Source organism: Pogoniulus pusillus, chromosome 26 (assembly GCF_015220805.1).
Source record: "Pogoniulus pusillus isolate bPogPus1 chromosome 26, bPogPus1.pri, whole genome shotgun sequence".
NCBI lineage: Eukaryota > Metazoa > Chordata > Aves > Piciformes > Lybiidae > Pogoniulus > Pogoniulus pusillus.
Window position 1 is genome coordinate 19,084,987 of NC_087289.1, and position 222,010 is coordinate 19,306,996.

Genomic DNA, 222,010 nt, shown 5'->3' on the forward strand with positions numbered 1-222,010 from the left:
GCAGCAGCCCCAGCAAGCCTGCTCTGTCTGCAGTGCAAAATGTTCAGCACTGCAAGTGGTGCTGCTGAAACAGGGTCAGGAAATAGAAAACATAATCCAAAATAAACCAAATCTAAACAACCCAGCCAGCCTGAGGATGCCTCAGCCTGCAGCACAGATGTACACCGAGAGCAGGGCTTACTCTGGGGAAAGCTGGGAAACCCAGCTGCTGCTTATTTCAAGGCCTGAGACCAGAATCCATGGCAGAACCAAGTCCACTTAGGTGATCTTGATGCTTGAGCGTGTCCAGAGAAGGGTGACGAGGCTGGGGAGAGGCCTTGAGCACAGCCCTACGAGGAGAGGCTGAGGGAGCTGGGATTGGTTAGCCTGGAGAAGAGGAGGCTCAGGGGAGACCTTATTGCTGTCTACAACTACCTTAAGGGTGGTTGTGGCCAGGGGGAGGTTGCTCTCCTCTCAGGTGGCCAGCACCAGAATGAGAGGACACAGCCTCAGGCTGTGCCAGGGGAAATTTAGGCTGGAGGTGAGGAGAAAGTTCTTCACTGAGAGAGTCATTGGACACTGGAATGGGCTGCCCGGGGAGGTGGTGGAGTCGCCGTCCCTGGGGCTGTTCAAGGCAGGATTGGACGTGGCACTTGGTGCCATGGTCTGGCCTTGAGCTCTGTGGTAAAGGGTTGGACTTGATGATCTGTGAGGTCTCTTCCAACCCTGATAATACTGTGATACTGTGATCTCTCCCCCACGGTCAGCTCTGGACGGCAGGGCAGAGATGCATTACCTTCATTGTGGGGACAGTGATCAAGGAAAAGCCCTTACAGAAGCAGTGTATGACACATAGAAGAGAATTTGTGCCACAGGTTGTGGTGCTGGGTGCCGGCTGGGAAGCAGCGAAGGGCAGAGCTGACTGCCAAGGGGCTGAGAACAGCAGAGCTGCGGGATGGACGCTACCTGGCTGGAGGCAGGACTCAGTGAAGTACTTGCACAGCAGGGAGTAAAGAGTGCACGTTGACAGCTTTGTTAAGGCAACATCACGGAAAAAGCCACTAACAAACCCCTTTTTGCCAACCGTGAGCAAGAAGGCAAGTAGCAAGCTCAGTGGAGAAACACAGCAGTATCCCCTCACATTGATTTGGGCCACTTAAACATAGTATGTTTATAATAGAGTCGTTATGAGCATTTTCCTTCGATCCAGAAGGATTCATTCCATACTGAGTACTTTACATCATGTTACGAACTAACTCGTTGATAAATTAGTGCTCAATTTTATTTGCAAAAGGCATCTTTGGCAGGGATTCAGCACTGACTCACAACAACAATTGCTCATAGTGCTGACTTGCCATTGTTCAATGCTGGGAGCTGCGCAGTGCTCCCAGCATCCCACCATGCGGGTAGAAGTGACATGGGCGCTGCAAGTTGCACCTCACACAGAGGTAAGGGGCAGCACTTCTAAAACTGTCCCTCATTTCCAGAACTCAAACTGAGGCAAGATGATCCTGAGCTACTGGCATCAGGAGTGCTTATAGTCAGAGCTAAAAGTCTCACACTCAACCGTGCAAACCAAGAGATAAAATCAGGTTCTTCCGAGATAAAAGCTGTGAGGCAGCCGCTAACTACTCTAAGCAATGATCATCCTAAATGACATGTAGCCTGAAAGCAGGGAGGTGTCCAGAACAGAAGCTGAGAGACAGAAATGCCTGCACCCTGGTCCTGTCAAACCAGCAGATGATCCTGCTTTCTGCCACCATCATCCCTCTCAGGCATAGATATGGCTCTGCCTTGTTTGAGGTCGTTTGGCTACTCCCCCTTGCGTGGAGCTGCAACAAAACCTCTTACCTCCTTTGTCACCAGTCCAGTGCTCCTCTGAAAGCTCTCATCACAGAGAAGAAATCTGAAGGCAGGAGGCCAGCTGGGGAAAAATGATAGGAAACCTCTCAATACACCTGACAAACCACAGCAAAAGCCTGACAATAGCTTTAGTTTAAAGGCAGATGCAGAACGTTTGGCTTTGCTCATTTGTGGCAAGCAAGTCTCCACTCCCCATGCCGAATCAGTCAGGTCTGTAGCACTGGTGGGACAGGCCTGCAGTCAGGAGAGCAAAGGATTCTCTTCTGCTATTTAGGCCATTTATAAAAGGCACTGAGATACACAAGCACGAGGCTCCTGATGCTCATCAGGGCTCCCGGCGCTCACCAGGACTCATGACAGATCTAGTTTACTGAGTTTTGCAGAGGCAAACAGACCAAAAGGCAGCACCAAACCCTGTGCAGCCTGCAGCAGAGCATCAGGCAGCAGTGGCAGTGGCTCTGCCCTTTCCATGCAAGTCAGGTACTGGCCAGTCGACTCATGAATCAAAGCAAGCCTTCTCCAGTGTACAAATCATTTCCTGTTGAAAGTGGAAAGTGGCACTGATCGAGTATGTGAGACTTCCATCAGCGCCTGTGTGTCAGGGAGGCCACAGTTCACAGCTCAGAGGCAGCCTGCTCAGACCACTCTGGCCATTCTCCCCCGGGAAGCCCCACTTGAGAGCCCACTGCCATTATTCCTGGCCGCTGCTTCTGCAGCTCCCGCCCAGGCACGGCTTAACATCACCCTAAAAACTGTGAACCACCCCTGGAAAGCTGCCATGGAGCAAACACTGCTCCCCGTGAGGGCAGGACCTCTGCAAGATGCTTTTAATGCACCTCTAAAAACATTTCCATTTCTGTAAATGAAAATGTGCACAAATGAGCCACCAGCTGGCAGCTACCTGTGAACACAGCTGCAACAGGGCTGCACCACAGAAACATCTGAAGATGGAGAGGAAGAAGAGTTAGAACCATAGAATCAAGCACATTGGAAGAGACTTCCAGGCTCATCCAGCCCAACCTAGCACCCAGCCCTAGCCAAGCAACCAGACCACGGCACTAAGTGCCCCAGCCAGGCTTTGCTTCAACACCTCCAGGCATGGCGACTCCACCACCTCCCTGGGCAGCCCATTCCAATGCCAATCACTCTCTCTGACAACAACTTCCTCCTAACATCCAGCCTAGACCTCCCCTGGCACAGCTTGTGCCTTGTTCTGTTGCTGGTTGCTTGGCAGCAGAGCCCAACCCCACCTGGCTACAACCTCCCTTCAGGGAGCTGTAGACAGCAATGAGCTCTGCCCTGAGCCTCCTCTTCTGCAGGCTGCACACCCCCAACTCCCTCAGCCTCTCCTCACAGGGCTGTGCTCCAGGACCCTCCCCAGCTTCGTTGCCCTTCTCTGGACACCTTCCAGCACCTCAACATCTCTCTTGAATTGAGGAGCCCACAACTGGACACAGCACTCAAGGTGTGGCCTGAGCAGTGCTGAGCACAGGGGCAGAAGAACCTCCCTTGTCCTGCTGCCCACACTGCTCCTGAGCCAGCCCAGGATGCCATTGGCTCTCTTGGCTACCTGGGCACACTGCTGGCTCATCTTCAGCTCCTATCTGCCAGCATCCCCAGGTCCCTTTCTTCCTGGCTGCTCTCAGCCACTCGAACCCAAAGGAAGTGTTTTAAAGAGTACAGGAAAACATCAAAATGATTACAAAATAGGTCAGCATTAAAGGCCTAAAACCTTAAGCGCCTTATTTAACGTTTCAGAATGAAGTACCAGTCACAAGCATGTCACTCTGAGGCATCTCCTGATCTCAATTACATGTCTGGATAAATGGCTTTGCAAGCACTAAGGAAAAACACCCTAGTCATCATACTGTGAGTTGCAGGCTAAAAGGCTTTTCCAATAAGCAGTCTCCTCCAGCTACACACCCTTCAGTCTGAGGCTCAGAGGATAAACACTGACAATGAACTGAACGCTTCTCACTAATTTAGCTTACAAATCTTCTCCCTTGCCTTGCAGTGGAGAAGTGACACACTGCTCGTGGACCATCTTGCTCAAATCTAGTGCCTTTTCTGCTATGAAGTAAGCAGATGTCAGTTTAGAACTGCCATCTTGCTGACTTCATTGAAGCCACCTGATCTTTTCATCGTTTCTGACAGCAAAGTTTCCATCTCTTGCCTGTAGCTAAGTCGAATCGCAGGAACAATTGACTGAGTTTTCATTAAGCACAGCAGCATGACAGCACTCATCACAGAGCCACAGAATGGTTTGGGCTGGGAAGGACCTTAAAGATCATCCAGTTCCACCCCACCCAGCCATGGTGTCGTGGTTTTGTAAAGAGAGCTGACAGAAATTAAACTCTCAAATCAAATTGGAGAGAAAATACGGAGGTAGACATTATAAAGCAACTACCCCATCCATGGCAAACCCCACTGAATTTTTTTCCCATCCCAAAAGAACTACATCTACACTCCCCAGTGCTCCAACCCTCCTCCCCCATGCCCCTGCCATCCAAAGAGGCCTGCTGCTTACATGTTCTTCCTGACAAGTGGCTCCCACCACACACACAGGGCAGGAGGAGGAAAGGAGAGCGAGCTGACTTTGTTGTCAGTTTATCAGGAGATAGCAGAATTATGGGATTGAATAGCAATCTTCTAGTTCCCAGAAAATTTGTAACCCTATAGTGTCAACCTGGGACACATGGGCAGAGACACCTCCTACTAGACCAGGTTGCTAAGGGCCCCATCCAACCCAGCCTTGAGCACTTCCAAGGAGAGCGCATCCACCCCCTCTCTGGGCAACTTGTCCCAGTGCCTTACCACCCTCATGGTGAAGAATGACTTCTCAAGCAACAGACCAGTGGGAACCTTATAAACTGTTACCAGAGAAACTGTTGCTACCTTGCTGCTTCTTGCCCTGCAGAAATGTACCTCTTTGGGTTGACAAAACTCCCCAAACTACTAAAAGAAGAGCACAGGACAATTGCCTTAATATACTCTAAGCCAATCCAAATGCATTTGCCATCTACTGAGCTGCATCTATTTCAGAAGTCTGCCTGGTGTATTAATAGTCCTTCACTCTATCAGCCTGGAAGAAAATGTGAATCTGAGAGTCTTTGAATCATTCTGCTTTTCCACTGCAGTTCCAATAAGGGCTTCTACCAGACAGCGTGCTGTAAAAATGAGCAGAACTCAGCAATGTGCTGAGAGCACACTTCCCTTCTCCATTCCCTTGCCATACTGAGCAGTTGGGTAGAAAGCAAGGCACAGGCTGGGCTAAAAGTGGGGGAAAAAAAACCCAAACAACAACACAGAGTTACTCTTAAAGGAACAGATCACAAATGTACAGGATGCACTGATGGCTTTTACTAATCCTTGTGTAATCTACTTCTGATTACCCCACATAACTGCATGAGGCAAAGCAGTTACCTGTAGCCAAAGGTAAAGCAGCTTCCCTGGAAAGTCGTGGCATTCATCTGCAGCTCAGAATTTCCTCACCACACCAGCATGGCTAATGTGTTGATCCTTGCTACAGCTATTATGGATCGAGTCTTTTCTCTTCTTTGGAACAAAAGTGATGGTTAGGCAGCAGCAGGAGGCCCTGGACCACCTGGGAGGGTAAGTGGCAATCTATTACCATTATGTACTTCAAAAATAACAAGTGAGTCATTTTGTCCAAATAGTAAGTATTATGCAGGATTAGTCTCCCTCCTGGAAAGCAGCAAGCTCCAGGTGCCCAAGTTCTCTCTCTCCTATAAACTCTAGTGCACAAAGGCTAACGCTTGGCATCCTCCGGTCGGCATTAAAGACCCAAAAGCATCCACACTTCAGAAGGCATGCAGGGACCAGACCTCCAATGGATTTGACCACTGGTGGCAGGACTGTTTCAAAGCAGAGTCAAGACACTCGTTGGCTACCTGCTCTAGCACCAAACCCTGCTAATATGGTGAAAAGTGGGGAGGGATGACTGGAAAGGCAAGGAAAAAGCAGCCTGGAGACAGCAGCCTCGAATATCCAGGTTGCATTTTTATTCCAAAGGACAAGCAGGGAGCATACCAGAGACAAACAAAGTTACTAGACCTGGGGTACAGTTTATAGGTTTTTATGATTTAGAGGGAGTTTTTCTGAGGAGATATCCACAATGAACTGGAAGCACGTTAGAGGTCCCATAAATCAAAGCACTTTGGAACACTGCAGAGAGAACTTTGTGTCACTTCTAAAGAGGCTATAACCAGCAGGAGGGCATTGGAGTGGTGCTCCAGAAAGCACTAGTAAAAAGCAGTGGCTATCAGCCTAAAAGCCAGAAAGGCCCGAAGGTGGGAGGGGCCCTACTCCTCACCTTTGCATATGAACACGAGTGCCAAAACACAAATTAGGAACAAAGGCAGAAGAAAGGCTGCCGGTTTAAAATGCTAAAAAGCACAGGGCTACATTTATGAACCTGGGGGAGAAGGCAGGTGGGAGATCTCAGCCCCATAAAGTTTAACTGCACCCTTCTCCAGCTCCCAAAGAGAAACCCTGACCTGCAAGTGTAGATAGAACCTTCTGTCCCCTCATTTCTAGCTTTGAAATCCAGAACTAGACCTTTTGCTCTACCTGCCACCAGCCTGGTAATATTCTGCTTGTCTGATGTTGGAAGAGGCTAATTGTCCAGGGCACACATCTTCTCTGGAAGCAACAACCTGAGCCAATGCTCCCTGCCAGGAACTTGCAAACCAGAAGAGATTTTGGGAAGCTGGCTGATACCCCTGCCCTCACCATAAGGAAGTCATCAGGCCTTGCAAAATCTATCTTCTGAGCAGAAGGCAAGCTCATGCCTTGTCATGAGCTCTGCCAAGGCAGTGTTGGAACCAAGAGGCTCCTCACACAAATGTATTTAGTGCAGATGCAGCATAGTCTTAGATGTGAGGAGTGAAACACCACTGACTGCAGTTTCTGCAGTGTCAGGTGCCTGGATCCAAGAACGTGTGCCTGCAATGACACTTCTGAGCAGAATGCATAGTTCAGCTACAGAACAGCTGGGTAGTTTCAAGGAGGGGGTATTAACTTACACCAGTAGGCTCTGGTTTTCAGCAGCTCACGCCCATCCATCACACAAGTAACATGCTGAGCACAGGCCAGCCCTTCTCTTCTTTATCTCTCATCTTTCCTCTTCTGAAGGGCTTGCTAACAGTGAGTGAGACTATGCTCACCCTGAACGAAATGCTTCCTGGCAAGAGCAGAGCACAGGAAAGAGAAAGGAGCATGACACTGAATACCAGCACCAGCTCTCCAGCAGATTTGATCTTGGGAAGGAGGAAAGAAAATGCCATCTCCTTCCAGGAGACTGACTGCTGAAGAAGTGGTTTTCAAAGCACAGAGGTAATTGCTGTGCTGTTTCATGACAGCCACATCCTCTAAATGAGTCTGCTGTCTCTTCAGTTAGCAGATCATGATGAATATCTCAGGGTTTTATGTTACATGCTTAGAAAACTACCATCACTTTGAACTCAAGAGGGATGAAGACACCATAATAACACTAGCAATCTTTAGGAGATCTAGACATCAATGCTAACTGGCTGTAGGACTGAGCAAGGAAGAGCCTGAATCTCTTCTGTTCCTTTTCACTCCTTCTGCCTTTATTGAAATGTTTTCCTGGTGCCTGGTTGCTGCCCAAAGAGCAGGCAGCCTCCTTCCTGCCCTGGTTCCTTAGATTCAGTAGCTCTTTTTAGTGCCTTGCTTTGTACCCAGTACTGAAAATACACACCAAAAAGGGGTGTTGTCGTGGAGGGCCTGTAGGCCCGAAAAGAGGCTTGTTTATGCCTTGCCTGGACATGTTTTTCTGCCAGGACCCCTGGTTGTAAACAGGTTGTGTAAGCCCCCAAGCCCCCAGCTTGTGTCTCCCTGAGGTAAGCCCATGTGATCCCCATATTTGGGAAAGTCCAGGCAAGAGCTTCTGCCCATTATGGTAAGGTTTGGCTGACTGCCAACCTGACTGGTCATTCTAGTGGCCAAAAAGGCCACTAATCTCAGCCCACAGTCAATAAAGAGGGGTGCACAGGTAAACAACATGCTCTGACCCTACCCACAGCTCAGCTCGGACCCACACTGCAGCGCTCAGCCGCTCAGACCCCCACGCTCGGATGCCATTGCATAGCTCCAATGCTCAGAGGCTCACATCTCATGCTTTGGTTTATTTGCAGCTCACCTGCCTGCATACCTTTCTTGCAGAGCTCATTTAAGCCTGCATATATATATATAAGGAGCCTATAGCCTCCTAAGCCAGCTGTGCACATCTGCACGCCATCATGCTACCAGGACCAGATCCTGCACTGATTTACCTACGGAGCTCAGACTCCCAGCAGCCGCACACACGGCCTGAAGCCGTGAGGAACTGTGCCAGAGACAGCACAGATATTCTTCTCCTGCTCCTGAAGTCCTGCCAAGCTGATAATCCCTGGACACAGCATCCAGAAGACAGCAGCACCAAGGCAGAGATCGTCCCTTGCCAGGAGAACAAAGGTCAGAAATACTTCCCCAGAAACTGGGAGGATTTATCCTCTCCTCTCAAGCCGGGAAGATTCCAGCCTCAAAGAGTCCACAGGCAGAGATCCCCTGAAGTCTGGACACTAGGCACAGGCTGTGACATTGGCCCAGAGGGTGATTAATAGTTGATAAAGAGTTGTGAGTAAAAGCTTTAATGCCTCTGTAATATAAGTTGCCTCTGCCACAGAGCAGAAAGAGTTCCAGCCCACTCTGCTGGGCAAAGAGCATTGAGACCCCAAACAGCACTAAGCTGCAGGGAAACTCCTCTCTCTGTTTATAGTTTGAATGTTTGCTGGTTAAATAACAAATCTCTGTACATATTTTATCCTAAATTGTTTTCATAACCGTGCACTGAACTGAATATTAATATACAGTGGTTGGGGGTGGCAAGAGTTCAGAATATTGAATTTAATAAATCTATATTTTTATATAAAATTATATTGCCCCAATTAATTTCTCCCCTGTGCCAGCCAGGCGCAGGTACTGAGAATCCCCTCTGCAACAGGTGTTAGACAGACATGCAGACAAAAATGTGTCACCAGGAACTCAAGTGTGCTAGTTTGAAGCAAGCTGGGATGTTTTGGTAACAGAACTTGATAACGGGCAGTGAAATGAAAACAATTGATGTCAACTGAATGGGTGCATGTTTCTGCAGTCAGGAACAGACGCCCACCTCCTGCAAGGCAATTCCAGCCCAGGAGGAGACAAATTCCACCCAGACAGCAGCAATCACGTGTGTCACTGTGGATACTTCTGCGTGACACATACGGTGAGAACATGAACAAATGGGATGGTAAACCGACTTCAGCTCTTTCAAAGAGGGTCAGGGATCTGCAGAGTGGCAGAAACAGAGGCAGCAATGCCCGAAAAGTAGCTGTCACTTCTTCAGCTCCTGAGAGCAATTGCAATTGTTCCAACAGTTGCAGTTCCTCTCACAACCACACCAATCATTGTGTACACCCTACATGCCATGTTCAGCATTAGGGGTGCCCTGCCTCCAGCCAGGAGGAGGAAAGGGATAGTGGAGAGAACCGAATCTATTGGAATGTATTCATTAGGTGGCCTGGCAGTTCAAGAGTTCGGAAATACAGGGCTTTAGTTGACACAGGTGCTCAGTGTACTTTATTGCCATCTAATTGCAAAGGGACAGAGTCCATATCTATCTTTGGAATCACTGGTGGATCTCAAGAGTTAACTAAGGTACAGGCTGAGATCAGTTTAACTGGTAAAGAGTGGAAGACACATACTATTGTAACTGGTCCTGATGCGCCTTGCATTTTGGGAATTGACTTTTTGAGACAAGGCTGTTTCAAAGATCCTAAGGGTCATAAATGGGCTTTTGGAATAGCATCTGTAGAGATTGAGGATGATAAATTGAAATTGTCTATTAGACCTGAACTTTCTGATGAATCTGCAGTTGTGGGACATCATGACATAGAGGACTTGGAAGTGCCAATTGCAACTCAAACTGTTCATCATAGGCAGTACAGAACTAACCGTGACTCTTTGTTGCCCATTCATCAGCTGATTCGTCAATTGGAGAGTCAGGCTGTCATCGAGAAAGCTCATTCACCTTTCAACAGTCCCATCTGGCCTGTGCGCAAACCTACGGGCGACTGGAGACTGACAGTTGATTTTCATGCCCTCAACGAGGTGACACCACCCATAAGCGCAGCTGTGCCGGACATGCTGGAACTCCAGTACGAGCTGGAATCGAAGGAGGCTAAATGGTATGGAACCATAGACATTGCTAATGCTTTCTTCTCTATTCCCATAGCAAAGGAGTGTAGGCCTCAGTTTGCATTCACCTGGAGAGGAATCCAGTACCAGTTCAATCGTTTGCCTCAGGGGTGGAAACACAGCTCAACCATCTGTCACTCAGTCATCCACAATGCACTGGAGAAAGGTAAAGCTCCAGAGCACATCCAGTACATCGACGACATCATTGTGTGGGGCCAAACTGCTGAGGAAGTCTTTGAGAAAGGTAACAAAATCATTGACATTCTGTTGCAAGCAGGTTTTGCCATTAAGAGAGACAAGGTCAAAGGACCTGCCAAAGAAATTCAGTGTCTGGGAGTGCGGTGGCAGGATGGTCGCCGTTACATTCCTCAGGATGTGATCAACAAAGTCTCTACCATGGCAGTTCCCACCAGTAAGAAGGACACACTTTCTTTTCTTGGTGTGGTGGGATTTTGGAGACTACACATTCCTGGTTTCAGTCAGATTGTCAAACCTCTGCATGATGTGACTCGAAAGAGAAACAATTTCGAGTGGGGACCTGAACAACAAGCAGCCTTTGATCAAATCAAACGAGAAGTAGTCCATGCAGTGGGCTTAGGACCTGTGAGATCTGGTCCGGACATTAAAAACATTCTGTACACGGCTGCCAGTGACAATGTCCAACTTGGAGTCTTTGGCAGAGAGCTCCAAATGAGACACGTGGTCGTCCACTTGGTTTCTGGGGACGCTGTTACAGAGGTTCAGAGACAAATTACACTGCAACTGAGAAAGAGATTCTAGCAGCCTATGAGGGAGTGAAAGCAGCTTCTGAAGTGATTGGAACTGAGTCACAATTGCTTTTAGCTCCTAGACTGCCAGTTCTTAACTGGATGTTCAAGGGCAAAGGTTCAGCACCACATCATGCCACAGATGCAACCTGGTCTAAATGGATGGCTTTGATAACCCAACGAGCACGAATGGGTAATCTTGATTGACCTGGTCTGGTGGAGGTGATCACCAACTGGCCGGAAGGCACAGACTGTTCCAAACCTCCAGAGGAGAAAATAACTCGTGCTGAGGAAGCTCCTCCCTATGGTGATCTCTCTGATCAGGAAAAGAACTATGCTTTGTTCACAGACGGTTCCTGTCGTCTTGTTGGGAACAAGCGAATATGGAAGTCAGTGGTTTGGAGTCCAACCAGGAGAGTTACCGAAACAAAAGATGGAGAAGGAGAATCCAGTCAGTTCGCTGAGGTAAAAGCTGTTCAACTTGCTCTTGATGTGGCTGAACGTGAGAATTGGCCTATCCTTTACCTCTACACCGACTCGTGGATGGTAGCCAATGCTCTATGGGGTTGGCTGAAGGACTGGAAGAAGCATGGTTGGCAGAGGAAAGGAAAGCCTATTTGGTGTGCTGATCTATGGCAGGACATTGATGCACGGCTGGAGAGAACTCCAGTGAAGGTGCGGCACGTAGATGCACACATGCCTAAGAGCAGAGCTACTGAGGAACATCAACATAACCAGAAGGCAGATCAAGCTGCTAAGATTGCTCAAGTTGATACCAACTCTGAACTTGACATTGACCTTGATTGGAAACACCGAGGTGAGCTGTTCTTAGCTCGGTGGGCCCATGACTCATCTGGACATCAAGGCAGAGATGGAACATACCGATGGGCTCGTGATAGGTCAATTGACTTGTCCATGGATGCTATCACCCAAGTCATCTATGACTGTGACATTTGTGCTGCTATTAAGCAGGCTAAGCGAATCAAGCCCTTATGGTATGGTGAGAGATGGTCAAAGTACAAGTATGGTGAAGCCTGGCAGATTGACTACATGACTTTACCTAGATCTCGTTCTGGCAAGCAGTATGTGCTGACGATGGTAGAAGCCAGCACTGGATGGTTGGAAACCTATCCAGTTCCACATGCTACTGCACGTAACACCATTGTTGGTTTGGAGAGACAGATCTTGTGGAGACATGGAACTCCAGAGAGAATCGAATCAGACAATGGTACTCATTTCAAGAACAATCTTGTGAAAAACTGGGCCAAAGAGCATGGTATTGAATGGATCTATCACATGCCCTACTATGCACCAGCTTCAGGGAAGACTGAGCGCTACAATGGTTTGCTGAAAACCACCCTAAAAGCCATGGGGGTGGAACTCTGAAAAACTGGGACAAACATTTAGCAGAAGCTACCTGGTTGGTAAATAGTAGAGGTTCAGTAAATAGAGCAGGACCTGCACAATCAGAATTGGTCCAAACAGTAGACGGTGATAAAGTTCCTGTTGTACATGAGAAGAATCTGTTAGGGAAAACTGTTTGGGTATTTTCTCCTTCGGGCGAAGGGAAACCTGTCCGAGGGGTGGTTTCTGCTGAAGGTCCTGGTCATACATACTGGGTAATGCAGAAGAATGGTGAAATCCAGTGTATTCCACAGAGAAATTTAACCTTAGCTGAGAGAGTTTAAATTCAAGCTGTTAGGAGTTTTTCTGTTCTAGGTAACATCGGCGCCCAACACTGAGAGAATCTACAATAGAATCTACAGTACGTGAGCACGAACCCAACATCACCTGGGAGTCCCTGTTCTGAGCTTTTGAATCACCTACATCTGATTGAAGTGTGAACTGAACTTGTATATATTGTTTTAGTGTAAATATTGGTTTAGATTAGATTGGATAATTCTCAGCGATACTCTGAGCGAAGTAGACAAGGGGTGGATTGTGCTAGTTTGAAGCAAGCTGGAATGTTTTGGTAACAGAACTAGATAACGGGCAGTGAAATGAAAACAACTGATGTCAACTTCTCTCACAGTCTCGCTGAGAACTCTGGGAAGAAGAAAGACTTTTTCTCCATTTTGTCTCTCACTCTTGCTTTTGCCTTAGACCTGGTCACATCTCATTAACCCTGCTCCTACTAACCTTGCTCCCTAACCTCTTGGCTGCACCTCTTTTCTTCCTGAGAACTGGGGTAAGGTTGAGAGGGCCGGGGGGAGGTGTTGGGGTGGTTTGAGAGCCCCTCCTGGGGACTCAGGTTTCTGGGAGGGGAGTTGTGCTTCTGTATTGTTTATCCTTTGTATATTTCTGTATATAATTGTATATAACTGTATATATTGTAAATAGCTGCTCGTAAATTCTGCTAGCTGTAAATAAATTGCTTCATCTATATTCCCAGGGTCCGTCTGAGTTAGCTGGGGCAAATACAAAAGTGTGGGGGGGGCGGGGTAACCCCCAAACCATCACATCAAGCCAAACAACTGCTTGGACATCCTGCTTCGAGCCTTCTTTTGGGGAGAGTGACTAAGGGAAGAATCCCTTTGTTCAAACACCTCAGCTTGTCATACCCAAACCAACTGCAACCTGGGTCACATGGGAAGGATCTGCCATGCCTCCTAGCCACACACAGCACCCTATATGTACCCATCATTTAATTAAGACCTAACAAAAGCTCAGGGTTGCATGGCTGACAAAGTTCTCAGTGCAAGAGACAGAAGTGCTTTCATTTACAGCACCAGCACATATTATACACACTCAAGCAGGCTCAGAGTCAGCAACTGGCAGAAATGGATCTAGCCTTTGCTGTCTAAGGGTCCTCTGCTTTGCAGCCCCAATTCAGTAAAAGCCAAAGCAAGCAAATTCACCCACATCTATCACAGTCTCACAGTATCATCAGGGTTGGAAGAGACCTCAGAGATCATCAAGTCCAACCCTTTACCACAGAGCTCAAGGCCAGACCATGGCACCAAGTGCCACGTCCAGTCCTGCCTTGAACAGCCCCAGGGACGGCGACTCCACCACCTCCCCGGGCAGCCCATTCCAGTGTCCAATGACTCTCTCAGGGAAGAACTTTCTCCTCACCTCCAGCCTAAATCTCCCCTGGCACAGCCTGAGGCTGTGTCCTCTTGTTCTGGTGCTGGCCACCTGAGAGAAGAGAGCAACCTCCTCCTGGCCATAACCACCCCTCAGGTAGTTGTAGACAGCAATAAGGTCTCCCCTGAGCCTCCTCTTCTCCAGGCTAACCAATCCCAGCTCCCTCAGCCTCTCCTCGTAGGGCTGTGCTCAAGGCCTCTCCCCAGCCTCATTGCCCTTCTCTGGACATGCTCAAGCATCTCAATGTCCCTCCTAAACTGGGGGGCCCAGAACTGAACACAGCACTCAAGGTGTGGTCTAACCAGTGCAGAGTACAGGGGCAGAATGACCTCCCTGCTCATCTTGTCATTGCCATGCTCCTGTTCAGAAAGTCCCAGGGACAAGGGAGCCAAGATGACATCTAAGACCTCCTTCACCCAAGCTGACTTTTCTTCCAACCCTGAGTGCAGGCATATGTATCTAGGATAGTTGACTTCTATAACCTCAGAAGCCTCTTTCAATCTGCACAGAGCAACAGGCATTGCCTCAACTGCTCCCACCGATCTGGCTGTCTTGGCCCACTCACCCACCAGTTTTTCTGATGAACAAATAAAACTGCTTTTAGGCAGACCTGCCCATGAGATGAGAGGACAACTATTTAGAAGAAAAAGGGTGTCACATTCTATTCTTAGCTTTAAATGATGAGAATGTTGTGCCCACTTCCCCTTGCACTCACAAACTGAAACACATTCAAGCATTGAAGAAGCTGAAGGCTTCTGGTCTAGGAGCATTCAGCTTTTCTTTCACTGGCTCACAGGATATTAGGGGTCAGAAGGGACCCAAGGATATCATTGAGTTCAACCCCCCTGCCAGAGCAGGACCACACAATCTAGCACAGATCACAGAGGAACACATCCAGACAGGCCTTGAAAGTCTCCAGAGAAGGAGACTCCACAACCTCTCTGGGAAGCCTGTGCCAGTGCTCTGTGACCCTTACAGTAAAGAAGTTCCCCCTTGTGTTGAGCTGGAATCTCCTGCTCCTTGTTCTATCCCCCACTCCTGGACAGCCCTCAGATACTTATAAACATTTATCAAATCCCCTCTCAGTCTTCTCTTCTCCAGACTAAGCAGCCCCAGGCCCCTCAGCCTCTCCTCATCAGCCATGCCCTCCACTCCCCTATCATCCTTGTAGCCCTCTGCTGGACCCTCTCCAGCAGATCCCTGTCCCTCTTCAACTGGGGAGCCCAAAACTGAACACAGCATTCAAAATGAGGTCTCACCAAGGCAGAATAGAGGCGCAGGAGAACCTCCCTTGATCTGCTGGACACACTCCTCCTAAAACACCCCAGGATCCCCTTGGCCTTCTTGGCCACAAGGGCACATTGCTGTGCCATGGGGAACTTGTTAGCCACCAGCACCCCCAGGGCCCTCTCCACAGGGCTGCTCTCCAGCATTCACCTCCCAGCCTGTACTGCTGCAGTTTGTTATTCCTCCCCAGGTGCAGGACTCTGCATTTGTCCTTGTTGAACCTCACCTGGTTCCTCTGTGCCCAGCTCTGTCTGCCCAGGGCTCTCTGGATGGCAGCACAGCCTGCAGCTGTCTCAGCCAAGCCTCCCAGCTTGGTGTCAGCAGCAAACCTGCTGGGCAGACTCTGCCTGTGGCTCCTCAGGGCAGTGGTGGAATCAGCATCCCTGGAGGGCGCTGAAGAGCAGCAGACACGTGGTGCTAAGGGACATGGCTTAGCACCAGACTCAGTAGGGTTAGATAACTGCTGGACTTGATCTCAAAGGCCTTTTCCAACCAAAACAGTTCTATGATTACATGATTCTACTCACTCTTATTTTCATGTGACAGGGCTTCATGGCAGCACTCTGCAGAGCAGGGATTGAGGTCAGGGCCCTTGGCAGAATCCAGTACTGAAGAGTATTTTGCCAGGACTTTGATCTTCGCTCAGCTTGCCAGTCATAGGCAAAATCCTTCTCCCAGAGTCTGCCTCCTAAGTGACTGAGTGAAAAATAATATTCAGTGGTGAGACACTTAGAACAAGAGGTTCTGCAATATCTTTCTCAAACACACACAGGCTGTTTATGATAGCTTCTTTGAAACTGGCCTAACAGAGGGAGCTGCTCACTGGTTTGCAGAGACTGCTTCATGGGATCCACCACACTCCGCCACAAGGAGAAGCCAAGTGCCAGTGGACAAGCAAGAGAAAGTGTAATTAGATTAGCTCTAATCCAGCTCATTAGATGGCCTCAATAGTCATGCAGCTAAAGCAAACTCTGTGCTCTCTCTTGTTCTCTTATGCTGCTTGACACCTTTCTGCCCAGGAATGAGGGCAACCCAAACCACAAGCAGATGCCCCAGGTTACAAGTAGATGCTCAGACTATTCTGCAGACTTCCCCTATCATAGGCATAGCAGATCCAGGTTATGTACAGAGCATCCTCCAACAGGATATATTCAGGATATTCTATATTCAAGGCCTCTTGAACTGTATCCCTCCCCACCAATTATCTCTACCCCAACTAATGTGTGTTCTGCTTTAGTCCCATACAAAGAAAGAAATCAGCTAGTAGATCCTGTGGCCACAGCTAGTCCCTGTCCTGCCAGTGAAGATGCTGGTCAGCTGAGCATTTAAAGAGGCTTGTTAATGCCCAGAGGCAGTATTGAGAGGTTTCTGTTACAGCTGCAGTGCCATGAAAATATATTCTGCTCAGGCTTTTGCAAAGCATGCAACACAGCTGCACCAACAGCCACGCAGCTGGCTGTACCAGCAGCAAGCAAAGATTCCCTGCTGCAGGCTGGGACGTCAGAGCACTCTCTTGGACATTTCAAGCATGACTGGGGTTGCCCTCTGGGGCATGCCCACAGATGTGTTTCTGATGAATGGGCTGCCGTGAGTGAGCAGTCACAGAGCACATTAGATTTGTCTCGGTGAAGTCTTGGGCTGCACATGCTGACGCTGCTCCATCTTCATAGTAAGTCTAGACTGCCCTCTAAGTGGGACAAGAAGTTGGGCAGCCTCGTTTTTAAGCACTCAGAGTTTTGATTTCATTAGTGTGCTTCCAGATTTTTATTCATTCCCTGCAAAGATCTCCACCAGCAGCTAGTTTAGTCAGCTGGTCAGCCGGGTCAGACTGTGGAGATACTGCTCTACCAGCCAGCAGGACATACTCCTCTTCTCCCAATCTGCTCTGCCAAGAGGAACCTAAAAATCTCTCTTGCATTAAGTACCACCACAAAAGAGTTTTTAAAAGCCTTAATTGCCCAAGTGAAAAAGGTGAAGCACGGTGAGAGATGGAAGGCATGCACTGAGACACCTCCAACCACACAGCCAAGTTTTACATCCGCATCAAGAACAGTAGTCGTAGGAGCCCATCTCCTACTCTGTGCTCTTCTGACTTCTGAATCACCTTTCACAGATCCAGTGGGACACACCAAGACATGCTGGTGTCTGAGCCCAAGAGAATCTCTTACCCAGAAGCATACAAGACTGCATCCCCTAATGAACAGCTGTTAATGAGCTGAAAGCATCTCATGTATTGACACTGCCTCTTTTCTGGGTCACAAAAGAGAACGTAGCACCCCATTATCTACCACAAGCCAGAACATCCATGTTCCACTACCCTGAACAGCACATGGCTGCCAGTACCTGTGAGTCACCTGTGAACCATCAGCCCAGAAGCCAAACTGTATCCTAGGCTGCATCCAGTATGGCCAAGAGAGGTGATTCTTCCCCTTTGCTCTTGTGAGACCCTACCTCAAACACTGCATCCAGTTCTGGTGTCACCATTATAAGAGGGAGCTGTTGAAGAGACTTCAGAGGAGGGCCACAAAGATGATCCAAGGGCTGGAACAGCTCTGCTAAGAGGACAGGCTGAGGGAGCTGGGGTTGGCCAGCCTAGAGAAGACGCTGAAGGGGACCTTCTAGCTGCCTTCCAATAGCTGAAAGGATCCTACAGGAAGGCTGGAGAGAGACTCTTCATAATGGTGCCCAGCAACAGGACAAGAGGGAATGGTTTTAAGCTGAGGAGAGTAGGTTTGGACTGGATCTTATAGAGAAGTTTTTCAGCATGAGGGAGGTGAGATTCTGGAATAGGTTGCCCAGGGAGGTTTTGGATGCCTCCTCCCTGGGGGGGTTCAAAGCCCCCAGGGGACATGGGGCAGTTCAAAGAGGCAGAAAGTTCAAAAAGCAGTAAGCAATAGCATTACTCTATCCAAGCTTGATGCTTGAGCACAAACATCATGGCTTTTCCAGGACACAAATCCAAGAAAAAAAGGAGGAATAAAGCATTTAAGTAAATGTCTCATTTTACACTCCTTGTAAATATTTTGAAAGGACAACAGACAGTTACAGGGTACATGAGATACAAACCCTTGTAACAGTCCTGATTGTTAAAATTCATATTTGATGAGTGATGCAGCCTCCAGGTTACTATAGCAGCAAGATCTGTCACCTAGGTGACAAAGCACTAATGATGTCAACACAAGCCTATCCCTACACACACTCTCACACTGTGCACATTATCAGACTTCCATTTCTTGCAAGATGTTTGTCTTCATACCAACAGATGGATAGTAACAGACCATATGGACAGTTTCCAGGAGGAGTGAGCCTTCCTACCAGCACCAGCCTGCTTTGCTGAGGACAGCTTCAAAGGACATCACTTGTATAAAAGCCAGGCACCTTCAGCACCCAAGGCACACCCTGGTTTACTAGCAGATTAACAAGTAGCAACAGACCTTGCATGAAAGCTCTCAGCAAAAGCTTCTGATGGACAAAGAGGTCACTTAGCATACTAGAGGGTCTTAAGTATAAACCTGCCCAAAACAACAGGAATATCTTGGGAAAAGCATTGGGAAGGTCTTTAAAGTTGTCCCCCAGGTAAGTGTTCCTTTTGCAGTCAGCCTTTCACTAAGCAACACCAAATCCACTACAATCAATTCCCAAATCAATACACTGCCTATTAAATGGAGATGACCTACTCCAAAGAAACCTGTGCCTTGCGACCAAGCCTTCCCAGTACACCACAGCAGAGCAGCTCAGGAGCCTGCCCTCAACCACGACAGACCAGGAGAGCTGCCTGAGGCCATCAGACCAGTGATGTAGCACACAGGGAGTCTGGGCAACAGCTGAGGACATGCCCTCAACGATGTGGCTTCACAAATGCTGCTTACCTCTGGATGCTGGAGGAGCACTCCTGAGTACAGATGTGTCTGTTTACAGCCAGGCAACAGATCACTTTGATTACAAAGGAAGATTAAACCCAAGAGGCCTGAAAACTACTGGTTTTTGGTAACATTACTACATAATTGGTAACTTCCATAGTCTAAAGGGATTTTGGTTGGGTGGGTTAAAGGCAATGACATGCAATTTTTTTACCCCTTATGCTAAAGGCTGCCTTTACTGAGAAATTGAGGCAGAAAACTCCCTCCCTCCACTCTATTAAAGGGGGATGAGCCATCATATGCCCATCCTGCTTTAAATACCCTGTCGTCTTTGTGGTTTGCTCTATCCAGCTACTCTCAACTTCCTACAGCCCCCAAGGTAACCACACAGAAGTCCTCTGTGGCTCTTGTGCACTTTCAATACATCTCTCTTATCAACACAACGCTCAGACCCTTAAACACCACTCACTTTCCATGCCCAGCAGATACTTGCAACCCCAAAGACAGCACTTCTTCATCACCCTTCCCTAGACAGTAGATTACAGTCTTGACAGAACCAGAACAATGCCACAGACCTTTCCAAGGCCTTGCCCTTCCCGAAGCAGAGGCAGACCTCCTGCTGCAGTCCAAATTTTCACGAGCAGAGTTGGAAGAGTTTCACTGACACTCCAGTATTAGGGAAACCTCCTGAAATGAAAATCTGTTTGAAACCTAAGCATTTGCCTTACTTTTTGACCACCTTTCACTGCCTACTGCCCCACGTTCCTTATGCTGAGTAAAGACTGTAGCAGCCTTAGCTGTTTATCCCAGCAAAGCGAAGAGCATTAGAATGCAAACCCTTCAGAGTTCTGGAGAACAAAAGAATAACTGTTCCTGATAAAGCACTTTTCTTGTCTGTCTCTCACTGGCTGACAATGTGGTAACACCAGCTGAGGAAAACAAGATGATAGTGCTGGATCTGAGAAGATAAAAGACAAAATTCAGAGAGAAAGGAATCTTAGGCAGGTAAGAGAAATAAGAAACACATTTCTACAGCAAAGGGTATTTTACACTGAGGTTAGACAAGGGCAAAAGATGCTAGGAGAAAACAGGGCCTCTCTGTTTCAGGAAAGAAGACCTCTGGTGGCAGAGGGCTGCTGAGCCCCGAAAGAATCAACCTCACCACAGAGAACACTTGAGCAATGGAAACAAAAAGTAGAGAGTGTGGAAACGAACAAATGCTTTGTTGTTTGAGAAGCACTGCACAGTCTTTGTTGTGGATAAATGCAGCTTGAATTCTGCAAAGCTGTTGTATCTGCTGGCTTCCACGATGAAAACAGGCTTCAGAGGGGAGCCACTAACCAGGAGCATCTCGAGGGCTCCCTTTCCAAAGGAGAAGCTGGAGCTGTCCTGGAGGCTGAGGCTCAGTGCCGGCTGCAAGGGCCAAGAGCAGCAAAGTCTGGGTTCTGTGAGAGAAACCAGTTCTGGGCTCCTCAATTCAAGAGAGATGTTGAGGTGCTGGAAGGTGTCCAGAGAAGGGCGACAAGGCTGGGGAGGGGCCTGGAACACAAACCCTATGAGGAGAGGCTGAGGGAGCTGGGGGTGTGCAGCCTGCAGAAGAGGAGGCTCAGGGGTGACCTCATTGCTGTCTACAACTACCTGAAGGGAGGCTGTAGCCAGGTGGGGTTGGGCTCTTCTCCCAGGCAACCAGCAACAGAACAAGGGGACACAGTCTCAAGTTGTCTGGGGAAAGTACAGGCTGGATGTGAGAAGGAAGTTCTTCACAGAGAGAGTGATTGGCATTGGAATGGGCTGCCCAGGGAGGTGGTGGAGGCACCATCCCTGGAGGTGCTCAAGCAAAGCCTGGATGAGGCACACAGTGCCATGGTCTGGTTGACTGGCTAGGGCTGGGTGCTAGGTTGGACTGGATGATCTTGGAGGTCTCTTCCAACCTGGTTGATTCTGTGATTCTACGACACAGCCACTCCAGTTTGCTGCCATCAGACAGTGAACAGTGTCACCTGGAAGCTGCCAGTGAACTAGCCAAGGTGAGCAGTGTATTGCTGAGCAGTTAACCACCCGAGAAACTCTCCCTGCTTTTGTGTGCGAGCTACAAGAACCAGCATTTGCTAGCTCCTGTCCCTGGCAGCTCTGCTCTGAGGACTGCATACAGCATGTCTTTCTGGACAACTGCACATCTGTAATGAGTAACTGAACTTCAAACAGTGACTTTAATTGAAATGCACCACTTTGCTAGAGTAACTATTCAGCACTTGTGGCATTATGCAATGCTGCACTCGGTGCAAAGATACAAGATAAACAAGGAACATATGGGGTTTGCTTATCACCTTGCATGACTTCACTTCCTATTACCTTCTACCTTTTTAAATATATAACTTATATATTTAGAAGAGATAAGAGGCTAATTGAACATTTCAGAACTGCCTACAGCAGCTCAGGTGGAAATCTTGCCGTTACGAGACTGCAACCATGCTCCCAACTCTTCATTAAGAGCTTGGTTGGCCTTGCCTGCAGGAACAATGGAATGTTGAGTACTTCCAGTTCTGGGAAACCAAGTGGCTCCTAAATTTTGGCAGCCCATTTTGACTTTCATTTGTATCACTCTCAAGCTCAAGATGCAACAACAGGAAAAGCCAGCGGGATTTTGTCTGTTATTTCAAAGTGCAAAAGCAGCTGATGGAGGCACCTGAAAGAGCAGCATAAAGCTCAGTCTTTTACATAGGGACAAACCAGAGAATTGCTATGCCTCTGTTTCTGTGTGGGGAAGACTCAAACAGGATAGGACTGCTTGAACAAATCATGAAAGGAGACCTTCAAAGGAACGGGGCACAGAACCTCTGTACTACTCTTTTTTTCCCTTTCTATAATGCAGAGAGGACATGAAAGGTTTGGGTTTTTTCAGTAGTTTGTTCCTATTCTAAAAGGAATTTTTTGCTCCTGCTTCTTTTTACATTAAGCATTCAAGTCTTGCCTTGAGTAGAAGGCTCTGAGGCAAAAGCATCAAAGGCATGTACAAGTCAGGGGCAGGCAGACTGGTAAGGACATCCAGTTAATACCCATCTTAGCCTGGATACTTGGAGCTGCAGACTCAAGTCAACAGACTGGAAGATTCAAAATCCAAACTAAACCAATTCTAGTTCAGCTGCAATGAGTGCTCTTACAACAGCAGCTCTAAATCACTAATAGTTTAGCTTTAAAAACAACACCCTCCAAAAATGCACAGCTAATTCTGAGCAGAGCAAACTTGTCCTTCACACTTACAAGGTAAACTAGTGATAAATAAAATGCCTTTGACAACAAGTTACATTGATGGGTCTGTGGCTAGTTAATGATGGCAGTCTGGTCAGTAGAGCATCTCTCTAGATGTGTCTGGAGAAGTCTTTCCTGAAGAGAAGCAGCAATCCATTTGTTTACCCAGCATGATCTCTTATGCTATTGGGACTCAGGGAGCAGCAGTGGCACAGTGACCACCTAGAGGCTTGGTCTGTTCTCAGGCTCCAAGTAATGCATTAAAGTAAGTTGCACCCACATTAGGTTGCTGTGCTGATGGAGCAGTGTCATGGAGGCAGGGGATGAATGTGGCTGAGTCAGGAATTATAAAAGTGGAATGATTTTATTTTGCTGACCTTATTTACAGATTCTAATTCAATCAGGAGTTCTTCAAATGATGCTATGGACAAATGTAGAGATTTAGGAAGTCAGGAAATGGAAAAGGCTAAGCCATGAACACAGCTTTATCCCACTAGCAATCAGGCTGAGCAGAGAATTAAGGCAGCAGCAGGCTTTACTCACAGAGGTGCGAGAGGTATTCAGTGGTGATCCCTTGCTGGATTTCCCTGCGGCTTGGCTGCCTCCTGAGCTGCAAGCAATATCCAATAGTCTGGACCCACGCAGCAGCCCAAGGCAAGTGGCAAAGCCACTAAACTCAGAAGTGTCTCTGGACATGGTTGCCACAAGACAGGGATTTGTGGGAGTAATGCTGCCTCGGCAGCAGCAGCAGCAGGGAAGAGCCAAACTGGGTCCGAGAGCAGCCAGGTCCAGGTGCCACCAGCAGCTCTCTCAAAAGGACCCCAGGACTTGCCACGCTTGCAAGCTCACACAGAGTGGTGCCAAAGTGGAGAGAACTGCCCAAAAGCAGGGATGGTGTAAAACCAAGAGCCATGGAAAAGGTAGGATCCGAAAGCAGGGACAGTCTGAACCGGGAATTCCATCAGAGCAGGAACCTGTCAAGGCAGCAATCTCTTTGCCTTCTCCCTTGCTCTATCTCTCCTTTTCTAGACAAAGTGTCCATTTGCCATTTTACTCTGGGTGTGAGAACCCAGCCAAGCACCAGCCTCACTCCAGTGCAGGCTCCCACACGGGTCAGGCCTCCTGCTGTTCCCCTCCGAGCCTGCAGGGTGGGGAAGCAGCTTTCCTGCCACCTTCTCCCCATTCAAACCCACAGTGGAGGGTGAGGGAGAAGAAAGGAATTTGGAGTACCCCAGAACAAGCAGTGCTGGGCTGCTGCTACAAAGCAAGTGCTGCCCCACAGCACCACATATCAAAGCTGACCCAGAGCTGCTCCTTCTGCTGGGTTCATACCAAAGGCAGGCAGGCAAGCCAGCAGGGTGCACTGAAGTGAGAGAAGCACTCCAGTGCTGGATAGGATCAGAGTACACTGTGTGGGACACACGTTTGAGACACTTCATCAGTCTGTGAGCTCAGCCCTAGAAGATGAACCTGTACAATCCACACAAAAAATCAGGCACATCAACACACTGTGGAAAGACACTTAACCATTAACACATCTTGAAGCACTTATCATAGAATCAACCAGGTTGGAAGAGAGCTCCAAGCTCATCCAGCCCAACCTAGCACCCAGCCCTAGCCAATCAAGCAGACCATGGCACTAAGTGCCCCAGCCAGGCTCTTCTTGAACACTTCCAGGGACAGTGACTCCACCACCTCCCTGAGCTGCCTTTCCCTCTCCTCCCTTCCCAACATTATACTGTCTTGCACTGCCAAGCCACGTTTTCCTCTCCTGGAGTCTGCCTCTTTCCCCAGGATAAATGCTGGATTGGGCAATATTTCCGTAAATAGGTTTAAAGTTACCTCCTGAGAGAGGCTTGAACCCAAACCCTTTTCTGCTGAAGGGAAAGGCACCTTCTCAGTCAGCTGCTCTCTCTTCTCAGTAGAAAAGCAGCAGCAAAGATGTGGGGGAAAGGACTGGAGACTTTCTCTTGTGCATTAACAAAACCAACATAAATGTTGAAGTAGGTTTTGCCTGTAAACATGCCAGATAATTTTCTCACCAGTGTACTTCTTATAGAAAACCCTTTCCAGACTGGCTGTTGGTGAAACTACCTGCCCCTTCCCCCCCCCCCCAAAAAAAAAGTTCCCTCTTACTTACAAAACAAACACTTTGAATGTGGAAGTCAGGAAGGGAAGGCAGACATGGCACACCTGATGGCAGACATGGCACACCTGATGGCAGACATGGCACACCTGATGGCAGACATGGCACACCTGATGGCATCTCACCAGCTTTTTTTCTTGGGGTAGAGTGAGCTTTCAGAAGTGAAAAATGATCCTTTTCCCCTGTTTGATGTGCGGTTTTGGCGGATTGCATGCTGCATGTTGAGTTGAGGATGCTGAATGCTTGCTTCAGGTTCTTAAATTCATGTGTCTGTGCTGCCCTTCTTAGGAGTTAGAATCATAGAATCAGTCAGAGTTGGAAGGGACCACAAGGATCAGCCAGTTCCAACCCCCCTGCCATGCCCAGGGACACCCTACCCTAGAGCAGGCTGCACACAGCCTCAGCCAGCCTGGCCTCAAACACCTCCAGCCATGGGGCCTCAACCACCTCCCTGGGCAACCCATTCCAGCCTCTCACCACTCTCATGCTCAACAACTTCCTCCTTACCTCCAGGCTGATTCTCCCCACCTCCAGTTTTGCTCCATTCCCCCCAGTCCTGCCACTTCCTGATAGCCTAAAAAGTCCCTCCCCAGCTTTTTTGTAGCCCACTTCAGACAACAGAAGGCCACAAGAAGGTCACCTGGGAGCCTCCTCTTCTGCAGACTTCACAGCCCCAACTCTTTCAGTCTGTGCTCACAGCAGAGCTGCTCCAGCTCTCTAAGCATCCTCCTGGCCCTTCTCTGGATATGCTCCAGCATTCTTCACATCCTTCATACTAGGGGCTCCAGAACTGGATGCAGTGCTCCAGGTGGGGTCTCAGCAGAGCAGAGGGGGAGAATCCCCTCCCTGGCCCTGCTGGCCACACTTCTGCTGCTGCAGCCCAGGCTCTGCTTGGCTTTCTGGGCTGCAAGTGCACACTGCTGGCTCCTGTTGAGCTTCTCGTCCAGCAGCATCCCCAAACCCCTCTCCTCAGGGCTGCTCTCCAGCCACTCATGAGACTTCACACCCCCTGCTAATGCATGCCAGATGTTTTCTGGCATCAAGTTTTGGAATTGGAGCTGGATGGGAATACTCCATGAGAGACCTTCTGAAAGAGAATTCTGTTCTGTGAAAATCAGAATTTTCCATAAGGGGGAAAGGTATTTTTCTGCCAAAAAACTTTTCAAAGGTTGGTTTGTAAAGAGGATCAAAACACAGCATTTCATTTTTAATTGACTTGGACTAACCAAACTGTGCAGCGTCCAAGAGGATCCACATCACTTCTGGAGACTTCCAGGTGGAGTCAGTCCAAACAGAGAGCCCAGGCTCAGACAAAGTGAAGGCTGTGTCTGCAAGTCTCAGAGGGCCACGTGTGACTGTCTCACAGCCATGGCCACGAGTGTCTCAGGTGCTGCTGTGCAGGGCAGGAAAGGTGTTCAATAATCCTCTCTGTTTGCAGAGTGGAGTAGAGAGTTACAGAAGCCCCAGGCAGAGATCTCCACCTGCAAGACACAGGGCCAGACACAAGTCTTCCAGGTGCCTTCCTGAACTAGCATTTCTACCTCCATGTCCTTCTGCCCCTGCTGGAACCCCCTCCTCCACTGGAAGAGCATACTCATCTATCCCATACCCCTCCTCTCAGCTCCCATCCTTGATCCCTCAACTCCTCACATCCTGACTCCCACTTCAGAGTAACAAACCTGCTGGCTGCTGCCAATCAGCATCTTTACATGAACACTGGGAATAGCTGTACCTGCCTCCTCCTTCCCATTCCACTTCCTGTGCTGTCTGCCTTCACCCCATGGATGCACAAACTCTGCCTGGCATCAGTAAAATGGGCAATGCACAGATGTGGAGCCACAGCAGCCACTTCTATGCTGCCTCCTACCCATAAGCCTGTCATGGGGAATACGACAGACAGACAAACCCACTGAAAGTGTAGACTCCTCTCAGTCTTTTGCTTAGAGAACAGAAGTTTCTCCTAGAGCTGGGAATGCTCCCAAGGTTTGTTGTCGTTTCTTCTGTTTTGCATTGGAAATTAAAACACCTGACCTCTTGTACTTGGCTAAAAAAGGCCTTCCTCTGCCCAAGGAGTACTGACCAGGAATGCCTTGAGACCTCAGCTGTCCTAGAGGCCAGCTCTAAGGCCCTCTAAGCTACCAGTAATCTTTTCTATTTCAGTGAGTTCTGGATTAGGCCACAACATGCATGGTAACATGAAGGAAGCCAGATCCAAAGCCTGAAGCTGTTGTCAGCAGGAGTAACTGGTGTCTGTCCCCAGAAGTGTTTCTGTGCCCTCCCCACTGCTGTGGAAGCAAAACCAGGCTACCCAGTTTGGCACCAGGGTGTCCTTTCAGGGGTGATCAAATCAGCACTGCCAGTACTCCGAGGAATTGTCACTTACCTTCTACCTCCTGAAGGCCACACTGTAGGATAAGAAAACTCAAACTGAAATCATCTCCTGGCCATTACAGCATTTTTGATCCTTCATCTGTGGACAACCTTTCCCCCCCCTCCAAACAGAGCAAAATCTTCCTGTACAGTGAACACAGACCTGTAGACATTGCAGACTTCTCAGACACAGACCTCAGGTGTCCAGAGGTTCTGCAGCTGTTACAGGCTGAAGGATCTCACTCCAGCAAAGTGCATCTGGTGGCAGCATTATTTCCAGCAGCCTTCAAACAGATCTGAACTGTGCCAGAGAATAAGGCTGGAGAGCTGTACAAATGCTGGCACAAAAAGCAATTTCACTCAAGCAGCAAATAACAGTGAGATGGTATCATCACCCAGTGCTCTCCAGGAGAGGCTGCAGGCCAGTTAGTCATGTCAGCCCATGAAGCCATTGTCTCTGCAATGTTTTGAGGTCATTTATCCCTTTGGTGTACTGACTTCAGCACTGTTTGGTTTGCAATTGCCTTTTCTCATCCAGAGAGTGCTAATGAGTAAGACAGGCAGCAGTGCAGGGAAGCAATCTGGTTGATACATTGATGATCCATGCAAATTGCAAGGGTCAGTCAAACCTGGGCACAAGCCCACAGATCAGTCCTTAGAACTGTCACTTCTGGTAGCAGCACAGCACATCAAACTGCTGTAGCAGAAACTGTCTTTTTAGGATTAATGTACTGAGAGAGTAGGAAACCAAAGATCTGGTCCCCTTTGCTGAGCTCAGAAGATTCAGTGCAGACTGCTTGTCTAGTCACAGGACGACACAGATACCATTGGACCATTTGGAGAACAAGGTTCACCTGTACTAACACCTTGCCAGCAAGCTTGAGATCAAGAGACAGTCCCAGCCACTAACCTACAGCACACAAGGGACAGTTCACTCACAGACAGAGCCCACCATGTACACCAGGAGCCCAAAGCTAAGACTGATACAAACCAGACAGCATTTTGAGAGCAGAAGTGTGACAATGGCTGCTTTATACACCTGTTATCAACTCCAGGTATTTGTTGCTCCACACAGCTCTGTGTGTGTGACTGCACCTGGCTTCTTAACACCATCTGGTCAACTAACCCCCATGTCAACCTTTAGTAAGGTTTACACTGGTCTAACTATACCAGGGCTGCTCTCATCCCTCCCCACATCACCACTGAAACTCTTACACACCTGACACACAGGGTTCTGGGCTCCATATTCATACTCTGTGCTATATTCATACTCTGTTGTCATCTTTACCTATTTGTTGTTTCCTAATGACATACAAATAGCGGACTATAGGAAATCCTACGTTGCCTGGGTGGAGGATTCTGGATGACAAACTGGAGAACAGGTATAGAACTGTACTTCTTGCATGAGACTGAGCTATTACAGAGGACTTCCCAAAACAGCAAAAAAAGATTCCCCTGGGAAAAAACACAGCAGACACTGGAGGAGAAGGGCAGGAGTGGAAAGAAATGACAAATCAGACTCAACAAGAGAGGGATTAACTAAGAACAAAATCAGAGCCACAGAATATATATCCTCTAAACTCTGACATTCAGTAGTAAGTACTGGGAGCAATAGAAGAGATAAAGAAGATTTACAAACCATGGCACCCCAGATCACAAGCAGCTCAGCTCCAGTGGCTGACTAAACACAGTTACTGAAGTCAAAGATAGGTAACACAGAACTCCTGGTCAGACTGCGCTGCTGTGGTACAAGAATCTCGAGACCTTTGTAGCAAAACTGGGTCTTTTCTGACATTTGCTTCACTGCCCTACCTTGCTCCATGTTTTCTTCTTGGAGGTTTTTATCTAGCGTCAAAGAGCCCTGTGGGATGAGCCAAGAGCCAGGGGAGCCAGAAGCCTGCAAAAAGCTGACTCCACAGCAAAAGGCAGCTGTACTGGTGGTAGTGCCAGCTCTCTCTTGCTCAGAAGCTGGCTGAAAAGCCTGTATGGCTGGGGAAACTAAGCTGAAACCACAAGCCACAGAGTAACATTTGACACCCAGGGATTACCTGCCCAGCAGATGTATTTCCAAGCTGGCCTGCAGTTCACTGCTCATTCTGCAGAGCCATCAGCCAACTGAACTATGAATACAATTATTAGCAATCATTAGATTTTGCATATCTTAGTAAAATAAGAAGGACTTTCTTTTTGCAACTGGGATGTCCTAAAGTGTCAACTCATTGTATTCATGGATTTAGCCTACATGCTTTTTCTCTGATACCAGAACACACTGCAAACTGCAACACCATTTGCTAATTACCAGAAGTTGCTAATTACCAGAAGTGCAATGTCTAGTCAAGGGAAATTTGATTTACACCAGTCGAGGCTAAAAGAAAAAGCAGAGCTCAGAAAAAAACCTTTAGCTAAAAGAAATCAAGGTACAATCTGATGCCCTTTTAAAAGATTCTGTACATAAACAGATCAGTCCATGCTGGCTGTTGGTTTACTCTCATAGAAAAGACATAAAGGGGAAACACTTGAACAAGGTTCAGCAACAGCACACAGTGAGACATGTGCACTTCTTGGATCTATTAACAACTTCAGTCACCATGCCTCCCCACTTCCACCTGCAGGCTTCACCCAAAGTGGCCAAATACCCAGGAGAAGGGAAGATGAGCTGTAGAAAGAAAGAAGCTGTGCTGCAGCTTCCCAGATAACACCCAGAAGCCAGAGTACTTTCAGCCACTGTCCTTCTTGGCTCTTTTGCCCTTTTGCTTCATAAAACACCCATTTCTGACGTCAGATAAACTGGAGCCAAATTTCCAGTCTTATCTGCATAGTGCATACCCTACTGCATATGTTACACCCCGACAGCCTACAACATAGTAGGGCAAATCATGTCATCTTTTCCATTAAATGAGACATTGGTAAGTTATTCACAGCCTCTAATGAACTCATTTTAGGCTTCTTTGAAGGTTTACAACTGTTCCTCTGATGTTATTTGCTTAATCTGTGCTTTTATTCCTTCTAGAACAGTGCTCTGACATGACTTACAACTAAGGTTCAAGCCTAATCTGCATGTCTGTGCTCCACAAACATAAAGTATGCACACAATCACAAAGTTAAGCCTAAAGGATTTCCCTGCTGTTACAACAGTCTGAAAAAAACACTACAAAAACCTACTGCTGCCAAGACACTGCTTTTGCTTGTGAGGTCCTTCTACTTAAGAAACAATTTCTAGGGAAAAATTGTTTTCTTTAACAGTGTGATATTATTGTACATCCTTAAATACTGGTTTTGTGTCACTAGATACTAGCTGGCATGACCCAGCACTCTGTAATTCCAGAGGTGGAAGAAGATGAGGAAATGCAGCTACTGCAAGCTAAGTTTCACAGCCAAGTAAACCTTTGCACCTCTCAGCCTCTGCAGACTCTGTTTCCCAACCTGTCTAGAAGCCTAGAAGTCTGCAATACAGTCAGACTTCTCTCAGTGACACATGTGAATTCCATACAATCTGTAGAAGCTATAAACACTTGGCTTGCTCACACTTCAGTTGTTTAATCACTGTACTACACATACTGTATGCCTTATTTAGATGTTATCAGTACAGAGGTTTATTAATGTTAGAATACAAAACATTCTTGAAACAGCCCTAAAAAAACACCTCTATAGCCTCTATTCCTGGCTTTTTTCCTCAAATTAAATGCAAACTGAATCCTCTCTAACATCAAGCAATACTGAATTCAGTTCAACACCTGTTTTAATAGTAGATCCTTATTAAGCAACACTCACATTTTTCATCACCGAGTTTCTTCATGGTGTGATGCGAGGCAAACTCCCAGAGGCTGCCTCAAGAGGAATGAACAAGAACTGTTAACAGGATCCTCCATGACAGCTTGGTACAGGGAATCTGCTGGGGAAGAAATGGAAAAGCACCTCACACTGATTCAACTTTGGGCACATTTATCTTAGTAGTAGACATTGAATAGTACATACACAGACAGGGTTCCACCAGCCCTAAGAAGCAGCACGGACACATTTAGCACTTGTTTTTTTCTACACACATCCACTCTCACTAAAACCTGTCTAAACTGTGTCTTTATATTATTGACTATTGGTTAGCTTTCTTCACTTGTAACACACTATGATGGTTTGGGTGTTCCCTGCCCCCCCACACTTAGAAATCACCCAGACTAGACTCAGCCAGCTCTGGACATTGAATGAAGCTTATATTTACAGCTAGCACAATATACAAGCAGATATTTACAGTATAGACAGTTATAGACAGAAATAGACAAGGAAAAAAAGGTAACCGAGAAACACAACTCCCCTCCCAGAAACCTGAGTCCCCAGGAGGGGCTCTCAACCGCCCCTCCTCCTTCCCCCTACCCCTCTCAACCTTACCCCAGTCCCAAGGAAGAATGGAGGTTTGGCCAGGGGGTTAGGAAGCAAAGTGGGTTAGCCCAAAATGGAGGGTGAGGTTAGAGAGATGCAGCTCAGGCAGCAGCCCCAGTGAGAGAGATGCTGAGAGTGTTATCTAATGTTTTTATTTCTTGTTTCTGTACTTCTCAGCAAGGCTGTGAGTGCAGCAGACATCACCACTGTTTTCTTTCCACAGCCTGTAATCTAGTTCTTCTCACCAAAGCATTCTAGCTAGCTTCACACTAGCACACACCCCCTCTTGATCAACCCCTTATTGGGATCAATGCTTTATTAGGATCACACAAGGCAACTGTGCTAGGGTCACTTCCACACTGGAGTTACACTCAGCCTCACCACGGCACAAATGGAAAACTCCCTTGCAATAGGCAGTGAGGACATCTTTAGCGTGAAGGGGACAGACATAAAAAGTGACAGAAAGCAAGATCTAGGCAGGGTATTCCTGGGCAAGAAAACCAACTACCTTTACTTTCATTACACAAACCAGAACCTCCAGTATGAGTTCTCTAAAAGGAGCCTGCCTCTGTGTTCTGTTGTGAATACAACACACTTCCCAAAATCTCAATGCCTGTACAACTCTGCAGTGCTTTTTAAACAGAGGAAAGTCAGGATACCTTCAGATAAGAAGCAGAACAGGTCTCTTCCTTGTGACAGTCAATTTCCTTCAAAGAATGCAAGATATGGAAATGTCCCTCTCCTCTTCCCTCTGTTTCTGTATTTCAGTCTTTTTGACATCTTGACCTGCCTTCAGTCCTGTGGGATACAAACTGAATCTACACAGGTATGCTTGGTAAACATAGATTACAGCAGGAACAAATCTTCACAAGTTTGATGTGCTCAGGCAACACTGAACAGTGATTTAAAGAGGTAAGAGGCAAAAGAAGTGGGTTATTTTTCCTCACTGTGATACCAACCGTTGAGTTGAATTATAGTATGCTGAAAAGCTAAAAGAAACAGCACTTAAAAGTGCCTTATGGAGACCAGAGCCTTTAGAGCAGAGATGTATCATGAGGAGTAACTGTAACAATGGCAGAAAATATAGGTGCTGCACTGAACAGATGGCACCAGCTCAAGTGAAAAGCCATGAAAGGAAAAGCAATATGGGCAGGACAATCATTCAACAAAGCAGCTAGTGCAGGTCTGGAATAAAAACGAGGGACAAAAGGCTAGCAGCAAAAGGAAAACCAATGAAGCTGTCTGGTAGGAAAGACTTGGCTCTTGCTGGAAGCAGCTATGTGCATACCTGCTCCCATGGGCTCCCAGGGCAACTCTGACTCCACTTCCTAGAGATGGCAGCTTGTAAGGCAGGTCCTTGTCCTTCTCGATCAGCTCTGCAGGGAAAAGAGATTTTAAGTAACCAGTGCAACATCTACTTGGATTTCCCATGCCCCCACCCCACCAGGGCCATTTCACCCAGACACCCTGCCGAATTCCCAGCTTCAGCACTCTTTCTTTCAAAGAACATCTGTACTTTGACAAGTAAAAATTACCCCTCACCTTCTAACTTGTGGTCTTCCTGTCAGCAAGAGAGAAAAACACTAACATTTCACATGAAGGCTCAGGCAGGTGTAGGCTATAGCAAGGGCTGCAAAAGACCAATTATTTCAGTCTGCAAGGTAAGCATGTTCCTAGCAGGAAACCCAATTTCTTCTCTCGTGTTTACAAACAAATGCTCTGAATGTTTTGGGCTTTTCTCTGTAATGGAACATACTGTCTTGACATTCACCATTCTGTCTAACTTGGGGTATTGCCTGTTAAAACCAGGGCCTGATAGCTTCAAAGCCAAGGAAACCACAGGATTTCCTAAGGGAAGTACTACCAAGTGCACACACTTTGGGCTTCTGAAGTGTAGCAAGAGCAGGGCTCCAAATTACTGAGGATTCACTTCCAAATCCTGTTTCTAGGCACGACACAGGAAGTAACATCTCTCTTTGCCCCTGATCAAGGGGGTCGAGGTGAGGAGAAAGTTCTTCACTGAGAGAGTCATTGGACACTGGAATGGGCTGCCCAGGGAGGTGGCGGAGTCGCTGTCCCTGGGGCTGTTCAAGGCAGGACTGGACGTGGCACTTGGTGCCATGGTCTGGCCTTGAGCTCTGTGGTAAAGGGTTGGACTTGATGATCTATGAGTTCTCTTCCAACCTTGTTGATATTGTGATACTGTGAAACCAGAATAGAATCAACAAAGTGTTACAAATAGGCAAGAGAGGCTACCAACAATTAATTAGCATCGATTATGTCTCTAATACAGCACTTTGTCTTCATTCCCTGAAAAATGTTTTTGCAACCCGAGTTTTTCATGACTTTAAAAATGGAGAAAGCTGAACCCTCTTAGGGCCATGAAGGAGCACAGACACACACTCACAGCAAACCTGATCTTCTTCAGTGACACAGTAAAGAGCACACATTTTTTCTTCAAAATTTTATTTAAATTATGGGGCCAGCCAGATTCTTTTGGGGTAAGAAATGCATTTTCCTCAGGAGAAATTAAATGCTACCACAGAAGTAGAATTACAACTGTATACATCTCTCATTAAAAAAAAAGCAGGGGAAAAAGAAGCCAAACCAAAACCTGCTGACATTAAATACCTTTTAGAAACACACTTAAGCCTTTAAGCAGAGAAGAAACCACTGCCAGAACAAGAGGGGCTTTTTAATATGAAGAGCACGTCAAATGAGCTTTAATTGAAATACAACTTCCTTTGCAAAGCCAACAGTCAAATGTCTCCACAGATCAAAAAAGTCACCATAGCCATTTGAGCCAAGGCCTAACAGAGAGTAACCTCCGTCCCTGCCCAAAGGTTCCCACTTCTTTACGTGTATAAATCTTTAGCACACCTACGTTTCTCCAGAGAGGAAGTCTTACGTGTTATGGTAACTTGGCCAACAATGTTTTTCTCGGCTCAGCTACCATAAACCCAAACATAACAGCCTGCCAGTACTAGAACACCGCCTCAGGGCCAATTCTGCCTGCCTGTGAGCCTCAGTAGGAGTATGCTGTTTCCTTGTCTGGAGGCAAAATGAACTGCTCTGCAAAGGACGCCTTAAGAACCTTTAAAAGACCAATTAGAATGTTAAGAGCAGTTTTAAACAACTGAGTGAAAAGGCTCAGCTTTCTGGAGCTGTCTGACTTCCCTTGTGAAGGCTTCCAAATGGGCTTAGGCGTCCCTTAGGAGTTTCATCTTGCCGATCGATCGGGAAGTATTTTAATCAGGAAGAGGACAGGAAGCAACAAACATTTTCTATAGCATCCACGATCAGATTCAGCCATGCATAATTTGAACTCTCAGACTCCAATGGGTAAGTTTGCCTGGTTGTGATCTCAGCATTACTATAGGATGGATAGATAGAATTTTAAGAACATCATTTAGCTATATTTAGTAGAGTCCTTTTGTATGGTCACAGTAACAAAACCACGGTGCAAAATCAGTTGGTTTTTTGCTTTTATAAATACTGATAGTTTGCAGCATTAAAGAATGAAATCAAGAAAATGATTTAATTTTGTTAGGCTAGGACATCTATGAAATTGTTTCTTCAAGTCAGAGGGAGTTAAAGCACTCCTTTACACAACTACTGTACTGAGTTATTTACTCTAAGGAAGAAATGATGCACTGCAGGCTCCCCAGAAGTAAGAGGAATCGACGTTAATTTAGCACAAACTTTGCCATTTGCAGAGCTGGTGAGCACAATGCTAGTTTAATTGAGTAAGGCCAACATTATCCAGTAAGAACACAGCATAGAGGGTTCCAGTTCTCTACTTCAGCCTACCCTAATTGATAGCACCCCATTAGATAAGCGAATACAAAGAATTTGTTTGGTGGGTTTGTTTTCCTTTTAATGCTGCAGTACTTAAGATTATTAAATCAGCATTTCCATGTGATCTGAAGTATTCAATTACATATGAGCATTCATTTTGCAAAACTCAATATTAGGTAATAGTTACAGACTAATACAATAACATTCCTCTGCTGTACAAATTAAATCATATTTTAAAGAAATGAGCAGCCTAGGAGTTATATACAAAAGAAACCAGCAAGCCTTGTTGAAATGAAATGCAGAATGTCACTGCTAGGTCTACTATTTGAAATACCTTTAAAGTAAAATTAACAAAACCCCTTAGAACATATTTCCAAGTTTACAAGTCAATTCTCAGAAAAATCAGATGTCCAAAAAAAAAAAACCAAACCCAAACTATAAAGCAGTGAAAGGCATATATACATTTTCCTTATGAACCTTGAGATTTCACTCTTTTAAAGTTGCTAAGTTTCAGTATCAGTTTATTTGCAAGACAACTGTTTATCCCAATAAGCTCACATCTTAGATACATTTCCCCTTTGATTACAAATAAAGCACTGCACTTTTTTTTTACTTTTTTTTTTCTTAAATCAAGGCATATAATCTTATACTATGGTGCCAGGTATGCACAGATCATGTTGTGCTCATATCTCAAACAAGGTAAGTGCAAACATACAGATTTATTCAGATTTGCAAGCATGCAACCTGTTACTTAACTACATGAACACCTTCTCTCCTAAACCAAACTAGTCTCTATATGTTTGCTTTCACGAACATAGAATCTTTCCTTTCAGGACTCCTAAAACAAGCAGTGTCTTTGAATTCTGAAATGACACAAATATCGAGAAAGTCCACATTGTGCAAGAAAGCAGCAGCTATGTTTTTCAACTTGAACTAAAAAAGAAAAGAGAAAAACAAAAACCGTTCACTGAACAGCAGATTAGCAGTAATGTTCCTCATGAATCGATAAGAGTGCCTGATGCTGAATATCTAACAGCAAATGCTGAATTTGCATTTAATATTTTAAGGGTTTATTGGAGATTAAGCTTCTTGCTGTGCTGGTCTCTTCAAATCCCTGATCTGTTTAACTAAATAGGTCTTCTCATCATTAAACTGTTCATCCTCGGTCCTGTCATTCTGAAACTTGCTGAGGAACTCAATAAGTTTGGTCTGGTTCTTTAGAAGGATGTCTAATATAGGCTGTGTCTTGTTAGGATTGGCTACAAACACCTGCAAGAAAATAAAAGGCAGTTAGCATAACAGTAGGAAACCGAAGGCTAAGTTAAATCTCGTGAACAAAAGAGCGATGACAGTAAGTCCAAATGATGTTTCAATTGTTCCACATGCCAGTATTTTTATAGAAAAAAAATAGCAGAGTACATGCAAGGTTCAAAATAAAAGGACTCCTCTTTTTCCTTTTTCTTAACTAAAAGATGCTGAACACCAGTAAGGAGGAAAAGCAGATTTGTAGGAGTTGCTCAGCCACAGTACCCTCTGCACAAACCGCTGAAGGCACCTGACAGCTCAATTCTGTACTAAGTTCACAGTTTCGTGTTACATACAACATCAGATGTGTATCTTCAAGTTCACTGAAATTTCCTATGTCAGGTTCTATCTCCACACTCTAAGCCATTCACTTGTCTGCTCCAAAGTAGTCAGAAGGTATAATGTATGAATTCCAATTTAGGCTTTGAAATTTTGGTGACCTGACTAAAATACGCTATTACGTTTCACAGATCCTGCAGCACAATCAAAGCACTTTTAACTTGGGGATGTTTCAGGATCTCCCATGAAACCATGCATTCCTTTTTACCTTACTGCACTTCATCCTGCTTAATTCCACAATTTTCTAAGAGAAATTACACTGGCAATCATATCAAAGTCCCTAAGTGGATTCTAAAAAGTTTTGTGAAGATACCAAGAGAGCTATTTGTAAAGATGGAGCATGACAAAGACAAACATTAGCTCTCTCTTTACTTAACTGCTTAACAGACATTAAGACAACAATCTATTTAGGCTCAGCTCAGGAGTTTGCTCAACTTATGGTGGGGTTCTTTCGTTGTTTGTTTTATTGCACAGCTTTAAACATACCTTAAACACATGAAAGGCCTCGAACTGAATGTTACGACTCTTGTCTCGCAGAAGGTTCATCATTAGTTTGAGATTCTCAGGTTTACTGATGTACTTTGTCATAATTGTGAAGTTGTGTCGATCCAATAACAATTCACCAAGAAGCTAAAAGTGGGCATAAGAAAATTTTTCAGAAGTGCTTTTAATGCTCTGAATTCCTAAGTGCAGGGTGCACTGAAATGACTTGGTGTGTGCTGGACACTACACAATGGAAGAGCTGGACTAAAGAAAAGCAGCTGATTCAAAGAATTAAAACATACAAAGATTAAAATAAACACTATCCCAGGCAGTTACTGAAGCCATTTCACTTCTTGAAATTAAAGTAATTCTCTAACTACAGAGTTAGGAAGAAAACCAAACTGCCTTACCTTAAGTGACTGTCTCTTTGTCACGTAATTTTCTGAATGAAGTAACTTCTCATATTCACTGAAGAACTAAACACAAAATAAAGAACAAGATTAGGACTTCTCCAAGTGTCGTTCACACTCTTCTTCCAAACGATTACAATAAACTGGAGGAGATGCAAATCCGCAACAAAAATGTAAACAAAACCTGAAACAGCTCCAAGTGCAGGGTGCTGCACTTTGGCCACAACAACCCCATGCAGAGATACAGGCTGGGGTCGGAGTGGCTGAGAGCAGCCAAACAGAAAGGGATCTGGGGGTGCTGACTGATACCTGCCTGAACATGAGCCAGCAGTGTGCCCAGGTGGCCAAGAGAGCCAGTGGCATCCTGGCCTGCATCAGGAATGGTGTGGCCAGCAGGAGCAGGGAGGTTATTCTGCCCCTGTACTCTGCACTGGTTAGACCACACCTTGAGTCCTGTGTTCAGTTCTGGGCCCCCCAGTTTAGGAGGGACATTGAGATGCTTGAGCATGTCCAGAGAAGGGCAACGAGGCTGGGGAGAGGCCTTGAGCACAGCCCTACGAGGAGAGGCTGAGGGAGCTGGGATTGGTTAGCCTGGAGAAGAGGAGGCTCAGGGGAGACCTTATTGCTGTCTACAACTACCTGAAGGGTGGTTGTGGCCAGGAGGAGGTTGCTCTCTTCTCTCAGGTGGCCAGTGCCAGAACAAGAGGACACAGCCTCAGGCTGCACCAGGGAAAATTTAGGCTGGAGGTGAGGAGAAAGTTCTTCACTGAGAGAGTCATTGGACACTGGAATGGGCTGCCCGGGGAGGTGGTGGAGTTGCCGTCCCTGGGGCTGTTCAAGGCAGGATTGGACGTGGCACTTGGTGCCATGGTCTGGCCTTGAGCTCTGTGGTAAAGGGTTGGACTTGATGATCTGTGAGGTCTCTTCCAACCTTGATGATACTGTGATACCGTGATCTTTGCAGGTTCCTTTCTCCTCACCACTGTTTAGATAGGGTGTGTGCTTTAAAAACATTCAATTCATCCTTTCAGGAGCCTTTACTGTTTGGATTGCTATGCGGTGGAAGTAGTTATCTCATTATTTCCTTAGCTATAATAGCTCCTGGCACTCAATTCGTGGAGTCCCCAATAGGTGCAGAAAAGCTATCTCGTGTTCTTTGGTTGCTACAGCTCAATGCAGACGGAACACAAGGAAAGGGCTCCCTCCAGTGGAAAAATCAAACCAACTCAACTCACAGATTTCTGCCACCTGTCGTTTTTACACCCTCAAGATTCACCGACAGCTTTTTGATCTTAATTTTGCCACTTGGCAGAAACTACTGTAAGTTCAACTGTTTCAATACCGTGTCAAAATTTCCCCAAACGAAATCAAGCACATAATGATGATATGGATTTCTTCAAATAAGGTACACAGCACTAGAGAATCCTGAACATTTAAAGATATCTGCTCACCCTATCATAATGTTGTTCCAAAAATTCTGCACTTAGCAACTTGTGTCTTGTAAGCAAATCCTGTAAAAAAGCATAAAGTCAGTTACATTCATTAAAATATTTAAATAGCACATATACATTCTCATTAAAATGTGAGCACACGTAAGACACAACAGAAAATTTTGCTGCCTCATTAAACAGTCATTTAGGACACGAATGCAGTTATCTGGACATTGCTAAGGATCTTGGTATCACTTATGAAAGGTCTGTGATGTGTTATGTTAATTCATACAGGTCAACAGCCTGTAGAATTATCACTGAAGAACGTAATTTATGCATTAAGGCAATGCTCTGCACAGAACTACACATAACCAAGGTTAAGGCCTAGTATTTAATACAGGTTATGACTGAAGTCCTATAGCTGATTGGCTCAGGACAGTAGAAAATATCCCCAAAGTATCACAATCACATACATTTGAGCTCATAGCAGAATGAAAAGGAGCTTGCTCACTTGAGGAGCTGGAGACAGATTTAAAAGCCCCTTGCCTAGAACTGCATGTTTTCAGTTAATGCATGGTATTTTACCTCTTGCTTCCTAGAATAAAAGCTGTTTGGAACACAGAAGATATAGTTAAAGGTATAGCTTACACTCTGAGAAATAAGGAAGAACAGCGTCCAGCTTACTCATTTGTCTCACATGTATTTTTTCTCCTCTCCCTAGGCTTGAGTTCATGTAACAGAGAACTACACAAAGAGTAATTCCAGCGTTGTATGTAAATTACCTTGAACGTGGCAAACGCGTCTGAAGCGATGTCAAATGTTGACATTTCCACATATCTGAAGAAATCATAGAATTGTTCTGACCACAAGATTATTTTTGCAAGTGGCTCGTGCCTGATGCATTCTCTAAGCATTATTCCACAATTTAGAGCAATTTCTGGAGATTCGTACCTAATTAAAAAAACCACAAACGAGAAAATAATCCCCCACAGTTCTTTAGAAATACTGCCACGTGCCAGCACTGTAACACCACCACGCTGCTCACTGCAACACTGCAGCAAGCTCAAGGTCCTTATTTCTGCATTAAACACCACTTTCGAACACTTCTGCAAAATTTTACTGGAATCCTTGCCAGCTAAATGCCAAACCATAGCCAATGTCAAACAGAAATGACTCAAAACATCTCCTTCGTACCCAAAATCAGTTTTCTTTGTTCATATTGGAATTTCAGATACCTGGAGGTGATTTGCCTCTTGGAAGCTGCTTGCTTAAGCATGACAGCAGTTTACATAAAGCTCTCCAGGATGAGAATATAAAAAGGTTAACAATACTGGACACAAATTTGTGCTTTCCCTTTCATTGTCTATTCTCCAGCATCAACAGTTACTCCATACATCACAGGCTTCAAGCCTGAAATGCTGGCAACGGCATCCTCTGATGGAAGGATAATACTGAACATCTCCCCTGTGCCTGAGCATTGCCTCTAGCAATGTATCTTCACCCTCTTACAAATCCCCTGGAACATGTCCATCATTGCTTTGATGGAAATGATGACACTATCCCTGATGGCTTCATTCAGAAACTGCTGCTACACTTCCTTGGCAGTATTTCTTGCTCAAATACTCCAGGATTCTCTCAGTTGATTTTAGCATGTATCAACAGCAGCTGTCAAAATCTCACAAGAGCATGTTTGAGACACATTGGTTAGAAATACACCTTCATACTTGCTACTAGTGCCTTGCTTCCCAAAGCTAGCAAATAGTAGGACCTTGGATGAAGACAGACCTGTCTTATGAAGCCAAGAATTCCTTCTGGCATGCTGCAATATAAGCTATCCCAATTGACAGAAAAATTGTATCTGTTGCTAGCCAGCCGGTTCAGGAGTAAAGCCTCTTACATACCTTCCTGCCTCCCAGCTAAAGAATCTTTCCATCTTACACCGCTGGAAGCTAGTTTAAATTCACAAGGATAATTCAGGCACAAAATGTCATTTGTGCACACTAAGCATTATCTGTATTACTGTACAAAGACTTTCTCTAATTTTCATGTTAAACCCTGTGGTACTTTCCCATTTAATCTGTCCTGAAGATTTGAAATCTACTGAACACTTTTCACCTCATCCCATCATTTAGATCTACATAGATTTGACTCAGCTGGATATAAGATGTGACATTTAAGTCACTAAAGGCTAACTAAATGCCCATGTTAAACATCCTGAACGTGTGTTGCAACAATCCCTGTCAGAATGACACTATAGACTAAAAATGAGGACGAGTATGCCACAGCCCTCATTCAGCCACGTATCAATGAGACCATGCTGAGAAAGCAGTTTCTCCTATCTGCACCTCAAATGGCTTTGCCTTCTTTTGGGAGCTATTCTGAAGAATTACTGAATCAATGTTTTCCTTTGTGTTATGCTACAATCAGTAATCATTTTGTCCCTCTGACATTTAAATCTGTCCTTCTCCAACATCAGGGCCACAATGCAGGGGAAATAAAACCCACAGTACTTCTGGAAGGCAAGTGTAGATTGTATACTCCTACGAATGTCGTGGTAGGCCTGATAGGCCAAAATAGGCTTATCCATGTCCTGGCCTGCCCAGACATGTTTTTCTGCTCTCCCTCCTTCTGTTTTGGGGAGAAGCAACTGTGGGAAAGAGGATGAAGAACCTGGAGCCACTGAGTCTAAGGACTCTGCCTGCACAGACTTGCTTACATCCAGTGGCAAACAAGGTACACAGGCTTAGCTTGTGCCTGCCTTGTGCAAGGCCTATGCTTTTCCCAGATTTGGGTAAAGCAAGCCTGTGGCTTCACCTACTATGGTCAAGCTTGGCTAACTGCCATTCTGATTGGCTATGCTGTGTCTAAAGACCCATTTGTCTCAGGCTGTACTGATACACGAGATGAGCCAGTAAACATAACATGTACTCTGCCAGTATATTCGTGCCTGCTATTGCCTGCTGCTGTTGCTTACTGCCTCTGTGCATCCTGAAATGCCTGGAAACTGCCTGCCTCGAGTTTACCAGGAACAGGCTCTAAATGCCTCCATGCGATCAGCCTGCACAGCCAGTGTGACACTGTGCTGAGACTGCACAATGCAAGGCATCCTGCCTGCACCTGAATGTCTCCTGGCAAGACAGGAATGTCTTGGAGACACACAGACTGTCCAGAGGAGTCAGGATAAAAGGTCAGAGATTGTCTGCCTCCTTTTGCAGCATTCCGTGAAGCCTGGGAAGAATCAGAAGCCTCAGTGGCTGACAAGACAATAACAGAATTCCTTGAAAGCATCTGGGTGCTGTCTGAAGCTGTAGCTAGCCCCACGAGTCAGGAGACAATAATTTTATGAGTGTGTATTTATAGCCTCTTGTAATTCACCACTGCCTTCTGCCATACGCGGAAAGGTGCTCCCTGAGTCCATCTAGTGGGCAAGTGGTGTATTGACCCCAAGTGGTATTTGGCCACAGGAATCTTCTCTTCCAGTTCAGTTATATTTTTGGTCAGTTATTATCTGCAAAATGTTTGCATAACTGTGCGAAGAACCGATTATCATTAAAACTAGTGCTCAGGGGTGGCAGGAGTTCTGAATATCAACATTAATAAACAACATTAATTTTGGAAAAATATCATCTGACATTAATTACCCCTTTGTAACAATGAATTGAGCAAATATTCCATATTGCTTTTGGTGATAAACCTTTGGAGTCTTAATGGAACTAAAAGAGGCTTTCTCCATAGAGAAAATTTCTTATATGATCCACTTCCCAGTGGCTTATGCAAACGTCCAGGATTAGATAAATGTAAAGCTGTTACAACAAAGAAAACCCTAATATGTCAGGTAAGTCAGCATCTCTGATGACTACTATGAATTAGGAGAATGGAAGAGGAAAAACACAGTAAAGCTTCCTATTTAAATGTTAAAAATACATTTGCTTGTCCTCACATCTCAATGCTACTGACGTAACACAAAGAAAGTATCTCACAGAGAAGCATCATACATCCTGTAGCTTTCCCAGTCTGTGGAATAAGCACTCATCCACTGCAGGCAGCTTACCCAGCAGCTTCAACACAAATTAGAAAGCTAGTACCTGAAATAGCTGCTTTTTTTTAAATGGAACTGGAATTTTCTTATTTGGTAAGATTAAAAACCTGAGAAACTCTTTTTAAATGGAGAGATCATTGTTTTAACATGAAAACATTATCACTTTTCTCCTTTCAGGTCTGAGACTCACAGCTCTGCGTACACAGGCACATATTGAGTATAGCACAACTCTCCAGTATCCAGCACACAAGAACAGAGGAAGAAACAGCCGTCTGGCATGCACCACATGCCCCAAATCACTCTTTGTTTGGTCATGTTGGACTTGGTGCATTTGTGTCACCGCAGGAACATAAATCACTATGAATAAAAAGTCTAAGACAAAACTAAGACTAGGGGTAGGACAGCAACTGGAAATGACAGCGATTAAAGGAAAAAAAGATTTCAGCTCTTGGCAAATGACTATGTTTAAATAGGATCAAACAGTAAACTGAAAAGAAACTGCCTCCACTACCCCAGTAAGAATACTTTAGGTTACTAACAGTTCTCAATTTCCAGCCATATTTCATATAAAAGCATTTTTTTAGTATTATATTACTCATATTTCTCTTGACTTAGGGGAATTACAGGCCCCAAGACAACAACAAAATTACAAAAATACACAAACCAAGCATAATGAAAAAACAGCTCAGAACTCAATGCTTCTCCATGACTCAAAAAGCTTGTTACTTCATGTAAAAGCATATTTCTACTTCACAGTGCACATACCCTTTTAATAGCATGAACAATATATTCTGTTGAGTGCAGATGTATTCGACTGTGGGAGTTCTTGTACCAATTTGTCTTCTGAGTATGTTGTTGAAAATTTGCGCAACATCTTTCTTGCCCTGTCAAGAATACAAGCAGCAGTTAAATGCAGAATACTGAAGTCCACTAAGCAAGTTAACAATTAATCACCATCACCTCACACATTCACAGGAAACACAGAAATCAGAGAAAATATCCATCTGGAAGAGACCTTGAAGATCACCCAGTCCAACCTTCATACTGTATCACTTCTGCTCTGAGCTCTCACCTTAAACAGATCAAATACTGTTACTTTATACCCGGTTCGAACACGTCATGGGACTCAAAATGTTAAATCACATTGCAGTCAGATCGTGGGTGATGTACATTAAGAAGGAAAGCCAGCTGATGCTTCATCAGATGCTTCTAAGTAGCAGTGATCTCCTGGGATTGTTTTACATTTATTTTTGCTAGTAACATACCAGTTTGTAACTGCTCTCTTGCCTGGGAACATGTTTCTTCCATATTCCATTGTCCTCCGTCTTTGTCAAGGAACACATTAAGAGCATGCAAAGCATTTCTGACTGCAGTGTTAACACCCAAATTAAAACAACAGCTTATAGAAGTTAAATAAACTAAAAACTACAAAAATAAATCATCCACTGACCTAAAATGAAAGTCTCACATTTTTGAGTGCACAAAAGAACTATAAATAAGGCCAGAATGCTGGAATTCCGCACAGGTTATAGACAAGCAAACTACACAAGGACAGTAGCAGACAGTGTAAAAGGAGATGGGAATGTTTTCTGATGAATTTACATTTATACACACACACACTTCTCCCTATTTACTTTTTCTGACAGACCATAGCTAAGAACCGGCAGTGATATCTAACACAAAGCTGCTTATAAACACTTTTCACAGTCGTTCACATGCACCATGTGAATGCCAGATTCCTGCAATTAACTTTCCATTTTAGATTGCCATAAAGACAACTTCAGGACACTCTGTTATTAGCTGTAATCCAGAAAAAGCCTAGGCAAGCATGTACTAAGCCTGGACTTGCAAATAAATGCCTGTTAAGCAGCTCCACCTAAAGGTTCTCTGTATGCTACACACAAAGCCCGTATCATCTCCAGCTCTACTGTAAATGCCCTAGTAACATCAGCAAGCTTTTGAGTAAAATGCAGGGCACATTTGATGAGCAAAGATTTTCAAACCAACAGCAATTAGTCCAAATTACAGTTTTCTAATCTATGTCGAGAGAAGCATGTAAGGAAAAGTTAAATGTCTATAGAGATGTAGGAGGACACGTTTGTGAATTGCCATGGACAGTTTTGTTAGTGTTGTTTTCAGGATACAAGCGTTTGTTTGTAAATGCTTGTTTTCTCAATTACAATTCCATTGAAAGCCAGCCCAAAGCCACACCAGAACTCTTTGTTCTGCAATGAGTAGAGCAGTGTTTCCAGAAATTGCTTTACTCAAACTCCACATAATATAGTCATCAAGTCTCATTCACTAGCATTGCCAATTTTGTGCTGGGTCTGACAATTTGCTTTGGATTCACCAGCAAGAACAGCATTTCCTTATGAGCCTCAGAATGGAACCGACAGTGGTACGCAGTAATACCAAAGCCCGGGATTGTTAGAAGGATGCATTACGAAATGATCTCATGCCCTAACAAGGGCAGAGACCCTGAACCCTGTGCCAACAGTCACGACTGCAAGAGGTGAGAGGGACACTGTGCTAGTATTGTCTTCTGAGCAAAAGGCATTTTTGTTTCCTTGCAGGGTTTTTCCCTTCATTAAAAACAAAAAACCCAAACCTAACTGTTCCCCAAGGAATACCACCTCTCACACAGCTACACTACTGCAAAGCAGCAGGGAGATAACTTTGCAAGCCTGCTAAGAAGAGGGTTCTGTTGACTTGGAAAGCAAGCGTCCAGACAAGGACGTAACTTTAAACAAGCCTTTACATGCAGCAAGGTCTGGACAGTCAATGTCTTTATTCATTAAAACACGACATTTTTTTCTGTGTTTTCCTCTGGTAATTTACTGGGCTTTCTTACCTTATCATTCAGATTAAAAAGCATCTGAGACAATTTGACTCAAAGTCCCTGTCTATTAGCTGTTTATTGCCATTGCAGAAGGAAGCCTTCTACAGAAATGAGTTGGTAGTTCTTCATGCACAAACAAGAAAAAACCCAAATCCACACAATAACAACAAACCATGTTTAGTTCATTGATGAATGACCTCAAGCTATAGTGGAGCACCAGATGAAATAAATGCTAGACCTACTCTCTACTCTTCAAGTTGAAGAACCACTAGGAAATCAAGTTCCTATCTTCAGCAGTAATGGAGAAATAATTTCAAGGGCAGTAAACCCCCAACTATGGAGACATGGGATATCATGACTTTGTAGGAGCTGAGAAACTATTGCATGTGTGGAGAACAGGTGTGTTGACATTCATCCTAGGCAGCAGCGATAGCTGGATACTCTGCCAGAGCCCACTCTGAAAAAGCAGAAGTGGTCCACTCTAGAAAATGTGAATGACTGGTTCACACTCAAGGGGGAATGGCCATATCCTTATGTAACCAGGCAACAGCAAGTCCACAAGCAGGAAACTCGTCACAATATTTTCAAGACCCTTTAGAATAAAACTAAGAGTTCTCTTTAATGACTGTAAGCCTGGACAAATAATTATCATTCTTCATTACTACGAGATAATGAAGGTTTCCTTTGTTAATAACTGGACTGCGTAAATATCAAGCTGATAAGGATCTGGAGGTCAGCAGAATCCAGATGATTTCCTTTCACCATTTCCTTCAGCAATCAAAAGCCATCACATTTCAGCGTTCCCTCTCAGCTTTCCCAGGTCTCCTTGCTTATTTAACAACCTGAATGATTTATATTTGGTATAAACAGTTGTGTGGGTAGAGAAAGAAATACCACTGTATTACAATTAAACAAAAACCAGAGGGAGTTACGGGTGGGGTGGAGGGGGGAGAAGAAAGCCATTGTTTTTGGAATGCCACAGTACAATAGGAGCTTGAACTGGTGTTTGCACTGTCAACAACTTGTTTATGAATAATCACAGTTTTAAGCAATCTTAAGTGAGATGGTCTTTACGGTCAAGGCTGTAGAGATACATAGGGTTTGGCTCCTTTCCTAGACAACCACAAATTTCTTGTGGGACCCCAGGGAAAATTGGAAGAACTCCAACTGTACTCCAATTTCTTACAACTAAACAGGGTAGTTTTTCACTATGGCACTAGGAAGTTAAATTATTCCATGTCAGACAGAGGTCTGCATAGACAAACATTTGAATAATAATTGTTGCCCTGAAGTAAATCAACAAAAAACTGGGTTTGGTGACTTTTTAATAAACAGGAAAAAAAAAGACAAGGAAAACACAAAAGAGTTTGTATTTAGAGAAAGAGTTCTCTTTCTAAATGCTGGACAGTTAATGCATCATCTTTAAGTTCAGTACTTCATGGTACAGTAATTCTCTTACTTTTCCAAGTAAATTAAAGAGATGAGAATACAGACATGCATTGCACTCCTACAGTAGTAATACTATAGTAGAGAACACAAAAGATTAACCTTATGTACACAATAATTAAGAATGACTCTATCATTTTAACAGAACTGTATCATCAGGATTACAGATTTACCTACCTCAATTTATGTATTTTATATGCCTAAATTCACAGACTGCATATTGGGTATTTGATTAATTTTCTAGGTAGTCTGGAACAATCATAGAATGGGTTAAGTTGGAAGGGACCTCAAAGATCATCCAGTTCCAACCCTTTGCCATAGATGGGGACACCTCCCACTGGAACAAGTCGCTCAAGGCCTCATCCAACTTGGCTTTGAACACCTCCAGGGAGGGAGCAGCCACAACCTCCCCGGGCAACCTGTGACAGTGTCTCACCACCCTCACTGCAAACAACTCTTTCCTAATATCTAGTCGGAATCTCCTCTCTGCCAGTTTAAACCCATTACCCCTTTGTTCTGTCACTACAAGACCTTGTCAATAGTCCCTCCCCAGCCTTCCTGTAGCCCACTTCAGATACTGGAAGACCACTATAAGGTCTCCTCAAAGCCTTCTCTTCTCCAGGCTGAAGAGCCCCAGTTCTTGTAGCCTGTCCTCATAGCAAAGCTGCTGCAACTCCCTGAGCATCTTTGTGACCCTCCTCTGGACTGCCTCCAACAGTTCCATTTCCTTTTTGTGCTGGGGGCTCCAGAACTGCACACAGGACTCCAGGTGGGGTCTGAGGAGAGCAGAGCCAAGGAGCAGAATCCCCTCCCTTGCCCTGCTGTTCTTGCTGCAGCCCAGCACAGGGTTGCTGTCTGGGCTGCACTCACACTGCTGCTTCATATCGAGCTTTTCATCACCCCAGACCCCCAGGGCCTGTTCCTCAGGGCTGCTCTCAGCCATTCCCCACCCAGGGATTGTTTGGGATTGCACCCACCCAGGTGCAGGACCTTACACTTGGCCTTACTGAATGTCATGAGGTTGGCCTGGGCCCACCTCTGCAGCCCGTCCAGGTCCCTCTGGATGGATCCCTGCCCTTTAGCAAGTTGACTGTGCCACATCATCCGCAAACTTGCTGATGATGCACTCAATTCCTCTGCCCATACCACTGACAAAGATGTTAAACAGCACTGACCTCTGAGGGATGCTGGTCACAATGAATTCTCCTTCTAATAGTTTTGTCTCAATCTGAAGATCCAAAGATGTCTTAACCAATTTTAGTGGTACGAATTCAGATGTGTTTCTTTTACTCTATACAACATAAGAAAGGTCAAACTTCTTACCTCAAAATCAATTAGCTGCAAGTCAGCTACTAGGGTACTAAGAAGACCACTGTTGTACAGCTCTTGAGCAAGCTGTGCCACAGCTTCTGTCTGTGGTTCTTTCTCATTTGTGCCATACAAGATTTCCTTCATGGCAACAAGGTTTTTTGAGACCTCCTCAGTGGCCTACAGAAAATAGGAAAAGAATACAGTTAGAGCACAATGTCATTAGTCTTTGTAAGTGCACACTCCATTATTCTTAACATCTGCAAACATCCACTAAGGGAAAAGGAAAAGTAATCAGGAAATAACAATCTGGTAAAGAAAACAACAAACTGCCTGCAAATAGAACTTTCTTCTTTTTTTATTTTAAACACACAAGCAGCAGAGTTGAGAAGGGAAGACACATCCAATTTATCTGACAAGTGAACAAAAGTAAAAGCCTCTTCCTTTTTACTCCTTTTAAGCTTCCCATTCAAAATACCCTGAAGAAGAGCAACAGGATAAAAAGAATCCAACAAAATTTCCATTCTGTAACACAGCAGTAGGCAGGATCAGATAAGAAAATATGACAGAGAGACACAGGCCTGTCTAGTCAGCTGCTCGGAGAGACTAAATGTATCCCTCCTACAGATTTTGCACTCATCAAGTTTTGTCAAGTACTACATTCTCATTCCAGACAGTGTGGATGCAGTTTTCCCTTTCCAACAAACAAAAGCTCAGAGAGTCTCTTTTAATTTTCAGGTTCTCTCAGTGTTTCAGAACAAACTGGCAAACCAGAAAGGTATGCTCAGAACACAGCAAGAGAGAAGACAATCAGAAGTTTAAGATGCTTGCCATTTGAAGCTCATCTTACAGAAGCCAGACAGGTCTGACCTCCCAAGTTAGGGAAGCCAGCTTAGGAATTCCTAAGGTGCCATAATGGTCTGAACAGCATTTAGCAGTGGAAGCAGTTATCATGAAGAAGAAAGAACTCCTTTCAATATATACATGTACATAGCTTAGGGGCAGAAAGCTGAAAATGGTCATCACAAATAGCTGGTTTAATGATTCCAGATTAGTGCTTCACGTGCCTAAAAAGCATGAGTCATTTTGAAATGTGCTCATTTTTAGTAATTAGATGAACCTGACTACAAGGTATGCATATACCTTAAAGTATTTATGGTTGGTAGCTCAAGGAAAATTAAGGAGATGAAAAAATAATCGCTTTCTGGATATTGTCTGTCTTAAAACGGCTATGTGCAAAGATGTCTCCTGTGTGCATTATAGCTTGAGAGGCTCAAGATCAGCAGACCCATGTGCTATCCCTGCCAAAGCCACTCCAGTCTTGCTAGGTATGCAAGTTAAGGATTCCATGACCTTTAAGGAGGCTCTGTATCATTTTTAGCTCCTCCACAACTTTCCACTCCCTGTTGCCTCCTTCTTCTAACTGAAGTTCCTAGTCCCAGTTAGCTCCTCCTTAATCAAAATTCCAAAGGATCTTCTGTGCACTGTAGTAAGACAAGAAGAAGCAGGTGCTTGGTAAAACTTTGTTAGATTCATGACAGCTCTTGAAGATGTAAAATGAGAACGCCATGCTGCAGTAGTTACGCCACACAACTGTCTTATCTCTTTAAAATTCAGAAGAAATCCCTCTTTACTAGGAAAAGAACAGGAACATCTGTCAGAAGTGGAGACACAAAGAGATGCCTTTGATGAGTGGCTACCAAGAAAAGAGGAAGGAGCAATAAAAATTCTACTGCAGTTTGTCCCTGCACACTAATTTTGAAAGGATATGAAAGAGGAAGAAAGGCAGAGGTTCAAATAGCTACCTATTTTAAGTAAGATGGTGACAATGCTGAGGGCATGCCTACAAATAAAAGTGGAGAAATTTCATACCAAAACCCCAGAAAACAGAACCCTCACAAAACTTTAATAATCCCACTCAAAGGCTCTGCTCTCTCTCACCACAATTCCAAGAAAGATACTAGAGCAAAGGAAATGCTTACAAACAAGACAGAAAAAAATACAATGTTTCCAAACATCAAGTGCTTTGAAAGAAAATCTTCTGCCCTAGAAGGAACAAAGAACCTAACAAAGAACAAAGCACCTCAAGAAGGCACCAGGGCTTAAATTTCTCATGCTCCTCTCAACTGTCAAGACCATCTGCATATCTGAATGTGCTTCACTTGAACTTGGAATGAAAAATGGCTTTAGCGGGAAGTAATGGTTAGAGACATAGAAACGCAAAACAGCTGAGGTTAGAAATGCCTCAGGAGGTCATTAGGGTCTGAACACCTGCTCAGGCAAAGCCAATCTCAAAGTCCTATCAGGCTGATCAAGTCCACAGCCCACCATGCTCTAAACAGGTCCATGAATGGACAACCCAGAAACTCTTTAGGCAACCTGTAGCAATGTCAGAACACATTCAACATAAAGAGAGACTTGCTTATTTCACTTCAAGTTAGGTCAAGCTATCATTTCTGGAGCTACACTACTGAATACTTCTGAAAGTATTATATCAATCAAGGCATTACAATGCCATAAAGTACACTATTTCTGTATTCCCTTCTCTTCAACTGTAAACATTAATGACTAGAAATAAACTTGTACAAATGTGTTTTAGGATCTCTGTTCTTCTGCGTTTCATGACCATCCAAATATATGACACACAGACCAATTCTGCCATTTCAGATGCAGAACGGAATTTAGATAGCTACATCAAAAAACATGTTACAGTAAAAATCAATGTTAAGTGAAAAATTAGTTAAAAAATTCCCACAGACTACTTGCAACAGTTCCTAAGATACTGAGACCTATGTAATTGCCTAATGTGTTGCTTTGGTGGGCGGGGGAGAGGGAAAAGTCTTTACACGGGAAGAAATCAAAATGCATAGAGAAGTTCACTCACAGTCAGCAAAAGTGGAATTAACTATCAGACACCATTTATATGTGCACCTGTATATATAAACAAAATGCACATATTCCAACAGGATATATAAGCAGGGTATATTTTGTTTATACACAGAACATACATACTTATTCTCTACAGTACAGCTAGAAGTATATATTCTACATGTTTATATATTCTTAAAACTGAGAAGTAACCATGGAGCAATCAAGAGTTTGAAAGAAAAACTCTGTGACAAGTGACATTTGAAATGGAATGGTGCCAGGCAATCGATAGCATTTGAGGACGAGTCAGACTATAAAAGTAAAGTGTGAAGAAAAGAAAACAAAGAAAGTACTCATTTCCCTGTTTTTATCAAAGACAGGGAGATATTGCTTGAAAATAAAAACAGGCACCATGAAGTCATGTGTGTGAATGACACACCAGAATAGCTGCATGCCTTTACAGTGATGAACCAGGATGGTTTCATTCCAGTACCTAGGGTATTTCACTGATATGTCCTACATTTACTATTTCCCTAAATGCTAAGCAGTGCAAATAGCAAAGACTTCATTTAGAGCTGTGTGGCTGGAGTATCTGAGTTTTACAAAACAATGCTTGCCTTTTTTTAAAGAAACACTACACAGTGATAGAGGAACACATGGCCAGTCCTGAAGTATTTAAGATTAACTCAACAGGCTCCAGGTCTATGGACAGGAATTCTATCCACATTAATAATGCTATTAATGAAAACATCCATCAAAAATGTAAATGAACTGTAGTTTTGAGCTTGTGCTTGGTGAATATTTTTACTAATGAATAGTAGAAAACAGTGAAAAGTAGCAGTAATATTTTAACAGCCAGATAGATAGAGCAAGATCTATCACAAGTAACAACCAAAATGTAAATGAACTGTAGTTTTGAGCTTGTGCTTGGTGAATATTTTTACTAAATGAATAGTAGAAAATAGTGAAAAGTAGCAGTAATATTTTTAACAGCCAGATAGATAGAGCAAGATCTATCACAAGTAACAACCAAAATGTAAATGAACTGTAGTTTTGAGCTTGTGCTTGGTGAATATTTTTACTAAATGAATAGTAGAAAATAGTGAAAAGTAGCAGTAATATTTTTAACAGCCAGATAGATAGAGCAAGATCTATCACAAGTAACAACCAAAATGTAAATGAACTGTAGTTTTGAGCCTGTGCTTCGTGAATATTTTTACTAATGAATAGTAGAAAACAGTGAAAAGCAGCAGTAGTACTTTTAACAGCCAGATAGATAGAGCAAGATCTATCACAAGTAACAACCAAAATGTAAATGAACTGTAGTTTTGAGCCTGTGCTTGGTGAATATTTTTACTAATGAATAGTAGAAAACAGTGAAAAGTAGCAGTAGTACTTTTAACAGCCAGATACTAGAGCAATAGCTATCGTAAGTAACAAACACAATTTTAATAATTCTAGTCAAACTGATTAATTTCAAAACACAAAACCATACAGTTCTATAAATACGCAATTATCTACAACAGTGCCAGCAGTTTAAAGACCAAAAATGATTACATCTTTTTTCAGCAAGTATTTAGCATGAATATGTCATTAAAGAGTGACATTCAATTGCAGAAGGAGCCTCATTTTTACGCCTTGAGTAACAGCTCCACACCATAGGCAAGACAGATTCCTTAACCTTCAAGCTTCTTTCAGCCATGAATTAATTGCACACACAAGCATAACAAATGTTAAATTCTACTGCTTTGTAAATGACAGCATTAAGTCACTACATGAAATCTGATCTAAGGCAACATGATGTATTACATTTGGACTGAGGAATCAAAAGAGCATATTGCATTGTCCCATTCATGCAGTGTGCTGGCCACTGTACAAAGTTGGTAGCTTAAAGAGTGGAGTCAATCATGCCTGCAGTAGTCAACCTGGCTGAAATGATTATCCAAAAGCCAGAACGAGAGCTGGTATGAGCAGGTTAATCCAAGGTCAGAGGATAGGTAGGGAAGAGCAAGTTTATAACATGAGTAAATATTTACCTTCGCGACAGTAAATGTGTGCCACAAACCAAGTGAACTGGTAGTATAAAAATAAAGGCTGATGCCAGACAAAGAGGAGGAAGAAATGCAAATAAAAGACTAACTAATGGGTTAGATGAAGGGTAAGCCTCCTTTATACAAAAGTTTTCCTTCTTCCCTTCATTTCCTTCCCTTGCTGAAAAAAATACAACCAATGGAAAACATTTTTTTTTTTGTTATAAACTTGCCATTTCTAGTTACTTTTCTAAAATCCTAATGGACAGCAGGTTATCACTTCTCTCCTCAGTACAAGACTGCAGCTAACAAGCAATCAGAGACGCAGCACTCAAGGCTGACTGTCAGCAGAGAAACTCTGTTCAGCTTTCACAGCCACATCAGAATGCATTTCCTCAGCGGGCAGCACAAACTTAAAGAACATTTCAAAATGACCTGGAGAATTACCTGGTTAATTTTTCTCCAGTAGTCACTGAACTCAAAAAGAGGCAAATTAACATGTACCTAGAATTCACTTTTTTAATTTAAGATTTTTGTTATTTTACAAAACAGCTTTTTCAGTACTGCAGGGCAGAATGTTTCATAACTGATAGAGAGGCACAGTGATCAGTTTTACATACTTGGCTTTAAACAATCTCCTTTATTTTGATTATAAAGATCATATGGGAACAGACACTGTCCAAGCTTTTAAAATCTTTCTTATCCCCTTTATTTTTTCAGTAGAAAACTATTAAATGTTTTAAATTTCAGCCTAAGCACTGAAAAAACTGAGGTATTTTGTTCAAATGTAATTAATTGCACTTTTAATTTCTAGGGGAAACTGTTTGTCTTATTCTCTTACAAATCTGTATTTCCAAGTACCAAACTGCCAAAAAGCAACCTCCACACAACAGCAAACTCAATATCTTCATAATGCTATTGCGTGGCAGTAACTACAATGTACTACATATTAAAACCAAACCCCATGTGATACCGCAGCAAAAAAGTAGTAATTTGTCTTTGGACACTCATCAGCCAGAACGAACAAAAGAGTATTTACAATGAATTTCATTTGGTGAAAGGAATATTTAAAGCCATGATTAAATGTTGGAACCTCCACTTCAACGTGTACAGATTTTTTTTTTAATCTACATACACATTAAGAAGTAAACAGAAGAAGTAGTAAAGAAAATATGCAACTATGTGCACTCAGAATTAAGAAACAAAGCAGTGTAAGAGTATTAAGTATTCCCTGCACCAAAAGGGTGTCTTTACCAGAAACAGTAATCAATACTGAATATGTACCATGCTGCTTGGCATTTAAAGCTCACTGTTGTTGACAGGCTGCAAAAGCACACTCCTGGACGAAATGGCAACAATGAAAGAGAAATCACAGAGAGAGAGCATATTCTATGGAAGCCTTATCACTAATAAAATGGAATTACATAAAAAGAACTCTGGCACTCTCTCCCCTTTTCCTAAAGAGTAATAATTTTTGTCATTTATGAGCAGAGAGTTTTTCTATTTCTGATCCACTACCAGCCGCAGAACTCACCCTTTCATCAGCATGGAATTCTTCTCTAAAGGAGGCTGGAGAGTTACATTGTATCAATAAAAAGGTCAGAAAAAGATAAAAGGATGCCTAATATTGAGACGTAGGCATGCAGACATTCTTCTTTTTTAATAACAGCTACAGCTCAGACCCTTGTTGTCTTACTGCCGGAGTAACTACAGAGTTACTCCATTTCTACAGACTGAATGGAAAGAGGGCACAGATTCAGAGTGTTTCATCAGACCTCTGCTTTCAAAAATGCGAAAACCACATCCCTAAGACAGTCAAAAACTTCCTCTATCAAACCAGCAAACTGCCACACCCACAGTCACCTTCATGGACATCTTGGCTTACCAAGGAACAATCTCTGTATGGACACATGGACACTGGTGCTGTGAATGCTCAGATACATCACTTGGTCTCCTTTAGGTGATGAGAGAGGCCAGTACTACCATACCCATCTCAGTCTTGTGAAAGTCAGCATTTAAGTCTCCTCACATCTAACCTAGTGAACATGGGTTGCCTTCGTTTCTCCTTCAAGCAGAAGGTGTCACTTTCCATATAAGGGGAGAAATAACTCTACAGGCTGAGCATATTTTAGTTGTCAAAGAGCAGCCTCCCATAAATGAGATCTTTAAAGAAGATGGACATAGGGGATTACAGGCCAGCAAAAAGAATAAAATAGTACAGATTCATCTTCAGCTACAGCACCAAGAAAAGACATATGATACAGCATGTGTCTACACACAACATGGTCTAGCCTTGAGCTGTGTGGTAAAGGGTTGGACTCGATGATCTGTGAGGTCTCTTCCAACCCTGATGATACTATGATACAACAGAACAAAGCTGCTCCCCATTAGAAGTCTAAGAAAAAAATGACACAAAGGAGCACAGATTTTAAGATCAAGCCACATCTCCAGAAACTAATAATGAGGCTGAGATAAAGGAGGCAGTGGCGTGTCTCATCACAGGCTCTTCAGAAAGCACCTACTACTCCTCTCCTGACAGATGTCTTTATTAGAAAAAAGGAGAAAAGCAGCAGCAAATTAAAACCTTCCCAGCCTCCACATAAGCCAGAGCATCTTTCTTGCCACCAATGAAGAAAAACACAAGGGAAAAAATACTATGGTACACTGCAAGGGACCTGCAACATACTACATGCTGGTGCTAGGGAGGAAGATACTGACTGTAAAGAGCATCAGGCTAAAGATGGCAATTCAGTTCAGAGCCAAATCATCCTGCACTTAAAGCAGCAGTGTCAAACCTAGCTGAAACTGGACACAGAGAAGCTGGCCACACTCCGCTTAAAAATACTGATGAACGTGAAAAAAATTGTGACTAACTCCTACATGTGACCCTGAGAATACCAGAGATGGTACAGAACAGTTAATGCTGGAAGAGGATCCACGGAGGGTATGATAGCCTGCTTCAAAAGCTAGTAGGCTGGAGGAGATGCGTGCTTTGCTTGTTTTTTCACTCTGGTTTTGCTTTTTCTTAACAGTATTGAAATCTATGCCCTTGTGCTGAGTTTACCATGAGAAGTTTAATCTAAACAGTAAATACCACTGCTAAATGAGTCACTAGGTGGGACACAGCTGCACTGAGGCTGAACTCGAAGGCAATTTTTAGTAAAGCTATCAAGACTACCAGTTAATTAGTAAATGACTGTTGACAGGTACGGATCCTGAAGAAGCAAACTATCCTATTTAAAGGAAACTGCACCAGCACAGCAGCTCTCCACCACATCTTAAAGGAAAAGGCAAAGAAAGTTATACTGACATCCACATTCCTTGGTTTCAGTAGCAAAGACTCTGTTCTGAAAACATCTGCATGGACAAGCGCAGACAGAGCTACTGCACGGTAGTAAAATCACTGTGGTGGGCATAAGCATCAGAGTACTGTATGGGTGTGAACTGCTTATTAAATAATGCAACCTCTTACCATTACAAACAAAATTGTACCAGCTACAAGTAGACAAAAATGCAAAGCCAACCTACACGAAATACACCTGTTCGAAGTTACATAATAATTTATCCTTTTGTTCTAGTTTGAGGCTAGTTGGAATATTACAATGAGAAAAATTAGATTATAGGCTGTGAAAAGGAAACAGTGGCGATGGCTACTGCACTCATAGGCTTGCTGAGATGTATAAAAAGAAGAACATAAATATAGAAAATACAGAATGTGTGTGTCTCTGTCTGTCAGAGTCTCTGTTTCTCCCTGGGCTGCTTCTGTGCAACCAATTCTTCTGCTTCTAACTCCCCTTGCCGGTCCTCCAACCTCACCCTGCACATTAAGGCATACTCTGGGATAAGGTAGAGGGGTGGAAAGAAGGTGGAAGGGTGGTTGGGAGCCCCTCCTGGGGACTCTGATTTCTGGCAGGGCTGTTGTGTTTCTATATTTCCTTTAACTTGTACATTTCTGTATATAGCTTCAAATATTACAACTATCTGCTTGTATATTGTGCTAACATAAATGTGAATATAAAGCTCCATTCCTTAACTTCCAGTGGGCTGAGTCTAGTCTGGGTGACTTCATAAGAGCAGGGGCGGGGATAACTCCCAAACCATCACACCTTTATCAGAGTGCAAAACCCCAAAATAACTCCCAATTTCAACTAGTGTAAATTTATTTTTCTTCCCTTTTTTCAATTACTGTTTAGAAATTGGAAAGTCCCAACTGTACCTTTTCTGCCTTTTTGTCAGAGATATCTTGCTTTTCTAGAACAGCCATACTTTCCTTCAAGTTCTTCACTATGTCTGCAGGAGACTTGTGGGACTTGCCAAAGGGGAATGGCATGATTGCAAGCCACAAGGTCTTCCTACTACAGCTCCTGCTTCACCTAGGAAGAGAAAAAAAAAGGCAAGTTAAAAAAGAAACACATGAAGATCAAGACAGTAACAAAGGTATTCGTATGTGGAATAACCCACCGCCTTTGACTGCTGAACTAGAACTTGCTGTGATGAACCTAAATGCTTCTGGATTTAATTCTTTTAAAAGACTAAAGAGTACATTAATTACACCCAAAGCCACATACTGTACAAATGCCACATATGGGAAAGACTAACATAGATAAATTATTCCAGTTAACACTGTCAAGCAAAATGCCTCCTCAGGTCTTTGACACGTCATCATGTCTCAGTGACTCTGTAATAATCATCTAGGTACATGTTTTTACCAATATTCACTCCATAATAAATGCAAAGCAGACTGCAAAGCACAGGATCTAGAAGCACAATGCAGAGTGGGCCACAGAAAGCAGCTTATTTTGTTAACACTTGGTATGTCCTGCCTTTTTCTCATCAGCGCTACCGTAACTTCACACTGAAACACAGTCTCATCCCCACTCAATTTACGGGAAACAGAAGTTGTAACCAGAAACAGGGACATATATAAGGCACCTGAAAACATTAAACCCAAACACCCCGTGTGTACCTGTTTCAAAAATATGTAACTTGTCTTAAAGAAGCAGATTTTCTTCCCTAAAACACATGGCTCTTGAATCCCAAGGCATTCACTCTTCTATGCATTTAAATATATTTGCTTTTACATGTACATACACATACACTTGTGTACAAAACAGAAATGTTTTACTAGCACATACAGCATACAAAAGCTTTTGTTACTAAACACATCTTACAAGTGAATTCCATAAAGCATACTCTGATAACTAATCTAGGCAGAACAGGAAATCCTGCATTAAAAATGCTGACAGTGCTATTTGTGTTAGACACAAAAGACAGATAAAGCTGACAGAGCAAAGCTTACACTGTCTCTTTACAAAGAAGGGATATTACCCTGAGAGTTAGTCATTTGTCTCCATACAATGGCTATGAAGTTAGTAACAAGTCCACTCTAACCACTACATGTTAAAGTTTCTTATCTAATACCATGCAACTTGATCCTTGATTAAAATACCACTTCACTCCCCATGAACTAAAATGTTTGCTTGAGGATTAAGAATACCAATTTGATGCTGGGTTTGAGTTATTTTAATTTTTAATTTTGGGGCTGCTCGCTGGGCAGCCCTTAAAGTTGAAGAACAAAAGCACTCAGATCTTTAGCTAAGAGAATGTCCATGAACAGGTTTTCAGGTAACCAGCTACAGAGATCATACCTTCACTGTTTCATGTCTGAAAGTGACCAGACACAGCTGATAAAAAGCAGAGAGCAAGTAGATCTTTTATCAGATCACTTTCAGATACAAATACCCACATGAAGGCTGAAACAAGACCTTCCACCAACCATTTCCATTCTTTACAGACCACGAGCACTTCCTGTTGCTTTTATTTTGTACTATTATATTTGTCTCATTGTACTTTGTCATTCATAATCTGCACCAAAAAAGGGTTTTTAATAGTGAAATTACAAACACAGGACTGGCACCCTGAGAGATAAAGTGTCAGAGGCCCATTCCTTAGGCAAGAGGATTTTATGCCTCAACTTTGCAACACTGTGGAACAGAAGCCTACATTGAAGAAAAGCACTGGAGCACTGGAACAGGCTGTCCAGAGAGGTAGTGGAGCCTCTTTCTCTGGAGCCTTTCAAAACTCCCATGTATGCACTCCTGTGCATACTAACTGAGGTGATCCTGCTTTGACAGGCAGTTGGACTCAATAATCTCTGGAGGTCCCTCCTAATCTCTAGTGTTCTGTGAGTCTGTGAAAGGATGACTGGCCATTGCTATCTCATGAAAAGGCAGTGGTTTTTAAAACAGTGCTTAATGAAAATTAGTCTTTTCACACAGGATTTTATTTCAAAGAGAAACAGGCATGAAAATAGGTACGACTGCCCTACAATAGAGATGACTTCTCTCGGGCAGCACGGCACGTTTGAAACGTTCCCTTTCTCTCTGCCTTCAATTAATGCTTCTGTCAAACGAACACAAGCCCTGAAAACAAAGATGGACTCTTTCATGGTTGCACATACTCCCTGATAATAATAGTATTTACCAACTACTCAACATATTAATTCTGTAAAATAGCTATATCCACGTAACACAGCAGGACTCGAAAAGTTGTTAGTCTTATTTCCTTGGACTATACAAGAAAACAGAATAAAAATCAGCAGGAACCAAAACAGCTCTTTGAGAGAACAAATACATTAGATGGAATCACAAAATCTGGCATTGCAGCAGCATACAAAAAATAAAACCCAAACCAAAAGAAGTGCACACTCACTTTCCGGATCACAATTATGTTACTTCTAAATTAAAAGACTACATGGATAATAACATACAAAACTAAAGAACAATGACAAAGAACTGTCCTCATGGAAAGCCCAATGTCCAGCTTGGTAAAGCCTGATTTGCCTTCATATGGTGCTCAGTTTTTTTCTTTTAATTAAAGGCAGTCTACCATTTTGACTTATTCATGAAACCTTCCAGGTTCTGCATAAATCAGCTACTCCACATGCACACCCAAGTCATAAACATGTTTTATTGTATGTTCTAGCACATCTAGTAGAAAATAACAGTTCACTGCCACATATTTATGCCAAACATTTGTTCCAAATTCAGGTAAGCTCCTGTATGAATTTCTTGCAAGTAATTTAGAAAAACCAGGGAAGACTGCCAGGAAAGGAATCCACATCCCCCCAAGACCTAAGGTGACATTGTGCTTCGATGCATTTAACTTAATCCATAAAATGGAATGAAAACACTGTGCTATTCCAATTTTACTGCAGGTAGAAATGCAGTGGCAACACCAGAAACATCATCTGAGGCCTCAAGACTGAAGACCCCACCAACGCTGAAGTAAAAACTCTATTACTTAAGAACCTGTGCCACATCCTGTCACAGAAAAAAAAGCAAGCAAGAGCAGTCCTTGTCCTGCAGAGCTGTACTCCATGCAGCAAGGAGAACACAGAGAGGCTGTTCCCTTTTCAGCCCTGAAAAACTACCCCGAGCAGCATTCTGTGCACAATAGACAATGACAACATCTGTGCAAGATCGGAAAGAACTGCAACCACCCACATCTGCAAAACCAGAAAAAAAAGGAAACAACATCAAGTGACACTTTCTGTAAATAAGAACAGGCCTTACATCACGTCAAATGATAGCTGCTTCACATTACCAGCACCTGGCTGCCTTGCAAATTCACGGTAAGATTTTGATTGTGCCTTAAGAAACGGATCACAACACTTCTGAAGAGTTAAATTGCAACATGTGCATGGACTGCTATGCACTCTGGTGGGCTGCTTTGCTTTATCTTACCTCCCAGAAACCTCGCTGCTTTCATCCACTTGTCAAAAGAGACCATGAATGGTATTCTACAAAACTCGGGCTTCCTTAGGCTAGCATTTTTATTTCACCAACACTCAAGCATGTCAAACCTAACAAAATTTAAGGTGCTTAAAAGTACTGGTGTCATGGCCACATTTACAACCCTTAAATGACATTATAAATCCATTATAAATCCAAATGGGCTGTCAAACAAAACCATGGCACAGAGCCAAACAGCCAGAGATTTAAGCTCAACGGACACAGAGCAACTGACACACTCAGATGCACTGGGGTATTTGGGCTCTTGTGATAACAAGAGATAGTAGCCTCACTGTTTCAGATAGTGTATCATTTCCAGCTCTGTCAATGCAGCAGGCATCCGTGCAGTTTGCTTTTTGTATAAAGCTTTATATTTTTTATTCACTGCATTAACCACACAATTCATTAATGTCCAATTCAAAACTCGTGTATTTCATACACAAGGTTGTTTTAGAAATAAGCAGACAAAAACGTTTCTCTGTGAGGGCAGCCCTCTAGCAGCAAAACCAAAAAACAAAAAAGAGAAATCAACATGCATGACAAGGAAATCCCTTTCTCAATACACTTCATGTCTCTGAAGAATAGATTCACTAGCCTATTCTGTCTTGTAATTGTTAACTTTTTCTCATCTGAAGGATCAGAAAACGTACTCCCTATATATATATCAAACAAAACCACATGCCACACGATTATTTAACAGAAGAAAGGAGAGGTTTTCTGTAGGTAGTGTGTTTGGGTTTTGTCAATAAAGCACACCGTGAGATGCCTGCATGATTATTCTCAAGAAAAATACTGGTACAAGAAACAGTACAATAACTCTCACGACTGCAGTGATATGTGCAGTTACGTTACAGATGAATTAGTGGCTCTGAAGTGCCATCAATGCAGACTTCTAAAGCTATATTGAAGGTAAAGGAGTACCAGCTGTACAAGCAAACATACAAGAGCAAACTCAGCCTTTCTGCTGATGACATATAATGAATTACTAAAACATTAAAATGTCACCTTCTTTTTTTCTCTGCACAAAAGTATAATCCATAAATAAAGCATCTAATTAATTCAAGTATCTGCACTATTCCCATTCAGGAATCAGCCTTACCCCCACTATGCAAAATGCTACATAAATAATATACAAAACACCCTACATTTCCAATTTTGTGAAATAACCAAGTACAATAAACTCAATTTCTTATTTTATTGTAGGCCTCAGAGTTAATTGCACTGCATTGAGTCTTCAGCTAGATCTGTTTGTCTTGTTTACATACCAAGACGTTAAGGTGACTGTTTTCAGTAAGCTCCTAATGAGGGAAAGAGGTGGGAAAAAACCTTTCAGCCACTTCCTGGCTGTAGCTGCAGGCACTAAAAACATCCAAGCCTAGTGAAAAAACACATGTAACAACACCCTAGTTAACGTGCGCATAAGACAACTGCTAAGAAGAAACAAACCCAACATAATTTCAGTAAGGCTAAACAATTAGTGGTAAGGGCACCCAAGATTAATGAGCCAACCCAACAGGTGGCAGCTGAGTACAACATGGTGCCATTCCCCCTCTGCTCCCAATACCTCATTCCTTCCCCCACTTTCACACTAGGACCAGCTGACCCATCCATGAGCTGATTCAACTCACTAAGCTATCAGAAAACTACCATGTAAAAGAAAAGTTAATAATGAGTAGTGTAGAGAATGTAGGACATCCCTTTAAGCAGCAGGTAGGTGTGCATCAGCTCTCTCATCTCATGGTCTCACCACAGGGGAACTCATGGTAAGACTGGAGTTGAACAAACAATACCACTGCAGTGGGAAGGTCATCCTCCATCTGGTATTTTGAGCAGCCTGATATTTGTCAGTCTGCCATTCTGCCAAATGAACTCAAAATGTTGGAAGACAAATCCAACTAAAATTAGGGGAAAAAAAAAGTTCTTAAGACAAAGCAGGACAAGGCACTCAGAAGTGATGCACTCAGCTCAAGACAGAGAGAGGTGGAGAGAAGGATGGGACAGGAGGGACCACCACCTTATTCTCCAAATAGAAGGAGGCCAGCAACCTCTGTCTATCCTTGAAACCACACCATGGGTCCATTATGTTCAACAGTGTTAGTAACACAGGAAATTGACTTACGCAAATATAGTTCAGTAACTTAATCAGTCTACAAATGCAAAATATACTGATTCACAATAAACAGTTTGGTCTACTCCAGATACAGATTTTTAATTGACAATTTATCAATCCATTAGTGACAGAACATACTACACCTTCCTAAAGAAAGGCAAGTTTGTATTCCAAATAATGAAGGAGCATGTGTTTGCCCCGATAGAACTGATTTCCCCTCAGAACTTGCTCCTCTGCTGTATGTCTCTTGGACTAACAAGGATCATTAAGAGAGTATTGAAAACATAGATCAGTTTTGATCAGGACTTCTTGTTACAAATGGCTATTAGTTCAGGTAGAATTCACTGATGTGAAGTCTGGTTGGAATTATTAGGAAAGAAAAAAACAAACCACCACAGAAACAGATCAAGAAATTATGCATTTTTAAAAGCACTGCCTCACTCTCAAACATATCCAGTATCCAGGAGGAGACTGACACCTATTCCTTTGATTCAAGATCCAGTTTTTATGCAAGCTACCATGCTCCTTAGGAAAAGAATATTCAAGTACTTCAAAGACAGAAGCAGACACCATATTAGCTATTCAGCCCTCTTGTACAAGACTTTAGAATTAGGAGAAGTTATCAGAGTATTTAGCCAGACTTCAGTCACTGACTGTACTTTAAATACCATCAGTAAGAAGAGCAGCAGCTGCCCCACGTGGCAACAAGGCACATTCAGCAGCTGGCATGGCACACCATCAGCCAGGTGCCACTGTGAAGCAGCTGAAATGCTACTGCCAGCTCATGGCTGCAAATTCCTGAAGGGCCCTACCACTCCTAATTGCAGAAGCATAGTTGACCAACGGCAGCATCCATCATTTCCTTCAGTGTATTATTGAAATTGAGTACTCGCATCCCTCATTAGAACATTCCTCTATATTCTTCACATGCTGTTGTTTACTACATCTATCAGTACCCTGTAGTTTTCCACTAGATTAAACAATTTTCTAGAGCCTCAGCACTGTACCAAAACGGTTTTGCAGTTTTCTTTATGATATGCTAAACAAACTAAAACATGACAGCCTTTCATCCAAAATACATGTCTACATAGGGTAGTTCATTAATACAACCTTACATACAAGACCTCATCATGGAGGAAACGAGACTGATAAAGAGCAGAAAACACACCTCAATCTATTTCAGGGCTCCAACATGAACTATTTAGTATAACTGTGGCTTTACTTGCATAAGAATGCCATTAGCAAAACGGCTATGTTGGTAAATGTTAACCACTGACACTACTAAGTGGTAAAATTTAAAGAGTATATTCCAGCTATAAGGCATTTTTGTAATCCTCTGAACACTCTGCATCTTTTCAGGACTTTGTTCAATGTAACTATGAAATGAAAAGACTGCATCAAATGCCTCAGATACAATAAGAAATATTCAACAGCTAAAGCAATCAATGATCTGTTTGTATCTGTTGTGAGATTCTGTGAGGAAGGCAATTCATAGATACAAGTTTTCATACTCGTACTATGTACATGTCTCACCCGCCACTGAACACCACCACCTTCCTTAGAATGCGCTATTAACTTGTTCTATCAGTCTGCAGCACACAAAAGCTTTAATCTGACTCAAAAGCAGTTTCACAATTTTGCATGACAGAATTACTTGTGGTGTGACCCACTTAAAGATTAAAATGGAAGGGAAATGTCCCCCATGTAAGAATTGTAAGTTAATTTGAGGAAAATTAAAACCATGAAAAAATTCTCATACGCAACACAGATGAACAATTAAGAGAACAAAAACAATCACTGAAATTAATTCAGAATGAAGGAAAACTGGAAAATAAATTTCTGCATAAAAATACATGTGAGATAGCCTCTCACTCTCTGAAAATTTCAAAGCAATTAAGTCTCCAGTAGTTCACTGCCCTGCTTGTTTCTTAGCACCAGCTAAGAATGCCAGCTGATTCCTTTCATTAAGTAGGCTTCTCTCTTGCCATTCAATCACTTTATCGAGCCTTCTGCCTCTTCAAGAGGCTGCTTCTCCAGCAGACACCTGCACCACACTTGGGGAAGAGAAGGGCAGCTACTGCCATTAGGCTCTTCTAGCTTACCACAGTCTCCTAAAACTACCTTCTAAATGGTCAATTTTTAATATTCCTTGCAATTTAACACACAGCTGCAGAGCTTTTGCAGAAATGTGTAAAAATTGGTTTTAAATAAGGTTGCTGCTTTTAAGGGGCTTCAGACATCCAGTGTAAGCGCAAAAGCTTCTTCATACTAATGCTTAGGATTTGAGATCCCAGCTCTTTCTCCATATTCAAGGGAATCCTATGACTCAGCTTCTTTCCCTGGTGTACTGCTTAGAGTTACCCCACCCAGCCATTTCTCCACAATCTTACTGCTGTATTGCAATATAGTATACAGACAAGCATGTAAACGCCTCACCCATTCCTTGGTAAACCTATTTCTTATGTAATAATAATAATAATACCAAATTTCACTACAAAAAGTAACTACTAGCTAATACATTGTGCACTAAAAAGAACTTACTCGAAGCTTAAGACTAGTTATCTGATGATACCCCCGCTTCTGGCCAGGTTGAAGCCCATGTAATTTCCTTATATCCTGGCATTAGTCAATCAGTCTCCTGTTGGCTAAGATGCCTTTACTGCATCATCACAAACCCCAGAATAAGTTACTTGACAAAAACCTCTGCAATTATGTACATGCCATCCTACCCACCACTGGAAGCAAAAACGCAGAGAGTCTTGTAACTATTCCTAGGTCCGTTTCACTCCCATTCCTTTCCAGAGGTTTTCTTTTTGTAACACATTTCTGATATACACCAAGGGTATAATTTTCAGTGTGATAAATGGCAAGAGGAGAGGCAGAAAAGCATGCTGCAGTTTAATCTCTGACTTCGTTTCAGATAGTGCAATACGGTCTATGGCTAGTATGTTCCAGTAACTGAAGACGGCTGTATGAACATCACAAACCACAGAGGCCAAGGACAGGAAACCCCACTAGCACAACATCAGCATCCAGTTTTAACTAGAAAGTCAGTGCAATGCACAGTGGAAAAGCAGATTACCTAGAACATGAATTAGTTACATAAGGAAGAAGGATAAGAATCATAAGTACTAGCACGAGACAGGCAGGGAAATGCATGCGCACTTTCTGGACATTTTGTTTTGAAGAGAAGCTGAGAACAATTAAACTTCAAGAATGGTCCTGGGATTGCTCCAGATGCAATCCTCTAAGGTGCAATTTTCTTCAGAGAATATTCTCTCAAACAAAACATTACACTCAGTAAAGGCACTCTCTGGAAGCACAAGTCACAAAGCTAGGAAACAAAAAAATCAAAATGGATAATGCATTTACTCAGATGTAGTTTTAAGAAGAAATGCATCACAAATTATTTTTCTTTTAATTAACAGTATTTTTCCCATGGTTCCTTTACTTCCAAATTCTGTGGCTTGGTAGAAACTCCTGATGTTGAACCTAAGTTTATCTGGAGAACAACAGATGTTTAATCAATATAACCAAAAAAGGAACTTGTAAGTTCACTTAAGGAACAACAACATTAAAATAGAATCATAGATTCAGTCAGGGTTGGAAGGGACCACAAGGATCATCTAGTTCCAACCTGTCTGCCATGGGCAGGGACAACCTACCCTAGATCTAGCTGCCCAGTGCCTCATCCAGCCTGGCCTCAAACACCTCCAGGGATGGGGCTTCAACCACCTCCCTGGGCAAACCATTCCAGCCTCTCACCACTTTCATGCTGAACAACTTTCTCCTAATGTCCAATTTGAATTTCCCCACCTCCAGCTTTGCTCCATTCTCCCCCACGCTTGTCACTCCCCGAGAGCCAAAAAGTCCCCCCTCAGCTTTTTTGTAGGTGCTCTTCACATACTGGTAAGAAGGTCATCTTGGAGCCTCCTCTTCTCCAGACTGAACAGCCCCAACTCTTTCTGCCTGTCCTCATAGCAGAGGTGCTCCAGCCCTCTGATCATCCTTGTGGCCCTTCTCCGTACATGCTCCAGCATGTCTACATCCTTCTTGTAATAGGGAGTTAATGGAAAGTAAGAAGTTTGATGGGCTATAAAACAGTGATCCTGATGCTGCTCAGGAACATCCTAAAAACACTGACCTAGGAACTGGGAAGATACACCAAGGATATCTACTGATTACTACTGTCCTGTACCATAGGCAGAATACAATAAACTCTATCAGTCTATGCTTTGACACATTACACTGGTAAAAGCTTCCCTTCCAGACTAATCGATTTGGAAGATCACAGTTAAGGACTAATGTTAGATTACTGTACTTCTCACCTAAGTCCCAACAGCTCTTTACAAACTAGCTGAGGTGACATGCAGTCAAGCATAGCTTAATCTCTCTGGGCTTACTTTTGTGCACTAGCTTGACATAACTAGGGCTGAAACCCAAAATCAGCAGGCACATCAAACCACACTGCAAAAAGATGTCAAATCAATTGTTCAAACACCTGAGAGGTGACTGAGACCACAGCTGACTCCTCCATGCTGTCATTTTTACCTCTATTGAGAGGTCTCATTGGTGTGACACAAAGATTAAAATGTAAATTATTCTGAGATCACCTCTCACGAATCCAAGCTGATTTGTGCTACACGAAACCAAGAGAACTTGGCACATTACTCAATGATTACATATCTCCTCTGTGAAAGGGAGTTCCTGACAACCTATGGGAGTTATGCACTGAGTCACAGAGAAAGCAGGAGAAGGCAATCAATAAACGACTCAGAATCATGACCCCACCACTACTAGAATCCTTTCCTTCTAGTTCATTATACCTTCATTTAAAGGAAAAAGGTTAACTTTCTTTTTTCAATGACCCCTTACCTAGTAGTGGGAGCCAGTGCACACACAGTATCCGACCTGAGTTGTAAAGCCATTATCCACTTCATCAATGTGCTTTGAGTCAAACTTTTTTTTGCCATGGTGCCTGACACTTAAAACACAGTTTTGATGACAATGCAAAGGGTTTACTGACACAGCTCTGCTGGCAAATCCTACCAGGGCAGATACAGCTTATATTGCTTCTGACCATGATAACTGCAACTGTGCTTGGACTTGAATGGTTAAGTACCTTTACAAAAAGTGCTCTTTCCTTCACACAGCCAACCAACATCAGTACCGCCATGAATCATGTGTCCCATTTTCCCAGCCTAGCTGTGTGAGGTATCTCTTAGTACAGAACTTTCAGCCAGCTTATTCTCAGATGAAAATCCTTGCTTCCTCAAGTACACTGCACCAAGGACAATGTGGCAGATGGGAAAACAGTGCGAAGATTGGCAAAATTAGAGGCCAGCCACGAGAAATTTCTCTTTTCACACTGACACTCAAGATAAATAGCTTCATGAGCATTACTTGAAACAAACCCAAAAAAACCTTCAACCCACTACAGGCCAGTATACATCTGTGATATTTAGATGTACATCTCATTGCTACAAAGACATCAGTGTGTTTGTAAGAAATAAACTTAAGAGAAGTAGCTGGTTGAACTGTAGCCTGAACAGAACCATCATAGGTTCAGAAAAGAGAAAACACATTGATTACATTATCACCCTTTCCAACTCTTGATGAATCAATCATACAGACTCACACAGAAACATCCACATTGGAAAAGACCCTCAGGATCACCAAGTCCAACCTAGAACCCTACTCAACAAGATTCATCTCCTTAAGCACCACAGCCAAATGACCCTTAAACATATCCAGGGTTGATGACTCCACCACCTTGCTGGGCAGCTCATTCCAGTGCCTGACCACTCTCTCTCCATGAATTTTTTTTTCCTAATGTCCAGTCTAAATCTACCCAGTCCCAGCTTGAGATCATTCCCCCTTGTTCTGTCTCAAATTAGCTGTGAGAAAAGACTAGTACCAGCCTCTCCACAACATCCCTTCAAGTAGTTGTAGACGGCAATGATGTCTCCCCTCAGTCTCCTCTTTTTTTGACCAAGCTATGTGCCATGATAATAAACTAAGCAGACAAACCAAAATTGTAAAGGATAATTCACTACATCCTCCCTAGAGAGGTGGCGATACAGAAATCCCACATAAACCACTTCAAGATCACAGTACATCTAAAGTGGTTGCAAAAAAATGGCTGTAAAAAAGTGTCCTTTACACTGTTCACTCAAATCTCTTGTCCCTCCTGCCCTCCCCTTCACTTGTTTTATTTAAATCTTCAAATTCACTAATGGATTTGATTTCTGATCTATAAATCCCAACACACCTCAACTCCCAAGACAGGAGTGTTGCTTTGGGGCAAGGCAGATCACAGAGCACAGAAAGATGTATTTAAGGGCTGAGATGATGCATACCAGGGTTAGGAGAACTATCCATGGCACAAACCCTGAGGAGAGATGAGGCCAGGTCCAGAACTTCTAACAGCATGCTATTTTATTTCCCAAATATTTTGAGGCACAGGGAGAGGAGTTTCAGCTCACCTTCGACCTCCACATTAGGAAAGTCTCTGCAGCAAAAGAATTAAGAAGGGAGAATGATCTTGACTGTCTCCCAAAGTGTGTCCAAGCTCTTGCCATGCCTAAGAGTTTTTCTGATGATTCACAAGATGCCAGTCCAAAGATCTGAGATACAGCAGGATATATCAACATACACACTCTGAAAAGCCAAATATTCCTGAAAAAAAAATGTGGAAGTCCTTTTCACTCCTGACACCACCTAAGAGCTCCAGATGCTGAAAGCTACTTTACAAATAGAATAAAGTCAATGTGCCAGACACCTGTGGTGATTCATCAAATATACCTACATGCTACATTTCATCTGTTTTTCCCTTTTGGGGACACCTGAGTTATCTTTCCAAGCAGTCTCCATCATAGCAAGCAAACTGCTTCCATTATATTTAAGACAATAAGACCTTGGGACAGGCAGGTAGAAGGTTCTCCTAAAAAGTTTAACAGTTACATTTATTCCTGCCCAACTCACAAGAAAATACCTTGCAGTTCCTACTTGCTAGAACTAAAACCAGTTGCCCAGAAGTTTCAAAGAGCACTTCTGCACTTAAAAAGGGGGGATAGGGAGAAGAGCACAGCAGATAAGTACCTTTCCAAAAAGTCTCCCAACTGAATTAACTTCAAATCAGCTAGCAATAGCTGTTGCAGATGTGATTCTCCAAAGCAGAACAGCCCTTCTGCAGAACAGAGGTTCACAAAATGAAAAGCAGCACTTGTATTTTCTATACAAGAGTCAGCATCTCTCTTGAAACACACCTAGAGCTCCACAAACCAAAACACATTTGAGAACTACCAGTCTAGAGACAAGTGAAAAAGGAGCTTTGTAACAAGAGGTGACTAATGTTAGGCCAACCAATACAGTGGAAAAATTGAAGCATCTCTGAAGGACAGTTCCCTTATCTGATCTGTTTAGAGTTGGACTGGAAAAGGGAACTACCAAATTGTTTTGCAAGACTAAAATAAAAGCTCCCGACTTTCCTCTAATGTAATTACTGTGCAATGCTACCAAGAAAAACTTGACCACCATCAGAAGTCTGCCCAGAGAATAATCAAACAGCATCTCTTACTACTGCAACAAACTGCTTCAAAGGCAGCTGATCTTCCAAAATGGCTGACACCAAGTTCAGGTGGAAATGCTTGAATTGTACCTTAGAATTTATAATATACAACATAAGAGTCTTTCATCTACATCAGTAGCCTGTTAATTCTCTCTCTTCCTCAGAGATATGTGGAAAAAACAAAAACAAAACCCCAAACCAACAATTACCACTGTTTATTCGTACACCAGCTTCATACCAATTTTACTTAACTAAGAGATTATAAAAACTACTTTGATAGTTTACAACAGTATAACGTTACTGTCACAGACATTTTAGAATTAGTTTAGTTTGGTTATGTACTTTAGGGATTTGAGGGAAATCCAGATTTTTTTTCCAGTTTTGGTATGAATCTCCAAGCCATGCATTCACAACACTGCAAGTTCAAGTACCGTAATAAACAAAAGTCACAAGTTCTAGACACCTCTGCTGTACTCACTGGGATTTTTAAATGCTTGTAAATAATTCTGAAAGCTAAAATTAACCCGCTCAGAAAGGAAAGATTCTGTATTTTTGGCCAACAACCCTTCTCCTTGTTCACTAAGGAACTCAAGTATGGCTAATTCTGAAACAGATTTGACATTTCTTCCTAGATTTGATACTAAGTCCTCCACCTGCTTAAATACACAAAGGGCAACTGCCAGTGCCACAGGAAAAGCAGAACTACTCCAGACTCTGCTGCAACAACTTGGCTGCAGCAACACTGACATCTTATTCTGTGAAATCCTCAAGAGAAGCAAAAAGCTCCCTTGGTCAGTCTTAAAGGACAATCATAATTCACCTTCCAGTGACACCACAAATCTGTGACTATGTGGCTGTCAACAGTTTTATTTATATGTATGCACACGTGCAAACACATGCATGTTCTTGTTCCCAAGCACGACTGAAAACTCACCAGAGACAGTTTCCTTCTCTTTAAGATAGATAAAAATGCTTATCTACAGGTAGGAAGAAGTAACTACAATCACCAGTTAGAAGGCTGAGGGTGGACAGACACTGTTTTTCCCAAATTGAAGGAATGAAGAAAACTGATGCAATTCTTCACAGAGCTTAGAACTTCATTTGCAAGCTTGTCATCATGCACAAACACACTGAAGTTTCTGTGATGTTTTTGGAAAATACTCCACAGCTCTGAAATAAAGAGGCTTTTTTGGACTCCCCTCACCAGTCAGATTGCACACCTATGCCAGGACTCTGCCCAAAATGCTCCATGATGGATGCAGTTCCTAAGAGGAAAACTGTTTACTCCAGCTCCACCCTATTACAGAATTAGCAGTTTAAATATTGCTCAATGTCAATTATAGATGTAAAACGGAACTATGTTTGTCAATACTGATGAGTCAATATAGTGCTCTTCTTAGAGATTACAAATCTAAATAACCATGTCTAGAAGAACACTTGTTTAGGAAACTTAAAAAGAAGCAGCTTCCCTTCACTGTCAATCACTACCTGTTAAAAGCATCGAAAAAGCACCACTTGAGCTGGTCACTGAAGCTTAAGTGTTCTTTCAGACCCATATTTTTTAACATGTTGCATTTCTCATGTTCAAGCAAAAAGGCCCTCAAGACCTACCTCCAACACTTCCAAGATTTAAGGTTTTCCAATTATCTTGATTGTTTTAGTTGTCCTCAATTGTGCCTTTTTTAAAGGAAGCCTTCATTCATTCCACTGACAAACTATCCCAGACTGCAGAAAAGACAATTTTTTCCAGAGGAACTTTTCCATATTTGAAAGCTGGGAAGCGCATAGCGAGGCAGAGGACAGCAAAACCAAGTCCTTCAATCCAGACTCAAGTACTGCCTCTACCCTTAATATTCCTTTCTCACAAGGCAACCCACAAACTAACATGTGGTCACTCCTTAAATACTCATCCTCTAGGAGTCCAAAATGAGATTCTGAAAACAACAACTAATACCAAGGCAACAATACAGGCACCCGAATGACAAAATACCATGCAAATGCTCAGCTCACCTCTATCTGCCCCTTCAGAAAATCATAAACTTCTTACCCATCTTGGGCAGGTGCCTTGGAGCACCTCAAATAATACCAGAAATCTTTGTTTCAGCAAGTGAATCTCACATTGTGACTGGATGTCATGGAAAAAGCTTTACAAGTCCTAGATCTCATGTGTTCCCCTAGACAAAACCACACACAGAAAGTTAGTTCTCTGTGCTTAAGCTATGTTAGTTGAAAAAGGGGGAACAACACTACACTGCCAAATGGGGAAGAGTACTTTGATTAGCATCTATGAACCTGTGAGAAAAACCTGTGGAGCTGAATCTTCCTATCCTTCAGAGAATCAAGTCTGAATCAATAAAGAAAAGACTAAATTCAAGGTTGTGACTGAACAAGTCTATACGAAGGATGCTCCTCCACTGAGAGTTCTCTTGCACACTGATGGAACAAAAAGGTCTTGCCAGAAAGAAAAAAAAAAAAAAAAATAATCACACAATCAAACTTTTCTGTACCAAATTAGAATAAGCAAGGGAGATTCTGGATATTTTTCTAGTATCATACTGAGCATACATAAAGTCTTTATCTAGAAAAGTGTCTTAACTCTCTCACCCACAAGGCATCTCCTTAAATTATCCTGTAATGTTTCTCCATCACTACCATTCCTCAGTTGGAAGAAACTTCGGACTTGAATAGCAGGTGTTACAGGTTAGAGGAAGGATGCATTCATAAACTGTGTGGGAGAGACTTCTCAGTGCTCACCTGTGTTACACTTAGTGCATGCCTGGATTGCTCAGGTCTCACTTAGGGAGCATCAAATCTCCCAATTTCCTTCCTAAAATCTTACTTCTCTGTGAACAAACTTTTCTTCTGCTTTTTCTTCATCCGTAGCTGATATTCAATATAGTTCAAATGCTACATGCTTGTTAATTTTATAAACTGTTACATCACACAAAAAGTCTTTTGACATATTAGAAGAAATATCATCTGCCAGAGCAGTAAAGGGCATACTTCAGATGCAAGAGCTCAAGTAAAATACAATGACATGAGTATTTTTTGTCTTATTTCTACAATTGTAGCAAAACCTCTTGAAACTGTCTACTCAGAGGAACAGATGAGAGGCAGGATGTTGCAGGATGCTCTGACAGGTACTATCAGCACACACATCTACCACACCATATAAGACACTATTAATAATTCAGTGTCTACAGACAGTTTTTAAAACTACCTCCTCAGAGATGAGCTTGGGAAGCTGCCATGGCTCTGACAAAATACTTGAATAAATGGTATCATCCATGGTAAACCTTCCCAGGTAAGATCATCATCAGATTAGTAAAGAGAAGAACAGGGAAAGTTGCACAGTCAGCTTCTGCCCAGCAAAATCCAAAGCAGCCCAGACAGGAGAGTTGGCCTGCAAGTTGGAGGGGTCTTCCACAGCTCTGTTACTTAAAAGTTCATTAAGAGAATAATAAAAGGCTTGCAGAAAGGTGTTTCTTCAGATGTCAGTTGTTACTCTGGGCACAACTGGCAGTCAGAGCAGGACTGTGCATTCCACATTTTGAGGAACACTTCTCCATTTTTCATCTGTTTTAATAGATAATGTCAAAGGGGAACAGGACTTTCACACATGCGAATGGCTGACCCTAAGAACTTCTCTCATGAGCATGCATATTCAGCTCTCTGAAAAGCTGACATTAACTCAATCTATAGCCAAATTTTGTATTAGCTATTTTTAAATGTCACATTTCACATCTTGCAGGGTTTGCAGTTACACTTTTCATTACATTCTTTTTGTGAGAAAAAAGTGTGCAGTGTGATTTTTAAAAAGCAACCACCACAACAGGGTAAAGATCACAAGCAGCACACAGCAATTCCTCCTTGATACAGCTATTTCACTGTGAAACACTTCACTAGTACACCTGAACATTTGAAAGTAACTCCTAAGACTCAAACACAAAGGTTTCTGCACTTCCAAAAGCATGTTAGACAGATACTATTAATTACAACTTCTCAGATTTTGAAGTGTTTTGCTGTATTTCACTTTTTCAGTAATGAATTCTCTGAGTGTTTGAAGGGGACAGAAGACTTGGAGCAAACAGAACGTTAAAAAGAATTAGGTATAAGTAGCAGGTTTCCAATAAGATTAGGTACAACTTTCAGTGGTTCTGACAATTTTATGATCTTATGGATAGCCTTAAAATTTGGTCTCTTCCAGTGCAGTTGAAGTCCACAGCCCACAGTTTTTATAGTGTCTTCTGATTATCTGAAGTATTAGCTAGAATATCCAAAACAAGGAAGTTAGAAAAAGTCTGCAGATGTTTATTAATTGCAGTTGTTTATTTAAACTTTAGCAATCCACATTCTAAATCAATGTTGTCTGGTAAAAAAAAAGGCCATGAAGGCTGCTGAGGAATGACCACATTTATTCCCGTAAACACACAGTATTTTGGCTGCTTCCAGTTTGGATCAACCCTGAATTCAATCCTTCATAAAAAGAGTATTTAAATAGGGACAGATGAATGTGCCATTTTATCATAAGGTGGAATAACGAAAGCACATAAATCTGCTCAGGCTAAAGAAAGACCAAACTCACATGACACCAGTTAAGCCTTAGGTACTCCTGAAGCACTCATTTAAAGGCCTAGTTCAAGTCAGTTAAAATAATTCAAGACAGCCTCATCTTCTAATTTAACCTTTGTGTTTGCACTTGGGGGCTGGGGGAGGGATCTCAGCATAAAGTTTCACCTCCCAACTGAAGACATTAGCTTCCTCCTGGCTCACATCTCTATAGCCTGTGCTGCAAGAAGCTTAATATTGAGAAAACTAAGAGAAAGAAGAGAATTGAGACAGAACAGAATGAGAACTGAACTTGCGAACTCTTCAGAGTAACAAGCATGCTAAATTACACAACTGATGAAGTAGCATTTTAAAAATTCTCCTATTGGAACAGCACAATCTTGAGTACTAGGAGCAAAAATCATTTTTCATCTTGCTTGAGGCTTATCTACAGGTACAAAACATGATTAGAGTGAACACTATGACTTAGGATCACTGAGCAACTAAAAACGTTTCCGTCCCATGTGATTAATACCTGGCTTCAACTTGTAGCTAGGAAGTGGTAAAAGTGAACAAAGACCACCGTTTCCTTACCAGAAAGTGTTAACTATATGATGTGAAAAACACAGCATTCTACACTAAACTCATATTTTTGCTTTGTACATAATTTGCACAGAGTACTGTAGGCTGTCGTGGCACTGTTAATATTGAAGGAGCAGATAAGTTAAATCTTATTTTTGATAGGAAACTGCAAGATGCCTCCAATTAGACAAAGCTAATCACACTTTAATGGCTGGTCTTGTAATTAAGCCATATTATGAAGTGTCAGAAGTAGTGAAAAGTAGAGCCAGAAGAAAATTCAAAAGGTCAGCTAGGCTCCAACTATCAGACTACCACTCCAAAAACCTACATGCAGTGCAAAAGGGCATGTCCTCAATGGGCGTTACAGAGATTATAAAACTTTTTAGAAAGATGATAATAGTCAAACAACAACAACAACAAAAATCCCAACCAACCAAAAAAAACCCCACCACCTCAAAAGTGCAGCATCTACAGCTCAACAGTAAGGTCATAGTCAATTACCATCCATTAACTAATAAGAGACCAGAGTGTTACCTTCCACAACGGAATGCAAACCAGATACCATTCCCTCCTGAACAGATGGTTCATAAAAGGAATTCCAAGAGGTGGAGCTTTCTTAATACTATCACACCTTGCTGGGAATACACACTTGTCTGTGCTTGATAATACTCCAAGAGTGGAATTATCTCTCAGAGACATATTGTCACAAAGTATTACTTGACTAATACTTTTATTTAGTTGCCTTTATTTGTATAAATACAACTTTAAAAAAATGAATTGTTTTAAAATTCTCCCCTACAACCATGCATCAAGTGCCCACAGAACAGCTTCAAAACTCTGAGGCAACATAAATGAGAGAACACAGTTAATATGAGAAAAATCAATGCTATCAGCTTGTAGAAACATGCAGTAGCATGTCCAATACACACACACTCATATTACAAGACCTTTATTCTGCTTGCTCTCCACACTACCAGATACAGTCTCATCCTGTACTGAGGCATCTTTCATGTCCTACTATGGTAAGTCCCCAGTACCCCACATACTGCACTACCATCAAGACAGCAGTTTCAATACAAGTAAATGTAAACCAACCTAATACTAGCTGGCTGACTCAGTATTTTCTCATAGCACAAGACAACCATGAAGCTAATTGCAAAGTACAACACTCTTACAACAGCAAGCCCATGATGGACAGAATTCTAACGCAATACAACACCATGGGGCATCATGGTACAGATCAGATAAGCCACCTATCCGCACAGGACAACTGAAAAAAAGCACCATGCTTACTCTAATTCACAGAATATTTCTTGGTCTTACTTTTCTCTGTGGTTAAAGGCTTGTGCCACATCAACAGGTCTTAAGTAACAGGTATTAATGAAAGGTACACCATGTTTTAAAGAGCAAAAATCTATTATTTAAAAGCTTAGATGCCAAGGTGCAAGCTCGGGATGTTAGATTTCCTCTGACAGCATATGATTTCATGAGCTCTTTGCCTTATAAAGGAAGACACATTTCCTGGTGATGAAACTGTGCTGCTGAAAGGAAAACACAGGCTCTTGAATTAAGAATTTCTGACAGGTTAAATTTAAACCACTCCACTCACAAAACTTTATGATACTTTGATGCTCATCAAATTTCATTTCTGATCTACACTTAAAACTGTTCTAAGCATTGTTACTTGCCTTACTGAAACTAAAGAGCCTAGGTCATGTAATTTAATCTTTGACTCATCATGCAAATTAAATCACACCATTCCCATAAGACAGCATATAGGTTTTAAATAAATCCTACACACCTACATGATCACTTACCCAACATTACATTTTATTAAGGAAAAAAAAAGTCTAAAAAAATAACCCAAACCTAAATACTGGATAAATCCTAGTTTCAATACTAGATTTGTAGGACAAAACACAGAATTTCTGTTTGTTTGTTTTATGGAACACAGAGATCACGCTGCCTTAGCTTTCTGGGGAGAAGTCCACCAAAAAGAAAAATAGGACCCTGACAGCCCTCACATACAATTAGGCACAGGGGCCTGTTAGGACTAACATCATGAACAACAATTGTAGGAAGAGGCCTTACACCTTGCCATTGAAAGAGCTGACCAAGTTAGTGTCTAGCCCATACCGCCATCGATACATGTTCCAAGGGACCTAACAAAGAGATTTAGCTGGGTGCTCTCCTGACCAAAAGGCTAACTCGGGTGACCGGTGTCCACTGCCCACCTGCCCATCGCCGTGCTGAGACACAGTATTCCCTCCACGGCCCATCCCGCCGCAGACGCGGCTCCGGTTCTGCGGGCTGAAGTAACCCCCTTGTAGTTCTGCCTATCAATTCCTTAGTCGAGTACAGCATTGGAAGAACTTCAGGATAAAGGGCGCAGCCGCACCAGCGAAACACAGCCACTGCTCTGTCCCCTTCCCCTTCAGGCTGCCTCCAGCTTTTACACACAAACACTCCTCCAGCCAAACAGTACAGACCTCCCCCGAGTAAAGTTGGTACCTGTTGGGAACTGCCCCCGTCCCCAGGCCACCACCGAACTCCGGGGAGGCACCGCCGTCTGCGAGGCCAACCAAGCCGGCAGACCGCCACCGAGCGGGCAGACGAAGTCGGAACGCGGCTCGCACACGCTGGGCCAGGCCGCGCTCCCCGGCGGCCTCCGCGGCCCATAGGGCACGGCCTGGCCTGGCCCTGCCCCGAGCGGCCGCCCCGCACGCACGGTCCGCGGCGGCGCCGCCTCCCGGCCCGACCCTGCCCCGCACCAGGGGCAGTAGTGAACAATGCGCGTCAACCCCACCAGCCTTCTTCTCCCTCACCTCACGTATCGCCAGACCAGGGCCCGACCCGCTGCTGGCCTCCCCCACACACACCCCACCGCACCGCCTCAGTACCTGGGTGACGGAGCGCGGCCTGGCGCCTCCTCGGCGGCGTGTCCGGCGGGGCCTGCCCCTGGCGGCCGAACCGCCCCGGCTCCGGCGGCTGGCGACGCGATTCCCGCGGCTGCGGGCAGAAGAGCGGCGCGACCCCGACTCGCCTGGCCCCCTCCCCCCCCCCCCGCCCCGCTCTGCTGCGTCGCAGCGGCCCTTCCCTCGCCCGGCGGCGGAGCGCGGCGGCGGCAGCGGCGGCGGAGCGCGGCGACGCTTCCGCCCGCTGCCATACGCTGCCACACGCCACCGCCCCCTGCTGGCGCGGAGGACCCAGGGCGGCGGCCGCGCAGCGACGGGGAGGGGCGGTGGGTGCCGCGGTGGGTGCCGCGGTAAGGCCTGGTCCCGCGGCGGCGCCGCCCGCAGGCTGGGGCTAGCAGCGGCTATCGATTGGTAATGCTAAAGAGGCATACTTGCCCTTGTTAATGTGCTTAGTGTATTACTTAGTATTATTAATTGTATTACTTCTCTTCTTTATCGCTATTCTTTTGATCTCAGTCGTGTTTCATGTTTCCTGCTATTTAATTATTAACTGTTAGCGTTCTTTTCATTCGTCTTCTGTTCTTCGTTAGTATTTTGGGTTTAGTATCTGTGTAATTATTAAATAACATTTAAACAGTAGCTATTCTTTAGCAGTTTAGTAGAACCATAGAATCATTTGGGCCGTAGAAGACCTTTAAAGTCACCAAGCGCAAGTGAAGCCAGCACTGCCAAGGCACCACTACCCTGTCCCTCAGCCCCACCAGCCACACGCTGCTTGAACGCTTGCAGCGATGGAGACTCCTCCGCGACCCTGGGCAGCAGTTTCAGGGCTCTGACAACACTGTCAGAGAAGAAATTCTTCCTCCTGTGCAGCCTAAACCTCCCCTGGCACAACCTGAGGTTGTCTCTGATCCTGTCACCTGTTACATGGGAGAAGAGACCAACCCTCAGCTCGCTCCAAAGCCCGCCCAGGTAGCTGTGGAGAGGCTCCTCTGTGCCTCCTTCTCGCCAAGGGCGACAGCCCCTCAGCTCCGGCTGCCACTCCTCAGGAGCCTGCCCTCCCGACCCGTCACCGCTTTCGTTGCTCTTCTTTGGGCACACTCCAGCACCTCAGTGTCTCTGTCATTTTTCTTTGCTATTATTCCTGCCCCTTCTCCTTCCTGCCCTGCCCTCTTGCAGGCCCTTTGCACCCTTCCGCGCTCCCAGAGCCTGTCACTAACGCCGGGGATCAGCTCCGGGGCCGTGACTCAGCACCCTGCGCTGGACTTAGCCTTCAGCCAGCCCCACGCGTCAGGCTGATGGCCAGTTACAGTCCCAAGGCTTTCTGCTCCTTCCCACCGTGGCATGAAATCGTTTGGGGCTGTGCCTGTGTCCCTGGCAGGCAATACTCATCTGCTGTTCTGCCCATGGTGAACGCAGGTAAGCCTGAATTGAGGAAAGCCCACACCCCTCGCAGCATGAACGAGGCTGCTGCTGTCCCTCAGTGCGGTGTAATACATGACACGACCTTGAGGCACAAAAATCTGTTTTAATGGACCAGATTATTCCTTCCTTACAAGCCGTGAGGGCAAACCTTGCCCCAGTGTGTCTGGTGCACTACTGTTGTGCACCAGAGTGGGTCACGCTGGCCTGGTTTCCTGAAGCACCCATACGCTCCTCATGCTCCTCTGCACTGCACAGCTCCAGCTGACAGCTTCTGCCCAATTCCTGGTTAATTCTGTCTCTCCACATCCCTTCCCTGCACTTCCCCAGTCACATTACTGAGTGGGGATTGGGCTGGGCTGCTTGGTGTGGTGATTTTTAACTTCAGCAGCATGTGGCTTCTCTGACCTTCACGTGCCATGGTAGCCTGGTCTGCCATACAGAAAAGCCAGCAGCACTAGCAGGCAAAGCTGCCGTCCAGGTCCTGCCAGGACGCTGTGCTGGGCACAGCAGCTCTTGCTGGAGAGCTCAGAATGGATGTCTTGAAGCTCTTGTCACCTGGAGCGTGCTCACAGCTAAGTGAGAATTGAATCTGGCTCCAAACAGGTGGCAGGGTGGATGAAAAGCAAAAGCAAATTCTGTAGTGATACCTGAACTAGTGCAGAGCAGAGCAGAGAGGCAGAATAACCTCCCCTGACCTGCTGGCCACAATGCAGCCTAGGACACATTTGGCCTTCTGAGCTGCAAATGCACAGTGCAGCTTTTCATCCATCAGTACCCCCAAATCCTTCTCCTCAATACCTTCATCCCCCAGCCTGTACTGACACTAGCTATTGTCTCAACCCATGTGCTTGGCCTTGCTGAACCTCAAGAGATTTACATGGGGCCCCCTCTCAAGTGTGTCCTGGTCCCTCTGCATGGATCCTGTCCCTCAGGCATGTCAACCACACCACTCAGCTCGGTGTGGTCAGCGAATCTGCCAAGGGTGCTCTGGACCCCACTGCATCGCTGGGGAAGACATTACACAGCACTGGCTGCAGGACAGGCCCCACACAAGCACTGCTTGTCACTGACCTTCGTCTGGACATCGAGCTGCTTACTGCTGTCTCTGGGTGCAACCAACCAGCCACTAAACAGTCAAACGAAAGTCAACATCAAATCCATACCTCTCCAATTCAGAGGGAAGGATGTTGAGGGGTCCCTGTCAAAGACTTGTCCTAGTGGGAGGTGTTGCTGCCTATGGTGGGGGGCTGGAACTAGATGATCTTTGAGGTCCCTTCCCACCTAAACCATTCTATTCTGTGATCCTATTTTACTGCTTATCTTTTATTCATGGATATTGCTTCCATACCCCAAGTAGGTACTTGCCCCTCTATAAAGATACAAGAGATGAAGCAGCTCTGGGCCTGGAGCAGGCAGAGGGGACACACAAGCCCTTGGGGAACATCTTGCCCAACTTGCCTAGGCCCAGAGCATGCAGCCAGGGAAACCCCCAGAGTTCCCACTCGTGAGCTGGGAAGAACTGTTCCCCAAGCCAGCGTGAGAAGAGTGTGCATGTCTGAGCTCAACTGGTTCAGCTCCAACTGCTGAAAACTTGCTTGTAAGGATAGCATCCCAGGTACTGAGCAGAGAGAGGAAGGAATCAGAGGCAAGTGCTAGTGTGAGGCTTTGACCTAGCTCCTGGAAGACAGATGTTACCACTTTACCAATGGCCACTGAAAAACTTCATGCAAGGAATGGGTTTGGTGCAGTTACCCTACCCAGGTGCTACGCTGCAGGGAAATCCCTGTGCAGAGAGCATGATTTTCCTGAGCTCCTGGAGGCAGGAATTAGATTCAGCACAGGAGAGAGCTCTTGGTACACCAGCAATTCCCTAATTCAGAGCCAAGACTGAGACATCCATTGTGGACTAATTAATCCTTGCAAATTAGAAGTAAATAAACATTTAAAAAATGCAAATTACTTCACTGGGAAATAGAGGTCATTAGAAAGGTAAGACCTTAGCTGCTTTGCCCAGGAGGCACAGACAGTCAAATGGGATCCTGGGGGGGTTTACTGCTGGTTTGAGGCCAGGGAGCTCTGCATCTCAGCTTCAGCTTCCCTAGTCACCATTTGCACTGACAAATGGCAGAAGTAGGGGAAAAAAATGTGTCATCCTCTGAAGTCACTCCTCCTTCCAGCAGCTCTGCTTCGCTCACCTCTTTTCTTCCTTACATTACGTGGCTGTGCCCTGCACAAGATGCTGGCTCTCCAGGCCAGCCTCCCTCAGCTCTCCTGGAGGCCAAGGGTGGGTGGAGGCAGGGAGGCCGCCAAGGGCACCACAGCTCCCGTGGCTCAGCTACAAACCAGGCTGGGCCAACATGTCCCTGCAAGAGCACTACACTTGCAGGTTCTCTCATACACCAGGCTAATTTCCTTACGAAAGCAGCAACACAGCAGTCTCTCCAATATGATTTAAATAGGTCCCTAGCAGCCCCAAGGATCTCTGTCTTACCCCATCCCCAAGGAGTAAGGCTTATTTTTTATCCCCCTGCTGCACCCTCTTCTTCACTACTTCATGCAGGGGAAGTAACTCTTTGCCTGGTTTATCTTCTATCTGGATGAGGGGATTGAGTCCAGCATCAGTGAGTTTGCAGATGACACCAAGCTAGGAGCAGGTGTTGATCTGTTGGAAGGTAGGAGAGCCCTGCAGAGGGACCTGGCCAGGCTGGATGGGTGGGCAGAGGCCAATGGGATGAGATTGAACAAGGCCAAGTGCAGGGTTCTACACTTTGGCCACAACAACCCCAAGCAGTGCTACAGGCTGGGGACAGAGTGGCTGAGAGCAGCCAGGAGGAAAGGGACCTGGGGGTACTGGTAGAGAGTAGGGTGAAGATGAGGCAGCAGTGTGCCCAGGTGGCCAAGAGAGCCAATGGCATCCTGGGCTGGCTCAGGAGCAGTGTGGGCAGCAGGACAAGGGAGGTTCTTCTGCCCCTGTGCTCAGCACTGCTCAGGCCACCCCTTGAGTGCTGTGTCCAGTTCTGGGCTTCTCAATTCAAGAGAGATGTTGAGGTGCTGGAAGGTGCCCAGAGAAGGGCAGCAAGGCTGGGGAGGGGCCTGGAGCACAGCCCTGTGAGGAGAGGCTGAGGGAGCTGGGGGTGTGCAGCCTGCAGCAGAGGAGGCTCAGGGCAGAGCTCATTGCTGTCTACAACCACATGAAGGGAGGCTGTAGCCAGGTGGGGTTGGGCTCTGCTGCCAGGCAAGCAGCAACAGAACAAGGGGACACAGCCTCAAGTTGTGCCAGGGCAGGTCTAGGCTGGATGTTAGGAGGAAGTTGTTGTCAGAGAGAGTGATTGGCATTGGAATGGGCTGCCCAGGGAGTGGTGGAGTCACTGTCCCTGGAGGTGTTGAAGCCAAGCCTGGCTGGGGCACTTAGTGCCATGGTCTGGTTGACTGGCCAGGGCTGGGTGCTAGGTTGGACTGGTTGAGCCTGGAGGTCTCTTCCAGCCTGGCTGATTGTATGATTCTGTGATCTCTCCAGGGCTGTTATGCAGTAGGACATGGGCCCTTTCCCTTTGGGGGAGGTTTCCTCCTCTTGTCTGCTACCCTGCTAGAGTAGGTCCCAAGTGCCCCTCATCAGATCCTGCACAGCATCTCCCCAGGTCTTCCAGCCTGCTGCACACTTTTAGATGCCACTGCCCAGAGCCCAAACAGGTATAGTCCCAGACAAGGTAAATGTCACTCCCAAAAGAAGCCCCACAGAGTTTTACTGGCAGTGGTGCACGCGAGAGGTACCCAGGATGAGCCCTGTTTGCACAGAGCCCAAACCATCATCGGGAAGAGAATCAGGGAGCAGAGAGGCAGAAATAACTGCCTCTATCTCGGGCATGTCATTGCCTCACCACGTGATGGGGCAAAGATGTTCCTCTGGCCACCTCAATACAATCACAGGCACCACACAGATCATCTGAAAAAACAGTCTGGCTCTCCTTGCCAGCCACCATGAAAAGTATACAAAGGGGAAAGAACACAACCAACATCCTGTTTATGTTTCCATCAGGCGTGGGCATGTATTAGTGTGATTCACACACCAGAGCCCAGGGTCCTGCTCCCTGACAAAGTGTTTCAGGGAAAGGGAGGAAATACTTAAGAGTAAGGACAACTGTGGAATATCTTCTACTTAACGATCAGAAGGACAGGAATCCACAGTCTTTGTGTGGACTTTGAACCAAGCTGAATTGGCTGAATTTAATCACAAGTGCTTATGACTGTACCTGCAAATGTTCCACCCATTACTGGCAGGGATGTTCCCTGCAGACTCTCAAAGCTTTTCTCAAAGAAATATCTCTGTGTAAGCATTTTGTTACTTTTCACTTAGCTTGATTCATATATAGCAAACAGACTCACACTTCCCAAAACCTATTTACAGTAGAAAGCAGAAATAAATGTAATTGTCATCCATAGCAGGATTTTAATTCCTCACAGGGGTGCTATGATTTATCTTCAAGTTCCCAGTTCAGAACTAAAAAGCCTATGAAAATTATCACTAGAAATCACAAGAACTAAGGGTGGTAGCATGTAGAGATTGTCAGGACAGAAAGACTGTTGCCAAAAGATGCATGGAGGGGAGGGGAAGATCTGGTTTAAATTCCTTTCCTGGAGAGGAGTAAGAGCAGTATGTCAGTCTGCAGAACCAAGCTCTTCTAATAAGCTGCTAATTAATGTGGAACAATTGGCAGTTATCTAGATAGGGCAGCATCCATTCCACCAAGAATCTACTACTAAAGCCAAAACCAGACCCCCAAAAGCAGACCCCCATGCACAGGGCAAGCATGAAAGGAAATAACAGAACTTGCCCTGGAAAACAACATTGTAGAAGAATGCATTTCCTGAGTTGAAAAAGGGGAAGGGAGGGAAAGAGGGAAGGGAGGCAAAGAAGGAAGGGAGGGAAGGAAGGCAAGGGGGGAGAGAGGAAAGGAGGAAGGAAAGGAGGAAGGAAAGGAGGAAGGAAGGGAGGAAGGAAGGAAGGGAGGGAGGGAGGGAGGGAGGTAGAAAAGGAGGAAGGAAAGGTGAGAGGAAGGAAAGGAGGGAAGAGAGAAGGAAGGAAGGGAAGGAGGGAGGGAGGGAGGGAGGAAGGAAGGGGGGAAGGGGGGAGGGGGGAGGGGGGGAGGGAGGGAGGGAGGGAGGGAGGGAGGGAGGGAGGGAGGAAAGGAGGAAAGGAGGAAAGGAGGAAAAGAGGAAGGAAAGGAGGAAGGGAGGGAGGGAGGGAGGAAGGTAGGAAAGGAGGAGGGAAAGGTGAGAGGAAGGAAGGGAGGGAGGAGAGATGGAAGGAAGGGAGGGAGGAAGGGAGGGAGGAAGGAAGGGGGGAGGGGGGAAAGGGGGAGGGGGGAAGGGGGGAAAGGGGAAAGGGGGGAAGGGAGAAGGAAGGACAGAAGGAAGGGAGGAAGGGAGGGAGAGAGGAAGGGAGGAAGGAAGGAAGGAAGGAAGGAAGGAAGGAAGGAAGGAAGGAAGGAAGGAAGGAAGGAAGGAAGGAAGGAAGGAAGGAAGGAAGGAAGGAAGGAAGGAAGGAAGGAAGGAAGGAGGGATGCTTCCCAAGTGGACAGCACACATAGGTGCTCTTAATGGGTGATGCTTTGCTCTGCTGGTTGCCCAGCATAGCTGAGTGACCATCAGTGCCATGAGCCAGCCTTGCTTCACGTGTCCATGCAAGGGGTAAATGCCACACAAAAATCACAAGGCTTTGGGGAAAGGGAGCAGGAATTTTCTCTATCAACCCGAACTTACCCAGCAATCTTTCTGGAAGGACTGCTTTTCTTTCAGTATTTCTCAGCACTTTCATTCTCCTGCTGTTGCCAAGTCAGTTCTGAAACAAAATGATTGGAGGAGAAAGAGGTTTCTCTTGGTTGTGGTGGTATATTAAGGCTGAAAGCCAGGGAATCATAGACTCAGAATGGTTTGGGTTGGAAGGGGCCTTTAAAGACCATCTAGTCCAAACCCCTGCAGTGAGCAGGGACATCTTCAACTAGATCAGGTTGCTGAAAGCCATGCCCAGCCTGACCTGGAATGGTTCCAATGATGGGGCATCTACCACCTCTCTGTGCAAGTGTTTAGCCACACTCAGTGTAAAAAGTTTCTTTCTTCTACCTAGTCTGAATCTCCTCTCTTCTAGTTTAAACCCACAATCCCTAGCCCTGTCACAACAATTCCACCTAAAAAGTCTGTCCCCACAGCCCCCCTTTAAGTACCAAAAGGCCACAGTAAGAGCTCCCTGGAGCTTTCTCTTCTCCATGTCCTCACAGCAGAGGTGCCCTGATCATTTTTGTGGCCTTCTCTGTCACTGCTCCAGCAGGTCCATGTCTCTCCTGTGTTGAGGATTCCCATGTTGAGGAAGAGGAACTGGAAGGCATTTGGTCATCCTCCTTCTTTTAGTGGCTTTCCCTCAGGCTTTCCCTATTCCTTTACATTCTAAAGAAATTATGAACCAAGCTTATTAACTTAGTTCATACTTGAGTGGTGGTGGTTAAGCTCTATGGCCCAGAGCCTCTCCGTACTGCTACTATGCACTAACCTAGCACTTTACTCCTTCAAAGGACTTAGCAGAAATGAATTAATTAGCATTTACAGCAGAAAACAGCTGCAGTAAAGGCAGGGGCTAAGTGCTGCTGTTCAGCTGGGTGCAGTCTCAGCTGCTGTGGAGCCAGCACAGCAGCCTTTGCCCTGTGACACTTAGATCTGTCAAGCCACCCCAACAAACTTTGCGGAGGGGATTCTGCCACCTACGCCAATGGAGGCAGAGTTTTCAACAGCAAGGAGGGAGGAGTTCAGGGCAAGTGGCCTCTTGAACTGGGGGATGGGGTCGGGGAGCAGTGTGTTCCCCTGGAAATTCATGAAGAATTAGTTCAGGACCTGCTGAGCCTTCTGGACACCCACAAGTCCATGGGACCAGATGGGATCTATCCCAGGGTGCTGAGAGAGCTGGCAGCTGAGCTGGCCAAGCTGCTCTCCATCATTTTCCAGCAGTCCTGGCTCACCAGAGAGGTCCCAGGAGACTGGAAACTGCCAACGTGGTCCCCATCCACAAGAAGGGTGGGATGGAGGAACCTGGGAACTACAGACCTGTCAGCCTGACCTCAGTGCCAGGGAAACTGATGGAGCAGGTTATCTTGGGGGTGATAAGAGCGCACCTAAGGGATGGCAAAGGGCTCAGGTCCAGCCAGCATGGGTTTAGGAAGGGCAGATCCTGCCTCTCCAACCTGATCTCCTTCTATGATCAGGTGACTGCTTGGTGGATGTGGGGAGGCCTGTGGATGTGCTCTATCTGGACTTCAGCAAGGCCTTTGACACTGTCCCCCACAGCAAACTGCTGGCTAAGCTGTCAGCCCATGGCTTGGATGGCAACACTCTGTGCTGGGTTAGGAACTGGCTGGAGGGCTGGACCCAGAGAGTGGTGGTGAATGGTGCCACATCCAGCTGGCAGCTGTCACTAGTGGTGTCCCTCAGGGATCAGTGCTGGGCCCCATCCTCTTTAACATCTTCATAGATGACCTGGATGAGGGCATGGAGTCAGTCATCAGCAAGTTTGCAGATGACACTAAGCTGGGGGCAGATGTGGCTGGGTTGGAGGGCAGAAGGGCTCTGCAGCGGGACCTTGACTGACTGGACAGATGGGCAGAGTCCAAGGGGATGGCTTCAATAGCTCCAAGTGCAGGGTGCTGCACTTTGGCCACAGCAACCCCATGCAGAGATACAGGCTGGGGTCGGAGTGGCTGGAGAGCAGCCAAACAGAGAGGGATCTGGGGGTGCTGATTGATACCCACCTGAACATGAGCCAGCAGTGTGCCCAGGTGGCCAAGAGAGCCAGTGGCATCCTGGCCTGCATCAGGAATGGTGTGGTCAGCAGGAGCAGGGAGGTTATTCTGCCCCTGTACTCTGCACTGGTTAGACCACACCTTGAGTCCTGTGTTCAGTTCTGGGCCCCCCAGTTTAGGAGGGACATTGAGATGCTTGAACGTGTCCAGAGAAGGGCAACGAGGCTGGGGAGAGGCCTTGAGCACAGCCCTACGAGGAGAGGCTGAGGGAGCTGGGATTGGTTAGCCTGGAGAAGAGGAGGCTCAGGGGAGACCTTATTGCTGTCTACAACTACCTGAGGGGAGGTTGTGGCCAGGAGGAGGTTGCTCTCTTCTCTCAGGTGGCCAGCACCAGAACAAGAGGACACAGCCTCAAGCTATGCCAGGAGAGATTTAGGCTGGAGGTGAGGAGAACTTCACTGAGAGAGTCATTGGACACTGGAATGGGCTGCCCGGGGAGGTGGTGGAGTCGCCGTCCCTGGAGCTGTTCAAGGCAGGACTGGACGTGGCACTTGGTGCCATGGTCTGGCCTTGAGCTCTGTGGTAAAGGGTTGGACTTGATGATCTGTGAGGTCTCTTCCAACCCTGATAATACTGTGAGACTGTGATACTGTGATATTCTATACAAGTATATAATTTATTAACTTCAACATTCTGAGCCCTCCCCACCCCCAGGCACTGCATTTTAATGTTAGTGTGGATCTTACACAGTTATGGAAGACATTCTAGGAATAACATCAAACAGTAACTTGTTAGTAACTAGCCAACATTCAAACTAGAAACACAGAGGAATTTCCTGCGGCCAAATGCCGCTTGGGGTCAATATGCTGCTTGCCCAGTAGATAGGCCCAAGCTCCTTCTGCAATAGCAGGAGGCAGTAGAGAATTGCAGAGGCATTAAAGCATTTACTCACAAATTCTGATTAATTCTCAATCACCCTCTGGGGCTATGTCACAGCCTATACAAGTGTCCAATCTTCAGGGGACTCTGCCTGCGGACATCAAGGCTGGAATTCTCCCGGCATCAGGGGAAAGGATGCAGGTATGCAGAAAGTCTCTGACCTTCTTCTCCTGGCTTCTTCTGAATGCTCTGTCCAGGGATTCTTAGACAGGACCTTCGGGTGCAGAGGCTGGATGCTGTGCAGTCTCAGCATGGTGTCACGCTGGCCTGCTCCTGGTAACTTGGCGGCAGTGGAGCTTACCAGGCAGTGCTAAGGCAGCAGGTGCACGGCTGCATGGGAGACTGAGCTCTGTAGATACAGGCAGGCAATAGAGGATCTGGTCCTGGTCAGTCACACAGTGGTGTGCAGGTGTGCACAGCTGGCTGGGAGTCTGAGCTCTGTAGATACAGGCAGGCAATACAGCATCTGGCCCTGGTAAGTCACACAGTGGTGTGCAGGTGTGCACAGCTGGCTGGGAGTCTGAGCTCTGTAGATACAGGCAGGCAATAGAGGATCTGGCCCTGGTAAGTCACACAGTGGTGTGCAGGTGTGCACAGCTGGCTGGGAGTCTGAGCTCTGTAGATACAGGCAGGCAATACAGCATCTGGCCCTGGTAAGTCACACAGTGGTGTGCAGGTGTGCACAGCTGGCTGGGAGTCTGAGCTCTGTAGATACAGGCAGGCAATAGAGGATCTGGCCCTGGTAACTCACACAGTGGTGTGCAGGTGTGCACAGCTGGCTGGGAGTCTGAGCTCTGTAGATAAAGGCAGGCAATACAGCATCTGGCCCTGGTCAGTCACACAGTGGTGTGCAGGTGTGCACAGCTGGCTGGGAGACTGAGCTCTGTAGATACAGGCAGGCAATAGAGGATCTGGCCCTGGTAAGTCACACAGTGGTGTGCAGGTGTGCACAGCTGGCTGGGAGTCTGAGCTCTGTAGATACAGGCAGGCAATAGAGGATCTGGCCCTGGTCAGTCACACAGTGGTGTGCAGGTGTGCACAGCTGGCTGGGAGTCTGAGCTCTGTAGATACAGGCAGGCAATAGAGGATCTGGCCCTGGTCAGTCACACAGTGGTGTGCAGGTGTGCACAGCTGGCTGGGAGTCTGAGCTCTGTAGATACAGGCAGGCAATACAGCATCTGGCCCTGGTAAGTCACACAGTGGTGTGCAGGTGTGCACAGCTGGCTGGGAGTCTGAGCTCTGTAGATACAGGCAGGCAATAGAGGATCTGGTCCTGGTAAGTCACACAGTGGTGTGCAGGTGTGCACAGCTGGCTGGGAGTCTGAGCTCTGTAGATAAAGGCAGGCAATAGAGGATCTGGCCCTGGTAAGTCACACAGTGGTGTGCAGGTGTGCACAGCTGGCTGGGAGTCTGAGCTCTGTAGATAAAGGCAGGCAATAGAGGATCTGGCCCTGGTAAGTCACACAGTGGTGTGCAGGTGTGCACAGCTGGCTGGGAGTCTGAGCTCTGTAGATACAGGCAGGCAATACAGCATCTGGCCCTGGTAACTCACACAGTGGTGTGCAGGTGTGCACAGCTGGCTGGGAGTCTGAGCTCTGTAGATACAGGCAGGCAATAGAGGATCTGGCCCTGGTCAGTCACACAGTGGTGTGCAGGTGTGCACAGCTGGCTGGGAGTCTGAGCTCTGTAGATACAGGCAGGCAATAGAGGATCTGGTCCTGGTAAGTCACACAGTGGTGTGCAGGTGTGCACAGCTGGCTGGGAGTCTGAGCTTCACAGAGAAATAGCAGCAAGCAGTGAAGCAAAAGCAGGCAAGCAGGCATAAGTGCAGAGCAGTGCGGGTGAGTCTGAGCATAATGATGAGAGCAAGCGAGCACTTTGGTTACCTGTGTACCTCTAGTTATCAAATGTGGGCTGAGATTAATGGCCCTCTGGCCACCAAAATGACCAATCAGCTTGGCAGTTAGCCAACCATACCATAATAGGCGAAAGCCAGAGGCCTGGACCTTCCCAAATATGGGGACAGCATGGGCCTAGCACCTGGTGGGCATAAGCTAGGCACATGGGCTTACACAGCCACCTTACACAAGCAGGGGCCCTGGGCAGGCCAGGCATTATGGCACCAGGCCTATTGTGTTTCCTTACCTGTTTACCTCTGCTTTGGGCAGAAAAACATGTCCAAGCAGGGCAAGGCATGAATAAGCCTATTTGGGCCTATGGGCCCTCCATGACAACCTCCAAAGCTTTTCAGTGCCTCTCCTCCTGATGGGATCCCTGCCTCTCAAGGAGGGCACTCCAGACCTAAGCCTGTCCCTGCCTGGGTTTGATGGGTGGACCACTAGATGGATAAAGAACTGGCTTGATGGCTGCACCCAAAGAGTGGCTGCCAATGGGTCCATGGCCAAGTGGAGGCCAGGGACAAGTGGAGTCCCTCAGGGATTAGTCCTGGCACCAGTCTTGTTCAGCATCTTTGTTGGTGCCATGGACAGAGGCATTGAGTGCAGCCTCAGCAGGTTTGCTGATGACACCAAGCTGTGTGGTGCAGCAGCCAGGCTGGAGGGCAGGGATCCATCCAGAGGCACCTGGACAGGCTGCAGAGGTGGGCACAAGCCAACCTCAGGAGGTTCAACAAGACCAAGTGCAAGGTCCTGCAGCTGGGTCGAGGCAATGCCAAGCACAAATCCAGGCTGGGCAGTGAGTGGCTGGAGAGCAGCCCTGAGGAGAGGGACTTGGGGGTGCTGCTGGGCCAGAAGCTCAACAGGAGCCAGCAGTGAGCACTTGCAGCCCAGAAAGCCAACCAGAGCCTGGGCTGCAGCAGGAGAAGTGTGGCCAGCAGGGCCAGGGAGGTGATTCTCCCCCTCTGCTTTGCTCTGCTGAGACCCCACCTGGAGTACAGCATCCAGTTCTGGAGCCTCTGGGACAAGAGGGCTGTGGAGATGCTGGAGAGTGTCCAGAGAAAGTCCATGAGGATGAGCAGAGAACTGCAGCAGCTCTGCTATGAGGACAGACTGAAAGAGTTGGGGCTGTTCAGACTGGAGAAGAGGAGGCTCTCAGATGACCTTCTTGTGGCCTGCCAGGATCTGAAGGGGACCTCCAAAAAAGCTGGGGAGGGATTTTTGAGGCTGCCAGGGAGTGACAGGACTGGGGGGAATGGAGCAAAGCTGGAGGGGGGGAGATGGAGACTGGATGTGAGGAGGAATTTGTTCAGCATGAGAGTGCTGAGAGGCTGGACTGGTTTGCTCAGGGGGGTGGTTGAGGCCCCATCCCTGGAGGTGTTTAAGGCCAGGCTGGATGAGGCTCTGATCTAGGGTAGGGTGTCCCTGCCCATGGCAGGGGGGTTGGATGATCCTTGTGGTACCTCCCAACCCTGACTGATTCTGTGATTCTATACCTTCAAAGTTAAGCACTTGTCTGGGGAAGAGATGAGCCACTTTTCCCTAGCATGTGCAGGGGAGCTGCTCCCTGCTGCCTCCCGTACGTGCACACCAGGAACAAGGAGTCAGGAGGGAACACTGCCTTCAGAACACAACAAAATGCCCAGCTGGTCACAGGCACTCTTCTGGACAAAGTCTTGGAGAGCTCTCTGGTGTTGTGGCCTCTTTCACTTCTTGACAGAGCAAACTCAGGGCACAGCTCAATGTTAAAAACAGACAAGAAGAAAAAAAGCCCCGTTTGTGGCAGCAGGGGATTGCCATTGCTACCACACAGCTCATTATGGAGAAGGTGAAACAAGTGCAAACCCTACCTCTTCCCTTCACAGACCAGCCTGTGCAGCATCACCCACATTCTCAAACTTCCTGGCTGCTCTTCTCCCCATTGGCACTCTGATCTTCCTTCACTGAGCAGCTATGCCTCAACGGCCAGAAGGATTCCTACACCCTTTGGTTCCTTCAGAATAATAAGAATCATAGAATCAACCAGGTTGGAAGAGACCTCCAATTTCATCCAGTGCAACCTCGCACCCAGCCCCAGACAATCATCTAGACCACGGCACTAAGTGCCTCATCCAGGCTTTGCTTCAACACCTCCAGACACAGTGATTCCACCACCTCCCTGGGCAGCCCATTCCAATGCCAATCACTCTCTCTGACAACAACTTCCTCCTAACATCCAGCCTAGACCTGCCCTGGACTCAACTTGAGGCTGTGTCCTCTTGTTCTGTTGCTAACTGCCTGGCAGAAGAGCCCAACCCCACCTGGCTACAACCTCCCTGCAGGCAGCTGCAGACAGCAATGAGCTCTGCCCTGAGCCTCCTCTGCTGCAGGCTGCACACCCCCAGCTCCCTCAGCCTCTCCTCACAGGGCTGTGCTCCAGGACCCTCCCCAGCCTTGCTGCCCTTCACTGGACACCTTCCAGCACCTCAACATCTCTCTTGAATTGAGGGGCCCAGAACTGGACACAGCACTCAAGGTGTGGCCTGACCAGTGCTGAGTACAGGGGCAGAAGAACCTCCCTCATCCTGCTGGCCACACTGTTCCTGATGCAGGCCAGGATGCCATTGGCTCTCTTGGCCACCTGGGCACTCTGCTGCCTCATCTTCACCCTACTCTCTACCAGTACCCACAGGTCCCTTTCTTCCTGGCTGCTCTCAGCCACTCTGTCCCCAGCCTGTAGCACTGCTTGGAGTTGTTGTGGCCAAAGTGCAGAACCCTGCACTTGTCCTTGTTAAATCTCATCCCATTGGCCTCTGCCCACCCATCCAGCCTGGCCAGGTCCTTCTGCAGGGCTCTCCTACCCTCCAACAGCTCCACACCTGCTCCTAGCTTGGTGTCATCTGCAAATTTACTGATGCTGGACTCAATCCCCTCATCCAGATCATCAATAAAGATGTTGAACAGGACTGGGCCCAGCACTGATCCCTGGGGAACACCACTGGTGCCAGCTGCCAACTGGATGTGGCACCATTCACCACCACTCTCTGGGCCTGGCCTTCCAGCCAGTTCTTGACCCATATCAGAGTGAATCTGTCCAAGCCATGAGCTGCCAGCTGTGCCAGCAGCTCGTTGTGGCAGATGGTGTCAAAGGCTTTGCTGAAGTCCAGGTAGACTACATCCACAGCCTGCCCACATTCACCAGAACTCTGCTAAAAAAAGGACAGCTTCCAAGGTGTATTTGAAGAGTGGGAAAATTAAAGAGGAGAGAGAGAGATGGTTAAAAGCAGACTGTATTTACAAAACAACAAAAGCACTGTAACTCTTTTCGCTTTCATTGGTTAAAAAATAGACTAAAAAAGATAGATTTTTTTTTTTGTAATAGCTTAGGGAGCAGAATGTGATATGTACAATTCAGGATGCACTTGGCTCTCAAAGACCAGAGGCCCTGCAGCTCACACCCTCTCAACCTAAACCTTTGTTCTGCTATTGCAACAGCAGCAGCAGCAGCTGAGCTCTGCTGAGGCTGAACAGGGAAGTGCCAAAACGCCAAGTAACTGTTTCCCCACTTCCTCGGCTGCTGCAATCCCAGCCCTGCAGCACCAGGAACAAGCAGCATGTAGGAAATGCTGCTGCTAAGCCCAGTGCCCTCCGGGCATCCTGCTGCCCCTCAGCGGCAGCCTGCCTGCCCACAGCCCAGAAGAGCACGCAGAGCACTAAGAGTGAGGAGCCTCAGCACCTGGTTGGTGCCCACAAGGTGTTTCGTGTCAGGGGTCAGGATGCACTGTCGATACAGGTGTACACACGGACTCTGAAAGGAAAGCTGCTAGTGGCACCTGGCCAAGCCACATTTACTCACTGTCACGGAAGAGATATTTGTCTCACAAAGGTGAAACCTAACCCACATCCTTCTGTGGCCTTGGGAGCCAAGAAGCTAAGAAGAAACAGGCTCTGCAGGGGCTGAAATATGGGTGAGCAGATATTGAGATATGGGGTGTGCAGGGGCCAAGTGTATGGCATGTGCAGGAGCTGGATATATGGGGTGTGCAGGGACTGCATAAGGTACAAGGTGTGTGCAGGCTGGCTCTAGAGTGCTGAATCCCAAGTTCCAACATCTGGGGAGCCAAGAACTCACATTGCTGTGAAAAGGGAAGCTTACTGAATAAACCAAACACTTACTGCATTATAGATGAGGCTTCTTACCCGGTATCATCTGGTAACAAAGGAAGCCTGGATGAGGCACTCAGTGCCACGGTCTAGTTGACTGGATAGGGCTGGGTGCTAGGTTGAACTGGATGAGCTGGGGGGCCTCTTCCAACCTGGTTGATTCTATGATGATTCTATGATGATTCTATGCTGATGATTCTATGATGTACAGCGTGAGAAAGCCCAGAGATGCCCTCTTGAATGAAACAGCTCCTGGGATGCCCCACGAGGAAAGTTCAAGAACCACTGTGAATGCTCCCTTGAAGCTCCCTACACTCCATCAAGCTTGTCTTTTGCCCCTTGTAGCACCACTTCAGCACAGGCATGGGGCTGATCCTTATCAGCCTATCACCACCCACATGGCTTATCAGATTTCCTTCTTCCTTTAAGGCACTCCTGGCCTAGGAGCCGTGTTGCAGGCAGCAGCTTTCTGGCTCCAAAGCAGCAGACAAGACTTCCTCTGAGCCAGAAGCACTGCTAACCTGCCAGGCAGGAGATGGCTTGAGTAACGTCAGGAGCATCAGCTGATCCTTAACACAAAGGCTGGATGGGGGTGTGTGCAGGAGAAGCTGAGAATTACTCAGACACCAACAGCCTTGCAGTTCTTTTCATTCCTGGAGTGTGCTCCCAAAGACGGCAGAGCCACCTGGTACGCGGACAGCCCAGCCGCAGCGAGCGAGGGCTGGTGCGCTCAGCAAAGAGACACCGACGGCACTTCAGAAGATGTCCCATGCTACTCCTGGACCTGGACTTGCCCTGTGATGAAAATACTGCATCTGGCACTGTCCAATGCCATCTGTGTCCTCTCTCTGGTGTATGTGAACCTCCAGTTGTGCTCCTAGCCCTGTCTACACCATGGTGAATTGCACGGGGCACTGCTTTAACAGGCCACCACTTGACCATAAACATCAAGACTCATCTCCCAGATCCCCTCTGCATCTTCCTCTCATAACTCCTGCCCAGTCACAAACTCATCACCTTCCAGCCATCTGCCAAAATGGTAAGCTGGTACAGATGGTGCCATGCCAGCCCCAGCAATTAGCCAATACACCCTTCCAATGCAAAGGGTGTCTGAAGCAGCCTTCTCCAGCCACAAGCTCTGATGGTGCCTTCGGTCTTGTGTTCCATCATGAATGGTGTCTGCTCTCAGCCAGCTCTCCTTTATCACAGCAAACAACTGCAAATACTCTTTCCCATGCCCCAAGCACAGATGAATCATTTGCTTTTCTGCCTCAGCTTATTTCCAGCATAGTCCTCTCCTGGCTGAGACATGGGACGTGTGGTGCCATCCATGCAGACCCTGCTGCACCAGCCCAAGGTGTGATATGGCAGGTACAGCGTCCTAGCTGAGCCCAGTCTGGAGATAGAGCCCTGGTTTCCCCAGGGAATCCAGCAGTGAGTAACCTTTGAGCAGCTGCAGTCTGTGTGCTGGGTGCCAGGAGCCAGTCTGCCTGCCCAGGCACTGCCTGCCCCCACCAGACTCAGTCACCACACTGGTATGTCCTGCTGCTCCTCACACTCCTCTCTTGCTTTTTGGGAACAACCCAACCCTGGGCAAAACAGGGCTTACAAGATGGGCTCCTTTGGAGTTGGAGGTGTGGAGAAACCCCCAGATTGAAACTCATTAAAGCGGAGCTTTACCTCTCACTTTTAAACCTCAGCCTTGAACCGGAACTGACCTTCTGAAAGCCCCAGACAAAAACCTCTTTATACATCATGACTAAAGCCCCTGTAAAAACAGACTCTCCTTGGTGAGTGTTTGCTCACCACAAGGTGGGTCTGGGGCCCATCCCCACGGGAGGGAGCGCAGGGTGTGGAGGGTGCCCTGATGTTGCACATCAGGACCAACCTGCTCCCGTGCCAGCAGCATCCACTGCTCTTGCCTCACCCTGGCCCCTGTCTGCCTGCCCTGGAGCCCCCAGATGTGGCACTTAGCTCCTCACTTCCCAAACCTCACATTGCAGCGGGTGGCAAATGTAATAAAAGCAAACAAAGCAAACCCACACACAGCTGGGAGTGCTGGATGGGGCAGGACACCCCAAGCACCCTGTCTATCCCTGTGACAGCCTGCTCACCAGCACCTCCTGAGAGCCAGGGACCCAGGCTCATACACCCAGCCTGCAGAGACACCTCAGAAAAGGGACAAATAATTGCTAAACTGGAGACAAAACTGGTTCAGAAGCATCTCCATCCTGGAGAGGAGAGGGGATGGGGATTCTGGCTTTGGACCCCTCAGCACAAGGACATGAATATGTTAAAACAGATCAAGAGGAGGCCACAGAATTGATGGAGAGATGGAACAATGGAGAAGAGAAGGCTCAAGGAGGCCTTAATGCAGCCTTTCAGTATTTACAGGGCTCTGTAAGAAAGATAAGGAAAGTCTTTTCAGCACAAATTATTGTGACAGGACAAGGAGTGATGGTTTTAAGCTGCAAGAGGAGAGATTTAGACCAGATAGAAGGAAGAAATTTTTTACAGTGAGGGTGGCAAAACATTGGCACAGGTTGCTCAGAGAGGTCATAGATGCCCATCTCTGGAAACACTCCAGGTGGCTTTGAGCAACATGATCTAGAGATGTCCTTGCTCACCACAGTGGGGGTGGACTAGATGATCTTTAAAAGTCTCTTCCAATCCAAACCATTCTATAATTCTGAGTGGTCCTGCCATGAGCAGAAGCTCATATTCCCTTCCTGCTCTCATATGGCAAACCCATCCCTAGAAAAGTCTCAGCTGCATTAACCAGGCCATTCCTTTAGCTTCCCAGGGCCCTGGGTTGGACTCAGAGGCACATGTCCTCTGGTTAGTCCTACCAGGTAACGAGCTGGTGTCCACAGCAGTGCCCTGAGTCAGTGGATGGACTGACTTGGGTGGGCATGTGGGTCTCTGGTAACACAGAGCATCCTTCCTGTATATGAGGCTACTCAGCTTGGCTGAAACAGCTCCTGCTTCCCAGCCACAGTGCAGAGAGGGCTCTGCTGATGAAACAAACACATAGGTAACATCTACAGCAGGGATTTCAGCTGATCACTCCAGCACTTGACCTCCAAAGAAGCTCCTCTGCTGCCTGACCCCATGGCACAGCTGCAAATCAGCTAAGGCCATTCAGCATCTCAAGATAGATGATCCTTGGCCAAAGCACCACACTGGATGCTCCAGAGACAGAAGTCATGGGGCGAGGAGGGGACACCCCTGCTCACGGCCTTGGGGATGTGGCCAAACCCCCTTGTCCTGTGGCCCCTGGCTGCCCCAAACCCCTCCTCGTCGGGGCTGGGGGCCGCTGACCATTTCTCTGCTGGTGATTAGATTGTTCACGGCTCTCAGGTTTGTTTGAATAAGGCCTTTTGTTGGCGGGCGCTTTCCCACGTCCCTGCGCTGGCGAGGCGGACGCGTGTCCCGAGTCAGAGCGCAGCCCTGCCCGCCGAGCCCCACCGAGAGCCTTCTGCAGAGCAAGACATCTGCGGCGGAGGGAACCTGCCAACATCTGCCACACTTTCCCCCTTTTCAAGAGCCTTTCTTTCCCTCTCAAAAAGTGCAGGAACAGATGTTAAGAGTTGTTTTCTTTCTCCGGGGTGTGAAATGTAGACAAATAGCAAAAAAGAAAACTCCGAGCAGCACTGACCCCTTTCTCCTTCCTTTCTGTTTGGAAAGCTCGGGAAAAAAGGAGGCTTTGTTTCCGCAGGAGAATCCCCTTTTCAGCGAGCCCTGGCAGTGGGCAAGGCGAAGGGAGAGCGGGAATCTGCAGAAAGCTCTCTCTAATGCTCATTTGCATTGGCCCGGTGGGTCCCTGCAGCCCCCGGCACAGATGTCAGCCTTCCCCCAGTGCCAGGGCAGCTTTCCCGCCCGCACCCCCTGCGCCTCCAAAATAAAGGTCTTTGCCCTGACTGAGAGGTGTAAAATAACTTTACAGCAAAAGCTGCACTCCTTTTTCACTGCTGTGCTGTCTTACAAATGAGCCTTGAAATGAGCTCACCCAGAGCAGACGCCAGCAGGCGAGCCAAGGGTCTTGCCCTGCCGAGGCTGAGGGCTCAGCTGCCCTGTGTGGGCTGGCCATGGATGCTGGCTGGGTGCCAGGGCCCACTGTGCTGTTCTTGGCTCCCCACCATTGCACCCACCCGCCCCTGGTGCCCACCATCTCGCCACCAGCACAGGCCCTGCCTGCTTGCTTTATGGAAGCTGCTTCACAGGGTGAGTTTGTGTGGACCCCTCTCTCACAGCATCACCCTTTGCCTGGAAGCTCAGAAGCACTTTGCAGGGCATGGAGAGCAGGAACGAGGGAAAGGCAAAGCAGCGAGTCCAGGCCAAGGAGGAAAGGGAGGATGAGGGAGGAGATGTCAGCATCACAGAGACCAGAGAGATCACCTTGGTGATGTTAGGGCTGGCCAGCCCCTGGATCACTAATACAGAATATGGGGGCACACTCGGCACCCTGTAGCTGTTCCTGGCCAGAGGAAATTCTTAGCAGGCACTGGCCAGAATTTTCAGAGCTCTTAGGCAATTCTGCATTCGGTGACACCTCTGCCATGCCCAGCTGGGTCAACAGCCAACATGGTCTCAGGCTTTCCCCTGCAAAAGGTGGAGGGCTGTTTGAGGGGGGACAGAGGATTTATTCTCTTTCACATGCACCACTCAAGTCAAACAAGCTGGAAACTTCATGCCCGTGTAAGGAGCAGGTGACTCCAGCCTTAAGCACCCCAGCAAACTGCCCAGAGCTAGGAGTGCAGCCGCCCTGTGCCACCCCCACTTGCAAGATGCAGGACACAGCCATACCCCAGCCCCCTAGCTGCCTCCTCCATGCCCAGCTGCTGGAGCTGTGTGGCAATACAGATGCCTCAGCGGTGCCTTTCAGAAACAACAGCCATGCTTCCCCAGGCAGGCTAGGAAAAGCTTCAACAGCCAGAGGAGTTTTCACGCACCGGCAGCCAGGGCTAGCTGGCACGGGGGGCTCCCACTCAGGGTGGTGGGACCTCCTTTTGCAGCTGAGGTAGGAAACCTACCCCTGCTCCCTTCGCCTGGCACAAAGGACAATTCACTGACCTTCCCCTCCCAAACTCTCCTCTCCTAGCACGCAAACCACATTGGCCCATCTCAGGCTTCTGCCGCACAGGGCACTTATAAAACCAGGTTGTAAACTCTGTGTTTGACTGACAAACAGCTCTGCCTGTGAGATGCAGTGACTGGAGAACACTTCACGATGCGCCCAAGCACAGGGCGTGCAGACACGCTGCAAGTATGTTTGCGTTCACACCCACGCCGCGTTTGAGCAAGGGACGTGATGTCCTCGCCTCTGTCGCTGGGGTACATCCCCACCCACGGCTGCAGCAGCTACACCAGCTCCTGGGAAACCCCACCGGTGGGTCCGGATAGCTCGAGGTGCTTCTGAACCGCTGCGGACGCTTCCTCTCCATTTCAATAAGGTGACACATTTGACACCAGCCCAAAGGGCTTCACCTGCGGGACTCAACAGGACACTGCCAAATCCTGCTCATTAGCAAAGCGACTGCCAGAAAGCAAAAGTGCCGTCATGAAAAACATCTTCCTACCCTCCCCTAGACCAGGCAGAAGCGAAGAGGCATAAAGATGCGTTCTCATCCTCTGCCGAGTCTCCTCCAAAGGCAGTTCAGAGGAGCAAACAGAAAAACAACCTTTCCCCAAAAGCTGCCCAAGCCTCCTTGTAGCATGGGGGGCAGGGGTCAAAGAAGTAAAAAGCCCACAGGACGAACTCACCTCTCAGTTTAAGCCAACTCACCTCTGGGTTTGTTCGTGTCTGTAATGGCTTCTAAGTTTAATATCAAATTCTACACAGCAGCCAAAACGTGGAATTCTGGAGCTGAGTGTTTTCTACACCTACCCATGTGCTACAGAGAATTCAGGCCCCCCTGTTTCCCGGGGAGGACTTCTGAATGGAAACAATGCTCCTACGGACGTCTGCTGTCAACAGCTTTTAATTGATCTTCATTACCTCGTAATAATAATTCCTGGCAGCAGGAACTCCTAGTTTGGGTATTCGGTTATTAAATAAAGAGGCTGCTTCAAAGATGGAAGATGGCTGGGGCTTGAGTTAGCAGGTAGAAAAGAGGCATCGCTTCAAGGAGATAGAAAAACGATGGGTAGGAGGCATTTTCCCAGGTGTAACGAGAGCGCTTCCCGGCTATTGTTTCCCTCCCTGGGAATCTGTGCAATTGAGCAGGAGCCATGCAAGCTGCTCCGAGCTCGCTCATTTTCCTTCCCTTCTTCCCTAACAAAAGAGCCCTCTAAAGCCCGGCGTCGGAGGCTGGACATCTGTCGCCGTTTGGGGGGGCCGGCGTGGTCATTGAAAAGAAGCAGTGACCTGTCATCTTTGATTGATGGCCACAAACCTCCGGGCTCGACCCCTCGTGTGGGAAAAGAAGTCCCGCCAAGGAAAGGCCCCTTTCACATGCTAATTCTGGCTTATAAATACAGCAGCGGCGCAGCGGAGCAGCAAAGAGCCCTCGGCAAAGGGAGCGACCCGCCCGAGCGCCTCCTTCCCAGCCGCACCTCCCCGGCGCCCGGAGCACACCGGCTGCGTTAGAATGACCGCCACGGCCACCACTGGCAGCACCCACAAGCTGCCCAACACCAAGGAGGAGAGGAAGGTAGGTCCCCTCCACGCTGCTGTACCCACGCGTGCACGACGGCGGCACCTGCACACGGCGCAAGAAAGATGGGTGCTGGGGCCCAGGGCACTGCTTCTAGGGAAGAGAAAGATGCCAATATTTGCCCTCATGTTCTAAAAACGCTTTCTCTGAACGGAAGCCATGCCGGTGTTTTTTCCTGCTCCCTCTCTCTGGCTTAACAGGGCTGCTCTCTGTTTGCTTTGAGTAAACTCTCTTTAAAACGAGTGCAAGTGGCAGAACTGAGAGATGACACTAAGGCACCGGCGGTCACCAGAGCTGGAGACACCACACTTCCCATCCCTTATCTTGTCCCTGCCTAGCGTCGTGTCACCCCGTCCTGGCTTCACGCAGGGCATTGATCTCTGCCCTCGCTGAACCGCAGCAAGGAGGAAAAGAATAAAACCAACACTGAATTTCAATTGCCATTTTACTTCCTCCTTTTCCCTGCCAGTTAAGGAAACCCCTCATTGAGAGGAAGAGAAGGGAAAGGATCAATAACTGCTTGGACCAGCTGAAGGAGACCGTTGTGGGCGCGTTCCACTTGGATGTAAGTACTCGTTTTAACGCTGCCTTTTGTCCTTTAGCTGGTGGGGGGTCTGTTTGGGTGCAGAGGGCTCTCCTCTCTTGAGAAACTGGGCGCAGTACAAACCCTTCGTTGCCCCTAACTGCGGCACTCTTTCCTCATCAGCAGTCTAAACTGGAAAAAGCAGACATCCTTGAAATGACAGTGAAGCACCTCCAGAACATCCAGAGCAGCAAGCTAATGGGTGAGTGTGCGGGTCCCTCCCGCAGGAGAACGGTCAGTGCGCAGGCAGGAGGGTGCCAGCAGGTTTCAGGAGCCGGTGGCTCGGCAAAATCGTCCTTCAAACCTCAGTTCCGGGCTGCTGCTCGGGCTTGACTTTCTCCACTAGATGGGGAGATAGAGCTGGGCACTGGTTAACCCAGGAGGGTTGTGAGTCTTTTCCCAGAGCCACTTTCTTCCTTTAGTGCAGCTTCGCTCTCTGGAGTGGGCAGGAGGACACAGGAGCTGCCCGCCTGGGTGGCTCACACCCTGCGTCAGCTTACCCTTCTTCCCCACCAAATAAGTCACCCTATAGTAAAAGTCCAGCTGGCTTCAGCAGTGAGTTCTCAGGGAGTGCACATGGAAACATGGTGACTGCTTCAAGCACAAACACACCAGGCAGCTTTTGCATGCTCACCAACTCCTATTTTCTCCTCTCCAACGCAGCCGACTCCAAAGTAGGTCTGGAAGCCCAGCAGAGATACAGCACCGGGTACATCCAGTGCATGCACGAGGTGCACAACCTCCTCCTGACCTGTGAATGGATGGACAAGACCCTCGGGGCACGTCTCTTAAACCACCTGCTGAAATCCTTACCCAGGTCAGGTGAAGATACCTGCAAAGCAGCATTGAAGTCTTCAAGCCCATGTCAGCAGCCTCTCCTGACACCAAAAAGCCCCCTGAGTGTGAAGGGGCACACCCGGGGCACAACCCCATCACAGGAGCGCTTCTACCCCATGGAGAACAAGCAAGCTGCAAAAACTTCCTGCCAGCTGCCATCGGTTTTCAGCCAGGCTGATGCTGCACCTCCCAGACAGGTCCTGCAGCCGAATTTTTCCCACAACAACCCCAGAATGGGGTCATTAGATATGTGGAGACCATGGTAAAGTGTGTTTTAAAATGTTTATCCTAACCTTAGACACTCTTACGTATGTATCTTATAGATATGCTGCTTTAAAACACTTGTGGAGCAAGTCTGTTCCCGTAGGTGTACTAAAGACCAGGGTACTTCAAGCAGAAGTAAACCTATGTGTAGCCTGCATTGTAGAAGGCTGCTATTATTTTCTATTTATTTAATGCACCTAAATTATTGTATAGAATCCTCTCATACTCTTTAGTGGATAGAAATTATATAGCTTTCTTACCTTGCATTGGTAAAATAGTCAGCTCTCTCCTAGTGAAAATACAAGGCAAGAAGCAAGGACCCTCTCTGGCATCACGCTTGCCTCTCGGAACTCACCTTCACATCGCTGGGTACAGGCAGAAACATTCCGTTTCTTCTGCTTTTTGTCATTATTACTCCTGAGCAGTTTCAGGAGATTCCAGTTCTGATTCCTGTAAAAGTGCTGCAGTGACTAGGAAAAAAAGGAGAAAGGGAGAGACTCGGACTTTTTAGGCTGTTCAGAAATGCTCTCTGGATTGATCACTGCAGCTGTGCTGTTCCCAGCCACCCAGACACTCTGTTAAATTAGCTAGCCACCTGTACATATCCATGTGCTGCATACAGTTATATTTAGGGGGGTTTATTTGTTTCCAGAACTAAAAGTTCTAAATAAACTTCTGCAAGATAATGACTGAACCTCTCCCAGCCCTGTCCTGCCTTCTCTGAATAAACGCTACTTGGAGATCTGATTTTGTTTTCTTCTTTCACAAATATTTTTCTTCCCGAACGTGGTTGAAAGAAATGGTTTGGGTTTTGCCTCTGATGCTTTGTACAACACCCCCCACGCCACCCCAGGCACACAGACAGAATCACCTGCATCGCAGTAATGCTCAGAAAGTCATTAAAGAAATCAAGCCTTGGGTTTATCAGCCTGGATCAATGCTTTAGGTTTTACTTAGAACTGCAGAGAAAATCTAAATGGCAGAAGGTAAAAACCCCTGCAAACTGGACCGAGGAGACTGAAACAAACCTCTTGGCAACATTTGGTCCCACTTTTTCATCTCAAAGGCAATTAACAGCTCCACACAGTTAAAATAAAAGCGCAAGGAGCTCTTAAACAAACACCATGCATACTAATTAATGGACCCGTAGTTCAGAGGGCTCATTATGCAGCGAGATCTGTTTGATGATGTGGGGAAGGAGTGAAAACCATCACCCCTGGGTTTAGCACCTTCTTCTGTGAAGTTCTCCCTTTTATCTGTCCCTCTTGAAAGGCCATCGGGTGGTAGGAGCAACAACTGGCCTACACATGGCTGTGCTGAGGCAAGGCAGGCTTCTTCAGCCGTGGAGTCAGGCAAAGACACAGAACTCTCTAGACCTTACCACAAGCTCAGTTTCTACCCTCTGCCTGAAACTTAGGACTTCTCCCTTTACCGCTGGGAATCTCCAGACTGACCTCCAAGAGAGAAGATGCATCCAAGTTATGCTACCACAAAAATCCAGGTGAGGGTAGGAGCTGGGGCCAGCCCAAGCAAACGGCTGCAGCACAGTGCACAGAATACTCATGGCCAGGGAAAACCTTCGGGTCAAACAAACCACGAAGTTCTGGAAGAGGAAAGACACTCAAGACCTCCCTAGTTCATTATCACACACATTAGTGAGCTTAGATAAAGCCCCTATTCCACCAGAGGAACCTCCATGGCCCAGCATTGGGGTCTTCACACTAGTGGGGGCAGGCAAGAGCAGCTTCTCCCTACCCAAGATGAGGCTGAAGTATCCTTTTACTTCTAGATCATAGGATCATAGGATGTTAGGGGTTGGAAGGGACCCAAAGAGATCACCGAGTCCACCCCCCTGCCAGATGGTGTCAGTAACGCATCTCACGGGCACTTGTGGCCACCTTATTGTGGTGCTAGGAGAGGCTGCGGCGAAAATCTTTCACTGTGGTCTGACATCATCAACTTAAAACCATACTTTCCTCCTACAAGCTGCAAATCCCCAGTGACTGTCCTGCTCAGCTATGGTTTTGGTGCTGAGAAGAGATCAGTGGGAATTGTGTGCTTCTCTCTGTTTCTTACCATCCCTGCTTGTTTACTTGGCACGTTTGAAAATGCTTTGTGGTTAGTGACTTTTACTGTTTCCTGTTTCTAATCAGCAAGGCTTTTTTCTGCCGTGGGTGTGGAGGGAAGGGTCACATCATGTCTGGAAAGAAGGAATTATAAATAGAAAAGCGAGACTGCAATGTTTGGCCAACAATCTACAGGAACAGTTTCAGTACGAGGCACTCATTTTTCACTGCTTTCATTTCAAACCCATGGTGACCTTTTGCATGATCCCTGTCACGTATCCAGAGAACGCTGTGGGAATTGGTTGCAAGTCACTGGGTTTCAATAAAGAAAAAGTGTCTCCAGAAAGGCAGAAGATTACTCATAGCACTTCATAGACCTGAGTTTCAGCTATTACTTGGTTTTGACAAAGGAGCTCCCTATCTGCTTCAAACCCACCCAGGTCTACCAAAGTCAGGACTGTGAAAGAGCAACAATATTTTGCTCTTCAATATTTCTCAACTGACAGCTGAAAAATAATTACCAGCTACGACTGCCTTGTCCCCAGGAAAAAGGAGGCAATGAGAAGCTCCCCCAGCCAGCTGGCCAATCCAGAGGAGATACTGCCCTCAGAAGGCAGTGTTTGAAGCTGTACCATCACACACACTCTGGACACAACAGCAGGATCCATACAGCTGCTATTTCACATCTGCAGCAGGTGCCAGCAGCTGTGTCTTGGGGCTGCTGGGGGTGTCACAGAACCACAGTCTAGTGCTCAGTCCCCCAGCACCTTCAAGACTGAACCACCACTCCCATGTGGGACTGCCTGCCCAAGGCACTAGGGTTTTGAAGGTGCAGACAGTGAGGATGCTGCTGCACACACAGGACTTCACCTCCTAACCAGACTGGAAACAGCTCAGACAAGCACCCAGACCAGATTCCTTGGTTTGGGCACGGCCAGAGAGACCTGTTTGCTAGAAGCAGTCACAAGATGCATGGCATCTCGCTCAGCATACGTGGGGCTGGGACAGCCTGGTGCCCATCTGGGCTGTGTTTGTCCCCTGCCAGAGTGCTCTTCCAACTGAAGCACTGAAAAGCAGCAGCCAGTTGCTACGTACATAAAGACGTGAGGAAGGCTGGCCCTAAGGCCAGGACACCCCTGTGTCTTCAGCACAAAGCAGTTCCAGATGTGTATCATAGCATCAGTCCGGGCAGACAAAGGAGCCAGGTGCATAGCAGCTCCCTTTCCAGCACCTGCACTCCAAGACCAGCTCTCCTGGATACCCACAGGTGAGCTCCCACTTCATCCTCAGAAAATGGGGCCAAATCCTTTCGGATCAGGAAGGAGCAGAGGCTCACGAGCATGGAAGAACTTTTGGGCCTACCATGCTGTCTTCTCCCCCTGATGCACACAACCCTTGGGGCCTCTGAGCATCCCTGCCTGCTCCCTTACTCTTCCCCTGCCACCCCAAGGGCACTAACCTCTGTGACCTACGCAGTCCTATAGCCACTCACAGCAACCAAGCCAAAACGCTTCACAGAGTTAGGAGTGGTGCTGAGCTCCTGCAGATCATTAACCACAAGGGCTGAGCACAACGCTAAAACAGGGAACAGGACCCAAATTTTCAGTTGACCTCTTTATTGAGGGCTCAGTTTGGCAAAGAGGAAAGCTTCAAGCTGCCAGTGTGACCTCACCAGGAGCTGTGGAGGAGTTCCCACTCCTACACACACACACACACACAAGTGACCTTGCAGAACTCCATGCAAAAGCAATTCTGCAGCTAAACGTTTGCAAACTGATTTGAACCACACTGCCATGGCTGCAAGTGCTTTTAGCTCACTTCCAAGGTCCTCCTCTTGGGAGAAAAGTGAAAAGCAAGCCCACCAACACCAGAATATCAACGACTTCACTTTCCTCTTACATATGCCATTATCTCACAGCTTCCAGTGTGTACATTGCTGCCTCAACAGGGACACACTCACATTTCATCTCATGAGAAGTAATGTTGTCTTGAGAACCTAACCCAAAGGCTGTCACATTTTTCAGAGCTTTCACACACTCAGGAATAACACTCAGAAGCTAAAGCCAGACCTGGATCTGGTCTGCACCACTGGGATCTTTCATGTACAAACTGCAGCTCTGGTGAGAAGGTGGTTTGCTGCCCGAGGCATCCCTGCAGACCTACCAGAGCCTGGGAACATGCTTTGCTTCTGGGACTCTCCCCTGGTCACTGCCCCACATGTCACAAATCTATTCCCATTTGGAATTAAAAAGTGTGTTAGAGCATTTTCAAATTTCCTGTGGCTGATGCCACCAGGCAAATGGACTTCTTCATCTGCTGCCACATCTGCTGCCACGGAGAGATTTGCTCCTCTAGAAGCAGCTCAAAGAGGCACCTCACTGGGGCTGGTGCACTGTCCTTTCTGCTTTGTCAAGCAGCAAACACCTCAAGGAGAGCTGGGAACAGTGTCTCCTTTCCAGAGTCTCTACCCCAAGAAGGCCAGAGGAGTCACAGAATCATAGAATGGCTTGGGTCAGAAGGGACCTCCACATGTCATCTAGTTCAATTCCCCAGCCATCAGCAGGGACATTAGATCAGGTTGTCCAGAGCCCAGTCAAGCCTCCAAGGATGGGGACTCAACTACCTCCCCGGGCATCTATTCCAGTGCTCCATCACCCCCGTAGTAAAGATCTTGTTCCTAACATCCAACCTAAAGCTACTGTTCTCTAATTTCAAACCATTGCCCCTTGTCCTATCACTACAGGCTTTTGTAAAGAGTCTCTTCCCCAGGCTTCTTTTAGGCCCCCTTCAGGTACTGGAAGGTTGCCATTAGGTCTCCCTAAAGTCTCCTCCAGGCTGGACAAGCCCAGCTCCCTCAGCCTGTCTTCATAGCAGAGGTGTTACAGTCCCTTGATCACATTCGTGGCCCTCCTCTGGGCCCACTCCAACAGGTCTATGTTCTTCCTGTATCGAGGGCTCCAGAGCTGGATGCAGTACTCCAGGTGAGCTCTCACCAGAGCAAAGTGGCAGAATCACCTCTCCCAGTCTGCTGGCCACACTTCTTCTGATGCAGCCCAGGATGCCACTGGCCTTCTGGGCTGCAAGCCCACACTGCTCATGTCCAGCTTCTCACCCACCAGCACCCCCAAGCTCTTTTCCACCTGGCTGCTTTCTATCACCTCATCCCCTGCACTGTATTGACAGTGAGGAGTGCTGTGGCCCAGCTGCATGACCCTGCACTTGCTCTTGTTCCCCTCTGCCCACCTCTGCAGCTTGCCCAGGTCCCTCTGGGTGACCTCCTGTCCCTCTGGTGTACCAACAGCACCACCCAGCTGGGTGTCATCTGCACACTGCTGATGGTGCCCTTGATCCAACTGTCTGTATCATTGCTAACAGCACTAAACTGTACAGGTCCCAGTGTACACCCCTGAGGGACACCACTTGTCACTGAAGGGAAGCAGCAGGGTAAGCTTCATGGATGTGGGAAAGCTGCTCAGCTTTCCTGGGATAAGAACAAGGATGGAAAAACCACTGCTGAGCTATTCCTTCCTTTCCCAGGAGTTTCCTCTCTCCACCTGCCCCACACCCCTCGTCCTGGAGCATACTCATACAGCAGAAGTCTACTGTAGAATTTATCACTCCAGTTGGTAATGGCACCATCCTGTTTTAATCAGCTCTGAAACATCTCTGTGGAACAGACCTGGATTGCTCAGCAATAAGTTTGCTTGCAAAGAGTTAAAATCCAGAGGCTGACCTTGCTACCTCATCAGAAATGCTGCTCTGTCCTGTAAGGAGATGGTTTGCTGCCTTTAATGACCATCTAATGAAGCACTGCCTCTTCACTTCTGTCCTCTCTTGACATGGACATTCTCAGCAGCTCCTGCACAGTTTGGCACAGGCTGTGTGTTTGTGTGTTTAAAAGCATGAGCCTCAGTCAGCTGTGTGAGAGCAGGCTGTACATGAACCATGGAGGCATTTCTGCAGCCCTGGCATGGTGTCCACTTTGCTGTCCCACACAGGCTTGGTCAGGACTTTGCTCACTCTTACAGCCCAGCCACCAGCATCTGGGCTTTGCACAGCATCCTAACTGGGTGATCTGGGGACCTGGACAATCCCTGAGGAGCCATCATTCAGAGGCCCAGCCCACACTGACCCCCAAGGCAGCACACCACAGTTCCCCCACCTCTTAGCCCAGACACTGGTGTTTTCCAAAGCCCCAGTGTGCACCAGGAGATGCATTCTCACGGCAGGCTGGAGTTCATACCCTTTGGGCCCACAAGGATCACTTGTGGTGGGTGCCAAAGGGATCAGAGGAAAAAATGCTGGAAGCACCTTCCTGCTTGTATGTCCCTCACCTTCTTTGCTCCAGGCTGCTGCAGTAAAAATGTTTATCAGCTGAGAAAACTGTCAAGCTAGAAGGAGCTTGCCACAAGCCCTGTGCAATACCAAGTTGAGCCAGTTGCATAGCCTTCCCCCAGTGACCTCTCCACATGGTCACACCATGTCTCACTGTTCAAGCTGTTTCCCTCTACCCCCTACGGTCTGAGAAAGGAAGAAGAAATAAATAAGCATTTGCACACAGCTCAGAACAGTTCAGAAGAGCAGATGTTAGGCAGGACAGCGAAATAAAGCAGGAGAGCCATGTCTGAGTTCCTCAAGACAGATGAGCACCCATGGAAAGGGCAGGACATCTCTGTAGGAGCTGGGACTTTCCCGGGTTGCCCTGGGGCTGTGGGAAGAACCACTCAGGAGTAATCACACAACCTCAAACTGCTGTGTCCCCTGCCCTAACCTAGTTACCCTACATGACTATTAAAGTACAAAGCCAAGCACTTTAAGATCCACACTCTTCCCACTGTGAGAAGGAGCAATCCACATGGGATAGCAATCACATCACCTCATGCACTCCTGAAAAGCGCTGAGATATCGCTTTGGTAGGTGAGACAGAAGAATGTTCCAGACCACTGCACACAACGAAAGCAATACCTGGACAGACAGGTTCTCCAAACCAGGCACGTTGCTGTCAGAATCCTCTGGGGAAAAGCAGACCAATGTCTCCTACTGTTTCCCATAGTTGGACCCTGCACTCATGAGCACACACCTATTAGAAGTAGCATGTGGCAATCCGAGGCTTGTCCAAGAGAATTTATGGGTGGAGAGCACTTTCCAACACAGACTCAAGATGCTAGAGGAAAGCCCTGAGCCTACCAGCACAGCTGATCTCAGCCAAAGATTGGTCACCTGGTGTGGATTGACCCGTGGCTTTTCAGAACAGATGAGTTACAGCAGTGTAGCAAGGGCCAGCAGCTAAGTGTGGCCCCACAGGACCGCTGGTCTTGTTCTGAGACAAACTTCCACCTCCTCCTGCTCAGCACCTGAATTTTTCCAGCCTCCTGCTTGGGGATGCTGATTATATTAATCTCAGAGATCTCCAGATGAACAGCACTAGCAAAATGCCAGGGATTGCACAGAACAGAGAGATGAGGCTGCACTTGAAAAGCACCTCTGCAGCCCTCGTATGAATCACCTTTCCAACATTTCCCCAGATCCAGCCCTTGCCTCTTCCAAGTCCCTCTGTCCAGGCATACCCTTCTCTGCAGTGCAGGCAGTGCCTGGCCCGCTGCTCTCAGCCTTGTCTGAGCCACACTCCTCACCACATCTCTGCCACCCAACTGCCCTCCTACTGTTTTGCCCGTGTGTTGGTAATGCTGTAGTCAACCTAGGTCCTGCTGCCTGATTGAAGCTGCCAGGCCCACACGACACATGGGACAGTCCTGTCTGGCACCTCGTGAGGTGATGGGCATGTCCCTGCCAGAGCAGGCTCTGCTTGTCCCACAGCTCTCACAAAGGCAACAGCAAAGCATGAAGCTGTGCCTGGGAAGATTAATTTGTGGCTGGGAGATGTCTTGTTGCAATGACTCTCTGTTTCTTTCATGGGGATTTTTTTCCATCCCTGACCCCTTATCCACAAGCTGGGAGGCAATGTCCATAGCAGAGTAGCAAGTTCTGCTCAGCATCTCTGCCCCTTGCTGCTGGAGGGGGTGCCTGGTCACTCCAGTGCTGGTGCTTCCTTCAGGAAGTGTGTGACTTGAGATGATACCTGCAGCTGGACAAGAAGGAGCAGGGAAGCTCTGTCATGAAGGCTGAAAAGAGATGTTGCCTACTTCAGCTGTTCCTCTGATAGCTGCAGGGAAACTGGCACTGCTCTGAGCACACATTAGCTGGTAATTGTCATATCCAGGTCAGTGGTAGCTGAAGGACAGAGCCCAAAGGTGCTGAGCTTAAAGGTGCTCCCAGGAGGGATTCCCTGACACAGTGCACTCCGGGTTAGGCTGCTCAGCCCAGGTTCAGTGCAGCCAGAGCACAGTGCCTGGAAGCTGAGCACATCAGCCAGCAGCACGGTAGCAGTGAGGCAGGCTAGCACATCTCACCTCCCAACAAAGCACTTCCAACAAGCCAACTCATGGCTTCCCACACCCTGATCTTCTCCAGCAGAGGTGTTTTTACAACAGAAGAGGGCATTCCCAAGGGATCCCGGGATGGCTGCAGTTACTTCCCAGACCACAGCAACCCAAGAGACACCCCACCATCTGTCCTGATGATGGCTCTTAGTAGAAGAGGTGAAGGAAGAAAGCCACCTGGCCATTCCCTGAAACACTTCCTGCATAAAGCCCAGCCTGTGTTCTTCCTGGTGGCTCATGCCAACCCCACAGGCAAAGGGGGAACACTTAGCCCTCACCCTGGCAGAGCGGAGCCTGCAAACACTTCAGTGCAGGCCAGGCTGCAGTCCTAGCTGTGGGGCTCAAGACTGATGACCTATGGCCCCTGGAGAGCTAAACTTCAACACCCACTTGAGGCCACTCTCACCAAGGGCTCAAGGTCACAAACTCAAGGGCAGCATCTACAGCAGCAAATGATTCTGTGCAACAGGGGAGCTCACTCAGCTGAAACAGTTTGTTGGGAACCTCCTACACCTACCATGCATGCTGCTCAAGGATGCCACTTTCAGCTAGACTTAGTCAGCTGGACCAAACCCCTGGACATGCTCATGGGTCTCAGCTACCCAGAGCACCAGCTGCTGTTTCTGACCACTGCACCCTCCTCCACTGCTGGAGAACATCTGGTGCAAGCTCAGAACACAGCTTCTGATTGAACTGCCACCAAAATGAACCCAGTTTGTGCGCACAGAAGCTGTGCTGACAACTGACAGCGCACGGAGAGCGAGGACAAGTAGGAAGCTTGCCTCAAAACCACATGGCTGCTCAAAAATGCAAAGGCAGTAGAGCTGGGGCCCATGATCCCTCAGCTCCCATTGGTTTTGGAGCAAATATGGCTACACTAGATGGGGCCTAAACTGTTTCCATAAACATTGCATTTTGCAGCTTCAACCCCAGCCCCTGGGGTTGATTTCACACACCTTTCACCTTTCATCCAGCTGTCTGTGTCTATATCCAGCTCCTGGCATGAAGATCAGAGAGGCCTCGCCCAGCATGCAGACAGCTCTCCTTCCCTAAACATGGGGCAGGCTCCAGCTGCCTGCAGTGCTGCTGGGGATCAGGCAGCAAGTCTGAGCGGGAAGGCATCTGCCCACCAAGGGCACACCCCTCTACCTAAAGGGCCACTAGCCTAACAGTCTTGAGATGCCTCTGGGTTGCACCTACCTGTCCTCAGCCAGACAGGATCCCATCTGCTAACAGGGGTTCAAGTTCCATACCATGCACCTCTGCAACCACTCACGTGGTAGGTGTGGACCCTGAGAGAGGACAGGGAGCTTAAGTAGGCATTAGCAAAGCACTGAGCAAATGCAGGCTGTGAGTCCTTCAGAGGGACCAACTGCTGCCAGCTCAGGAGAACAGAATTCCCCATTCACTTGTGATTCTGCCTGAAATGGGAAAGCCTGGGTTTAGTGGCTTTCATCAGGCAAAGAGGAATAGAGTCACTAAGGCTGCAAAAGACCTTTCAGATCATCGAGTCTAACCATGACCCAACTACCATGACCATTAAACCACATCCTGAAGTGCCACGTCCACACACTTCTCGAACACCTCCAGGGATGGCAACTACCACCTCCCTGGGCAGCCTGTTCCAACACCTCACCAGAGAAACAATAACAACCAGGAGAGCAGGCACAAGCTGTATGTTGTAGGGAAAGAGCAAGGTCACTACAGTGCCTGCACATCTCTGCCATCCCAGCCAGACAACCTGAGTTGTTCCACAGCTGGGACAGTCAATCTCACCTCTGTGCCTGGTAAGCTCATGGAGCAGATCCTCCTGGAGGCAATACTGAGACAAATGAGTAGTGAAGAGGTGATTCAGTACAGTCAGCATGACCTCACCAAGGGCAAATCCTGCCTGACAAACCCAGAGGCCTTTATGGAAAGGTCACAACCTTAATGGATGAGAAATGAGCAACTGATGGCATTTACTTGTACCTGGGCAGAGCACTCCTCACTGTCCTGCACCACATCCTGGTCTCCAAGCTGGTGACAAATGGGTTTGATGGGTGGAACACAGGATGGATTAAGAACTGGCTTGATGGCTGCACCCAAAGAGTGGCTGTCAATGGATCCATGGCCAAGTGGAGGCCAGGGACAAGTGGAGTCCCTCAGGGATCAGTCCTGTTGCCACAGACAGAGGCACTGAGTGCAGCCTCAGCAGGTTTGCTGATGACACCAAGCTGTGTGGTGCAGCAGCCAGGCTGGAGGGGAGGGATCCATCCAGATGGACCTGGGCAGGCTGCAGAGGTGAGCACAAACCAACCTCAGGAGGTTCAACAAGACCAAGTGCAAGGTCCTGCAGCTGGGTCAAGGCAATCCCAAGCACAAATATAGGCTGGGCAGTGACTGGCTGGAAAGCAGCCCTGAGGAGAGAGACTTGGGGGTGCCGGTGGAGAAGAAGCTCAATGTGAGCTGTCAGTGTGCTCTGGCAGCCCAGAGAGCAACCAGAGCCTGGGCTGCAGCAAGAGCAGTGTGGCCAGCAGGGTGAGGGAAGTGACCCTCCCCCTCTACCCTGCACCAGTGAGACCCCACCTGGAGTACTGCGTCCAGTTCTGGAGCCCCTATTACAAGAGAGGTATGGATGTGCTGGAAGGTGTCCAGAGAAGGGCCACAAGGATGAGCAGAGGGCTGCAGCACCTCTCCTTTGAGGAGAGACTGAGGGAGCTGGGGCTATTCAGTCTGGAGAGGAGAAGGCCCTGGCGTGACCTTATTGTGGCCTTTCAGTATCTGAAGGAGGACTACAAGAAAGCTGGGGAGGGACTTTTTAGGCTGTCAAGTAGTGACAGGACTGGGGGGAATGGAACAAAGCCAGAAATGGGTAGGTCCAGACTGGATGTTAGGAATAAGGGCGGTGAGAGCCTGGAATGGGTTGCCCAGGGAGGTGGTCGAAGCCTCGTCCCTGGAGGTGTTTAAGGCCAGGCTGGATCAGGCTCTGGCTAGCCTGATCTAGTGGGAGGTGTCCCTGCCCATGGCAGGGGGGTTGGAACTGGATGATCCTTGTGGTGCCTTCCAACCCTGACTGATTCTATGATTCTATGACATGAACCACAGCAAGACAGAGAATATCTGCCTGCTCAAAGGCAGGGTGTTCTTGTCCCAGCTGTACTTTCATAGCTCTGACAATACTCTTTTCAGCCTTGTCAGCTCATCACAAAGAAGCAAAGGGATGAGAAGTGGGTTCTGATTGCCTCAGAGCCAAGAACCATCCGTCCTGGGTGTCTGCAGTGCTGTGTGCTGCAGGGCTGACTTAGTGGTGGTCAGCCATGCCAGGGCTCTGTGCTCACCACTGCTGTGTCACTGCCACCTACTAAAATTGCTTGGAATGCACGAAGGCAACACATGCTAGTTTTAAGGGACATGGGAGGAACTCAGCTACCACGACGTCTCTGGGCCACCATGTATGTCCAGCTGCGTGCTTGTGTCTGGCTGTGTGCATCTCCTGGCACGCAGGCTGGTGCACAGGCAGGCACACACACATAGCCCAACACCTGTCACACTGCCTGGCAAACAGAAAGCTCAGGAGACAGCAAAACATGAGACTAAAATAAGTGCCTCTCCCAGAGCCTCCCCATGTTCTTTTCACAACAAAGGAAACCAAGGGCAGAAGAATCAGCCCAAAGCAGCAGCAAAAGCCACAGCAGCAGAGCAGAGAGCAACCACAGACCGAGAAATAAATGGAGCATGAAGTGAGCAGCATATCGCCCTGTACACACTGCTATCAGCACCCTGCCTTGGCACTTTTTGGCGTGTGCTGGCTTCCCAGGTACTCTGAAGGAGTCAGAGATGAGCTCCTGGTGTGTCCCTCAGGCACAGCACAGACAGCTAACCTGGCACAGATGGGAAGACAGGGCAGATTTCATTTCAGGCTTCCAAAAGTCTACTGCATGCACAGGCAGGATGATGCAGGTGGTCTGCTGTGAAGAAGGGGCCGTGCCTTTCCTGAAGGAACACTCCACAGGTGCCAGAGCAGGAGGAGCACCCTTCTCAGGAAAAAGGGGGATAGACATGCTAATGATTTCCATGCTCCACTCCTTCTCCAGAACTCCCAAACCCAAACCAATCAGTTCCTCTGTAGCATCTCCCTCTCCCCAGCACTGAAACAGTCCTTCCAAAAGGCTGTTTTGCCTCGGTCACTCCCAGCGGCGGAGCGGTGTGTGTACATTAAAAGGAGATGTTGCATTCCTTCGGGGAGATAAGGAATGTTTTCCTCTGCATGTCTGTGCATGGCCCAGACCCAAACAGAAGCAGCATGCAGCTGGTGTTTCCCCAGCAGATGACTCTCAAAGTGCCTGGATAAAAGTCAAGGTGCAAAAATGATCAGCTAAAAGGCTCATCTGCAGAAGGTACTTGTACAACTCCAGGACACGGCAAGGGGCCATGGCACAACGCTGTCTGAGAGCTCCCTGCACGTGTGGGCACCTGGGTTCTACAGAGAGCTGCACTCGGAATGTGGATGCTGAAACACCTGGCTCCGAGGTGCTCTCAGCAGAAACTCACAACCTCAACGTACGACAGAGCATGGACACAAGTGTGGGGCCACACACACCTACAGGCAGTTGTCTGAGGAATACTCTGCTCCCAGTGATGGGAAGCCCAGCACACATTCCTCTTTCCAGATATGAGCAGGGATTGGCCATGCCTTACCCACAGCGCATGGAATGCCACCTTAGGAAGCAAACACCCTCAGCTCTGTGTCACTGAGCCAGCAGTGCCTGAACAGGGAGACATGGGGTATTGGCTGCCAATCCATTGATATACATCCAGCTCCTCTCACCTGCACTTAACCAGTCTGGCTGGTGCAGCTACAGTGACAAAACTCCCCACCACAGCAAAATCCACCAGTGGAATCAACACATCAGACAAGCAAAATCAGCTTTGTTTACCCAGCACTTTTATGCTGCTGCAGCTGGTCAGGGCTTTGCAGTGAAGCACTGTCACTAAAATCAAACCAACCAACCCACCTTTGCCAGCAACATCCTGCATGGAGCAGACTTGACAGCGTGAGGATGTTTGACCCAGGGGTCCTCTGCAAGGCAAGTCCAAGGGACTATTCCTATGGCCAGTGAGAATCTCCCATGTCTGGGGTGAAATACCTATGCAGAAGGTGCTTTGGCTGAGGTAAATGAGCAAATATACTGTATGCAGCTGGAAATGGAGCAGGACAGAGGCAGAGGAGAGCTGCTGGGACTGACGCATTTGGCCTCAGGCCTGGAGAGACTCTGAGCTGTGAGATGTATGTGTGCAGATGCATTTGGTGCCTAACAGGTTAGAGACACAAAGCTGCCTGCTTTGCACCAATGCCCGAAATATCTGTTAGGACACAAGAGCAGAAGACTCACTGGACAGTAAGGTGCCAATGTGTGCTAGCATCCTAGAAGCAAACTGCATTCTGGGCTTATCTCCAGCAGCATGGGCAGCAGCTCAGGGGGGGGGACTCTGATCCTCTGCTCTGCTGAGACCCCACCTGCAGTGCTGTGTCCAGATCTGGAGTTCTTGGTACAAGAAGGGCACAGACCTGCTGGAACAGGTCCAAAGGAGGTCATAGAAATTATTAGAGAGCTGGAAACCCTCTGCTGTGAGGACAGGCTGAGAGAGTTGGAGTTGCTCAGCTGGGAGAAGAGAAGCTCCACGGACAACTTCTGGCAACCTTTCAGTACTGAAAGGGGCCTACAAGAAAGCTGAGGATAGGCTTTTTAGCAGGGCCTGTGGCAACAGGACAAGGGGTGATGGTTTTGAACTAGGAGAGATTTAGACTAGATAGAAGGACAGTATTTTTGCAATGAAGGTTGGTGAGACACTGGCACAGTTTACCCAGTGAGTAGCAGATGCCCCATCCTTGGAAACATTCAAGGTGAGGTTGGAAGAGGCTCTGAGCAACCTGATCTAGCTGAAGATGTCCTGCTGGCTGCAGAGGGGCTGGACTAGATGAGCTTTAAAGGTCCACTTCTATCCAGATCGTTCTACAATTCTGTGAGAGCAGGAAACCCTCTAACACAGCATCCTGTCTCTGCCAGCCTCTGGGCAGAGGGAAGAGGCAAGCACAGAGCTGTTATCCCACAGCAGACCATCACCACCACCACCACCACTCTTAATATAATTTGTAATGGTTTCCATTTGCAGATGGCCAAACTGCAATCCCTGCATATTGAAATGAGAATCAAGCAGGGCCAAAAAAGTGAAGATTACAGAGACTTGAATTACAAAGAGCTAATGCTGAGGTTCCTATTTTAAGTCCAGTTAGATTTAGGGTTGTCAATCAAAAGGTCACATTTGCCTTCAAAGGCTGCTGTGCTGTGAGGCATTTCCGGAGGCTAAGCCCTGGCTTAGCTGCCCAGTGCTGTGCTGGGCAGGGAGCTGAGAGACCAATCACTCTCATCTATCAAATGCCCAGCAGCTCAGTGTGCTTCTCTGGGGGACGTAAAAAAGTCTTTGTCCTAATCTCATTTTCCAAGGGAGGATGCAGCCTCAAAGCAAAGGAGATGTTCTCCAGAAGAGTCTACCTCGGGGGTGCTTCACCATCTCAGAGCAACTCAGCCACAGCATTGGTCTCTGTATCGCATTTCCATGGTCTCTGCTCTCTGCAGAGGAGGTTTCCTGATCAGTCAACATAGCTAAGGAGGAGGAGATGGACGAGTACAGGGTCACTGTACAGGTACCCCTGGGAAGGGGCAGCTCTTCCTGGAGCAGTTGCAGCATCAATAGAGCAGACAGGGTAGGTGTCTCTCCTGTGCTTGCCCTCTGCTCCCATTACTTTGCCAAAGCTTCTACAATTACTTTAAGGAGTTTCCCCAAGGGAATAAGAAGATTAAGGCACCAATAAGAAAACCAGAGGCATGCAGAGTCTGGCCGCAGTGTGGGGGCTGGATCAGGCTCCCACCTGCATGCAGGGACTGCTTTCATGCCTGCAGCATGCAGAAACTCCCATTTTGACTCCTGGGGACCATTTCCTTCAGCAATTTTATCATACCTTATGCTCTCACCATGTTATCCTCCTTTGCAGATCAGTGCCCAGACAGATGTGTATCTCACCTTGTCTGCCCAGAGCCTGCAAGCTGCTCTCATCAGCAGTGCCCACTCACAGGGAGAAAAGCAGCTTTCAGAGCTGAGTTTTGGCACTTAACTCCTTCTCAGAGGAATCTGGGACTGTGATTGGGTCCAAGGTCTACATACTCAACCACTTTACCACATCCATGATTCCCCATCTGCCTACAAAACCTCAGCTCTTACTTGCTTTCTGGGTGGTTTCTTCATTTGTGTTATAAGAACACAGATTCATGGAAAAAGAATGTGAAGGAGGAGACACAGCACAGGCAGGACAGAGAGGGAAAAGCTCTGCAGTGGTCTCTTTGACAGACCTGCTTTTGCATATAACTTTGGCACAGCTGATCACCAAATCTGCTTTGGGAAGCAAAAAAAATAGTACACACACATCACACTTGAGAGAAAAGCTTGACAGCCACCAGAGAATGCTTCCTTGCTCTGAGGACTCCACATCCCAACCCCAAAGCATAGGAGTCAGAAATTCCAGAGGCAGCCAAAGCCTGCCAAGGTAGTGACCACGGGCAGGCCTTTCCAAACTGAGATCAGAGGGGCAAACCAGCTGCAAAGCCCTGGAGGCCAGCTCCCGGTGTCCACTGCAAAGCCTCAGCATGGGCAAGGACTTGCAACACCTCCCTGCTAGTATCTGAAATCAGCAGCAAGGGGCACACCCACAGAGGGAAGTGGTGGGGAACCTCCTCACAGGGAAGGTGTTTCAGAGCAGAATGACAATCCATATTTATGGGAACACAGCATCCACAAGAACACTCGCCCAGCTGGCAGAAAGGTGGCAGAGAGATGGGATGCCAGCCAGCACCTGCCTTGTGTCTGTGCAGCACCACAGCACAACACTTGCAGCGTGTCCTCTGCGTCCCAGACAGTTGGCAAGGCAAAACATAGCTAGTGCAGAATAACCCAAAACTTCTCAGCAGCTTGGGCAAACACTTGATGTGATTGCTGGCCTCTGAAAAAGAAGGGCACACACAGAGGGATTTTTACCAGGTCCTCTGAGAGAGAGCTACCAAAGAATTGATGTCCATAGTATTTTCTTCTCTGAATGCTGCATCTCCTCCTTCTCACCTTCAAGTCACTGTGTTATCTGCAAAAGCCCAGTGAAAGCCTGAAATCCCACCTGCATGAGCTCTAGGAAACAAAGCCACAGCTGACAGCTTTGCTGCAAAGCCAAATTTCAGCCCAGGTGAAGTGCTCTGAGGCAGTGTGAGCATACACAGCCTGGCTGGTGTCTCCATGCAGAGCAGGAGCTGGCTGCCTTGGGCTGGATGGGTGGATTCTCTGCAGATGCCATTCTGGTTTATGATCTCAAAAAGGAGAACCACTGTCATTCAAAACCAGAGCAACCCTTCCCTGTCCTGAGGGAGAACACGTGGGCCCACAGCACTACAGGGGACGGCTGGGTTTTGCCCTAGCTCTTTCCCTCTGCAATGCTGCTGGAGTAACTTTCTCCTGGAAAAGAACCTAAAGGTCACTGAGACCTAACACTACCAAGTCCACTGCTAAACAATGTCCCTCAGCACCACATCTACACCTTTGCTCCTCTCCTGCATCTCCAGCCCACTCCCCACCTCCCTGGCATTGCCCCTCACCCCTGTGAGGCAGGGGAGTACTTTGCCCTCTTCTCCTCAAATGTGCAAGTGAATGATTATCTAAAACAACCCCAAACAAACCCTCACAAACTTTCCCTCAAGTGTTTCTAGTTGTTATTTGAATGATCAGTCTCTCCCCCACTCTCCTTTGCACTCTGTTTCAAGAGGGAAAGGCAATGAAGCCAAGCTCCCAATCGTTCTCTAGCTTCAGATCATCATGGGAGCAGCTTTTACCTAGCACAGTTGTGCTTAAGGAAAATGAAGAGCATCAGAGAGAAAGTAGTCAGCTTTGCTTTGGGCAGGCTGGACTCTGCTACATTACAGTGCACAGTCCTTAGTCCACATGAAGTCCTGCTGAATTGAATGAACCTAGACTTAGTGAAAGGCCAGGCAAAAGAAGATGCAGAAATGAAGCTGCCAAAATACATCCCCACAGGAGGTGTGACAGACACTGCCCAGACGTTCATGGAATGACAGCTAATTTAAAGCCAGAGCTGATGCAAGAAGATTTCAAGGGGACCTCCTGATTCTAGTGTGTACCTTTAGTGCAGCTTCAGGAGAGAGAATTTGCCAAGAAGAAAAATGGGATTAAATGAAAGGAAAACCCCCTTGGTGAGTGTGTTCCCTGAAGGATGAAATCACCAAGCATCTATTGAAATGGAACCTTTATGGTGTAGGCTTCTGTGCCATTTGAGAGGCTGAGCTCCTGCTGCAGCATCTCCTGCAGTGGGGACACAAACAGGCTCTCTTTTTTCCTCACAGACACCCATTCTTCTGTCCCTGAAGAGCAAGGGCTGCACAGCACCCAACCCACCTGCTCACCCCATGGCCAGCTGGGTGCACTGCAGAATCCCAGTCAGTGTGGCAACAGGCCAAACACTCCTGCTTCAAAGTCAAGCCCAGCAAACAGCTTGTCAGTTGGGTTTTTATTACACTTGTCTCTTGCGTGGTGAATTCCAGGTGGGGACTGTGACAACAGCTGGGGCTAGGATCACCTCGCTCGTGACAAAGTTCAGGTACAACACGTAACCCACACAGATGAAACCTCTGGAGTTTCACCCTGAAACCAGAGGGTCATCCTGAGTCACCAGGGTTTGCACAGCACAAGGTGTGACAACTGGCAGCTTTTCATGGAATCACAGAATCAACCAGGTTGGAAGAGACCTCCAAGCTCAGCCAGTCCAACCTAGCACCCAGCCCTAGCCAGTCAACCAGACCATGGCACTAAGTGCCTCATCCAGGCTTTGCTTCAACACCTCCAGGCGCAGTGACTCCACCACCTCCCTGGGCAGCCCATTCCAATGCCAATCACTCTCTGACAACAACTTCCTCCTAACATCCAGCCTAGACCTGCCCTCGACTCAACTTGAGACTGTGTCCTCTTGTTCTGTTGCTGGTTGCCTGGGAGAAGAGCCCAACCCCACCTGGCTACAGCCTCCCTTCAGGTAGTTGTAGACAGCAATGAGCTCTGCCCTGAGCCTCCTCTTCTGCAGCCTGCACACCCCCAGCTCCCTCAGCCTCTCCTCACAGGGCTGTGCTCCAGGCCTCTCACCAGCTTTGTCACCCTTCTCTGGACACGTTCCAGCATCTCAACATCTTTTGTCACCTTTGGGGAGCAGGTGGATTTTCAGCTGAGTGCTGAACCAACAAGGCTTAGTCCTGTTAGCAGCTGGCTTGTCTGCTGAAATCAGAGTGAGGCATTGGCTGCAAAGAGGGCAAGTTGTGGAGCTGTGTCTACCAGATGGAGCTCAGCAGCCCAGCCTTTCCAAATCCAGCCCCTCCTCACCTCATCCCTCAGGCTGGAAGGCAAAAAGAACAAGGGAAGAGGACATACAGAACAGCATATCGTGGGCTGGGGCTCAAGAAGGGGAAGTCCAGCAGCAGTGCACTCCAGTGGGTCATTACTTCACCTGCCAGCTGTCTGCTGTGTGTCCGTGGGGAAAGCCACGTCACTTCCCCACTTGGCTTTCCCAGTCTGTGGAAGTACAGAGAAGACAGGACTTACAAACTGAAGGAAAGAAGTGCTGTAAGCAAAGCAGGCCTACTCAGGCCCCACTGCTTGTTTGCTGCATTCAGCAAAGGGCTGTTTTCTCTGGTCACACCTCTCACATGCCTCTGGAGATCAAAGGTGTATGCTGGTCTGTGAAGTTACACCACCAAAGTGCTCAGCAGATCAGAGAACAGCATCCAAATGCCATGGCGAGCTAAAACTTCCTCCACACTATACCAACAAGGAGATGATAAATGAGAAACCATACACCCTGAGCATTTGGGACTGCTGGCAGGTGTTTATCAGACAGTGACCCTCAGGATTAACATCCCTTGAGGATTTTCAACAGCAGAAGCAGAGTCTGGCACAGCAAATCAGCCACCAGCACCACTCAGGTTTGGCCCTGTGGTGGAGGTTAGTAGCAGGGATAGTAGTACCCAGGTGCACACATCTGGAGGAAGGCACACAGAGGAGACACTCAGATCCCTCCCTTTCTAAGACAGGTATTGCTGGGATCTCTCAGGGCACAGATCCACCAAGCCCAACACTACTTGCACTGACATACCCTCAAAAGCCCCTGCAAATGTGCCCCTGCCCTGCTAGAGTGACAGCCTGGGAAAAGGAGCAGGGAGTGTGGGGAGAGCCTGAAGGCAGCCAGAAGCAAGTGTATGCTTAATCAGCTTAGCCAAAACGGATCAATAGGCACTAAAATGGGAGGGTCCCCTCAGAAGGCCACACAGCAGAAACCTGTGGGAAGAAATGGAATGTGCAAATGAGCAGCTCTCCCCAACATATGATCTGGATCAACCCCAAGCAGCCCCAGCCAGAGGCACCATCTGCTCAGACTGTTCCACAAGAACATCCTGGTCAACGGTGTCAAAACCAGCAGGCAAACCAAGGAGCCTTAATACAGAACATATCCCCAAACCAGCTGGCAGGGAGGGATCACAGCAGACCTTCAAAAGGGCTGTTACAGGACCATGCCTCCTGCTTGAGACAGACTGGAATTTCTCAATGGTATCATACATGCAGAGGTGTGACTGCTGCTGTAGAGTGAAAGGAAGGGCAGGATGGACGTTCGTCAGACAGCAGCTGACAAACCACCCACCAAAAGAGACAGCTGCCATGAGACAGAAGGGGAGAGATCCAATGGTAGTGCTCTAACAAAACAACCCAGCAGGAAGGGAGCCCTCACAGCAGAGATGGGCTCACAAGTACCACTGGTACCCTCGCGAGCAAAGGGTCAGTCGATCGGATCAAGAGCAAGGAGCTCGCATCGCACTTCTAAAGTTCTCCTACTTGGTGTCATCCCCAGAGAGTTCCCAGAAGATGCAAGGTGTGGCTGGTACAAACATTTCTGAGAGCTCGTAGCAGACAACACAACTCCCTCCTGGTTCTGTGTCCTGGATGCCTTTTAAAATTCAGCTGAACAATCTTGTACCATCTTATCTAGACCATGCTTGTCCCAAGATGATCCTCGAGATCCCTTCCAACCTGGTATTCTATGCTTCTATGTCACACGAAGTGAGCTAGTGTGCTGGAGTACTGACTAGAGCAACCAGGGCAGTCAGGGGCAGGCCAGCACTGCACGCTCCTCTAAGCCTCACCTCCCTGCCTGCTGCAGCAAGCACAGGTTTGCACTACCAGACCTTCTGGCAACAGCACACAGAGCAGCCCTCCAGCCTCTAGAGAACGTAACCTGGAAGAGATTGCCAGATTGCTCATGTCCCTTGCTCCGAGGAGCTGGTGTTGTGTGTGACTTTGCTCCAGACAGCTGGCACTTCCCTTGGCTGCCTGTCAGCCAACCATTCATAGGTGCCTGAGGTCCAGAAGAAAGAAGAGCAGAACGTTCTCTTTCTTCATAATCCCAGCATGTGGGGGGAAGACAGAGCAGGTGATGTTCTCTCTGTGCCCCAGCTCCTCCATGTGTTTCATATACTGATGCCCGAGCTGAAGGGGTGGGCAGAGAAAGCTGCACTGCAAACTCAGCTTCCCTCCTTAAGGATTTCAAAAGGAGAGAGGCATTCACAGGGAAGATGAGTATGATTCCTCTCTGTGGGATGGTCCTATCAGCAACAACACGGGGAACATCTGAAACAGGCAGCCTGGGACGCTGGCTGGGCATGTTGCTGGTGTCTCACAAGTAAGATGACTCAATGCAAGAAGAACAAACAAACAAACAAACAAGGGCTGGAGGCCAACCAAAGGCTAATTAGAGCCATACAACATTTGCCAAAAAGGCCCCCCACTGAGCTACAGCTTCTCCTGGCAAAGACAGCTGTCTGTCTGTCCGGACAAATTACATCCCAGAATAGCCCTCAAGCAGCAGAGGGGCAAGAGGGCACTCCTGGGGGTGCTCTTTATGCCACCTCAGGAGCACCCTGCAGGGCCAGAGCCCCTTTCTTTCTGACTCCCTGAAGACAAGGTCAGGCTGTGAAAACATCCTGAGGCTGCAGGAATGCGAGGGGAAGCCTCTTCTGGCACCCTGCACTGGCAGCAACGCCAACACTTCACAGCTCTTCCCGGAGAAGCCGGAGCGTCCCCAGCTGCTGCGCTACAGCCAGGGGACACGGGTCCAGCTCAGTGCCAGCAAGCACCCAGCCACTCAGAGGGCTGCACTGCGCAGCTCCACGCTTGCTTGTTCAGGTGATCTCATTGAAACACAGCCACAAGGCAGGCCCTGGGAACTCAGCCTGTTCGCTCTTTGCCATGCTCTACAAAAACCTGGTTCCAGCTGCACTGAAAGGGAGTAACTTGGCAAAGCCCCTGCAAGGGATTGTATTTCAAGACACAGCAAGAAAGAAGGATGCTTTGTGCAGTGATGCTGACAGTAAAAGGACAAACTTAATCATGACTTCAGCAATGGTGACGTGTTTGTGATGACTAAGTTCAAGATCTGCAGGTAAGAGGACAGGGGTAAACTGCTGGGTTCCCTGGACTCCCTTTTTTCCTCTTCCCTCCTCTCCTCAGGGAATAACCCCACTGTAAGCCTCACTCTCTCCCTCAGCCTGTCTGTCTTCTTCCAGTAACACTTGGCTCCTCTAGCTAAATGTAACAAAGGACCATGGAAGAAAAAACAGCTATGATGAAATGAAGTTCCTGTATGTCCTGTGAACGTGGGCACCTGGGCCAAGGTGAGAGATCCTGCAAGAGGAGTTCAGCTTTTGCTGGGATGCAGAAGAACACAGTATAGACATGAAAAAGACCATGGGGCATCAAGTTCATCATTCCCAGAAAAGATTGCTAGGTGGCAAGCAAGGAAGAAGGCTTTTTCCTAAAGGCTTATAGCACATTACAAAGGATATTAAAGATAGCTCCATGCCACCCCTCTTGCACTGGCTGCTTTTATGACACAAGGGACAAAGAGGCAGCCTATTACTGCCCCAGGATCTCCTGCACACAGTGCTGCACACACACGAGAAGCAGCCTTCTGCTGCCACAGCAAACTTTGCCTTACCTCTATTCCAGAGCTCAGAGCAGGCGCAAATGGATTCCAGCCACCTTGGACTGCTAGAACAACTCCCTCACCTTGCGCCCGTCTCTGGGTCAGGGGGCAAAAGTGACTCCTTTCCAAATCTACCCTACTCCCTGAACTTAGAGTTTTCACATGGAGATCATACTTACCCTAATAAGCTGGAGCAGACAGATTCCATCTAGACCTGCATTACTGTGTCAGACAAAATCCACTAGATATTTAGATCCTGAAATTCTCTTGGAAACCTCTGATAGTGTGCTGGCAGTCTTACCAGAACGAGCAGAGTGAGCAAAATGCTTGTTGGAAGGAACCTGTGGAGGTCTTTAGCCAAACCTCCTTGAAGCACAACTACTGCCTCAAAAGCCAGTAGCTGTGGGAAGCTCCCAGATTCCCCTCGGCCACCTCCTGACCACACTAAACAAGACTACCTTCCCCAGGTCCAGTACCACGTTGGTAGTTCCCTACTGGTGCTCCTCCATGCTCTCACAACCCTCCTCTCCTTGGGATGCCAGAATTGGGTGTTACTGCACTTGCCATTGGCACAAATCGAGTCTTGGCTGTCACCTGGCACTCAGCAGTTTTGGAGCACAGCAGCAGTCTGGGGGCTGGGGACTCTCACACAGGCAATTTCTACCCAGCAGGCAGGAGCACAGCAAAGGTGCTGCAATGAAACAGTGGCCAGTCCAGGGCGGAGAGGAGCAGGAAACTCTGATTCAGACCAGAAGCTTTCAAGATCACTTCCTCCTCGAGCTGCATTCTGTGCAAATAACTTTATTGATACAGCAAAGAGGCAGACAGGGCCAGAGTAAACCAGTCAGCTGCTCTCCCCTTGCGGGCTGAACACAAACACCATGAAGCCTTTTCCTGGGAGACACAACACAGAAAGGATAAAAGCAGGCCTTGGAGTCAGGACCCAAACCATATGTCCTTTCCCTTACTCCAGCGTGTGGTGGTTTGGGTGTTCCCTGCCCCCCCCTGCCCCCACACACACACTTTGGAAATCACCCAGGCTAGACTCAGCCAGCTCTGGCAATTGAATGAAGCTTATATTTACAGGTTAGCTCAATACACAAGCACACAGTTTCAGTATACACAGTTATAGACAGAAATAGACAAGGTAAAAGGTAACACAGAAACACAGCAGCCCTCCCAGAAACCTGAGTCCCCAGGAGGGGCTCCCAACCGCCCTTCCACCTTCTCCCACCCCTCTACCTTACCCCAGACATTGCCTTGTGCTCCAAGGAAGAATGGAGGGTCAGCCAGAGGGGTTAGGAAGCAGGTGGATTAATCAGAGAGATGGAAGGTGAGGTTAGAGAAATGCTCAGAGCTCAGGCGGTGCTCAAACTCCCTTATCTATGTTTGGATTCTTGTTCTTATACATCTCAGCAAGCCTATGAGTGAAGCAGACATCACCCTTGTTTCTCTTTCACAGCCTGTGATCTAATCCTTCTCACCAAAACATTCTAGCTAGCTCCAAATTAGCACACACGACCCCAGCTTATGTCTCTTTCCCACTGAGGTGCACTTGCCTGGCCTGAAAGGAAAAGCCAAAAGCAAGTCTCGTGCTTAATTCAGGACTGGGCTTGCCAAGAGACCTGATGGCAGCTGTGCTGCTCATGAGCACTGCATATGCCCACCATTATGAGACAGATCTGGATCCAGAAGGGATGACCACCTGTCTGAAGCCTTAGAGGTCTGGAGGGTTTCAGGTACACCTGTACAATACCTCATTTGCTGACAATTTCCAGGCAGCCTCTTGCTAGGTACACAGACCTCCCTTTCAGGAGACTTAACTCTCAGACACCACTGTTTAGACGGTAGATGTTCAAGTTACTTCTTGGAGCTCAATTCTTCCAACTCCTTTCTTTGACTAAAAGCCAATGGAATAACTGAATATGTAAAACCAAAATACTCATCATAACAAAGGAACTTTTCCTAGAAGAGAAAAAAACTCAGAAAATAGGAAGGGTTTTTGGAGAGATGAGTGTGTCAGCAGAGCTGTGAGGAGACACCAAAGGGAACCACACACTCTGGCACTGGCAGTACCTACTAAACACAGCCCACATGATGGCCAACAGGAATTTCTGACAGCTTCTCCTGGCTGCCCTTTAGATCACATTTATCAGCAGAAGAGTTTCCAAAAAAACATTACATGCTTTTGGCAGCACAGAGAATACTGAGGACTAGCTGAGTATCAATTGCCTGAGGAAAAGTAGCAGAAGAGCATGACTAGAACCTTCATGTACCCATCTGACCCAGGTCCAGAGGGTACAAAGCCATCCTGGAGAGACAGGAATAAGAAAGGCCAGAAACTGAAGGAGCCTGGGATTCCACAAGCTGTGCCATGACTGAATGGAGGCTGTAACCACAGCAGGCAAAACCACAGAATAACAGCATTACCAAGGTTGTTAAAGAACTTCCAAGACCATCAAGTCCAACCCTAACCCAACTACCGTGATCATTAAACCATATCCTGATGTGCCACACCTACACACTTCTTGAACACCTCCAGAGATGGCAGCTCCACTACCTCTCTCAGTAAAGCTTTTCCTAATGTCCAATCTAAACTTCCCCTGGCACAGCTTAAACTCATTTTATTGTGCCCTATCGTTAGTTACCTGGGAGAAGAGACCAATGTTGGCCTCACACCAATCCCCATTCAGGTAGCTGAAAAGTGCAACAAGATCTCCCCGTAGCCTTCTCTTCTGCAGACTAAACAACCCCATCTCCCTCAGCCCCTCCACATACAATGTGCCCTCCAAACCCCTCACCAGCCTCCTTGATCTTCTCTGGACACACTTCAGGACTTCAGTATCCTTCCTATCCTGTGGTGCCCAGAACTGAAGACAGTACTCAAGCTGTGGCCTCACCAGCACTGAGTACAGGGGTGCAATCCCTGCCCTGCTCATGCTGGGGACACTGTTTTTGACAGAGGCCAGGATGCTGTTGGCCTTCTTGACCACTAGCACATTGTTCCCTGTCATCCTGGGCTTATTGCTCTCTACAAGAAGGAAGAAATGGTAGGCAGTGGGACAAGCTCACGCACTGCTCAAAGGGAAGGCTGTTCACCTTGTGGAGTCCAACTCCAGGCCCCAAGTCCTTTTTGCTCTGTAAGAAGCAGCATCAGTGTCTCTGAGGAAAAGCTGTGATGCTGTGACAGGACACTGCGATCTGTTGATCCTCTGCCCAGCAGAGGCATATTCAATCCTGCAATGCCTTGGTACCGCTTTGCTAGTCTGTCACCCACAGTCACTGCTACCCTCACTCTGCAGCAGTCTCGTACTCCAGCCACCACACTGCTGCTCTCTGCCATGCCCAAGGATGAGCAAGGGCTCCACTCTTGTCAAGGTGAGGCCAAGGCTCTTCGCAGGCAGTTGCAGGAGGCAGCTCAGCCCTACCTGCCCAATCTGGGCTGTTTGAGTTTCAAGCACTGACAGGTAGGGACTTGAAGTTTTGCGCATGCTTTCCACAGTGAAAGTCCCCAGAGGATCTGTTTACACTGACATCTAGGGTCAAGCCTGAGGGTTGACTCCACCCAGCTTAAGCCTACCTCAGAGCTTGTACCGAAGCCATCTGCTCTGTGCTTGCTGATCCTCCAGATGAGCTCTTCAAGGAATCAGTCCAGTCTGTCCTTTTGGGGTTGTCTCTAATTAAGGGTGTCAGAAGTGGGCTCTGCTCAAGACGAGGCAGCTGTGGGTTTGGTGTTGGCCAACCACCCGAGCTTGCATCCTGCAGGTGAAGGGTTTGATCCCAGGGACTCAGCACGGAGGCGTGAGACGAGGGAGCTGATTTCGCCTCGGAGCCCGGAGCGCAGCCAAGCTGTGCCGGAAAGCCTCCGGGAGCAGCAGCCCGGGAGGGGCAGAGCGGACAGCCAGCGGAGCAGAAAGTCAGCTCCCTCCACTTCCCTGCTGCGGCCTGAAACCACGTCCCTAACATCTCTGCTAGTCAGCCAGGGGCATTTTAGAGCCCACCCGAAGCGAGGGCCACCTTCTGCACCTTCTCCAGCACATGTCTCTTGTGAAACAAGTGCACTTCGAGAGCCACTAGCCACAACCTCAGAGCTCTCACTCCCCGATAACTTGCTCTGGCTTCCCTATTACACACCAGTCAGGGACGAGCACTTCTTTAAGCACCTGGGCTCCTACCTTTCATTGCCCTGCTTTTATCCATAGGCACTTTAGATGGTACAGTTGTCAAATGAGCTTGCTGGGGTTCAGACAGCTCAGCAGCTCTGGGGGCAAGCCACCCCTGCTGTCAGGCAGCCCTGGCAGACCACATACCACACCTCTGACAGGGGCTGGAGGGAAGGAAACAGAGTAACTCAGCCAGGGTACCAAAGCTGCCTGCATTTTTGGTTGCTATGTCATTTTTCAGAGCTGACCTCTAATTACAGTTTCAGGCTGCATATCTTTGGGATTTTTATTTGACACAGTAATGGGCACCAGCCTCTAGTGGATCTGGTCCTACCACTTTGTTCAGAGGTCCTCCTTTGTGCATGTGTGTAAGCTTGGTGATTGTTTTGTCTGTAATTGCAAGGGCACAGATGCTATGGCTGTGCTAAGAAATTTTTACTGGAGTTTAGAGCTCATCAAATAATCCCCAGAAGCCAATAAAATAGCTTCCCCCTACACCAAAACTAGCTACTTCAGAGTCCTGCTCAGCTGGATCCTCAATTCATCAAGTGAACTGCTTCCTAACATGCTCCAAAACCAAGGCAGAGTGCAGAGCACAGCGCTGCCCTTTCTGCTTTCCAGGGCTTATGAAAATGAACCAAGCTCCAAAGAGAACAAGGCCTTTTTAAGTTGCTAGGCCAGAAGAGCACCGCGGCACACGAGCGAGTGTCTCTCTGCTAAGCCACCTGGAGCAGCGCACATGAGCACTCGCACGGTGCTCCGACAGCCTGCGACTCCTCAGCGTTCTGCAGGTGGGAGCTGTGCCCAGCCATGTCAGCTATCATCCTCTCTGCCTACTGACCTCGGGAACAGCAACCATTTTGTACGGATCCTGGAGGCACTGCACCTTCGTTTCAGCCCTCTGCAGGTCCCTTCCATCACCACCCCATGACTGCTGAAGAGTGCATAGAAGCACTAAGCAGCCCCAAGTGATCAAATGTCAGTGCTGGGAAAACAGAAGGAAGACATCTGGTGTATTCCTGCAAATGTCTGTGTCCCACTGGGAAAAGTCACAACAAAAAATGACCATCCAAGAAGAGGAATTATGCTCATCCCTGCAAACTTTAATCCTGCATCACATTCACAAGCCTCGGGAACTCATCAAGCTGTCAGGAACTGGAGAGATAGACCAGTAACATTCACTGGCCCTAGCCACAGAGGATGTAAATACCCATGGTCTGCAATGTCCTTGAAGACTTTTGTTTCCACCCCATTTCTGACACCCATAAGAAGCCTAAAAAGCCTTTACTGTGACTTGCCAATTCCACATTCTTCTCCCAGTTGCAATGGAGGCAGCAGGTTTCTAGCCAGCATCAGCTCCTTGTTCTGCAGTGACTGGTTTCAGCTGTGCCTTGTCTGTGAAGAAGAACCTCATAGAGACTCTGTTTCTCTGTGCTAAAAGATCCAGAGGTATTTCTCAGTCCAGAAACATTACACTTCTCTTAAACTGTGCTAAGCTCCTCCAGAAAGAAGGGCAAACACACCTGGAGAGGAAAGAATGATAGTGCTTGTCACCTCTTTCAAAATCTACTCACTAAGCTTCCATCACACAGTCTCCTATTAATGCCTTCCAGCATCACTCTAAATGATGACTCCTCACCAAAATGGACATAAGAAGCTTCTGCAGCAGATTAAGGGACTTGGCCACCAACATAAATCAGCCAAGCAGTATGGCAACCAAATGAGCTGTGCAGAACAGCAAGGCTAAAATCCACCCTAAACTTAAGAGTAGTTAAAAAACACCGTCTTATAGAATCATAGAATCAGTCAGGGTTGGAAGGGACCACAAGGATCAGGCAGTTCCAACCCCACTGCCATGGGCAAGGACACCCTACCCAAGAGCAGGCTGCCCAGTGCCTCAGCCAGCTGTCACACCTCCAGGGCTGGGGCCTCAACCACCTCCTTGGGCAACCCATTCCAGCCTCTCACCACTCTCATGCTCAACAACTTCCTCCTCACATCCAGTCTCAATCTCCCCACTTCCAGTTTTGCTCCATTACCTCCAGTCCTGTCACCCCCTGAGAGCCTCCAAAGTCCATCCCCAGCTTTCCAGGTACTGGAAGGCCACAAGAAGGTCACCTCAGAGTCTCCTCTTCTCCAGACTGCACAGCCCCAACTCTTTCAGTCTGTCCTCACAGCAGAGCTGCTGCAGCTCTCTGAGCATCCTCCTGGCCCTTTTGGGACATATTCCAGCATCTCCACAGCCCTCTTGTCCCAGGGGCTCCAGAGCTGGATGCAGTGCTCCAGGTGGGGTCTCAGCAGAGCAGAGCAGAGAGGGAGGATCACCTCCCTCCACCTGCTGGCCACACTTCTCGCCATACAGCCCAGGCTCTGGTTGGCTTTCTGGACTGCAAGTGCACACTGCTGGCTCCTGTTGAGCTTCTCATCAACCAGCACCCCCAAGTCCCTCTCCTCAGAGCTGTTCTCCAGCCACTCACTGCCCAGCCTGGATTTGTGCTTGGGATTGTCTTGACCCAGATGCAGGACCTTGCACTTGGTCTTGCTGAACCTCCTGAGGTTGGCTTGTGCCCACCTCTGCAGCCTGTCCAGGTCCCTCTGGATGGATCCCTGCCCTCCAGCCTGGCTGCTGCACCACACAGATTGGTGTCATCAGCAAACTTGCTGAGGCTGCACTCACTGCCTCTGTTCATGGCATCGACAAAGATACTGAACAAGACTATCTTTCATAGCACACAATAGACCAAGTCCTCAGAACGATCCTTTTTGGTGACATTAAACCAACTCTGGCCTACGAAGTGTAGCTCAAAGTCTCCTCCTTGGAGAAAGGAGTCTAGAGTGGGAGCACAGCACAACTAAATCAAGATCCACAAGCATCTGTTATTGTGACCATGTCTCAGGTTGTCCACAGACACCTCCAGGAAACACATCTGTGCAATCTGAGGTACCTCTTTCAAAGGCTCAAGCCCAGTATTTACACAAAACACCCAAAATGAATGCTGGGGCTCAAGTAAAGGGAATTGGTCTCTGTCTGTGAAATATTCCTCATTTTGACTTAGAAAAGCTCAGTGTTTATCAAGACTGGCCATCAAATATACTCTGTCCTTGGTCAAAGGGATTTGTCAAACACGCCCCTGACTGCACAGGAGCTTCTTCCCCACCTACACCTTGATAGTTTGCAATGGGAATGCAAACCTGTGAGAGCTTATAAAAGCAGGCATTTTCTACAGCATTTCACAAATGCATGGGAGCAAAGTTCAGAGCCTGATTATGTACATGTTCATCTGATAAAAACAGAACCTGTGTCCTGTCAACAAACTTGGAGTGCCACTGCCAGAGGTACAGCCTGGGAGTTACCCTGGCCAGGCACCATGTGTTGGAAGAAACATGCTCTAAAGCACACACACTTCAAAAAGCTTTCAGCCTTAGTCAGGATTGTGTTTAAGGGATCCAGCATTTTTCTCTGAAGAAAATGTGCTTTAATGAGGATGCCTGTAAGTCAGTTAGGAACTAATAAAAGCATCTTGCAGAGGAGGACCAGTGATACGCACATCGCTGTCACAAAGATAGGACAAAGCCTGTGATGAAGTCAGCTCCATAATTAGGATAACTTTCCAGCACCAAAAGCATTAGAGAAATAAACCACAAGAGGCTCCCCTGGAAGCACCAGGAACTGCTTCCTGAAATGGCACAGGCAGATGTTTTTTTAAATCCATCTGCAAAAAAAAGCCCCAAACCTGTAAGTGCCTCAGAGAGCTATTTTCAGCTCCCTGAAATAACTTCCACACCCCCCCTGTGGCCAAATGATGGTGCCTCTAACCTCTCCGGACTGAGGGCGCTGCCACCGCCACTGACAACAGACCACAGGCTGAACGGCAGGAGGTGAAGCAGTCTGCAATGATACCTAAGTTTAGACATACCTTTACTGGAGCCCAACAGGTTGAGGGGAAAGAATGACAAGGTAATGGAAGTGGCACACAGGGGTTTGCTGGGGGAGCTGCCAGTGCATGACACCCTTCCATCACTCACCCGTGGAGAGAGGCTCTGCTGTCCTCGCTACTTGCTCAGCACAGCCTCCCACCATTTGTTGCATTTGAATATCACCAGAAGTACCTTTGAAATGGCAGAAAGCAGGGCCCATCCTCTCGGTCCAAGGAGAAGCCAGCCCTTCACAGGCAGCAACTGCAGTCTTGGGGCTCTTCTGTGAATGGACATAAGACTCTTTTGAACGCTGCTTGCTCATTAGTGTTGTGGCTGGCATGAACTGTTCCTCTGTGCCCCAGCTGATGAGCGCCAGCACTGCTGCCAAGCCTGCTGATAAATAAAAAAGGATAGGAAAAGCCTTATGGTTTTTGGAAGGGGCAACAGAAACACAGTGCTCAAGGAAGCAAATACTACTTGCAGTAACAGATTCGAGTCCAAGAGCAGCTCAGTGGTGATGTTCAGCCCAGTTTTTCTCTTAAATGTCTGCATTCAACAGCAGGAGAAATCGATAGCACTAAAGGCAGCTAGGATCAACTTGATGGGGAATGCTGCAAACTTCTCCAAGCAGCCTCTCTCATTGGCTTCATTTATCACCCATAGCCCTCAGCCCTCCCAGCTTCAGGCATGCTCCCCTCCACCTTGGTTCTATGAGTGGGATTAATTTTCATCAGAGACAAGGCAGGAAACTAATTACAGTACACATTTAATTTGTGAAGGGACTCCAGGGAGAGGAGGAGGGATAAGATGACTCTTTGCTTGTTCTGTCACCTAAACAGTTTGTATTTGTTAGGGTAGAAATAAGCATGATGACAGCAAACTGATGCCTAAGGAGCAATTCACCCATTAACCTAACATCCACCACAGTTCACACCCACCACCATTTATATGCCCCATTAATATTTATAAGCATGACGTGTCTCTTTGACAGGCACTTGTGCCTCCAACAGCAACAGATGTTACACCATTTATGAAAGAGACTACTCAAGCATTTCCAATGGGCCTTGTCCATGCTCATCATGTCTTTATCCTGTGCTCTGACTATATTACCCACGCAGAGCCTGGGTGACCTAGACTAAAGCCTAAGAACATGGATGGCAGCACACTTGACTGCAGAATTCTCTCCAGAGCTGCATTATGCCTCTGTGGATGTCCTTCTGAGAGCTGGAGACCTTTCAAATCCCCCCAGTCACTCCAACAGAAGTGTGAGGCATTATACTGCAAACTCCCACATCTCAGGAGGATGTGCATTAATCTGGGCCTTCAAAACACATGGCAAGTGGCTGCAGGATGGCCTCCCACAGTTGCCTTTGCTGCTGTCACCACAGCTGCATTAGAGACTATATGTGATCTACAAAGACTTAAAACCTGTTGTTACATGCTGCATTACTCTACACATGGACTTGCAGCAAAATCCATGCAGCAGGGCGCCAGGCCCATTACTTCTTGTAAGACTGTGCTGCTTCTTGCCTGAACAGCAACTTAGATCACGCGTGGGACAGACCTCCCTGCTCTAACAAAGGGTAAAATCCCACCCTCCATTAAGAAAAAAGCAGTGCCTGGACAGCTCCCCAGGGGCAGACAGCAGGATGGGTCTAACCCGAAAAGAACGATATGGATGAGTCGAAGGGTTTACTGCAAACTCCTTCAGGATCCACCAGCATGGGCAAGCACTGAGGCATTAGACAAGCTATCTAAGGAACATTTTCTTTTACTAGATTGCAGCTGACATTTCCATTAAAATGCATGAGGTTAACATGAATCGCTTCACCTGATGTGAAGGAACTTGTTTAAAATGGCACAAAAATGTCACACCATCCCCGTGGGCTAGAGCAGATAGCCTGCAGTGACTTCCTCCTCCAGAATGGCAGCTCTAGCAGTGCCCTGCTATTTGTGGCACATGCATTTTTAATGCCCAGTGCAAACAGCTCCAGCATTTGTCAGCTCATCTGACCAGCCCTTTTCCCAGGAAAATACAGAAAGACACACCGTGGAACAAGAGCCTGCGATGTCTAAAGTGCCTTGCTATCGGCAGCCACCAAGCCACAACAGAAACAGGGTGCTGCAGCCATGGCAAACTCTCTCTGGCTATGCTTGGCTGAGATTTACCAGCCCACTGCTGGACTTTCCTCTTATCATCATCCAGAAGTCCTTACTCCTTGCCTCTAGTTGCTCCCTGCTCAAAACCATGGAGCTCTGAGGCTTGTGAGGAACCGCTGCTGCTCAGCAGCCCTCAGCATCTCACCACCCAAGTCCTGACACATCTGGATCATGACTGAGGTGAATTCAGGAGCTCCTTCGCTTGACACTTTCCTAGGTTAACACTGCAGAACTCCAACCGAAGTCAGCTCTGAAACACAACCAGCACAAACAACTGAAGTAAAGAGGCCTGGCAGATCTGGGGGCTGTTTCTGCAGACACGGTGGTGCAGAGCTGCTTCAGTAAATCAGCAGCATTCACACCAGCAAAAAACCACTCTTGGAGGGCCTCAGATTAGATATGCTGTGAAAAGCGACTCTTTCTCTGAAGTCAAATCAAGCTCACAAACTCTGGGGGGTTGTCTTTTGCCATGTGATTGCCTATGTTCAGTGTGCTCCTACACATTCCAAAAGGTCTGTGTCCACGTGGGTTTATGTGTCTTTGCTGATCTTGTGTGCCCAGCCTTGGTTCAGAACGAAGATGGCTCCTTCAAAATTGTAAGACTCAGTGGCAGTCAGCAGTGCAGAATCACAGAACTAACCAGGTTGGAAAAGACCTTCGAGATCACTGAGTCCAATCTATCACCTAACACCTTCTAATTAGCTAAACCATGGCACTAAGTGCCTTGTCCAGTCTTCTTCTAAACACCTCCAGGAATGGTGACTCTACCACCTCCTTGGGCAGCCCATTCCAATGGCAAATCACTTTCTGTGAAGATTTCTTCCTAACATCCAGCCTAAATCTACCCTGGCACAGCTTGAGACTGTGTCCTCTTGTTCTGTCACTGGTTGCCTGGGAGAAGAGACCAACCCCCACCTGGCCACAACCTACTTTCAGATAGTTGTAGAGAGCAACAAGGTGTCCCCTGAGCCTCCTCTTCTCCAGGCTGAACAATCCCATCCATACAATTGTCTTCTTTCCTTCCCGTTTAGGCTAACTATGAGTAAGCTATACAGAAACTGCAGGTTTGTGTGTCTCTAGCTTCCTTAAAGACAAAAATGTTATGTACTTGGCCTGGCCGAGGCAGCATTTATGCTTAATCTGTGTTAATGGTGCCAATAAAAAGGATGAGGCAGCATCCACATTGTGTTACATGGAGCACTGGGTACATAAATGGAAGGACAGATTTAGTCATCCAGTCCCATAACATCCCACTTTGCTCCTGCTTGGTGCAAGGAAACATGTCACCTACAGAGCAAACTCTGGCAAAATCCAAGCACTGTTGCTTTACAATAGAATGAAGAAACATAACAGAAGCACCCTTTGGAAAACAAAATCTCCTGTCCGTAAAGCAAAGTGGTCTGAGCTAAGGTCTCTAGCCAAGATATCTCATGTGCTGGCTTTACCTCTGAGGCATATGCCTGCAGTGGCCAGAAGACAGTGCTGGACACCTCCATCCCAGGTGGCTCTTTTGTCAGACGTACTGCAGGCATGGATGTTTACATGGTGCACTGAAGATGAAAAGCAGCATTAGGTAAGAGTGGGAGCAGCTAAGAGCTACCCTGGCGTTTCACAGAGCACACGCCAATGCCCACTGGACTGGGCAGGATGGAGTCATACTCTTAGAGAATTATTGAATGGGCTGAGTTTGAAGGGACCTCTGAAGGTCATCCAGCCCAACCCTTTCTGCAGTAAGCAGGGACATCCTCACCTAGATGAGACTGCCTAGAGCCCTGTCAAGCCTCATCTTGAATATCTCCAGCGATGGGGACTCAACTACCTCCTTGGGCAACCTGTTCCAGTGTTCCATCACCCCCATAGTAAAGATCTTGTTCCTAACATCCAACCTAAAACTACTGTTCTCTAATTTCAAACCATTGCCCCTTGTCCTATCACTACAGGCTTTTGTAAAGAGTCCCTTTTTCAGGCTTCTTTTAGGCCCCCTTCAGGTACTGGAAGGTTGCCATTAGGTCTCCCTAAAGTCTCCTCCAGGCTGGACAAGCCCAGCTCCCTCAGCCTGTCTTCATAGCAGAGGTGTTACAGTCCCTTGATCACTTTCATGGCCCTCCTCTGGGCCCACTCCAACAGGTCTATGTTCTTCCTGTATCGAGGGCTCCAGAGCTGGATGCAGTACTCCAGGTGAGCTCTCACCAGAGCAAAGTGGCAGAATCACCTCTCCCAGTCTGCTGGCCACACTTCTTCTGATGCAGCCCAGGATGCCACTGGCCTTCTGGGCTGCAAGCCCACACTGCTCATGTCCAGCTTCTCACCCACCAGCACCCCCAGGCTCTTTTCCGCCTGGCTGCTTTCTATCACCTCATCCCCTGCACTGTATTGACAGTGAGGAGTGCTGTGGCCCAGCTGCATGACCCTGCACTTGCTCTTGTTCCCCTCTGCCCACCTCTCCAGCTTGCCCAGGTCCCTCTGGGTGACCTCCTGTCCCTCTGGTGTACCGACAGCACCACCCAGCTGGGTGTCATCTGCACACTGCTGATGGTGCCCTTGATCCAACTGTCTGTATCATTGCTAACAGCACTAAACTGTACAGGTCCCAGTACGAACCCAAACATACCAATGCAGATCAGTAACAAGAAACAGAGATGGGTGCACCAGCTCTCAGTGGCCTTCTTGGCAAGGAAAGCCTCAGCACCACCAAAAACAGAGGGTTGTCCCCGGGCTTCTGAATGGTGAAATAAACCAGGAGCATGCAGGAGCAGGAGGGGAGCTATGCCGGACACAGATAGAGCAAGCACGCAGCCCCGCGCTGGCGATGCCGACTCCCGCGGGGGATGCGCCTCCCGTTTCCTCGGGCAGTGAAATTATGACATGCATTAGCGAGCAGAATAAAAGGAGGGAAACAAAGGAGCGGGAGCGAACACCTGTCGCTCTCCTCGGGGACGAGCCCTAATGCTTTTATTTGCCTCAGTCTGCTGGGGGAACTGCAGCTGCCAACTGTCATCAGCATCAAGTTACCCGCACAAAGCTGGCCTGCCCAGCTCTTTCAGCCAAAGGCAGAGGGGCTGCGGTGCGCCCAGGCACAGCACCGAGCATTCAGGACCCAGCTCCCCACAGCCACCGGCTGGGCAAGCAGCCCTCCCTCCTCAGCCTGGGAGAGGGCTGCATGGCCTCGTCCGGGGCAGCTGCTGGAGAGCAGCCATGCCGTGATGCAGCCCTGCTACCATGGCCTGAAACCAGGCACACCGCACAGCCCTGCCAGGGGGCCCGAAACCAGGCACGGTGCACAACCCTGCTACGTGGCCCAGAACCTGTCTGTTGTCTTGAGCATGCACCCAAACCTCACCTGGTCAAAAGAGGGCCAGATTTTAAGTCTCCCCACCTATCTGGATGGAACAGGACTCAAAGGCAGGCCCCGTGGCTCGCCCCGCACTCAGCACCCGCTGGCCTCCTGTTAGGGGCTCAAACTGGCCTCTGCCATTCTCAGGCGCTACCTGCACCCACAGCCCCAGGGACACGCTCCAAAGAGCAGCCAAACACGTTCGCAGCCTGACACACGTTTCCAGAGCTTAGAAACCAGCGAGAGAAGAAAGGCGGTGGTCTAGGGGGGCTTTTGGGGTGACAAGCATACCCCAGCACTGCAGGCAAAAGACACATCCCCTTCCCAGTGCCCTGCCCGGCTTCTCACTGCTGCCGGAGCCGCGACAAGCCCCAGGCAGCGGAGGGTCGTGCACCGCAGGCGGCGTAAGCAGGCCCACACGGAGCCAGGCCAACAAAGGCGGCAGAGGCCAGCGGGCAGTGCGGCGGCGACGGCAACCACAGCCCGGCGGCGCGCACCCCGCCCCGGCGCAGACAAAGCGCCCGCCTGCCATTGGCCCGTTCGGCCAGCGCTGCGGCGCTGCCCGCGCGTCGCGGCCAATGGGCTCATTGACATGCAAATGAGAGGGTATAAGTAGGGCGGCTCGGGGCGGGGAGCGGCGCGGAGCTGCGGGAGGGATCGCTGCTGGCTGAGCCCGCCCGGTCGCGCTATGGCGCCCTCCTTCCGGCCCGGCAAGGGCCGCCCGCCCCGAGGGGATGAGGACGGCGCGGAGGCCAGGGCCGACAGGAGGGTGAGCGGCGGGGGTGGCGGCGGGGAGACCGGGAGGGAGGGTGGGCGGCGGGCTGACGGCGCTGTCGTCCCCGCAGACGAGGAAGCCGCTCGTGGAGAAGAAGCGCCGGGCGCGGATCAACGAGAGCCTGCAGGAGCTGCGGCTGCTGCTGGCCGACAGCGAGGTGAGGCAGCGGGGCGGAGACCGGGGGGCCGATGGCGGGCCGCCGGGGCCGTGCTGACGGCCGCGGCGCCCCGGGTCAGTTTCAGGCGAAGCTGGAGAACGCGGAGGTGCTGGAGCTGACGGTGCGGCGGGTGCAGGCCGTGCTGGAGCGCCGCTCCCTCGGTGAGTGCCGGCGGGGCGGCGGCGGGGAAAGGCCGGCCCGAGCCGCGCCTCACCCCGCTCCCATCTCTGTCTCCTTCGGCGCAGAGGGCGGGCGGCTGCATCGCGAAGCCAGCGAGCGCTTCGCCGCCGGCTACATCCAGTGCATGCACGAGGTGCACACCTTCGTCTCCAGCTGTCCCGGCATCGACGCCACCACGGCCGCTGAGCTGCTCAACCACCTGCTGGAGTCCATGCCCCTCAACGAGGGCAGCTTCCCGGACTTGATCGCGGACGTTTTGGCCGATTCCAGCCTCGGCCCCTGGCCGAGCAGCGAGGCGCTGGCCTCGGCGGCCGAGGCCTCCTCCCTAGGCCTGGCTCTCCCCGCCTCGGCACCCTCGCCTTCCCCCAGTGAAGAGACCTGCTCCGACTCGGACGAGGCGGAGGCCGAGCCGGGCCAGACCTCCCCCGATGGACTGGACGCTTCCCAGACGCACAGCCTGCCTTCGCCTAGCTTACCCAAGTCCATGTGGAGACCCTGGTAACGGAGCAGCATGCGGGCGGCAACGCAGAGCTACCTAGTGGAGGGCAGCTGGCCCCGGCGGCCCTGCCAGGAGCGTGGGGCAGCGCCAGTCTGTGTGCGGCTGGCATCGCAGCGCTCGGGACTGCATCCATGGCACTCTTACGCTGTCACACCCTGACAGGCTAATAGCTAAGGCTTAACATTTCATCCGTGTGTGTGTGTGCGTGTGTGGCATTTTGTAACTCCAGGGGTTGTTTTTACGAGAGGTCGGGGATGGGGAGGGGGGTGGGTTTTAGTAGCAAAGCTCTTTGGTGGATACACAGCAGTTATTTTATAACCCTTTCTCTTGGCCCTTATAAGTGGCTCGAATATCACTACCTTTTTCTTCTAAGAAAAAGCCCTTGTGCATTTTAAATCGTAATGGTTAACTCCATGAGAAGCTTGAGTTTGGTCTGCATGCACAGTTCTAAATGTTCTAGTGATAGCAAAGATCCCTGAAAGGGGTTGGTGTGGTTAGCATCTGTACTCAGTAGTCTGGAGTCTCACCTTCAGTGAAGGAAGAGAAAACTAGAAACCTGGTGGAATTAGTCAAAGGTTTAAAAGATACTGGTGGCAGGGTGCCTTTTAGAAATGAGTTGGCTTGATGCACATTTTGCTTTTAGCACAGCTGAGTTTATTGTGACTTTTTGTATATTAGGGTGTCAGATGTCTTTTTTTATTTTTAATCTTTAATAAAATAATACTGAATTCACAACTGATTGCATGTATTGTGGAGTGGGATGCACTTCTAACCAATTAAAAATACACTTCCCTGCTGTTAACTATTAACAAACATGTATATAGTGTGGAAACAATGCTGGTAATTAAGCACTTAATTCTTGTACTAAGCATTGTTAGCTCAAGTATTGGGATTCAAATGCTTCTGTTTAATACTAGATGACACTTAAGTTAGAGCAGTGAGCAAAGTCATACTGGTGCAAGGTTGATCTTTGGCATCCAGATAAACCAGCCCAGAACTCTGAGGCCTGTCTCAAACCCACTCTGCTTGGTCTGCCTTCTGAAGGTATCTCCATATGGCTACAGCTCAAACTTCAGAAGTGCTAGGCAAATCCTGTCCTGGGGCATGACTTCACAGAGGGTTTGGATTTGGTTGGTTGGAGACTGTTTGCAGTAGGGTGTGCAATAGACTTGGAAAGCGTCTTTTAGAACTACAAAACATGTCTGGGGGGACCCTCAGCATTCTTGTACATGTTTGACATCTCTGCTCCTGCTCTCAGGAGATGCCAGGTTACCTATGCTGTGGTAATACCTTTCAGAGCAGTCCTTCTGGAGAGGAAAACAAAAAGAATTGTGGAGTTGCTTAACACATGGGAATTGCCAAACGCAGAACAAGCAAGAAGGGAAGCAAGCAAGCTCTCAAGAGACAAGCCATGTAACTTTTGTTTTGTTAACAACGCTGTAGAATAATAAAAATGGAAACCAAGATACCCCTACTACCTCTCCTTTGTAATTTTCTTTAAGTTACCTCAGGTGAGTGTTGTTATTCAAAAGATGGTTATCGGGTTTGTTTGGCTCTCCTTATCCCCTTTTGTCCTAAATCCCTTTGAACTTCGGGGAGGAGGGCTGAAACCAGCTGAGCAGGGGAGGTGAGAGCTTCTGTAGTGTACTTTCTGCTTTAGGGAGGTGAGGGTTTTGAATTGTAAATGAAGGAGGAGCCTGGGACATTTGCACTGAGAGTAGCATCCCTAGCTGTAAGGTGATGCCTGAGCCTGCATCTCTAGCCCCAGCACAAGGCCAGGTTTATTTTGACACACACAGAGCCCCCAGCTATCAGTGTGGTACTGCACTCTCCCCCGTTGTTACCCCTGAGAACAGTACCATAAGCACCAAGAGATGCTTACATGTGACATGTCACAGCACCTTACCCTGCTACCCTCACACAGCCTTCTGCTGTTACCACTTCTAGGAGTTCACAGACTCACAGAAACATCCAGCTTGGCAAAGACCCTCAGGATCACCAAGTCTGACCTATGACCCTACTCTACAAGATTCACCTTAAACCATATCCCTTAGCACCATGTACCAACCCTGGACGTGTTTAAGGGTGGTTTGAGACTCCACCACCTTCCTGGGCAGCTCATTCCAGTCCCTGACCTCTCTCAGTGAAAAACTTTCCTAATGTCTAATCTAAACCTACCTAGCTTCAGCTTGAGGCCATTCCCCCCTTGCTTTGCCTGTAGTTACCTGTGAGAAGAGCCCAGCAGCAGCCTCTCCACAATGTCCCTTCAGGTAGCTGTAGACAGCAACGAGGTCTCCCCTCAGCATCCTCTTTTTCTCACTAATCCTGTGTGAAATCATGTGCTCCCTCAGTCACTTCTCATAAGATTTATTCTCCAGGCCCTTCCCCAGCTTCCTTACCCTCCTCTGGACCTGCTTCAGCACCTCCACATCTCTCTTGTGGTGCCCAGAACTGAACACAATACTCAAGGTGTGGCCTCACCAAAGCTGAGTCCAAGGGGACAATCATCACCCTGCTCCTGCTGAACACAGCATTTTTAATCCAAGCCAGGATGCCGTTGGCCTTCTTGGCTACTTGGGCACTGCTGGCTCGTATTCAGCTGCCTGTCTATTACAACCTCCAGATTCTTCTCTGCCAGGCAGCTCCCCAGCCTCACTGCCCCAAGCCTGTAGCATTGCTTGGGGTTGTTGTGACCTGGCATTTGGCCTTGCTGAAGCTCATCCCATTAATCATTGATCTAAGCCTATCTAAGTCCCTCTGCAGAGCCTCTCTACCCTCATTCAAATCAACACTGCCACCTAACTTGGTGTCATCTGCAAACTTACTGCTGGCACTCTCTTTGCCTGAATCAAGGTTGTCAATAACGATGTTAGACAGAAGTGGTCCCAACACAGATCCCTGAGGAACACCACCAGTGCCCAGCCACCAACTGGGTTTAACTCCATTGAGCACCACTCTGGGCCCTCCTGTCCAGCAGTGCTTTACCCAGCAGCCAGTGCTCAGCCAAGCCAGCAGTAGCCAATTTGTCAACAAGAATTTTGTGGGGACGTATCAAAGGCTTTTTGAAAGTCTAGGAATACAACAACAGCCTTTTCCTCATCCAGCTGATCCTGGCATAGGAGGAGATCAGGTTGGTTAGGCAGGACCTGCCCCTCATAAACCTGTGCTGACTTGGCCTGATCCCCTGGTTGTTGTCTGTATGGTGGCATTTGAGATGCCCTGCTCCATGACCTTCCCTGGCACTGAGCTCAGACTGACAGGTCTATAGTTTCCCGGATCTTCCTTTCTGCCCTTCCTGTAGATAGGTGTCACATTTGCTACCCTCCAGTCCACTTGCACCTCCCCAGCTAGCCAGGGCATCAGTAAATAATGGAAAGCAGCTTGGCCAGCAGTCTGCCAACTCCCTCAGCACCCTTGGGTGCTCCGAAGAGGAGGGTGAAGTCAGTGCAACAAGAGCCCAGCCTGTGGCTCACAACAGCACACTCACCTGCCTAACACTGCTGTTCAGTTGTCTGTGGCTTGAGCTAGCTGTGTGACATCCAGGGCTGGTTCTGGGCTGCTCCAGGAACAGTGGAGGCAGCTTGGCTTGGCTTAATTTCCATGAGATGAAAGACCTCTGGGTCAGGGCTCCTCTGTAACACTCCTGTGAAAGCAAGTGCAAATCCTGACACTTCAATGCCAAGAGTCAACATAAAACCAGCTTTGGTTCAGCAGTGGATGGGGGTGCTAGCAGCAGAGTCATCTCTGCTAAGCAGCATTGCAGATGTGCTGCTCAGCTATGCCTGGGTCGGCCCTGGAGAGCTGGAGCTGGCCTTGCTGCCTACCTGCTCACATTCCTGGGCAGCCTGGTGCTAGTGCTGTTGCACAGCCACACCTCGACTAACCCTCCTGGGCCGCTGGGCCCACACAGCATCTGCACATCTGTCACGACGGCTGGAAACCTGGGCATGTCCCATCCTTGCTGCTGCAGAGGGGCTGAGAGCTTGGGGCCACAGCTCCCCCAAAGCCAGGATGGTTAGGTAGAGCCACAGCAGCAGGATAGCAGCCTTTTCCCTGGGCACCCCTCAGTCCTGTATTAGCTGAAAATAAAAAGCCAGGTCAAAACAGTACTACTACTGCTTAAAGAAGTGTCAAAAGCAGTTTAGAAATGTGTTAACAATGTGCCTTTTCTTTTTTAATCCACAAATTAGGTTCACAGAAAGTTTACATCCTCTGATTAGGTGTTGCTGTATTTCTCCATTTGCATTTCTGTACCTTGCTGCAGAGGTGTCAAATCTGACACTTCCCTGACAAAGGCAGGAAGAGGTGAGCATCTCGGGGCGGGGCTGGGGAAGGGGCAGGGGGGGAAGAAAGGTTTCCATCAGCTCTGATGAAAAACCACTGAAGCCTTTTCAAGTCCTTCTGTGTAGAAACTGCCTTTATTCTTTTCCATTCCAAAGTAACACAAACAGACTATCTGATCTGACAGTGCCCTGCCTTGTCAAAGGAGAGCAGAGCAGCACACCAACGGGAGGGCTCTCGTTTGATGTGCAGTTGAGGAATAATAGAAAGAAGGGCTCGTTTCCCCCTCTCTTTGCATGTCAGTCACACACCTGTCGCAGAGGAAAACTGCTCCTTGCTAGAGCAGGTCAGCAGGGAGGACTTTCTGTTCAAACCTTCTCCTAACCTCCTGGTAATACACATCAGGTTGTTTGTTGGAGTCCTTTGGCCAGGAGGCAAGATCGAGCTTTCAGATTGTCCAAATCAACTTATATCTTCCTTTGTCTGCCACTGGCAAGTATTACATAGCTCCCTACAGAGCTTTCCTCTCCAAATAAATCAATGTCTCAGTCTCTACTCCGATTAAGCAATAAAGCAAATGAACAAAACCAGTCCATCCCTCAGCAGTGGGGTGAGGGGATGCACACAGATATCACCAGGGAAATTCCTGCTAAGCAGACGGTTCATACCTGTCTGTAACACAGAGCTTGCATTTCTTATCGGCCAGGATGCTGTCATTAGCAGAATGTTACTGAAACAAGTCACCAAAACGGAGCATTTCTTTCTATGAGGCATCTGCCAGGCTGAATGTTGGTTAATCCTGGCATCCAGAGACTTGCCATGTTGCTCTTGACAGATAACACGCCCAAGGGGCCATCCAGTCTTGACACCTCCAGCTGTTGGAGCACAGCTTTTTCATTTCCCAATTTATGGATCATCTCCAAGCATGACTATTTGTGCACTCACACATGCAGCAGTTCTCCAGCCCTAGCTAACCCTCCACCCTGCAGGTGGACACAGATACATCTGATCTTCAGCTTTCAGAACACACTGAGACTTTTGTCCTAGCAGCTCTGTCCTTGCTCTGGTGATGAAAACAACTGGGCCAAGCAGCCTGTCTCCTGCTACCCCATTGGCCACAGCTTGGATCATGGAAACACAGAAGCCAGCGTGGATTGGACCCAGGAGGAGAACATATTCTTGCTCCACAGATGGGTACAACGGTTTGAATAAGATCATGCAGGAAGTGCAAGAACAACTTTGGGATGCAAACAATAGAGATGGTTGGCCATCTCTATCAGAAGCCTATCCTTCCTCTGCTTCCTAGGACATATTTTCACCTTCTGGCATCAGATGCCCAGTTCCAGGTTGCATTTATACTCTCTCTCACAGGTATTTCCTGAGCCCACAGTTACCCAAATTGGGTAGTGTCACTAATTGTGCACTTCAGCTTAGCTCCTGCAGAAGCCTGAGAGGCTTGAAGAAAAGGAGGCGTGGGGAAAAGCTTTGTCCTTCCACAGGATTTTTAGCTCCCTATACAGCATTAGCATTTCCTTACTGTTTTCAGCAAGTGCGATTCATGGCACTGCATTTTAAGAGAGTTAAACAAAAAAATCAAAGCTGGTGCAGAAAACATTCAAACACAAAAATACACCTTGCAGCAAAAGGTGTAAAGCTTACTTCAGTTCAGAGGATGACCGAGGGTGATTTGAACAGTGACACTCTCTACGTTGTGTTACCCATATGTTACAGTGCTCACTTACCAGGCTGAGCGAATCGCGAGTTCAAGAAGTCTTTTAACCCCATAAAGTAGAGCCTCAAAGGCCAGGAGCTAGTTGGTGAGTCCAAGCTGTTTGAAATGAGAAGGAAAAAGATTGAAATTAAATACCAAAAGGAGCCACAAATTTCCTTTCTCCTCATGTCATCGGGTCAAGCAAGTCAGGCTCTTTCCAGAAGCTAATTCACGTTGCTTTAGTTACAACCAAAACCTACTTAGTAAAACAGCAACACACGAGCAGTTGCATTAGCTGATCCCTCTGGCCTTAGATTCCTTCAGTATAAAATTAACTCAGTTTGTGGGTTTCTAGCTTTTACATTGATCTCAGGCTGAAACCCAGGTTGAAAGCACAGTGAGTAGTTTCCTTTACGTCAGGCAAATTGCAGACCTAGGGCATCTTCAAACACGTCCGCAGACAGCTTCAGGAATTTCCCAGCTCTGTTCACCTTCAACTGAACTTTGCAAAGCTCCCAGACCGTTTTGGTACACAGCAAAGCAGCTTAGTTCAAAACCACCACCAAAGCAGCACACTTAAATGCATCCTTAAAATGTTGTTCCCGTTGAGGAAAGGGAGGTCACTGGGTATCAGCCAGAGCCTGCGTGTCCACTCATCCCTGTTTCAAAGCAGATTTCACCTTCTCCTAGTCCACTGTCGAAGCCTCACTGTGCTCTGGAGCTTAAGCACTCAGAGGTTGCAACGTGGTGTGGACTTTGCAGAGGCCTCGTCAGGTGCTGGTACACATGTAGAAGGTGTGGGTGCATAAGTGGGCTTCTCCTGGAGTCACTTACTGATGGATGAATGGTGCTGAGTAGGTGCAAAACCAGGTATGACCGTGCTCCAGGCAGCTACATGCCAGCAGGGCTAGGGCAGGTCTCACCTCTGTTAGGTCTCTTCTCCAGGTGTGGTGTGAGATGCCATTCCAGGCAGAAGGTTCAGCAGCAATGGGTATTGGCCGCAGCTTCCTGGCCACTGTCTCAGCCACCTTCCTGGCCCAGATGGCCATTCTAGCAAATTGGCTGGTGTTGCAACAGCTCTGGGAAGCTGCTGACTGCTGTGCTGGCTGCAGTGACCCTCAGCAAACCACCCTGCTCTCTTTGGCATGGGGTCTTATAGGACATATCCTGCAGGGAGTGGCAGCTTGGCCATGGAGCTGGTCCCATTAGCCTTGGGTGCTGTTTGCACCTCATCAGGCTGGGTTGTCTGCATCAGAACTACAATGAGACGTTTGGAAGATGTTCTTTACTATGAGGGTGGTGGAACACTGGAACAAGTTGCCCAGACAGGTAGTGGAGGCTCCATCCCTGGAGACATTCAAGGTTTGGCTTGAGGAGGCTCTGAGCAACCCGATCTAATTGGGGATGTCTCTGCTTACCACAGGGGGGTTGGACTAGATGATCTTTAAAGGTCCCTTCCAACCCAAGGCATTCTATGGTTCTATGGACCATCCTCCATGACTGAGAGGCAGGTTAGAAAAGCATAAGTATTTCTCTCTCCCTCCTCTGAACTGGTTTCACCAGAACTGAACCATACTAAGTGAAGTCACTATCAAATCCTCTCTACTCTCACCATTCCACAGCCTTTGCAATCCGTGTTTCACAGGCTGAGAGGAGACAAGCCCAGGAGACACACATCAACTCCATTATCAACCAAGCTGGGAGAGGCCTTTCACAGCATCCATATGCTTCACCAAGACAGAATCACACAACTTGCTAGTAAATGGGTCTCCTTTGGGCCTGCAAGTGCAATCTGGTGCTTGTGACCAGACTTTGTAAAACAAGGGTGTCTCCATTAACCATGGCTATCCCCAGCATGGGTCACACCTGCGTATTACTGCTTTCCAAAGCAAGACACACAGATTTCCTTTCCCTCTCAATGGACCCTCAGCAGATGCCTGCAGAGCATCAGAAGTCTGAGCCTATGCTACACACGCCTGAGCTTGGTCCAGGCTCTTTATGTCTTTGCTAGGAGTGGATTCAGTGGTGAGAGGACAAGTGGGATTGAAACCCCATGTCTAGGCAGAGGGAATACACAGCTTCTTACCCCAGTTCTGGAGCAAATCGACTGAGTAACTTCTACTCTCACAGCAGCTCAGAACCTCCCACTCATTGACTCGGAATCAGAAGATACTAACCCAGCAGAGGCTGTCAGTGAAGTCCATGATGACAGGAAGCCCTGCTATCCTCAGGAACTTTGGGGTGCATGTACAGAGCACCCAGGGTGTCCTCTGGCTTCTGAAAAGCTTTATATGGAGCAACAAATAATTTGGCAGGCTCCCGAGTGTGCAGGGGTTTAAAGAGAGGGGCTGAGAGGGCACAGCATACCTTAGGTGCCCTGATCGTGTGCACAGAAGCAGCTGTCCGGAGCAGCGCTGTCATACAGACCCCAGGGACAACCAAGCAACCTACAGGTGGCCGCGGCTGCTTTTCTGCTGCTGTGTGCGGCTCAGCAGGGACCACGCTGGCTGCCACCGCGCCGGGCCGGCCCGGGTGTCTCGGTGACAGCGGCACAGACTGCACTTCCAACGGCTGCAGGAAGCAGGAAAGTGATTCACATCCTTTCAGCCAACACTGAACCCCAGTGCTGCTCCAAGGCTCGAAAACTCCAGGCAGTGACAAAGGGAGTCCTCTAAACACAATGCAAAACCTCAAGATCCTGATGCTGTGTGCTTAGCAGTCTGCCCCCATCCCAGTTTCCTCCTGGCCTGTTGGTTGCATTTCCAGGGAGGACAAGCAGGAATATCTACCTGCATGCTCAGCCCCTCCACGTTCATCTATTAAAAAGAGAAGAAAAGGATGCACTGTTAGTCAGCCAATGCAGTAGTTGTTACAGCCATCACATTTTGCTCCTGTGTAGTTCCAGCAAGGCTTTGCCAAGAAGAGAGAAGCATTATTCCAGGGCTTTTTGAGAGGGGAAGAGGAGATAAAAAGATAATTTGCCAACAAATTGTCTGCATCTTTTCTGAGTTTATACAGTTACACAGCAATTTACAGCTGTCATAATCAATCCATTTACAGCATGGATAAAAGCAAGAGGGAAAGCTGCAGAGGAGCTGATGGGGAAAAAATTACTTTCCCAATGCCAGAGGAAAGAGGGAAGGGGACTACTTCCATTTTGACTAGCAGGGAGAATGAATCTAAAGGGGCAGAGCATATCCTCATCTCTCAAAACTGTCAGGTCTTCCTTGTAATCAGTGTTCTTGCTGCCTGTCACAGCAGTGACTGCTGCTGAATGCAGCCAGTGGTTTCTTCTGCTTTAATCGGTGTTACACATGTGCTTGAAGCAAGTAAACCTTCCCTCTTTGCTAAGAGCAAGTTTGCTGCTGGGCACTCCCCTCTCCATTCAGGCAGTCTGGATTTCACTCTAGAGTTACACTGATGAGGAATTGGTCACACATCTCTCAAGATGGGGTTTTACTGCACTACTGCCCAGTTCAGATAAACCTTCTCAGAATTTACATTCTGAGGTCTCCTCTGACTAAAATATTCTGAGACTCAGACACTGAGTGAAGCACTAAGGTACAGCATAAACAGCAAGTGTTGAGGTATCTAGGGTGAATGACAGACACATAGGTTCTATCTTCTTGCTCTGTTTGGACACCCAGGCAGGTTTGTTAAGTCCCATCCTCCCCTGAATGCTTTAGAGACGAGTTCTCAGTGATCCTAGGAACGACTACTCTGACTCAGCACGCATTACATTTACATGCATGTTAAGTTAAGAGATCTAAGTGGCAGAGGCCAGAGGGGAAATTAAATATGCAAACAAACATAATCAGTGCCATGTAAAAAAATGTAGATCAGGAAGATCAGGAGAGAAGAGTTACACACACTCAAGCCTTTTCTTGGTTTGGTTGTGGGCTTTTTGTTCTCCCCCTTTTGCTGCCAAGAATCATGGTTCCAAGCACACCACCTCGGGGAAACGCATCCCTGCAGTGCTGCCTATATCAAGGGAGTTCTCAACTATTACTTCCCTCCTTGAGTTCATTTGATGGCACATCCAATACCTTTAAATGTTGCATACACAAAGGGGTGGATGGACTCTTTGGAAACCCTGCCATTGGTTACTTTTAACAGACAGGCACAGCACAGTCGCTCACCGCATCGAGCCCTTTATAACACAGGTCCTTGCCACAAGAGAACAGCAAGGGGTGGCCAAGGGATTCAGCTGGGGACCCAACCTGAACCACTTGGGGGGAAATCTATCAGTTTGTGGGGAAGCTTCCAGCGGAGGGTGTAGCCTTGACCTTCCCTTAATTTCCGGCTGATGAGAAACCAAACCAAAGCTGTTGCTCACAGCACATCTCCCCTGGAGGCGCAGCAGAACGCTGCAACGCTACGGCGAGGGTTCACCTCTCTGGCCCAACCGAGAAGACTTTGACATCTGTTTCTTTCCCTTGCTGAAGCACATCAGTGTTCAGCCTCGTTCCACTGCCTACTAGAAATGGCAGCGAGGGGCAGAGAAACGGGGACTGCTGGAAGGCAGCAGGAGGGCTTACCTGGTGCCACGGGCTTGTTTTCTGTGCTGCTTGTAACCATGGCATCTGAGCAGGCAGAAACAAAAGCAGCACCTTCTGAAGCGGAAGGGCTTCCACTTCCCCCGGCCTTCCCCTGTAACAAAGGAGCACCATTTCTGACCTGCCCTCTAGTTACTGGCTTTGTTCTCTGAGTGCTTCGCTTAGGCAAAATCACATCGTACACGTTGCTCTGAATAAAGCAAGAGATGCATCCCAGGGCCCCCATTACTTATTTGGGGTTCAGGTTTGCAGGGAAACCCAAATGCAAGGTGTCTGGACAAGTAATTTTGATTTGACTCACTTCCTAAATGCTACCTTAAGGTTCAAACCTGTACCAAGACCCATAGTTTGGAAATGTAGCTCAGCAGAGCCCAGGTGCACACAGCACTTGGTGGGGTTGGGCTCTGCAGCTGTAGCTTCTTTTGCCAAAAGCTTTAAACATCACTCTTCTCTCTCCTCTTCAAATATTTTGTTTCCCTCCCTTGTTGTCTAGACACAGGGCAATTCCAGCCCTCTGTGTTTTGACAACTTTCTCATTTGTTATGGTCACAGCCCACGGAGGCACACACATTTAACCCTCTGCCTTCTGCCGTGTGCTTTAAGAGCAAATTGTCTCCATTCAGCTCAACTGTCCCCAGAGGTCTAAACAGCCACAAGACTCAGAGACATTCTTCTTAATCTCCTCCAAATTCTCTCCCTGACAAGGAGCTGCTGCATCTCGCCCAGAGAAGATAAAGCAGTCATTTGCCCCTGAGAAAGCTATTTTTAGAAAGGCCCTGTTGGGCAGTTGCAAAGAGGAGGCAGTGCCCTTTGGAACTCTGTTCTTCTGCTCTTCCTCCAATTCTTTCACGAAAAGCACAAACCAGAGTGCAACAACCCAAATGTTTCCCGAGCAGCAAACTCTCACCTTCCATACATAGCCCAGGTGTCACCGCTCGGCTCCAGTCCTATCTAAGGCTTACAGGGAAGGCACACACCACACCTGGAAGGCTGTAGATACTGTGAGGAAAATACTGCCATTAAATCTGAGTTTTGGCCATCAGCCTCTGTGTGTGGATAAAGCCTGTGAGGTTTGGGGTTGCTGTTTGCAATCATACTGCTGGGGATGCTCTTGCTGAACACGCAACACAGATTTTACTCTCATACTCCCCTCTCAAACAGCCAATTTTATGTCTGAAAATCCTGGAAGTCTTCTTTGGAAATGCATGGCTAAAGAAGTTGAGGCTGTGTAAATCAGCCAGGTGATTAATACCATCCCCATTTACAGACCATTCTTAAATCCCATTGCTTCCTGCACCAAATGTACTGCTGTCTCCTTCAGGCACATGGGGGATTTACATTATGGTGGCCAAAATATCCCAAACTTCCTCTGCATTACTCCAGTTTGTCCCCTTGGAAGGCACTATGGCACTGCTCAACAACTTCCTGAGCATTTGGATCCTTTGATCCTGGGAAATACATTCAGAAAGACTCTACCTGTAAAGCCACTGCTGTCGCTGCAATGAGAAAGAGTTAACACCATAAACTTCACAAGCCTAGGAACACTAAATGAGGTGACAAAGGCAGTCGTACACCACTTCATCAAACTAATTCTGTCAGTCAGTGAAACCTGTAAAACCATTTACAGTATGCACTCTGGTTCACTTGTTCTGTTCTGAAGTTGATTCCGGACTATGAACTGGTTTACACGGATTGGGATCTGGACACCTTTTTGCTCACCTGTTAGCTAGGAGACTATCAGACCATTAAAAAAGCCAACCAAAACCCACCCCAAACCACAGTCCCCCTACCCATCCCCCCAAAAAAGAAACAAACAAAAAACCTCTACAACCAAACCAAACAGGGAAAACAAACAGAAGACCAAACCAACAGCAAGTACTGAAAAACAGAGCAACCAACAGACCCCCTCCAAAAAAACCCCAAACCAAGAACAAGGAACCAGACCCACCCACCACACAGAGACATTCCTCCAAAATCCAAACCACAGACCTCTGGAAATTCTATCCTTTAAGACCCAAGCATCACCTCCTATTGGCAGAGTATGTACAGGGAAGGGATCTTAGGTGGACTGCTAGGACTAATAAAACAATGATGTGTATAAATGCTTTCATGATCAGGTCTTTATAGTTGCTCTTATTTAAATTCACTGCTCATGCAGCACAAGGTAAGAAGGAGAATATTAAATTCACTGCCCAACCACATCTAAAGCTTTAGGATCCCCTGTCTGAAGTAGTTTGGCAATCATAATTTTGTATACACATTACTAAGGGCAACGGAAGGAGAATTTCCTGGCTCTTTACATGTCCTTACTGCCATGTGACTTCAGCAGTTGCAGATGTCAACAACTGTACATCTTCTTTATGTATTTTTTAGTACTTATATCTGAAAAGAGGGGAGGCAAAAGGGAATTTCAAGGCAACTTAAGTGAACTGAAGTCTTCTGGCCTTCAGCATGGGCAGGGAGGTGGAGTGTAGGAAGTAGTAGGCACCTTCCTAGGAAACCTCTCTGGACAGCAGGCACTTCTCCCTGTTCTTCTCTTCCATCCTGGCCCTGACCCGAACAGCTAGATCAAAATCTTCACTATTCATGGGTGGGCAGGCAGCAGCCCTCTAGAACACAAAAAGTGAAGGGCTGCTAAGGACAACTGCTTACAGACACTGGAAGTCACTCCCCACCATCATATCCTTCACCTTTCTGTGCTGTGTCACCCCACATGAATTTTCAAATGCACAACTTGCAATACTTAAGATGATGCTTTTGGCCCCAGGCTGGTGACCGAGTCTCTCTGTGAAGATCTGAAGGCACAGACAGAGCAGCCCAGAGGTTATGGAGCTCAGTTTCAGGGCTGGGCTTGCCACCAAGCCTTCCATGTCCACCCCAGAGGTCATCCTGCAGCCAGAAGGGTTCTGGGTCACTCTGGTTTTCATGTCCTCACACAGGCATTTTTTTCTCCAATTACACTTTTCCTTTCTTTCTCTCTTGTTTTCCTAAATTAAAGCCTCATTTAGCCCGAGCAGGAAGAGAAACAATTCTAGCAGTCAGTTATTACACTGCACAACAAAAGAATGCAACATTCACTCACATACCATCTGATGCTAAAACACACCAGTTGGGACAGTAAATTACACGTGTTCTGCTGATGCCAAGAGAAAAAGAACAAGGTGGTATTTTATTTCTGAGAATGTAGTGCTGCTGCAGAGGCAAAACATGTCTTTTGGAACTCGAAGCAACAGTGCCCCTGCCTTGCAGCTCCTGCCACTCCGAATGGCTCGGCACAAAGAAGCAGCCTGCAACCTAATCACACGCTTTAGTCACAAACCTCTGCTTTCACCCAGCTTCCAAACTGCACTGAACCATGCCAACAACACAGAGCCAGCAAAGACAGACATGCAATGGTTTCCTGCAGCGTAGGGAGACAGATGTGTCAGCATTCAAAATTCAAAGTGGAAGTTTGGGGTAGTGGGAGAAGTCTACAGCACAAGAAGAGCACTGAGCCTGGGTTTTGTACCTGCTTGCGTCCTGACACACTGCCGGTAGCTGTCTGCATGCTCCAACAGAGCTGCCAGCGCTTACAAGCTGGAGAGAGAACACAAGCCACAGCAGACAGCAGGGACAGATGGTGCAGGGGAAACCATCAGTGGAAACACCTGTGTACAACCCCGTGCCAGGGATGAGGCTCTCACCTGGGAAGCTGGAAAAGGTCTGTCTCCCCAGGGCTGGGCAGAACTGAGCTTCACCGGTCCCAGCACACATCTGGATCGGAGCAGAGGTAAGCACAGGCTGCTTGACCATTCTTCTGCTTCCTGTAGCTAGGAAAACCAAGGAGTAAAGCCAACTTGAGCAAGGCTCTTGCTGAAGTCATCCAGCATTTTCACGACCGAGTTCCTGCATTTTCTGGCTTCCAGGTTGGCTTTGCTGTGTGTTGGTTGTTGAGGTTTCCCCTACGTGAAAAAGCAAAAGGAAGTTCAAAGGGAGTCAGCTGGTGGCAAGAGGAGGGGAGGCAGCAGGCCTCACCTCAGGACAGCAGCAGCCCAACATGTTTGGTTTTTTTTTTAGTACAGCCAATACTTCCTCAGACAGCAGTGGAGTTTTTGGAGTTGGCAGTGCAACAACACAAGCAATTTATTTTTAGAACAGTGGGAGAATTTAAAGAGAGTAGTAAGGGCACTGCATTCTGCCTTATTGCATCCATACACTGACTAGAGAGAAATGCACCCTGGCCAGTCCTGGGATAACACCAACACCTGATCCACCCTCAGATTTGTTTCCTTTTGTCTAGTTAAAAGAACAAATGAAGGGCAAATGCCCCAGCCCAGCTGCAGTAGGTGCCCCTGAATGCCCTCACTACTCCTGTCTCCGCTCCGCACCACACAGCGACCGTTGTAGCCACCACGGCAAATGCAGGGCAGTTATGCCACAGCACCTGCCCACCTTGGTCCATCTCGTGTCGACAGCAGCTCTAGGCTGTTCTGCTAATTCTTTACCAGATACAAGCAGGCATCCTGTGAGTAGCAGAACATCAGCAGTCCTTCAGGAAATGCTCTTCACCAGTGAACGGCAACCGATGCTCATACAGTGACGCTGTCCAGTATTCATGTGACGCCACAGCAGCTTCCCTCTGCCTGCAAACAGCAGATAAAATCCAGAGCCACAAACTCTGCATGAATGAAACTCCATCAGGCACACTATTGCTTGTGGCAGCCCAGTGTACCTCCTATGGTCTTTTCAGCAGATGCCAAGAGAAACACCCACAATTAAGGGCTCCTAAAAGCTTTACCCAGTTTTATACTTCTTTTCTACTTAGGAAGCCTGGCAGAAGTTTGTTTTTCCAGTTTTGTTTGGCCCCTGCAGTGAAGCACACTGGCAAGGTTATTATACACCCCATGTACCATCACCAAATATGCTTCATCTTCCACAGCCCCTTCCAAAAAGGGGCTGACAGGCTGTTCATCACCCTGTTCAATGTATCAAACACATTTCTCAAGCTCCTAACCACTCATGAGCAAGTGAACACTGCAATTCCTGGGAACTGCACCTACAAACATTATTCTCCTCTTAAGTCAAGTTACTTTGCCAGAAACATGCAACTCATTTCACCACATTCTTGGAGCCAGAGGCTTGTTAAAATGTTAGGTTCATTCCACTCTTGCTAGAAAAAGAAAAACCAAGGATCTTAATTCTCAGTAAGGAGAGCATTTTTCCTCTTTCAGATTCCTGACAGCTGTTAAGTGGACTGAAACCTGCTGCTTTCCAGTAGTTCATTTCCCTCTTCCAAGCAGAAAGTTTCTATTTTCGTTCACTACCATCAGGCCAATAGCTCCTCATTGGGAATTTTATCATCGTGTTTGCAACTCAAGCCGCAGCTTTCCCATCAAACAATGTCATAACAAACTCAGCAGCCCCAAAATAAGGAAGGCAGACAGCAGGAAAAGAAATGTCAAAGCTGCTAAATGCAGTCAGAGGACACCAGTGACGCCTAGGGGCTGCTGAGGTGGGAGAAACTCTGACCAAGACTGCTCCCAACAGCTCTGCAGTAAGAAGCAAGTCATTACCTCCGAGTGCTGACAGGAGGCACATCGCCAAGGAGTATATGAATACCCAAAGCCACATTTAACTTTACATCTATGACTGCAAAATACTACTGGGAGTAGAAATAACTGTGAAACGTTACCTGGTAATTTGTTGCAGCAGCAGCAGCTCAGTTGTCCTACTGCTAGGTATCAGCTATCAAAGCTTACACCTAAGTGCTAGCACTCCACTTTCTCTATGGATACATTCACACAGACACTCTGCATGGCACTTGGATGTGTAGTTCTGTAAACTGCCCTGTCAATACACCTCTCCTCTGCTCCTTCAGCTAGAGGGAAGCAAGGGGCAGTTAGAGCAGAAGTGCTTTCAGCCCTCACATGCACTCATGCTGCTCGTGGGTGTAGGGTCAGGTCAGAAGTTTGAAGCGACTTGGGTGACGCACTGCACAAGCATGCTTTAGCAGGCATACCTCATCAAGAGGGTGTACAACACTGCCCTTCTACCCCTGGTGTGATGGCACTTGATGGTGAGCTGCCGTCGGTACAGAAGCACCTTGATTTTGCAGCTCGCAGAAATACCTGGGTCCCCCAGGACAAAACTAGAGTTCACAGAACTACGTTGTTGGGAGGGGGAGGGGGGGTTGTGTTGTGTGCGCTTTGTTTGTGGTGGTCTTGTTTGGACAACAAGGTGACACAAACCTCTCAAAAGCCAGAACAAACACACTTAACAAGGGTCTTATCTCCTAAACTGAAGGGGCAATCCAAAGCAGCATCCCATGCCCACTGAACTACTGAAAACAAACTTTCAAGCCTCCCTGGTTTCTCCACACAGGGTATAAACCAAGAACACCACAGGAAAAGAACACTGGCTTGAGTTTCAGCAGTCCTCTGGAGGCACAACACACGACTACAGAAGTAGTTGCAGTAATCATTGCACAAAAACTCACTCAAAGGACATAATCTGAATTCTCTGCCTCTATGCTAGCAGTACAAAAAAGCAGAGGGCTGCAGCAGTAAAGGCGTCCGCAGCTGACACAGCACAAAGGACAGACAGTGTCTTCTGGTGGTTTTGAAGAACACAGGACTCAGCTGCGTGAGCTCTCCTAGGCAGTACATCTGTACACGTTTTCAGAATGACTAGGCACTATAAAGACTCAGGTGCTGGTTTGAGGCTAATTGGAATACTTTACTGAAATTAAATCCTTAGCTGTGAGAAGAAAAAAAACACAACCAACAGTGCCCCATATCCCTTTCTTCTGCTGAGGAATGCAACTAGTCAAAATATAGATAAGACACACTGCTCACCTCTCAGTTCTGTTCTGTTTCTGCTTGTATAGAACTGTAAATATTGTGTAGGCATCTGCTTGTAAGTTGTGCTAAGCTGTAAATACAGCTTCATTCCTTAACTTCCAGACGGCTGAGTCTAGTCTGGGTGATCTCCTTAAGTGTGGGGGGATGGGTAACTCCCAAGCCATCACAAGTCAATTTCCATTCGACCACTAAACATACAGGTCACACAAGCTGGCAAACATTCTACTGCAGGACAGTAAGCCACATCTAACCTCACAGCTTGCAGGTTCTTCAGTTTGAAATACCAGTTCAGGTGCTACCAACAATACACTTATCTTTCTTTCTTCCATGGCTCAAAGAACAAAAAGGCAACTAAAAATATATCTGTTTTATTTACCAGTTTTCTAAAAAGCAAAGTCATAAAAATTAGTCACAAGTGGCAAAAACCAAAATATATTGCACAGTGTACAGAAAACATTGTTGACATGTTGACAAAGTGTCATCACAAATAAGTCATCTTACAACAGTTTGGAAAAATTACAGCTTCAGAATCTTATCTATAAATGGAGGCATGTAGATTTAAAGTTACAGGAAAATATCTTAATACCACCCTGTAAATGCAAACACTTTAAGGATGCAAGATTAAGTCCATAAGTAAGCACATCCACAAAATGCTCTAAATATACTTTCCTCTTCCTTTCACTAAGTTATAGTTACAAGATGGTAACTGAAAAGAGAAAAAATGGAACAAAAGAAAGAAAAAGAAAACTAGAACAAATAAAGTATATATTATTTTTTTAAAGCATGCTAAAAAGCAAAGAAGTTTGAAGTCATTGAGAAGTCCCTGAAAGTAATTTGTATGATTATGATGCACTCCTTTTATATAAAGCTTTTTTTTCCCCAAACCCTGGTCCAATTAAAACTATTTCTGTTTACATGTAAAAATGAAATATATTCCACATGTTGGTATAGCTGCACTGCTCCATTTAAGATTAAAACATTTAATACATCAGACTTGGACACCCACATTTGAATATGTCTCAGTTTATATTTACAGATATTTAAGTCTGACCTTGCTAATCTGTTACAGAGAGGAACCAGATCTTGCTGGGCTGTGCTTCACGCTACACTTCAGATTTTAAACTGTGACCCTGCCTTTCTGACAAACTCACACAGTATCTGCAGAACCTGTCTCCAATGTAAGCCTCCTCAAGATGTTGTCCAATTAGTAACTCATTACTTTACACAAATGATTTCTTTCGCTGAGCAAATACCAATCATTTCTGCAAGTTTTTGGTGGTGTCAGACCTGACTTCAAATCCTCTTTGTATGCAAAGAGGAGTACTTTTACAGAATGAAGATAACCTTGAATTTCAGTGAATAGAAATGTTATCCTAATAAAAAAGGAAATGCTTTCCATTAAAATATATTAAGACAAAGAAAGGTAATTGAATTTCTCCTTTTTTCCCACCCCAAGACATAGAGTTGACATCTGGCAATACTGCACCTGAATACCCTTCAGCTGATCCACATGGCAGAGTCGCTCTCTCGCGTTCTTTTCCCACATCAACACACAGAGGAACAGCACAAGAACAGAAAGTACACATATTCAAGTCAATACAATCTCAAAGGCATTAAAATTAAATCCTTGACAGCAAAGGATTCCAGCCACGTGAAGTTTTAGATTATGCAATTCAAATATAGCAAAAGTCAATGCTGTTCTCAAAACCACTTTAAGAACTGTCTCCAAATGACAAGAAATGTCCAATCCCCTCTTGCCACATACGAGTTTGACATTTGTTTAGCTCAGAGGAAAAAACCAGTGGCCAACCTCCTGACAGCACAAACCAGAAACAAAGGTCAAAGTCATACCAAGCTCTGTCTGACAGTCACTGGAGCACACGCAGTCATCCTCTGTGGCCTTAGTTTTTCAAATCTTTTAAGCATAAAGATTTCTTGTGTATAAATTCTCAGAAATGATGTCTCAAGGTTCATAGTACTGCAGCGTGGGTTAAATAAATGGCTACAAAGCTGTCAGCGCTCCTCTACATGGTCTTACACACTCAAATCCTATTTTAACCCAAGGCCATCTTACGGAATCAGTTCCACATCTCCTAGACAAAAAAAAAGGTTCTTACATTCGAAACTACACGAAATAAACAAGAGGATGGGATCAGCTGGTATGAGAAGGGCAAGTGAGAACTGATTTGCTTGAAGGTTATTTCTTCTACTATGCTGAACCACTTCAAACACCAGAACAACGCTGAAGAGCCACTAAGCAGAACTGCTAGAACAAATTATACACCGAATCATTACCAAAAAGAGATTTGAAGAACCGTACGTACGGAAGGGGAGTTTCAGTACTCGTTAACCCACTCTACAAAAAACAGTAGGCATCCATGAAAAGTTCCTGTAGTTCATAAAGAAATACTTGAGGCATGTAAGTGCAAAATAGGAGTCTCTTTCTTTTAAAGAAAAGCTATACCATCTTCAACAATGTCCTTACTGGGAAGAGATTGCCACCATTTAAAAAGAGATTCATTCACGAAGGACTCTTCCAGAGCAAGAAAGAACACATTTGTTTTTATTAACTGGATTCATCTTGCTGGATTCAGGATCAAAACTTTTGCGGATCATCACTGTAGTTTTGAAGCAGCTTGTCAAATAACAGGCTCAAAGGCTATGTTTGTTCTTCGCTGACTTGACTCAGGGAGACCAAGTTGTTTTCCCCACTCTCTTCAATCATTTCATTAAGGTCCATGTCATGGATCTCCTCATCATATGATGTGTAAAAATTGCTCTGTATATTGTCCTCACAAAAAATACATTCCTGAAAATTATGGAAACATTTATAGTTAAAAAAAGGCTTTTCCAAACAACAGTCCTCTTGCACACGATGCCTGATTTCAAGAGAACCTTTCTATCTGTGCTGCAAACACCAGAGATATTCCACTCCCCAATTCCCTCCCACTGAATCATTTTATAACACGTAGTAAATCGATACAGGTACTGGAGAACGCTGTTAGAAGCAGTTATGGCATCGACCATTTATAATGCTGACATTTTACATGCACTTTCACTCACCTTTTCCTCCACTTGATTGCTAACCCTGCTGTAATAGGTTCGTGCTCGCTGCAGACAGAGTAAACTGTACACTTACACAAGATGAGTGCTACAGGATTAGTGTTGCAGTAACATTAACAGCAGGATTAGGATGCCATTGAAATTCTGTTACACTGCATTGCGAAGCACTCGTGTATAAAGAGTCTCTGCTTCTGGTAACTTATGTGCCTAAGACATACAGGGGATGGAAAGCTTAGGGAAGTGAGAATGCAGGCAGCTATGTGTGTAAGCAAAATACACAAAGAAAACTGCTTTTTGGGTGTTTTTGTACGTGTGGGTGTGATTTGTTTCTTTTCAAGTATTTAATCCACTTGTGGAATCAAGGCAATAGATGATCCTGCATGAGAAGCCTGGTAGAAGGAACAGTGTATCCTCATTAATTCTGTACTCTCCAGAAAGTAATGAACATAAATTTACATGCACAAGAGAGATTTTTACATAGTGAAGTTTCTGTCTGTGTTGATAAAGGATTTTAAGCAGATAGCTGTGAATGTACAAATAGGAAGACTTTTTGTCTTGCACTAATCACCGTTACTTTAACTTTCCTGTTGGAAAGATGACTTAGGATAAATTAAATTAAGTCAAACACCACCACATGGAAGTCTGAATTAATTTTTTCTTTGTATAACTGATCAAGCTTTCATAGCAACAGGAAAAGTCTGACATAGGCAGCTAATAATTTAAGCAGTTCTACATGCAACAGTAACTAACTCATTTAAACTTACAGAATTAGCAACAGTTTTTGGCAGTCCTCCTTGCTGGATCCATGGATGAACTTCAATAAGCTCTCTCTTTTGTTCTTCCGTGAATTTTGGCTGTAGCTTCTGCATTTGCTTTAATTTCTGCTTATCTTCTTTTAAAACTGTTTCCAAATCTCTAAAATAAAATGTATTCAGACATTGAGCTTCAACAATTTCTGGGCTCCATGCCTATGCAAGGTTACACAGTCAAATACTAACGTCTCTAAAGACTATTTTAGTTCAGGAATGTTAAGCTTACAAATCTAATATTAGAAGAAAGCGAAGTGTGGCTATTTCAGCAGCTTTCTGCATTTGCAGACAACTGTAACACATCTCAGCTGGCTCGCTGTCTTTTCAGACTTTGTTCAGTGAAGACAGCTTTCTTAGATCTAGTCAGGCAGCACCACTGGTGAAACCACCAAAAACTCCAGTTTCCCACTGCAGTAGCATTTCAGCAGTAGGCTCCAAACTCCCCTTCGCTGGGAGGACACCCCAAACCAGACACTAGATGCACACATGAAATGCTAAAGTAGTAGTGAGATGTGTTTAAGAAAGTCAAGAACCTCAGGACGGAGAGGGAGAGGTGCAGCAAACACTGCTCTATTCCAGCAGCTTTCAAATACCTTCAGCATTTTCAAAGTCTGGTTTTTGAAAACATTATTTTAGCCCCCTCCTTGCTTGTCCTATTTGTGTTGGAATTCATGGAGAGAAGCACACATGTGGAAGTGAAGGACAAAGGGTAAAACCCCACAAAGCAAAGAAAGGTGCACATCCTTTTGTACACATACAGGGCTCAGGAAGGACAATGACACTGGAATTACCGTGAGGGTATCTGGTAAGTCATCATAACTGTGTCGTCTGTGTTTGCCATCAAAAGCCATATAGGATCCTGAAGAACATACTTAATGAAGTGCTCACTTTCTTCCATTTCTGCCTTCATTTTGGTTTTATGGTGATTTTCTGAGGAATCTATACTCCCAAAGTACTTGCTGGTATGACTTGTTTCGCTACTACCTTTAAAAAAGAATAGATTCAAGTTTCATTATAAATTGTCAAAAATACACATGATCTGAAGGCTTTGGAGAAGAGAGAAGATTAAAGAGAACTGAAGGTAGAAATACAGCAACTATTTATTTTATTAAAAGAGGGCATTTCCATTCCTAGTAATTGCATTCATATTTTTCTCTAAGTCTCCATTAAATTTCAACAGAATAACTAAATGAAACATGAAGGAATTGAGCATTTTCTCATCCTTCTGTCATAACTACCTATTCCTGGTTATTTTCTACACATTTTTAAAAGGATCTACACTGAAAATCAACCACAGTAGAAAAAGCTTTGAGTTGTGTAATAAAGAAATGAAGAACAAACCATGCAATGAAAACTAAAGACAAAGGTTTTTTCATGCAGCACTTGCCAATCATGTGGTGTTTGCAATACTTTGTGCACCACCCTCTTCTACAACGCTAAGAGCATTACCTGTTCTGCTCCCCGACATGCCACAGCCATTGGATCCAGACCCCAGGGACTCGGCAGCCGCAGACACACCACTACCTGAAGAAGCTGAACCGGTACCTGAACATGCATCTTCCTGAAGCAAAATGTCAAGCAGGACACTAGACATGGAGAGAGCGTCGCTATTTTGAGCGTCCATTGGAGATTCAGCCTGGTGGTAAGATGGAGAGAGTAAAAAACCCAAACAATTAAAATACTAAACCCCAAAACTCTTTTCATTACTAGTCATGTACATTTGGCACTAACTCACTTCACTTTATATTCCAGCATGTTTACACAGTCAAAGACACACAACTGACAAAAATATGTGCCAATACTGTATTCATCTCTTAGAATAAACAAATGTAAGTGGAGTAACACTCTTCCAGGGTACCCTTCCAAGCTTCTTAGAACAAGGTGCTTTTAATTTTTAAAGGTTAAGACTAATTATCAGGTTCTATTCAGTCTGCAGAAGTTGGAATAACTAACTACACTTAGGAGTCTATCTTCTGGCTGACTACTGTCTATTAAGAAGATCTCCCAAGTGAAAGGCTTCAAAAAGGGATGTAGCAGAGAGAGGAAAATAATGGGGTTGGTGTGTGGAAACTACTTCAGGCATCCCCACATATTAGCAACCTCAGACACGTTCAAGAACATGATGAATTCAAAAAGCCCTCCAGACTCATCAGCACACTTACAGGTATGGAGCCCTTTCCACTGCAGTTATCAGTTGTCATGATTTTGGCTATGGCTCCCTCCTCATTTAAAGTTCCATGTAAACCTGCAGGAGCTCCACTTTCAGCAGTTTTTGTGGTTTCTTCTAACTGCAGAAGATTCAGCGGAGAACTGCACCTTGACTGGAACAGAGGTGGAGAAGCCTGGTCCTGAGGACCCACAGACTGTGGAGTGCAGGAACGGGATGGCTCATTTCGAGTCTCTGTGACAGGAACTTTTTCATTCTCTGTTGGTGGATTATAGTGGAATGGCTGCGTTGGAAAAAACGCCTGTTGTGGGAAAGGGCTGGGTGTAGCAAACGGAGGCTGTGCTGGAAACACTGTCTGTGAAGGGAAAGTGGAATGGGCAGGGAAGTTAGGCTGGCTGTGGTAGAGCGTTTGAGGTAAGTTATTGTTCATCTCCGGATAGACGTAGTTGGGGAGCACGAGAGCTACAACGGGTGTCATGAGGGGTGCAGAGAACTGGGATGGTTGCACAGAGCAAGCATTCCCAGAGTCTGGCAACTGATTAAAACTAGAGAGTGGAGTCTCAGGAGCTGGTGGCACCGTTCCTGCTGCTGGAAAGACAGGAAGTGGATATGCAGGCATAACAGTGGGAAAAGACATGGCTGAATAGCTGGCTTGTGAAGTGTCTGATGGTGACCAAGCAGTAGTATTTAAACCCTGAAGAGGGAACCGATGGGGGAATTTAGTTCCAGAAGTTGTACTGTCTGAAGACTCCTGTGGTTTGATGCGCTTTGATTTCCTGTTCTTTCCACTTTTCTTCCAAGGCTGATCCATTCCAGAAGTGCCATTTCTTTGTCCACGGCCACCTGCAACAAACAACACAACACTTCAGAAAGGATCCTACTTGCAGTCTAATGGATCCCTTTTACCTTACAATCTCTAAAAGTTGCTCAAAACTGCAGTTCTGGAGCAATCTACTCAAATGGAAGCATTTGAGAAGGGGGCAGAATCACTTTTACCTCTAGCATAAAAGTTGAGCTACCTGGGGAAAGAAAACCATGCTGACACCATGGAAGAGAAGAGCCAAGGATAAAAACAGGCTTAAATGTGTGTCACTCAGAAAAAGGTTACAGAACAGTGTCTCCCAGATTGGAAACTTTTAATTACTCCAGCAATTACAATACAAGCAGTATAGGACATGACCAAATGTATTTTTCCAGGGAGTTAGGGTCATTTAGGTCCATAGATGAAAAGGTAAGGGGAGAGAGAGAGAAAAAAGGTAGAAAAAGACAGGGTGCACAGGAAGAAAATTTCCTGAGGAGAATAAAGGCATGCAACCTTTACAATCTTATCTCAGGACAAGTGTGCACCAAGCAGCCCTTCCCTGGGTGAAGGCTGTCAGTTCATTTGACTACAGACATGAGGAAAGCCATTAAAAAAAAATCTTCCATCACTAAAAGCTGTTCAGACTTTCAGTTTGCCTAAAGCTTATTTAGATAAGTTAAAAGTTTAATGAGGAAAAAGAATTCAAGGGCACTTCCAGAACAGGTTTCCTAAATCAAGGACCTGCATAACTATTTAAATAAAAAATGAGTGATAAGAATCTGCAAAAAAATGCTTAGCAGTGTCTGACTTCTGCTCCAAGTCAGGACTGAAGCAGGGACCAAGTTAGATCAGTATCAAGCACTTCTGAAAATGCCATCTGGATCTCCTCATCCTACCAAACAATCTCATTATCATGGCCAGTCTGTGCCACTTCCATTCCACTGACCGCATTTAATAATTGTTTGGTTACCTTTAAATTATCAGATTGTTTCACTGACTACACGACAATGGAATGGCAGAAACTGGATGTAAAGCAGCAGGGCTGAAAACAAACCAAACCCACGAACCTCAAAAAAAGATGGACAGCTGGAAAAACAGAATGACAAGTAAGCATAGATGCAGTAACCAAACATGCTAAAGAATGGGGTTGTCCCTTGAAAGTGAGCGTACGACAGCAACAATATAGTGAGCAGATAAAGGGAGCAGAATCAGCTACCAGAACGTCAGCTCTTACACTGAGTACTGTATTCCACTTCCAGCCTTCAGGACTTACCATAAAGAACTTTTCTATGGACTTTAAAAATAGCATGCAACTGTCACTACTCAGAATGGCCCCACAACAGAGCTGCAAATGGAAATGCTCCCTCAAGGGACTTATTTCCTACAGACACACAAGTTTCAGCATGGAAAACTATTGCCGTACCACGGTCACCAGGCCGTCCTTTGGGTTTATCTTGCAGGTAGTGATTGCAGTGGGACTGAAAAATGTTGAATCTCTTGATTTCCTTAAACTTATTCAAAAAGCTCTGCTCCTCTTTTTGCGTGTGCACTGCAAGGACTTCCTTGGTGAGCCCCAGTTTTTTAAAGGACTCCTTTTCTTGATTTACATGCGTGGAAGTGGATGGAGGGGCAAGAAGTTGCCCATCTAATAGTTCCGCTCCGCTCGGACCATCTTCTATCATTTCTGCAGAAACAAGAGGGAACAATAAGCAAGACAAAGCAAAAAAAAAAGCAGCTCTGTATATATGAATTTTTAAGCTATTACAAGTCTGTAATAATTCTGTCACTATTTTCTGCCATTTCCACAGGAACCTGTTAGCTGTAAGGAAGTAAAGTCACAAGCAAATATAAGCTGTTCACGTCTGAAATTTAGACTTGCCGGTGACTGTCATTTTGGAGAAAATTCATTAGCAAAAAAACATACCTAATTCAGGCTGTGTTTTTTTGTCTCCAACATGAACAATGGTGCTACTGTAGCTGCACTGACTTGTGAGAGAGACAACACTTTCAGGCTTGCCAGGTAAAGCCAAAGATGTTAAGTGAGCACCGACCACAGGGGGACCATTTGATTTACCAGATGCCTTCAACACAGCAGGATCTATTGAAAGAAAAAGTTGTAGCTTACTGATCATAAACAAAAGTAAATGCAAACGAGATGCTACCAGGGCTGCAAAAGAGTAAAGGCTAAACTGTGCTTGATGAGACACAAAATGAACACTCTATGCATTCCACCAAGAATGACTTCTGAGCAATGGCATGCAGTCCTCGATACTGTCACACACAGCCTACATGAATCTTTTCAGGGAAGGACTTTATGCTCTTCCCTGATTTCCACTCTTTATAGCATAGCTTTGGAAGAAAGTCTTTACCCTTTTTCAGCCTAAGATGAAGTCCCACACAGCTCCCATACAGTTGTACACTTATCTCCGTGGTTATTTTAACAGCTTAGCTCCAAGCATTCACCTATTGCAGCTCTCTCACCTGATAGCTACATACAATAATCCAGCAGAGGTCATACCAGTGCCTCAAACCAGCAGTAAAGCTTTCCTCCTCCAGTAGGAAGGAGGAAATACTTAACACAAATACTTAAGACCTAAATTCTGCCTTTTGCCTGACTGGAGCATGGTAGTGATTTTGTGCTTCTCAGTCAGCACACTGAACCCACATCATCTCTTCTCTACCAGAACTGCAGAGATGCCAAATGACAGCAGAAACTGTTCTCTTAACTGCACGATGCTAGTTACAGCATTTCTTCCTTTCCTGCTTTTAAAGCGTTTAAATTCCTCCTACAGGACACTATTTCTACGCATGCTAATACCCCTCAACTTGATTTTGAAAGCTTCATTAGAACTTGTATCTTTCCTTTTGATAGGATTCAAAAACAAGGTAAGTCCCAAGACCGATTTTTGAGGAGCTGCACTTTGCCTTCATTTGATGACAAGGTTAAAAGAAAACATATCTCCTTTGTATATAGCTCTTTACCAACCTCACAGCTGTAGTACCAATGAAACAGCTAGATTCTCCACTTGAGCTCCCCAGCTAGACAGGAACTATATCAAAGCTATAATTAACTGGTAACAAACAAAGCTAATGTTTTTGCCTACAGTAGACTTGAAACAGTTATCCTCAGTAATCTCCATCTTTTATTTTCATGGCTGGACATTGAAATGCATTCTTGTGCCTCTCACAACACAGAGCAGTCTGATGCTGTATTTTTACTCTCTATTGTTCTGGATTTTTTAATATCCACAAACAAGAATCAGAAGTGTAGCATGCATACTTTTGTTACAATTAATTTGCTGCAAGTTCTTCAGCTGGTTGTTCTTCCAAGTCCCAACTGTGAAACAAAGTTTTCACATTGGACAATGATTCAAATCCTAAAACTCTAACTCTTGCTTTATTTTGTACAGTATAAACTGCATCCCCAATCCACTCAGTCATCCAGCATTTTGATTGTAAGAAAGGTTCTCAGAATTTAGATCATCCACATGTAACACTGAGAAAATGGCTATGAGGTTATGTCTAAGCTACACAGCTCATTATTCTGCAAAGAAATGCCATTCGAGTGGCTGCTGGCAAAACAAACAAACAAGAGAAACAAGCAAGAAAAGGCTAAGATGTGGGTACCTCCCAAAGGCTGTAAAGCACTATCAGCTGGTTTTTGTTCATGAACTTCAGAAGCAAGTGATGCAACACTTGATGAAGGTTCACATTTTCTTTTTGCTGTGCCAGGCACATTACAGCTCTCCAAGTACCTAAAATACAAGGATTTAACAATATGAGATATTCAAGACCTAAAGCCTAGGAGTCAAGAGTAGCTAACACACTTGTTTCTTACCTGATCACGCTGTCCAAACAGCTAATCTGTTGGTAAGAATACACAGGTTGCTCTTTCCAAGCCAACTCTTCACTGGCCACATTTTTAGGAGCAGCTGTTACTGCAGTATCCTTTCCCACTACATCTTTCACCTGACCACCAGGACCACTTTGTTTTTCTGTGACAAGAGATGCTGCTATTAGTCACTGTAAATCCAGTAAGAGGTTGACAGGCTAACAGATGAACATCATGCAAAATATTTTCCTGTAATTACAGACTGCTGAAGGTGTGAGGTTTCGCTGTGGATGCACATGGGTTCAAGAAGATTAGAGAGCATTAGAGTTGAAACACAGTATGAGGGCAACTATAATGCCCACAAGTTATAACAAATTATTAATAAACGCAGGATTTAAATCTCCTTAACACAATGTAATAATTCCTGAGGTTACAATGCAAACAGGAAAGACAACATCCACTTAACAGACTAAGATGACGTTCAACTCATATGAAAACATAGCTGCAATTAAGATACTTCCAAAGCAACAGCTTTAGGACACGCTTTAACCGTGTGTCATACCAATATCAGTTCAGACATAGCTAAACACAGTATTTTCCTGAATACAGTGGACACTCAAGACAAAATCATTTTAATTGATGAAAACTCTTTATGCACAATCATGCATCGACTGCAACTCAAAAAAAACCCTACTGTCATGAGTGCAATAGCTGAACACAAATAGCTAATGCCTTACCAGCAAACGGCTCTCTCTTGTGTTCCAGTTTGGCTTTACTGTCAGTGAAAATACGCTGTCCTTTGGTTTTGACCTTACGGGCATCCTGACGAACCTCCTGAAAGCAGGCCAATGAAAAAGTTATTACAGAGCTCTGACACAAACCATCATGCACATTGAGTCCTCAGTAGACAAATCTAACCTTCATTATCTCCATCTTACAATTAGTCTGAACACGGGAGAAATCCTGGTGTACAGAATTCTACTGTGCAGCAACAGACTTTTGGTAATTGGAAAGAGAAGAAATTTTAAGTATGCTCTTTTCACACAATTACTCTGTATTTTAGTATGGTTGAACAACTTGGATCGGAAAACACAAAGATGTTACAAAGACAGCCTCAGAAAAACAAAACAGTATCATTTGGTAAACAAAATATTGCTGCTAAGACTGAGAAATCTTGTGCTAGAGGTTTAACCAAGCACTGATATGATATTCTGGAGCTCTAAGTCTTCACTATCTATGGAAATCATGAAAGATAGATAGGCATCTATTTCCTTAAACCTTGCTTTTCTGCAGAGCTGTGAAACGTGATAAATTACCTCTAAAAAACAACAGCACAACACTTCCCTGCCTAAGCTACCTGTATTTAAAGTGAGCACTATGGCACTCTGCCATGCCAGATCACAGAAGCAGCAACCGAATTGATGAGACTTCACCTACAAGCAATGTAAGTTAAAGAAAAATTTTGCCTTTCAAAACTAAAAGCAACTCAGTGAGCTCCAACAAATTTGGGAAGTATGACAGGAAAACAGCCAGAGATGTTAAAGGTGCAGCTCCTCTGCCTGCATCCACACTGAACAGGAAAGCCAAACAGCTAGAGATGTTAAAGGTGCAGCTCCTTTGCCTGCATCCACACTGAACAGGAAAGCCAAACAACTAGAGATGTTAAAGGTGCAGCTCCTTTGCCTGCATCCACATCGAGTACATTGCTGACAATCTGACTTACGCTGCCTATGGAATAGTTTTGCTAAGCAGAGGAACAAATTCAAAACTGCATTTTTGTTTAGACTGAGGGAATTACAGTTGCATCTTGCTATCAACTGGATGTAGCAATGCTCCAATCTATGGTAAAGGCTTAAGCTAAAAGAAAGTAATTGTATATAACTGTGTTTTTGCAACATAGAAAGTGATCCAAGTTATCACAGGTACTGCTGCATTTTATCTGGAGTTTTCATTTGGGAAAACAGTAATCATACTTCCTCTCCCAAAAGACCACTGCTGTTAAATATACAGTTGGTTTTCTCAGAAATACAGCACATAAACAGACTGAAATTAACACACTATAAAGGTTTAAATTCTTTATGCACATTGGCTTTCACATCTGTAACTGTGCTTCAGCACACTGAGACTTCATCTACATCAGAAATGTTTATTCCCCTAGGCAGAAAAGGTTTTTCTATGTTAAATAAAAACAAAAGATGAGTTTTTCTTTACACTTTCTTCCATCTAATATGACAATTACACTAAAAGTGAAGAAAAAAAATCCACTTACTAGTTTGTTTTGTGACATATACTTAAATAACAAAAAGGAAACCTACTGGTTTGTCCTTATGAGCATCTTCATTATTATTTCCTGCGCTGTCACTGGAGGATGCCACACTCATTAAGTGCTCATGTGAACCGTTGCTACCTAGACTTCCATAGCCACTGGATCCACTGTTGTGTACAGGCTGTTAACAACAACAAAATACATACACATATATATAAATGCACACACATATCTCAATATGCTAGCTTGAAACAAAACTGGAATTATTACCAGTAATTGCATGTCAGAAAAAAAGGTCTGATTTAAGGTTTGTTGGGTTTTTTTTGATGAGGACTCCATAGCCACATGAAATCCTTAAAATACCAACTGGAGCTTTAACATACTTCAGTAAGTCCTGTCTGGCAATCATGAGTGAAAGTAATATCCAGGATTACAGCCAGAAATTCCAGTACAGTAGCAGAGAGCTAAACAAAGATAAAAGTCTTTCTCCTGTGGGAAGTGAAAAGGGTAATGCTGAAGCACATGCTGTACCTGCAGTAACAGCCGGTATATTTGCTCAGTAATCTCCTGAACGCTGGGATGAAGGATTCTATCCTCTGTATAGTTGGGAGCAGCAAAGACATCTTCATTTAAGGGACCCCTGCATAAACCAAATGCATCCCAGATCATTAAGAGGTAAGTATTCCAATGACAGAGAGACCACAACTTCAACTTACAACCTATATAAACACAGCCTAATGTTTATTCTATTGCCTCCACAAGCTTTGAATGCGACAAAATGCATACCCTTACTCCCTCTGAGCATGACTTCCTGCTTCCTGCCACTATTGGCAGAATTTGAGAAAGACTTCAGAGGATAAACCTCCAAATTTAAAAAAGAAAGCAATGTGTGTGTGGTAAGCTTCCTCCCTCAGACCCCCCTTATGCCTTTCTCAAGGATTGCTATGTAAACCCAAGGGGAAGAAAATTAATAATTAAACCCCAAAAACCTTAAGTCCCAAGTTTATTGACTTACGTCCTAACTTTGTGTCTCCCAATAATAAATGACACTTTTCGACTCCAAGGGTTGATGAAACTGGACCAGCTCGTGTCCATGGTTATATAATCTCCATTCCTAGTGCAAAACCTGATAGGCGAGTAGTCAAAAGGCTGGCCTCCGTACTGAAGGACTGCAAGAAGCAATTGAAAAGCACTGCACATTAGTATCTCCACACTTCTACTTCATTATTCAGCATTTTACAGTGAATTGCAAAAGGAGGAAAGTGGTATCTGAAGGCACAAATACTAGTTATGTTTATGCATTTAAAAATGCTGGGCCAAAATAAGCAGATGTTCACAATTTACTGGACCATGTGAAGAGAACGACCTTCAGCAAGCTAAGGAAGGCTGGAGCAGCAGTTTTACATGTTCAGTAAAAAAGCTAACATTACCAGAATGTTTCTTACTTTCCTCTTTGAAATAAGAAAGATTGCAACTTACAGCATGACAACTTTTGTCACTGCATTCTCAGGGGAATTTTATGTATGGAATATCTGTTTACAGCAGGCACATGCTCCACAGCCATCACAAAATGGAGCAATTCCTCATTTTCAGCAATTTGCATTGCAAATCCAGTTGTAAAGGATTCACTATTTACTTGCAGAAAAATCCAGTCACAATTAACTCCCACCTCTGCATCTCTTCTTTGCAGAATAAGACCATCTTGCTGAGGTACTCATATTCAATTTTAATTTTAAAGGGAAAACAAAAAAAATCGATTTCTGCCACAATAAAAGGTTACATACTTTTTTTGTGAATTGCTAGCATTAAGGGTCTGTCATTTGGGTGGAGATGTACCAAAACTGGTGTTCCTATTAAGTCCTGAGGTAGGTATCCCAACAGAGGTACTGCCCTGGGAAAACAAAACCAAAGATTAACAGAGGAAAATAAATGTCTATTTAATCTTTAAAATATTTAAGGGTTTTTTTGCTCTTTTTCTGTAAGGAGAGATAATAATTTTAAGTTAAACCTCAGAGAAATAGTGCCAACTGAACAGCAGCAGTAGCCTGAACAAGGGGGCTTTGTTTGTTTGTGAGGTGGCTGGGTTTTTTGGTAGCATTACAAAATTATGTCATTATCAGACCAAAGAGAGGAGTCTGCTACAGCAGCTTCTTCTTATGCTGCCCAGCTCTAGAGGATACTTACCCTAATTTTAAAATAGCATCAATAAGATTTAATCTTATAAAGCTATAATGAAGGTAAGTAGTCTTCCTCTGTGGGCTGCAAGCCAAGGCTAGGGATCACAGGATTACTACAGCTGAGCTAGCCACAGCCTAGTTAACTAGGACTCAAGAAAAACTTTCTCACAGGGAGGTTAAGAGTTCAACTCATAAAGGAGCTGCAAGGAAGAATTAAAATTAACGTTAGCAAACTCCTGCATGTTATCTATGACCACTTCTGAAGATGTGAGTAATTTATGCAATGAAATAGTTTTTACTGTCACTTAAAGCATTAAAGAGTCCAAGCTCATGAAAGGTCAGGTTGCACCTTACCCTAAAATCCAACTGCCAAAAATAGGCTTTGGAAAAAAATAATGCACAAATTCAACACTATCCAGTAAGGTGTAAGAAGTTGCCAGATGGGAGCAAGCCACCTTGTCACCTCAAACTGCTGATAACCATCCCCTCAGCCCTGTTAGTGACAAAGGCCCAGGAGCTGAAAGACACTCAGGCATCAGAACAGTACTAGAGAAGAATTTAACCATAGCGCACTACAGACACATAATCTGTGTTGTGTTGAAACTCAAAAAGCATTATGAGATAAATGGCTTCAACACTGCACTTTCAGGAATGCACTGGAACTAAAACAGTTCCCCAAAACATCAAGCATGGTCCCTCCAGCAAAGTGGCCAAGATACTTGTGGTAACATGAGTATAGCAACTAAAGCCTTCTTACTGAAGCAGTGAGTTAAACAATGAGTCTTAAAAGCCTGTGGATGAAGAGCAAAACTTACACAAATTAAATTGGCATCAAACTCACCCCAAAGAGTATAATCTTGGCATACTGACACTTAAAAACACTGCCAAGTTCAAAGCACAAAACAAAGTTATGCTGCTACAAGAGTTTAAAATACCAATCGACTCTGAGTGACTTCAGTTAGTACTTGAGCAAAGAATGCTGTAAGAAGTAGAAAAGAAGCCCTGGGTGTTGTTCTTTGCCACGTGCCTCATGAGAGCCTGGCAAGCTCTACCTTCACTTGTGCTGCAACACAGCACCTACCTTAAAAGGAATCCAATTTTAAACGTCTATTTAGCAATCTAGTCATTAAGAAAGACACAAATTCAGTCACTTACATGCAAAAGAAGATCCCTACACAATTTTCTATTAACATGTAGACCACTGGAAGTGTAAGTGATCTGGAGTACAACATCAGTGAGTAGAGACTGAGCTAGGCTCACCTCTTCCCATGAAGAGAAAGCTAAAGGATGACCCAAGAGCTTCTCACAACTACTAAAAAGAGGAGGTACAGAATGGAGTCACATTTCTGTGGTAGTGCCAGGCAATAAAACCATGGGCAATGGCTCCAGACAGCAGTCTGGAAAGTTGATGCTAGATGTTAAGAAAAAGCTTTTAACAGACCAGTGCAACACAGGAACAGCTGCTTACAAAGACTGTGTCATCTCTGTCCTTGCAGGCTTTCAAGCCTTACCGAGCCAAGGGCACAGCCTGACCTAGAGCTGGGCAACAGTTTCATTTTAAACAAAAGGAGGGAACAGAGATCTTCAGTAGTCCCCTCCAACCAGAACTATTATGATTATGTTATATCAGAGAATACTTAATTTACTATTGACAAGAGGCAGCAGTACCTCAGCATCATTGTTTCCACATAACTCCGAGCAATTTAGAGCTCATTTTATGAGTGTGAATGCAAATGTGCCCTAAGAACGGCTGGGGAGGAGAGGCAGCAAGTTTAGTTTGTGTTTTCTAGAAAGACTAAGTGTCAAAACAACATGACTAAGAAGCCTTTTTATAGCAAGTTAAATAGGAAATTGCTTTAAAACCATTTACAAAGATCAGTCCACTGTGAACTTTACAGAACTCCTTACATCCACCATAGACATCAGGTATCAAACACATTTTAAAGACATATACACAAGAATGACCCATTTAATGTCAGGAAAATATTTACTTTTACTCAGCATACTCTGTGCAGAGATCCACTTGCAGGCTCAGGACTAAGAAGCATTTTCCCAATCCATGAATACATACTGAGGGCAGAATTAACTTCATTTCATGCAAGTCAGGCAACAGTTTCAGCACTGTATTATGAGCAATTTTCACTTGACAGCAGGTGTTCAGTTGTATACACTCTGCTTTCTCTAAAAACCTGTTGTTTTCTGCACTCTGCCTAACCCTGGAGAGCCTAAGAGTAGTAAAACTGCATATGCATATTTTGGTAAACATTCATCTGTATGCCAGTGCTCTCAGGAGCTGAACAATTAAAAGCAAAATCAACTCTAGGCATCAGAAAAACAGAAATAAGTGAAGCAAAGTCCCGAACATCAGACCAAGATTTAACCAACCCTCACCGTGAGTACTCAAAAAGGGTGTCTGAAAGGAAGGGTTAACACTAGGCTCACAGGAAAGGAACTTCTATAGTTGTTCACAGAGAAGGCATTTACTCTACTCACTCCATGCAAGCCCAAGGTTTAGGGGAAAGCTTTTCATTCAGCAGTCCTGCTGTTTGTGTTGGGCACCAGAAATAAATGAACTAGGGGTGCCTGGAGAAAGGGAGGCTTTAGAGTGCACCATCAGCTTATTTGAATACAAAAGCCCACCCTGGCTTGGAACAAGTGTGGGAATGATGGAAAGAGAAAAATCCAAGAGGCAGAACTATACTGGACTAAAGAGTTCTTTTGTCATCTTAACTGGTTTAGTGCGATTGTAAATCATATAATGGAAAAACAGATCCTCATCTTCACAGTCTCCCACCCTGCAGGAAGTCTTCATACTAAGCCACAATGCCTGCATAAGTTAACCAAAAATAGCTCTACCTCGGACTGCAAACTTATCCTCACTGATCTGCCACTGTCATTTTCTACAGTCATCTCCAAAAGCTACCTTTTGATATTATCATTCAATCAAAAACATGTGTGCTAATGTGCAGGCAACCATCTCAAAAGTCAAACAGTATCTTTTTTACCTTACAGACTACAACTTAGCCATGCTTCCCAATAACCTCCTCTCCCCTGATTCCTCTCTCCTCTGCTGCAGTCAAGGACAGCGTTATCTCTTCAGAAACATTCCTACTGCAAACCAAGACTGGCTGTTATAATACTACTTTGTATGAAGAGTAACATCCCCATCTAGACCTCAGATTTTAGCCTTTTTAAAATGCTTCAAAACAAGAGGATAGAATGACTTCAGATGCTACGAAGCAGATTTAAAGAAAAAAAAAATCCATAAGCAGCATAATCAGAAACCATCATGAAGTTAAAAAAAAAAAAATCAAGTGAAACAAGCAAGGGGAAAATAAGGAAAGAGAAAAGGTTGGCTGTGTTTACAATGAGAGAACTAGTTGTGCTAGGTTGGAGGTAGCTAGAATGTTTTGGTGAGAAGAATTAGATTACAGACTATGAATGGAAGACAATGGTGATGTCTACTTCACTCATAGGCTTGCTGAGAGATACAAGAAGAATCCAAACACAGCTACCTCGCCTCTCCTGCTAGGAAGCTCCAAGCTGCATCTCTCTCTCTAACCTCACCCTCCGTTTCTCTGCCATTTTTCTGATTAATTCACTTTGCTTCCTGGCCGAACCTCCATTCTGCCCTGGGACTAGGGTAAGGTTAAGAGGCGTAGGGGGAAGGTGAAGGGACAGTTGGGAGCCCCTCCTGGGGACTCAGGTTTCTGGGAGGGCTGCTGTGTTTCTGTATTACCTTTTACCTTGTCTATTTACAGTATATACAGTTATATACAGAACTATCTGCTTGCATATTTTGCTAGCTGTAAATATAAGCTTCATTCAATTGCCAGAGCTGGCTGAGTCTAGTCTGTGTGATTCCCAAAGTGTGGGGGGGACAAGGAACACCCAAACCATCACACAAGTGAATTCTCTTGTCACATCAAGTCTTCAAAGCATTTCAAAACATAACAATGTTCCAAAGTGCATCCCTGTCCTTGAAAGCTGATTGGGATTGTCTCCTGAGCCAGGTAGGCTTCTAACTCTGAAGTATCTTCTGTTCTTTTCATAGACCTCACATTTCCATCACCTAAATATCCTCTGTAATGCCCTAGACAAAAGTCATCCAGAAGACAGGATTTACATCTTAGTTTCTGAGTCTCAATGTATGCTTTAAGAGCATAGGAAGCATTATCTGGTTTCCACTTTGAAACGTGAATACTTCATCCAATCAATTTCCACAACTGTCAAATTAATGGGAAGTCTTCATCCAGTCGAGTATGAGCAGCTTTTGTACACAGACAAGAACAGCAAGAACTGTGAATGGTGTAGTTTGAATTGAGACCCCTCTGGCTGTATCTAGGCCAGCAGGAAGTGACAGCAGCCTATCTGTTACTAATTCCAAACTTGAGTTCACAAATCTAGCACCCTCATGCAGGTAATCATAGAAACACAGCAGGGGGGATTGGAAAGGACCTCTGGAGATATCTAGTCCAGTGCTTAAAGCAGGGTCACCCCAAGTAGGTTGCCCAGGAGTACAATATCTAGGCAGGTTCTGAATCTCTCAGAGAAAGACACACCACAGCCTCTCTGTGCAGCCTGCTCCAGGGCTCCAGCACCCTCACAGCGAAGCTTGCCCCCACACTCCGGTGGAATTTCCTGTTCTCCAGTTTGTGCTCATTGTTCCTTGTCCTGTCGCTGGGCATTACTGAAAAAAGGTCTGGCCACATCCTCTTGCCCTTTAGATACTGATCAGTGTTGATGCCCCCTTCTTCAGTCTGCTCTTCTCCAGGTTAAAACAGACTCAGGTTCTCTCAGCCTCTCCTCTTAAGAGAGACTATTAGCATAGAGAGCACAGAGTGTTAGATGACTGACAGCGCTGGAATTTTCCTCACCATGACTTTCATTCATTGAATTTATGCCCAGATCTTCCCCAGATAGAAAGAACATGGAAGAACTACTTAGCAGGCAAATAATCTTCCACTTAAATACCACAGTGTAACGTGTTTTCACATTTAGTGAAAGTTGGGGAAAGTACTTTTAGAGTTAAACACTCCTCAGCAGTCACAAATTTTTTACCCCCATACAGACATCTTTCATTTAATCCTAAAATTAACTGGAAAAATATTGGAAAGCTTGCTTATCAGTACACAGAAAAATAGTATCATCTTCTTAATTACCTTTCATCTACATCCTGGAACAAACAAGTTGGGGTGTGCGTAGTTGTAAAAATTCTTTTGTCAGGAGGAATTCTGGGTGCTGAGAAAAAAAGTAAAAGCAGATTAAGAAATGGAGATTTTTGTTCAAAATACTACATGCTTCTAATTTAATATTAACTGTAATCTAAAAGTTTGGCTAAAAGCATATAGGAGTGCAGCTTGCTGGCTCACAGCCTCTCAGCAAGAGCAGAGAACAGGACCAATTAGCTTTCAGAGATCACTGACAGGTAGCGTTTTTAGGCTGAAATTCAGTTAGGACATCACATGGAAATTCCCCTATCAGAACACAGATCAGTTCTTACTTTCAGGAAACTACACAAATCCTTCTGCATTCAAAGCATTACCTTCATAACCAGAATGTACTTTTTCTGCAAGCAACACACAGCAAAGTTGGTCCTCTGCTATTTCTGGATCCTGCACTTTGATAAGGTAGGGAGTCATCCGAAATGGGTGGTAGCAAATCTCATTTTCACGCTCCTTTCCTGCACTAATAAACAAGCAGAGTTAATGATTTAAACAGTTTAATCTCATGCCAAACAAAGTTTTAATTTATCTGTTGTAATTTCCTCATGACACCAGGACTGCATGACAGCTCCTCAAATAGCACTGAAGAAATTAACCGTCTGAATTCTTTTCTTTCTCTTCTAGAAGAGAAGCTAGTTCTGATAGTATTTGCATACCAATTACAATAAAGAAAGGTGCCTTTTCTACTGCCTGAAAGAAAAAGACCCTCGATTGCTTCATACAAGCATTTGATAGACAAACCCACCTCCTGTAATAGGTTATTTTGTGGATCCAAAAAGCTTGATTTGTGACAATATATGCTTTGGAGGGATGAATTTATAACTATTTTATACAGATTGCTATATCCCTTCAGTTAAAATGAAGATCTTCTTTTACTTCATATTTATTTCAATTTACTAAATACTCAGAAATTCTTACCTATAATCACTGTTGTTCACTTAAAAATCCAAATAATGAAAATAACAACCATTTACATAGATGCCAAAAAACTCAACAAACCAGAAATATCCTACAGCTGAGTTGTTGGGTTTTGTATGAAGTTCATAGCTGGATAACTTTATGAAACTAAAGCCTTTAAAACCAATCTTAGTTGGACCAAAACTAAAAAAAGTTACTAAAAAAGTAACATCAGCATTACTTTACAATATATCCAACCCCATGGTTCTGGAACAGTCCATTGTCTTTAATTAGAATCAGAGAATTAACCAGGTTGGAAGAGACCTCCAAGATCATCCAGTCCAACCTAACACCCAGCCCTATGCAGTCAACCAGACCATGACACTAAGTGCCCCAGCCAGGCTTTGCTTGAGCACCTCCAGGGATGGCGACTCCACCACTTCCCTGGGCAGCCCATTCCAATGCCAATCACTCTCTCTGGCAACAACTTCCTCCTGACATCCAGCCTAGACCTCCCCTGGCACAACTTGAGACTGTGTCCTCTTATTCTATTGCTGGTTGCCTGGGTGGTAGCCAGGTAGGGGTTGGTCTTGTTTATAGTTTACTCATACTGTAACAACAAGTAGTTCATTACTCCACAAGTAATAGGAGCCACAATTTTTGTTTTCAGAAGTGCTACTGGTAAAATAATAAGTAGCAAGAAATTAAATTGCACAAGAAAAAACAAGGAGTAAAATTGCCAGCATTTTCAAAATAAAAGCAACTAAATAAGAGCTGGGGTGGTAAAAGGAGGATGAGAAGTAAAACCAAAAGGAACTGTAACATCTGGTGCCAGCAGAAGTATTATACCCTCATGTGTCTTTCTCAGTGGGACATTTGATAAAATTTAATATTAGATGCAAGTCTTCTAGAACAAAAGAGACCTGCAGCAGGTGAATGGAACAGCTCAATTAACGTGAAGACCTTCTGTAGCAGTAGGATTTACCTTAGCAGCTTCCTTTAATGTCCAAAGGTCAATATTCACAGTGATTAACTTTTAAGATGCAACTTCTCGAAATCACTTGGCAGTCTTTTCTGTAGCTTCTAGGAGTTATGCAACCAGAGGACATCTGGTTTTGCCTTATGTATACATTATGGAAAAAGTAAGAAACTTCCATACTATGAAGTTCTTACAAAAGTCAGATATTTTTGTAGTGCATAGCATCATCATCTAACACTAAGCTTTATCATATTTCTGTCTTACCTGATTCGACAGAAGAAAGATTTCTCTTCCATGCAATCCTGGGTGGAAGACTCTAAAAATAAACACATTTCATAACAGAATAAATGTGATAATCCTGTAATTTGTACACAAAAATTGTTTTTAAGTGATGAAGGCTGAAATCTGTAAGAAGTTCACATTCCCTGAAGTCTCTGTAGTTGCAGAACACTGTACTTCGTAAGCAACCAAATCTGAACCTCACTCCCATTTTGAGGCTGGTATGTGAATCACAGATGTTTGCCAGGTAAGCCTTTTGCCAAAAGCATATCTAAACAGTTCTCCTGTTTGAGCTCTTATCAGCTTTTCCACTGCACTTTGTAGTGCTGACCAAGGATGTTCAATTATCTAGGATCCCTAATTTTGACTTTTTGCTGGGAAGACACTAGAACAGGTAGATCAAATCCATCCAGCATCCTCCCTCAGAAAAAGCAAAACCAACCAACCACACAAAAACACCACACCAACACCCCCCCCACATAACTACTCATAACAACACACCCAAACAACTAAACCACACCAAAACAAACCAAAACCAAGCAACAAAACCAAACAGCTCACAAAAAAAAACAGAAATATTTTTCATGAAGGCTTCCTATCACCTTTTAGGCCTATTGCCCTCCTTTTCCAGAGTAGCCACGGTTTGATTTTCAAGGCAACTTCTGGTCTTTCAAAGGCTTCAGTATACTTATTAGTTCCACTCACTGCATTTGTGAAATGTGAAGCTACACACAAGTATAATAAAACTACAGAAAGTGCTTTGGGGGAAAAAAAAGCACAACTGAGTGATACACGTAATCAGGATCATGCAGTCAGAATTCACCATGGACCATGTTTTGAGACAGAGGCCAACAAAAGGTCCTACCCCAGCTGCATTATGTACACATTACTTAGCATATATTTATCACTAACTGTTTTTTTTTATTAAATATGATCCAGAGTGACTTAACTCCATGGCCTAGCATGTAAGGGAATTTCAACCATGTAGAAGGGACTTTGAATTTCAAGTGTTCATTTAAAATAGCTGGCAGCTCTTTCTCATTCCTAACAGCTGCAGCTACACTAGTAACACAGTCTTCCCACAAACAAATATCAAGTGCCCCAAGATGTCTGATCCTTCACCATTACTATGCCTAACATCATTTTCCTAAGGCTAAAAGAGAGGAGATATGATTACATTTGGTGAATGCACTGTAACGGCAGCTGAGTGCATCTTTCTACACTGTAATCAAGGTGTCCAGTATTCCAATCATAACCATTTTAAAAAGGAGGCAGTGTTATACTCCTTACAGCTGAGAAAAGGTATTTTAAAGATAAGATGTGGTCATTCAGTTGCTGATAAGAGTGGAAAACAAGTCCACTGTTCATCATGAATACCGACTTTGTTGCCCTTCATAACTTAGATGAAAGGGACACAAGAATCAATAAAAGCCATATTCAGAAGATTTTTAGCAGACAGACAAGCCATGCTGATTTATACAAGTGTGTTATACATCTAGTATTGTTCAGAGAGATTCTCATCCTATCTCTGGGTTACACCTTCATGGAGTCACCAGAAAGGATGGGAGGATATTAAAAATCAATTTCAGTACTTGCATGACAAAGGCGGTCAGAGAAATCTCTGCTGTTAACACCACTTACCAGCTCTATTGCAAATATTCCACGATGGTAGTCTGTATGGAGTAGTAGAAGTATAGAACACACTGACATCCTGAGGTGCCAAGAACTCCACGAATTTGGCATTTTTAAAATAACCCCTCTTGCAGCGGAGAATTGAAGTAGCTTGCTCAGAGATGTACAAAATCTTCCCAGTAATCAAAGAAACAGCTACAGCAAACATATCCTAAAACCAAAAAAAATCTCACATTTAGCAACATTCAAGTGTTCTTCTAAGAAAGACATATTAAGATACTGAAGCATGAATAAACTCAAAAATGAAGTAAAAACTGTTGAAAGGTATCTACTTAGTGAACAATAAAATACAGTCTCCTTATCAAGTAGATACAAACAGTACACTTTCTGAATTATGCAATAAGAGTAATATAGCAGGTTATAAGCTCTAAATATTACTGCTTACACATTTATGATGCAGGAAGAATTTACTGATTAAGAATTAAAGAGCTTCCAGCTCTAAAAGTTCACATTTACTTAGTGCTTGTTATAGGCCTATTTTAATACTTGTACAACTCAGCTGTTTTGTGAAAGACTGCTTATGTTAGCCTGCCCATCTGCTGCAAAATTAAGAAGTGCTCTAAACCACTTGGAGAAACAATGAGTAAATAGATGGGGGGGGGAAGTCCCACACAACCACACACACACTCCACTTGTATCCTTTTGCATTGTTTTCTTCTTGACACAGAAGAGCTTCCTGCGTCACAACCTCTAGTGCTCTACCCACAAGCTTAAGAGGTGTCGTCAAAACACTGGTTTCACAAACTCAAATGCTCCAGATCAACTGAACAACGTTTATGGTATTTGGCTGAAGTTCTCACTTGTACTCTAGACCTATTTATTTTACCTTGTGGGCAACCTTTGCTATTCATGAACACAACAAATCCCACCTACTTCAAGCTAGGGAACATTCTCCATCATGCTGTTATCTTACCAATTTCATAACTTCATATGTCCAGGCAGAGGCATGAGGAAAAAAATGTAATAGTGGGAGGTAGTTTACTAAGTTTAGAGGTAGTTATTTTTTATGACCACTTAAAACATCCACGAAACACTGGGACCACAGAAAATAACAGTAATAATAAAATTAGACTATCATTTTACTGATAAAAAGTATGCTGATCATCTTAGCTGCTCTTGTCTCATTAGGACAGCACAGTATCACAATGGATGCTGAGGTACATCATACCATTAATCTTTGAGCACAAGGTATAATTCAGAGGCCCAAGAAATCTAGACTTATTATTTCCAACCTGACAGAAGGAAAACACTTTGCTCCAAGTACTACTGCCGAAGTCTGAAAAGGTTCAGAATGTCTACTCAGCATCCCCTAGAAGGCAAAAGCCAACTTCAGCTCATTAGCCTAGCTACCAATTCTTACCTTGTGGAGAAGAAAATAGGAAGAAAAAAAAAGGTGGAGAATGCCTGAGAATTCCCATTCTAGAAACCATTTTCTATGCACACTGCAGAGTTGAGGCACCATACTCACCGCATTTTTCATTATGTACTCTGAGGTTATAGTCTCAACTTCCTCCACTGTGTATGACGACACATTCAGTCCAGCAGGCTGGGATTCATTAATCATCAACAACTGGTAATACTCCTCATTGGCTACAGGAGAACATTAAACAGCTTACATTCAGAACCTCATCAATAAACATGCAGCTCGGAGAGAGCGAACAGCCAAAAGCTTTCATGGCGTAAGCACAGAACGGTCAGTAGGGAGAACCGGGTGCTGCCCCAAATTAGCTCTTCCTCAGTAACCCAAATACATTCACCCATTTCAAGATATCCATATGTGTCATCACATATTGTGCTCTGTTTGGCAGTTCAAATAGCATGAAATAGAAAATTCATTTGAAAACGCTTGACCAACTCAACAAAATCTCAGTAAAACCTAGAGAGTCCCTTTAGCTCCCCAAGAAACAAAAGTTTACAGAGCTAACAAATAGGAACACCATGCAAACATCTCTTCAGAGGTTATCAAACCTAATGAACTCAGCTCTACAAAGACAACCACATTTAGATTCCAACTTCAAAGTGTTTCTTTTATCTAGGTTAGTATTTTGTAGGTAGTAGCATACTTGATTACCTTTAACTTGTTTAATGCTTTTGAGGGCGTATTTCAATGTCGTTAGGACACTAGATTTGCCTTTAATTCTCTTTTCAGAAGGAAGGTGAGCTTTTAGCTCTTGTAAAGTTTTCAGCAATTCCTTTTGTGTTTTGGCTTTAGTGGATTGCTCACTACTGCAAGATTAAAGACAGAAAAACATAGTATCATTTGGATGCTTGAAGTGTCACATCATCCTCATAGAAGCCCAAACATACACTGTCACTTGCCATGTACAGCTAGACACATTAACTTTTCCAGCATTAGTATCAACATTCAGAACTTAATAATTCTTAGCTTAGCTAGAATAGTTTAAAATGAAAGCTTTACCACCACCTGAAGTCTTATTGTAAAGTGTACTCTGTAGGTGCAACAGAACATATACCCAAACACCAGAACTTTTTTTTTTGCCAGTCTCCCTCCTCCCTTTTTAGTGGCATTTTCCTTAGTTACTTTTAAATTCAAACTCATAGAAATGTTCATGGACTTCAAAGGAGACAAGCAGGAGGTCCATTCAAGTCTTCACCTCCTGTTTGAGCAGGTTCTCATAAGAAAGGTCCCTGAAAAGGGAATGGCAGTGGAAGAGCATCAAGTTAAAACAAATGGAGAAATCCTTGGAACAATGTATCCCAGTTAACCATGGCAATACATTAAATAAGGCAAGGAAACTCGACTAAATGCAGGGTAAGGAATCAGGAGGTTGGAGACAAACTGCATTCACATTCCTCGGGTGCATGTTCAGAAATGTTGTCTTAGCATAGGTCAAACTGCAGAGACCTTCCAGCACTGGCAGAAATCCCTAATAATTATTGCCTGCCTTTGCAGTTCCTGATCTTTCCCCATTATTAAGAGGTGATGACAAAAATCAAAAAGGAAGAGAAAAAGGAGGGAAGGGGAGGATAAGAAAGATGGATGACAGGTGGGTAGGAAGCAGTTAAAATGAAAAAATAAAAATCACTTTGTCTTTCTCCTTCATTTCTTTAAAGCTAATCAGTCACAACAATTAAGAGGATCCTGGAGCTCTTCTTAAACCTTCCTGAACATAAAACTCTTTCTCATCAAAAGGAAGGTCTTCTCTTACCACCTGATTGTCAAGCCTCTAAGAAGGTGACCTAAGAATCACTGTAGAAAGAACAGTCTTGGCACCTGCATCGCCCTGTCTGAAGTGCTCAATAGAGCAGCTTCAGCTTCCAGGGGACTTTCAAGAGCATTTCTGGACAGCTACCTGGGAAGTCTGTAAAGCATTCCAGGTATATCGATCACCTGACAGGTGTTGGGTGCGTTTCACCACACATGCTTGGACAGTGATAAAGCTGCCTCACGCTAGGGAGCACACATTGTTTTCCACAGCACACAGTGATGCGAGCAGGAACGCAGCATTCACTTAATCAGTGGTCATTTTGTACTGAGAAATAACAGCACAGGGCAAGACAAAAGAGCAGAGCACCCTCTTGGGAACCATTATGTTCAGGCTGTGCATTAATTCACATTTACCACATGGCTTGACAGTCTGGACTGATGCAATCAAACTGGGCCTTGTTAATATAGGAAGCCTCTATTGATGGCAATAGGGAAGAAAAGGAAAAGATGATGAAGTAACTGAACATACTGCTGGTTTTGTACTCCCAGGAGCATGCTTCACGACAGCGTCAGACTCTTGCAAGAGAGGAAACCTTTCCAAACTAGCTGACAGCAGCAGCAAATACAGAAGACAGGCCTCCCTGGAAAATGTTACACAACTCAAAAGTGTTTTTCCAAAGATGAGTAGCATCAGGCACAGCAGCCAACCACAGGGAAGGTGTGACTCAGAGGACAGAACAAGCAATTCCATAGAGATACGAGGATCTTTCCACTTTGCTTTACGTGGACAGTGAATTGGAACAGCACCCACAGGTGCTAAACTAAGTGGTTGGTGCTGATTTTGACTCAAAGACTGCCGAGCCTTGCATTCAATGACTAAACTTGCAGTTTATAATCTTCTCTTAGTCTTTTCTTTAAAGATCATTCTCCATCTATCTTCAGTCTCTCATTCACAAAAAAGATAATCAGGTTCTGCTCTGTAACCCTCTAGCACTGCACCTGACAGCTGGGGAAGACACTGTACCATCTGGATTCCTATTTCTGAACAAAGAGCTCTTACTGAAATTCATAATAAAGAGGCATAGGAAAACCAGAAATAAGTAACTCTCAAAAACTCTTGGGTTTAAGAAAGTGGAATCAGTAGGAAAGGAAGATTAAGAAATGCCTCTGGTTCACTCTGTCTTTCGTAGCAAGGAACATGAGCTGCAGAACACAATTTCCAATTGAAAATACAGCATGGAACAAGATCTCCAGGTGCCTACAAGGCAGACAGAAAATAAGTTCAGTAAGCACCAAATGGTGCAAAGGAGTAATTCTAATTTACCACTTCTCTGAGAACTGCATTAGATAGAAACACTTTCAGGTAGGTACATGTATATGGAGGTCTTAACATCAGTATGATATAGCCAGATAGCTCTGATCTGCCCAGGATCAGGTTTTATTCTCCTGATCTGAAGATGACTTTATGAAAACCCAACAAATAGAGCAGGGGACTCTGAAGTTTCCAGATTTGAGCTTTCAATGACATCAGGTTTCTCAAGGCTATCAGGGTCAGAAGCAGAGTTCATAAAGAGGGACTCCTGCAGCTGATGTTGGTTTATCCTCACAGACTTGAGGCTTGAATCCTGGTGAATGGAACGCAGAAGAGGTAGATGGTATGGCTGCTGGACATCAGAATACATCCAATTCAATGGGTGAATTCTGATGTTAAAACTCTAATAGGCTGTCCCCAAGCAAGGGCTTCAGATTATATTCTGAAGAGCAGAAAATGGAAAGAAAAGCTTCAAAAAAACCACTGAAGCAATATTCAAAGTGAACCACAGAAAGAAAATTACAGATTTAAGCTACCAAATCAAAACAAAGTAAGACGACTTGGAAGGTTATCACACAACTTGCAGGGAATGGCAAGAAAAAACACCCAAACCTCTAAGTCAACCAAGTGGTTAATAGGACATGCTACTGATTATGGTCAGGAAGAGAATCAACAATTGGATTTCTTGCGTACCCCTTCCAAGTTCAGTCAGAGCAAACCAAAAAATCCCCCAAACAATACCATTCCATTTCCAGCATAAGATACATGCAAATTATTGAAAATATATGCACATTAATTTACCTGCATCCACTGCTAGACTGATTGTGTTCAGAGTTTGCAATCATCAGACTAAATGCATTTGAGCTTGAACTAGAGCAAGAAAGATAGAAAGAGATTAATGTTAGTAACCCTAGCAAATAACCTGTAACTTAACTTCAGCTTTGTATTTTCCTATGACTGACAGGCTATCAAGAAAAAAATAAATTCCAGAGCCTTCCACCTGGTACAGCAGGTAAAAACCACAGCTGTTACACATCTAAGAAGGTTCATCTTACCACAGCTTTGTTCTGTATGCTAAGCACAGTTGCATGCTTATACGTAGATACAGATTGACACCTTCTGATGCACAATTCAAGTAGCTGGTTTGCAAGAAAAGATATAAATAAGGCTAAATTCATAATGATGATAAGGAAAATTAAAATTAAGCTGGCCTCACAAAACTCCAGAGACCTTCTCTTTATAAATTATAGTATAATACACATTTATTAACTCAGCTTCAACACTTTCTGTCATAGTTGTTATCCAGAAATTAGTCTTTCGTGACAAAAAGTGAAGTTTACTTAATACTAACTACTACCTTTTATGACAGTCTGAAGATTCCATGAGCATTGCTGAATCTTTCCCATTTTCATCAGACTCGTGGCCGTGCGAATCCTGCCCGCTCGAGTAGTTTTCATTTGTGTCATTTCCACTGAAGTCATTTCCACTGGATCCACTGCTCATTTCAATATCTTCCTGAAGAACTTCATGAGAGTGTTCAGGCTTTGTCTGAATTTCAGAATCTTCAGCAATCATCTGCCCATGGTTATTTGCAAGTCCAGAATAATCACTCATTTTCTGTTGCTCTTTTAAAGAGAATGATGAAGAAATGTTGTCACTGATACCAGGCTGCTGCTCAGGGTTCTGCTCCTCAGTGCTAGAGTAGAACCCCCTGAACTTGATAGAGTCCATGGGACACTCATTAGAAACACTGCCAAGATCAAGAGCAAATCAAGCCATATTCAGAATTTTCTCTCTGTACAAATTCTGTTTGGAAGTACAGACCCACAGATCTGAGAAGGAAGGGAAGGAAGAAAAATAATTATGTTTTTGTTTGCCACTGCTAGCAAACTGGAAATCTCACTGATTGATGAAATTAAAAATGGTTAATACATCCAGCATTCCAACAGTGAAAAGCTGAAGTTAAACATAATTGCAAACCTAATGGTGTTTTATAATGGAAAAGAGAAAGTGGAATGTGTGTGAAAAACTCCTTCAAAGTTTAAACATTCACTTGCTTTCTGGTCTCCTACTTAATACTCTACATTTAACTGCCTGGGTTTGGACAATAGCTGTTACATTTTTCAGTGAAACCATTTTCCTGGCTTCCAGTTCACCCTGACTTTAAAAAAAACTCCTTTCATTCATCAGATGATTCCTTATTTGGTTTGAAGGTTGTCTGGATTTTTTTAATACATAGTTTTTAAGACTGGTTTCAACCTTTTTACCAATTCTTTCATTTCTTTTTTTCATACAAGAGCCATGCAGGTAGTTAGACCAAACATACAGCTCATACAAACCCACCTATTTATCAATAAAAATGATAAAGACACAAGCCTAAGAATAATTTTATCTGCTGATTACCACTACATTGGAGGGGGAGCAATCTTCATTGTTCAGAAAAGCAGGCTTAAAAGAAAACAAATCTCTGCTTTTAAAGGAAATTCTAAGGCACCGGGCTCAAAAATCAATGTTCACAAGACTCTTCAGTACAGAGAATAATACTGAAGAGTCATCAAAGCAGAAGTACTAGAGAGCAGTTGAACTTTATGAGTAAAATGAAGTTATTTCATCTGACTCACTTCCATCTATTTCAGCAACTCAGAGAAACAATACAGCAAAACCATGAAGTAAGATTCTCTGAACAATGCAATTCATCGTCAGGAAAAAAATAAAGGTTGTTTTTAAAACAGAACCATGTCTGTTCCTTCCTCTTTGTTCCCTTAAAATACCCAGGATTACTATTGTTGGCTAATATACCTCTGATTAGAATAGCATGGAAAAAATATGCAACTAAGTTTTGCCAACATTAACTGCAGCAGCTTTCTTTTAAAGACAAATATATACAAATATAAGTCTGTAACAGAAAACATTAACTTAGTGCTTATTTAAAACAAGCTATGATTCAACTCCCCTCCTCCCCCTCCAAAAAAGTATTGAAGCTATTTTCTTACCCTCCTAATTGCTGTTTTTCCAGACATTTTACATTTAGTTTCAATTTTTTCAGAAGAAAATGCTACTCCTCTCCTTGTTTGGCCAAAGTAATATGCAAGATATCTGTTTTCATTTGAAAAAGGAAGTGTAGTTTAAGGACATTCATTTAAGCTATCAGTAATGGTATATATGAATATAAATAAGTATTTTTTTTCTCTTTATGAGATTATTCACTCTTTGACATTGTAATAACTTTAAAAGCCCCTTTGGGTAGAATATATTACAGCAACCTTTCACTTCTGCACATATTCACTTCAGGTACTCTGGTCCATACAAAATTGACATCAGCTGATGCTGTTGCACTGAACAGTAGTATGCAGGCAGTAAATCAGACTTCTGGAGCTCTAAGCTTTTTTCTAGACTACGACTTCTGACAACTTACGTAACTGGAACATGCAATAAAAGACTATTTACTGTCAGATGAAACTGTACAATTATTTCACAACAGCACAAACTCTGGGTGTCAATGATTAACTACATCAGACAGTTCAACTTCCATTTAATCTTTCTGGTAGACAAAGCTCACACTTCCACTTGCCTCACTTAGCTAAGCATTTTAATGAGGTTTTGCCCCTGAATTTTACACCATTCTCACCACTCATGCTCCTAATGAGCTCGACTGGTTACTGTTACCTATGTCGCCATCTGTGGTGCCATGGCACAGGACTAACCACAACGGAAGACATCAAGGGGCTCAGGGAAGCCACCCACAGAAGGTGCTACTGGGAGTACTTGTACGGACAGCACATAAGACAAACCTCCTGCTACTGCAAAGGTAAGGAGCACTTTATAAACACATGAATTCTCACCCAGGAAATGCTCTTAGCAATACCTCAAGTACCACAGAAATCAGATCATGTCTGGTGAAATACCTGAGCTTACTCTCAAGAAGCCATTTCTCCTGCATCATCTGCACTGTTATTTCTAAGAGAGCACTGATGTTGTATGAGTTCTATAGAGGATTCAGTGAGTAAAGGTATTTCAGCAAATTCAGCTAGCAAGAGGAAAGATTTCTCCTTTCTCTGTGAAGGTTAAAGCTATTCTTGGAAGATGACCTACAGTGTTTTGTCCACTTCAAATAAATACCCACATCAAAATGACACAAACTATCCCTACTACAATGGAACTGAAGCTTTTGGAAAAAAGACAACCCTGGCATCACCTGAAAAGGAGGTCTGACGTGCAGGAATATAAGGCGAGATCACACATCCCTCATGCTATATTCTGTGCCTGAAGCAGGGTTATCCTCCTATCTTCCTGACCAAATGGTACCTAGGAAGAGCTTTAGATGCAAGAGGGGACACTATTGCAAATAACTGAAACACCACCAACTAGTAATTAACTGTGTTACATGATTTCTTTGAAGCAGGGAGAAAAGCTCTCAAAAACCCCAAACCAACAAGTTGGAGCTGCTATACTAAAACCTCTTTCAGAAAACTATGAATTGCTATTGGTAGGTTTAAAAGCATGAACTACCAGGAGACAGACCTATTGTAGCCCATATAAGGAAAATTTGGCTATTTATGGGCTATTTTTGTGCAAAGACTGTACCACAGCTTTCCTACCCTGAATGCAGCAAACATTGTATGCTTCAGTCCTCGAGCATGAGAAACTGATCCTGCATTCTGAAGCCAAAGAATATTACACATGCTGTAATATTTTCAGCCTTCAGAACTGCACACAAACACTTTTTGGCACAACCTTTCCTTGGAAAATCAGTTTACCAAAGTCTTTTCTGTAATCTTTGGACGTTTAAGAGTCAATGGAATTGTGCCATAATTAGCATACAGAGTCTTCCATCTTGAAATTATGAGCTGTTAAATCACAAGTAATTTTTTCCTATCTCTAAATATCATCTATCATCTCATCTCCTTCCTTCTTTCCCTGATACTTAGGCTAGCTTGTCAGTTATCTGTAGGAAACTTCAGCAGTGCTTCTTTAGGAAGGAGAGAACATACAAGTGACAGAGTAACTTTTAACAGACTTCTGTGCCTCTCAGGACAAGAGTTGAAAACCTTGGAATCTTAACTGTCATTCAGTTACTCAAAGTTATTTTTAAGCAATGAGCACAAATGAAGAGAAAAGTAATAGGTCATCTGAAGGTACCACCTGAACTTTCTTCCTCTTGAAACGTGTCAAAAACTTGTGCTTAAGTTGTGTCACTTCTAACTCTTAATTAGCAACATGCCAGATGTTCTGCAGCTCTGCCCATGGTACCTTTTCAATTCCTATATAACTACATTGCAGTGACTACAATTTGGAGGCCAAAGACAAATTAGTACCCCAGTAATGCAGAAGATGCAAGTTTGACCTTTTTAAAAAGTATTAGTCAAGAATCAGCTCAACACCTTGAGTGAAATGGTATCCTGAGATAGGTCCAGAAGATCGATGCCACTGAAAGTCAAGTCTTTCTTTCAGAAAGACACATACCAAAGTAATACAGGAAGAACAAATAAGAAGAAACATGAAAACCCACTGAAACCCCAGAAGCTCCTTATGAGACTTCCAAGAGCTCCTGGGCAAAGAAGAGGAATGCTTCCAAAACAAAAACCTGTATTATAACTAGGAAGCCAAGATCCCTCAGAGTAGCAGCATTAACATATGCCATGAGTTGGGAGATATTTTTTCAGATTGGAATGACTGAAAAGAAGAACAGACTGGTAATTATCCTACACCATGCTCTGTGCCTGTAATTTTACATGAGAAGTGATGCATCTGACTACATTTTGCCCTCAGACAGAGGATGACCTTAAGTGGAATATCTGCATGCATACACAAGCACCGCGCAAGCGCTTCTGGAGCACAAAGGGTCAGTCGTCCCAGAGAGATGAATGAATGTTGAAACTAAGCTCAGTTGAAATGCCATCATAAATTGTGCATATTCATCCCAACTACTAGCTTGAATAAATTTGCAATCAACTCCCAAACAGGAATGAAAAGGTAAAAGCTAACAGGCTTTCCCAGTCTGAGGTTCTCTCCTGGTACCCCAGTTTGAAGAAGGCAACTGCATCTCTTACCAAGTTCACTTCACAAAAACATTCTAAATCTCTTCTAGACAGAGCAAACCTCCCAGACTGCCCTGGCAGAGACTCGAAATATGGAAGATTCAGATGGCAACACAACTGCACGAGGACAAATGTAGGCATTAAGAAGCCACCTCAGATGTACAGAAAGGGTCTCAACTATTCATTAGCTGCAGTGCCTTTGTTATCCTGTATACAGACAATGGAAGCAGCCTGGACCTTAGCAACCCCAGAAATACACACTGAAGTATCTATGGGCAAACACTTGAAATGCTTGAGTGATTTTATGCTTCCTAAAAATCCTCCTAAGACAGACTGTAGAACACCAAGGAGGCAAATTTCCTCTGAAATTATGGCATTTAAACAAATATAATAATCAGATCTTGTTTCAGTGAGGTGTGGTTACAGATTTTTCCAGATTTCTTTCACACAGCATTATTGTGCCTAGCACCAGCATTTAAAGAATGAAAACCTAAAACTCCAAAATTATTTCATTTGAGAACTGAGCAAGTGGCAAAGATCTGAAGAACTGAGTCTAAATTTGCAACTCCTGTGAACTTACCAATATTCCAAACCAAGGCAAGAGGCACACCAGTTTGTGACTACACTTTTAAGTATGTGACTATTTAGGGGCTCCATACGAGACAGTCAGGACTCAATATTACTGAAGACCTTACCAACAAGAAGAGGTTTTGGATGATTGCTTTGCAAAATGGTAGAAGTTTTCTTGTTTGCATGACAAATAACCAGCAGGGCTTTAACCCCATCATGCAAGTTTAGAGAAAATTGGAAATTAACATCTACAACAAATGCATCCTCCCTGTGCAATTAGACACTAATTAAATGATTGGTAGTACCAAAACGTTAGGAAACAAATGTTGAAAAACAAGTAATAACCCAAGAAGCACCAATACAACTTCACCAGCAGCAATACTGAGTGCTTCAGATCTTTGTGGCAAGGGACAGAACAGAGTGCTTTCATTGGGGTACTTTTTAGGAAGGTGGAAGAAAGAAAGTTTCCTTGATTTCCTGCAAGACTTTTTGAACTAAAAGAGGGAACTTTTTAAACAGATTCCTCATCCTAATATAAAGAACAAAGCTTCTTTATGATGCCTTCTCTGAACAAGAAATGAGGTGTATATCAATGTTTTACTTCTATCAAAAGAAACATCTACAATGACAGCACAAATGCTTCCATAAAACCGGAACTTCACAGCATTTGTTTCATAATTTGTTGATAAGGATTTGCCTTCCAGTTCAAGAGACTCCTGAAGGGAAGATTGGTTTTAAATTAAACCTACTACTATCTTTATAAAGGTGATCACTGCCTGCAGCTGGCTCTTTGGAATGAGGGAACCGATCAGGAACCTTAGTCCAGAGTCATCCAAGTGCCGCCCTGAATTTATAGCAGCACCAGTACAGAAAAAGGTCAGCATAAACACCAGGACAGGACCCTTAAATCCACAGCAAGGATGCTTCAACCAAATTGTTTCCTCAGTGAAGAAATTCTGAATTTAAAAACAGGTATGGTTTCAGGCTAAAACTGTTTTACCTCCAAATAATGTAGTTTCCAGTATATATATTAAAAGAGTAGTTCTGAATGAGTATATATACGACTGAAAACACAGTTCTAAGATAAAACACACACAGAACAAGGTATTTTCTGAATAAGCTCTAAGGGGGCAGGAGAGGAAGCATCTTTCTACTAACATGAAACACAATAATTATGCTTGTTTCTTACCTGTTTTTTCTATGAAAAGCTGGTAAAAGTGTTTATCAAGCTCCCTCTCAGCTAGCATCAAAAGCATGAAGTGACTAGGTCCAGAGTCTCCCACATGCATTTAATCCTTGTCTCATCCTCTTCTACTGGAAATCTTTGACCATAACAAGAGTCCGGACACCTCTATAACTATAAAATATAAAAGAAATACCTGGGCCCCCCAACAGTGTCCTCTTCAAACAGATACCAGAGAGATGCTCACAGTTATGCCATGCCTATGCAGATAAATGTTGGTTAAACATGAAACTGTCATCCAGCAGAAGAATCAGATACAAATTTGCATTTTAAACACTTCTGGTCTAAAATAAGGTCTTACAGAGTTCTTAAACAACAGAATCTTCTACACTAAATAAAATAACCCTTCTGTTCAGCTATCAGCATGGTATCATACTATGTACATGCGTAGTATGTACATAGTCTGCACAGGCTGACACAGGCAGTTAGAACAAAGAGCCAACCTCTCCAGTAGATAAAATGCCTGACGTATACTCAACAGGAGCACCGACTGCTGAAGAACTTTGGTCAAAATACAGTTTTAACACCCAAACTAAACTCATCTACATTCCCATAGGCTTGGTATGAGCATCAAATAGTTTACTAGGCAGTTATAAAATGTCAATTCACAGAATCACTGAATGTTTGAGGGCAAAAGGGACCTATGAGAGTCATCTGTTCAGACAGTCACCTAAAAGCAGGCTGCCCAGGACCACCTTCATGTGACTTCTATATATCTCTAAGGATGGAGATCCCACAGCCACTGTTCCACTTGCTCAACCTCACAATTAAAAAAGAAAAGAGTGTAAAGTGTCTCCTTATATTCAGAGGTCTGTACTAACATGGTTACTCTGCCTAATAAAAATTTTCCAAGCACACTAGGAATTGCAGCAGGAAAAGCAAAATTTGAAAGCTCCTCTCTTAAACCAAGTCTGCTGGGACACACTACTGCCATGTAACACAGAAACAGCAGAATAAAAACCTGAAGTTCAGAAGATCAACATTTGCGTGGCAAACAATTACATCACTTTAAGTGAGCTGAATATGCAGAAGGAATGCTTGGAAGCGTGTTCAAATCCCAAGCTAACCATTTTGGAAGACAGCCCATGTTAACATGCCTTAATTTAAAATGCTGCACGTCTACCAACTGCTAAAAGTACATTTGTGTTGGCCAGAGTTAAGGAAGAAATTATTCACAATACTCCATTCTGCACAAGGTTGCAAAGCTGATACAAGTTCTACAAGTCCTGGATTACGACAAAAATCTGCACACATTGATTCTTTAAATGCTTTTCATCTGTCTTAATCATAAATTGACTAAAAAATTATAAGCTCTCTATCTGTAACCACAAAAGGTGTTAGAAACTGCTGTATCTGTAGCCTACTTGCAGATTTTGCAATTTTTAGCTAGGACACTAAAAAGGTGGAATATCTTTACAAAATATATCTATTTTACTTTAAAGGCAGGCCTTCCAACTCCCTCACACTAACTCATCTGCCTGTACCCTCTATTTCCTTAATGGAGTTAAGTTTCTATCTTTTTCACTAATCAATACCTACAAGAAACTAGGCACGAGGTCCTGCCTGACTACTTATGAAGTGACATAGTTCTTCACTAGCTTGATTAGCTATGAAAAAGTCATGCTGGAGGTAAAGGTTTAATGGAATCTAGGTTTGAAGAGAGTATTTGCATTACCAGTATGTACTATTTTAATTTGCTATCATATTTGCTTCATCTACGTAATGCATTTAGGAAGACATTAAGTAAAAACAGTCCTTGTAAACTACTTACAATTCTCATTAGAAGCCTTTCTACAATTCAATTAAAAGCTAAGACAAACCTATGCCAAGAAGTTTATTTTACTGAAAGTAACCACAAGTTGTTCAGACCAGGCATTTTATCAGTTTGAGTAAGTTGCAGGCAGTTTAATTTAACCTTCTGTTTTCTATTACTTATCAGGGAAAATCTACAGGTGACTGAGTACATCCAAATCCCAAAGAACTAGAGGAGTTCATCCATGTATGGAATCCCAAGAAGGTCTCTTCCACAGAAGGACATCTGATTTCATCAGGATACAAGAAATACAGAATGTGTGACAACATTTCCTTCAGTACCAAGATGAACTTTTCTATGATTAGAACAGAATGAACCACCTGCTTTAGGGAACACACCTGTATTACAGGATCTCAACCACGGTCACTTTCTGCAGACGACTGAAGTCACTCCTGCAGCACTGAAAAGAGAATATTGTCAGTTTTGACAATCTATCCTGATCACATTTTGTAGTCACAGAAAAACAGCATTTTTCTTTTTTTCAATCATTTAGACTAATTTGACCCTATAATATTAATCTTCAAAATCTGGCACAATTGCATCTATACTGCAATATGACAGTGCAATTACCCTTCCCCTTCCTGCCTTGGACCAATGCTGTCCTTTCATCGAACAGCATCACCATTTGGCTAAGTGGTCTTTGCATCACAGATGACACTCCACCCTTCTCTTTTGAACACCCAGGAGTTTTCTTTTTCTGCTTCAATTGCCATAAACTTTTCTTCATGTTCAAAATACTCCCATAATTCTGATTGCCTATTTTGCTTTCTTGATCCACCACACATCCTAATCAAATTTAATATGCTTTGTCATCAGATTCTCACATACCAAAGGCAACATTTTTGTTTCTCCCCTTAAGCATATTGATTATCAGAGTAACACTAGGTACTTCAGCTTTTTTACCCCAAGATATTCAGTGTCATTAGGATTTCTTAGAACTGCAAGAGCAATCAAGAGAGTGGAAGTTATTGACAAACTTCTTCACAGCAAATCATCAAGATGCAGTACTTGATGCTGGGCACTAAATTTCAGTTTCCTGAAGATTTAGAGGGGCTGCATCATTTTCCTGTGCTCCGTAACTTGTACAAGAGGTCTTTTTCAGCATTCTGCCATTACAGCTCAGAGGAAGAACACAAACCAGCAATGAAAAAAAAGTAAGACTCAGAAGGAACTGGTATTATAAACCACTTTCCTGGGACAACATAAGATGCTCACCTTAGTGAATATACTAATCACAATCTTTCCAAATATGAAAGCATCACCACGTTCCTGTTAAAAACAAGAACAAAACACCATTTTACAAGAAAGCTAAAACATCATTTTAAACATAAGTTGAGTCCATTCTGTAATGCAACAGAACTCCAAGCATGCAAAACATGTGCTCCTCAGACGAAGAACAGATAAAAAGACTAGACATAGAGAATTACAGGAAAGTTTATGGATAAAAAAATACTTACATTCCTATAACCTACCTTCTAAGTTGGTTCTTCAGCAACACAGAGTAACTATTTATTGCATTCTGTTGCCCTTATAAACATAAGAAATCTCCCAAAATTCCATTCATTATCTTTATTTATTGCTAAAACGATGTTTGGATAACACAAATACCAACAGTGTACTTCAAAGACCAACCATTCACTCATTTGAGAATATCCTAGCTGAAGAATGAGTACTATCAAGTATAAAATTTGGGATCATATATTTGAATTGGAATGTTTTTTTCAACAGATTACAAGCTTAAAACATTACATCACCAAAACACAAATTCCTAGCTTTATCAGATGAAAAGCTCACTAGGTTGAATTAACTCTCTAGAGAAAGTATTGACATTGTGACTAAGACTAGTTCCACATTCCAAAAAACAAGCATGCCTTCTTACAGCAAAAGCTGTTCCTGGCTTACTGAAACGTACATGTCTTTTATGTATACCCATTCAAAAAGAAAACAAGAAAAAAAACACACATAAAGAAGTTCCCTCAACTATGCCCCAAAAGGCTAAAGAGGGGGAAAAAAATCCCTCAGCACTGAAGTGATGGTTCCTCAATGGATCAAAGCTTATCACACCAGTCACTTCTATTCCTGAAGCACCCACAGCACCATTATTATTTTCTTTTGGCTTTAAAGCATCTTTTTCTCCCCATGGAGTAACCAAAAGCACAAAGCCTGAGGTAACAAAACAACACAAAGTCAACTCTGCTTTTTTATAACCAGTACAGTACCAGCACATTGTTGAACTCAACAAGTTCACCTCCATGAGGTAGCATTGCTGTGCTAATAGTGATAACTCTCAGATATTTGCGTGTCAACTCTTGGGCTTTTTGACTGAAGTAACAGAAATTATGTATTTGAGGAAGTATTGTAACAGGCAGGAGGGAAAAACTATCACATTCCACTATTCAGTCATACATTTCCCCTTTATTATAGGAAAAACTAGATCTTAACTATCTAGAACACCGTATTTCCCCTTTAGTATTTGTTGGCACCTCTATTAAGATGTGTATTTGCATGTCTATTGCTCCCCCACCTTAAAAAGGGGCAGAATTTCACCAAGGGGTAGTACATTTACAAAATGTTCCAGCCTAATACTGCTCTTTAGACATTGCTGTAGTTCATATTCAGTTGAAGATTCCAATAAGAATTAAAGACCTGTTCTAGAAGACTCTATGCCAAATAAATTCTCTGTTACTAATATGGGCCCCACTGCATGCTAATGCACTTCATGAAGTGTGGTGACATAACTACTTGTCCTGTGAGTGGGATGAATTAGGATTGAGAAATAAGAGCTCAAGCCACTGAGGAACCCATGATCAAGAAGTAATTGAAAGCAAAGCAGTGCTTTATACACTGAAGATCTTTGCACAATTACATAAACATAAAAGTACATGTAATAAGGTCCAGCACACACACACACGCAAAAGGCAGCAAGCTACAAAATCTGCAAGGAGTAAAGATAGGATTAAAAAAAAAGAAGTGGTGAGGATGTCCAGTACATGCTGCCTCCCTAAGCTTCAATTACAGAAAATTGCAGGTATTACTTAACACTGAAGTGGCTCTGTTTTAGGACAGAATGTTTGAAAGGCAGTATAGCTTTGGTTCTGGGTTTTAAAAGCCAGTTCTACTTTTGAAAATCACCTACAGAATAGCTAAAGATTTCCTAGTATCCAAAAGAAAAAATGAAGTGGCAAGAGTTGCCATGGCACACTTGAAACCAGCTGTAAACAAAACCCCAAAGTCTTTCCCAGACAATTTGATGCACAAATGAACTCTCTTTCCCACTATTACACCCTTTCAGGATTAACATTGGTACAGCTTGCACTGAACTTCTGCAGCCAGCTGACACAACCTGAAGAATGACCTCATACTCTTTCCCCAAGAAACATGCCCTCTGTGTTATTTCAGTCCACTCTTAAACAGTACATTGAACTTCTATCCCTTCATCATCCCAAATAAAGTTTTATTTTCTATTGTAAAAAGAATTAAGGACAGATACAACTCTAAATTACCATTTTCCTATCTCAAGGAAAGTAGGTTTTTCTCAATTCACTGTATCCTATAGGCAAAGTTGTGTAAATAAGGCTACCAAAACCAGTCAGAAGGTTCCCTTAGGGCTACCAAATGCTACTTCAGCAGCAGCTAAAAGCATCTGGATGAGTTTTTTTCTTGGTCTTAAAATACCTTTCACACACACAAAATGTTCTCATAACCTCACTTGCACATGCTCTTCAGAACCACTGCCTTTGCATGAGAGTGACTACACTGCTGCTGTCCCTCTGGAACTCCCCAAGATCAAGAGAGGGGCAAGTAAGAGGACTCTGTAATGGACTGACACAGGTCCAGTGCAGGCATTCAGGCATAAAAACCACTTCAAAAATAACCTTAGAAACATGAAATGGAAGCACAGAAGCCTGACCTGCTCAGATTCCAGCACTGCTGGCAGGCAGAGCACAAGCAGGCTGCACAAGCATGCCTGGCGATCTAAGCCATTTACTGGCGTACCAGATCACTGTGCATATGCTCAGGCATGTGGATTACCATGTGTTCAAGTGCCTCCATACTACAATCTGCTTGCTGGCTCACTGTCAGCATGAGCAAAACACTCACTGAAGCGTAGCTGCAGAGCCTCTCCCCAGACTTACCCAACCCACCGGACCCTTCCTCATTTTTGGTCTCTTTTGCTGTATTGAACTTCAAAGTGGCCTGGGGCTACCAGAAATCCCAGCAACAGGACACGCTTCATAGGTCAATGGTTTTATTTTTGATTGCTGCCTCATCTTTTCCCACACCCTTTAAACATACTTCACCAAAGGAAGCATCTCACCTGTAGTTAAAAAGAAATGACCTCTCAAAAATCCCACTACGTGTCCAAAGGTAGAATTGTTCCTTACTAACCAACAAGCAAGCTTTACTATCAACAACACACGTGACATTAATAGTTGAGACCCCACTTCAAGGCAGCAGTTAAAGCAGGAGAGGGAGCAAACCTTGTACACTGGACAGAAAACAGCATTTTTTTCATCCAACCTCATCAATATCCAAAAGCCCAAGTCAAAGCCCTTCAGAGTAATAAAACTTTATCACAAAGAATAATGCAGGTACTAACTGACCCATTTGCTGCTTGATGCTTGACAAGCCAGAATAATAAATATTCAAACAGTTTAAAACTTGCATAACAGGGATAGAATTGGATGTGGAAAGCATGAATGCAGCTAGACAATCCACTTAAACTCTACAATCCACCATCCTCATAGAAGAATTCTAGGCCAGGCAACCAAAACTGGACATGAAAATTCCTTTTCTGCAGCACCTGATCATCTAGTAATTATGATGTGGCAACATTATTAGTATAATGCAGCATCTATAGGACATTCATGCCAAACCTTGCACAACATCTCACTAAGAACATGATGTTCCCTTTTAACATAGGCCAACCATAGCAACCCTATATAATATAGTACAGTCGATCTAGACTGGCGATAACTTACCTGTTCTACTGCCTACTGGTAATCTACTTGCTTTTAAATCACACCAAAAATCTCACTCCACAGGAACTTGTTCATGTGTTTATGATATAAAGGGTTAAAAAAGGTTTTTCTCCTGTGGTAAAGGACATTCTAATACTGTAAAGATGCAAGAGAAATAGGGGTGTGGCAAGAACCCAGGTGAAAGAAAATTGGTTTATCAATCTGTATCTAAAGCAAACATTTCCTGGTCATAACAAAGTCTGAGGTGGAAGAAAAATCCAGAACTCTACTTCCAGTCACTTTCCCCATTTCATTCTATTCTCATACTATAGCTAAATGCCATCAAAATCTCACTTTACTCAAAAAACCATGATTCTTCATAAAGAGAAATTTACTACTATAAAAATGTATTGTCCAGGGACAAGCTCCACTAGGTTTGTTTGATAAACTGAGTTGTTACATACTTTAATCATATGCCTAGGGCAGGGGCGGGGAGTGGGCAAGTAAGACATTATGCCAAGAACTACCACAACATGCTGTCTCTCTAATGCCTTTCTGCAGAAATCCAAAAGGAGAAGGACTGCACAGATCTTCACAGTGTTCATTTGCTAAATGCAGAAAGCCTAAAATAAGTCCTACTAAAGGAGAAAACAGTCCTGCAAAAACACACTCTTTGTGGATCATAAATGAAACCACAAAACTTGCTGAATCTGAAGAAAGTGTGCAAAAGCCAAAATCCTGCTTTCATGCCTTTACATTCTGGACATAGGTTAAGTTGAGCTACTCTCTACTTACTCACAGCATAGGCCATGCTCTTTCACCGAACAGAGTTGGAACACTTAAGCCAACTACCCAACTAATGTATTCTCCCTACTATCTTGAAACAAACTACTTAAACAGCCAAAGCCCTACTAAAAGTAAAAGGTACTACCTTTATATTTTCCCCCTAAAGTGCCTCTCTTTTCCACCATGTCTTACTAGAGGGGTGAGCAACCTCCTCATCCCAGCACAAGGCCTCCACACTTTCGGACAGTGCTAGCCACGTGGCTAACAGCAAGCACTGGATGAAGCAAGGACATGGTCCAGTTCTCCAGTGAAACTCCCTCACCTTGCAGAAATAATGCAAGTTGCAGTAGGAAAGCTCACAAGAACATGCAAACACACACAAGCATAAGCAACAAGGAACTTGATGCTACAGTACAGTACAACAGTGTGGGCATTCTCCCTAACACCAATCAAATTCTAGGCCCTGCTCCCAAATTTTGTGTTCTAGAGCTGCTGTGTAAAGTGCATAAACAGCCCTGTGCCCAAGGACACATACACACACTGAAGCACTCTAGAAGGTAGGGCAAGCCTGAGCTTCCAGCTTAATGCCCTCAAACCATCTAGTATACAAGATGAGGCCACACCTTACAGGCCTTAGCTGTCAACTTGACACCCTGAAGTTTTATCAACAACACTACATTTATTGAAAATAAACATTTTCATTCAGGTCGATACTCCCCACGGCTATGGTTGTGATGAGCTCAGATTCCAATGGGACAACAAGCAGTTTTGATGAACACCAACTAACAGTATCTGCAATAACCGCTGCGTTTAATCAACACTGGCAACGCCAAAGTTCCTCACTGTACTGTATCAGGTTTTTATGTCACTTTTGACTTGAACAGACAATCTTACCACTAGAATCATTACAGGACTTACATATTTAAAAGTAAATGGGAACAGGTGAAAGTGGTAGCTATTCAGTCTCAGATGCACAAGGCTCTAAGCCTCAGACTTATGTTTGGAAAAAAAAAGACTTACATTTTACAGCCTAAACCCTAAACCCAACGTGTTTCATCAGAATCCTTCACATGCACTGCCTCAGCCAAGTCACCGTTTTAATGGAATATAATCTCAAATTGCTTGTTCCCAAGTACCTCACACTGATCTTCTCGGGAGGCTTTTTAAGCTCTTGTAGTACTCAGAGAAATGCTGTAACCTATCCGAATCTATCACAAAAATCAGTTGTGAAGTGTCACTGTAACCACACTGCTCATCTATTTGCATGAAACTGTACTTACATAAACTGTTTTGTAATCACGCATGTAATAGCATGCAACTCATGTTAACAGCAACACAAACACACGGTTCTCAAGGAACAAAGTGTCCTTGCAACTATAGGCAACAACAACAAAGGAATCCACAGCACCTGTTGCCTAATCTACCTGTAGCTCACGCAAGCCGGCGGCGCGCTGAGATTCTCTAACTTGCTGCCACATCATTCCCCACGTGAAAAAAAGCTACCCAGACAGATGGCTACAGCGCTCTCCCCTCACAGCGGGGCGGCGGAGGGCGAGGCCTCGCTCCTGGCTCAGCGTGCCGGACCCCACGCTCGTTTGCTCGGTCCAAGCCCCGACGCTGACCTCTCACACTTGCAGCCGCAGCCCGCGCCTCACCACCACGGCCGCCAGGGCGGAGCCCCGGGGCAGCACCGAGAGACCAGCCCCGCCGGAGATACTTGGCCCCTCGCCGGCCCCGGGGCGGAGAAATCACAGCTGCCTCGCTGCGCTCCTCCTTCTCCTCCACACCGGCCGGACCGCTGCTCCTTCCCGCTCTAAGGCGGGCGCCACCCGCCCCTCGGAGCCTCCAGCTGCCGCCCCGGCGCGAGGTGGGAAGGAGTCAGTCTGTGCCTCACACCCCCGTCGCTACTCCATTCCCGTCCGAGAAGAGCGCACTCCGGAACCCCCACTCCGTGGTCCTGACCGAGGAGGTTATCAGCGCTGCTGCCCCTTCTCCAGCTACCGTCTGAGAAGGAGGTGGCCGTGGTACGGCCGCGTCTCGGAGTCCCCAGCTCCCGTCGTGGCTCGAGTTAGGGCAGAAGGCATATCTCTGTCCCCCACCCCCAGCTGCCCCCGTTCCAGTCCAAAATGGGCGAGTGCAGTATCACACCCACTCCTGAGACTCCCACCCCACGCCCCGGCCCGAAGAATGAGTCAACGCGGGCGCCCCCGTTGTGCTCCGAGATGGCGGAGCGTGTCACACCCGAGCCCCTAGTCCACAGGGATCCCCACTCGCCTTTTGCCCGGTGGGAGTTTCGGCCGGACCCCCGCGGAACCGCCCGCCCCGTCCTGTCTCCTCGGCAACGGGAGAGCCCCAGCGCGCGGGGGTTACGTAACCTCGGCCCAGCGGGCGCGGGAGGAGGGGAAAGCCCCTCTGCCCCCCGCCGCTGCCGTCCACCGCCCCCTCCGTCCACCACCCACCTGCCCGTGGGGCACCCAGAGCTCCGGCCGGTCGCGGGGAGAGCGCCCAGTAGAGCCCGACTCACCGCGCACACCACGTCCACCCAGCTCGGCGCAGCCCGGCACCGACTTCATACAGGCAGAAACGTGACTGAGCGCGGAGCGCCCGCCCCGCCCGCGCGGCCATTGGCTGCAGGCGGGTGACGTCAGCCGGGGACAAGGGCGGGGCCGGGCGGCGCTCCTCTCCCATTGGCGGCGCCGGACGCCGCTCATTTTACATAAGCCTCACGTGTGGCACCATGTTTCCACCGGCAGCCACGATCGCCTCCGAGCCTGCCCCTCCCCCCTCCGCCCCCCCTCCCTCGTCGCGGACGCGTCTCTGCGAGCCTACCGGAGCACGCGCAACCGGTGCCAGGTATCACGGTGCCTCACGCCGCTGCTGCTCCGATTCTTTCCGCCTCTGCTAACTCTCCGCCGCCGAGCCGAGGGGCCGAGGAGGGCAGAGGTTACTCTAGTCCGGAGGGAAAGCGGGTCTGCCCCGCCCCCTCGGAGCCGCCCGTGACGTCGGCGCGCGCGCGCCCGCCCGCTGGGTCGGCGCGCGGGAGGCCGTTGGCGGCCGGGGCGCGCGCGCTGAGGCCCGGCGGCGCGCGCGGCCCGACCGGCAGTGACCCGTGCGCGCGCTCGGCGCGGCTGAGAGGCTCGGCGAAGGGCGGAAGGCGCCGCCCGGTAGCGACGCGCTCCACTCTCGGCCGCCTGGCCAGCGAGGGGCGGCGGGGCCGCCCCGCGGGAGCGATCCGGGCGGATCAGGAAGAGCTCTCGCCCCTCCGGCAGGGAAAGGCCGCGCTGGAAGAGACTCCCGTGAGCTGCCGCTAACGGCACGGCGGAGCTCCGAGCTGAGGGGAAAAGGAAATCATCCGGGAGAGCCTGGCGCTCCCGGTGAGACGGTGTGAGTGCGCTGCTCTTGGTGCGGAGATGGCAGCTGAAGCCGTCGGCGATGCCGCACCCGGGCCAGCCAAAGGCCTGGCGGAGGCTCGGTTGGCTTACATAAGGAGCAGCTCCCGTGTCTCGTTTCGCGGTGCTGCCGCCCGCGCGCCGTGCACGCCCTGGCGTTTCGAAACTGGCCTGTGCTGTGCGCTAAGCGGAGTGCGGGGCTGGGAGCGGCCGGCGCCTTTCTCCGGCGCCCCCCGGTTAGCCTCAGTTTGAAGAAGTACAAATACAGTTTAACTAAGAGTTTCCAAGGCATGAAAAGTGTCTCCTGTTCTCTTGTGGATAACTAATTTCTGGTACACTTCTTTGATCCCATTCCAAATGTACAAGAAGAAAGTTTGCAAGTTGGCACATTTATACAAAAAAAGAAAAATTAAATCGCTGTCCCTTCTACTTAGACAAAGCTTTTGGGAAGTGTTGTCACTTCCATCTCTCGTTAAAAAAGAGCCTTAAAGAATTCTGTGACATCAGTCACACAGCCTTTTGCTCAGGCCCCTGCGGCCCTCCCAAAGCGTGGTGGAAAAGAAGCTGAGGTTTGGGTTGCTACAGTTCAGCAGTAAGATTATCCAGTGTTAGATAGTCCAAGATGTGTGGCACGGCTGTAGTCACATCTTCCGAGGCTATGCTGTGATGCATTCTGAACTTCATTTACCTTAGTAGTCAGAGGAGGCTACGTTAAGAAGGAGCCGGGAGTGTGCCGAAGTTTGCTCTGCGAGTCTTCCTGTGAGCACGTCAGTCTGACATAACATTTTCACACTGACTGCATGCATGCAATTGCACCCTAGGATGCAGCACGGTGCAGAGCCATAAGGGCTTCCACTGTGTCTGCAAAATGAGGTTAATGCCGATTCCCTCCCTCACTGTGGTGTTAGGGATAAGTACATTAGGAGCAGTGATATTTAAGCTATGACTGTTACAGAAACAGCCTGTGAATAAAGTACTGTGGAGTATTTAACTCCTGGAGAGGAAAGGGGGTGGGCAGCGGAAGCATTAGGACCAGATTCTGCAACTGGATTTGTTGCGGTGCACAAGTCAGCTTATCAGGATCCCATTCTTAGTTTGCTTTTCTCTGAGGAGTCTAATTTAAAGACTAATCCTAATTAGACATTCTCTGTGTAGTTTGATCAACTTACTGACGCTGTTAGGACTTCACACCCAAAATTTCATCATCTTTTCTGTTAAGTTCTCAGCTTCAGGGTTGATTGGGTTGGAGTGATGTAGAACGACATTTTAAGTTTCTGGGGGATGTTGGTTTTGATGCATGTGCCAAAAAAACCCTGTTCTCTGGCTGTGTGCTAAGGGCAGTGCCTCTTACAACAGATTTGAAGTAAGGCACTTCAACTGAGGCAAAACAGTAAGGTCCCCCATGCCCTGAGTGCAAGAATGAGAGGCTGGAGGCAAACTATGGCACTGCACTAGAGCTGAATGAGTTTCCAGATCAAACAGGACAGGAGACACATTCATCACTGTAGCAGAGCATGCCAGTTCTAGCAGGCGAACAGTAATCACCACCACCAGAAATAGCCAGTAGCTTTTCCGTCCGGGTAACTACGAGAGGCATTACTGGGCTCTGCTTGTTTTAAAGGGATACTAAACCCTTATTTTGGTCAAGCTTACAGGAATAATTTTAAGTTCTATTCCTGCCACCTTTTAGTCTTTATAACTTTATATATATACTTATAAACATCTGAGAGCTGGGGGTCAGGAGGGGGGGGACAGGTTCTGCTCACTATTCCCTGGGATAGGACAAGGAGCAATGGATGGAAGCTGCAGCACAGGAGGTTCCACCTCAACACGAAGGGGAACTTCTTTTCTGTAAGGGTCCCAGAGCACTGGCTCAGGCTGCCCAGAGAGGTTGTGGAGTCTCCTTCTCTGGAGCCTTTCCAGGCCTGTCTGGATGTGTTCCTGTGTGACCTGAACTAGATAGTGTGGTCCTGCTCTGACAGGGGGGTTGGACTCAATGATCTCTTTGGGTCCCTTCCAACCCCTGACATTCTGTGATCCTGTGATTCTACTGAATTTGCCAAAAGCTGTGGGAAACAGTTGTTTGAAATTTGGTTGTGCATCTTGAGCTGGTCCAGTCCATTTTTTCTCTGATATGCCACCTTTGCTGAAAGTTCCAGTGCTGTGTGTAGATCCAAGTCATTCCAAACGACACTAGTATGGGCTAACAAGGAGGCAGGCACATGGCTCCTGGAGGAATGAACATTACAACTGACTCAGCGGCTCACCTGCTGAGAAACAAAGCAAAAGGAAGTGGTTGCAAAATGCTACAAGGCAAAAAAGTTTTGATTTATAAGGTCACTCTACATATTAAGTAGCTACTACTACTTGTTACTAGCTGCCCTAGTAAATAAGAGTTTTAGCAGTATGAGTAAAACAGGTTTGTGTGTGCTTAGACAAAAAGTTTTAGCAGAAAGATTGAGGTAGTTGAGATTTTCTTCCCAACTTTGTATTCAGTTGTAACTGTTGGATCGTGATGAGAACAAACCATTTGTATATAAGGCAAGCCCTCTGCTACATCTCTTTCACCGTGTCACACATCACATCTCACACTAACGTTCACCTGAAGTGGCTATTGGTTGGTGAGGTGAAACACTGTCATGCTTTGACATGGTTTGAGAAGGCAAATATCAGTCTGTATGAAACGCCATGGTTGATAGCAGCCCTTCCTAAGTAGAGTCCAGGCAGGTTTGGCCTCGCCGTTTGCTTGTAACTACACAACTAGCGCTGCTCAGATTGCACTGCTGTTCTGGCATGGCCATGTGCTGTTCAAGCTCTTCCATGCCATGATTTTTTTTTCCAGCTAAATACCTTCCTCAAATCATAAACGATTACTTGGTAGAATTAGGTCCATTTTTTTCCTTCTCTCCTTTTTCTCTCCCCTGCAAGGACTTTACATGGAAAAGACAGTTCTTTGGAAAGGGCTTTTTAATTGAACCCCCTCTTGTTTCCTGTGCTTTCTAATATTGTCAACACTTCCCACACGCACACAAAATTGCAGATCACTGGATGGTGGGGGTGGGAAGTGACCTATAATCCAACCTCCATCCTAGAGCAGGGTCACCCAGGACAAGTTGCCCATGATCATATTGGAATCTTTCCAGGGGAGGCAGCGCAGTCCAGTGCTCCATCAATCTCACAAGATATAAGGCTTGCCTCACGTGCAGGTTGAACCTCCTCTGTTGCAGTGTGTGCCCATTGCCCCTTGTCATTCCAGGGCGCACCACTGAAAAGAGCCTGGCTCTTGACACCCACCCCTCAGGTATTGATAAGCATTAAGATTTGATCTCAGGCTGCTCTTCTCCACGCTAAACAGCCCCAAGTCTCTCAGCCTGTCCTTGTCAGAGAGATGCTTCTGTCCCTCCTATCATCTTTGTAGCCTCCACTGGATTTTATCCAATAGTTTCCCATCTCTCTTGACCTGGGGAGCCCAGAATTGAAATCAGTACTCCAGATGTGGCCTTATTAGGGCAGAATAGAGGTGGAGGAGAAACTCCCTCCATTTTCTTCATTATTACTAGCATTATCATAGAATCAATCAGGTTGGAAGAGACCTCCAAGATCATCCAGTCCAACCTAGCACCCAGTCCTATCCAGTCACCTAGACCATGGCACTAATTGCCTCATCCAGTCTTTTCTTGAACACCTCCAGGGATGGTGACTCCACCACCTCCCTGGGCAGCCCATTCCAATGCCAATCACTCTCTCTGTGAAGAAATCCCTCCTAACATCCAGCCTATACTTCCCTCAGCACAACTTGAGACAGTGTCCCCTTGTTCTATTGCTGGTGGCCTGGCAGAAGAGACCAACCCCACCTGGCTACAGCCTCCCTTCAGGTAGTTGTAGACATCAATGAGGTCTGCCTTGAGCCTCTTCCTCTGCAGGCTGCACACCCCCAGCACCTCAACAGCTCTCTTGAATTGAGGGGCCCAGAACTGGACGCAGCACTCAAGGTGTGGCCTTAGCAGTGTTGAGTACAGAGGAAGAATAACCTCCCTCGTCCATTGATAAGCTCTTCCTGATGGCTGTTCTTGACTTCTACTCTGTAGCTTATATCAGTTGTATTTTCATACAACCAACAGTCAGATGTTCCTCTCATTTCCACATGAGTCATGTATTTGTTCACAGACTTATTTTTCTTCCCCTTCTCACCTTGCTGAACCTTTTCCCAACACACTGTAAGAAACAGGGGGGGGGTTGCTAAACAAAAGTGTTTCGATTGGTCTTGAGTAGCAACAAAATTTAAAAAAACCAAATTGAGACTTTGTGCTAAACTGCCTGAGGATGGCTCGGGCTTGCTACTGTCAGAAAAATTAGGGTTTGTATTTTTCAAGTAACTGTGCATCCCTATCCACTTGTCTGCTCGCAGAAGTTATCTGATACAAGTTATATCACAGCACTAATAGAACTGTACAGTGTTAAAAAAGAAATAAATCAATATGTTTCAGCTGGAGCCCACATCTAGCTCCTCATTTCCTAAGTCTAATTACTCATCATTTACAGTGACGCTGACAGTCACTGAGTCTTGCAAAGATCCGGAAAGGTTTTTTGGCTAATGAGCAAAAGGCGTCACTGTTACTGTTGGTGCAGACAAAGGGAGAGAGAAGGAAAAAACCCAATTTCCTCATTACCAGGGAATATATGGACAAGCTTTTTCTAGAAGCATTACAAAGTGTAGGAACAAACTTTAGCAAGCAGAAAGGTAGCAGTAGCCATAGAGTCTTGAAAATTCTTCCACTAAAATGTAAAGGAACACAAGAAACATGACAAAGAGCTCCAGCTCAAGCAGCACATCCCTGAAGGTGCTGCAGCTCTCAAGTCCTTTGCAAGGTGTACAGCTGTTCCCAGCCAGTTCTGGGGAATGGAGTTCACCATTCTGTCTCTGCTCTTACTATTTTCTAGTTATTTTTATTCAATTCAGGTTCTGCTGGCTACTTCACTGCAATTTTGTGCTTCAAATATGTGTAGAAGTGTCACATAAAGGAGCTCTAAATTGTTCTGGTTTAAAATGACTAGAAGGATACAAATGACTATAAGGGGGTGTCTCTTATCAGTGTGACTACATGTGCTGATCTTCAAGTCTGTTAATGTGATTTCAGAAGCAAACTACATCTCTGACCACTTCAGGTCTGCTGTGCATCAGCAACTCATCTTCTGCAGCATGGACAGGGCATGGGAAAGCTCTTTTACAGGCAGTAAGACTGCACTAAAACCATTTCCACAGCTCTTGGTACCTGAGGCACACTACTTCCTGGATTAAATGTGGCCTCACAGCAGCAGTCCTTGAGACACCTGGGTTCCTCAACACACGCCTAAGCAGCCATGCCTATGAGCTGGTGCTGGGCCTGTAAGAGCATCCCAACCCTTGACTCCCCAGAACCACTGATTCCAGTGCACACTCCTAGTGTTCATTTAAATTGGTTTACACTCTGTATTTGCTGACCAGTTTACTCATATCCAAACCATTTATGATCTCCTTCTGGACCTGTTATCAGTCTCTTAGAAAAATGCAGTGAGATACACAACTTTCTTTTAAAATAGAGTAAGAAGAGAGAGAGAGAGGATCTGGCTTCCCCACCAGTGGTGATGATGATGACAATGATTATATAGTAATTGCATAAAATATTGGGCTAGGTTTGAACATGGGGTTGGAGCTGGGCTCTTTCTTGTTCCCAGGTAGGCTTCCAGCTGTGCTGTGGAGTCATGCTGCTGTTCTTAGCTACTAGGAATCTAAAGGCATGTTTGCTCCTCGTTTTATTCCCAATTTTAAGAAAGATTCTACCATTAACAGATTATAACAGAAACATTTGTAAGGAATTGGATGCTAAATACCACACTAGCTAGAATCTGTTCCAACTCTCCTACTGTTCTCATTGCAGTCATAAGCATAACTTAAGCCAGACAATCAGACATTCCTTCTACCAAGAATACTAATTATAGATGAGTGATTTATAGTTGGTGAGGCAGGAAGAGCCAAATTTTAAATGAGAGAGAGCCTCTTCCGTATGATTCTAAAGAGTGTCTCTTAATTAAACCCACTTCGGTTTTCAGATTGAGTTTCCCATTATCGTTCTGTGTTAATTAGCACTAGTTCACGCATGAGCTCTTTTGAGCTGAGCATTGCTGCTGCTGAAGTCAGTGGACACTTAGCTCTGTTTTCAGGACAGGGTGTATGCTGGCTGGCTGAGCTTGCTTCAGGAAGAGAAGCCTGACATACCTGGCCACACTACTGGGAAATTTTAGTAAGGCTTCCAGGCACTGCAGACATCCCTGGGTAGGCTGTATCAATTCAAAGTATTGCAGCAATAAAGTTTCATAGATTGTGTCCATAAATAAAGGAGAACTTTCTGATAACCAATCAGAAATTATTTTCTTGTTATAACAAATGTTATTAAATAAAAAGAGAAGAGACAGGTCACTTTGCACCCTCTCTTGGATCCATAGTGCCAAGGAGCGAGAGATTACTACAAATTCTGTTAGAATTAAACTGTCTTTAGGAACTTGCCCTACAGAAGAAGGTAGCTGAAACAGAGGGCAGAAATCTTTCCCGTCATTATGGATTATTCGGAGTTTAACTGGTATGAGTTAATTACAGTCTTTTCTTCAGGGCAGCTCTAGGGAGACTCTCCTCATCCACTTGGTTTCCCAGGTGTATAATTTCTTCAAATAGCCTTGGGACTTCTTCCTCTCACATTTGTAGACCTTGGCCAACAAATTTGAAATTACTGGGTGGATGATGAGAGGTAAGCAAGAAGACAGAACCAAAGTGATCATGTGAACTGGATTGACATGGAAAAGCACTGCAGTATGGCACTCATTTTCATAAGGAGGCACATTTTAGGCACTTGTAACACAATACCATTAGTGGTAGAAGGACTTTGGAATTTGATGCTTCTGTTGTGTAACTACACAATAGAAGAAATTAAACACACAGTTTAGTTCAGTCACAGTGGAAAAAGACCTTACATTCCTTAAAGGAATGAGTTAAAGGGCATAAAAGGGAAGCAGGAATTAGTAAGCTTAAGTAATATTAGTTAGTCGTTACTCATTAGAGGAAAGGCTGCTGTCACCTTAAAGTGCTCTGTTACAGTAAACCTCAGGAAATATATCTGAGGAAAAAAGGGGTAGTTAAAGCAAAAGGAAAAGACAGAAGGAAATCTTACCTTAACAAAAAAGCAGAGCCATGAGCTATGCCTCCTGCAGGCAGATATGAAATGCTCTAGGGCCCATGGTTCCTAGGCAGAAAAGTGGGTAAGCATCAGGACTTTTCTTTTTTTCCTAGTGGCTCTGAAAAACATCCAGCTGCCTTTCAGCCCTTTGATCAGGCTGGATAATTTACAAGGGCTGTTTTGTGTTCCCAGCCAGGTCCTTTTGCAGTGCATTGCTAACCACTTATTGCTGTTAATAATGTTGGTAGCTTTTGCTGCTGCATTTCACACTGAAGAAAGTAACGCTTAGTTAAGGAGGCTGATTCCTTTGATGCACTAATAGCATCCTTACTCTTTGTAAAATGAATACAGTGCAGGGAAAACAGTGACTTGGGGCAACCTTTGAGTGCATCTGCATTGTAGAGACAGCCTATGAAGGCATAGTCAAGACAGCTTTCAAACAGTAGAAGCTCCCTGGACAAGGACAGGGCTGAGTGTGGGTGCAACTCTCACCCAGGAAGCTCAGTCGGCACTGTGGCACGTAGCCCATTATGCTGCAGCATTCCTCCAGCTGATTAGAACAAAGCAGGTTTGGGCAGGCTGGTCTCTGCTGCTGCCCTTGCAGCTGGTATTTTCCTCAGCGATGGTGCTTAACAAGTTTGCTGAGCTATTTCCTTATGTGTTCTCCTGTTCATTGGACCACCAGAAAGAAGATAATTTCCCTCTGCAGTAGAGCTTTGTATCTTTGTTACGTTGCATATGGGTACTATCTGGACTTCACCAGGAGGAGTCACCTGGCTCATGTTAAGAGGACTGATATAAAACAACAAGTGTTTTACTAGACTGTAATGCCTTGTGTTGAAACACTCAACTACTTCAGCTCTTAACCAAAACCGATTAAGTTTATCATCTCTGCTCTGAATGCATCCATCTCTCCTTGCAGCATCAAAGGCAAATTCAGGTTTCAGTGGATTTTTCCCCCCCACTGTGTAGTAGATAGTGAGTTACCTGCTGTGGTGTTTAAGCAACTTTACCAAAACTAAAAATCGATTCACTTTAAAACTAAGCCATCAGTTTGTCCTTAGCTGCAAGTCAAAGAATTTACTAATCAGTCAGGTCAGTTTAAACCTTTCCATGTCCTTATGTCTGGGAAGAGCAAGCTAGGTCTGAGCATCAGCAGAATTTGAGATCTTTTGGCCTAATCAGAGAGGATTCCTATGCTGCTCTTCAAGGCACTTCAGAAAGCAAACCAAAAAAGGGAGAGTTTCAAAATGATAGATTTTATACTTCAGTGGAACCTAATAACCAATAAATCAACTTCTCATCCTCTGCCTGTCTACTGAGACCTCCTGAAGCTCTAAAATGCAATTAAAGTGCATTGTGTCACTATCTAAAAGCCATTGCCTCACTGCAGACTTGTTCATTAGAGCCCTGGAGTCAAGTTCCTCAGAAACAGGAATCAGTGCTCAAGAACCAGAGACATGTCTCTCCACAGCATGTCATGAGGCTGTAATGAGTAACCAGGCCTGGAATCTTGCAGTGGAACATCTTGTAATTCACACCGAATTAACACACCAGTGCTTTCTTCAGCCACATGGAGGATTACAGCACAATGAATTGCACTGGGAGAGCATCGGCAAAAAGTACTTGAAAGTTGCACTGTCCCCACCTAGACACGGCCATTAGTGGTGAAGTGAACAGGCTCCACTGTTTCCAGCTTAGGAAAGAAGAGATAAAGAGGGGCTCTTTATCAGGGATTGTAGTGCCAGGATGAAGGGTAATTGATTTCAGACTGAAAGGATAGATTTAGATTAGATGTAAGAAAGATTCTTTACTGAGGGTGGTGAGGCACTGGCACAGATTGCCCAGAGAAATTGTGAATGCCTCATCCTTGGAAGCATTGGAAGCCAGATTGCACAGGGCTTTGAGTCACCTGGTCTAGTGGAGTGTCCCTGCCCAAAGGTCCCATCCAGCCCAAACCATTCTATGATTCTATGATTGTGTGATTCTGAGTTGATGATGTAAGATCAGTCCACTACAATCAAACTGAAACAGAAGACCTGGTATGAGGACCAAGTGCACTGCACATTCAGAACACTATGCTATTGGCAAGCTATAATAGCTTAATTGAAGATGAAGCCTCAGTTTGCTTTCCTAAGACTGTTGTTGTTGTTGGTATCAGTGGAGTTGACATTTTACAATGCTGAAAATATTTCACATATAATGTTTCAAATTTTAGTTTATGCTGACATGGTACAATTTCTGTTATCTGCTTCCTCAAAAAGAGCTTCACCAAAGTGATTCTTGAGATGCCACAAGGTGAAGAAGCAAAAGCATAACAGGGATTGATTTCTTAGCCCCTTGTTCGGAAAAGTGAGTGTGGAAGTGGAGCACTCATGTGTGTGAAGTCACACAGCAGTGCCTTCATGGCTTGGTCAAACTAGAGACAAATCTCCTTGTTTGCACAACCCTGTTCTCAGCACAATTCCTACCATCATCACAGATGCTGCTGTCTTCTCAGCACTGATATTTTGCATGTTTAAAGCTTTTTTTGTTGTTGCTGTACACCCAGTACAGAAGTGTTCATTCATTAGCAGTGGAATTAGCATTGCTAGCGTTGGCATGTCAGTATCTGCTGCCAGAGGTGATAGACATTGTGAAAGCTCAGATACCAGAGAAGTTGTAACTGTGGAGAAACAGCTGTTTCAGACGTGCTCCTGCAGCGGACTAAGTGGCGTGCAAGAGCTCTGTGCAGAGCTGACTAGAGAACTTTTTGTTCTCCATTCAGTTCTAGTTTAGTGACTTTGGTAAAACCAGTTATTAAAAGGGAAGGTAGGGAATGTTCTTAAATGAGTCATGTTTGTTCTGTGACTGTCAGACTACATCTGTAACTGGTTCAGTAGCTCTGTTCAACTGGTGAGGTCATTCCCATGCAGCACATGACACAGGGAACTGTTGTACAGGCAGCTGCAGGTAACATGCTTCATACTGGCTCCCGACCGAAGCTGTGTCCTGTGAAGGGATCAGCAGGTACTTCTGCACATTAGTGTCGTGTTCTGGTACTTGCAAGGGTACATGAGAAACTTGGAGCCTTTCCTTCTAAGACAGAGATTTATTTATATCATATACTTGCATTTCAAACAAGAGTTGAAGGAGTTCATTAAGGACAAATGAGACAATGTAATTAGTCACCCAGAGCAAGGGCAAACAAGAGAATGCCAGTACATAGGAGGTAGCCCTGGGAGTATCAGCACAGCACCACTGAAATCCATCAGTGCTCCTTATGCAGCCAGCTTGGCTTTCTCACTCTGTAGGACTTCAGGTTCTAGGCTCAGCTGCAGAAGTGTGAGCTGGTTCTTCATCTAGATTAAAGACAGGCCTTGAGGATACTGCTTTTGCCTGAAGGTTCCCAGAGATCCTCTCCCATCAACAAAGACTTCTACTATGTTTTCCCCATCTAGCTGCCAACCTTAGGCATCTCAAAAATAATAGCATTTTTGACTGGCCTTTGCCTTCAAACAGAATAGAGATATCCAAGTCAAGAGTTTTACTTTGGGCATATTGACACCTCAGGAAAATCCACTCAAACTGTGAGACTTTTGAGTGAAACAAGACTGAAATGAAGCTATTAGTTGATTGCCTGATGAAGGCAGTGTTTTGGGCCACCTAGCTTTTGTCTGCCTAGTGAATGGAGGTAGCAATTTGGATCAAAGTAATCCTTGGGGATATTGCTTGCTACTGTTTCACCAAAAAGAATTTTATTGTTCCTAAACTATAGATGAAAGAAGAGCTCTTTAGAAACAAAGAGGTGGAAGACAGGATTGTTAGGATGACTGCCATGGGGGTTGTGACAAATACTAACACTGTAAGAAGACGTTTCAGGTTTCTATAATACAGACAACAAAATATCCTGCAAGCTTTTGCTTGGTCTCTCTGCTCATAAATGGAGGAAGTAGCCACTGTGCAGAGATGGACAGTCAGGATGACTGAGGATGCCAAACCCAAGAAAAACACCAATCACAATGGTAAGAACTGTACATAGTTCCCAGATAGCAACCAGGGAGTTAGAAAGAGTTTCTAGCCAGCTCTGGAATGAAGTTAGATTGAGCTTTCTGGAGGACTATCTGGGGCCAGAGGTGCGTGTGGTTAACAAATGATGCTGAGAAGCAAGTGGAAGGGTAACAAAACTAATCTAGACTGCTCCTGGTCATAAAGAAGACTGAGCTTTGTCACTGAAACTTGTAGGTGTCTCCAAAATGACCTGAAGGGAGATGCAATTGGTCTTTGTAGTGCAATGTGTACATTGTGATAATCTTGTCCTTTGTCTAGAGAGCTCTATGAGATGGGTTTACTTTCCCAGTGACTTAAGCACTGTTAGCCCCAGTGTTCCTTATGCCATTACCGTTTCAAACGCTTGCTTTCTGCATGCTAGTCACAGTTAAACTAAGTCGCTGGATTCTGAGCTGGGAAGAAGAACTTCTCTGCACCCCCCTGGTCATTTGGCAGAATGAGAATGTGTGGTTTTCTCTCCTGTGTAGCTTTCTTGGAGCTTCGGGAAGGAAGCTTACCAAAGCCTGGCTTGGTGCAGGGCTGTATGACGGTAGTGACATGCTTGCTCTGCCTAGCTCTTTCACTGCACTGTCATTTTGGCTTGCTACAGGAAATTGACTACTACTGTGTGTCCCAGAGAAATGCACATTATGGCACTGGGAAGTCTTTGCAGGCTCCTGGTGGAGCTGAACTATGGACAGGTGTTCTCTAGGCTAGCACAGAGAACATGCAAATAACATGGTGCTGTGTTGTACATCTTCCAGTAAAAAGAATAACCTGCCAGTTATTAGATAAGTACTGGAAGATTAATTATCAAATCCACTGACTACATTCAACAGAGTAAAACTGCATTAGGGCCAACAGAAGGTAGTCAAGCCAGACTTGCTTTCCTCTGTAAAGCAGTTCAGCTAACAGCTGGTAAATTAGACTGTTTGGATGCTAAAGGAGAAGGCAAAGTTGTTTTTCTCTGCAAAATCATTCTAAAGTTCCCTTAATTTTGTAATAACTCAGTGCATTTGCACCAGCAAATTGCCATAATAAGACGTACTTAATATCTAGCACATTGTGGCAGAAGCTGTTGATAAGGACTGCCAGAATCACAGGTGTGTTACAAGGTTATCTCGCCCTAGACCAGAAACACGTGAGGAAGCAAAAAGAGATGCTCTGCTGATACTCAGCACCACTACCTAGCTCTCTCTCATCTAGAGCTCTAGTAATCTTTTGGTTTCTAGATCTGTCAGGAGCACTTTAAAGTGTCTTGCTCATTCAGCTACCTCAGTGTACTTCAACTCACAAAGCAAAGTGCATAGACAGTCACTTCAATGTTAGATTTGTGTCTGAGTCATCTTCTACTGACTTTCCAAAGCATATGCAAATCTCAGAGCTCTTCACCCCAGGTAACTTAATAACCCCTAAGAAGCAGTCCTTCCTTTTGTTCCCTGAACTCTCATGAATTGTGCAAATCTGCTGTCTGAACGGCATGCAAAAACACACACCAGATTTTTCATGTGATCTTACTGACTGCCACACCCACCTTAACCTCTCCCCTGCACATTATTTCATCTTAATTTGACTTTATCATTTCCTAGAATTCTTTGTAAGCTTCAAAGTTGGAAATTGGGACATTTTGTTTCAACAGAGCTCAGCTACCTAACCTAGCTACAAGAGTGTTAGTGGATTGTTAGCCCATTGTACTGTCTTGATTTTCAGCATAAGTCTCATTTAGCCTTTGATCAGTTTCCTGTGTGCTTCAGTATCACATTCATATGCATCAGTCAACATCACTCACCTTCTGGCTTTGTCCTTGTTTGCTATTTCACAGAGACCAGAGCGTGCACTGTGTCAATCAGTGGTTGCTTTTCCTAGCTCCTCGTAGGCTCAGACTTCCCCCCATTTCCTGCCAAGTATGCTCAGAGTTACCAAGGAGAAATCTACAGTTTACTGAAAAATCAATGTCATGCAAGAAAGCAACTGGACGTTATCATGCACAGAGAGTGGTGAGCAAGGGCTCAGTGTCCACCTGCAGACCAGTGCCAAGTGGCTCCCTCAGGGGTCAGTGCTGGCACCAGTGCTGTTTGACATCTTTGTCAGTGCCATGCACAGAGCAATCAGTGCAACCTCAGCAAGTCTGCAGATGGCACCAAGCTGTGTGGCACAGTCGACTTGCTAGAGGGCAGGGATCCATCCAGAGGGACCTGGACAGGCTGCAGAGGTGTGCCCAGGCCATTCATGATGTTCAACAAAGCCAAGTGTAAGGTCCTGCACCTGGGTGGGCACAATCGCAGGCACAACTCCAGGCTGGGTGGGGAATGGCTGAGAGCAGCCCTGAGGAACAGGACCTGGGGGTCTGGGCTGGTGAAAAGCTCAATATGAACCAGCAATGTGAGTGCAGCCCAGACAGCAACCCTGTGCTGGGCTGCAGCAAGAGCAGTGTGGGCAGCAGGGCAAGGGAGGGGATTCTGCCCCTTGGCTCAGCTCTCCTCAGACCCCACCTGCAGCCCTGAGTGCAGTTCTGGAGCCCCCAGCACAAGAAGGACATGGAACTCTTTGAGCCAGTCCAGAGGAGGCCACAAAGATGCTCAAGGGGTTGCAGCAGCTCTGCTATGAGGACAGGCTGAGAGAGTTGGGGCACTGCAGCCTGGAGAAGAGAAGGCTTTGAGGAGACCTTGGAGTGGCCTTCCAGTATCTGAAGGGGGCTACAGGAAGGCTGGGAAGGGACTATTGACAAGGTCCTGTAGTGACAGGACAAGGGGTAATGGGTTTGAACTGGCAGAGGGAAGATTCGAACTAGATGTTAGGAAAGAGTTCCTTCCATTGAGGATGGTGAGACACTGGCACAGGTTGCCCAGGGAGACTGTGGATGCCCTCTCCCTGGAGGTGTTCAAGGCCAGGTTGGATGAGTGACCTGTTGTAGTGGGAGGTGTGGAACTGGATGATCACTGAGGTCTCTTCTAACCTAAACCATTCATGGTTCTATGATTCATTACCTGGTTTTGGTGTGTTTGGGTAGGGAGAAGCAGTGCTGTGCCCTGTAGATGGACTGATTTGATTTGCAACTGTTGAATAATATCCTGTGGAGGTGAAGAGCTACCCAGGACTGGCTGTGATGCTTACCTATTTTTAAATGTAGGTGCAGTCACTAGGAAGAGGAGAAAAGCAGGTTCCAACTCTTGTGGCTTCAAGAAGCTTAATTACTCGCTAGAAATACAGTTAACTGTGCCTTATTAAGCCATTGCACTAGTGACCAGCTTCAGCTGTCTCAAGTTAAGGCAGAAGATGACCCTGCAAGAGCCTGTGTCCCTCTCAGAGACTCCTTCTTTCTTCATTTGAAAATGAGTCCAAAGTACATGAGGTTTGCAAACTAACAGTGTCTCATGGCAATGAGTTCCCAGAGCTAACTCTGCCTTATGAAAAGGAAAACATATGGTAGCACTACCGAAGTCAAGGATAAGGTCAAATACACTAAACCCATTCTCTCATCTGCTCATCTTCACAGTTCTTTAATGGTTGTGTCACTGTCTCCTTTCCCCTTTTTGTCCAGACTTTGTTATTGTTTAGCCAGCAGAAGCATGGTTCTTTTCTTTTCTGCTAGACTTACCATATAAAACCTCAGTCTGAATTAGAAGATCTTAATTTCCAAAAGTCTTTAGCCCTTAACACAGAAAGGGAACAAAAGCTGAAGCTGCTTGAGTGTCCTTAAACTCTGTATGTTTGGAACAGAAACGATTCAAACCCCAAGTTCTTAAAACAAGATTTATTGGCACAAACATACATGGTACAAATGTCTACAATATTCTTGGAAAATATATTCACCACTTAAAAAAGAAAAATCACTGTTCACAGCAAAGTACAGTAATACCAACCTTTGTAAGTCGTCACAATTCTAGCATCAAAATGCATGCAGCCATCATTTAGAAGTGGAATTCCACTGACCTCCAGGTGAAGCACTTGAACAAATTTCCTGCTCTCCACAACATTATTTTTCCTCCCCAGGTAGCTCTAATAGGATGCAAATGGAATATTTTCTGCAGAGGCACAAATCACAGTTTTTTGCTCAGCATAGCTGAGTCTGTGAGGGCAGAGATGCTGTTCTCAGCACAGGCTTTCAGACCCTTTCCGTGTGCGTTACTGCACTGCCTAACGCTCCTGCGTGGCCTTCAAAAGCGCATGATTACAGATCTGCTCTGGACTTTAGTTTGCAAAGGGCAACTGAAAACTTCCTCCTGGTTTTCCATGTTAGAGGAAGTAAAGTGTGAATAACTAAGAGGAAATGGGTAGAAGAGAGGTGTTTGGTTTACATTGCCATTCTGGCAGCATTTGAAAGAGGGGTGGCACTCCTAAGGAGCCTTGTGAGGAGAAACAGTGATCGCAGTAAATCCTCTTTCTTTGGTGCTGGTCTGGTAACTTAGTAGCCAAGCAAGTTTTTGTCATCAACCTTAGACTTTGCCAGATGTCCTGGATCTGATCCTATGCCCATTCTCGGCTTCACTGTCAGAGGTACAGGCTTGACATACACAGAGGGAAGAGAAAGC

At 45.8% G+C, this 222,010-nt stretch overlaps 5 protein-coding genes across 25 annotated transcripts; 2 read left to right on the top strand and 3 right to left on the bottom strand.

Annotated features, from left to right (window-relative positions):
• Positions 1 to 33,915: 33,915 nt before the first annotated feature.
• CAB39 (calcium binding protein 39) lies at positions 33,916 to 79,195 on the bottom strand. 2 transcript variants are annotated; one of them, XM_064165406.1, is made up of 9 exons: positions 79,040 to 79,195; positions 57,753 to 57,909; positions 48,654 to 48,818; positions 43,811 to 43,929; positions 39,789 to 39,957; positions 39,028 to 39,087; positions 37,577 to 37,642; positions 37,170 to 37,313; positions 33,916 to 36,308 (listed from the first exon to the last, which is right to left on the bottom strand). In XM_064165406.1, the coding sequence occupies exons 2-9, from the start codon at positions 57,864 to 57,866 to the stop codon at positions 36,120 to 36,122; spliced, it is 1,026 nt and encodes a 341-aa protein (XP_064021476.1). In that variant the 5' UTR covers positions 57,867 to 57,909; positions 79,040 to 79,195; the 3' UTR covers positions 33,916 to 36,119. The 2 variants fall into 2 exon arrangements, with proteins under 2 accessions (XP_064021476.1, XP_064021477.1); XM_064165407.1 differs by lacking the exon at positions 79,040 to 79,195 and adding an exon at positions 78,651 to 78,748.
• An 11,612-nt stretch (positions 79,196 to 90,807) lies between these two features.
• LOC135186910 (uncharacterized) lies at positions 90,808 to 140,307 on the bottom strand. 4 transcript variants are annotated; one of them, XM_064165086.1, is made up of 4 exons: positions 140,066 to 140,307; positions 137,886 to 137,990; positions 134,473 to 134,673; positions 90,808 to 90,886 (listed from the first exon to the last, which is right to left on the bottom strand). In XM_064165086.1, the coding sequence occupies exons 1-4, from the start codon at positions 140,304 to 140,306 to the stop codon at positions 90,840 to 90,842; spliced, it is 594 nt and encodes a 197-aa protein (XP_064021156.1). In that variant the 5' UTR covers position 140,307; the 3' UTR covers positions 90,808 to 90,839. The 4 variants fall into 4 exon arrangements, with proteins under 4 accessions (XP_064021156.1, XP_064021158.1, XP_064021157.1 ...); XM_064165088.1 differs by lacking the exon at positions 90,808 to 90,886 and adding an exon at positions 123,357 to 123,501; XM_064165087.1 differs by lacking the exon at positions 90,808 to 90,886 and adding an exon at positions 131,500 to 131,885.
• On the top strand, positions 101,758 to 104,327 carry LOC135186803 (transcription cofactor HES-6-like). 2 transcript variants are annotated; one of them, XM_064164846.1, is made up of 4 exons: positions 101,758 to 101,893; positions 102,366 to 102,461; positions 102,603 to 102,681; positions 103,143 to 104,327. In XM_064164846.1, the coding sequence occupies exons 1-4, from the start codon at positions 101,831 to 101,833 to the stop codon at positions 103,580 to 103,582; spliced, it is 678 nt and encodes a 225-aa protein (XP_064020916.1). In that variant the 5' UTR covers positions 101,758 to 101,830; the 3' UTR covers positions 103,583 to 104,327. The 2 variants fall into 2 exon arrangements, with proteins under 2 accessions (XP_064020916.1, XP_064020917.1); XM_064164847.1 differs by having other exon boundaries at positions 102,606 to 102,681.
• Positions 140,308 to 140,409: 102 nt separating the features above from the next.
• On the top strand, positions 140,410 to 142,859 carry LOC135187061 (transcription cofactor HES-6-like). 2 transcript variants are annotated; one of them, XM_064165409.1, is made up of 4 exons: positions 140,410 to 140,543; positions 140,620 to 140,706; positions 140,786 to 140,867; positions 140,952 to 142,859. In XM_064165409.1, exons 1-4 carry the CDS (start codon positions 140,463 to 140,465, stop codon positions 141,386 to 141,388), a joined length of 687 nt encoding a protein of 228 aa, XP_064021479.1. In that variant the 5' UTR covers positions 140,410 to 140,462; the 3' UTR covers positions 141,389 to 142,859. The 2 variants fall into 2 exon arrangements, with proteins under 2 accessions (XP_064021479.1, XP_064021478.1); XM_064165408.1 differs by having other exon boundaries at positions 140,786 to 142,859.
• Positions 142,860 to 159,124: 16,265 nt separating this feature from the next.
• PER2 (period circadian regulator 2) lies at positions 159,125 to 205,851 on the bottom strand. 15 transcript variants are annotated; one of them, XM_064165413.1, is made up of 27 exons: positions 205,682 to 205,851; positions 198,321 to 198,374; positions 197,444 to 197,505; positions 195,429 to 197,330; positions 190,435 to 190,537; positions 188,799 to 189,273; positions 188,243 to 188,311; positions 185,032 to 185,186; positions 184,429 to 184,550; positions 182,910 to 183,111; positions 181,254 to 181,305; positions 179,434 to 179,576; positions 179,051 to 179,129; positions 173,496 to 173,602; positions 172,727 to 172,880; positions 172,243 to 172,351; positions 171,761 to 171,892; positions 170,183 to 170,279; positions 169,452 to 169,608; positions 169,241 to 169,368; positions 167,538 to 167,711; positions 167,037 to 167,297; positions 164,807 to 165,654; positions 164,094 to 164,280; positions 163,436 to 163,628; positions 162,600 to 162,750; positions 159,125 to 161,581 (listed from the first exon to the last, which is right to left on the bottom strand). In XM_064165413.1, exons 6-27 carry the CDS (start codon positions 189,170 to 189,172, stop codon positions 161,432 to 161,434), a joined length of 4,044 nt encoding a protein of 1,347 aa, XP_064021483.1. In that variant the 5' UTR covers positions 189,173 to 189,273; positions 190,435 to 190,537; positions 195,429 to 197,330; positions 197,444 to 197,505; positions 198,321 to 198,374; positions 205,682 to 205,851; the 3' UTR covers positions 159,125 to 161,431. The 15 variants fall into 15 exon arrangements, with proteins under 15 accessions (XP_064021483.1, XP_064021485.1, XP_064021491.1 ...); XM_064165415.1 differs by lacking the exon at positions 205,682 to 205,851 and adding an exon at positions 205,377 to 205,460 and having other exon boundaries at positions 195,429 to 195,492; XM_064165421.1 differs by lacking the exons at positions 190,435 to 190,537; positions 205,682 to 205,851 and adding exons at positions 195,239 to 195,371; positions 205,377 to 205,460 and having other exon boundaries at positions 188,799 to 189,066; positions 197,208 to 197,330.
• Between the last annotated feature and the right edge of the window lie 16,159 nt (positions 205,852 to 222,010).

Bases quoted from the DNA above. Each gene is read 5' to 3' on its own strand.
- LOC135187061 (XM_064165408.1), top strand. From the start codon at position 140,463: ATGGCGCCCTCCTTCCGGCCCGGCAAGGGCCGCCCGCCCCGAGGGGAT. The intron at 140,544-140,619 runs GTGAGCGGCGGG...TCGTCCCCGCAG, and splicing joins AGGCCAGGGCCGACAGGAGG to ACGAGGAAGCCGCTCGTGGA. The intron at 140,707-140,785 runs GTGAGGCAGCGG...GCCCCGGGTCAG, and splicing joins TGCTGCTGGCCGACAGCGAG to TTTCAGGCGAAGCTGGAGAA.
- PER2 (XM_064165413.1), bottom strand. From the start codon at position 189,172: ATGGACTCTATCAAGTTCAGGGGGTTCTACTCTAGCACTGAGGAGCAG. The intron at 181,306-182,909 runs GTAAGTGGTGTT...GTTTATTTTTAG, and splicing joins GAATATTTGCAATAGAGCTG to AGTCTTCCACCCAGGATTGC. The intron at 170,280-171,760 runs GTAGGTTTCCTT...GCCTGCTTTCAG, and splicing joins ATGCTCATAAGGACAAACCA to GAGGTTCGTCAGGATGCCCG.
- LOC135186910 (XM_064165085.1), bottom strand. From the start codon at position 140,306: ATGGCAGGCGGGCGCTTTGTCTGCGCCGGGGCGGGGTGCGCGCCGCCG. The intron at 137,991-140,065 runs GTATGCTTGTCA...TTTCATCTTCAG, and splicing joins CTTTTGCCTGCAGTGCTGGG to TGCACCATGTAAACATCCAT. The intron at 134,674-137,885 runs GTAAAGCCAGCA...TTTATTTATCAG, and splicing joins TGCAGGCATATGCCTCAGAG to CAGGCTTGGCAGCAGTGCTG.
- LOC135186803 (XM_064164846.1), top strand. From the start codon at position 101,831: ATGACCGCCACGGCCACCACTGGCAGCACCCACAAGCTGCCCAACACC. The intron at 102,462-102,602 runs GTAAGTACTCGT...TTTCCTCATCAG, and splicing joins TGGGCGCGTTCCACTTGGAT to CAGTCTAAACTGGAAAAAGC. The intron at 102,682-103,142 runs GTGAGTGTGCGG...TCTCCAACGCAG, and splicing joins CCAGAGCAGCAAGCTAATGG to CCGACTCCAAAGTAGGTCTG.
- CAB39 (XM_064165406.1), bottom strand. From the start codon at position 57,866: ATGCCATTCCCCTTTGGCAAGTCCCACAAGTCTCCTGCAGACATAGTG. The intron at 48,819-57,752 runs GTACAGTTGGGA...TATTTTCTGTAG, and splicing joins CTGACAAAAAGGCAGAAAAG to GCCACTGAGGAGGTCTCAAA. The intron at 39,958-43,810 runs GTATGTGCACTG...TTTTTTAATTAG, and splicing joins TTGTTCATGCTATTAAAAGG to GTACGAATCTCCAGAAATTG.